Genomic DNA, 288,358 nt, shown 5'->3' with positions numbered 1-288,358 from the left:
CATTTGTGTAGCATGGATTTGAAGCTAAACCTTTTACATTGCATTGATTTGAAGCTTTATCATGTGTTTTGCTTTTGATTTAAAGCTAACTCGTTTGTATCGCCTGCATTTGAAGCTATATCACTTATATCCAAAGTGTTTGCAGCTAAATCATTTGTTTCGCATGGATTTGAAGCTAAACCTTCTACATCGCTTTGATTTGAAGCTAAACCATGTGTTTCGCATGAATTTGAAGCTAAATCACGTGTTTCGCATAGACTTGAAGCTAACTCGTTTGTTTCGCATGCATTTGAAGCTATATCACTTCTATCGCAAGTATTTGAAGCTAAATCATTTGTGTCGCATGGATTTGAAGCTAAGCCTTCTACTTCGCATTGATTTGGAACTAAATCATGTGTTTCGCTGGGATTTGAAGCTAACTCGTTTGTTTCGCATGCATTTGAAGCTATATCAATTGTATCGCAAGTATTTGAAGCTAAATCATTTGTGTCGCATGGCTTTGAGGATAAGCCTTCTACTTGGCATTGATTTGAAACTAAATCATGTGTTTCGCTTGGATTTGAAGCTAACACGTTTGTTTCGCCTGCATTTGAAGCTATATCATTTAATCGCAAGTATGTGAAGCTAAATAATCTGTTTCGCATGAATCTTAAGCTAAATCATGTGTTTCGCATGGAATTGAAGCTACCTGGTTTGTTTCGCCTGCATTTGAAGCTAGTTCACTTGTCTCGCAAGTATTTGAAGATAAATCATTTGTTCCGTATGAATTTTAAGCTAAATCATGTGTTTCGCTTGGAATTGAAGCTACCTGGTTTGTTACGCCTGCATTTGAAGCAATATCATTTACGTCGCAAGTATTTGAAGATAAATCATTTGTTTCGCATGGATTTGAAGTTAAGCCATCTACTTCGCATTGATTTGAAACTAAATCATGTGTTTCGCTTGGATTTGAAGCTGACACGTTTGATTCGCCTGCATTTGAAGCTATATCAATTATATAACAAGTACTTGAAGCTAAATCATTTGTGTCGCGTGACTTTGAAGATAAACCTTCTACTTTGCATTAATTTGAAGGTAAATCATGTGTTTCGTATGGATTTGAAGCTAACTCGTTTGTTTCGCCTGCATTTGAAGCTATATCATTTAATCACAAGTATGTGAAGCTAAATAATCTGTTTCGCATGAATCTTAAGCTAAATCATGTGTTTCGCATGGAATTGAAGCTACCTGGTTTGTTTCGCCTGCATTTGATGCTGTATCACTTATATTCGCAAGTATTTGAAGCTAAGTCATTTGTTCCGCATGGATTTGAAGCTACGCCTTCTACTTCGTATTGGTTTTTAGCTAAATCATGTCTTCCGCATGGATTTGAAGCTATCTCGTTTGTTTTGCCTGCATTTGATATTATATCATTTGTATCGCAAGTATTTGAAGCTAAATAATTTGTTTCGCAAGAAATTTAAGCTAAATCATGTGTTTCGCATGGAATTGAAGCTACCTGGTTTGTTTCGCCTGCATTTGAAGCTAGTTCACTTGTATCGCAAGTATTTGAAGAAAAATCATTTGTTTCGCATGGATATGAAGCTAAGCCATCTACTTCGCATTGATTGGAAGCTAAATCATGTGTCTCGCTTGATTTTAAAGCTAACTCGTTTGTTTCGCATCCGGTTGAAGCTAAATCATGTTTATCACAAGTATCTGAATCTAAACCATTTGTTTCGCAAGAATATGAAGCTAAACCATGTGTTTCGCATGAATTTGAAGCTAAATCATGTGTTTCTCTTGGATTTGAAGCTAACTCGTTTGTTTCGCCTGCATTTGAAGCTATATCACTTATATCGCAAGTATCTGAACCTAAATCATTTGTTTCGCATGGATTTGAAGCTAAGCCTTCTACTTCGCATTGATATGAAGCTAAATCATGTGTATAGCATGGATTTGAAGCTAACTCGTTTGTTTCGCCTGCAATTGAGGCCATATCATTTATATCGCAGGTATTTGATGCTAAATCATTTGTGTCGCATAGATTTGAAGCTAAGCCTTCTACTTCGCATTGATTTGAAGCTAAATCATGTGTATAGCGTGGATTTGAAGGTAACTCGTTTGTTTGGCCTGCATTTGAAGCTAAATCAATTATATCGCAAGTATTTGAAGCTGAATCATTTGTGTCGCATGGCTTTGAAGCTAACTCGTTTGTTTCGCCTGCATTGAAGCTATATCACTTCTATCGCAAGTATTTGAATCTAAATCATTTGTGTCGCACGGATTTGAAGCTAAGCCTTCTACTTCGCATTGATTTGAAACTAAATCATCTGTTTTGCTTGTATTTGAATCTAACTCGTTTGTTTCGCCTGCATTTGAAGCTTTATCAATTATATCGCAATTATCTGAAGCTAAATCATTTGTTTCTCATGTATGTGAAGCTAAGCCTTCTACTTCGCATTGATTTGAAACTAAACCATGTGTTTCGCTGGGATTTGAAGCTAACTCGTCTGTTTCGCCTGCATTTGAAGCTATATCATTTATATCTCAAGTATATGAAGCTAAACCATTTGTTTCGGAAGAATATGAAGCTAAACCATGTGTTTCGCCTGGATTTGAAGTTAAATCATGTGTTTCGCACAGATTTGAAGCTAACTCGTTTGTTTCGCCCTTATTTGAAGCAATATCATTTATATCGCAAGTCTGTGAAGCTAAATCATTTGTTTCGCATGGAGTTGAAGCTAAGGTTTCTACTTCGCATTGATTTGACACTAAATCATGTGTTTCGATTGGATTTGAAGCTAACTCGTTTGTTTCGCCTGCATTTGATGCTGTATCAATTATCAATTATATCGCAAGTATTTGAAGCTAAATCATTTGTGTCGCATGTCTTAGAAGCTAAATCGTTTGTTTCGCCTGCATTGAAGCTATATCACTTCTATAGCAAGTATTTGAATCTAAATCATTTGTGTCGCACGGATTTGAAGCTAAGCCTTCTACTTCGCATTGATTTGGAACTATATCATCTGTTTTGCTTGGATTTGAATCTAACTCGTTTGTTTCGCCTGCATTTGAAGCTTTATCAATTATATCGCAATTATCTGAAGCTAAATCATTTGTTTCTCATGTATGTGAAGCTAAGCATTCTACTGCGCATTGATTTGAAACTAAACCATGTGTTTCGCTGGGATTTGAAGCTAACTCGTCTGTTTCGCCTGCATTTGAAGCTATATCATTTATATCTCAAGTATATGAAGCTAAACCATTTGTTTCGGAAGAATATGAAGCTAAACCATGTGTTTCACATAGATTTGAGGCTAACTCGTTTATTTCGCCTGCATTTGAAGCTATATCAATTATATCGCAAGTATTTGAAGTTAAATCATTTGTGTCGCATGGCTTTGAGGATAAGCCTCCTACTTCGCATTGATTTGGAACTAAATCATGTGTTTCGCTTGGATTTGAAGCTACCTCGTTTGTTTCGCCTGCATTTGAAGCTATATCAATTATATTGCAAGTATTTGAATCTGAATCATTTGTGTCGCATGGCTTTGAGGATAAGCCTTCTACTTCGCATTAATTTGAAGGTAAATCATGTGTTTCGCTTGGATTTGAAGCTAACTCGTTTGTTTCGCCTGCATTTGAAGCTATATCATTTATATCGCAAGTATGTGAAACTAAATCATTTGTTTCGCATGGATATGAAGCTATGCCTACTACTTCGCATTGATTTGTAACTAAAACATGTGTTTCGCGTGGATTTGAAACTAATTCGTTTGTTTCGCCTGCATTTGAAGCTAAATCATGTTTATCACAAGTATCTGAATCTAAACCTTTTTTTCGCAAGAATATGAAGCTAAACCATGTGTTTCGCATGAATTTGAAGATAAATCATGTGTTTCGCACAGATTTGAAGCTAACTCGTTTGTTTCGCCTGCATTTGAAGCTATATCAATTATATCGCAACTATTTGAAGCTAAATCACTTGAGTCGCATGGATTTGAAACTACGCTTTCTACTTCACATTGATTTGAAACTAAATCATTTGTTTCGCGCGAATTTGAAGCTAATCCATGTGTTTCGCATGAATTTTAAACTAAATCATGTGTTTCGCATAGAACTGAAGCTAACTGGTGTGTTTCGCCTGCACATTGAAGCTATATCGCTTGAATCGCAAGTACTTGAAGTAAAATCATTTACTTCGCTGGATTTGAAGCTATCCTGTTTGTTTCGCCAGCAGTTGAATCTATATCACTTATATCGTAAGTGTTTGAAGCTAAATCATTTGTTCCGCATGGATTTGAAGCTAACTCGTTTGTTTCGCCTGCAGTTGAAGCTACATCATGTATATCACAAGTATTTGAAGCTTAACCTTTTTTATTCACATGGATTTGAAGGTAAGCCTTCTACTACGCATTGATTTGAATATAAATCATGCGTTTCGCATGGATTTGAAGCTAACTCGTTTGTTTCGCATGCATTTCAAACTGTTTCATTTATACCGCAAGTATTTGAAGGTAAAACATTTGTTTCGCATGGATTTGAAGTTAAACCTTCTACTTCGCTTTGATTTGCAGCCAAATCATGTGTTCCGCATTGATTTGAAGCTAAATCATGTGTTTCGCATGGATTTGAAGTTAACTCGTTTGTTTCGCATGCAGTCGAAGTTAAATCATGAATATCACAAGTATTTGAAGATAACCCATTTGTTTGGCAAGAATATGAAGCTAAACAATGTGTTTCGCATCGTTTTGAAGCTAAATCATGTGTTTCTCTTGGATTTGAAACTAACTCGTTTGTTTCGCCTGCATTTAAAGCTGTTTCATTGATACCGCAAGTATTTGAAGGTAAATCATTTGTTTCGCACGGATTTGAAGCTAAGCCTTCTACTTCGCATTGATTTGAAGCTAAATCATGTGTTTCTCTTGCATTTTAAACTAACTCGTTTGTTTCGCATGCAGTTGAAGCTAAATCATGTTTATCACAAGTATCTGAAGCTAAACCACTTGTTTCGCAAGAATATGAAGCTAAACCATGTGCATCGCATTGATTTGAAGCTAAATCATGTGTTCCGCATGGATTTGAAGCTAACACGTTTGTTTTGCCTGGATTTGAAGGTATATCATTTATATCGCAAGTATGTGAAGCTAAATCATTTGTTTCGCATGGATTTGGAGCTATGCCTACTACTTCGCATTGATTTGAAACTAAATCATATGTTTGGCTTGGATTTGAAGCTAACTCGTTTGTATCGCCTGCATTTGAAGCTATATCGTTTATATCGCAAGTATGTGAAGCTAAATCATTTGTTTCGCATGGATTTGGAGCTATGCCGACTACTTCGCATTGATTTGAAACTAAATCATGCGTTTCGCTTGGATTTGAAGTTAACTCGTTTGTTTCGCCTGCATTAGAGGCTAAATCATGTTAACACAAGTATCTGAATCTCAACCATTTGATTCGCAAGAATATGAACTACACCATGTGATTCGCATGAATTTGAAGCTAAATCATGTGTTTCGCAAAGATTTGAAGCTAACTCGTTTGTTTCGCCTGCATTTGAAGCTATATCAATTATATCGCAAGTATTTGAAGCTAAATCATTTGTGTCGCATAGCTTTGAAGCTAACTCGTTTGTTTCGCCTGCATTTGAAGCTATATCTCTTCTATCGCAAGTATTTGAAGCTAAATCATTTGTGTCGCATGGATTTGAAGCTAAACCTTCTACTTCGCATTGATTTGAAACTAAATCATGTGTTTCGCTTGGATTTGAAGCTAACGCGATTGTTTCGCCTGCGTTTGAAGCTATATCAGTTATATCGCAAGTATTTGAAGCTAAATCATTTGTGTCGCATGGCTTTGAAGCTAAGCCTTCTACTTCGGATTGATTTGAAGCTAAATCATGTTTTTCGCATGGATTTGAAGCTAAATCATGTGTTTCGCACAGATTTGAAGCTAACTCGTTTGTTTCGCCTGCAGTTGAAGCTATATCATTTATATCGCAAGTATTTGAAGCTAAATCATTTGTGTCGCATGGCTTTGAGAATAAGCCTTCTACTTCGCATTAATTTGAAGGAAAATCATGTGTTTCGCTTGGTTTTGAAGCTAAACCTTCTACTTCGCATTGATTTGGAACTAAATCATGTGTTTCGCTAGTATTTGAAGCTAACTCGTTTGTTTCGCATGCATTTGAAGCTATATCAATTGTATCGCAAGTATTTGAAGCTAAATCATTTGTGTCGCATGGCTTTGAGGATAAGCCTTCTACTTCGCATTAATTTGAAGGTAAATCACGTGCTTCGCTTGGATTTGAAGCTAACTCGTTTGTTTCGCCTGCATTTGAAGCTATATCATTTATATTGCAAGTATGTGAAACTAAATCATTTGTTTCGCATGGATTTGAAGCTAAGCCTTCTGCTTCGCATTGATTTGAAACTAAATCATGTGTTTCGCATGGATTTGAAGCTAAGCCTTCTACTTCACATTGATTTGAAACTAAATCATGTGGTTCGCATGGATTTGAAGCTAAATCATGTGTTTCGCAAAGATTTGAAGCTAACTCGTTTGTTTCGCCTGCATTTGAAGCTATATCATTTACATCGCAAGTATGTGAAACTAAATCATTTGTTTCGCATGGCTTTGAAGCTAAGCCTCCTACTTCGCATTGATTTGAAGCTAAATCATGTGTTTCGCACAGATTTGAAGCTAACTCGTTTGTTTCGCCTGCATTTGATGCTATATCAATTATATCGCAAGTATTTGAAGCTAAATCATTTGTGTCGCATGGCTTTGAGAATAAGCCTTCTACTTCGCATTAATTTGAAGGAAAATCATGTGTTTCGCTTGGATTTGAAGCTAAACCTTCTACTTCGCATTGATTTGGAACTAAATCATGTGTTTCGCTTGGATTTGAAGCTAACTCGTTTGTTTCGCATGCATTTGAAGCTATATCAATTGTATCGCAAGTATTTGAAGCTAAATCATTTGTGTCGCATGGCTTTGAGGATAAGCCTCCTACTTCGCATTGATTTGAAACTAAACCATGTGTTTCGCTTGGATTTGAAGCTAACTCGTTTGTTTCGCCTGCATTTGAAGCTATATCATTTATATCGCAAGTATATGAAGCTAAATCATTTGTGTTGCATGGCTTTGAAGCTAACTCGTTTGTTTCGCCTGCATTGAAGCTATATCACTTCTATCGCAAGTATTTGAAGCTAAATCATTTGTGTCGCATGGATTTGAAGCTAAGCCTTCTACTTCGCATTGATTTGAAACTAAATCATCTGTTTTGCTTGGATTTGAATCTAACTCGTTTGTTTCGCTTGCATTTGAAGCTAAGCCTTCTACTTCGCATTGATTTGGAACTAAATCATGTGTTTCGCTTGGATTTGAAGCTAACTCGTTTGTTTCGCATGCATTTGAAGCTATATCAATTGTATCGCAAGTATTTGAAGCTATACCATTTGTGTCGCATGGCTTTGAAGCTAAGCCTCCTACTTCGCATTGATTTGAAGCTAAATCATGTGTTTCGCACAGATTTGAAGCTAACTCGTTTGTTTCGCCTGCATTTGATGCTATATCAATTATATCGCAAGTATTTGAAGCTAAATCATTTGTGTCGCATGGCTTTGAGAATAAGCCTTCTACTTCGCATTAATTTGAAGGAAAATCATGTGTTTCGCTTGGATTTGAAGCTAAAGCTTCTACTTCGCATTGATTTGGAACTAAATCATGTGTTTCGCTTGGATTTGAAACTAACTCGTTTGTTTCGCATGCATTTGAAGCTGTATCAATTGTATCGCAAGTATTTGAAGCTAAATCATTTGTGTCGCATGGCTTTGAGGATAAGCCTCCTACTTCTCATTGATTTGAAACTAAACCATGTGTTTCGCTTGGATTTGAAGCTAACTCGTTTGTTTCGCCTGCATTTGAAGCTATATCATTTATATCGCAAGTATATGAAGCTGAATCATTTGTGTTGCATGGCATTGAAGTTAACTCGTTTGTTTCGCCTGCATTGAAGCTATATCACTTGTATCGCAAGTATTTCAAGCTAAATCATTTGTGTCGCATGGCTTTGAGGATAAGCCTCCTACTTCGCATTGATTTGAAACTAAACCATGTGTTTCGCTTGGATTTGAAGCTAACTCGCTTGTATCGCCTGCATTTGAAGCTATATCATTTATATCGCAAGTATATGAAGCTAAATCATTTGTGTTGCATGGCTTTGAAGCTAACTCGTTTGTTTCGCCTGCATTGAAGCTATATCACTTCTATCGCAAGTATTTGAAGCTAAATCATTTGTGTCGCATGGATTTGAAGCTAAGCCTTTACTTCGCATTGATTTGGAACTAAATCATGTGTTTCGCTGGGATTTGAAGCTAACTCGTTTGTTTCGCATGCATTTGAAGCTATATCAATTGTATCGCAAGTATTTGAAGCTAAATCAATTGTGTCGCATGGCTTTGAGGATAAGCCTTCTACTTCGCATTAATTTGAAGGTAAATCACGTGCTTCGCTTGGATTTGAAGCTAACTCGTTTGTTTCGCCTGCATTTGAAGCTATATCATTTATATCGCAAGTATGAGAAACTAAATCATCTGTTTCGCATGGATTTGAAGCTAAGCCTTCTGCTTCGCATTGATTTGAAATTAAATCATGTGTTTCGCATGGATTTGAAGCTAAGCCTTCTACTTCACATTGATTTGAAACTAAATCATGTGGTTCGCATGGATTTGAAGCTAAACCATGTGTTTCGCACAGATTTGAAGCTAACTCGTTTATTTCGCCTGCATTTGAAGCTATATCAGTTATATCGCAAGTATTTGAAGCTAAATCATTTTTGTCGCATGGCTTTGTGGATAAGCCTCCTACTTCGCATTGATTTGAAACTAAACCATGTGTTTCGCTTGGATTTGAAGCTAACTCGTTTGTTTCGCCTGCATTGAAGCTATATCACTTCTATCGCAAGTATTTGAAGCTAAATCATTTGTGTCGCATGGATTTGAAGCTAAACCTTCTACTTCGCATTGATTTGGTACTAAATCATGTGTTTCGCTTGGATTTGAAGCTAACTCGTTTGTATTCGCCTCCATTTGAAGCTACATCATCTATATTCGGAAGTATTTGAAGCCAAATCAGGTATTTCGCATTGATTTGAAGCTAAGCTTTCTCCTTCGCATTGATTTGAAGCGAAATCATGTGTTTCGCATGGATTTGTAGCCAACTCGCTTGTTTCTCCTGCATTTGGAGCTATATCACTTATATCGCAAGTATCTGATGCTAAATCATTTGTTTCTCACGTATTTGAAGCTAAACCTTCTACATCGCATTGATTTGCAGTTAAATAATGTGTTTCGTATGAATATGAAGCTAACTCGTTTGTTTCTCCTGCATTAGAAGCTATATCACTTATATCGCAAGTATCTGAACCTAAATCATTTGTTTCTCATGGATTTGAAGCTAAGCCTTCTACTTCGCATTGATTTGAAGCTAAATCATGTGTATAGCGTGGATTTGAAGCTAACTCGTTTGTTTGGCCTGCATTTGAAGCTAAATCAATTATATCGCAAGTATTTGAAGCTGAATCATTTGTGTCGCATGGCTTTTAAGCTAACTCGTTTGTTTCGCCTGCATTGAAGCTATATCACTTCTATCGCAAGTATTTGAATCTAAATCATTTGTGTCGCACGGATTTGAAGCTAAGCCTTCTACTTCGCATTGATTTGAAACTAAATCATCTGTTTTGCTTGGATTTGAATCTAACCCGTTTGTTTCGCCTGCATTTGAAGCTTTATCAATTATATCGCAATTATCTGAAGCTAAATCATTTGTTTCTCATGTATGTGAAGCTAAGCCTTCTACTTCGCATTGATTTGAAACTAAACCATGTATTTCGCTGGGATTTGAAGCTAACTCGTCTGTTTCGCCTGCATTTGAAGCTAAATCAATTATATCGCAAGTATTTGAAGCTGAATCATTTGTGTCGCATGGCTTTGAGGATAAGCCTTCTACTTCGCATTAATTTGAAGGTAAATCATGTGTTTCGCTTGGATTTGAAGCTAAGCTTTCTACTTCGCATTGATTTGGTACTAAATCATGTGTTTCGCTTGGATTTGAAGCTAACTCGTTTGTTTCGCATGCATTTGAAGCTATATCAATTGTACGCAAGTATTTGAAGCTAAACCATTTGTGTCGCATGGCTTTGAAGCTAAGCCTTCTACTTCGCATTGATTTGAAGCTAAGTCATGTGTTTCGCACAGATTTGAAGCTAACTCGTTTGTTTCGCCTGCATTTGATGCTATATCAATTATATCGCAAGTATTTGAAGCTAAATCATTTGTGTCGCATGGCTTTGAGAATAAGCCTTCTACTTCGCATTAATTTGAAGGAATATCATGTGTTTCGCTTGGATTTGAAGCTAAACCTTCTACTTCGCATTGATTTGGTACTAAATCATGTGTTTCGCTTGGATTTGAAGCTAACTCGTTTGTTTCGCATGCATTTGAAGCTATATCAATTGTATCGCAAGTATTTGAAGCTAAATCATTTGTGTCGCATTGCTTTGAGGATAAGCCTTCTACTTCGCATTAATTTGAAGGTAAATCACGTGCTTTGCTTGGATTTGAAGCTGACTCGTTTGTTTCGCATGCATTTTAAGCTATATCATTTATATCGCAAGTATGTGAAACTAAATCATTTGTTTCGCATGGATTTGAAGCTAAGCCTTCTGCTTCGCATTGATTTGAAACTAAATCATGTGTTTCGCATGGATTTGAAGCTAAGCCTTCTACTTCACATTGATTTGAAACTAAATCATGTGGTTCGCATGGATTTGAAGCTAAATCATGTGTCTCGCACAGATTTGAAGCTAACTCGTTTATTTCGCCTGCATTTGAAGCTATATCAGTTATATCGCAAGTATTTGAAGCTAAATCATTTGTGTCGCCTGGCTTTGAGGATAAGCCTCCTACTTCGCATTGATTTGAAACTAAACCATGTGTTTCGCTTGGATTTGAAGCTAACTCGTTTGTTTCGCCTGCATTTGATGCTGTATCAATTATCAATTATATCGCAAGTATTTGAAGCTAAATCATTTGTGTCGCATGGCTTAGAAGCTAAATCGTTTGTTTCGCATGCATTAGGAGCTAAATCATGTTTATCACAAGTATCTGAATCTGAACCATTTGTTTCGCAAGAATTTGAAGCTAAACCATTTGTTTCGCATTGATTTTAAGCTAAGCCTTCAACATCGCATTGATTTGAAGCTAAATTATTTGGTTCCCTTGGATTTGAAGCTAAAGCGATTGTTTCGCATGCAGTTGAAGCTAAATCATGTTTATCATAAATATCTGAAGCTAAACCATCTGTTTCTCAAGATTATGAAGCTAAACCATGTGTTTCGCATGGACTTGAAGCTAAATCATGTGTTTCGCATGGATTTGAAGCAAACTCGTTTGTTTCACCTGCATTTGAAGCTATATCATTTAATCGCAAGCATGTAAAGCTAAATCATTTGTTTCGCATGAATTTGAAGCTAAGCCTTCTACTTCGCATTGATTTGAAGCTAAATCATGTGTTTGGCTTGGATTTGAAGCTAACTTGTTTGTTTTGCATGCAGTTGGATCCAAATCATGTATATCACAAGTAATTGAAGCTAAACCACTTGATTCGCATGGATTTGAAGCTAAGACTTCTACTTTGCATTGAATTGAAGCTGACTCGTGTGTATCGCTTGGATTTGAAGCTAATTCGTTTGTTTCGCCTGCATTTGAAGCTGTATCATTTATATCGCAAGTATGTGAAGCTAAATCATTTGTTTCGCATGGATTTGAAGCTATGCCTTCTACTCCACATTGATTTGAAGCTTAAACATCTGATTCGCCTGGATTTGAAGCTAACTCGTTTGTTTCGCCTGCATTTGAAGCTATATCATGCATATCACAAGTATTTGAGACTAAATCATTTGATTCGCGTGGATTTGAAGCTAAGCTTTCTACTTCGCATTGATTTGAAGCTAAATCATGTGTTTCGCTTGGATTTGCAGCTAAGCCTTCTACTTCGCATTCATTTAAAGCTAAGTCATGGGTTTCGCATGGATTTGAATCTAAGCCTTCTACTTCGCATTGATTTGAAGCTAAATCATGTGTTTGGCGTGGATTTGAAGCTAACTCGTTTATTTAGCCTGCATTTGAAACTATATTATGCATATCACAAGTATTTAAGACTAAATCATTTGATTCTCATGGATTTGAAGCTAAGCTTTCTACTTCGCATTCATTTGAAGCTAAATCATGTGTTTCGCTTGGATTTGATGCTATCTCGTGTGTTTCTTATGCAGTTGAATTTAAATCATGTATATCGCAAATATTTGAAGCTAAACCATTTGTTTCGCATTGATTTGAAGCTAAGCCTTCAACTTCGCATTGGTTTGAAGCTAAATCATTTGTTTCCCTTCGATTTGAAGCTAACGCGATTGTTTCGCATGCAGTTGAAGCTAAATCATGTTCATCACAACTATCTGAAGCTAAACCATTTGTTTCGCAAGAATATGAAGCTAAACCATGTGTTTCTCATGGATTTGAAGCTAAATCATGTTTCTCGCGTGGATTTGAAGCCAACTCGTTTGCTTCGCCTGCACTTGAAGCTATATCATTTATATCGCAAGAATGTGAAGCTAAATCATTTGCTTCGCATGGATTTCAAGCTAAGCCTTCTACTTCGCATTGATTTGAAACTAAATCATGTGTATCGCTTGGATTTGAAGCTAACTCGTTTGTTTCTCCTTGCATTTGAAGCTATATCATTTATATCGCAAGTATGTGAAGCTAAATCATGTGTTTCGCATGGATTTGAAGCTAAGCGTTCTACCTCACATTGATTTGAAACTAAGTCATGTGTTTCGCATGGATTTGAAGCAGAATCTTCCACATCGCATTGATTTGCAGCTAAATTATGTGTTTCGCATGGATTTGGATCTAGACATTCTATATCGCATTGATTTGAAGTTAGTCATGTTTTTTGCATGGATTTGTAGCTAACACGTTTGTATCGCCTGCAGTTGACTCTATATCACTTAATCGCAAGTATTCGAATCTAAATCATTGGTTCCGCATGGATTTGGAGCTAAGCCTTCTACTTCGCATTTATTTGTAGCTAACTCATTTGTTTCGCATGGATTTGGAGCTAACTCGATAGTTTCTCCTGCACTTGAAGCTCCATCCCTTATATCGCAAGTATCTGACCCTAAAGCATTTGTTTCGCATGGATTTGATGCTAACTCGTCTGTTTCGCCTGCTTTTGGTGCTATATCACTTATATCGCAATTATCTGAAGCTAAATCATTTGTTTCTCATGTATTTGTAGCTAAGCCTTCTACTTCGCATTGATTTGGAGCTATAACATTTGTGTCGCATGGATTTGAAGCTAACTCGTTTGTTTCGCATGCAGTTGAATCTAAATCATGTTTATCACAAATATCTGAAACTAAACCATTGGTTCCGCATGGATTTGGAGCTATGCCTTCTACTTCGTATTGATTTGTAGCTAAATAATTTGTTTCGCATGGATTTGAAGCTAACTCGTTTGTTTCGCATGAAGTTGAAGCTAAATCATGTTTATCACAAGTATCTGAAACTAAACCATATGTTTCGCAAGAATATGAAGCTAAACCATGTGTTTCAGATGAATTTGAAGCTAAATCATGTGTTTTGCATGGATTTGAAGCTAAGCCTTCTACTTCGCATTGATTTGGAACTAAATCATGTGTTTCGCTTGGATTTGAAGCTAACTCGTTTGTTTCGCATGCATTTGAAGCTATATCAATTGTATCGCAAGTAATGGAAGCTAAACCACTTGTGTCGCATGGCTTTGAAGCTAAGCCTCCTACTTCGCATTGATTTGAAGCTAAATCATGTGTTTCGCACAGATTTGAAGCTAACTCGTATGTTTCGCATGCATTTGAAGCTATATCAATTGTATCGCAAGTATTTGAAGCTAAATCATTTGTGTCGCATGGCTTTGTGGATAAGCCTTCTAATTCGCATTAATTTGAAGGTAAATCACGTGCTTCGCTTGGATTTGAAGCTAACTCGTTTGTTTCGCCTGCATTTAAGCTATATCACTTCTATCGCAAGTATTTGAAGCTAAATCATTTGTGTCGCATGGATTTGAAGCTAAGCCTTCTACTTCGCATTGATTTGGAACTAAATCATGTGTTTCGCACAGATTTGAAGCTAACTCGTTTGTTTCGCCTGCATTTGATGCTATATCAATTATATCGCAAGTATTTGAAGCTAAATCATTTGTGTCGCATGGCTTTGAGAATAAGCCTTCTACTTCGCATTAATTTGAAGGAAAATCATGTGTTTCGCTTGGATTTGAAGCTAAACCTTCTACTTCGCATTGATTTGGAACTAAATCATGTGTTTCGCTTGGATTTGAAGCTAACTCGTTTGTTTCGCATGCATTTGAAGCTGTATCAATTGTATCGCAAGTATTTGAAGCTAAATCATTTGTGTCGCATGGCTTTGAGGATAAGCCTCCTACTTCTCATTGATTTGAAACTAAACCATGTGTTTCGCTTGGATTTGAAGCTAACTCGTTTGTTTCGCCTGCATTTGAAGCTATATCATTTATATCGCAAGTATATGAAGCTAAATCATTTGTGTTGCACGGCTTTGAAGTTAACTCGTTTGTTTCGCCTGCATTGAAGCTATATCACTTCTATCGCAAGTATTTGAAGCTAAATCATTTGTGTCGCATGGCTTTGAGGATAAGCCTCCTACTTCGCATTGATTTGAAACTAAACCATGTGTTTCGCTTGGATTTGAAGCTAACTCGTTTGTATCGCCTGCATTTGAAGCTATATCATTTATATCGCAAGTATATGAAGCTAAATCATTTGTGTTGCATGGCTTTGAAGCTAACTCGATTGTTTCGCCGCATTGAAGCTATATCACTTCTATCGCAAGTATTTGAAGCTAAATCATTTGTGTCGCATGGATTTGAAGCTAAGCCTTCTACTTCGCATTGATTTGGAACTAAATCATGTGTTTCGCATGGATTTGAAGCTAAGCCTTCTACGTCGCATTGGTTTGTATCTAAATTATGTGTTTCGCCTGCATTTGAAGCTAAATAATGTTTATCACAATTGTCGGAATCTAAACCATTTGTTTGGCAAGAATATGAAGCTAAACCATGTGTTTCGCATGAATTAGAAGCTGACTCATGTGTTTCACATAGATTTGAGGCTAACTCGTTTGATTCGCATGCATTTGATGCTATATCAATTATATCGCAAGTATTTGAAGCTAAATCATTTGTGTCGCATGGCTTTGAGAATAAGCCTTCTACTTCGCATTAATTTGAAGGAATATCATGTGTTTCGCTTGGATTTGAAGCTAAACCTTCTACTTCGCATTGATTTGGTACTAAATCAAGTGTTCCGCTTGGATTTGAAGCTAACTCGTTTGTTTGGCATGCATTTGAAGCTATATCAATTGTATCGCAAGTTTTCGAAGCTAAATCATTTGTGTCGCATTGCTTTGAGGATAAGCCTTCTACTTCGCATTAATTTGAAGGTAAATCACGTGCTTCGCTTGGGTTTGAAGCTAACTCGTTTGTTTCGCCTGCATTTTAAGCTATATCATTTATATCGCAAGTATGTGAAACTAAATCATTTGTTTCGCATGGATTTGAAGCTAAGCCTTCTACTTCGCATTAATTTGAAGGAATATCATGTGTTTCGCTTGGATTTGAAGCTAAACCTTCTACTTCGCATTGATTTGGAACTAAATCATGTGTTTCGCTTGGATTTGAAGCTAACTCGTTTGTTTCGCATGCATTTGAAGCTATATCAATTGTATCGCAAGTATTTGAAGCTAAATCATTTGTGTCGCATTGCTTTGAGGATAAGCCTTCTACTTCGCATTAATTTGAAGGTAAATCACGTGCTTCGCTTGGATTTCAAGCTAACTCGTTTGTTTCGCCTGCATTTGAAGCTATATCAATTATATCGCAAGTATTTGAAGCTCAATCATTTGTGTCGCATGGCATTGAAGATAAGCCTTCTACTTTGCATTAATTTGAAGGTAACTCAGGTGTTTTGCTTGGATTTGAAGGTAACTCGTTTGTTTCGCCTGCATTTGAAGCTAAATCATGTTTATCACAATTATCTGAATCTAAAAAATTTGTTTCGCAAGAATATGATGCTAAACCATGTGTTTCGCATGAATTTGAAGCTAAATCATGTATTTCGCACAGATTTGAAGCTAACTCGTTTGTTTCGCCTGCATTTGAAGCTATATCAATTATATCGCAAGTATTTGAAGCTAAATCATTTGTGTCGCATGGCTTTGAGCATAAGCCTTCCACTTTGCATTAATTTGAAGGTAAATCATGTGTTTCGCTTGGATTTGAAGCTAAGCCTTCTACTTCGCATTGATTTGGAACTAAATCATGTGTTTCGCTTGGATTTGAAACAAACTCGTTTGTTTCGCATGCATTTGAAGCTAAACCATTTGTGTCGCATGGCTTTGAGGATAAGCCTTCTACTTCGCATTAATTTGAATCTAAATCATGTGTTTCCCTTGAATTTGAAGCTAACTCGTTTGTTTCGTATGCAGTTGAAGCCAAATCATGTTTATCACAATTATCAGAAGCAAAACCATTTGTTTCACAAGAATATGAAGCTAAACCATATGTTACGCATGAATTTGAATCTAAATCATTTTTCTCCCATGGAATTGATGCTAAATCATGTGTTTCGCATGGATTTGAAGCTAAGCCTTCTACGTCGCATTGGTTTGTATCTAAATTATGTGTTTCGCCTGCATTTGAAGCTAAATAATGTTTATCACAATTGTCGGAATCTAAACCATTTGTTTCGCAAGAATATGAAGCTAAACCATGTGTTTCGCATGAATTAGAAGCTGACTCATGTGTTTCACATAGATTTGAGGCTAACTCGTTTGATTCGCATGCATTTGATGCTATATCAATTATATCGCAAGTATTTGAAGCTAAATCATTTGTGTCGCATGGCTTTGAGAATAAGCCTTCTACTTCGCATTAATTTGAAGGAATATCATGTGTTTCGCTTGGATTTGAAGCTAAACCTTCTACTTCGCATTGATTTGGTACTAAATCATGTGTTTCGCTTGGATTTGAAGCTAACTCGTTTGTTTCGCATGCATTTGAAGCTATATCAATTGTATCGCAAGTATTTGAAGCTAAATCATTTGTGTCGCATTGCTTTGAGGATAAGCCTTCTATTTCGCATTAATTTGAAGGTAAATCACGTGCTTCGCTTGGATTTGAAGCTAACTCGTTTGTTTCGCCTGCATTTGTAGCTATATCATTTATATCGCAAGTATGTGAAACTAAATCATTTGTTTCGCATGGATTTGAAGCTAAGCCTTCTGCTTCGCATTGATTTGAAACTAAATCATGTGTTTCGCATGGATTTGAAGCTAAGCCTTCTACTTCGCATTGATTTGAAACTTAATCATCTGTTTTGCTTGGATTTGAATCTAACTCGTTTGTTTCGCTTGAATTTGAAGCTAAATCATTTATATCGCAAGTATTTGAAGCTGAATCATTTGTGTCGCATGGCTTTGAGGATAAGCCTTCTACTTCGCATTAATTTGAAGGAAAATCATGTGTTTCGCTTGGATTTGAAGCTAAACCTTCTACTTCGCATTGATTTGGAACTAAATCATGTGTTTCGCTTGGATTTGAAGCTAACTCGTTTGTTTCGCATGCATTTGAAGCTGTATCAATTGTATCGCAAGTATTTGAAGCTAAATCATTTGTGTCGCATGGCTTTGAGGATAAGCCTCCTACTTCGCATTGATTTGAAACTAAACCATGTGTTCCGCTTGGATTTGAAGCTAACTCGTTTGTATCGCCTGCATTTGAAGCTATATCATTTATATCGCAAGTATATGAAGCTAAATCATTTGTGTTGCATGGCTTTGTAGCTAACTCGTTTGTTTCGCCTGCATTGAAGCTATATAACTTCTATCGCAAGTATTTGAAGCTAAATCATTTGTGTCGCATGGATTTGAAGCTAAGCCTTCTACTTCGCATTGATTTGGAACTAAATCATGTGTTTCGCTGGGATTTGAAGCTAACTCGTTTGATTCGCATGCATTTGAAGCTATATCAATTGTATCGCAAGTATTTGAAGCTAAATCATTTGTGTCGCATGGCTTTGAGGATAAGCCTTCTACTTGGCATTACTTTGAAGGTAATTCACGTGCTTCGCTTGGATTTGAAGCTAACTCGTTTGTTTCGCCTGCATTTGAAGCTATATCATTTATATCGCAAGTATGTGAAACTAAATCATTTGTTTCGCATGGATTTGAAGCTAAGCCTTCTGCTTCGCATTGATTTGAAACTAAATCATGTGTTTCGCATGGATTTGAAGCTAAGCCTTCTACTTCACATTGATTTGAAACTAAATCATGTGGTTCGCATGGATTTGAACCTAAATCATGTGTTTCGCACAGATTTGAAGCTAACTCGTTTATTTCGCCTGCATTTGAAGCTATATCAGTTATATCGCAAGTATTTGAAGCTAAATCATTTGTGTCGCATGGCTTTGAGGATAAGCCTCCTACTTCGCATTGATTTGAAACTAAACCATGTGTTTCGCTTGGATTTGAAGCTAACTCGTTTGTTTCGCCTGCATTTGAAGCTATATCATTTATATCGCAAGCATATAAAGCTAAATCATTTGTGTTGCATGGCCTTGAAGCTAACTCGTTTGTTTCGCCTGCATTGAAGCTATATCACTTCTATCGCAAGTATTTGAAGCTAAATCATTTGTGTCGCATGGATTTGAAGCTAAACCTTCTACTTCGCATTGATTTGGTACTAAATCATGTGTTTCGCTTGGATTTGAAGCTAACTCGTTTGTTTCGCATGCATTTGAAGCTATATCAATTGTATCGCAAGTATTTGAAGCTAAATCATTTGTGTCGCATTGCTTTGAGGATAAGGCTTCTACTTTGCATTAATTTGAAGGTAAATCACGTGCTTCGCTTGGATTTGAAGCTAACTCGTTTGTTTCGCCTGCATTTGAAGCTATATCAGTTATATCGCAAGTATTTGAAGCTAAATCATTTGTGTCGCATGGCTTTGAGGATAAGCGTCCTACTTCGCATTGATTTGAAACTAAACCATGTGTTTCGCTTGGATTTGAAGCTAACTCGTTTGTTTCGCATGCATTTGAAGCTATATCATTTATATCGCAAGTATATGAAGCTAAATCATTTGTGTTGCATGGCTTTGAAGTTAACTCGTTTCTTTCGCCTGCATTGAAGCTATATCACTTCTATCGCAAGTATTTGAAGCTAAAACATTTGTGTCGCAAGAATATGAAGCTAAACCATGTGTTTCGCATGAATTTGAAGCTAAATCATGTGTTTCGCACAGATTTGAAGCTAACTCGTTTGTTTCGCCCTTATTTGAAGCAATATCATTTATATCGCAAGTCTGTGAAGCTAAATCATTTGTTTCGCATGGAGTTGAAGCTAAGGCTTCTACTTCGCATTGATTTTACACAAAATCATGTGTTTCGCTTGGATTTGAAGCTAACTCGTTTGTTTCGCCTGCATTTGATGCTGTATCAATTATCAATTATATCGCAAGTCTGTGAAGCTAAATCATTTGTTTCGCATGGAGTTGAAGCTAAGGCTTCTACTTCGCATTGATTTTACACAAAATCATGTGTTTCGCTGGGATTTGAAGCTAACTCGTCTGTTTCGCCTGCATTTGAAGCTATATCATTTATATCGCAAGTATATGAAGCTAAACCATTTGTTTCGGAAGAATATGAAGCTAAACCATGTGTTTCGCCTGGATTTGAAGCTAACTCGTTTATTTCGACTGCATTTGAAGCTATATCAATTATATCGCAAGTATTTGAAGTTAAATCATTTGTGTCGCATGGCTTTGAGGATAAGCCTCCTACTTCGCATTGATTTGGAACTAAATCATGTGTTTCGCTTGGATTTGAAGCTACCTCGTTTGTTTCGCCTGCATTTGAAGCTATATCAATTATATTGCAAGTATTTGAATCTGAATCATTTGTGTCGCATGGCTTTGACGATAAGCCTTCTACTTCGCATTAATTTGAAGGTAAATCATGTGTTTCGCTTGGATTTGAAGCTAACTCGTTTGTTTCGCCTGCTTTTGAAGCTATATCATTTATATCGCAAGTATGTGAAACTAAATCATTTGTTTCGCATGGATATGAAGCTATGCCTACTACTTCGCATTGATTTGTAACTAAAACATGTGTTTCGCATGGATTTTAAGGTAAATCATGTGTTTCGCGTGGATTTGAAACTAATTCGTTTGTTTCGCCTGCATTTGAAGCTAAATCATGTTTATCACAAGTATCTGAATCTAAACCTTTTTTTCGCAAGAATATGAAGCTAAACCATGTGTTTCGCATGAATTTGAAGCTAAATCATGTGTTTCGCACAGATTTGAAGCTAACTCGTTTGTTTCGCCTGCATTTGAAGCTATATCAATTATATCGCAAGTATTTGAAGCTAAATCATTTGTGTCGCATGGCTTTGAGCATAAGCCTTCCACTTTGCATTAATTTGAAGGTAAATCATGTGTTTCGCTTGGATTTGAAGCTAAGCCTTCTACTTCGCATTGATTTGGAACTAAATCATGTGTTTCGCTTGGATTTGAAACTAACTCGTTTGTTTCGCATGCATTTGAAGCTATATCAATTGTATCGCAAGTATTTGAAGCTAAACCATTTGTGTCGCATGGCTTTGAGGATAAGCCTTCTACTTTGCATTAATATGAATCTAAATCATGTGTTTCCCTTGAATTTGAAGCTAACTCGTTTGTTTCGTATGCAGATGAAGCCAAATCATGTTTATCACAATTATCAGAAGCAAAACCATTTGTTTCACAAGAATATGAAGCTAAACCATATGTTACGCATGAATTTGAATCTAAATCATTTTTCTCCCATGGAATTGATGCTAAATCATGTGTTTCGCATGGATTTGAAGCTAAGCCTTCTACGTCGCATTGGATTGTATCTAAATTATGTGTTTCGCCTGCATTTGAAGCTAAATAATGTTTATCACAATTGTCGGAATCTAAACCATTTGTTTCGCAAGAATATGATGCTAAACCATGTGTTTCGCATGAATTTGAAGCTAAATCATGTATTTCGCACAGATTTGAAGCTAACTCGTTTGTTTCGCCTGCATTTGAAGCTATATCAATTATATCGCAAGTATTTGAAGCTAAATCATTTGTGTCGCATGGCTTTGAGCATAAGCCTTCCACTTTGCATTAATTTGAAGGTAAATCATGTGTTTCGCTTGGATTTGAAGCTAAGCCTTCTACTTCGCATTGATTTGGAACTAAATCATGTGTTTCGCTTGGATTTGAAACTAACTCGTTTGTTTCGCATGCATTTGAAGCTATATCAATTGTATCGCAAGTATTTGAAGCTAAACCATTTGTGTCGCATGGCTTTGAGGATAAGCCTTCTACTTCGCATTAATTTGAATCTAAATCATGTGTTTCCCTTGAATTTGAAGCTAACTCGTTTGTTTCGTATGCAGTTGAAGCCAAATCATGTTTATCACAATTATCAGAAGCAAAACCATTTGTTTCACAAGAATATGAAGCTAAACCATATGTTACGCATGAATTTGAATCTAAATCATTTTTCTCCCATGGAATTGATGCTAAATTATGTGTTTCGCATGGATTTGAAGCTAAGCCTTCTACGTCGCATTGGTTTGTATCTAAATTATGTGTTTCGCCTGCATTTGAAGCTAAATCATGTTTATCACAAGTATCTGAATCTAAACCTTTTTTTCGCAAGAATATGAAGCTAAACCATGTGTTTCGCATGAATTTGAAGCTAAATCATGTGTTTCGCACAGATTTGAAGCTAACTCGTTTGTTTCGCCTGCATTTGAAGCTATATCAATTATATCGCAAGTATTTGAAGCTAAATCATTTGTGTCGCATGGCATTGAAGATAAGCCTTCTACTTCGCATTAATTTGAAGGTAAATCACGTGCTACGCTTGGATTTGAAGCTAACTCGTTTGTTTCGCCTGCATTTGAAGCTATATCATTTATATCGCAAGTATGTGAAACTAAATCATTTGTTTCGCATGGATTTGAAGCTAAGCCTTCTGCTTCGCATTGATTTGAAACTAAATCATGTGTTTCGCATGGATTTGAAGCTAAGCCTTCTACTTCACATTGATTTGAAACTAAATCATGTGTTTCGCACAGATTTGAAGCTAACTCGTTTGTTTCGCCTGCATTTGAAGCTATATCAGTTATATCGCAAGTATTTGAAGCTAAATCATTTGTGTCGCATGGCTTTGAGGATAAGCCTCCTACTTCGCATTGATTTGAAACTAAACCATGTGTTTCGCTTGGATTTGAAGCTAACTCGTTTGTTTCGCCTGCATTTGAAGCTATATCATTTATATCGCAAGTATATGAAGCTAAATCATTTGTGTTGCATGGCTTTGAAGCTAACTCGTTTCTTTCGCCTGCATTGAAGCTATATCACTCCTATCGCAAGTATTTGACGCTAAAACATTTGTGTCGCATGGATTTGAAGCTAAGCCTTCTACTTCGCATTGATTTGGAACTAAATCATGTGTTTCGCTTGGATTTGAAGCTAACACGTTTGTTTCGCCTGCATTTGAAGCTATATCATTTAATCGCAAGTATGTGAAGCTAAATAATCTGTTTCGCATGAATCTTAAGCTAAATCATGTGTTTCGCATGGAATTGAAGCTACCTGGTTTGTTTCGCCTGCATTTGAAGCTAGTTCACTTGTCTCGCAAGTATTTGAAGATAAATCATTTGTTTCGTATGAATTTTAAGCTAAATCATGTGTTTCGCTTGGAATTGAAGCTACCTGGTTTGTTACGCCTGCATTTGAAGCAATATCATTTACGTCGCAAGTATTTGAAGATAAATCATTTGTTTCGCATGGATTTGAAGTTAAGCCATCTACTTCGCATTGATTTGAAACTAAATCATGTGTTTCGCTTGGATTTGTAGCTAACACGTTTGATTCGCCTGCATTTGAAGCTATATCAATTATATAACAAGTACTTGAAGCTAAATCATTTGTGTCGCGTGACTTTGAAGATAAACCTTCTACTTTGCATTAATTTGAAGGTAAATCATGTGTTTCGTATGGATTTGAAGCTAACTCGTTTGTTTCGCCTGCATTTGAAGCTATATCATTTAATCACAAGTATGTGAAGCTAAATAATCTGTTTCGGATGAATCTTAAGCTAAATCATGTGTTTCGCATGGAATTGAAGCTACCTGGTTTGTTCCGCCTGCATTTGATGCTGTATCACTTATGTTCGCAAGTATTTGAAGCTAAGTCATTTGTTTCGCATGGATATGGAACTAAGCCATCTACTTCGCATTGATTTGAAGCTAAATCACGTGTCTCGCTTGGTTTTAATGCTAACTTGTTTGTTTCGCATGCGGTTGAAGTTAAATCATGTTTATCACAAGTATATGAAGCTAAACCTTTTGTTTCGCAAGAATATGAAGCTAAACCTTGTGTTTCGCTTGGATTTGAAGCTAAATCATGTAATTCGCATGGATTTGAAGCTAACTCGTTTGTTTCGCCGGCATTTGAAGCTAAATCATGTTTATCACAAGTATCTGAAGCTAAACCACTTGTTTCGCAAGCATATGAAGCTAAACCACGTGTTTCGCATCAATTTGAAGCTAAATCATGTGTTTCGCATAGACTTGAAGCTAACTCGTTTGTTTCGCCTGCATTTGAAGCTATATCACTTCTAGCGCAGGTATTTGAAGCTAATCATTCGTATGGCATCGATTTGAAGCTAAGCCTTCTACTTCGCATTGATTTGAAGCTAAATCGTGTGTTTCGCTTGGATTTTAAACTAACTCGTTTGTTTCGCATGCAGTTGAAGCTAAATCATGTTTATCACAAGTATCTGAAGCTAAACCACTTGTTTCCCAAGTATATGAAGCTAAACCATGTGCTTCGCATTGATTTGAAGATAAATCTTGTGTTCCGCATGGATCTGAAGCTAACTCGTTTGTTTTGCCTGCATTTGATGTTATAACATTTATAACGCAAGTATTTGAAGCTAAATCATTTGTTTCGCAAGGATTTGAAGCTACCTCATTTGTTTCGCCTGCAGTTGAATCTATATCACTTATATCGCAAGTATTTGAAGCTAAATGATTTGTTCCGCATGGATTTGAAGCTACGCCTTCTACTTTGCATTGAGTTTTAGCTAAATCATGTGTTTCGCATGGATTTGATGCTAACTCGTTTGTTTCGCATGAATTTGAAGCTGTATCAATTATATCGCAAGTATTTGAAGCTAAATCATTTGTGTCGCATGGCTTTGAGCATAAGCCTTCCACTTTGCATTAATTTGAAGGTAAATCATGTGTTTCGCTTGGATTTGAAGCTAAGCCTTCTACTTCGCATTGATTTGGAACTAAATCATGTGTTTCGCTTGGATTTGAAGCTAACTCGTTTGTTTCGCATGCATTTGAAGCTATATCAATTGTATCGCAAGTATTTGAAGCTAAACCATTTGTGTCGCATGGCTTTGAAGTTAAGCCTCCTACTTCGCATTGATTTGAAGCTAAATCATGTGTTTCGCACAGATTTGAAGCTAACTCGTATGTTTCGCCTGCATTTGATGCTATATCAATTATATCGCAAGTATTTGAAGCTAAATCATTTGTGTCGCATGGCTTTGAGAATAAGCCTTCTACTTCGCATTAATTTGAAGGAAAATCATGTGTTTCGCTTGGATTTGAAGCTAAATCATGTAATTCGCATGGATTTGAAGCTAACTCGTTTGTTTCGCCGGCATTTGAAGCTAAATCATGTTTATCACAAGTATCTGAAGCTAAACCACTTGTTTCGCAAGCATATGAAGCTAAACCACGTGTTTCGCATCAATTTGAAGCTAAATCATGTGTTTCGCATAGACTTGAAGCTAACTCGTTTGTTTCGCCTGCATTTGAAGCTATATCACTTCTAGCGCAGGTATTTGAAGCTAATCATTCGTATGGCATCGATTTGAAGCTAAGCCTTCTACTTCGCATTGATTTGAAGCTAAATCGTGTGTTTCGCTTGGATTTTAAACTAACTCGTTTGTTTCGCATGCAGTTGAAGCTAAATCATGTTTATCACAAGTATCTGAAGCTAAACCACTTGTTTCCCAAGTATATGAAGCTAAACCATGTGCTTCGCATTGATTTGAAGATAAATCTTGTGTTCCGCATGGATCTGAAGCTAACTCGTTTGTTTTGCCTGCATTTGATGTTATAACATTTATAACGCAAGTATTTGAAGCTAAATCATTTGTTTCGCAAGGATTTGAAGCTACCTCATTTGTTTCGCCTGCAGTTGAATCTATATCACTTATATCGCAAGTATTTGAAGCTAAATGATTTGTTCCGCATGGATTTGAAGCTACGCCTTCTACTTTGCATTGAGTTTTAGCTAAATCATGTGTTCCGCATGGATTTGATGCTAACTCGTTTGTTTCGCATGAATTTGAAGCTGTATCAATTATATCGCAAGTATTTGAAGCTAAATCATTTGTGTCGCATGGCTTTGAGCATAAGCCTTCCACTTTGCATTAATTTGAAGGTAAATCATGTGTTTCGCTTGGATTTGAAGCTAAGCCTTCTACTTCGCATTGATTTGGAACTAAATCATGTGTTTCGCTTGGATTTGAAGCTAACTCGTTTGTTTCGCATGCATTTGAAGCTATATCAATTGTATCGCAAGTATTTGAAGCTAAACCATTTGTGTCGCATGGCTTTGAAGTTAAGCCTCCTACTTCGCATTGATTTGAAGCTAAATCATGTGTTTCGCACAGATTTGAAGCTAACTCGTATGTTTCGCCTGCATTTGATGCTATATCAATTATATCGCAAGTATTTGAAGCTAAATCATTTGTGTCGCATGGCTTTGAGAATAAGCCTTCTACTTCGCATTAATTTGAAGGAAAATCATGAGTTTCGCTTGGATTTGAAGCTAAACCTTCTACTTCGCATTGATTTGGAACTAAATCATGTGTTTCGCTTGGATTTGAAGCTAACTCGTTTGTTTCGCATGCATTTGAAGCTGTATCAATTGTATCGCAAGTATTTGAAGCTAAATCATTTGTGTCGCATGGCTTTGAGGATAAGCCTCCTACTTCTCATTGATTTGAAACTAAACCATGTGTTTCGCTTGGATTTGAAGCTAACTCGTTTGTTTCGCCTGCATTTGAAGCTATATCATTTATATCGCAAGTATGTGAAACTAAATCATTTGTTTCGCATGGATTTGAAGCTAAGCCTTCTGCTTCGCATTGATTTGAAACTAAATCATGTGTTTCGCATGGATTTGAAGCTAAGCCTTCTACTTCACATTGATTTGAAACTAAATCATGTGGTTCGCATGGATTTGAAGCTAAATCATGTGTTTCGCACAGATTTGAAGCTAACTCGTTTATTTCGCCTGCATTTGAAGCTATATCAGTTATATCGCAAGTATTTGAAGCTAAATCATTTGTGTCGCATGGCTTTGAGGATAAGCCTCCTACTTCGCATTGATTTGAAACTAAACCATGTGTTTCGCTTGGATTTGAAGCTAACTCGTTTGTTTCGCATGCATTTGAAGCTATATCATTTATATCGCAAATGTATGAAGCTAAACCATTTGTTTCGCAAGAATATGAAGCTAAACCATGTGTTTCGCATGAATTTGAAGCTAAATCATGTGTTTCGCACAGATTTGAAGCTAACTCGTTTGTTTCGCCCTTATTTGAAGCAATAACATTTATACCGCAAGTCTGTGAAGCTAAATCATTTGTTTCGCATGGAGTTGAAGCTAAGGCTTCTACTTCGCATTGATTTTACACAAAATCATGTGTTTCGCTTGGATTTGAAGCTAACTCGTTTGTTTCGCCTGCATTTGATGCTGTATCAATTATCAATTATATCGCAAGTCTGTGAAGCTAAATCATTTGTTTCGCATGGAGTTGAAGCTAAGGCTTCTACTTCGCATTGATTTTACACAAAATCATGTGTTTCGCTGGGATTTGAAGCTAATTCGTCTGTTTCGCCTGCATTTGAAGCTATATCATTTATATCGCAAGTATATGAAGCTAAACCATTTGTTTCGGAAGAATATGAAGCTAAACCATGTGTTTCGCCTGGATTTGAAGCTAACTCGTTTATTTCGCCTGCATTTGAAGCTATATCAATTATATCGCAAGTATTTGAAGTTAAATCATTTGTGTCGCATGGCTTTGAGGATAAGCCTCCTACTTCGCATTGATTTGGAACTAAATCATGTGTTTCGCTTGGATTTGAAGCTACCTCGTTTGTTTCGCCTGCATTTGAAGCTATATCAATTATATTGCAAGTATTTGAATCTGAATCATTTGTGTCGCATGGCTTTGACGATAAGCCTTCTACTTCGCATTAATTTGAAGGTAAATCATGTGTTTCGCTTGGATTTGAAGCTAACTCGTTTGTGTCGCCTGCATTTGAAGCTATATCATTTATATCGCAAGTATGTGAAACTAAATCATTTGTTTCGCATGGATATGAAGCTATGCCTACTACTTCGCATTGATTTGTAACTAAAACATGTGTTTCGCATGGATTTGAAGGTAAATCATGTGTTTCGCGTGGATTTGAAACTAATTCGTTTGTTTCGCCTGCATTTGAAGCTAAATCATGTTTATCACAATTATCTGAATCTAAACCATTTGTTTCGCAAGAATATGATGCTAAACCATGTGTTTCGCATGAATTTGAAGCTAAATCATGTATTTCGCACAGATTTGAAGCTAACTCGTTTGTTTCGCCTGCATTTGAAGCTATATCAATTATATCGCAAGTATTTGAAGCTAAATCATTTGTGTCGCATGGCTTTGAGCATAAGCCTTCCACTTTGCATTAATTTGAAGGTAAATCATGTGTTTCGCTTGGATTTGAAGCTAAGCCTTCTACTTCGCATTGATTTGAAACTAAACCATATGTTTCGCTTGGATTTGAAGCTAACTCGTTTGTTTCGCATGCATTTGAAGCTATATCAATTGTATCGCAAGTATTTGAAGCTAAACCATTTGTGTCGCATGGCTTTGAGGATAAGCCTTCTACTTCGCATTAATTTGAATCTAAATCATGTGTTTCCCTTGAATTTGAAGCTAACTCGTTTGTTTCGTATGCAGTTGAAGCCAAATCATGTTTATCACAATTATCAGAAGAAAAACCATTTGTTTCACAAGAATATGAAGCTAAACCATATGTTACGCATGAATTTGAATCTAAATCATTTTTCTCCCATGGAATTGATGCTAAATCATGTGTTCCGCATGGATTTGAAGCAAAGCCTTCTACGTCGCATTGGTTTGTATCTAAATTATGTGTTTCGCCTGCATTTGAAGCTAAATAATGTTTATCACAATTGTCGGAATCTAAACCATTTGTTTCGCAAGAATATGAAGCTAAACCATGTGTTTCGCATGAATTAGAAGCTGACTCATGTGTTTCACATAGATTTGAGGCTAACTCGTTTGATTCGCATGCATTTGATGCTATATCAATTATATCGCAAGTATTTGAAGCTAAATCATTTGTGTCGCATGGCTTTGAGAATAAGCCTTCTACTTCGCATTAATTTGAAGGAATATCATGTGTTTCGCATGGCTTTGAGGATAAGCCTCCTACTTCGCATTGATTTGGAACTAAATCATGTGTTTCGCTTGGATTTGAAGCTACCTCGTTTGTTTCGCCTGCATTTGAAGCTATATCAATTATATTGCAAGTATTTGAATCTGAATCATTTGTGTCGCATGGCTTTGACGATAAGCCTTCTACTTCGCATTAATTTGAAGGTAAATCATGTGTTTCGCTTGGATTTGAAGCTAACTCGTTTGTTTCGCCTGCATTTGAAGCTATATCATTTATATCGCAAGTATGTGAAACTAAATCATTTGTTTCGCATGGATATGAAGCTATGCCTACTACTTCGCATTGATTTGTAACTAAAACATGTGTTTCGCATGGATTTGAAGGTAAATCATGTGTTTCGCGTGGATTTGAAACTAATTCGTTTGTTTCGCCTGCATTTGAAGCTAAATCATGTTTATCACAATTATCTGAATCTAAACCATTTGTTTCGCAAGAATATGATGCTAAACCATGTGTTTCGCATGAATTTGAAGCTAAATCATGTATTTCGCACAGATTTGAAGCTAACTCGTTTGTTTCGCCTGCATTTGAAGCTATATCAATTATATCGCAAGTATTTGAAGCTAAATCATTTGTGTCGCATGGCTTTGAGCATAAGCCTTCCACTTTGCATTAATTTGAAGGTAAATCATGTGTTTCGCTTGGATTTTCAGCTAAGCCTTCTACTTCGCATTGATTTGGAACTAAATCATGTGTTTCGCTTGGATTTGAAACTAACTCGTTTGTTTCGCATGCATTTGAAGCTATATCAATTGTATCGCAAGTATTTGAAGCTAAACCATTTGTGTCGCATGGCTTTGAGGATAAGCCTTCTACTTCGCATTAATTTGAATCTAAATCATGTGTTTCCCTTGAATTTGAAGCTAACTCGTTTGTTTCGTATGCAGTTGAAGCCAAATCATGTTTATCACAATTATCAGAAGCAAAACCATTTGTTTCACAAGAATATGAAGCTAAACCATATGTTACGCATGAATTTGAATCTAAATCATTTTTCTCCCATGGAATTGATGCTAAATCATGTGTTTCGCATGGATTTGAAGCTAAGCCTTCTACGTCGCATTGGTTTGTATCTAAATTATGTGTTTCGCCTGCATTTGAAGCTAAATAATGTTTATCACAATTGTCGGAATCTAAACCATTTGTTTCGCAAGAATATGAAGCTAAACCATGTGTTTCGCATGAATTAGAAGCTGACACATGTGTTTCACATAGATTTGAGGCTAACTCGTTTGATTCGCATGCATTTGATGCTATATCAATTATATCGCAAGTATTTGAAGCTAAATCATTTGTGTCGCATGGCTTTGAGAATAAGCCTTCTACTTCGCATTAATTTGAAGGAATATCATGTGTTTCGCTTGGATTTGAAGCTAAACCTTCTACTTCGCATTGATTTGGTACTAAATCATGTGTTTCGCTTGGATTTGTAGCTAACTCGTTTGTTTCGCATGCATTTGAAGCTATATCAATTGTATCGCAAGTATTTGAAGCTAAATTATTTGTGTCGCATTGCTTTGAGGATAAGCCTTCTACTTCGCATTAATTTGAAGGTAAATCACGTGCTACGCTTGGATTTGAAGCTAACTCGTTTGTTTCGAATGCATTTGAAGCTATATCGTTTATATCGCAAGTATGTGAAACTAAATCATTTGTTTCGCATGGATTTGAAGCTAAGCCTTCTGCTTCGCATTGATTTGAAACTAAATCATGTGTTTCGCATGGATTTGAAGCTAAGCCTTCTACTTCACATTGATTTGAAACTAAATCATGTGGTTCGCATGGATTTGAAGCTAAATCATGTGTTTCGCACAGATTTGAAGCTAACTCGTTTATTTCGCCTGCATTTGAAGCTATATCAGTTATATCGCAAGTATTTGAAGCTAAATCATTTGTGTTGCATGGCTTTGAAGCTAACTCGTTTCTTTCGCCTGCATTGAAGCTATATCACTTCTATCGCAAGTATTTGAAGCTAAAACATTTGTTTCGCATGTAGTTGAAGTTAAGGCTTCTACTTCGCATTGATTTGACACTAAATCATGTGTTTCGCTTGGATTTGAAGCTAACTCGTTTGTTTCGCCTGCATTTGAAGCTATATCAATTGTATCGCAAGTATTTGAAGCTAAATCATTTGTGTCGCATGGCTTTGAAGATAAGCCTTCTACTTTGCATTAATTTGAAGGTAAATCAGGTGTTTAGCTTGGATTTGAAGGCAACTCGTTTGTTTCGCCTGCATTTGAAGCTAAATCATGTTTATCACAATTATCTGAATCTAAACCTTTTGTTTCGCAAGAATATGAAGCTAAACCATGTGTTTCGCATGAATTTGAAGCTAAATCATGTATTTCGCACAGATTTGAAGCTAACTCGTTTGTTTCGCCTGCATTTGAAGCTATATCAATTATATCGCATGTATTTGAAGCTAAATCGTTTGTGTCGCATGCATTTGAAGCTATATCATTTATATCGCAAATATATGAAGCTAAACCATTTGTTTCGCAAGAATATGAAGCTAAACCATGTGTTTCGCATGAATTAGAAGCTGACACATGTGTTTCACATAGATTTGAGGCTAACTCGTTTGATTCGCATGCATTTGATGCTATATCAATTATATCGCAAGTATTTGAAGCTAAATCATTTGTGTCGCATGGCTTTGAGAATAAGCCTTCTACTTCGCATTAATTTGAAGGAATATCATGTGTTTCGCTTGGATTTGAAGCTAAACCTTCTACTTCGCATTGATTTGGTACTAAATCATGTGTTTCGCTTGGATTTGTAGCTAACTCGTTTGTTTCGCATGCATTTGAAGCTATATCAATTGTATCGCAAGTATTTTAAGCTAAATTATTTGTGTCGCATGGCTTTGAGGATAAGCCTCCTACTTCGCATTGATTTGAAACTAAACCATGTGTTCCGCTTGGATTTGAAGCTAACTCGTTTGTATCGCCTGCATTTGAAGCTATATCATTTATATCGCAAGTATATGAAGCTAAATCATTTGTGTTGCATGGCTTTGTAGCTAACTCGTTTGTTTCGCCTGCATTGAAGCTATATAACTTCTATCGCAAGTATTTGAAGCTAAATCATTTGTGTCGCATGGATTTGAAGCTAAGCCTTCTACTTCGCATTGATTTGGAACTAAATCATGTGTTTCGCTGGGATTTGAAGCTAACTCGTTTGATTCGCATGCATTTGAAGCTATATCAATTGTATCGCAAGTATTTGAAGCTAAATCATTTGTGTCGCATGGCTTTGAGGATAAGCCTTCTACTTGGCATTACTTTGAAGGTAATTCACGTGCTTCGCTTGGATTTGAAGCTAACTCGTTTGTTTCGCCTGCATTTGAAGCTATATCATTTATATCGCAAGTATGTGAAACTAAATCATTTGTTTCGCATGGATTTGAAGCTAAGCCTTCTGCTTCGCATTGATTTGAAACTAAATCATGTGTTTCGCATGGATTTGAAGCTAAGCCTTCTACTTCACATTGATTTGAAACTAAATCATGTGGTTCGCATGGATTTGAACCTAAATCATGTGTTTCGCACAGATTTGAAGCTAACTCGTTTATTTCGCCTGCATTTGAAGCTATATCAGTTATATCGCAAGTATTTGAAGCTAAATCATTTGTGTCGCATGGCTTTGAGGATAAGCCTCCTACTTCGCATTGATTTGAAACTAAACCATGTGTTTCGCTTGGATTTGAAGCTAACTCGTTTGTTTCGCCTGCATTTGAAGCTATATCATTTATATCGCAAGCATATAAAGCTAAATCATTTGTGTTGCATGGCCTTGAAGCTAACTCGTTTGTTTCGCCTGCATTGAAGCTATATCACTTCTATCGCAAGTATTTGAAGCTAAATCATTTGTGTCGCATGGATTTGAAGCTAAACCTTCTACTTCGCATTGATTTGGTACTAAATCATGTGTTTCGCTTGGATTTGAAGCTAACTCGTTTGTTTCGCATGCATTTGAAGCTATATCAATTGTATCGCAAGTATTTGAAGCTAAATCATTTGTGTCGCATTGCTTTGAGGATAAGGCTTCTACTTTGCATTAATTTGAAGGTAAATCACGTGCTTCGCTTGGATTTGAAGCTAACTCGTTTGTTTCGCCTGCATTTGAAGCTATATCAGTTATATCGCAAGTATTTGAAGCTAAATCATTTGTGTCGCATGGCTTTGAGGATAAGCGTCCTACTTCGCATTGATTTGAAACTAAACCATGTGTTTCGCTTGGATTTGAAGCTAACTCGTTTGTTTCGCATGCATTTGAAGCTATATCATTTATATCGCAAGTATATGAAGCTAAATCATTTGTGTTGCATGGCTTTGAAGTTAACTCGTTTCTTTCGCCTGCATTGAAGCTATATCACTTCTATCGCAAGTATTTGAAGCTAAAACATTTGTGTCGCAAGAATATGAAGCTAAACCATGTGTTTCGCATGAATTTGAAGCTAAATCATGTGTTTCGCACAGATTTGAAGCTAACTCGTTTGTTTCGCCCTTATTTGAAGCAATATCATTTATATCGCAAGTCTGTGAAGCTAAATCATTTGTTTCGCATGGAGTTGAAGCTAAGGCTTCTACTTCGCATTGATTTTACACAAAATCATGTGTTTCGCTTGGATTTGAAGCTAACTCGTTTGTTTCGCCTGCATTTGATGCTGTATCAATTATCAATTATATCGCAAGTCTGTGAAGCTAAATCATTTGTTTCGCATGGAGTTGAAGCTAAGGCTTCTACTTCGCATTGATTTTACACAAAATCATGTGTTTCGCTGGGATTTGAAGCTAACTCGTCTGTTTCGCCTGCATTTGAAGCTATATCATTTATATCGCAAGTATATGAAGCTAAACCATTTGTTTCGGAAGAATATGAAGCTAAACCATGTGTTTCGCCTGGATTTGAAGCTAACTCGTTTATTTCGACTGCATTTGAAGCTATATCAATTATATCGCAAGTATTTGAAGTTAAATCATTTGTGTCGCATGGCTTTGAGGATAAGCCTCCTACTTCGCATTGATTTGGAACTAAATCATGTGTTTCGCTTGGATTTGAAGCTACCTCGTTTGTTTCGCCTGCATTTGAAGCTATATCAATTATATTGCAAGTATTTGAATCTGAATCATTTGTGTCGCATGGCTTTGACGATAAGCCTTCTACTTCGCATTAATTTGAAGGTAAATCATGTGTTTCGCTTGGATTTGAAGCTAACTCGTTTGTTTCGCCTGCATTTGAAGCTATATCATTTATATCGCAAGTATGTGAAACTAAATCATTTGTTTCGCATGGATATGAAGCTATGCCTACTACTTCGCATTGATTTGTAACTAAAACATGTGTTTCGCATGGATTTTAAGGTAAATCATGTGTTTCGCGTGGATTTGAAACTAATTCGTTTGTTTCGCCTGCATTTGAAGCTAAATCATGTTTATCACAAGTATCTGAATCTAAACCTTTTTTTCGCAAGAATATGAAGCTAAACCATGTGTTTCGCATGAATTTGAAGCTAAATCATGTGTTTCGCACAGATTTGAAGCTAACTCGTTTGTTTCGCCTGCATTTGAAGCTATATCAATTATATCGCAAGTATTTGAAGCTAAATCATTTGTGTCGCATGGCTTTGAGCATAAGCCTTCCACTTTGCATTAATTTGAAGGTAAATCATGTGTTTCGCTTGGATTTGAAGCTAAGCCTTCTACTTCGCATTGATTTGGAACTAAATCATGTGTTTCGCTTGGATTTGAAACTAACTCGTTTGTTTCGCATGCATTTGAAGCTATATCAATTGTATCGCAAGTATTTGAAGCTAAACCATTTGTGTCGCATGGCTTTGAGGATAAGCCTTCTACTTCGCATTAATATGAATCTAAATCATGTGTTTCCCTTGAATTTGAAGCTAACTCGTTTGTTTCGTATGCAGATGAAGCCAAATCATGTTTATCACAATTATCAGAAGCAAAACCATTTGTTTCACAAGAATATGAAGCTAAACCATATGTTACGCATGAATTTGAATCTAAATCATTTTTCTCCCATGGAATTGATGCTAAATCATGTGTTTCGCATGGATTTGAAGCTAAGCCTTCTACGTCGCATTGGATTGTATCTAAATTATGTGTTTCGCCTGCATTTGAAGCTAAATAATGTTTATCACAATTGTCGGAATCTAAACCATTTGTTTCGCAAGAATATGATGCTAAACCATGTGTTTCGCATGAATTTGAAGCTAAATCATGTATTTCGCACAGATTTGAAGCTAACTCGTTTGTTTCGCCTGCATTTGAAGCTATATCAATTATATCGCAAGTATTTGAAGCTAAATCATTTGTGTCGCATGGCTTTGAGCATAAGCCTTCCACTTTGCATTAATTTGAAGGTAAATCATGTGTTTCGCTTGGATTTGAAGCTAAGCCTTCTACTTCGCATTGATTTGGAACTAAATCATGTGTTTCGCTTGGATTTGAAACTAACTCGTTTGTTTCGCATGCATTTGAAGCTATATCAATTGTATCGCAAGTATTTGAAGCTAAACCATTTGTGTCGCATGGCTTTGAGGATAAGCCTTCTACTTCGCATTAATTTGAATCTAAATCATGTGTTTCCCTTGAATTTGAAGCTAACTCGTTTGTTTCGTATGCAGTTGAAGCCAAATCATGTTTATCACAATTATCAGAAGCAAAACCATTTGTTTCACAAGAATATGAAGCTAAACCATATGTTACGCATGAATTTGAATCTAAATCATTTTTCTCCCATGGAATTGATGCTAAATTATGTGTTTCGCATGGATTTGAAGCTAAGCCTTCTACGTCGCATTGGTTTGTATCTAAATTATGTGTTTCGCCTGCATTTGAAGCTAAATCATGTTTATCACAAGTATCTGAATCTAAACCTTTTTTTCGCAAGAATATGAAGCTAAACCATGTGTTTCGCATGAATTTGAAGCTAAATCATGTGTTTCGCACAGATTTGAAGCTAACTCGTTTGTTTCGCCTGCATTTGAAGCTATATCAATTATATCGCAAGTATTTGAAGCTAAATCATTTGTGTCGCATGGCATTGAAGATAAGCCTTCTACTTCGCATTAATTTGAAGGTAAATCACGTGCTACGCTTGGATTTGAAGCTAACTCGTTTGTTTCGCCTGCATTTGAAGCTATATCATTTATATCGCAAGTATGTGAAACTAAATCATTTGTTTCGCATGGATTTGAAGCTAAGCCTTCTGCTTCGCATTGATTTGAAACTAAATCATGTGTTTCGCATGGATTTGAAGCTAAGCCTTCTACTTCACATTGATTTGAAACTAAATCATGTGTTTCGCACAGATTTGAAGCTAGCTCGTTTGTTTCGCCTGCATTTGAAGCTATATCAGTTATATCGCAAGTATTTGAAGCTAAATCATTTGTGTCGCATGGCTTTGAGGATAAGCCTCCTACTTCGCATTGATTTGAAACTAAACCATGTGTTTCGCTTGGATTTGAAGCTAACTCGTTTGTTTCGCCTGCATTTGAAGCTATATCATTTATATCGCAAGTATATGAAGCTAAATCATTTGTGTTGCATGGCTTCGAAGCTAACTCGTTTCTTTCGCCTGCATTGAAGCTATATCACTCCTATCGCAAGTATTTGACGCTAAAACATTTGTGTCGCATGGATTTGAAGCTAAGCCTTCTACTTCGCATTGATTTGGAACTAAATCATGTGTTTCGCTTGGATTTGAAGCTAACACGTTTGTTTCGCCTGCATTTGAAGCTATATCATTTAATCGCAAGTATGTGAAGCTAAATAATCTGTTTCGCATGAATCTTAAGCTAAATCATGTGTTTCGCATGGAATTGAAGCTACCTGGTTTGTTTCGCCTGCATTTGAAGCTAGTTCACTTGTCTCGCAAGTATTTGAAGATAAATCATTTGTTTCGTATGAATTTTAAGCTAAATCATGTGTTTCGCTTGGAATTGAAGCTACCTGGTTTGTTACGCCTGCATTTGAAGCAATATCATTTACGTCGCAAGTATTTGAAGATAAATCATTTGTTTCGCATGGATTTGAAGTTAAGCCATCTACTTCGCATTGATTTGAAACTAAATCATGTGTTTCGCTTGGATTTGTAGCTAACACGTTTGATTCGCCTGCATTTGAAGCTATATCAATTATATAACAAGTACTTGAAGCTAAATCATTTGTGTCGCGTGACTTTGAAGATAAACCTTCTACTTTGCATTAATTTGAAGGTAAATCATGTGTTTCGTATGGATTTGAAGCTAACTCGTTTGTTTCGCCTGCATTTGAAGCTATATCATTTAATCACAAGTATGTGAAGCTAAATAATCTGTTTCGGATGAATCTTAAGCTAAATCATGTGTTTCGCATGGAATTGAAGCTACCTGGTTTGTTCCGCCTGCATTTGATGCTGTATCACTTATGTTCGCAAGTATTTGAAGCTAAGTCATTTGTTTCGCATGGATATGGAACTAAGCCATCTACTTCGCATTGATTTGAAGCTAAATCACGTGTCTCGCTTGGTTTTAATGCTAACTTGTTTGTTTCGCATGCGGTTGAAGTTAAATCATGTTTATCACAAGTATATGAAGCTAAACCTTTTGTTTCGCAAGAATATGAAGCTAAACCTTGTGTTTCGCTTGGATTTGAAGCTAAATCATGTAATTCGCATGGATTTGAAGCTAACTCGTTTGTTTCGCCGGCATTTGAAGCTAAATCATGTTTATCACAAGTATCTGAAGCTAAACCACTTGTTTCGCAAGCATATGAAGCTAAACCACGTGTTTCGCATCAATTTGAAGCTAAATCATGTGTTTCGCATAGACTTGAAGCTAACTCGTTTGTTTCGCCTGCATTTGAAGCTATATCACTTCTAGCGCAGGTATTTGAAGCTAATCATTCGTATGGCATCGATTTGAAGCTAAGCCTTCTACTTCGCATTGATTTGAAGCTAAATCGTGTGTTTCGCTTGGATTTTAAACTAACTCGTTTGTTTCGCATGCAGTTGAAGCTAAATCATGTTTATCACAAGTATCTGAAGCTAAACCACTTGTTTCCCAAGTATATGAAGCTAAACCATGTGCTTCGCATTGATTTGAAGATAAATCTTGTGTTCCGCATGGATCTGAAGCTAACTCGTTTGTTTTGCCTGCATTTGATGTTATAACATTTATAACGCAAGTATTTGAAGCTAAATCATTTGTTTCGCAAGGATTTGAAGCTACCTCATTTGTTTCGCCTGCAGTTGAATCTATATCACTTATATCGCAAGTATTTGAAGCTAAATGATTTGTTCCGCATGGATTTGAAGCTACGCCTTCTACTTTGCATTGAGTTTTAGCTAAATCATGTGTTTCGCATGGATTTGATGCTAACTCGTTTGTTTCGCATGAATTTGAAGCTGTATCAATTATATCGCAAGTATTTGAAGCTAAATCATTTGTGTCGCATGGCTTTGAGCATAAGCCTTCCACTTTGCATTAATTTGAAGGTAAATCATGTGTTTCGCTTGGATTTGAAGCTAAGCCTTCTACTTCGCATTGATTTGGAACTAAATCATGTGTTTCGCTTGGATTTGAAGCTAACTCGTTTGTTTCGCATGCATTTGAAGCTATATCAATTGTATCGCAAGTATTTGAAGCTAAACCATTTGTGTCGCATGGCTTTGAAGTTAAGCCTCCTACTTCGCATTGATTTGAAGCTAAATCATGTGTTTCGCACAGATTTGAAGCTAACTCGTATGTTTCGCCTGCATTTGATGCTATATCAATTATATCGCAAGTATTTGAAGCTAAATCATTTGTGTCGCATGGCTTTGAGAATAAGCCTTCTACTTCGCATTAATTTGAAGGAAAATCATGTGTTTCGCTTGGATTTGAAGCTAAATCATGTAATTCGCATGGATTAGAAGCAAACTCGTTTGTTTCGCCGGCATTTGAAGCTAAATCATGTTTATCACAAGTATCTGAAGCTAAACCACTTGTTTCGCAAGCATATGAAGCTAAACCACGTGTTTCGCATCAATTTGAAGCTAAATCATGTGTTTCGCATAGACTTGAAGCTAACTCGTTTGTTTCGCCTGCATTTGAAGCTATATCACTTCTAGCGCAGGTATTTGAAGCTAATCATTCGTATGGCATCGATTTGAAGCTAAGCCTTCTACTTCGCATTGATTTGAAGCTAAATCGTGTGTTTCGCTTGGATTTTAAACTAACTCGTTTGTTTCGCATGCAGTTGAAGCTAAATCATGTTTATCACAAGTATCTGAAGCTAAACCACTTGTTTCCCAAGTATATGAAGCTAAACCATGTGCTTCGCATTGATTTGAAGATAAATCTTGTGTTCCGCATGGATCTGAAGCTAACTCGTTTGTTTTGCCTGCATTTGATGTTATAACATTTATAACGCAAGTATTTGAAGCTAAATCATTTGTTTCGCAAGGATTTGAAGCTACCTCATTTGTTTCGCCTGCAGTTGAATCTATATCACTTATATCGCAAGTATTTGAAGCTAAATGATTTGTTCCGCATGGATTTGAAGCTACGCCTTCTACTTTGCATTGAGTTTTAGCTAAATCATGTGTTCCGCATGGATTTGATGCTAACTCGTTTGTTTCGCATGAATTTGAAGCTGTATCAATTATATCGCAAGTATTTGAAGCTAAATCATTTGTGTCGCATGGCTTTGAGCATAAGCCTTCCACTTTGCATTAATTTGAAGGTAAATCATGTGTTTCGCTTGGATTTGAAGCTAAGCCTTCTACTTCGCATTGATTTGGAACTAAATCATGTGTTTCGCTTGGATTTGAAGCTAACTCGTTTGTTTCGCATGCATTTGAAGCTATATCAATTGTATCGCAAGTATTTGAAGCTAAACCATTTGTGTCGCATGGCTTTGAAGTTAAGCCTCCTACTTCGCATTGATTTGAAGCTAAATCATGTGTTTCGCACAGATTTGAAGCTAACTCGTATGTTTCGCCTGCATTTGATGCTATATCAATTATATCGCAAGTATTTGAAGCTAAATCATTTGTGTCGCATGGCTTTGAGAATAAGCCTTCTACTTCGCATTAATTTGAAGGAAAATCATGAGTTTCGCTTGGATTTGAAGCTAAACCTTCTACTTCGCATTGATTTGGAACTAAATCATGTGTTTCGCTTGGATTTGAAGCTAACTCGTTTGTTTCGCATGCATTTGAAGCTGTATCAATTGTATCGCAAGTATTTGAAGCTAAATCATTTGTGTCGCATGGCTTTGAGGATAAGCCTCCTACTTCTCATTGATTTGAAACTAAACCATGTGTTTCGCTTGGATTTGAAGCTAACTCGTTTGTTTCGCCTGCATTTGAAGCTATATCATTTATATCGCAAGTATGTGAAACTAAATCATTTGTTTCGCATGGATTTGAAGCTAAGCCTTCTGCTTCGCATTGATTTGAAACTAAATCATGTGTTTCGCATGGATTTGAAGCTAAGCCTTCTACTTCACATTGATTTGAAACTAAATCATGTGGTTCGCATGGATTTGAAGCTAAATCATGTGTTTCGCACAGATTTGAAGCTAACTCGTTTATTTCGCCTGCATTTGAAGCTATATCAGTTATATCGCAAGTATTTGAAGCTAAATCATTTGTGTCGCATGGCTTTGAGGATAAGCCTCCTACTTCGCATTGATTTGAAACTAAACCATGTGTTTCGCTTGGATTTGAAGCTAACTTGTTTGTTTCGCATGCATTTGAAGCTATATCATTTATATCGCAAATGTATGAAGCTAAACCATTTGTTTCGCAAGAATATGAAGCTAAACCATGTGTTTCGCATGAATTTGAAGCTAAATCATGTGTTTCGCACAGATTTGAAGCTAACTCGTTTGTTTCGCCCTTATTTGAAGCAATAACATTTATATCGCAAGTCTGTGAAGCTAAATCATTTGTTTCGCATGGAGTTGAAGCTAAGGCTTCTACTTCGCATTGATTTTACACAAAATCATGTGTTTCGCTTGGATTTGAAGCTAACTCGTTTGTTTCGCCTGCATTTGATGCTGTATCAATTATCAATTATATCGCAAGTCTGTGAAGCTAAATCATTTGTTTCGCATGGAGTTGAAGCTAAGGCTTCTACTTCGCATTGATTTTACACAAAATCATGTGTTTCGCTGGGATTTGAAGCTAATTCGTCTGTTTCGCCTGCATTTGAAGCTATATCATTTATATCGCAAGTATATGAAGCTAAACCATTTGTTTCGGAAGAATATGAAGCTAAACCATGTGTTTCGCCTGGATTTGAAGCTAACTCGTTTATTTCGCCTGCATTTGAAGCTATATCAATTATATCGCAAGTATTTGAAGTTAAATCATTTGTGTCGCATGGCTTTGAGGATAAGCCTCCTACTTCGCATTGATTTGGAACTAAATCATGTGTTTCGCTTGGATTTGAAGCTACCTCGTTTGTTTCGCCTGCATTTGAAGCTATATCAATTATATTGCAAGTATTTGAATCTGAATCATTTGTGTCGCATGGCTTTGACGATAAGCCTTCTACTTCGCATTAATTTGAAGGTAAATCATGTGTTTCGCTTGGATTTGAAGCTAACTCGTTTGTTTCGCCTGCATTTGAAGCTATATCATTTATATCGCAAGTATGTGAAACTAAATCATTTGTTTCGCATGGATATGAAGCTATGCCTACTACTTCGCATTGATTTGTAACTAAAACATGTGTTTCGCATGGATTTGAAGGTAAATCATGTGTTTCGCGTGGATTTGAAACTAATTCGTTTGTTTCGCCTGCATTTGAAGCTAAATCATGTTTATCACAATTATCTGAATCTAAACCATTTGTTTCGCAAGAATATGATGCTAAACCATGTGTTTCGCATGAATTTGAAGCTAAATCATGTATTTCGCACAGATTTGAAGCTAACTCGTTTGTTTCGCCTGCATTTGAAGCTATATCAATTATATCGCAAGTATTTGAAGCTAAATCATTTGTGTCGCATGGCTTTGAGCATAAGCCTTCCACTTTGCATTAATTTGAAGGTAAATCATGTGTTTCGCTTGGATTTTCAGCTAAGCCTTCTACTTCGCATTGATTTGGAACTAAATCATGTGTTTCGCTTGGATTTGAAACTAACTCGTTTGTTTCGCATGCATTTGAAGCTATATCAATTGTATCGCAAGTATTTGAAGCTAAACCATTTGTGTCGCATGGCTTTGAGGATAAGCCTTCTACTTCGCATTAATTTGAATCTAAATCATGTGTTTCCCTTGAATTTGAAGCTAACTCGTTTGTTTCGTATGCAGTTGAAGCCAAATCATGTTTATCACAATTATCAGAAGCAAAACCATTTGTTTCACAAGAATATGAAGCTAAACCATATGTTACGCATGAATTTGAATCTAAATCATTTTTCTCCCATGGAATTGATGCTAAATCATGTGTTTCGCATGGATTTGAAGCTAAGCCTTCTACGTCGCATTGGTTTGTATCTAAATTATGTGTTTCGCCTGCATTTGAAGCTAAATAATGTTTATCACAATTGTCGGAATCTAAACCATTTGTTTCGCAAGAATATGAAGCTAAACCATGTGTTTCGCATGAATTAGAAGCTGACACATGTGTTTCACATAGATTTGAGGCTAACTCGTTTGATTCGCATGCATTTGATGCTATATCAATTATATCGCAAGTATTTGAAGCTAAATCATTTGTGTCGCATGGCTTTGAGAATAAGCCTTCTACTTCGCATTAATTTGAAGGAATATCATGTGTTTCGCTTGGATTTGAAGCTAAACCTTCTACTTCGCATTGATTTGGTACTAAATCATGTGTTTCGCTTGGATTTGTAGCTAACTCGTTTGTTTCGCATGCATTTGAAGCTATATCAATTGTATCGCAAGTATTTGAAGCTAAATTATTTGTGTCGCATTGCTTTGAGGATAAGCCTTCTACTTCGCATTAATTTGAAGGTAAATCACGTGCTACGCTTGGATTTGAAGCTAACTCGTTTGTTTCGAATGCATTTGAAGCTATATCGTTTATATCGCAAGTATGTGAAACTAAATCATTTGTTTCGCATGGATTTGAAGCTAAGCCTTCTGCTTCGCATTGATTTGAAACTAAATCATGTGTTTCGCATGGATTTGAAGCTAAGCCTTCTACTTCACATTGATTTGAAACTAAATCATGTGGTTCGCATGGATTTGAAGCTAAATCATGTGTTTCGCACAGATTTGAAGCTAACTCGTTTATTTCGCCTGCATTTGAAGCTATATCAGTTATATCGCAAGTATTTGAAGCTAAATCATTTGTGTTGCATGGCTTTGAAGCTAACTCGTTTCTTTCGCCTGCATTGAAGCTATATCACTTCTATCGCAAGTATTTGAAGCTAAAACATTTGTGTCGCATGGATTTGAAGCTAAGCCTTCTACTTCGCATTGATTTGGAACTAAATAATGTGTTTCGCTTGGATTTGAAGCTAACTCGTTTGTTTCGCATGCATTTGAAGCTATATCATTTATATCGCAAATATATGAAGCTAAACCATTTGTTTCGCAAGAATATGAAGCTAAACCATGTGTTTCGCATGAATTTGAAGCTAAATCATGTGTTTCGCACAGATTTGAAGCTAACTCGTTTGTTTCGCCCTTATTTGAAGCAATATCATTTATATCGCAAGTCTGTGAAGCTAAATCATTTGTTTCGCATGTAGTTGAAGTTAAGGCTTCTACTTCGCATTGATTTGACACTAAATCATGTGTTTCGCTTGGATTTGAAGCTAACTCGTTTGTTTCGCCTGCATTTGAAGCTATATCAATTGTATCGCAAGTATTTGAAGCTAAATCATTTGTGTCGCATGGCTTTGAAGATAAGCCTTCTACTTTGCATTAATTTGAAGGTAAATCAGGTGTTTAGCTTGGATTTGAAGGCAACTCGTTTGTTTCGCCTGCATTTGAAGCTAAATCATGTTTATCACAATTATCTGAATCTAAACCATTTGTTTCGCAAGAATATGAAGCTAAACCATGTGTTTCGCATGAATTTGAAGCTAAATCATGTATTTCGCACAGATTTGATGCTAACTCGTTTGTTTCGCCTGCATTTGAAGCTATATCAATTATATCGCATGTATTTGAAGCTAAATCGTTTGTGTCGCATGGCTTTGAGGACAAGCCTTCAACTTTGCATTAATTTGAAGGTAAATCATGTGTTTCGCTTCGATTTGAAGCTAAGCCTTCTACTTCAAATTGATTTGGAACTAAATCATGTGTTTCGCTTGGATTTGAAGCTAACTCGTTTGTTTCGCATGCATTTGATGCTATATCAATTGTATCGCATGTATTTGAAGCTAAACCATTTGTGTCGCATGGCTTTGAGGATAAGCCTTCTACTTCGCATTGATTTGGAACTAAATCATGTGTTTCGCTTGGATTTGAAGCTAACTCGTTTGTTTCGCAGGCGGTTGAAGCTAAATCATGTTTATCACAAGTATATGAAGCTAAACCATTTGTTTCGCAAGAATATGAAGCTAAACCATGTGCTTCGCTTGGATTTGAAGCTAAATCATGTCTTTCGCATAGACTTGAAGCTAACTCGTTTGTTTCGCCTGCATTTGAAGCTATATCACTTCTATCGCAGGTATTTGAAGCTAAATCATTCGTATGGCATCGATTTGAAGCTAAGCCTTCTACTTCGCATTGATTTGAAGCAAAATCATGTGTTCCGCATGGATTTGAAGATAAATCGTTTGTTTTGCCTACATTTGAAGGTATATCGTTTATATCGCAAGTATTTGAAGCTATATCATTTGTTTCGTATGAATTTTAAGCTAAATCATGTGTTTCGCATGGAATTGAAGCTACCTGGTTTGTTTCGCCTGCATTTGAAGCTATATCATTTACGTCGCAAGTATTTGAAGCTAAATCATTTGTTTCGCATGGATTTGAAGTTAAGCCATCTACTTCGCATTGATTTGAAACTAAATCATGTGTTTCGCTTGGATTTGAAGCTAACACGTTTGTTTCGCCTGCATTTGAAGCTATATCATTTAATCGCAAGTATGTGAAGCTAAATAATCTGTTTCGCATGAATCTTAAGCTAAATCATGTGTTTCGCATGGAATTGAAGCTACTTGGTTTGTTTCGCCTGCATTTGAAGCTAGTTCACTTGTCTCGCAAGTATTTGAAGATAAATCATTTGTTTCGTATGAATTTTAAGCTAAATCATGTGTTTCGCTTGGAATTGAAGCTACCTGGTTTGTTACGCCTGTATTTGAAGCAATATCATTTACGTCGCAAGTATTTGAAGATAAATCATTTGTTTCGCATGGATTTGAAGTTAAGCCATCTACTTCGCATTGATTTGAAACTAAATCATGTGTTTCGCTTGGATTTGAAGCTAACACGTTTGATTCGCCTGCATTTGAAGCTATATCAATTATATAACAAGTACTTGAAGCTAAATCATCTGTGTCGCGTGACTTTGAAGATAAACCTTCTACTTTGCATTAATTTGAAGGTAAATCATGTGTTTCGTATGGATTTGAAGCTAACTCGTTTGTTTCGCCTGCATTTGAAGCTATATCATTTAATCACAAGTATGTGAAGCTAAATAATCTGTTTCGCATGAATCTTAAGCTAAATCATGTGTTTCGCATGGAATTGAAGCTCCCTGGTTTGTTTCGCCTGCATTTGATGCTGTATCACTTATGTTCGCAAGTATTTGAAGCTAAGTCATTTGTTTCGCATGGATATGGAACTAAGCCATCTACTTCGCATTGATTTGAAGCTAAATCACGTGTCTCGCTTGGTTTTAATGCTAACTCGTTTGTTTCGCATGCGGTTGAAGTTAAATCATGTTTATCACAAGTATATGAAGCTAAACCTTTTGTTTCGCAAGAATATGAAGCTAAACCTTGTGTTTCTCTTGGATTTGAAGCTAAATCATGTAATTCGCATGGATTTGAAGCTAACTCGTTTGTTTCGCCGGCATTTGAAGCTAAATCATGTTTATCACAAGTATCTGAAGCTAAACCACTCGTTTCGCAAGCATATGAAGCTAAACCACGTGTTTCGCATCAATTTGAAGCTAAATCATGTGTTTCGCATAGACTTGAAGCTAACTCGTTTGTTTCGCCTGCATTTGAAGCTATATCACCTCTAGCGCAGGTATTTGAAGCTAATCATTCGTATGGCATCGATTTGAAGCTAAGCCTTCTACTTCGCATTGATTTGAAGCTAAATCGCGTGTTTCGCTTGGATTTTAAACTAACTCGTTTGTTTCGCATGCAGTTGAAGCTAAATCATGTTTATCACAAGTATCTGAAGCTAAACCACTTGTTTCCCAAGTATATGAAGCTAAACCATGTGCTTCGCATTGATTTGAAGATAAATCTTGTGTTCCGCATGGATCTGAAGCTAACTCGTTTGTTTTGCCTGCAGTTGAATCTATATCACTTATATCGCAAGTATTTGAAGCTAAATGATTTGTTCCGCATGGATTTGAAGCTACGCCTTCTACTTTGCATTGAGTTTTAGCTAAATCATGTGTTTCGCATGGATTTGATGCTAACTCGTTTGTTTCGCATGAATTTGAAGCTGTATCAATTATATCGCAAGTATTTGAAGCTAAATCATTTGTGTCGCATGGCTTTGAGCATAAGCCTTCCACTTTGCATTAATTTGAAGGTAAATCATGTGTTTAGCTTGGATTTGAAGCTAAGCCTTCTACTTCGCATTGATTTGGAACTAAATCATGTGTTTCGCTTGGATTTGAAACAAACTCGTTTGTTTCGCATGCATTTGAAGCTATATCAATTGTATCGCAAGTATTTGAAGCTAAACCATTTGTGTCGCATGGCTTTGAGGATAAGCCTTCTACTTCGCATTAATTTGAATCTAAATCATGTGTTTCCCTTGAATTTGAAGCTAACTCGTTTGTTTCGTATGCAGTTGAAGCCAAATCATGTTTATCACAATTATCAGAAGCAAAACCATTTGTTTCACAAGAATATGAAGCTAAACCATATGTTACGCATGAATTTGAATCTAAATCATTTTTCTCCCATGGAATTGATGCTAAATCATGTGTTTCGCATGAATTAGAAGCTGACTCATGTGTTTCACATAGATTTGAGGCTAACTCGTTTGATTCGCATGCATTTGATGCTATATCAATTATAGCGCAAGTATTTGAAGCTAAATCATTTGTGTCGCATGGCTTTGAGAATAAGCCTTCTACTTCGCATTAATTTGAAGGAATATCATGTGTTTAACTTGGATTTGAAGCTAAACCTTCTACTTCGCATTGATTTGGTACTAAATCATGTGTTTCGCTTGGATTTGAAGCTAACTCGTTTGTTTCGCATGCATTTGAAGCTATATCAATTGTATCGCAAGTTTTCGAAGCTAAATCATTTGTGTCGCATGCATTTGAAGCTATATCAATTGTATCGCAAGTTTTCGAAGCTAAATCATTTGTGTCGCATTGCTTTGAGGATAAGCCTTCTACTTCGCATTAATTTGAAGGTAAATCACGTGCTTCGCTTGGATTTGAAGCTAACTCGTTTGTTTCGCCTGCATTTGAAGCTATATCATTTATATCGCAAATATGTGAAACTAAATCATTTGTTTCGCATGGATTTGAAGCTAAGCCTTCTGCTTCGCATTGATTTGAAACTAAATCATGTGTTTCGCATGGATTTGAAGCTAAGCCTTCTACTTCGCATTGATTTGAAACTTAATCATCTGTTTTGCTTGGATTTGAATCTAACTCGTTTGTTTCGCCTGCATTTGATGCTGTATCAATTATCAATTATATCGCAAGTCTGTGAAGCTAAATCATTTGTTTCGCATGGAGTTGAAGCTAAGGCTTCTACTTCGCATTGATTTTACACAAAATCATGTGTTTCGCTGGGATTTGAAGCTAATTCGTCTGTTTCGCCTGCATTTGAAGCTATATCATTTATATCGCAAGTATATGAAGCTAAACCATTTGTTTCGGAAGAATATGAAGCTAAACCATGTGTTTCGCCTGGATTTGAAGCTAACTCGTTTATTTCGCCTGCATTTGAAGCTATATCAATTGTATCGCAAGTATTTGAAGCTAAACCATTTGTGTCGCATGGCTTTGAAGTTAAGCCTCCTACTTCGCATTGATTTGAAGCTAAATCATGTGTTTCGCACAGATTTGAAGCTAACTCGTATGTTTCGCCTGCATTTGATGCTATATCAATTATATCGCAAGTATTTGAAGCTAAATCATTTGTGTCGCATGGCTTTGAGAATAAGCCTTCTACTTCGCATTAATTTGAAGGAAAATCATGTGTTTCGCTTGGATTTGAAGCTAAATCATGTAATTCGCATGGATTAGAAGCAAACTCGTTTGTTTCGCCGGCATTTGAAGCTAAATCATGTTTATCACAAGTATCTGAAGCTAAACCACTTGTTTCGCAAGCATATGAAGCTAAACCACGTGTTTCGCATCAATTTGAAGCTAAATCATGTGTTTCGCATAGACTTGAAGCTAACTCGTTTGTTTCGCCTGCATTTGAAGCTATATCACTTCTAGCGCAGGTATTTGAAGCTAATCATTCGTATGGCATCGATTTGAAGCTAAGCCTTCTACTTCGCATTGATTTGAAGCTAAATCGTGTGTTTCGCTTGGATTTTAAACTAACTCGTTTGTTTCGCATGCAGTTGAAGCTAAATCATGTTTATCACAAGTATCTGAAGCTAAACCACTTGTTTCCCAAGTATATGAAGCTAAACCATGTGCTTCGCATTGATTTGAAGATAAATCTTGTGTTCCGCATGGATCTGAAGCTAACTCGTTTGTTTTGCCTGCATTTGATGTTATAACATTTATAACGCAAGTATTTGAAGCTAAATCATTTGTTTCGCAAGGATTTGAAGCTACCTCATTTGTTTCGCCTGCAGTTGAATCTATATCACTTATATCGCAAGTATTTGAAGCTAAATGATTTGTTCCGCATGGATTTGAAGCTACGCCTTCTACTTTGCATTGAGTTTTAGCTAAATCATGTGTTCCGCATGGATTTGATGCTAACTCGTTTGTTTCGCATGAATTTGAAGCTGTATCAATTATATCGCAAGTATTTGAAGCTAAATCATTTGTGTCGCATGGCTTTGAGCATAAGCCTTCCACTTTGCATTAATTTGAAGGTAAATCATGTGTTTCGCTTGGATTTGAAGCTAAGCCTTCTACTTCGCATTGATTTGGAACTAAATCATGTGTTTCGCTTGGATTTGAAGCTAACTCGTTTGTTTCGCATGCATTTGAAGCTATATCAATTGTATCGCAAGTATTTGAAGCTAAACCATTTGTGTCGCATGGCTTTGAAGTTAAGCCTCCTACTTCGCATTGATTTGAAGCTAAATCATGTGTTTCGCACAGATTTGAAGCTAACTCGTATGTTTCGCCTGCATTTGATGCTATATCAATTATATCGCAAGTATTTGAAGCTAAATCATTTGTGTCGCATGGCTTTGAGAATAAGCCTTCTACTTCGCATTAATTTGAAGGAAAATCATGAGTTTCGCTTGGATTTGAAGCTAAACCTTCTACTTCGCATTGATTTGGAACTAAATCATGTGTTTCGCTTGGATTTGAAGCTAACTCGTTTGTTTCGCATGCATTTGAAGCTGTATCAATTGTATCGCAAGTATTTGAAGCTAAATCATTTGTGTCGCATGGCTTTGAGGATAAGCCTCCTACTTCTCATTGATTTGAAACTAAACCATGTGTTTCGCTTGGATTTGAAGCTAACTCGTTTGTTTCGCCTGCATTTGAAGCTATATCATTTATATCGCAAGTATGTGAAACTAAATCATTTGTTTCGCATGGATTTGAAGCTAAGCCTTCTGCTTCGCATTGATTTGAAACTAAATCATGTGTTTCGCATGGATTTGAAGCTAAGCCTTCTACTTCACATTGATTTGAAACTAAATCATGTGGTTCGCATGGATTTGAAGCTAAATCATGTGTTTCGCACAGATTTGAAGCTAACTCGTTTATTTCGCCTGCATTTGAAGCTATATCAGTTATATCGCAAGTATTTGAAGCTAAATCATTTGTGTCGCATGGCTTTGAGGATAAGCCTCCTACTTCGCATTGATTTGAAACTAAACCATGTGTTTCGCTTGGATTTGAAGCTAACTTGTTTGTTTCGCATGCATTTGAAGCTATATCATTTATATCGCAAATGTATGAAGCTAAACCATTTGTTTCGCAAGAATATGAAGCTAAACCATGTGTTTCGCATGAATTTGAAGCTAAATCATGTGTTTCGCACAGATTTGAAGCTAACTCGTTTGTTTCGCCCTTATTTGAAGCAATAACATTTATATCGCAAGTCTGTGAAGCTAAATCATTTGTTTCGCATGGAGTTGAAGCTAAGGCTTCTACTTCGCATTGATTTTACACAAAATCATGTGTTTCGCTTGGATTTGAAGCTAACTCGTTTGTTTCGCCTGCATTTGATGCTGTATCAATTATCAATTATATCGCAAGTCTGTGAAGCTAAATCATTTGTTTCGCATGGAGTTGAAGCTAAGGCTTCTACTTCGCATTGATTTTACACAAAATCATGTGTTTCGCTGGGATTTGAAGCTAATTCGTCTGTTTCGCCTGCATTTGAAGCTATATCATTTATATCGCAAGTATATGAAGCTAAACCATTTGTTTCGGAAGAATATGAAGCTAAACCATGTGTTTCGCCTGGATTTGAAGCTAACTCGTTTATTTCGCCTGCATTTGAAGCTATATCAATTATATCGCAAGTATTTGAAGTTAAATCATTTGTGTCGCATGGCTTTGAGGATAAGCCTCCTACTTCGCATTGATTTGGAACTAAATCATGTGTTTCGCTTGGATTTGAAGCTACCTCGTTTGTTTCGCCTGCATTTGAAGCTATATCAATTATATTGCAAGTATTTGAATCTGAATCATTTGTGTCGCATGGCTTTGACGATAAGCCTTCTACTTCGCATTAATTTGAAGGTAAATCATGTGTTTCGCTTGGATTTGAAGCTAACTCGTTTGTTTCGCCTGCATTTGAAGCTATATCATTTATATCGCAAGTATGTGAAACTAAATCATTTGTTTCGCATGGATATGAAGCTATGCCTACTACTTCGCATTGATTTGTAACTAAAACATGTGTTTCGCATGGATTTGAAGGTAAATCATGTGTTTCGCGTGGATTTGAAACTAATTCGTTTGTTTCGCCTGCATTTGAAGCTAAATCATGTTTATCACAATTATCTGAATCTAAACCATTTGTTTCGCAAGAATATGATGCTAAACCATGTGTTTCGCATGAATTTGAAGCTAAATCATGTATTTCGCACAGATTTGAAGCTAACTCGTTTGTTTCGCCTGCATTTGAAGCTATATCAATTATATCGCAAGTATTTGAAGCTAAATCATTTGTGTCGCATGGCTTTGAGCATAAGCCTTCCACTTTGCATTAATTTGAAGGTAAATCATGTGTTTCGCTTGGATTTTCAGCTAAGCCTTCTACTTCGCATTGATTTGGAACTAAATCATGTGTTTCGCTTGGATTTGAAACTAACTCGTTTGTTTCGCATGCATTTGAAGCTATATCAATTGTATCGCAAGTATTTGAAGCTAAACCATTTGTGTCGCATGGCTTTGAGGATAAGCCTTCTACTTCGCATTAATTTGAATCTAAATCATGTGTTTCCCTTGAATTTGAAGCTAACTCGTTTGTTTCGTATGCAGTTGAAGCCAAATCATGTTTATCACAATTATCAGAAGCAAAACCATTTGTTTCACAAGAATATGAAGCTAAACCATATGTTACGCATGAATTTGAATCTAAATCATTTTTCTCCCATGGAATTGATGCTAAATCATGTGTTTCGCATGGATTTGAAGCTAAGCCTTCTACGTCGCATTGGTTTGTATCTAAATTATGTGTTTCGCCTGCATTTGAAGCTAAATAATGTTTATCACAATTGTCGGAATCTAAACCATTTGTTTCGCAAGAATATGAAGCTAAACCATGTGTTTCGCATGAATTAGAAGCTGACACATGTGTTTCACATAGATTTGAGGCTAACTCGTTTGATTCGCATGCATTTGATGCTATATCAATTATATCGCAAGTATTTGAAGCTAAATCATTTGTGTCGCATGGCTTTGAGAATAAGCCTTCTACTTCGCATTAATTTGAAGGAATATCATGTGTTTCGCTTGGATTTGAAGCTAAACCTTCTACTTCGCATTGATTTGGTACTAAATCATGTGTTTCGCTTGGATTTGTAGCTAACTCGTTTGTTTCGCATGCATTTGAAGCTATATCAATTGTATCGCAAGTATTTGAAGCTAAATTATTTGTGTCGCATTGCTTTGAGGATAAGCCTTCTACTTCGCATTAATTTGAAGGTAAATCACGTGCTACGCTTGGATTTGAAGCTAACTCGTTTGTTTCGAATGCATTTGAAGCTATATCGTTTATATCGCAAGTATGTGAAACTAAATCATTTGTTTCGCATGGATTTGAAGCTAAGCCTTCTGCTTCGCATTGATTTGAAACTAAATCATGTGTTTCGCATGGATTTGAAGCTAAGCCTTCTACTTCACATTGATTTGAAACTAAATCATGTGGTTCGCATGGATTTGAAGCTAAATCATGTGTTTCGCACAGATTTGAAGCTAACTCGTTTATTTCGCCTGCATTTGAAGCTATATCAGTTATATCGCAAGTATTTGAAGCTAAATCATTTGTGTTGCATGGCTTTGAAGCTAACTCGTTTCTTTCGCCTGCATTGAAGCTATATCACTTCTATCGCAAGTATTTGAAGCTAAAACATTTGTGTCGCATGGATTTGAAGCTAAGCCTTCTACTTCGCATTGATTTGGAACTAAATAATGTGTTTCGCTTGGATTTGAAGCTAACTCGTTTGTTTCGCATGCATTTGAAGCTATATCATTTATATCGCAAATATATGAAGCTAAACCATTTGTTTCGCAAGAATATGAAGCTAAACCATGTGTTTCGCATGAATTTGAAGCTAAATCATGTGTTTCGCACAGATTTGAAGCTAACTCGTTTGTTTCGCCCTTATTTGAAGCAATATCATTTATATCGCAAGTCTGTGAAGCTAAATCATTTGTTTCGCATGTAGTTGAAGTTAAGGCTTCTACTTCGCATTGATTTGACACTAAATCATGTGTTTCGCTTGGATTTGAAGCTAACTCGTTTGTTTCGCCTGCATTTGAAGCTATATCAATTGTATCGCAAGTATTTGAAGCTAAATCATTTGTGTCGCATGGCTTTGAAGATAAGCCTTCTACTTTGCATTAATTTGAAGGTAAATCAGGTGTTTAGCTTGGATTTGAAGGCAACTCGTTTGTTTCGCCTGCATTTGAAGCTAAATCATGTTTATCACAATTATCTGAATCTAAACCATTTGTTTCGCAAGAATATGAAGCTAAACCATGTGTTTCGCATGAATTTGAAGCTAAATCATGTATTTCGCACAGATTTGATGCTAACTCGTTTGTTTCGCCTGCATTTGAAGCTATATCAATTATATCGCATGTATTTGAAGCTAAATCGTTTGTGTCGCATGGCTTTGAGGACAAGCCTTCAACTTTGCATTAATTTGAAGGTAAATCATGTGTTTCGCTTCGATTTGAAGCTAAGCCTTCTACTTCAAATTGATTTGGAACTAAATCATGTGTTTCGCTTGGATTTGAAGCTAACTCGTTTGTTTCGCATGCATTTGATGCTATATCAATTGTATCGCATGTATTTGAAGCTAAACCATTTGTGTCGCATGGCTTTGAGGATAAGCCTTCTACTTCGCATTGATTTGGAACTAAATCATGTGTTTCGCTTGGATTTGAAGCTAACTCGTTTGTTTCGCAGGCGGTTGAAGCTAAATCATGTTTATCACAAGTATATGAAGCTAAACCATTTGTTTCGCAAGAATATGAAGCTAAACCATGTGCTTCGCTTGGATTTGAAGCTAAATCATGTCTTTCGCATAGACTTGAAGCTAACTCGTTTGTTTCGCCTGCATTTGAAGCTATATCACTTCTATCGCAGGTATTTGAAGCTAAATCATTCGTATGGCATCGATTTGAAGCTAAGCCTTCTACTTCGCATTGATTTGAAGCAAAATCATGTGTTCCGCATGGATTTGAAGATAAATCGTTTGTTTTGCCTACATTTGAAGGTATATCGTTTATATCGCAAGTATTTGAAGCTATATCATTTGTTTCGTATGAATTTTAAGCTAAATCATGTGTTTCGCATGGAATTGAAGCTACCTGGTTTGTTTCGCCTGCATTTGAAGCTATATCATTTACGTCGCAAGTATTTGAAGCTAAATCATTTGTTTCGCATGGATTTGAAGTTAAGCCATCTACTTCGCATTGATTTGAAACTAAATCATGTGTTTCGCTTGGATTTGAAGCTAACACGTTTGTTTCGCCTGCATTTGAAGCTATATCATTTAATCGCAAGTATGTGAAGCTAAATAATCTGTTTCGCATGAATCTTAAGCTAAATCATGTGTTTCGCATGGAATTGAAGCTACTTGGTTTGTTTCGCCTGCATTTGAAGCTAGTTCACTTGTCTCGCAAGTATTTGAAGATAAATCATTTGTTTCGTATGAATTTTAAGCTAAATCATGTGTTTCGCTTGGAATTGAAGCTACCTGGTTTGTTACGCCTGTATTTGAAGCAATATCATTTACGTCGCAAGTATTTGAAGATAAATCATTTGTTTCGCATGGATTTGTAGTTAAGCCATCTACTTCGCATTGATTTGAAACTAAATCATGTGTTTCGCTTGGATTTGAAGCTAACACGTTTGATTCGCCTGCATTTGAAGCTATATCAATTATATAACAAGTACTTGAAGCTAAATCATTTGTGTCGCGTGACTTTGAAGATAAACCTTCTACTTTGCATTAATTTGAAGGTAAATCATGTGTTTCGTATGGATTTGAAGCTAACTCGTTTGTTTCGCCTGCATTTGAAGCTATATCATTTAATCACAAGTATGTGAAGCTAAATAATCTGTTTCGCATGAATCTTAAGCTAAATCATGTGTTTCGCATGGAATTGAAGCTCCCTGGTTTGTTTCGCCTGCATTTGATGCTGTATCACTTATGTTCGCAAGTATTTGAAGCTAAGTCATTTGTTTCGCATGGATATGGAACTAAGCCATCTACTTCGCATTGATTTGAAGCTAAATCACGTGTCTCGCTTGGTTTTAATGCTAACTCGTTTGTTTCGCATGCGGTTGAAGTTAAATCATGTTTATCACAAGTATATGAAGCTAAACCTTTTGTTTCGCAAGAATATGAAGCTAAACCTTGTGTTTCTCTTGGATTTGAAGCTAAATCATGTAATTCGCATGGATTTGAAGCTAACTCGTTTGTTTCGCCGGCATTTGAAGCTAAATCATGTTTATCACAAGTATCTGAAGCTAAACCACTCGTTTCGCAAGCATATGAAGCTAAACCACGTGTTTCGCATCAATTTGAAGCTAAATCATGTGTTTCGCATAGACTTGAAGCTAACTCGTTTGTTTCGCCTGCATTTGAAGCTATATCACCTCTAGCGCAGGTATTTGAAGCTAATCATTCGTATGGCATCGATTTGAAGCTAAGCCTTCTACTTCGCATTGATTTGAAGCTAAATCGCGTGTTTCGCTTGGATTTTAAACTAACTCGTTTGTTTCGCATGCAGTTGAAGCTAAATCATGTTTATCACAAGTATCTGAAGCTAAACCACTTGTTTCCCAAGTATATGAAGCTAAACCATGTGCTTCGCATTGATTTGAAGATAAATCTTGTGTTCCGCATGGATCTGAAGCTAACTCGTTTGTTTTGCCTGCAGTTGAATCTATATCACTTATATCGCAAGTATTTGAAGCTAAATGATTTGTTCCGCATGGATTTGAAGCTACGCCTTCTACTTTGCATTGAGTTTTAGCTAAATCATGTGTTTCGCATGGATTTGATGCTAACTCGTTTGTTTCGCATGAATTTGAAGCTGTATCAATTATATCGCAAGTATTTGAAGCTAAATCATTTGTGTCGCATGGCTTTGAGCATAAGCCTTCCACTTTGCATTAATTTGAAGGTAAATCATGTGTTTAGCTTGGATTTGAAGCTAAGCCTTCTACTTCGCATTGATTTGGAACTAAATCATGTGTTTCGCTTGGATTTGAAACAAACTCGTTTGTTTCGCATGCATTTGAAGCTATATCAATTGTATCGCAAGTATTTGAAGCTAAACCATTTGTGTCGCATGGCTTTGAGGATAAGCCTTCTACTTCGCATTAATTTGAATCTAAATCATGTGTTTCCCTTGAATTTGAAGCTAACTCGTTTGTTTCGTATGCAGTTGAAGCCAAATCATGTTTATCACAATTATCAGAAGCAAAACCATTTGTTTCACAAGAATATGAAGCTAAACCATATGTTACGCATGAATTTGAATCTAAATCATTTTTCTCCCATGGAATTGATGCTAAATCATGTGTTTCGCATGAATTAGAAGCTGACTCATGTGTTTCACATAGATTTGAGGCTAACTCGTTTGATTCGCATGCATTTGATGCTATATCAATTATAGCGCAAGTATTTGAAGCTAAATCATTTGTGTCGCATGGCTTTGAGAATAAGCCTTCTACTTCGCATTAATTTGAAGGAATATCATGTGTTTAACTTGGATTTGAAGCTAAACCTTCTACTTCGCATTGATTTGGTACTAAATCATGTGTTTCGCTTGGATTTGAAGCTAACTCGTTTGTTTCGCATGCATTTGAAGCTATATCAATTGTATCGCAAGTTTTCGAAGCTAAATCATTTGTGTCGCATGCATTTGAAGCTATATCAATTGTATCGCAAGTTTTCGAAGCTAAATCATTTGTGTCGCATTGCTTTGAGGATAAGCCTTCTACTTCGCATTAATTTGAAGGTAAATCACGTGCTTCGCTTGGATTTGAAGCTAACTCGTTTGTTTCGCCTGCATTTGAAGCTATATCATTTATATCGCAAATATGTGAAACTAAATCATTTGTTTCGCATGGATTTGAAGCTAAGCCTTCTGCTTCGCATTGATTTGAAACTAAATCATGTGTTTCGCATGGATTTGAAGCTAAGCCTTCTACTTCGCATTGATTTGAAACTTAATCATCTGTTTTGCTTGGATTTGAATCTAACTCGTTTGTTTCGCTTGCATTTGAAGCTAAATCATTTATATCGCAAGTATTTGAAGCTGAATCATTTGTGTCGCATGGCTTTGAGGATAAGCCTTCTACTTCGCATTAATTTAAAGGTAAGTCATGTGTTTCGCTTGGATTTGAAGCTAAGCCTTCTACTTCGCATTGATTTGGAACTAAATCATGTGTTTCGCTTGGATTTGAAGCTAACTCGTTTGTTTCGCATGCATTTGAAGCTATATCAATTGTATCGCAAGTATTTGAAGCTAAACCATTTGTGTCGCATGGCTTTGAAGCTAAGCCTCCTACTTCGCATTGATTTGAAGCTAAATCATGTGTTTCGCACAGATTTGAAGCTAACTCGTATGTTTCGCCTGCATTTGATGCTATATGAATTATATCGCAAGTATTTGAAGCTAAATCATTTGTGTCGCATGGCTTTGAGAATAAGCCTTCTACTTCGCATTAATTTGAAGGAAAATCATGTGTTTCGCTTGGATTTGAAGCTAAACCTTCTACTTCGCATTGATTTGGAACTAAATCATGTGTTTCGCTTGGATTTGAAGCTAACTCGTTTGTTTCGCATGCATTTGAAGCTGTATCATTTATATCGCAAGTATATGAAGCTAAATCATTTGTGTTGCATGGCTTTGAAGCTAACTCGTTTGTTTCGCCTGCATTGAAGCTATATCACTTCTATCGCAAGTATTTGAAGCTAAATCATTTGTGTCGCATGGCTTTGAGGATAAGCCTCCTACTTCGCATTGATTTGAAACTAAACCATGTGTTTCGCTTGGATTTGAAGCTAACTCGTTTGTATCGCCTGCATTTGAAGCTATATCATTTATATCGCAAGTATATGAAGCTAAATCATTTGTGTTGCATGGCTTTGAAGCTAACTCGTTTGTTTCGCCTGCATTGAAGCTATATCACTTCTATCGCAAGTATTTGAAGCTAAATCATTTGTGTCGCATGGATTTGAAGCTAAGCCTTCTACTTCGCATTGATTTGGAACTAAATCATGTGTTTCGCTGGGATTTGAAGCTAACTCGTTTGTTTCGCATGCATTTGAAGCTATATCAATTGTATCGCAAGTATTTGAAGCTAAATCATTTGTGTCGCATGGCTTTGAGGATAAGCCTTCTACTTGGCATTAATTTGAAGGTAAATCACGTGCTTCGCTTGGATTTGAAGCTAACTCGTTTGTTTCGCCTGCATTTGAAGCTATATCATTTATATCGCAAGTATGTGAAACTAAATCATTTGTTTCGCATGGATTTGAAGCTAAGCCTTCTGCTTCGCATTGATTTGAAACTAAATCATGTGTTTCGCATGGATTTGAAGCTAAGCCTTCTACTTCACATTGATTTGAAACTAAATCATGTGTTTCGCTTGGATTTGAAGCTAACACGTTTGTTTCGCCTGCATTTGAAGCTATATCATTTAATCGCAAGTATGTGAAGCTAAATAATCTGTTTCGCATGAATCTTAAGCTAAATCATGTGTTTCGCATGGAATTGAAGCTACCTGGTTTGTTTCGCCTGCATTTGAAGCTAGTTCACTTGTCTCGCAAGTATTTGAAGATAAATCATTTGTTCCGTATGAATTTTAAGCTAAATCATGTGTTTCGCTTGGAATTGAAGCTACCTGGTTTGTTACGCCTGCATTTGAAGCAATATCATTTACGTCGCAAGTATTTGAAGATAAATCATTTGTTTCGCATGGATTTGAAGTTAAGCCATCTACTTCGCATTGATTTGAAACTAAATCACGTGTTTCGCTTGGATTTGAAGCTGACACGTTTGATTCGCCTGCATTTGAAGCTATATCAATTATATAACAAGTACTTGAAGCTAAATCATTTGTGTCGCGTGACTTTGAAGATAAACCTTCTACTTTGCATTAATTTGAAGGTAAATCATGTGTTTCGTATGGATTTGAAGCTAACTCGTTTGTTTCGCCTGCATTTGAAGCTATATCATTTAATCACAAGTATGTGAAGCTAAATAATCTGTTTCGCATGAATCTTAAGCTAAATCATGTGTTTCGCATGGAATTGAAGCTACCTGGTTTGTTTCGCCTGCATTTGATGCTGTATCACTTATATTCGCAAGTATTTGAAGCTAAGTCATTTGTTTCGCATGGATATGGAACTAAGCCATCTACTTCGCATTGATTTGAAGCTAAATCACGTGTCTCGCTTGGTTTTAATGCTAACTCGTTTGTTTCGCATGCGGTTGAAGTTAAATCATGTTTATCACAAGTATATGAAGCTAAACCGTTTGTTTCGCAAGAATATGAAGCTAAACGTTGTGTTTCGCTTGGATTTGAAGCTAAATCATGTAATTCGCATGGATTTGAAGCTAACTCGTTTGTTTCGCCGGCATTTGAAGCTAAATCATGTTTATCACAAGTATCTGAAGCTAAACCACTTGTTTCGCAAGCATATGAAACTAAACCACGTGTTTCGCATCAATTTGAAGCTAAATCATGTGTTTCGCATAGACTTGAAGCTAACTCGTTTGTTTCGCCTGCATTTGAAGCTATATCACTTCTATCGCAGGTATTTGAAGCTAAATCATTCGTATGGCATCGATTTGAAGCTAAGCCTTCTACTTCGCATTGATTTGAAGCTAAATCGTGTGTTTCGCTTGGATTTGAAACTAACTCGTTTGTTTCGCCTGCATTTGACGCTAAATCATGTTTATCACAAGTATCTGAATCTAAACCATTTGTTTCGCAAGAATATGAAGCTAAACCACGTGTTTCGCATGAATTTGAAGCTAAATCATGTCTTTCGCAAAGTCTTGAAGCTAACTCGTTTGTTTCGCCTGCATTTGAAGCTATATCACTTCTATCGCAGGTATTTGAAGCTAAATCATTCGTATGGCATCGATTTGAAGCTAAGCCTTCTACTTCGCATTGATTTGAAGCTAAATCCTGTGTTTCTCTTGGATTTTAAACTAACTCGTTTGTTTCGCATGCAGTTGAAGCTAAATAATGTTTATCACAAGTATCTGAATCTAAACCACTTGTTTCGCAAGCATATGAAGCTAAACCATGTGCTTCGCATTGATTTGAAGCTAAATCATGTGTTCCGCATGAATTTGAAGATAAATCGTTTGTTTTGCCTACATTTGAAGGTATATCGTTTATATCGCAAGTATTTGAAACTAACTCGTTTGTTTCGCCTGCATTTGAAGCTAAATCATGTTTATCACAAGTATCTGAATCTAAACCATTTGTTTCGCAAGAATATGAAGCTAACCCACGTGTTTCGCATGAATTTGAAGCTAAATCATGTCTTTCGCTTAGACTTGAAGCTAACTCGTTTGTTTCGCCTGCATTTGAAGCTATATCACTTCTATCGCAGGTATTTGAAGCTAAATCATTCGTATGGCATCGATTTGAAGCTAAGCATTCTACTTTGCATTGATATGAAGCTAAATCGTGCGTTTCTCTTGGATTTTAAACTAACTCGTTTGTTTCGCATGCAGTTGAAGCTAAATCATGTTTATCACAAGTATCTGAAGCTGAACCACTTGTTTCGCAAGCATATGGAGCTAAACCATGTGCTTCGCATTGATTTGAAGTCAAATCATGTGTTCCGCATGGATTTGAAGCTAACTCGTTTGTTTTGCCTACATTTGAAGGTATATCGTTTATATCGCAAGTATTTGAAGCTAAATCGTTTATATCGCAAGTATTTGAAGCTAAATCATTTGTTTCGTATGAATTTTAAGCTAAATCATATGTTTCGCATGGAATTGAAGCTACCTGGTTTGTTTCGCTGCATTTGAAGCTAAATCATGTTTATCACTAGTATCTGAATCTAAACCATTTGTTTCGCAAGAATATCAAGCTAAACCATGTGTTTCGCATTGATTTGAAGATAAATCTTGTGTTCCGCATGGATCTGAAGCTAACTCGTTTGTTTTGCCTGCATTTGATGTTATATCATTTATAAAGCAAGTATTTGAAGCTAAATCATTTGTTTCGCATGGATATGGAACTAAGCCATCTACTTCGCATTGATTTGAAGCTAAATCACGTGTCTCGCTTGGTTTTAATGCTAACTCGTTTGTTTCGCATGCGGTTGAAGTTAAATCATGTTTATCACAAGTATATGAAGCTAAACCTTTTGTTTCGCAAGAATATGAAGCTAAACCTTGTGTTTCTCTTGGATTTGAAGCTAAATCATGTAATTCGCATGGATTTGAAGCTAACTCGTTTGTTTCGCCGGCATTTGAAGCTAAATCATGTTTATCACAAGTATCTGAAGCTAAACCACTCGTTTCGCAAGCATATGAAGCTAAACCACGTGTTTCGCATCAATTTGAAGCTAAATCATGTGTTTCGCATAGACTTGAAGCTAACTCGTTTGTTTCGCCTGCATTTGAAGCTATATCACCTCTAGCGCAGGTATTTGAAGCTAATCATTCGTATGGCATCGATTTGAAGCTAAGCCTTCTACTTCGCATTGATTTGAAGCTAAATCGCGTGTTTCGCTTGGATTTTAAACTAACTCGTTTGTTTCGCATGCAGTTGAAGCTAAATCATGTTTATCACAAGTATCTGAAGCTAAACCACTTGTTTCCCAAGTATATGAAGCTAAACCATGTGCTTCGCATTGATTTGAAGATAAATCTTGTGTTCCGCATGGATCTGAAGCTAACTCGTTTGTTTTGCCTGCAGTTGAATCTATATCACTTATATCGCAAGTATTTGAAGCTAAATGATTTGTTCCGCATGGATTTGAAGCTACGCCTTCTACTTTGCATTGAGTTTTAGCTAAATCATGTGTTTCGCATGGATTTGATGCTAACTCGTTTGTTTCGCATGAATTTGAAGCTGTATCAATTATATCGCAAGTATTTGAAGCTAAATCATTTGTGTCGCATGGTTTTGAGCATAAGCCTTCCACTTTGCATTAATTTGAAGGTAAATCATGTGTTTCGCTTGGATTTGAAGCTAAGCCTTCTACTTCGCATTGATTTGGAACTAAATCATGTGTTTCGCTTGGATTTGAAACAAACTCGTTTGTTTCGCATGCATTTGAAGCTATATCAATTGTATCGCAAGTATTTGAAGCTAAACCATTTGTGTCGCATGGCTTTGAGGATAAGCCTTCTACTTCGCATTAATTTGAATCTAAATCATGTGTTTCCCTTGAATTTGAAGCTAACTCGTTTGTTTCGTATGCAGTTGAAGCCAAATCATGTTTATCACAATTATCAGAAGCAAAACCATTTGTTTCACAAGAATATGAAGCTAAACCATATGTTACGCATGAATTTGAATCTAAATCATTTTTCTCCCATGGAATTGATGCTAAATCATGTGTTTCGCATGAATTAGAAGCTGACTCATGTGTTTCACATAGATTTGAGGCTAACTCGTTTGATTCGCATGCATTTGATGCTATATCAATTATAGCGCAAGTATTTGAAGCTAAATCATTTGTGTCGCATGGCTTTGAGAATAAGCCTTCTACTTCGCATTAATTTGAAGGAATATCATGTGTTTAGCTTGGATTTGAAGCTAAACCTTCTACTTCGCATTGATTTGGTACTAAATCATGTGTTTCGCTTGGATTTGAAGCTAACTCGTTTGTTTCGCATGCATTTGAAGCTATATCAATTGTATCGCAAGTTTTCGAAGCTAAATCATTTGTGTCGCATTGCTTTGAGGATAAGCCTTCTACTTCGCATTAATTTGAAGGTAAATCACGTGCTTCGCTTGGATTTGAAGCTAACTCGTTTGTTTCGCCTGCATTTGAAGCTATATCATTTATATCGCAAGTATGTGAAACTAAATCATTTGTTTCGCATGGATTTGAAGCTAAGCCTTCTGCTTCGCATTGATTTGAAACTAAATCATGTGTTTCGCATGGATTTGAAGCTAAGCCTTCTACTTCGCATTGATTTGAAACTTAATCATCTGTTTTGCTTGGATTTGAATCTAACTCGTTTGTTTCGCTTGCATTTGAAGCTAAATCATTTATATCGCAAGTATTTGAAGCTGAATCATTTGTGTCGCATGGCTTTGAGGATAAGCCTTCTACTTCGCATTAATTTAAAGGTAAGTCATGTGTTTCGCTTGGATTTGAAGCTAAGCCTTCTACTACGCATTGATTTGGAACTAAATCATGTGTTTCGCTTGGATTTGAAGCTAACTCGTTTGTTTCGCATGCATTTGAAGCTGTATCATTTATATCGCAAGTATATGAAGCTAAATCATTTGTGTTGCATGGCTTTGAAGCTAACTCGTTTGTTTCGCCTGCATTGAAGCTATATCACTTCTATCGCAAGTATTTGAAGCTAAAACATTTGTGTCGCATGGCTTTGAGGATAAGCCTCCTACTTCGCATTGATTTGAAACTAAACCATGTGTTTCGCTTGGATTTGAAGCTAACTCGTTTGTATCGCCTGCATTTGAAGCTATATCATTTATATCGCAAGTATATGAAGCTAAATCATTTGTGTTGCATGGCTTTGAAGCTAACTCGTTTGTTTCGCCTGCATTGAAGCTATATCACTTCTATCGCAAGTATTTGAAGCTAAATCATTTGTGTCGCATGGATTTGAAGCTAAGCCTTCTACTTCGCATTGATTTGGAACTAAATCATGTGTTTCGCTTGGATTTGAAGCTAACTCGTTTGTTTCGCATGCATTTGAAGCTATATCAATTGTATCGCAAGTATTTGAAGCTAAACCATTTGTTTCGCATGCATTTGAAGCTATATCAATTGTATCGCAAGTTTTCGAAGCTAAATCATTTGTGTCGCATTGCTTTGAGGATAAGCCTTCTACTTCGCATTAATTTGAAGGTAAATCACGTGCTTCGCTTGGATTTGAAGCTAACTCGTTTGTTTCGCCTGCATTTGAAGCTATATCATTTATATCGCAAGTATGTGAAACTAAATCATTTGTTTCGCATGGATTTGAAGCTAAGCCTTCTGCTTCGCATTGATTTGAAACTAAATCATGTGTTTCGCATGGCTTTGAAGCTAAGCCTCCTACTTCGCATTGATTTGAAGCTAAATCATGTGTTTCGCACAGATTTGAAGCTAACTCGTATGTTTCGCCTGCATTTGATGCTATATGAATTATATCGCAAGTATTTGAAGCTAAATCATTTGTGTCGCATGGCTTTGAGAATAAGCCTTCTACTTCGCATTAATTTGAAGGAAAATCATGTGTTTCGCTTGGATTTGAAGCTAAACCTTCTACTTCGCATTGATATGGAACTAAATCATGTGTTTCGCTTGGATTTGAAGCTAACTCGTTTGTTTCGCATGCATTTGAAGCTGTATCATTTATATCGCAAGTATATGAAGCTAAATCATTTGTGTTGCATGGCTTTGAAGCTAACTCGTTTGTTTCGCCTGCATTGAAGCTATATCACTTCTATCGCAAGTATTTGAAGCTAAATCATTTGTGTCGCATGGCTTTGAGGATAAGCCTCCTACTTCGCATTGATTTGAAACTAAACCATGTGTTTCGCTTGGATTTGAAGCTAACTCGTTTGTATCGCCTGCATTTGAAGCTATATCATTTATATCGCAAGTATATGAAGCTAAATCATTTGTGTTGCATGGCTTTGAAGCTAACTCGTTTGTTTCGCCTGCATTGAAGCTATATCACTTCTATCGCAAGTATTTGAAGCTAAATCATTTGTGTCGCATGGATTTGAAGCTAAGCCTTCTACTTCGCATTGATTTGGAACTAAATCATGTGTTTCGCTGGGATTTGAAGCTAACTCGTTTGTTTCGCATGCATTTGAAGCTATATCAATTGTATCGCAAGTATTTGAAGCTAAATCATTTGTGTCGCATGGCTTTGAGGATAAGCCTTCTACTTGGCATTAATTTGAAGGTAAATCACGTGCTTCGCTTGGATTTGAAGCTAACTCGTTTGTTTCGCCTGCATTTGAAGCTATATCATTTATATCGCAAGTATGTGAAACTAAATCATTTGTTTCGCATGGATTTGAAGCTAAGCCTTCTGCTTCGCATTGATTTGAAACTAAATCATGTGTTTCGCATGGATTTGAAGCTAAGCCTTCTACTTCACATTGATTTGAAACTAAATCATGTGTTTCGCTTGGATTTGAAGCTAACACGTTTGTTTCGCCTGCATTTGAAGCTATATCATTTAATCGCAAGTATGTGAAGCTAAATAATCTGTTTCGCATGAATCTTAAGCTAAATCATGTGTTTCGCATGGAATTGAAGCTACCTGGTTTGTTTCGCCTGCATTTGAAGCTAGTTCACTTGTCTCGCAAGTATTTGAAGATAAATCATTTGTTCCGTATGAATTTTAAGCTAAATCATGTGTTTCGCTTGGAATTGAAGCTACCTGGTTTGTTACGCCTGCATTTGAAGCAATATCATTTACGTCGCAAGTATTTGAAGATAAATCATTTGTTTCGCATGGATTTGAAGTTAAGCCATCTACTTCGCATTGATTTGAAACTAAATCATGTGTTTCGCTTGGATTTGAAGCTGACACGTTTGATTCGCCTGCATTTGAAGCTATATCAATTATATAACAAGTACTTGAAGCTAAATCATTTGTGTCGCGTGACTTTGAAGATAAACCTTCTACTTTGCATTAATTTGAAGGTAAATCATGTGTTTCGTATGGATTTGAAGCTAACTCGTTTGTTTCGCCTGCATTTGAAGCTATATCATTTAATCACAAGTATGTGAAGCTAAATAATCTGTTTCGCATGAATCTTAAGCTAAATCATGTGTTTCGCATGGAATTGAAGCTACCTGGTTTGTTTCGCCTGCATTTGATGCTGTATCACTTACATTCGCAAGTATTTGAAGCCAAGTCATTTGTTTCGCATGGATATGGAACTAAGCCATCTACTTCGCATTGATTTGAAGCTAAATCACGTGTCTCGCTTGGTTTTAATGCTAACTCGTTTGTTTCGCATGCGGTTGAAGTTAAATCATGTTTATCACAAGTATATGAAGCTAAACCGTTTGTTTCGCAAGAATATGAAGCTAAACGTTGTGTTTCGCTTGGATTTGAAGCTAAATCATGTAATTCGCATGGATTTGAAGCTAACTCGTTTGTTTCGCCGGCATTTGAAGCTAAATCATGTTTATCACAAGTATCTGAAGCTAAACCACTTGTTTCGCAAGCATATGAAACTAAACCACGTGTTTCGCATCAATTTGAAGCTAAATCATGTGTTTCGCATAGACTTGAAGCTAACTCGTTTGTTTCGCCTGCATTTGAAGCTATATCACTTCTATCGCAGGTATTTGAAGCTAAATCATTCGTATGGCATCGATTTGAAGCTAAGCCTTCTACTTCGCATTGATTTGAAGCTAAATCGTGTGTTTCGCTTGGATTTGAAACTAACTCGTTTGTTTCGCCTGCATTTGACGCTAAATCATGTTTATCACAAGTATCTGAATCTAAACCATTTGTTTCGCAAGAATATGAAGCTAAACCACGTGTTTCGCATGAATTTGAAGCTAAATCATGTCTTTCGCAAAGTCTTGAAGCTAACTCGTTTGTTTCGCCTGCATTTGAAGCTATATCACTTCTATCGCAGGTATTTGAAGCTAAATCATTCGTATGGCATCGATTTGAAGCTAAGCCTTCTACTTCGCATTGATTTGAAGCTAAATCCTGTGTTTCTCTTGGATTTTAAACTAACTCGTTTGTTTCGCATGCAGTTGAAGCTAAATAATGTTTATCACAAGTATCTGAATCTAAACCACTTGTTTCGCAAGCATATGAAGCTAAACCATGTGCTTCGCATTGATTTGAAGCTAAATCATGTGTTCCGCATGAATTTGAAGATAAATCGTTTGTTTTGCCTACATTTGAAGGTATATCGTTTATATCGCAAGTATTTGAAACTAACTCGTTTGTTTCGCCTGCATTTGAAGCTAAATCATGTTTATCACAAGTATCTGAATCTAAACCATTTGTTTCGCAAGAATATGAAGCTAACCCACGTGTTTCGCATGAATTTGAAGCTAAATCATGTCTTTCGCTTAGACTTGAAGCTAACTCGTTTGTTTCGCCTGCATTTGAAGCTATATCACTTCTATCGCAGGTATTTGAAGCTAAATCATTCGTATGGCATCGATTTGAAGCTAAGCATTCTACTTTGCATTGATATGAAGCTAAATCGTGCGTTTCTCTTGGATTTTAAACTAACTCGTTTGTTTCGCATGCAGTTGAAGCTAAATCATGTTTATCACAAGTATCTGAAGCTGAACCACTTGTTTCGCAAGCATATGGAGCTAAACCATGTGCTTCGCATTGATTTGAAGTCAAATCATGTGTTCCGCATGGATTTGAAGGTAACTCGTTTGTTTTGCCTACATTTGAAGGTATATCGTTTATATCGCAAGTATTTGAAGCTAAATCGTTTATATCGCAAGTATTTGAAGCTAAATCATTTGTTTCGTATGAATTTTAAGCTAAATCATATGTTTCGCATGGAATTGAAGCTACCTGGTTTGTTTCGCTGCATTTGAAGCTAAATCATGTTTATCACTAGTATCTGAATCTAAACCATTTGTTTCGCAAGAATATCAAGCTAAACCATGTGTTTCGCATTGATTTGAAGATAAATCTTGTGTTCCGCATGGATCTGAAGCTAACTCGTTTGTTTTGCCTGCATTTGATGTTATATCATTTATAAAGCAAGTATTTGAAGCTAAATCATTTGTTTCGCAAGTATTTGAAGAAACATCATTTGTTTCGCATGCATTTGAAGCTGTATCACTTATATTCGCAAGTATTTGAAGCTAAGTCATTTTTTTCGCATGGATATGAAGCTAAGCCATCTACTTCGCATTGATTTGAAGCTAAATCATGTGTCTCGCTTGGTTTTAATGCTAACTCGTTTGTTTCGCAGGCGGTTGAAGCTAAATCATGTTTATCACAAGTATATGAAGCTAAACCATTTGTTTTGCAAGAATATGAAGCTAAACCATGTGTTTCGCTTGGATTTGAAGCTAAATCATGTGTTTCGCATGGATTTGAAACTAACTCGTTTGTTTCGCCTCCATTTGAAGCTATATCATTTAATCGCAAGTATGTGAAGCTAAATAATCTGTTTCGCATGAATCTTAAGCTAAATCATGTGTTTCGCATGGAATTGAAGCTACCTGGTTTGTTACGCCTGCATTTGAAGCCATATCGTTAACGTCGCAAGTATTTGAAGCTAAATCATTTGTTTCGCATGGATTTGAAGCTACCTCATTTGTTTCGCCTGCAGTTGAATCTATATCACTTATATCGCAAGTATTTGAAGCTAAATGATTTGTTCCGCATGGATTTGAAGCTACGCCTTCTACTTTGCATTGAGTTTTAGCTAAATCATGTGTTTCGCATGGATTTGATGCTAACTCGTTTGTTTCGCATGAATTTGAAGCTGTATCACTTATATTCGCAAGTATTTGAAGCTAAGTCATTTTTTTCGCATGGATATGAAGCTAAGCCATCTACTTCGCATTGATTTGAAGCTAAATCATGTGTCTCGCTTGGTTTTAATGCTAACTCGTTTGTTTCGCAGGCGGTTGAAGCTAAATCATGTTTATCACAAGTATATGAAGCTAAACCACTTGTTTCGCAAGTATATGAAGCTAAACCATGTGCTTCGCATTGATTTGAAGCTAAATCATGTGTTTCGCATGGAATTGAAGCTACCTGGTTTGTTTCGCCTGCATTTGAAGCTATATCATTTACGTCGCAAGTATTTGAAGCCAAATCATTTGTTACGCATGGATTTGATGTTAAGCCATCTATTTCGCATTGATTTGAAACTAATTCATGTGTTTCGCTTGGATTTGAGGCTAACACGTTTGTTTCGCCTGCATTTGAAGCTATATCAATTAATCGCAAGTATGTGAAGCTAAATAATCTGTTTCGCATGAATCTTAAGCTAAATCATGTGTTTCGCATGGAATTGAAGCTACCTGGTTTGTTTCGCCTGCATTTGAAGCTATATCACTTCTATCGCAGGTATTTGAAGCTAAATCATTCGTATGGCATCGATTTGAAGCTAAGCCTTCTACTTCGCATTGATTTGAAGCTAAATCGTGTGTTTCGCTTGGATTTGAAACTAACTCGTTTGTTTCGCCTGCATTTGACGCTAAATCATGTTTATCACAAGTATCTGAATCTAAACCATTTGTTTCGCAAGAATATGAAGCTAAACCACGTGTTTCGCATGAATTTGAAGCTAAATCATGTCTTTCGCAAAGACTTGAAGCTAACTCGTTTGTTTCGCCTGCATTTGAAGCTATATCACTTCTATCGCAGGTATTTGAAGCTAAATCATTCGTATGGCATCGATTTGAAGCTAAGCCTTCTACTTCGCATTGATTTGAAGCTAAATCCTGTGTTTCTCTTGGATTTTAAACTAACTCGTTTGTTTCGCATGCAGTTGAAGCTAAATAATGTTTATCACAAGTATCTGAATCTAAACCACTTGTTTCGCAAGCATATGAAGCTAAACCATGTGCTTCGCATTGATTTGAAGCTAAATCATGTGTTCCGCATGAATTTGAAGATAAATCGTTTGTTTTGCCTACATTTGAAGGTATATCGTTTATATCGCAAGTATTTGAAACTAACTCGTTTGTTTCGCCTGCATTTGAAGCTAAATCATGTTTATCACAAGTATCTGAATCTAAACCATTTGTTTCGCAAGAATATGAAGCTAACCCACGTGTTTCGCATGAATTTGAAGCTAAATCATGTCTTTCGCTTAGACTTGAAGCTAACTCGTTTGTTTCGCCTGCATTTGAAGCTATATCACTTCTAGCGCAGGTATTTGAAGCTAATCATTCGTATGGCATCGATTTGAAGCTAAGCCTTCTACTTCGCATTGATTTGAAGCTAAATCATGTGTTTCGCTTGGATTTGAAGCTAACTCGTTTGTTTCGCATGCATTTGAAGCTATATCATTTATATCGCAAATGTATGAAGCTAAACCATTTGTTTCGCAAGAATATGAAGCTAAACCATGTGTTTCGCATGAATTTGAAGCTAAATCATGTGTTTCGCACAGATTTGAAGCTAACTCGTTTGTTTCGCCCTTATTTGAAGCAATATCATTTATATCGCAAGTCTGTGAAGCTAAATCATTTGTTTCGCATGGAGTTGAAGCTAAGGCTTCTACTTCGCATTGATTTTACACAAAATCATGTGTTTCGCTTGGATTTGAAGCTAACTCGTTTGTTTCGCCTGCATTTGATGCTGTATCAATTATCAATTATATCGCAAGTCTGTGAAGCTAAATCATTTGTTTCGCATGGAGTTGAAGCTAAGGCTTCTACTTCGCATTGATTTTACACAAAATCATGTGTTTCGCTGGGATTTGAAGCTAACTCGTCTGTTTCGCCTGCATTTGAAGCTATATCATTTATATCGCAAGTATATGAAGCTAAACCATTTGTTTCGGAAGAATATGAAGCTAAACCATGTGTTTCGCCTGGATTTGAAGCTAACTCGTTTATTTCGCCTGCATTTGAATCTATATCAATTATATCGCAAGTATTTGAAGTTAAATCATTTGTGTCGCATGGCTTTGAGGATAAGCCTCCTACTTCGCATTGATTTGGAACTAAATCATGTGTTTCGCTTGGATTTGAAGCTACCTCGTTTGTTTCGCCTGCATTTGAAGCTATATCAATTATATTGCAAGTATTTGAATCTGAATCATTTGTGTCGCATGGCTTTGACGATAAGCCTTCTACTTCGCATTAATTTGAAGGTAAATCATGTGTTTCGCTTGGATTTGAAGCTAACTCGTTTGTTTCGCCTGCATTTGAAGCTATATCATTTATATCGCAAGTATGTGAAACTAAATCATTTGTTTCGCATGGATATGAAGCTATGCCTACTACTTCGCATTGATTTGTAACTAAAACATGTGTTTCGCATGGATTTGAAGGTAAATCATGTGTTTCGCGTGGATTTGAAACTAATTCGATTGTTTCGCCTGCATTTGAAGCTAAATCATGTTTATCACAATTATCTGAATCTAAACCATTTGTTTCGCAAGAATATGATGCTAAACCATGTGTTTCGCATGAATTTGAAGCTAAATCATGTATTTCGCACAGATTTGAAGCTAACTCGTTTGTTTCGCCTGCATTTGAAGCTATATCAATTATATCGCAAGTATTTGAAGCTAAATCATTTGTGTCGCATGGCTTTGAGCATAAGCCTTCCACTTTGCATTAATTTGAAGGTAAATCATGTGTTTCGCTTGGATTTTCAGCTAAGCCTTCTACTTCGCATTGATTTGGAACTAAATCATGTGTTTCGCTTGGATTTGAAACTAACTCGTTTGTTTCGCATGCATTTGAAGCTATATCAATTGTATCGCAAGTATTTGAAGCGAAACCATTTGTGTCGCATGGCTTTGAGGATAAGCCTTCTACTTCGCATTAATTTGAATCTAAATCATGTGTTTCCCTTGAATTTGAAGCTAACTCGTTTGTTTCGTATGCAGTTGAAGCCAAATCATGTTTATCACAATTATCAGAAGCAAAACCATTTGTTTCACAAGAATATGAAGCTAAACCATATGTTACGCATGAATTTGAATCTAAATCATTTTTCTCCCATGGAATTGATGCTAAATCATGTGTTTCGCATGGATTTGAAGCTAAGCCTTCTACGTCGCATTGGTTTGTATCTAAATTATGTGTTTCGCCTGCATTTGAAGCTAAATAATGTTTATCACAATTGTCGGAATCTAAACCATTTGTTTCGCAAGAATATGAAGCTAAACCATGTGTTTCGCATGAATTAGAAGCTGACACATGTGTTTCACATAGATTTGAGGCTAACTCGTTTGATTCGCATGCATTTGATGCTATATCAATTATATCGCAAGTATTTGAAGCTAAATCATTTGTGTCGCATGGCTTTGAGAATAAGCCTTCTACTTCGCATTAATTTGAAGGAATATCATGTGTTTCGCTTGGATTTGAAGCTAAACCTTCTGCTTCGCATTGATTTGAAACTAAATCATGTGTTTCGCATGGATTTGAAGCTAAGCCTTCTACTTCACATTGATTTGAAACTAAATCATGTGGTTCGCATGGATTTGAAGCTAAATCATGTGTTTCGCACAGATTTGAAGCTAACTCGTTTATTTCGCCTGCATTTGAAGCTATATCAGTTATATCGCAAGTATTTGAAGCAAAATCATTTGTGTTGCATGGCTTTGAAGCTAACTCGTTTCTTTCGCCTGCATTGAAGCTATATCACTTCTATCGCAAGTATTTGAAGCTAAAACATTTGTGTCGCATGGATTTGAAGCTAAGCCTTCTACTTCGCATTGATTTGGAACTAAATCATGTGTTTCGCTTGGATTTGAAGCTAACTCGTTTGTTTCGCATGCATTTGAAGCTATATCATTTATATCGCAAATATATGAAGCTAAACCATTTGTTTCGCAAGAATATGAAGCTAAACCATGTGTTTCGCATGAATTTGAAGCTAAATCATGTGTTTCGCACAGATTTGAAGCTAACTCGTTTGTTTCGCCCTTATTTGAAGCAATATCATTTACATCGCAAGTCTGTGAAGCTAAATCATTTGTTTCGCATGGAGTTGAAGTTAAGGCTTCTACTTCGCATTGATTTGACACTAAATCATGTGTTTCGCTTGGATTTGAAGCTAACTCGTTTGTTTCGCCTGCATTTGAAGCTATATCAATTATATCGCAAGTATTTGAAGCTAAATCATTTGTTTCGCATGGCTTTGAAGATAAGCCTTCTACTTTGCATTAATTTGAAGGTAAATCAGGTGTTTAGCTTGGATTTGAAGGCAACTCGTTTGTTTCGCCTGCATTTGAAGCTAAATCATGTTTATCACAATTATCTGAATCTAAACCATTTGTTTCGCAAGAATATGAAGCTAAACCATGTGTTTCGCATGAATTTGAAGCTAAATCATGTATTTCGCACAGATTTGAAGCTAACTCGTTTGTTTCGCCTGCATTTGAAGCTATATCAATTATATCGCATGTATTTGAAGCTAAATCGTTTGTGTCGCATGGCTTTGAGGACAAGCCTTCCACTTTGCATTAATTTGAAGGTAAATCATGTGTTTCGCTTGGATTTGAAGCTAAGCCTTCTACTTCAAATTGATTTGGAACTAAATCATGTGTTTCGCTTGGATTTGAAGCTAACTCGTTTGTTTCGCATGCATTTGAGGCTATATCAATTGTATCGCATGTATTTGAAGCTAAACCATTTGTGTCGCATGGCTTTGAGGATAAGCCTTCTACTTCGCATTAATTTGAATCTAAATCATGTGTTTCCCTTGAATTTGAAGCTAACTCGTTTGTTTCGTATGCAGTTGAAGCTAAATCATGTTTATCACAATTATCAGAAGCAAAACCATTTGTTTCACAAGAATATGAAGCTAAACCATATGTAACGCATGAATTTGAATCTAAATCATTTTTCTCCCATGGAATTGATGCTAAATCATGTGTTTCGCATGGATTTGAAGCTAAGCCTTCTACGTCGCATTGGTTTGTATCTTAATTATGTGTTTCGCCTGCATTTGAAGCTAAATAATGTTTATCACAATTATCGGAATCTAAACCATTTGTTTCGCAAGAATTTGAAGCTAAACCATGTGTTTCGCATGAATTAGAAGCTGACTCATGTGTTTCACATAGATTTGAGGCTAACTCGTTTATTTCGTCTGCATTTGAAGCTATATCAATTATATCGCAAGTATTTGAAGTTAAATCATTTGTGTCGCATGGCTTTGAGGATAAGCCTCCTACTTCGCATTGATTTGGAACTAAATCATGTGTTTCGCTTGGATTTGAAGCTACCTCGTTTGTTTCGCCTGCATTTGAAGCTATATCAAATATATTGCAAGTATTTGAATCTGAATCATTTGTGTCGCATGGCTTTGAGGATAAGCCTTCTACTTCGCATGGATTTGAAGGTAAATCATGTGTTTCGCGTGGATTTGAAACTAATTCGTTTGTTTCGCCTGCATTTGAATCTAAATCATGTTTATCACAAGTATCTGAATCTAAACCTTTTTTTTCGCAAGAATATGAAGCTAAACCATGTGTTTCGCATGAATTTGAAGATAAATCATGTGTTTCGCACAGATTTGAAGCTAACTCGTTTGTTTAGCCTGCATTTGAAGCTATATCAATTATATCGCAAGTATTTGAAGCTAAATCATTTGTGTCGCATGGCATTGAAGATAAGCCTTCTACTTTGCATTAATTTGAAGGTAACTCAGGTGTTTTGCTTGGATTTGAAGGTAACTCGTTTGTTTCGCCTGCATTTGAAGCTAAATCATGTTTATCACAATTATCTGAATCTAAACCATTTGTTTCGCAAGAATAATGATGCTAAACCATGTGTTTCGCATGAATTTGAAGCTAAATCATGTATTTCGCACAGATTTGAAGCTAACTCGTTTGTTTCGCCTGCATTTGAAGCTATATCAATTATATCGCAAGTATTTGAAGCTAAATCATTTGTGTCGCATGGCTTTGAGCATAAGCCTTCCACTTTGCATTAATTTGAAGGTAAATCATGTGTTTCGCTTGGATTTGAAGCTAAGCCTTCTACTTCGCATTGATTTGGAACTAAATCATGTGTTTCGCTTGGATTTGAAGCTAACTCGTTTGTTTCGCATGCATTTGAAGCTATATCAATTCTATCGCAGGTATTTGAAGCTAAATCATTCGTATGGCATCGATTTGAAGCTAAGCCTTCTACTTCGCATTGATTTGAAGCAAAATCATGTGTTCCGCATTGATTTGAAGATAAATCGTTTGTTTTGCCTACATTTGAAGGTATATCGTTTATATCGCAAGTATTTGAAGCTATATCATTTGTTTCGTATGAATTTTAAGCTAAATCATGTGTTTCGCATGGAATTGAAGCTACCTGGTTTGTTTCGCTGCATTTGAAGCTATATCATTTACGTCGCAAGTATTTGAAGCTAAATCATTTGTTTCGCATGGATTTGAAGTTAAGCCATCTACTTCGCATTGATTTGAACCTAAATCATGTGTTTCGCTTGGATTTGAAGCTAACACGTTTGTTTCGCCTGCATTTGAAGCTATATCAATTATATAACAAGTACTTGAAGCTAAATCATTTGTGTCGCGTGACTTTGAAGATAAACCTTCTACTTTGCATTAATTTGAAGGTAAATCATGTGTTTCGTATGGATTTGAAGCTAACTCGTTTGTTTCGCCTGCATTTGAAGCTATATCATTTAATCACAAGTATGTGAAGCTAAATAATCTGTTTCGCATGAATCTTAAGCTAAATCATGTGTTTCGCATGGAATTGAAGCTACCTGGTTTGTTTCGCCTGCATTTGATGCTGTATCACTTATATTCGCAAGTATTTGAAGCTAAGTCATTTGTTTCGCATGGATATGGAACTAAGCCATCTACTTCGCATTGATTTGAAGCTAAATCACGTGTCTCGCTTGGTTTTAATGCTAACTCGTTTGTTTCGCATGCGGTTGAAGTTAAATCATGTTTATCACAAGTATATGAAGCTAAACCGTTTGTTTCGCAAGAATATGAAGCTAAACCTTGTGTTTCGCTTGGATTTGAAGCTAAATCATGTAATTCGCATGGATTTGAAGCTAACTCGTTTGTTTCGCCGGCATTTGAAGCTAAATCATGTTTATCACAAGTATCTGAAGCTAAACCACTTGTTTCGCAAGCATATGAAACTAAACCACGTGTTTCGCATCAATTTGAAGCTAAATCATGTGTTTCGCATAGACTTGAAGCTAACTCGTTTGTTTCGCCTGCATTTGAAGCTATATCACTTCTAGCGCAGGTATTTGAAGCTAATCATTCGTATGGCATCGATTTGAAGCTAAGCCTTCTACTTCGCATTGATTTGAAGCTAAATCGTGTGTTTCGCTTGGATTTTAAACTAACTCGTTTGTTTCGCATGCAGTTGAAGCTAAATCATGTTTATCACAAGTATCTGAAGCTATACCACTTGTTTCCCAAGTATATGAAGCTAAACCATGTGCTTCGCATTGATTTGAAGATAAATCTTGTGTTCCGCATGGATCTGAAGCTAACTCGTTTGTTTTGCCTACATTTGAAGGTATATCCTTTATATCGCAAGTATTTGAACCTAAATCATTTGTTTCGCATGAATTTGAAGCTGTATCACTTATATTCGCAAGTATTTGAAGCTAAGTCATTTGTTTCGCATGGCTATGAAGCTAAGCCATCTACTTCGCATTGTTTTGAAGCTAAATCACGTGTCTCGCTTGGTTTTAATGCTAACTCGTTTGTTTCGGATGCGGTTGAAGCTAAGTCATGTTTATCACAAGTATATGAAGCTAAACCATTTGTTTCGCAAGAATATGAAGCTAAACCTTGTGTTTCGCTTGGATTTGAAGCTAAATCATGTAATTCGCATGGATTTGAAGCTAACTCGTTTGTTTCGCCTGCATTTGAAGCTAAATCATGTTTATCACAAGTATCTGAAGCTAATCACTTGTTTCGCAAGCATATGAAGCTAAACCACGTGTTTCGCATCAATTTGAAGCTAAATCATGTGTTTCGCATAGACTTAAAGCTAACTCGTTTGTTTCGCCTGCATTTGAAGCTATATCACTTCTAGAGCAGGTATTTGAAGCTAATCATTCGTATGGCATCCATTTGTGGCTAAGCCTTCTACTTCGCATTGATTTGAAGCTAAATCGTGTGTTTCGCTTGGATTTTAAACTAACTTGTTTGATTCGCATGCAGTTGAAGCTAAATCATGTTTATCACAAGTATCTGAAGCTAAACCACTTGTTTTGCAAGTATATGAGGCTAAACCATGTGCTTCGCATTGATTTGAAGATAAATCTTGTGTTTCGCTTGGATTTGAAGCTAACTCGTTTGTTTCGCATGCATTTGAAGCTATATCATTTATATCGCAAATGTATGAAGCTAAACCATTTGTTTCGCAAGAATATGAAGCTAAACCATGTGTTTCGCATGAATTTGAAGCTAAATCATGTGTTTCGCACAGATTTGAAGCTAACTCGTTTGTTTCGCCCTTATTTGAAGCAATATCATTTATATCGCAAGTCTGTGAAGCTAAATCATTTGTTTCGCATGGAGTTGAAGCTAAGGCTTCTACTTCGCATTGATTTTACACAAAATCATGTGTTTCGCTTGGATTTGAAGCTAACTCGTTTGTTTCGCCTGCATTTGATGCTGTATCAATTATCAATTATATCGCAAGTCTGTGAAGCTAAATCATTTGTTTCGCATGGAGTTGAAGCTAAGGCTTCTACTTCGCATTGATTTTACACAAAATCATGTGTTTCGCTGGGATTTGAAGCTAACTCGTCTGTTTCGCCTGCATTTGAAGCTATATCATTTATATCGCAAGTATATGAAGCTAAACCATTTGTTTCGGAAGAATATGAAGCTAAACCATGTGTTTCGCCTGGATTTGAAGCTAACTCGTTTATTTCACCTGCATTTGAATCTATATCAATTATATCGCAAGTATTTGAAGTTAAATCATTTGTGTCGCATGGCTTTGAGGATAAGCCTCCTACTTCGCATTGATTTGGAACTAAATCATGTGTTTCGCTTGGATTTGAAGCTACCTCGTTTGTTTCGCCTGCATTTGAAGCTATATCAATTATATTGCAAGTATTTGAATCTGAATCATTTGTGTCGCATGGCTTTGACGATAAGCCTTCTACTTCGCATTAATTTGAAGGTAAATCATGTGTTTCGCTTGGATTTGAAGCTAACTCGTTTGTTTCGCCTGCATTTGAAGCTATATCATTTATATCGCAAGTATGTGAAACTAAATCATTTGTTTCGCATGGATATGAAGCTATGCCTACTACTTCGCATTGATTTGTAACTAAAACAAGTGTTTCGCATGGATTTGAAGGTAAATCATGTGTTTCGCGTGGATTTGAAACTAATTCGATTGTTTCGCCTGCATTTGAAGCTAAATCATGTTTATCACAATTATCTGAATCTAAACCATTTGTTTCGCAAGAATATGATGCTAAACCATGTGTTTCGCATGAATTTGAAGCTAAATCATGTATTTCGCACAGATTTGAAGCTAACTCGTTTGTTTCGCCTGCATTTGAAGCTATATCAATTATATCGCAAGTATTTGAAGCTAAATCATTTGTGTCGCATGGCTTTGAGCATAAGCCTTCCACTTTGCATTAATTTGAAGGTAAATCATGTGTTTCGCTTGGATTTTCAGCTAAGCCTTCTACTTCGCATTGATTTGGAACTAAATCATGTGTTTCGCTTGGATTTGAAACTAACTCGTTTGTTTCGCATGCATTTGAAGCTATATCAATTGTATCGCAAGTATTTGAAGCGAAACCATTTGTGTCGCATGGCTTTGAGGATAAGCCTTCTACTTCGCATTAATTTGAATCTAAATCATGTGTTTCCCTTGAATTTGAAGCTAACTCGTTTGTTTCGTATGCAGTTGAAGCCAAATCATGTTTATCACAATTATCAGAAGCAAAACCATTTGTTTCACAAGAATATGAAGCTAAACCATATGTTACGCATGAATTTGAATCTAAATCATTTTTCTCCCATGGAATTGATGCTAAATCATGTGTTTCGCATGGATTTGAAGCTAAGCCTTCTACGTCGCATTGGTTTGTATCTAAATTATGTGTTTCGCCTGCATTTGAAGCTAAATAATGTTTATCACAATTGTCGGAATCTAAACCATTTGTTTCGCAAGAATATGAAGCTAAACCATGTGTTTCGCATGAATTAGAAGCTGACACATGTGTTTCACATAGATTTGAGGCTAACTCGTTTGATTCGCATGCATTTGATGCTATATCAATTATATCGCAAGTATTTGAAGCTAAATCATTTGTGTCGCATGGCTTTGAGAATAAGCCTTCTACTTCGCATTAATTTGAAGGAATATCATGTGTTTCGCTTGGATTTGAAGCTAAACCTTCTGCTTCGCATTGATTTGAAACTAAATCATGTGTTTCGCATGGATTTGAAGCTAAGCCTTCTACTTCACATTGATTTGAAACTAAATCATGTGGTTCGCATGGATTTGAAGCTAAATCATGTGTTTCGCACAGATTTGAAGCTAACTCGTTTATTTCGCCTGCATTTGAAGCTATATCAGTTATATCGCAAGTATTTGAAGCTAAATCATTTGTGTTGCATGGCTTTGAAGCTAACTCGTTTCTTTCGCCTGCATTGAAGCTATATCACTTCTATCGCAAGTATTTGAAGCTAAAACATTTGTGTCGCATGGATTTGAAGCTAAGCCTTCTACTTCGCATTGATTTGGAACTAAATCATGTGTTTCGCTTGGATTTGAAGCTAACTCGTTTGTTTCGCATGCATTTGAAGCTATATCATTTATATCGCAAATATATGAAGCTAAACCATTTGTTTCGCAAGAATATGAAGCTAAACCATGTGTTTCGCATGAATTTGAAGCTAAATCATGTGTTTCGCACAGATTTGAAGCTAACTCGTTTGTTTCGCCCTTATTTGAAGCAATATCGTTTATATCGCAAGTCTGTGAAGCTAAATCATTTGTTTCGCATGGAGTTGAAGTTAAGGCTTCTACTTCGCATTGATTTGACACTAAATCATGTGTTTCGCTTGGATTTGAAGCTAACTCGTTTGTTTCGCCTGCATTTGAAGCTATATCAATTATATCGCAAGTATTTGAAGCTAAATCATTTGTGTCGCATGGCTTTGAAGATAAGCCTTCTACTTTGCATTAATTTGAAGGTAAATCAGGTGTTTAGCTTGGATTTGAAGGCAACTCGTTTGTTTCGCCTGCATTTGAAGCTAAATCATGTTTATCACAATTATCTGAATCTAAACCATTTGTTTCGCAAGAATATGAAGCTAAACCATGTGTTTCGCATGAATTTGAAGCTAAATCATGTATTTCGCACAGATTTGAAGCTAACTCGTTTGTTTCGCCTGCATTTGAAGCTATATCAATTATATCGCATGTATTTGAAGCTAAATCGTTTGTGTCGCATGGCTTTGAGGACAAGCCTTCCACTTTGCATTAATTTGAAGGTAAATCATGTGTTTCGCTTGGATTTGAAGCTAAGCCTTCTACTTCAAATTGATTTGGAACTAAATCATGTGTTTCGCTTGGATTTGAAGCTAACTCGTTTGTTTCGCCTGCATTTGAAGCTATATCATTTAATCGCAAGTATGTGAAGCTAAATAATCTGTTTCGCATGAATCTTAAGCTAAATCATGTGTTTCGCATGGAATTGAAGCTACCTGGTTTGTTTCGCCTGCATTTGAAGCTAGTTCACTTGTCTCGCAAGTATTTGAAGATAAATCATTTGTTCCGTATGAATTTTAAGCTAAATCATGTGTTTCGCTTGGAATTGAAGCTACCTGGTTTGTTACGCCTGCATTTGAAGCAATATCATTTACGTCGCAAGTATTTGAAGATAAATCATTTGTTTCGCATGGATTTGAAGTTAAGCCATCTACTTCGCATTGATTTGAAACTAAATCATGTGTTTCGCTTGGATTTGAAGCTGACACGTTTGATTCGCCTGCATTTGAAGCTATATCAATTATATAACAAGTACTTGAAGCTAAATCATTTGTGTCGCGTGACTTTGAAGATAAACCTTCTACTTTGCATTAATTTGAAGGTAAATCATGTGTTTCGTATGGATTTGAAGCTAACTCGTTTGTTTCGCCTGCATTTGAAGCTATATCATTGAATCACAAGTATGTGAAGCTAAATAATCTGTTTCGCATGAATCTTAAGCTAAATCATGTGTTTCGCATGGAATTGAAGCTACCTGGTTTGTTTCGCCTGCATTTGATGCTGTATCACTTATATTCGCAAGTATTTGAAGCTAAGTCATTTGTTTCGCATGGATATGGAACTAAGCCATCTACTTCGCATTGATTTGAAGCTAAATCACGTGTCTCGCTTGGTTTTAATGCTAACTCGTTTGTTTCGCATGCGGTTGAAGTTAAATCATGTTTATCACAAGTATATGAAGCTAAACCGTTTGTTTCGCAAGAATATGAAGCTAAACGTTGTGTTTCGCTTGGATTTGAAGCTAAATCATGTAATTCGCATGGATTTGAAGCTAACTCGTTTGTTTCGCCGGCATTTGAAGCTAAATCATGTTTATCACAAGTATCTGAAGCTAAACCACTTGTTTCGCAAGCATATGAAACTAAACCACGTGTTTCGCATCAATTTGAAGCTAAATCATGTGTTTCGCATAGACTTGAAGCTAACTCGTTTGTTTCGCCTGCATTTGAAGCTATATCACTTCTAGCGCAGGTATTTGAAGCTAATCATTCGTATGGCATCGATTTGAAGCTAAGCCTTCTACTTCGCATTGATTTGAAGCTAAATCGTGTGTTTCGCTTGGATTTTAAACTAACTCGTTTGTTTCGCATGCAGTTGAAGCTAAATCATGTTTATCACAAGTATCTGAAGCTAAACCACTTGTTTCCCAAGTATATGAAGCTAAACCATGTGCTTCGCATTGATTTGAAGATAAATCTTGTGTTTCGCTTGGAATTGAAGCTACCTGGTTTGTTACGCCTGCATTTGAAGCAATATCATTTACGTCGCAAGTATTTGAAGATAAATCATTTGTTTCGCATGGATTTGAAGTTAAGCCATCTACTTCGCATTGATTTGAAACTAAATCATGTGTTTCGCTTGGATTTGAAGCTGACACGTTTGATTCGCCTGCATTTGAAGCTATATCAATTATATAACAAGTACTTGAAGCTAAATCATTTGTGTCGCGTGACTTTGAAGATAAACCTTCTACTTTGCATTAATTTGAAGGTAAATCATGTGTTTCGTATGGATTTGAAGCTAACTCGTTTGTTTCGCCTGCATTTGAAGCTATATCATTGAATCACAAGTATGTGAAGCTAAATAATCTGTTTCGCATGAATCTTAAGCTAAATCATGTGTTTCGCATGGAATTGAAGCTACCTGGTTTGTTTCGCCTGCATTTGATGCTGTATCACTTATATTCGCAAGTATTTGAAGCTAAGTCATTTGTTTCGCATGGATATGGAACTAAGCCATCTACTTCGCATTGATTTGAAGCTAAATCACGTGTCTCGCTTGGTTTTAATGCTAACTCGTTTGTTTCGCATGCGGTTGAAGTTAAATCATGTTTATCACAAGTATATGAAGCTAAACCGTTTGTTTCGCAAGAATATGAAGCTAAACGTTGTGTTTCGCTTGGATTTGAAGCTAAATCATGTAATTCGCATGGATTTGAAGCTAACTCGTTTGTTTCGCCGGCATTTGAAGCTAAATCATGTTTATCACAAGTATCTGAAGCTAAACCACTTGTTTCGCAAGCATATGAAACTAAACCACGTGTTTCGCATCAATTTGAAGCTAAATCATGTGTTTCGCATAGACTTGAAGCTAACTCGTTTGTTTCGCCTGCATTTGAAGCTATATCACTTCTAGCGCAGGTATTTGAAGCTAATCATTCGTATGGCATCGATTTGAAGCTAAGCCTTCTACTTCGCATTGATTTGAAGCTAAATCGTGTGTTTCGCTTGGATTTTAAACTAACTCGTTTGTTTCGCATGCAGTTGAAGCTAAATCATGTTTATCACAAGTATCTGAAGCTAAACCACTTGTTTCCCAAGTATATGAAGCTAAACCATGTGCTTCGCATTGATTTGAAGATAAATCTTGTGTTCCGCATGGATCTGAAGCTAACTCGTTTGTTTTTCCTGCATTTGATGTTATAACATTTATAACGCAAGTATTTGAAGCTAAATCATTTGTTTCGCAAGTATTTGAAGAAATATCATTTGTTTCGCATGGATTTGAAGCTACCTCATTTGTTTCGCCTGCAGTTGAATCTATATCACTTATATCGCAAGTATTTGAAGCTAAATGATTTGTTCCGCATGGATTTGAAGCTACGCCTTCTACTTTGCATTGAGTTTTAGCTAAATCATGTGTTTCGCATGGATTTGATGCTAACTCGTTTGTTTCGCATGAATTTGAAGCTGTATCACTTATATTCGCAAGTATTTGAAGCTAAGTCATTTTTTTCGCATGGATATGAAGCTAAGCCATCTACTTCGCATTGATTTGAAGCTAAATCATGTGTCTCGCTTGGTTTTAATGCTAACTCGTTTGTTTCGCAGGCGGTTGAAGCTAAATCATGTTTATCACAAGTGTATGAAGCTAAACCACTTGTTTCGCAAGTATATGAAGCTAAACCATGTGCTTCGCATTGATTTGAAGCTAAATCATGTGTTTCGCATGGAATTGAAGCTACCTGGTTTGTTACGCCTGCATTTGAAGCAATATCATTTACGTCGCAAGTATTTGAAGATAAATCATTTGTTTCGCATGGATTTGAAGTTAAGCCATCTACTTCGCATTGATTTGAAACTAAATCATGTGTTTCGCTTGGATTTGAAGCTGACACGTTTGATTCGCCTGCATTTGAAGCTATATCAATTATATAACAAGTACTTGAAGCTAAATCATTTGTGTCGCGTGACTTTGAAGATAAACCTTCTACTTTGCATTAATTTGAAGGTAAATCATGTGTTTCGTATGGATTTGAAGCTAACTCGTTTGTTTCGCCTGCATTTGAAGCTATATCATTTAATCACAAGTATGTGAAGCTAAATAATCTGTTTCGCATGAATCTTAAGCTAAATCATGTGTTTCGCATGGAATTGAAGCTACCTGGTTTGTTTCGCCTGCATTTGATGCTGTATCACTTATATTCGCAAGTATTTGAAGCTAAGTCATTTGTTTCGCATGGATATGGAACTAAGCCATCTACTTCGCATTGATTTGAAGCTAAATCACGTGTCTCGCTTGGTTTTAATGCTAACTCGTTTGTTTCGCATGCGGTTGAAGTTAAATCATGTTTATCACAAGTATATGAAGCTAAACCGTTTGTTTCGCAAGAATATGAAGCTAAACGTTGTGTTTCGCTTGGATTTGAAGCTAAATCATGTAATTCGCATGGATTTGAAGCTAACTCGTTTGTTTCGCCGGCATTTGAAGCTAAATCATGTTTATCACAAGTATCTGAAGCTAAACCACTTGTTTCGCAAGCATATGAAACTAAACCACGTGTTTCGCATCAATTTGAAGCTAAATCATGTGTTTCGCATAGACTTGAAGCTAACTCGTTTGTTTCGCCTGCATTTGAAGCTATATCACTTCTAGCGCAGGTATTTGAAGCTAATCATTCGTATGGCATCGATTTGAAGCTAAGCCTTCTACTTCGCATTGATTTGAAGCTAAATCGTGTGTTTCGCTTGGATTTTAAACTAACTCGTTTGTTTCGCATGCAGTTGAAGCTAAATCATGTTTATCACAAGTATCTGAAGCTAAACCACTTGTTTCCCAAGTATATGAAGCTAAACCATGTGCTTCGCATTGATTTGAAGATAAATCTTGTGTTCCGCATGGATCTGAAGCTAACTCGTTTGTTTTTCCTGCATTTGATGTTATAACATTTATAACGCAAGTATTTGAAGCTAAATCATTTGTTTCGCAAGTATTTGAAGAAATATCATTTGTTTCGCATGGATTTGAAGCTACCTCATTTGTTTCGCCTGCAGTTGAATCTATATCACTTATATCGCAAGTATTTGAAGCTAAATGATTTGTTCCGCATGGATTTGAAGCTACGCCTTCTACTTTGCATTGAGTTTTAGCTAAATCATGTGTTTCGCATGGATTTGATGCTAACTCGTTTGTTTCGCATGAATTTGAAGCTGTATCACTTATATTCGCAAGTATTTGAAGCTAAGTCATTTTTTTCGCATGGATATGAAGCTAAGCCATCTACTTCGCATTGATTTGAAGCTAAATCATGTGTCTCGCTTGGTTTTAATGCTAACTCGTTTGTTTCGCAGGCGGTTGAAGCTAAATCATGTTTATCACAAGTATATGAAGCTAAACCACTTGTTTCGCAAGTATATGAAGCTAAACCATGTGCTTCGCATTGATTTGAAGCTAAATCATGTGTTTCGCATGGAATTGAAGCTACCTGGTTTGTTTCGCCTGCATTTGAAGCTATATCATTTACGTCGCAAGTATTTGAAGCCAAATCATTTGTTTCGCATGGATTTGATGTTAAGCCATCTATTTCGCATTGATTTGAAACTAATTCATGTGTTTCGCTTGGATTTGAAGCTAACACGTTTGTTTCGCCTGCATTTGAAGCTATATCAATTAATCGCAAGTATGTGAAGCTAAATAATCTGTTTCGCATGAATCTTAAGCTAAATCATGTGTTTCGCATGGAATTGAAGCTACCTGGTTTGTTTCGCCTGCATTTGAAGCTATATCACTTCTATCGCAGGTATTTGAAGCTAAATCATTCGTATGGCATCGATTTGAAGCTAAGCCTTCTACTTCGCATTGATTTGAAGCTAAATCGTGTGTTTCGCTTGGATTTGAAACTAACTCGTTTGTTTCGCCTGCATTTGACGCTAAATCATGTTTATCACAAGTATCTGAATCTAAACCATTTGTTTCGCAAGAATATGAAGCTAAACCACGTGTTTCGCATGAATTTGAAGCTAAATCATGTCTTTCGCAAAGACTTGAAGCTAACTCGTTTGTTTCGCCTGCATTTGAAGCTATATCACTTCTATCGCAGGTATTTGAAGCTAAATCATTCGTATGGCATCGATTTGAAGCTAAGCCTTCTACTTCGCATTGATTTGAAGCTAAATCCTGTGTTTCTCTTGGATTTTAAACTAACTCGTTTGTTTCGCATGCAGTTGAAGCTAAATAATGTTTATCACAAGTATCTGAATCTAAACCACTTGTTTCGCAAGCATATGAAGCTAAACCATGTGCTTCGCATTGATTTGAAGCTAAATCATGTGTTCCGCATGAATTTGAAGATAAATCGTTTGTTTTGCCTACATTTGAAGGTATATCGTTTATATCGCAAGTATTTGAAACTAACTCGTTTGTTTCGCCTGCATTTGAAGCTAAATCATGTTTATCACAAGTATCTGAATCTAAACCATTTGTTTCGCAAGAATATGAAGCTAACCCACGTGTTTCGCATGAATTTGAAGCTAAATCATGTCTTTCGCTTAGACTTGAAGCTAACTCGTTTGTTTCGCCTGCATTTGAAGCTATATCACTTCTATCGCAGGTATTTGAAAATAAATCATTTGTTCCGTATGAATTTTAAGCTAAATCATGTGTTTCGCTTGGAATTGAAGCTACCTGGTTTGTTACGCCTGCATTTGAAGCAATATCATTTACGTCGCAAGTATTTGAAGATAAATCATTTGTTTCGCATGGATTTGAAGTTAAGCCATCTACTTCGCATTGATTTGAAACTAAATCATGTGTTTCGCTTGGATTTGAAGCTGACACGTTTGATTCGCCTGCATTTGAAGCTATATCAATTATATAACAAGTACTTGAAGCTAAATCATTTGTGTCGCGTGACTTTGAAGATAAACCTTCTACTTTGCATTAATTTGAAGGTAAATCATGTGTTTCGTATGGATTTGAAGCTAACTCGTTTGTTTCGCCTGCATTTGAAGCTATATCATTTAATCACAAGTATGTGAAGCTAAATAATCTGTTTCGCATGAATCTTAAGCTAAATCATGTGTTTCGCATGGAATTGAAGCTACCTGGTTTGTTTCGCCTGCATTTGATGCTGTATCACTTATATTCGCAAGTATTTGAAGCTAAGTCATTTGTTTCGCATGGATATGGAACTAAGCCATCTACTTCGCATTGATTTGAAGCTAAATCACGTGTCTCGCTTGGTTTTAATGCTAACTCGTTTGTTTCGCATGCGGTTGAAGTTAAATCATGTTTATCACAAGTATATGAAGCTAAACCGTTTGTTTCGCAAGAATATGAAGCTAAACGTTGTGTTTCGCTTGGATTTGAAGCTAAATCATGTAATTCGCATGGATTTGAAGCTAACTCGTTTGTTTCGCCGGCATTTGAAGCTAAATCATGTTTATCACAAGTATCTGAAGCTAAACCACTTGTTTCGCAAGCATAAGAAACTAAACCACGTGTTTCGCATCAATTTGAAGCTAAATCATGTGTTTCGCATAGACTTGAAGCTAACTCGTTTGTTTCGCCTGCATTTGAAGCTATATCACTTCTAGCGCAGGTATTTGAAGCTAATCATTCGTATGGCATCGATTTGAAGCTAAGCTTTCTACTTCGCATTGATTTGAAGCTAAATCGTGTGTTTCGCTTGGATTTTAAACTAACTCGTTTGTTTCGCATGCAGTTGAAGCTAAATCATGTTTATCACAAGTATCTGAAGCTAAACCACTTGTTTCCCAAGTATATGAAGCTAAACCATGTGCTTCGCATTGATTTGAAGATAAATCTTGTGTTCCGCATGGATCTGAAGCTAACTCGTTTGTTTTTCCTGCATTTGATGTTATAACATATATAACGCAAGTATTTGAAGCTAAATCATTTGTTTCGCAAGTATTTGAAGAAATATCATTTGTTTCGCATGGATTTGAAGCTACCTCATTTGTTTCGCCTGCAGTTGAATCTATATCACTTATATCGCAAGTATTTGAAGCTAAATGATTTGTTCCGCATGGATTTGAAGCTACGCCTTCTACTTTGCATTGAGTTTTAGCTAAATCATGTGTTTCGCATGGATTTGATGCTAACTCGTTTGTTTCGCATGAATTTGAAGCTGTATCACTTATATTCGCAAGTATTTGAAGCTAAGTCATTTTTTTCGCATGGATATGAAGCTAAGCCATCTACTTCGCATTGATTTGAAGCTAAATCATGTGTCTCGCTTGGTTTTAATGCTAACTCGTTTGTTTCGCAGGCGGTTGAAGCTAAATCATGTTTATCACAAGTATATGAAGCTAAACCACTTGTTTCGCAAGTATATGAAGCTAAACCATGTGCTTCGCATTGATTTGAAGCTAAATCATGTGTTTCGCATGGAATTGAAGCTACCTGGTTTGTTTCGCCTGCATTTGAAGCTATATCAATTAATCGCAAGTATGTGAAGCTAAATAATCTGTTTCGCATGAATCTTAAGCTAAATCATGTGTTTCGCATGGAATTGAAGCTACCTGGTTTGTTTCGCCTGCATTTGAAGCTATATCACTTCTATCGCAGGTATTTGAAGCTAAATCATTCGTATGGCATCGATTTGAAGCTAAGCCTTCTACTTCGCATTGATTTGAAGCTAAATCGTGTGTTTCGCTTGGATTTGAAACTAACTCGTTTGTTTCGCCTGCATTTGACGCTAAATCATGTTTATCACAAGTATCTGAATCTAAACCATTTGTTTCGCAAGAATATGAAGCTAAACCACGTGTTTCGCATGAATTTGAAGCTAAATCATGTCTTTCGCAAAGACTTGAAGCTAACTCGTTTGTTTCGCCTGCATTTGAAGCTATATCACTTCTATCGCAGGTATTTGAAGCTAAATCATTCGTATGGCATCGATTTGAAGCTAAGCATTCTACTTTGCATTGATATGAAGCTAAATCGTGCGTTTCTCTTGGATTTTAAACTAACTCGTTTGTTTCGCATGCAGTTGAAGCTAAATCATGTTTATCACAAGTATCTGAAGCTGAACCACTTGTTTCGCAAGCATATGGAGCTAAACCATGTGCTTCGCATTGATTTGAAGTCAAATCATGTGTTCCGCATGGATTTGAAGCTAACTCGTTTGTTTTGCCTACATTTGAAGGTATATCGTTTATATCGCAAGTATTTGAAGCTAAATCGTTTATATCGCAAGTATTTGAAGCTAAATCATTTGTTTCGTATGAATTTTAAGCTAAATCATATGTTTCGCATGGAATTGAAGCTACCTGGTTTGTTTCGCTGCATTTGAAGCTAAATCATGTTTATCACTAGTATCTGAATCTAAACCATTTGTTTCGCAAGAATATCAAGCTAAACCATGTGTTTCGCATTGATTTGAAGATAAATCTTGTGTTCCGCATGGATCTGAAGCTAACTCGTTTGTTTTGCCTGCATTTGATGTTATATCATTTATAAAGCAAGTATTTGAAGCTAAATCATTTGTTTCGCAAGTATTTGAAGAAACATCATTTGTTTCGCATGCATTTGAAGCTGTATCACTTATATTCGCAAGTATTTGAAGCTAAGTCATTTTTTTCACATGGATATTAAGCTAAGCCATCTACTTCGCATTGATTTGAAGCTAAATCATGTGTCTCGCTTGGTTTTAATGCTAACTCGTTTGTTTCGCAGGCGGTTGAAGCTAAATCATGTTTATCACAAGTATATGAAGCTAAACCATTTGTTTTGCAAGAATATGAAGCTAAACCATGTGTTTCGCTTGGATTTGAAGCTAAATCATGTGTTTCGCATGGATTTGAAACTAACTCGTTTGTTTCGCCTGCATTTGAAGCTATATCATTTAATCGCAAGTATGTGAAGCTAAATAATCTGTTTCGCATGAATCTTAAGCTAAATCATGTGTTTCGCATGGAATTGAAGCTACCTGGTTTGTTTCGCCTGCATTTGAAGCTATATCATTTACGTCGCAAGTATTTGAAGCTAAATCATTTGTTTCGCATGGATTTGAAGTTAAGCCATCTACTTCGCATTGATTTGAAACTAAATCATGTGTTTCGCTTGGATTTGAAGCTAACACGTTTGATTCGCCTGCATTTGAAGCTATATCATTTAATCGCAAGTATGTGAAGCTAAATAATCTGTTTCGCATGAATCTTAAGCTAAATCATGTGTTTCGCATGGAATTGAAGCTACCTGGTTTGTTACGCCTGCATTTGAAGCCATATCGTTTACGTCGCAAGTATTTGAAGCTAAATCATTTGTTTCGCATGGATTTGAAGTTAAGCCATCTACTTCGCATTGATTTGAAGCTAAATCATGTGTCTCGCTTGGTTTTAATGCTAACTCGTTTGTTTCGCAGGCGGTTGAAGCTAAATCATGTTTATCACAAGTATCTGAAGCTAAACCACTTGTTTCGCAAGCATATGAAGCTAAACCATGTGCTTCGCATTGATTTGAAGCTAAATCATGTGTTCCGCATGGATTTGAAGATAAATCGTTTGTTTTTCCTGCATTTGATGTTATAACATATATAACGCAAGTATTTGAAGCTAAATCATTTGTTTCGCAAGTATTTGAAGAAATATCATTTGTTTCGCATGGATTTGAAGCTACCTCATTTGTTTCGCCTGCAGTTGAATCTATATCACTTATATCGCAAGTATTTGAAGCTAAATGATTTGTTCCGCATGGATTTGAAGCTACGCCTTCTACTTTGCATTGAGTTTTAGCTAAATCATGTGTTTCGCATGGATTTGATGCTAACTCGTTTGTTTCGCATGAATTTGAAGCTGTATCACTTATATTCGCAAGTATTTGAAGCTAAGTCATTTTTTTCGCATGGATATGAAGCTAAGCCATCTACTTCGCATTGATTTGAAGCTAAATCATGTGTCTCGCTTGGTTTTAATGCTAACTCGTTTGTTTCGCAGGCGGTTGAAGCTAAATCATGTTTATCACAAGTATACGAAGCTAAACCACTTGTTTCGCAAGTATATGAAGCTAAACCATGTGCTTCGCATTGATTTGAAGCTAAATCATGTGTTTCGCATGGAATTGAAGCTACCTGGTTTGTTTCGCCTGCATTTGAAGCTATATCATTTACGTCGCAAGTATTTGAAGCCAAATCATTTGTTTCGCATGGATTTGATGTTAAGCCATCTATTTCGCATTGATTTGAAACTAATTCATGTGTTTCGCTTGGATTTGAAGCTAACACGTTTGTTTCGCCTGCATTTGAAGCTATATCAATTAATCGCAAGTATGTGAAGCTAAATAATCTGTTTCGCATGAATCTTAAGCTAAATCATGTGTTTCGCATGGAATTGAAGCTACCTGGTTTGTTTCGCCTGCATTTGAAGCTATATCACTTCTATCGCAGGTATTTGAAGCTAAATCATTCGTATGGCATCGATTTGAAGCTAAGCCTTCTACTTCGCATTGATTTGAAGCTAAATCGTGTGTTTCGCTTGGATTTGAAACTAACTCGTTTGTTTCGCCTGCATTTGACGCTAAATCATGTTTATCACAAGTATCTGAATCTAAACCATTTGTTTCGCAAGAATATGAAGCTAAACCACGTGTTTCGCATGAATTTGAAGCTAAATCATGTCTTTCGCAAAGACTTGAAGCTAACTCGTTTGTTTCGCCTGCATTTGAAGCTATATCACTTCTATCGCAGGTATTTGAAGCTAAATCATTCGTATGGCATCGATTTGAAGCTAAGCCATCTACTTCGCATTGATTTGAAGCTAAATCCTGTGTTTCTCTTGGATTTTAAACTAACTCGTTTGTTTCGCATGCAGTTGAAGCTAAATAATGTTTATCACAAGTATCTGAATCTAAACCACTTGTTTCGCAAGCATATGAAGCTAAACCATGTGCTTCGCATTGATTTGAAGCTAAATCATGTGTTCCGCATGAATTTGAAGATAAATCGTTTGTTTTGCCTACATTTGAAGGTATATCGTTTATATCGCAAGTATTTGAAACTAACTCGTTTGTTTCGCCTGCATTTGAAGCTAAATCATGTTTATCACAAGTATCTGAATCTAAACCATTTGTTTCGCAAGAATATGAAGCTAACCCACGTGTTTCGCATGAATTTGAAGCTAAATCATGTCTTTCGCTTAGACTTGAAGCTAACTCGTTTGTTTCGCCTGCATTTGAAGCTATATCACTTCTATCGCAGGTATTTGAAGCTAAATCATTCGTATGGCATCGATTTGAAGCTAAGCATTCTACTTTGCATTGATATGAAGCTAAATCGTGCGTTTCTCTTGGATTTTAAACTAACTCGTTTGTTTCGCATGCAGTTGAAGCTAAATCATGTTTATCACAAGTATCTGAAGCTGAACCACTTGTTTCGCAAGCATATGGAGCTAAACCATGTGCTTCGCATTGATTTGAAGTCAAATCATGTGTTCCGCATGGATTTGAAGCTAACTCGTTTGTTTTGCCTACATTTGAAGGTATATCGTTTATATCGCAAGTATTTGAAGCTAAATCGTTTATATCGCAAGTATTTGAAGCTAAATCATTTGTTTCGTATGAATTTTAAGCTAAATCATATGTTTCGCATGGAATTGAAGCTACCTGGTTTGTTTCGCTGCATTTGAAGCTAAATCATGTTTATCACTAGTATCTGAATCTAAACCATTTGTTTCGCAAGAATATCAAGCTAAACCATGTGTTTCGCATTGATTTGAAGATAAATCTTGTGTTCCGCATGGATCTGAAGCTAACTCGTTTGTTTTGCCTGCATTTGATGTTATATCATTTATAAAGCAAGTATTTGAAGCTAAATCATTTGTTTCGCAAGTATTTGAAGAAACATCATTTGTTTCGCATGCATTTGAAGCTGTATCACTTATATTCGCAAGTATTTGAAGCTAAGTCATTTTTTTCACATGGATATGAAGCTAAGCCATCTACTTCGCATTGATTTGAAGCTAAATCATGTGTCTCGCTTGGTTTTAATGCTAACTCGTTTGTTTCGCAGGCGGTTGAAGCTAAATCATGTTTATCACAAGTATATGAAGCTAAACCATTTGTTTTGCAAGAATATGAAGCTAAACCATGTGTTTCGCTTGGATTTGAAGCTAAATCATGTGTTTCGCATGGATTTGAAACTAACTCGTTTGTTTCGCCTGCATTTGAAGCTATATCATTTAATCGCAAGTATGTGAAGCTAAATAATCTGTTTCGCATGAATCTTAAGCTAAATCATGTGTTTCGCATGGAATTGAAGCTACCTGGTTTGTTTCGCCTGCATTTGAAGCTATATCATTTACGTCGCAAGTATTTGAAGCTAAATCATTTGTTTCGCATGGATTTGAAGTTAAGCCATCTACTTCGCATTGATTTGAAACTAAATCATGTGTTTCGCTTGGATTTGAGGCTAACACGTTTGATTCGCCTGCATTTGAAGCTATATCATTTAATCGCAAGTATGTGAAGCTAAATAATCTGTTTCGCATGAATCTTAAGCTAAATCATGTGTTTCGCATGGAATTGAAGCTACCTGGTTTGTTACGCCTGCATTTGAAGCCATATCGTTTACGTCGCAAGTATTTGAAGCTAAACCACTTGTTTCGCAAGCATATGAAGCTAAACCATGTGCTTCGCATTGATTTGAAGCTAAATCATGTGTTCCGCATGGATTTGAAGATAAATCGTTTGTTTTGCCTACATTTGAAGGTATATCGTTTATATCGCAAGTATTTGAAGCTAAATCATTTGTTTCGCAAGAAATTTAAGCTAAATCATGTGTTTCGCATGGATTTGAAATTAACTCGTTTGTTTCGCCTGCATTTGAAGCTAAATCATGTTTATCACAAGTATCTGAATCTAAACCATTTGTTTCGCAAGAATATGAAGCTAATCAATGTGTTTCGCATTGATTTGAAGATAAATCTTGTGTTCCGCATGGACCTGAAGCTAACTCGTTTGTTTTGCCTGCATTTGATGTTATATCATTTATAAAGCAAGTATTTGAAGCTAAATCATTTGTTTCGCAAGTATTTGAAGAAACATCACTTGTTTCGCATGGATTTGAAGCTACCTCATTTGTTTCGCCTGCAGTTGAATCTATATCACATATATCGCAAGTATTTGAAGCTAAATCATTTGTTCCGTATGGATTTGAAGCTACGCCTTCTACTTTGCATTGAGTTTTAGCTAAATCATATGTTTCACATGGATTTGAAATTAACTCGTTTGTTTCGCCTGCATTTGAAGCTAAATCATGTTTATCACAAGTATCTGAATCTAAACCATTTGTTTCGCAAGAATATGAAGCTAAACCATGTGTTTCGCATTGATTTGAAGCTCAATCATTTGTTTCCCTTGGATTTGAAGCTAACGCGATTGTTTCGCATGCAGTTAAAGCTAAATCATGTTTATCATAAGTATCTGAAGATAAATCATCTGTTTCTCAAGAATATGAAGCTAAACCATATGTTTCTCATGGATTTGAAGCTCAATAATGTGTTTCGCATTGATTTGAAGCTAAGCCTTCTAGTTCGCATTGATGTGAAACTAAATCATGTGTTTCGCATGGATTAGAAGCTAACTCGATTGTTTCGCCTGCATTTGAAGCTATATCAATTATATCGCAAGTATTTGAAGCTAAATCATTTTTTTGGCATGAATTTTAAGCTAAATCATGTGTTTCGCATGGAATTGAAGCTACTTGGTTTGTTTCGCCTGCATTTGAATCTATATCACTTATATCGGAAGTATTTGAAGCTAAATCATTTGTTCCGCCTGGATTTGGAGCTACGCCTTCTACTTCGCACTGATTTGAAGCTAAATCATGTGTTTCGCATGGATTTAGATCTAACTCGTTTGTTTCTCCTGCATGTGAAGATATATCACTTATATCGCAAGTAACTGTACCTAAATCATTTATTTCGCATGGATTTGAAGCTAAACCTTCTACATCGCATTGATTTGATGCTAAATCATGTGTTTCGCATGGATTTGAAGCTAAATCATGTGTATCGCATGGATTTTGAAGCTAACTCGTTTGATTCCTGCGCATTTGATGATATATCATTTACATAGCAAGTATCTGATGCTCAATCATTTCTTTCGCATGAATTTGAAGCTAAATCATGTGTTTTGCATGGATTTGAAGCTAAGCCATCTATTTCGCATTGATTTGAAACTAAACCATGTGTTTCGCTGCATTTGAAGCTAGTTCACTTGTCTCGCAAGTATTTGAAGATAAATCATTTGTTTCGTATGAATTTTAAGCTAAATCATGTGTTTCGCTTGGAATTGAAGCTACCTGGTTTGTTACGCCTGTATTTGAAGCAATATCATTTACGTCGCAAGTATTTGAAGATAAATCATTTGTTTCGCATGGATTTGAAGTTAAGCCATCTACTTCGCATTGATTTGAAACTAAATCATATGTTTCGCTTGGATTTGAAGCTAACACGTTTGATTCGCCTGCATTTGAAGCTATATCAATTATATAACAAGTACTTGAAGCTAAATCATTTGTGTCGCGTGACTTTGAAGATAAACCTTCTACTTTGCATTAATTTGAAGGTAAATCATGTGTTTCGTATGGATTTGAAGCTAACTCGTTTGTTTCGCCTGCATTTGAAGCTATATCATTTAATCACAAGTATGTGAAGCTAAATAATCTGTTTCGCATGAATCTTAAGCTAAATCATGTGTTTCGCATGGAATTGAAGCTCCCTGGTTTGTTTCGCCTGCATTTGATGCTGTATCACTTATGTTCGCAAGTATTTGAAGCTAAGTCATTTGTTTCGCATGGATATGGAACTAAGCCATCTACTTCGCATTGATTTGAAGCTAAATCACGTGTCTCGCTTGGTTTTAATGCTAACTCGTTTGTTTCGCATGCGGTTGAAGTTAAATCATGTTTATCACAAGTATATGAAGCTAAATCTTTTGTTTCGCAAGAATATGAAGCTAAACCTTGTGTTTCGCTTGGATTTGAAGCTAAATCATGTAATTCGCATGGATTTGAAGCTAACTCGTTTGTTTCGCCGGCATTTGAAGCTAAATCATGTTTATCACAAGTATCTGAAGCTAAACCACTCGTTTCGCAAGCATATGAAGCTAAACCACGTGTTTCGCATCAATTTGAAGCTAAATCATGTGTTTCGCATAGACTTGAAGCTAACTCGTTTGTTTCGCCTGCATTTGAAGCTATATCACCTCTAGCGCAGGTATTTGAAGCTAATCATTCGTATGGCATCGATTTGAAGCTAAGCCTTCTACTTCGCATTGATTTGAAGCTAAATCGTGTGTTTCGCTTGGATTTTAAACTAACTCGTTTGTTTCGCATGCAGTTGAAGCTAAATCATGTTTATCACAAGTATCTGAAGCTAAACCACTTGTTTCCCAAGTATATGAAGCTAAACCATGTGCTTCGCATTGATTTGAAGATAAATCTTGTGTTCCGCATGGATCTGAAGCTAACTCGTTTGTTTTGCCTGCATTTGATGTTATAACAGTTATAACGCAAGTATTTGAAGCTAAATCATTTGTTTCGCAAGGATTTGAAGAAATATCATTTGTTTCGCATGGATTTGAAGCTACCTCATTTGTTTCGCCTGCAGTTGAATCTATATCACTTATATCGCAAGTATTTGAAGCTAAATGATTTGTTCCGCATGGATTTGAAGCTACGCCTTCTACTTTGCATTGAGTTTTAGCTAAATCATGTGTTTCGCATGGATTTGATGCTAACTCGTTTGTTTCGCATGAATTTGAAGCTGTATCAATTATATCGCAAGTATTTGAAGCTAAATCATTTGTGTCGCATGGCTTTGAGCATAAGCCTTCCACTTTGCATTAATTTGAAGGTAAATCATGTGTTTCGCTTGGATTTGAAGCTAAGCCTTCTACTTCGCATTGATTTGGAACTAAATCATGTGTTTCGCTTGGATTTGAAACAAACTCGTTTGTTTCGCATGCATTTGAAGCTATATCAATTGTATCGCAAGTATTTGAAGCTAAACCATTTGTGTCGCATGGCTTTGAGGATAAGCCTTCTACTTCGCATTAATTTGAATCTAAATCATGTGTTTCCCTTGAATTTGAAGCTAACTCGTTTGTTTCGTATGCAGTTGAAGCCAAATCATGTTTATCACAATTATCAGAAGCAAAACCATTTGTTTCACAAGAATATGAAGCTAAACCATATGTTACGCATGAATTTGAATCTAAATCATTTTTCTCCCATGGAATTGATGCTAAATCATGTGTTTTGCATGGATTTGAAGCTAAGCCTTCTACGTCGCATTGGTTTGTATCTAAATTATGTGTTTCGCCTGCATTTGAAGCTAAATAATGTTTATCACAATTGTCGGAATCTAAACCATTTGTTTCGCAAGAATATGAAGCTAAACCATGTGTTTCGCATGAATTAGAAGCTGACTCATGTGTTTCACATAGATTTGAGGCTAACTCGTTTGATTCGCATGCATTTGATGCTATATCAATTATATCGCAAGTATTTGAAGCTAAATCATTTGTGTCGCATGGCTTTGAGAATAAGCCTTCTACTTCGCATTAATTTGAAGGAATATCATGTGTTTAGCTTGGATTTGAAGCTAAACCTTCTACTTCGCATTGATTTGGTACTAAATCATGTGTTTCGCACAGATTTGAAGCTAACTCGTATGTTTCGCCTGCATTTGATGCTATATCAATTATATCGCAAGTATTTGAAGCTAAATCATTTGTGTCGCATGGCTTTGAGGATAAGCCTCCTACTTCGCATTGATTTGGAACTAAATCATGTGTTTCGCTTGGATTTGAAGCTACCTCGTTTGTTTCGCCTGCATTTGAAGCTATATCAATTATATTGCAAGTATTTAGAACTGAATCATTTGTGTCGCATGGCTTTGACGATAAGCCTTCTACTTCGCATTAATTTGAAGGTAAATCATGTGTTTCGCTTGGATTTGAAGCTAACTCGTTTGTTTCGCCTGCATTTGAAGCTATATCATTTATATCGCAAGTATGTGAAACTAAATCATTTGTTTCGCATGGATATGAAGCTATGCCTACTACTTCGCATTGATTTGTAACTAAAACATGTGTTTCGCATGGATTTGAAGCTAACTCGTTTGTTTCGCCTGCATTTGAAGCTATATCATTTATATCGCAAGTATATAAAGCTAAATCATTTGTGTTGCATGGCCTTGAAGCTAACTCGTTTGTTTCGCCTGCATTGAAGCTATATCACTTCTATCGCAAGTATTTGAAGCTAAATCATTTGTGTCGCATGGATTTGAAGCTAAACCTTCTACTTCGCATTGATTTGGTACTAAATCATGTGTTTCGCTTGGATTTGAAGCTAACTCGTTTGTTTCGCATGCATTTGAAGCTATATCAATTGTATCGCAAGTATTTGAAGCTAAATCATTTGTGTCGCATTGCTTTGAGGATAAGGCTTCTACTTTGCATTAATTTGAAGGTAAATCACGTGCTTCGCTTGGATTTGAAGCTAACTCGTTTGTTTCGCCTGCATTTGAAGCTATATCATTTATATCGCAAGTATGTGAAACTAAATCATTTGTTTCGCATGGATTTGAAGCTAAGCCTTCTGCTTCACATTGATTTGAAACTAAATCATGTGTTTCGCATGGATTTGAAGCTAAGCCTTCTACTTCACATTGATTTGAAACTAAATCATGTGGTTCGCATGGATTTGAAGCTAAATCATGTGTTTCGCACAGATTTGAAGCTAACTCGATTATTTCGCCTGCATTTGAAGCTATATCAGTTATATCGCAAGTATTTGAAGCTAAATCATTTGTGTCGCATGGCTTTGAGGATAAGCGTCCTACTTCGCATTGATTCGAAACTAAACCATGTGTTTCGCTTGGATTTGAAGCTAACTCGTTTGTTTCGCATGCATTTGAAGCTATATCATTTATATCGCAAGTATATGAAGCTAAATCATTTGTGTTGCATGGCTTTGAAGCTAACTCGTTTCTTTCGCCTGCATTGAAGCTATATCACTTCTATCGCAAGTATTTGAAGCTAAAACATTTGTGTCGCATGGATTTGAAGCTAAGCTTTCTACTTCGCATTGATTTGGAACTAAATCATGTGTTTCGCTTGGATTTGAAGCTAACTCGTTTGTTTCGCATGCATTTGAAGCTATATCATTTATATCGCAAATGTATGAAGCTAAACCATTTGTTTCGCAAGAATATGAAGCTAAACCATGTGTTTCGCATGAATTTGAAGCTAAATCATGTGTTTCGTATGGAATTGAATCTATCTGGTTTGTTTCGCCTACACTTGATGCTATATCTCTTGTATCGCAAGTATTTGAAGCTAAATCATTTTCTTCGCTCGGATTTGAAGATAAACCTTCTACATCGCTTTGATTTGAAGCTAAATCATGTGATCCGCGTGGATTTGAAGCTAACTCGTTTGATTCGCCAGCATTTGAACCTATATCCTTATATCGCAAGTATTTGAAGCTAAATCATTAGTGTCGAATGGATTTGAAGCTAATCCTGCTACATGATATTGATTTAAAGCTAAATCATGTGTTTCGCTTGGATATGAAGCTAACTCGTTTGTTTCGTCTGCACATGAAGCCATATCACATATATCGCCAGTATCTGAAGCTAAATCATTAGTTTCTCATGGATTTGAAGCCAAGCCTTCTACTTCGTATTGATTTGAAGATATATCATGTGTATCACAAGTATTTCAAGCTAAATCATATGTTTCGCGCGGATTTGTAGCTAAACCTTCTACATCACATTGATTTGATGCGAAATTATGTGTTTCGCTTGGATTTGAAGCCAATTCGTTTGTTTCGCATGCATTTGAAGCTACATCATGTGTTTCGATTGGATTTGAATCTAAGCCTTCGACTTCGCAATTGATTTGAAGCTAAATCATGTGTTTCGCATGGATTTGTAGATAACTCATTTGTTTGGCCTGCATTTGAAGCCATTTCATTTATATCGCTAGCATTTGAAGCTAGTTCATTTGTGTCGCATCGATTTAAAGCAAACTCGTTTGTTTCGCCTGCAGTTGAAACTATTTCATTTATACCGCAAGTATTTGAAGGTAAATCATTTGTTCCGCTTGGATTTGAAGCTAACTCGTTCGTTTCACCTGCATTTGATGCTATATCACTTATATCGCAAGTATTTGAACCTAAATCAATTTTTTCATATGGATTTGAAACTAAGCCTTCTACTTCGCATTGATTTGAAGCTAAATCAGGTGTATTTGCATTTATTTTGAAGCTAACTCGTTTGTTCCGACTGCATTTTAAGCTACATCATTTATATTGCAAGTATTAGAAGCTAAATCATTTGTGTCGCATGGATTTGAAGCTAAACCTTCTACATCGCATTGATTTGAAGCCAAATCTTGCGTTTCGCTTGGATTTGATGCTAAACCTTCTACATCGCATTGATTTGAAGCTAAATAATGTGTGTCGCTTGGATTTGAATCTAACTCGTTTGTTTCGTCTGCATTTGAAGCTACATCACTTATATTCGCAAGTATTTGAATGCAAATCAGTTGTTTCGCATGGATTTGTAGCAAACTCGTTTGTTTCGCATGCAGTTGAAGCTAAATCACGTTTACCAAAAGTATCTGAAGCTAAACCATTTGTTTCGCAAGATTATGAAGCTAAACCATGTGTTTCGCATGAATTTGAAGTTAAATCATGTTTTTCGCATAGATTTGAAGATAACTCGTTTATGTCGCCTGCATTTGGAGCTATATCATTTATATCGCAAGTTTTTTGTGCGAAATCATTTGTTTCGCACGGATTTTGAAGCCAAACTTTCTACATCGCGTTTATTTGAAGCTAAATCATGTGTTTCGCTTGGATTTGAAGCTAAACCAAGTGTTTCGCATGGATTTGAAGCTAACTCGTTTGTTTCTCCTGCATTTGATGATATATCACTTATACCGCAAGTATTTGAAGCTAAATCATTTGTGTCGCATGGATTTGAAGCTAAGCCTTCTACTTCGCATTGATTTGAAACTAAATCATGTGTTTCGCTTGGATTTGAAGCTAACTCGTTTGTTTCGCCTGCATTTGAAGCTATTTCATTTATATCACAACTATTTAAGGTAGATCATTTGTTTCGAATGGATTTGAAGCTAATCCTGCAACTTCGCATTGATTTGAAGTTAAATCATGTGTTTCGTATGGATTGGAAGCTAACTCGTTTGTTTGGCCTCCATTTGAATCTATATCACTTATATTCGCAAGTATTTGAAGCTAAATCATCCGTTTCGCTTGGACTTGAAGCTAGAGCCTGTTACTTCGCATTTATTTGAAGCAAAATCATGTGTTCCGAATGGATTTCTAGCTAACTCGTTTGTTTCGCATGAATTTGAAGCTAAATCATGTGTTTCGCATGAATTTAAACCTAAATCACGTGTTTCGCATGAATTTGCAGCTAACTCGTCTGTTTCGCACACATTCGAAGTTAAAACCTTTAATCGCAAGAATATTAAGCTATATCGTTTGTCTGCCACGGATTTGAAGCTAAATCTTCTACTGCGCATGAAGTTGAAGCTAAATCATGTTTTTCGCATGAATTTGAAGCTAAATCAAGTGTTTCGCATGAATTTGAAGCTAAATCATGTATTTCGGATGAATTATGAGCAAAATCATGCGTATTGGAATAGTTTGAAGCTAAATAATGCGTTCCGCATGAAGTTCAAGCGAAATCATGTGTTTCGAATGCGCTTGAAGATAAATCATGCATTTCGCATGAATTGTAAGCGAACTTATGTGTATCGGAATAATTTAAAGCGTAATCATGCGTTCCGCATGAATTTGAAGCTATCTCGCTTGTTCGCATGTAGTTGAAGCTAAATCATGTTTATCACAAGTATCTGAATCTAAACCATTTGTTTCGCAAGAATATGAAGATAAACCATCTGTTTTGCATGAATTTAGAGCTAAATCATGTGTTCCGCATGGATTTGAAGCTAAAGCGTTTGTTTCGCCTGCATTTGAAGCTATATCAAATATATCGCAAGTATTTGAAGCTAAGTCATTTGTGTCGCATGGCTTTGTAGCTAAGACTTCTACTTCGCATTGATTTGAAGCTAAATCATGTGTTTCGCATGAATTTGAAGCTAACGCGATTGTTTCGCATGCAGTTGAAGCTAAATCACGTTTACCAAAAGTATCTGAAGCTAAACCATTTGTTTCGCAAGATTATGAAGCTAAACCATGTGTTTCGCATGAATTTGAAGTTAAATCATGTTTTTCGCATAGATTTGAAGATAACTCGTTTATGTCGCCTGCATTTGGAGCTATATCATTTATATCGCAAGTTTTTTATGCGAAATCATTTGTTTCGCACGGATTTTGAAGCCAAACTTTCTACATCGCGTTTATTTGAAGCTAAATCATGTGTTTCGCTTGGATTTGAAGCTAAATCAAGTGTTTCGCATGGATTTGAAGCTAACTCGTTTGTTTCTCCTGCATTTGATGATATATCACTTATACCGCAAGTATTTGAAGCTAAATCATTTGTGTCGCATGGATTTGAAGCTAAGCCTTCTACTTCGCATTGATTTGAAACTAAATCATGTGTTTCGCTTGGATTTGAAGCTAACTCGTTTGTTTCGCCTGCATTTGAAGCTATTTCATTTATATCAAAACTATTTGAAGGTAAATCATTTGTTTCGAATAGATTTTAAGCTAAGACTTCTACTTCGCATTGATTTGAAACTAAATCATGTGTTTCGCTTGGATTTGAAGCTAACTCGTTTGTTTCGCCTGCATTTGAAGCTATTTCATTTATATCAAAACTATTTGAAGGTAAATCATTTGTTTCGAATAGATTTTAAGCTAAGACTTCTACTTCGCATTGATTTGAAACTAAATCATGTGTTTCGCTTGGATTTGAAGCTAACTCGTTTGTTTCGCATGCAGTTGAAGCTATATCATTTATATTGCAAGTATTTGAAGCTAAATCATTTGTGTCGCATGGAATTGAAGCTATCTCGTTTGTTTCGCATGCAGTTGAACTTAAGTCATGTATTTCACAAGTATTTGAAGCTAAATCATTCGTTTTGTATGGGGATGACCCTAAGTCTTCTACTTCGCATTGATGTGAACCTAAATCATGTGTTTCGCATGCATCTGTAGATAACTCGTTTCTTTCGCCTGCATTTGAAGCTATATCATGTATATCACAAGTATTGGAAGCTAAATCATTTGTGTCGCATGGATTTGAAGCTAATCCTTCTACTTCGTATTGATTTGAAACTAAATCATGTGTTTCGCTTGGATTTGAAGCTAATTCGTTTGTTTCGCCTGCATTTGATGCTATATCACTTATATCGCAAGTATCTGAAGCTAAATCTTTTGTTTCCCATGGATTTGAAACTTCGACATCAAGTTCGCATTGAAATGGCATGGATTAAAAGCTAACTCGTTTGTTTCGCCTGCTTTCGAAGCTATATCATTTATATCGCGCGTATTTGAAGCTAAATCATTTGTGTCGCATGGATTTGAAGCTAAACCATCTACATAGTATTGATTTGATTTTAAATCATGTGTTTCGCATGGATTTGAAGCTATACCTTCTATATCGCATTGATTTGAAGCTTTATCATGTGTTTTGCATGGATTTGAACCTAAATCAAGTGTATCGCATGGATTTGGAGCTAACTTGTTTGTTTCGCCTGCATTTGAATCTATATCATGCATATCACAAGTATTTGAGACTAAACCATTTGATTCGCATGGATTTGAACCTAAGCCTTCTACTTTGCATTGAATTGAAGCTAACTCGTGTGGATCGCTTGGATTTGAAGCCAACACGTTTGTTTCGCATGGTGTTGAAACTAAATCATGTATATCACAAGTATTTGAAGCTAAACCTTTTATTCCGCATGAATTTGAAGCTAAGCCTTTTACTTCGCATTGATTTGGTGCTAAATCATGTGTTTCGTATTGATTTGATGCTAACTCGTTTGTTTCGCATGCAGTTGAAGCTAAATCATGTATATCACAAATGATTGTAGGTAAACCATTTGTTTCGCATGGGTTTGAAGCTAAGCCTTTTACTTCGCATTGATTTGAATTTAAATCATGTGTTTCCCTTGGATTTGAAGGTAACTCGTTTTCTTCGCATGCATTTGAAGCTGTGTCCCTTATATTTGCAAGTATTTGAAGCTAAATCATTCGTTTTGTATGGGGATGAAACTAAGTCTTCTCTTATTCGCATTGATTTGAACCTAAATCATGTGTTTCGCATGCATCTGAAGATAACTCGTTTCTTTCGCCTGCATTTGAAGCTATTTCATTTATATCACAACTATTTAAGGTAAATCATTTGTTTCGAATGGATTTGAAGCTAATCCTACAACTTCGAATTGATTTGAAGTTAAATCATGTGTTTCGCATGGATTGGAAGCTAACTCGTTTGTTTGGCCTCCATTTGAATCTATATCACTTATATTCGCAGGTATTTGAAGCTATATCATCCGTTTCGCTTGGACTTGAAGCTAGAGCCTGTTACTTCGCATTTATTTGAAGCAAAATCATGTGTTCCGAATGGATTTCTAGCTAACTCGTTTGTTTCGCATGAATTTGAAGCTAAATCATGTGTTTCGCATGAATTTAAACCTAAATCACGTGTTTCGCATGAATTTGGAGCTAACTCGTTTGTTTCGCACACATTCGAAGTTAAAACCCTTAATCGCAAGAATATTAAGCTATATCGTTTGTCTGCCACGGATTTGAAGCTAAATCTTCTACTGCGCATGAAGTTGAAGCTAAATCATGTTTTTTCGCATGAATTTGAAGCTAAATCAAGTGTTTCGCATGAATTTGAAGCTAAATCATGTATTTCGGATGAATTATGAGCAAAATCATGCGTATTGGAATAGTTTGAAGCTAAATAATGCGTTCCGCATGAAGTTCAAGCGAAATCATGTGTTTCGAATGCGCTTGAAGCTAAATCATACATTTCGCATGAATTGTAAGCGAAATTATGTGTATCGGAATAATTTAAAGCGTAATCATGCGTTCCGCATGAATTTGAAGCTATCTCGCTTGTTCGCATGTAGTTGAAGCTAAATCATGTTTATCACAAGTATCTGAATCTAAACCATTTGTTTCGCAAGAATATGAAGATAAACCATCTGTTTTGCATGAATTTAGAGCTAAATCATGTGTTCCGCATGGATTTGAAGCTAAAGCGTTTGTTTCGCCTGCATTTGAAGCTATATCACATATATCGCAAGTATTTGAAGCTCTGTCATTTGTTTCGCATGGCTTTGTAGCTAAGACTTCTACTTCGCATTGATTTGAAGCTAAATCATGTGTTTCGCATGAATTTGAAGCTAACGCGATTGTTTCGCATGCAGTTGAAGCTAAATCACGTTTACCAAAAGTATCTGAAGCTAAACCATTTGTTTCGCAAGATTATGAAGCTAAACCATGTGTTTCGCATGAATTTGAAGTTAAATCATGTTTTTCGCATAGATTTGAAGCTAACTCGTTTATGTCGCCTGCATTTGGAGCTATATCATTTATATCGCAAGTTTTTTATGCGAAATCATTCGTTTCGCACGGATTTTGAAGCCAAACTTTCTACATCGCGTTTATTTGAAGCTAAATCATGTGTTTCGCTTGGATTTGAAGCTAAATCAAGTGTTTCGCATGGATTTGAAGCTAACTCGTTTGTTTCTCCTGCATTTGATGAGATATCACTTATACCGCAAGAATTTGAAGCTAAATCATTTGTGTCGCATGGATTTGAAGCTAAGCCTTCTACTTCGCATTGATTTGAAACTAAATCATGTGTTTCGCTTGGATTTGAAGCTAACTCGTTTGTTTCGCCTGCATTTGAAGCTATTTCATTTATATCAAAACTATTTGAAGGTAAATCATTTGTTTCGAATAGATTTTAAGCTAAGACTTCTACTTCGCATTGATTTGAAACTAAATCATGTGTTTCGCTTGGATTTGAAGCTAACTCGTTTGTTTCGCATGCAGTTGAAGCTATATCATTTATATTGCAAGTATTTGAAGCTAAATCATTTGTGTCGCATGGAATTGAAGCTATCTCGTTTGTTTCGCTTGCATTTGAAGCTAAATCAATTATATCGCAAGTATTTGAAGCTGAATCATTTGTGTCGCATGGCTTTGAGGATAAGCCTTCTACTTCGCATTAATTTGAAGGTAAATCATGTGTTTCGCTTGGATTTGAAGCTAACTCGTTTGTTTCGCATGCATTTGAAGCTATATCAATTGTATCGCAAGTATTTGAAGCTAAACCATTTGTGTCGCATGGCTTTGAAGCTAAGCCTCCTACTTCGCATTGATTTGAAGCTAAATCATGTGTTTCGCACAGATTTGAAGCTAACTCGTTTGTTTCGCCTGCATTTGATGCTATATCAATTATATCGCAAGTATTTGAAGCTAAATCATTTGTGTTGCATGGCTTTGAGAATAAGCCTTCTACTTCGCATTAATTTGAAGGAAAATCATGTGTTCCGCTTGGATTTGAAGCTAAACCTTCTACTTCGCATTGATTTGGAACTAAATCATGTGTTTCGCTTGGATTTGAAGCTAACTCGTTTGTTTCGCATGCATTTGAAGCTATATCAATTGTATCGCAAGCATTTGAAGCTAAATCATTTGTGTCGCATGGCTTTGAGGATAAGCCTTCTACTTCGCATTAATTTGAAGGTAAATCACGTGCTTCGCTTGGATTTGAAGCTAACTCGTTTGTTTCGCCCGCATTTGAAGCTATATCATTTATATCGCAAGTATGTGAAACTAAACCATTTGTTTCGCATGGATTTGAAGCTAAACCTTCTACTTCGCATTGATTTGGAACTAAATCATGTGTTTCGCTTGGATTTGAAGCTAACTCGTTTGTTTCGCCCGCATTTGAAGCTATATCATTTATATCGCAAGTATGTGAAACTAAACCATTTGTTTCGCATGGATTTGAAGCTAAGCCTTCTGCTTCGCATTGATTTGAAACTAAATCATGTGTTTCGCATGGATTTGAAGCTAAGCCTTCTATTTCACATTGATTTGAAACTAAACCATGTGTTTCGCCTGGATTTGAAGCTAACTCGTTTGTTTCGCATGCATTTGAAGCTGTGTCCCTTATATTTGCAAGTATTTGAAGCTAAATCATTCGTTTTGTATGGGGATGAAACTAAGTCTTCTCTTATTCGCATTGATTTGAACCTAAATCATGTGTTTCGCATGCATCTGAAGATAACTCGTTTCTTTCGCCTGCATTTGAAGCTATTTCATTTATATCACAACTATTTAAGGTAAATCATCTGTTTCGAATGGATTTGAAGCTAATCCTACAACTTCGCATTGATTTGAAGTTAAATCATGTGTTTCGCATGGATTCGAAGCTAACTCGTTTGTTTGGCCTCCATTTGAATCTATATCACTTATATTCGCAAGTATTTGAAGCTAAATCATCCGTTTCGCTTGGACTTGAAGCTAGAGCCTGTTTCTTCGCATTTATTTGAAGCAAAATCATGTGTTCCGAATGGATTTCTAGCTAACTCGTTTGTTTCGCATGAATTTGAAGCTAAATCATGTGTTTCGCATGAATTTAAACCTAAATCACGTGTTTCGCATGAATTTGGAGCTAACTCGTTTGTTTCGCACACATTCGAAGTTAAAACCTTTAATCGCATGAATATTAAGCTATATCGTTTGTCTGCCACGGATTTGAAGCTAAATCTTCTACTGCGCATGAAGTTGAAGCTAAATCATGTTTTTTCGCATGAATTTGAAGCTAAATCGAGTGTTTCGCATGAATTTGAAGCTAAATCATGTATTTCGGATGAATTATGAGCAAAATCATGCGTATTGGAATAGTTTGAAGCTAAATAATGCGTTCCGCATGAAGTTCAAGCCAAATCATGTGTTTCGAATGCGCTTGAAGCTAAATCATACATTTCGCATGAATTGTAAGCGAACTTATGTGTATCGGAATAATTTAAAGCGTAATCATGCGTTTCGCATGAATTTGAAGCTATCTCGCTTGTTCGCATGTAGTTGAAGCTAAATCATGTTTATCACAAGTATCTGAATCTAAACCATTTGTTTCGCAAGAATATGAATATAAACCATCTGTTTTGCATGAATTTAGAGCTAAATCATGTGTTCCGCATGGATTTGAAGCTAAAGCGTTTGTTTCGCCTGCATTTGAAGCTATATCAAATATATCGCAAGTATTTGAAGCTAAGTCATTAGTGTCGCATGGCTTTGTAGCTAAGACTTCTACTTCGCATTGATTTGAAGCTAAATCATGTGTTTCGCATGAATTTGAAGCTAACACGATTGTTTCGCATGCAGTTGAAGCTAAATCACGTTTACCAAAAGTATCTGAAGCTAAACCATTTGTTTCGCAAGATTATGAAGCTAAACCATGTGTTTCGCATGAATTTGAAGTTAAATCATGTTTTTCGCATAGATTTGAAGCTAACTCGTTTATGTCGCTTGCATTTGGAGCTATATCATTTATATCGCAAGTTTTTTATGCGAAATCATTCGTTTCGCACGGATTTTGAAGCCAAACTTTCTACATCGCGTTTATTTGAAGCTAAATCATGTGTTTCGCTTGGATTTGAAGCTAAATCATGTGTTTCGCTTGGATTTGAAGCTAAATCAAGTGTTTCGCATGGATTTGAAGCTAACTCGTTTGTTTCTCCTGCATTTGATGATATATCACTTATACCGCAAGTATTTGAAGCTAAATCATTTGTGTCGCATGGATTTGAAGCTAAGCCTTCTACTTCGCATTGATTTGAAACTAAATCATGTGTTTCGCTTGGATTTGAAGCTAACTCGTTTGTTTCGCCTGCATTTGAAGCTATTTCATTTATATCAAAACTATTTGAAGGTAAATCATTTGTTTCGAATAGATTTTAAGCTAAGACTTCTACTTCGCATTGATTTGAAACTAAATCATGTGTTTCGCTTGGATTTGAAGCTAACTCGTTTGTTTCGCATGCAGTTGAAGCTATATCATTTATATTGCAAGTATTTGAAGCTAAATCATTTGTGTCGCATGGAATTGAAGCTATCACGTTTGTTTCGCATGCAGTTGAACTTAAGTCATGTATTTCACAAGTATTTGAAGCTACATCATTCGTTTTGTATGGGGATGACCCTAAGTCTTCTACTTCGCATTGATGTGAACCTAAATCATGTGTTTCGCATGCATCTGAAGATAACTCGTTTCTTTCGCCTGCATTTGAAGCTATATCATGTATATCACAAGTATTGGAAGCTAAATCATTTGTGTCGCATGGATTTGAAGCTAATCCTTCTACTTCGTATTGATTTGAAACTAAATCATGTGTTTCGCTTGGATTTGAAGCTAATTCGTTTGTTTCGCCTGCATTTGATGCTATATCACTTATATCGCAAGTATCTGAAGCTAAATCTTTTGTTTCCCATGGATTTGAAACTTCGACATCAAGTTCGCATTGAAATGGCATGGATTAAAAGCTAACTCGTTTGTTTCGCCTGCTTTCGAAGCTATATCATTTATATCGCGCGTATTTGAAGCTAAATCATTTGTGTCGCATGGATTTGAAGCTAAACCATCTACATAGTATTGATTTGATTTTAAATCATGTGTTTCGCATGGATTTGAAGCTATACCTTCTATATCGCATTGATTTGAAGCTTTATCATGTGTTTTGCATGGATTTGAACCTAAATCAAGTGTATCGCATGGATTTGGAGCTAACTTGTTTGTTTCGCCTGCATTTGAATCTATATCATGCATATCACAAGTATTTGAGACTAAACCATTTGATTCGCATGGATTTGAACCTAAGCCTTCTACTTTGCATTGAATTGAAGCTAACTCGTGTGGATCGCTTGGATTTGAAGCCAACACGTTTGTTTCGCATGGTGTTGAAACTAAATCATGTATATCACAAGTATTTGAAGCTAAACCTTTTGTTCCGCATGAATTTGAAGCTAAGCCTTCTACTTCGCATTGATTTGGTGCTAAATCATGTGTTTCGTATTGATTTGATGCTAACTCGTTTGTTTCGCATGCAGTTGAAGCTAAATCATGTATATCACAAATGATTGTAGGTAAACCATTTGTTTCGCATGGGTTTGAAGCTAAGCCTTTTACTTCGCATTGATTTGAATTTAAATCATGTGTTTCCCTTGGATTTGAAGGTAACTCGTTTTCTTCGCATGCATTTGAAGCTGTGTCCCTTATATTTGCAAGTATTTGAAGCTAAATCATTCGTTTTGTATGGGGATGAAACTAAGTCTTCTCTTATTCGCATTGATTTGAACCCAAATCATGTGTTTCGCATGCATCTGAAGATAACTCGTTTCTTTCGCCTGCATTTGAAGCTATTTCATTTATATCACAACTATTTAAGGTAAATCATTTGTTTCGAATGGATTTGAAGCTAATCCTACAACTTCGCATTGATTTGAAGTTAAATCATGTGTTTCGCATGGATTCGAAGCTAACTCGTTTGTTTGGTCTCCATTTGAATCTATATCACTTATATTCGCAAGTATTTGAAGCTATATCATCCGTTTCGCTTGGACTTGAAGCTAGAGCCTGTTACTTCGCATTTATTTGAAGCAAAATCATGTGTTCCGAATGGATTTCTAGCTAACTCGTTTGTTTCGCATGAATTTGAAGCTAAATCATGTGTTTCGCATGAATTTAAACCTTAATCACGTGTTTCGCATGAATTTGGAGCTAACTCGTTTGTTTCGCACACATTCGAAGTTAAAACCCTTAATCGCAAGAATATTAAGCTATATCGTTTGTCTGCCACGGATTTGAAGCTAAATCTTCTACTGCGCATAAAGTTGAAGCTAAATCATGTTTTTTCGCATGAATTTGAAGCTAAATCAAGTGTTTCGCATGAATTTGAAGCTAAATCATGTATTTCGGATGAATTATGAGCAAAATCATGCGTATTGGAATAGTTTGAAGCTAAATAATGCGTTCCGCATGAAGTTCAAGCGAAATCATGTGTTTCGAATGCGCTTGAAGCTAAATCATACATTTCGCATGAATTGTAAGCGAAATTATGTGTATCGGAATAATTTAAAGCGTAATCATGCGTTCCGCATGAATTTGAAGCTATCTCGCTTGTTCGCCTGTAGTTGAAGCTAAATCATGTTTATCACAAGTATCTGAATCTAAACCATTTGTTTCGCAAGAATATGAAGATAAACCATCTGTTTTGCATGAATTTAGAGCTAAATCATGTGTTCCGCATGGATTTGAAGCTAAAGCGTTTGTTTCGCCTGCATTTGAAGCTATATCACATATATCGCAAGTATTTGAAGCTAAGTCATTTGTTTCGCATGGCTTTGTAGCTAAGAATTCTACTTCGCATTGATTTGAAGCTAAATCATGTGTTTCGCATGAATTTGAAGCTAACGCGATTGTTTCGCATGCAGTTGAAGCTAAATCACGTTTACCAAAAGTATCTGAAGCTAAACCATTTGTTTCGCAAGATTATGAAGCTAAACCATGTGTTTCGCATGAATTTGAAGTTAAATCATGTTTTTCGCATAGATTTGAAGCTAACTCGTTTATGTCGCCTGCATTTGGAGCTATATCATTTATATCGCAAGTTTTTTATGCGAAATCATTCGTTTCGCACGGATTTTGAAGCCAAACTTTCTACATCGCGTTTATTTGAAGCTAAATCATGTGTTTCGCTTGGATTTGAAGCTAAATCAAGTGTTTCGCATGGATTTGAAGCTAACTCGTTTGTTTCTCCTGCATTTGATGAGATATCACTTATACCGCAAGAATTTGAAGCTAAATCATTTGTGTCGCATGGATTTGAAGCTAAGCCTTCTACTTCGCATTGATTTGAAACTAAATCATGTGTTTCGCTTGGATTTGAAGCTAACTCGTTTGTTTCGCCTGCATTTGAAGCTATTTCATTTATATCAAAACTATTTGAAGGTAAATCATTTGTTTCGAATAGATTTTAAGCTAAGACTTCTACTTCGCATTGATTTGAAACTAAATCATGTGTTTCGCTTGGATTTGAAGCTAACTCGTTTGTTTCGCATGCAGTTGAAGCTATATCATTTATATTGCAAGTATTTGAAGCTAAATCATTTGTGTCGCATGGAATTGAAGCTATCTCGTTTGTTTCGCTTGCATTTGAAGCTAAATCAATTATATCGCAAGTATTTGAAGCTGAATCATTTGTGTCGCATGGCTTTGAGGATAAGCCTTCTACTTCGCATTAATTTGAAGGTAAATCATGTGTTTCGCTTGGATTTGAAGCTAACTCGTTTGTTTCGCATGCATTTGAAGCTATATCAATTGTATCGCAAGTATTTGAAGCTAAACCATTTGTGTCGCATGGCTTTGAAGCTAAGCCTCCTACTTCGCATTGATTTGAAGCTAAATCATGTGTTTCGCACAGATTTGAAGCTAACTCGTTTGTTTCGCCTGCATTTGATGCTATATCAATTATATCGCAAGTATTTGAAGCTAAATCATTTGTGTTGCATGGCTTTGAGAATAAGCCTTCTACTTCGCATTAATTTGAAGGAAAATCATGTGTTCCGCTTGGATTTGAAGCTAAACCTTCTACTTCGCATTGATTTGGAACTAAATCATGTGTTTCGCTTGGATTTGAAGCTAACTCGTTTGTTTCGCATGCATTTGAAGCTATATCAATTGTATCGCAAGCATTTGAAGCTAAATCATTTGTGTCGCATGGCTTTGAGGATAAGCCTTCTACTTCGCATTAATTTGAAGGTAAATCACGTGCTTCGCTTGGATTTGAAGCTAACTCGTTTGTTTCGCCCGCATTTGAAGCTATATCATTTATATCGCAAGTATGTGAAACTAAACCATTTGTTTCGCATGGATTTGAAGCTAAGCCTTCTGCTTCGCATTGATTTGAAACTAAATCATGTGTTTCGCATGGATTTGAAGCTAAGCCTTCTATTTCACATTGATTTGAATCTAAATCATGTGGTTCGCATGGATTTGAAGCTAAATCATGTGTTTCGCACAGATTTGAAGCTAACTCGTTTATTTCGCCTGCATTTTAAGCTATATCAGTTATATCGCAAGTATTTGAAGCTAAATCATTTGTGTCGCATGGCTTTGAGGATAAGCCTCCTACTTCGCATTGATTTGAAACTAAACCATGTGTTTCGCCTGGATTTGAAGCTAACTCGTTTGTTTCGCATGCATTTGAAGCTGTGTCCCTTATATTTGCAAGTATTTGAAGCTAAATCATTCGTTTTGTATGGGGATGAAACTAAATCTTCTCTTATTCGCATTGATTTGAACCTAAATCATGTGTTTCGCATGCATCTGAAGATAACTCGTTTCTTTCGCCTGCATTTGAAGCTATTTCATTTATATCACAACTATTTAAGGTAAATCATCTGTTTCGAATGGATTTGAAGCTAATCCTACAACTTCGCATTGATTTGAAGTTAAATCATGTGTTTCGCATGGATTCGAAGCTAACTCGTTTGTTTGGCCTCCATTTGAATCTATATCACTTATATTCGCAAGTATTTGAAGCTAAATCATCCGTTTCGCTTGGACTTGAAGCTAGAGCCTGTTTCTTCGCATTTATTTGAAGCAAAATCATGTGTTCCGAATGGATTTCTAGCTAACTCGTTTGTTTCGCATGAATTTGAAGCTAAATCATGTGTTTCGCATGAATTTAAACCTAAATCACGTGTTTCGCATGAATTTGGAGCTAACTCGTTTGTTTCGCACACATTCGAAGTTAAAACCTTTAATCGCATGAATATTAAGCTATATCGTTTGTCTGCCACGGATTTGAAGCTAAATCTTCTACTGCGCATGAAGTTGAAGCTAAATCATGTTTTTTCGCATGAATTTGAAGCTAAATCGAGTGTTTCGCATGAATTTGAAGCTAAATCATGTATTTCGGATGAATTATGAGCAAAATCATGCGTATTGGAATAGTTTGAAGCTAAATAATGCGTTCCGCATGAAGTTCAAGCGAAATCATGTGTTTCGAATGCGCTTGAAGCTAAATCATACATTTCGCATGAATTGTAAGCGAACTTATGTGTATCGGAATAATTTAAAGCGTAATCATGCATTTCGCATGAATTTGAAGCTATCTCGCTTGTTCGCATGTAGTTGAAGCTAAATCATGTTTATCACAAGTATCTGAATCTAAACCATTTGTTTCGCAAGAATATGAATATAAACCATCTGTTTTGCATGAATTTAGAGCTAAATCATGTGTTCCGCATGGATTTGAAGCTAAAGCGTTTGTTTCGCCTGCATTTGAAGCTATATCAAATATATCGCAAGTATTTGAAGCTAAGTCATTTGTGTCGCATGGCTTTGTAGCTAAGACTTCTACTTCGCATTGATTTGAAGCTAAATCATGTGTTTCGCATGAATTTGAAGCTAACACGATTGTTTCGCATGCAGTTGAAGCTAAATCACGTTTACCAAAAGTATCTGAAGCTAAACCATTTGTTTCGCAAGATTATGAAGCTAAACCATGTGATTCGCATGAATTTGAAGTTAAATCATGTTTTTCGCATAGATTTGAAGCTAACTCGTTTATGTCGCTTGCATTTGGAGCTATATCATTTATATCGCAAGTTTTTTATGCGAAATCATTCGTTTCGCACGGATTTTGAAGCCAAACTTTCTACATCGCGTTTATTTGAAGCTAAATCATGTGTTTCGCTTGGATTTGAAGCTAAATCAAGTGTTTCGCATGGATTTGAAGCTAACTCGTTTGTTTCTCCTGCATTTGATGATATATCACTTATACCGCAAGTATTTGAAGCTAAATCATTTGTGTCGCATGGATTTGAAACTAAATCATGTGTTTCGCTTGGATTTGAAGCTAACTCGTTTGTTTCGCCTCCATTTGAAGCTATATCATGTATATCACAAGTATTGGAAGCTAAATCATTTGTGTCGCATTGATTTGAAGCTAAATCATGTGTTTCGCATGAATTTGAAGCTAACGCGATTGTTTCGCATGCAGTTGAAGCTAAATCACGTTTACCAAAAGTATCTGAAGCTAAACCATTTGTTTCGCAAGATTATGAAGCTAAACCATGTGTTTCGCATGAATTTGAAGTTAAATCATGTTTTTCGCATAGATTTGAAGCTAACTCGTTTATGTCGCCTGCATTTGGAGCTATATCATTTATATCGCAAGTTTTTTATGCGAAATCATTCGTTTCGCACGGATTTTGAAGCCAAACTTTCTACATCGCGTTTATTTGAAGCTAAATCATGTGTTTCGCTTGGATTTGAAGCTAAATCAAGTGTTTCGCATGGATTTGAAGCTAACTCGTTTGTTTCTCCTGCATTTGATGAGATATCACTTATACCGCAAGAATTTGAAGCTAAATCATTTGTGTCGCATGGATTTGAAGCTAAGCCTTCTACTTCGCATTGATTTGAAACTAAATCATGTGTTTCGCTTGGATTTGAAGCTAACTCGTTTGTTTCGCCTGCATTTGAAGCTATTTCATTTATATCAAAACTATTTGAAGGTAAATCATTTGTTTCGAATAGATTTTAAGCTAAGACTTCTACTTCGCATTGATTTGAAACTAAATCATGTGTTTCGCTTGGATTTGAAGCTAACTCGTTTGTTTCGCATGCAGTTGAAGCTATATCATTTATATTGCAAGTATTTGAAGCTAAATCATTTGTGTCGCATGGAATTGAAGCTATCTCGTTTGTTTCGCATGCAGTTGAACTTAAGTCATGTATTTCACAAGTATTTGAAGCTAAATCATTCGTTTTGTATGGGGATGACCCTAAGTCTTCTACTTCGCATTGATGTGAACCTAAATCATGTGTTTCGCATGCATCTGAAGATAACTCGTTTCTTTCGCCTGCATTTGAAGCTATATCATGTATATCACAAGTATTGGAAGCTAAATCATTTGTGTCGCATGGATTTGAAGCTAATCCTTCTACTTCGTATTGATTTGAAACTAAATCATGTGTTTCGCTTGGATTTGAAGCTAATTCGTTTGTTTCGCCTGCATTTGATGCTATATCACTTATATCGCAAGTATCTGAAGCTAAATCTTTTGTTTCCCATGGATTTGAAACTTCGACATCAAGTTCGCATTGAAATGGCATGGATTAAAAGCTAACTCGTTTGTTTCGCCTGCTTTCGAAGCTATATCATTTATATCGCGCGTATTTGAAGCTAAATCATTTGTGTCGCATGGATTTGAAGCTAAACCATCTACATAGTATTGATTTGATTTTAAATCATGTGTTTCGCATGGATTTGAAGCTATACCTTCTATATCGCATTGATTTGAAGCTTTATCATGTGTTTTGCATGGATTTGAACCTAAATCAAGTGTATCGCATGGATTTGGAGCTAACTTGTTTGTTTCGCCTGCATTTGAATCTATATCATGCATATCACAAGTATTTGAGACTAAACCATTTGATTCGCATGGATTTGAACCTAAGCCTTCTACTTTGCATTGAATTGAAGCTAACTCGTGTGGATCGCTTGGATTTGAAGCCAACACGTTTGTTTCGCATGGTGTTGAAACTAAATCATGTATATCACAAGTATTTGAAGCTAAACCTTTTGTTCCGCATGAATTTGAAGCTAAGCCTTCTACTTCGCATTGATTTGGTGCTAAATCATGTGTTTCGTATTGATTTGATGCTAACTCGTTTGTTTCGCATGCAGTTGAAGCTAAATCATGTATATCACAAATGATTGTAGGTAAACCATTTGTTTCGCATGGGTTTGAAGCTAAGCCTTTTACTTCGCATTGATTTGAATTTAAATCATGTGTTTCCCTTGGATTTGAAGGTAACTCGTTTTCTTCGCATGCATTTGAAGCTGTGTCCCTTATATTTGCAAGTATTTGAAGCTAAATCATTCGTTTTGTATGGGGATGAAACTAAGTCTTCTCTTATTCGCATTGATTTGAACCTAAATCATGTGTTTCGCATGCATCTGAAGATAACTCGTTTCTTTCGCCTGCATTTGAAGCTATTTCATTTATATCACAACTATTTAAGGTAAATCATCTGTTTCGAATGGATTTGAAGCTAATCCTACAACTTCGCATTGATTTGAAGTTAAATCATGTGTTTCGCATGGATTCGAAGCTAACTCGTTTGTTTGGCCTCCATTTGAATCTATATCACTTATATTCGCAAGTATTTGAAGCTAAATCATCCGTTTCGCTTGGACTTGAAGCTAGAGCCTGTTTCTTCGCATTTATTTGAAGCAAAATCATGTGTTCCGAATGGATTTCTAGCTAACTCGTTTGTTTCGCATGAATTTGAAGCTAAATCATGTGTTTCGCATGAATTTAAACCTTAATCACGTGCTTCGCATGAATTTGGAGCTAACTCGTTTGTTTCGCACACATTCGAAGTTAAAACCCTTAATCGCAAGAATATTAAGCTATATCGTTTGTCTGCCACGGATTTGAAGCTAAATCTTCTACTGCGCATGAAGTTGAAGCTAAATCATGTTTTTTCGCATGAATTTGAAGCTAAATCAAGTGTTTCGCATGAATTTGAAGCTAAATCATGTATTTCGGATGAATTATGAGCAAAATCATGCGTATTGGAATAGTTTGAAGCTAAATAATGCGTTCCGCATGAAGTTCAAGCGAAATCATGTGTTTCGAATGCGCTTGAAGCTAAATCATACATTTCGCATGAATTGTAAGCGAAATTATGTGTATCGGAATAATTTAAAGCGTAATCATGCGTTCCGCATGAATTTGAAGCTATCTCGCTTGTTCGCCTGTAGTTGAAGCTAAATCATGTTTATCACAAGTATCTGAATCTAAACCATTTGTTTCGCAAGAATATGAAGATAAACCATCTGTTTTGCATGAATTTAGAGCTAAATCATGTGTTCCGCATGGATTTGAAGCTAAAGCGTTTGTTTCGCCTGCATTTGAAGCTATATCACATATATCGCAAGTATTTGAAGCTAAGTCATTTGTTTCGCATGGCTTTGTAGCTAAGACTTCTACTTCGCATTGATTTGAAGCTAAATCATGTGTTTCGCATGAATTTGAAGCTAACGCGATTGTTTCGCATGCAGTTGAAGCTAAATCACGTTTACCAAAAGTATCTGAAGCTAAACCATTTGTTTCGCAAGATTATGAAGCTAAACCATGTGTTTCGCATGAATTTGAAGTTAAATCATGTTTTTCGCATAGATTTGAAGCTAACTCGTTTATGTCGCCTGCATTTGGAGCTATATCATTTATATCGCAAGTTTTTTATGCGAAATCATTCGTTTCGCACGGATTTTGAAGCCAAACTTTCTACATCGCGTTTATTTGAAGCTAAATCATGTGTTTCGCTTGGATTTGAAGCTAAATCAAGTGTTTCGCATGGATTTGAAGCTAACTCGTTTGTTTCTCCTGCATTTGATGAGATATCACTTATACCGCAAGAATTTGAAGCTAAATCATTTGTGTCGCATGGATTTGAAGCTAAGCCTTCTACTTCGCATTGATTTGAAACTAAATCATGTGTTTCGCTTGGATTTGAAGCTAACTCGTTTGTTTCGCCTGCATTTGAAGCTATTTCATTTATATCAAAACTATTTGAAGGTAAATCATTTGTTTCGAATAGATTTTAAGCTAAGACTTCTACTTCGCATTGATTTGAAACTAAATCATGTGTTTCGCTTGGATTTGAAGCTAACTCGTTTGTTTCGCATGCAGTTGAAGCTATATCATTTATATTGCAAGTATTTGAAGCTAAATCATTTGTGTCGCATGGAATTGAAGCTATCTCGTTTGTTTCGCTTGCATTTGAAGCTAAATCAATTATATCGCAAGTATTTGAAGCTGAATCATTTGTGTCGCATGGCTTTGAGGATAAGCCTTCTACTTCGCATTAATTTGAAGGTAAATCATGTGTTTCGCTTGGATTTGAAGCTAACTCGTTTGTTTCGCATGCATTTGAAGCTATATCAATTGTATCGTAAGTATTTGAAGCTAAACCATTTGTGTCGCATGGCTTTGAAGCTAAGCCTCCTACTTCGCATTGATTTGAAGCTAAATCATGTGTTTCGCACAGATTTGAAGCTAACTCGTTTGTTTCGCCTGCATTTGATGCTATATCAATTATATCGCAAGTATTTGAAGCTAAATCATTTGTGTTGCATGGCTTTGAGAATAAGCCTTCTACTTCGCATTAATTTGAAGGAAAATCATGTGTTCCGCTTGGATTTGAAGCTAAACCTTCTACTTCGCATTGATTTGGAACTAAATCATGTGTTTCGCTTGGATTTGAAGCTAAGCCTTCTATTTCACATTGATTTGAATCTAAATCATGTGGTTCGCATGGATTTGAAGCTAAATCATGTGTTTCGCACAGATTTGAAGCTAACTCGTTTATTTCGCCTGCATTTTAAGCTATATCAGTTATATCGCAAGTATTTGAAGCTAAATCATTTGTGTCGCATGGCTTTGAGGATAAGCCTCCTACTTCGCATTGATTTGAAACTAAACCATGTGTTTCGCCTGGATTTGAAGCTAACTCGTTTGTTTCGCATGCATTTGAAGCTGTGTCCCTTATATTTGCAAGTATTTGAAGCTAAATCATTCGTTTTGTATGGGGATGAAACTAAGTCTTCTCTTATTCGCATTGATTTGAACCTAAATCATGTGTTTCGCATGCATCTGAAGATAACTCGTTTCTTTCGCCTGCATTTGAAGCTATTTCATTTATATCACAACTATTTAAGGTAAATCATCTGTTTCGAATGGATTTGAAGCTAATCCTACAACTTCGCATTGATTTGAAGTTAAATCATGTGTTTCGCATGGATTCGAAGCTAACTCGTTTGTTTGGCCTCCATTTGAATCTATATCACTTATATTCGCAAGTATTTGAAGCTAAATCATCCGTTTCGCTTGGACTTGAAGCTAGAGCCTGTTTCTTCGCATTTATTTGAAGCAAAATCATGTGTTCCGAATGGATTTCTAGCTAACTCGTTTGTTTCGCATGAATTTGAAGCTAAATCATGTGTTTCGCATGAATTTAAACCTAAATCACGTGTTTCGCATGAATTTGGAGCTAACTCGTTTGTTTCGCACACATTCGAAGTTAAAACCTTTAATCGCATGAATATTAAGCTATATCGTTTGTCTGCCACGGATTTGAAGCTAAATCTTCTACTGCGCATGAAGTTGAAGCTAAATCATGTTTTTTCGCATGAATTTGAAGCTAAATCGAGTGTTTCGCATGAATTTGAAGCTAAATCATGTATTTCGGATGAATTATGAGCAAAATCATGCGTATTGGAATAGTTTGAAGCTAAATAATGCGTTCCGCATGAAGTTCAAGCGAAATCATGTGTTTCGAATGCGCTTGAAGCTAAATCATACATTTCGCATGAATTGTAAGCGAACTTATGTGTATCGGAATAATTTAAAGCGTAATCATGCGTTTCGCATGAATTTGAAGCTATCTCGCTTGTTCGCATGTAGTTGAAGCTAAATCATGTTTATCACAAGTATCTGAATCTAAACCATTTGTTTCGCAAGAATATGAATATAAACCATCTGTTTTGCATGAATTTAGAGCTAAATCATGTGTTCCGCATGGATTTGAAGCTAAAGCGTTTGTTTCGCCTGCATTTGAAGCTATATCAAATATATCGCAAGTATTTGAAGCTAAGTCATTTGTGTCGCATGGCTTTGTAGCTAAGACTTCTACTTCGCATTGATTTGAAGCTAAATCATGTGTTTCGCATGAATTTGAAGCTAACACGATTGTTTCGCATGCAGTTGAAGCTAAATCACGTTTACCAAAAGTATCTGAAGCTAAACCATTTGTTTCGCAAGATTATGAAGCTAAACCATGTGTTTCGCATGAATTTGAAGTTAAATCATGTTTTTCGCATAGATTTGAAGCTAACTCGTTTATGTCGCTTGCATTTGGAGCTATATCATTTATATCGCAAGTTTTTTATGCGAAATCATTCGTTTCGCACGGATTTTGAAGCCAAACTTTCTACATCGCGTTTATTTGAAGCTAAATCATGTGTTTCGCTTGGATTTGAAGCTAAATCAAGTGTTTCGCATGGATTTGAAGCTAACTCGTTTGTTTCTCCTGCATTTGATGATATATCACTTATACCGCAAGTATTTGAAGCTAAATCATTTGTGTCGCATGGATTTGAAGCTAAGCCTTCTACTTCGCATTGATTTGAAACTAAATCATGTGTTTCGCTTGGATTTGAAGCTAACTCGTTTGTTTCGCCTCCATTTGAAGCTATATCATGTATATCACAAGTATTGGAAGCTAAATCATTTGTGTCGCATTGATTTGAAGCTAAATCATGTGTTTCGAATGAATTTGAAGCTAACGCGATTGTTTCGCATGCAGTTGAAGCTAAATCACGTTTACCAAAAGTATCTGAAGCTAAACCATTTGTTTCGCAAGATTATGAATCTAAACCATGTGTTTCGCATGAATTTGAAGTTAAATCATGTTTTTCGCATAGATTTGAAGCTAACTCGTTTATGTCGCCTGCATTTGGAGCTATATCATTTATATCGCAAGTTTTTTATGCGAAATCATTCGTTTCGCACGAATTTTGAAGCCAAACTTTCTACATCGCGTTTATTTGAAGCTAAATCATGTGTTTCGATGGATTTGAAGCTAAATCAAGTGTTTCGCATGGATTTGAAGCTAACTCGTTTGTTTCTCCTGCATTTGATGATATATCACTTATACCGCAAGTATTTGAAGCTAAATCATTTGTGTCGCATGGATTTGAAGCTAAGCCTTCTACTTCGCATTGATTTGAAACTAAATCATGTGTTTCGCTTGGATTTTAAGCTAACTCGTTTGTTTCGCCTGCATTTGAAGCTATTTCATTTATATCAAAACTATTTGAAGGTAAATCATTTGTTTCGAATAGATTTTAAGCTAAGACTTCTACTTCGCATTGATTTGAAACTAAATCATGTGTTTCGCTTGGATTTGAAGCTAACTCGTTTGTTTCGCATGCAGTTGAAGCTATATCATTTATATTGCAAGTATTTGAAGCTAAATCATTTATGTCGCATGGAATTGAAGCTATCTCGTTTGTTTCGCTTGCATTTGAAGCTAAATCAATTATATCGCAAGTATTTGAAGCTGAATCATTTGTGTCGCATGGCTTTGAGGATAAGCCTTCTACTTCGCATTAATTTGAAGGTAAATCATGTGTTCCGCATGGATTTGAAGCTAAAGCGTTTGTTTCGCCTGCATTTGAAGCTATATCAAATATATCGCAAGTATTTGAAGCTAAGTCATTTGTGTCGCATGGCTTTGTAGCTAAGACTTCTACTTCGCATTGATTTGAAGCTAAATCATGTGTTTCGCATGAATTTGAAGCTAACGCGATTGTTTCGCATGCAGTTGAAGCTAAATCACGTTTACCAAAAGTATCTGAAGCTAAACCATTTGTTTCGCAAGATTTTGAAGCTAAACCATGTGTTTCGCATGAATTTGAAGTTAAATCATGTTTTTCGCATAGATTTGAAGCTAACTCGTTTATGTCGCCTGCATTTGGAGCTATATCATTTATATCGCAAGATTTTTATGCGAAATCATTCGTTTCGCACGGATTTTGAAGCCAAACTTTCTACATCGCGTTTATTTGAAGCTAAATCATGTGTTTCGCTTGGATTTGAAGCTAAATCAAGTGTTTCGCATGGATTTGAAGCTAACTCGTTTGTTTCTCCTGCATTTGATGATATATCACTTATACCGCAAGTATTTGAAGCTAAATCATTTGTGTCGCATGGATTTGAAGCTAAGCCTTCTACTTCGCATTGATTTGAAACTAAATCATGTGTTTCGCTTGGATTTGAAGCTAACTCGTTTGTTTCGCCTGCATTTGAAGCTATTTCATTTATATCAAAACTATTTGAAGGTAAATCATTTGTTTCGAATAGATTTTAAGCTAAGACTTCTACTTCGCATTGATTTGAAACTAAATCATGTGTTTCGCTTGGATTTGAAGCTAACTCGTTTGTTTCGCATGCAGTTGAAGCTATATCATTTATATTGCAAGTATTTGAAGCTAAATCATTTGTGTCGCATGGAATTGAAGCTATCTCGTTTGTTTCGCTTGCATTTGAAGCTAAATCAATTATATCGCAAGTATTTGAAGCTGAATCATTTGTGTCGCATGGCTTTGAGGATAAGCCTTCTACTTCGCATTAATTTGAAGGTAAATCATGTGTTTCGCTTGGATTTGAAGCTAAGCCTTCTACTTCGCTTTGATTTGGAACTAAATCATGTGTTTCGCTTGGATTTGAAGCTAACTCGTTTGTTTCGCATGCATTTGAAGCTATATCAATTGTATCGCAAGTATTTGAAGCTAAACCATTTGTGTCGCATGGCTTTGAAGCTAAGCCTCCTACTTCGCATTGATTTGAAGCTAAATCATGTGTTTCACACAGATTTGAAGCTAACTCGTTTGTTTCGCCTGCATTTGATGCTATATCAATTATATCGCAAGTATTTGAAGCTAAATCATTTGTGTCGCATGGCTTTGAGAATAAGCCTTCTACTTCGCATTAATTTGAAGGAAAATCATGTGTTTCGCTTGGATTTGAAGCTAAACCTTCTACTTCGCATTGATTTGGAACTAAATCATGTGTTTCGCTTGGATTTGAAGCTAACTCGTTTATTTCGCATGCATTTGAAGCTATATCAATTGTATCGCAAGCATTTGAAGCTAAATCATTTGTGTCGCATGGCTTTGAGGATAAGCCTTCTACTTCGCATTAATTTGAAGGTAAATCATGTGTTTCGCTTGGATTTGAAGCTAAGCCTCCTACTTCGCATTGATTTGAAACTAAACCATGTGTTTCGCCTGGATTTGAAGCTAACTCGTTTGTTTCGCATGCATTTGAAGCTGTGTCCCTTACATTTGCAAGTATTTGAAGCTAAATCATTCGTTTTGTATGGGGATGAAACTAAGTCTTCTCTTATTCGCATTGATTTGAACTTAAATCATGTGTTTCGCATGCATCTGAAGATAACTCGTTTCTTTCGCCTGCATTTGAAGCTATTTCATTTATATCACAACTATTTAAGGTAAATCATCTGTTTCGAATGGATTTGAAGCTAATCCTACAACTTCGCATTGATTTGAAGTTAAATCATGTTTTTTCGCATGAATTTGAAGCTAAATCGAGTGTTTCGCATGAATTTGAAGCTAAATCATGTATTTCGGATGAATTATGAGCAAAATCATGCGTATTGGAATAGTTTGAAGCTAAATAATGCGTTCCGCATGAAGTTCAAGCGAAATCATGTGTTTCGAATGCGCTTGAAGCTAAATCATACATTTCGCATGAATTGTAAGCGAACTTATTTGTATCGGAATAATTTAAAGCTTAATCATGCGTTTCGCATGAATTTGAAGCTATCTCGCTTGTTCGCATGTAGCTGAAGCTAAATCATGTTTATCACAAGTATCTGAATCTAAACCATTTGTTTCGCAAGAATATGAATATAAACCATCTGTTTTGCATGAATTTAGAGCTAAATCATGTGTTCCGCATGGATTTGAAGCTAAAGCGTTTGTTTCGCCTGCATTTGAAGCTATATCAAATATATCGCAAGTATTTGAAGCTAAGTCATTTGTGTCGCATGGATTTGTAGCTAAGACTTCTACTTCGCATTGATTTGAAGCTAAATCATGTGTTTCGCATGAATTTGAAGCTAACGCGATTGTTTCGCATGCAGTTGAAGCTAAATCACGTTTACCAAAAGTATCTGAAGCTAAACCATTTGTTTCGCAAGATTATGAAGCTAAACCATGTGTTTCGCATGAATTTGAAGTTAAATCATGTTTTTCGCATAGATTTGAAGCTAACTCGATTATGTCGCTTGCATTTGGAGCTATATCATTTATATCGCAAGTTTTTTATGCGAAATCATTCGTTTCGCACGGATTTTGAAGCCAAACTTTCTACATCGCGTTTATTTGAAGCTAAATCATGTGTTTCGCTTGGATTTGAAGCTAAATCAAGTGTTTCGCATGGATTTGAAGCTAACTCGTTTGTTTCTCCTGCATTTGATGATATATCACTTATACCGCAAGTATTTGAAGCTAAATCATTTGTGTCGCATGGATTTGAAGCTAAGCCTTCTACTTCGCATTGATTTGAAACTAAATCATGTGTTTCGCTTGGATTTGAAGCTAACTCGTTTGTTTCGCCTGCATTTGAAGCTATTTCATTTATATTGCAAGTATTTGAAGCTAAATCATTTGTGTCGCATGGAATTGAAGCTATCTCGTTTGTTTCGCATGCAGTTGAAGCTAAGTCATGTATTTCACAAGTATTTGAAGCTAAATCATTCGTTTTGTATGGGGATGACCCTAAGTCTTCTACTTCGCATTGATGTGAACCTAAATCATGTGTTTCGCATGCATCTGAAGATAACTCGTTTCTTTCGCCTGCATTTGAAGCTATATCATGTATATCACAAGTATTGGAAGCTAAATCATTTGTGTCGCATGGATTTGAAGCTAATCCTTCTACTTCGTATTGATTTGAAACTAAATCATGTGTTTCGCTTGGATTTGAAGCTAATTCGTTTGTTTCGCCTGCATTTGATGCTATATCACTTATATCGCAAGTATCTGAAGCTAAAGCTTTTGTTTCCCATGGATTTGAAACTTCGACATCAAGTTCGCATTGATTTGGAACTAAATCATGAAATGGCATGGATTAAAAGCTAACTCGTTTGTTTCGCCTGCTTTCGAAGCTATATCATTTATATCGCAAGTATTTGAAGCTAAATCATTTGTGTCGCATGGATTTGAAGCTAAACCATCTACATAGTATTGATTTGATGTTAAATCATGTATTACGTTTGGATTTGAAGCTAACTCGTTTGTTTCGTCTGCATTTGAAGCTATGTGACTGATATCGCAAGTATCTGAGGCTAAATCACTTGCGTCGCATGGATTTGATGCTAAACCCTCTACATCGCATTGATTTGCAGCTAAATCATGTGTTTCGCATGGATTTGAAGCTATACCTTCTATATCGCATTGATTTGAAGCTTTATCATGTGTTTTGCATGGATTTGAACCTAAATCAAGTGTATCGCATGGATTTGGAGCTAACTTGTTTGTTTCGCCTGCATTTGAATCTATATCATGCATATCACAAGTATTTGAGACTAAACCATTTGATTCGCATGGATTTGAACCTAAGCCTTCTACTTTGCATTGAATTGAAGCTAACTCGTGTGGATCGCTTGGATTTGAAGCCAACACGTTTGTTTCGCATGGAGTTGAAACTAAATCATGTATATCACAAGTATTTGAAGCTAAAACTTTTGTTCCGCAAGGATTTGAAGCTAAGCCTTCTACTTCGCATTGATTTGGTGCTAAATCATGTGTTTCGTATTGATTTGATGCTAACTCGTTTGTTTCGCATGCAGTTGGAGCTACATCATGTATATCACAAATGATTGTAGGTAAACCATTTGTTTCGCATGGGTTTGAAGCTAAGCCTTTTACTTCGCATTGATTTGAATTTAAATCATGTGTTTCCCTTGGATTTGAAGGTAACTCGTTTGTTTCGCATGCATTTGAAGCTGTGTCCCTTATATTTGCAAGTATTTGAAGCTAAATCATTCGTTTTGTATGGGGATGAAACTAAGTCTTCTCTTATTCGCATTGATTTGAACCTAAATCATGTGTTTCGCATGCATCTGAAGATAACTCGTTTCTTTCGCCTGCATTTGAAGCTATTTCATTTATATCACAACTATTTAAGGTAAATCATTTGTTTCGAATGGATTTGAAGCTAATCCTACAACTTCGCATTGATTTGAAGTTAAATCATGTGTTTCGCATGGATTGGAAGCTAACTCGTTTGTTTGGCCTCCATTTGAATCTATATCACTTATATTCGCAAGTATTTGAAGCTAAATCATCCGTTTCGCTTGGACTTGAAGCTAGAGCCTGTTACTTCGCATTTATTTGAAGCAAAATCATGTGTTCCGAATGGATTTCTAGCTAACTCGTTTGTTTCGCATGAATTTGAAGCTAAATCATGTGTTTCGCATGAATTTAAACCTAAATCACGTGTTTCGCATGAATTTGGAGCTAACTCGTTTGTTTCGCACACATTCGAAGTTAAAACCTTTAGTCGCAAGAATATTAAGCTATATCGTTTGTCTGCCACGGATTTGAAGCTAAATCTTCTACTGCGCATGAAGTTGAAGCTAAATCATGTTTTTTCGCATGAATTTGAAGCTAAATCAAGTGTTTCGCATGAATTTGGAGCTAAATCATGTATTTCGGATGAATTATGAGCAAAATCATGCGTATTGGAATAGTTTGAAGCTAAATAATGCGTTCCGCATGAAGTTCAAGCGAAATCATTTGTTTCGAATGCGCTTGAAGCTAAATCATACATTTCGCATGAATTGTAAGCGAACTTATGTGTATCGGAATAATTTAAAGCGTAATCATGCGTTCCGCATGAATTTGAAGCTATCTCGCTTGTTCGCATGTAGTTGAAGCTAAATCATGTTTATCACAAGTATCTGAATCTAAACCATTTGTTTCGCAAGAATATGAAGATAAACCATCTGTTTTGCATGAATTTAGAGCTAAATCATGTGTTCCGCATGGATTTGAAGCTAAAGCGTTTGTTTCGCCTGCATTTGAAGCTATATCAAGTATATCGCAAGTATTTGAAGCTAAGTCATTTGTGTCGCATGGCTTTGTAGCTAAGACTTCTACTTCGCATTGATTTGAAGCTAAATCATGTGTTTCGCATGAATTTGAAGCTAACGCGATTGTTTCGCATGCAGTTGAAGCTAAATCACGTTTACCAAAAGTATCTGAAGCTAAACCATTTGTTTCGCAAGATTATAAAGCTAAACCATGTGTTTTGCATGAATTTGAAGTTAAATCATGTTTTTCGCATAGAATTGAAGCTAACTCGTTTATGTCGCCTGCATTTGGAGCTATATCATTTATATCGCAAGTTTTTTATGCGAAATCATTCGTTTCGCACGGATTTTGAAGCCAAACTTTCTACATCGCGTTTATTTGAAGCTAAATCATGTGTTTCGCTTGGATTTGAAGCTAAATCAAGTGTTTCGCATGGATTTGAAGCTAACTCGTTTGTTTCTCCTGCATTTGATGATATATCACTTATACCGCAAGTATTTGAAGCTAAATCATTTGTGTCGCATGGATTTGAAGCTAAGCCTTCTACTTCGCATTGATTTGAAACTAAATCATGTGTTTCGCTTGGATTTGAAGCTAACTCGTTTGTTTCGCCTGCATTTGAAGCTATTTCATTTATATCAAAACAATTTGAAGGTAAATCATTTGTTTCCAATAGATTTTAAGCTAAGACTTCTACTTCGCATTGATTTGAAGCTAAATCATTTGTGTCGCATGGAATTGAAGCTATCTCGTTTGTTTCGCTTGCATTTGAAGCTAAATCAATTATATCGCAAGTATTTGAAGCTGAATCATTTGTGTCGCATGGCTTTGAGGATAAGCCTTCTACTTCGCATTAATTTGAAGGTAAATCATGTGTTTCGCTTGGATTTGAAGCTAAGCCTTCTACTTCGCTTTGATTTGGAACTAAATCATGTGTTTCGCTTGGATTTGAAGCTAACTCGTTTGTTTCGCATGCATTTGAAGCTATATCAATTGTATCGCAAGTATTTGAAGCTAAACCATTTGTGTCGCATGGCTTTGAAGCTAAGCCTCCTACTTCGCATTGATTTGAAGCTAAATCATGTGTTTCGCACAGATTTGAAGCTAACTCGTTTGTTTCGCCTGCATTTGATGCTATATCAATTATATCGCAACTATTTGAAGCTAAATCATTTGTGTCGCATGGCTTTGAGAATAAGCCTTCTACTTCGCATTAATTTGAAGGAAAATCATGTGTTTCGCTTGGATTTGAAGCTAAACCTTCTACTTCGCATTGATTTGGAACTAAATCATGTGTTTCGCTTGGATTTGAAGCTAACTCGTTTGTTTCGCATGCATTTGAAGCTATATCAATTGTATCGCAAGCATTTGAAGCTAAATCATTTGTGTCGCATGGCTTTGAGGATAAGCCTTCTACTTCGCATTAATTTGAAGGTAAATCACGTGCTTCGCTTGGATTTGAAGCTAACTCGTTTGTTTCGCCCGCATTTGAAGCTATAGCATTTATATCGCAAGTATGTGAAAGTAAACCATTTGTTTCGCATGGATTTGAAGCTAAGCCTTCTGCTTCGCATTGATTTGAAACTAAATCATGTGTTTCGCATGGATTTGAAGCTAAGCCTTCTACTTCACATTGATTTGAATCTAAATCATGTGGTTCGCATGGATTTGAAGCTAAATCATGTGTTTCGCACAGATTTGAAGCTAACTCGTTTATTTCGCCTGCATTTGAAGCTATATCAGTTATATCGCAAGTATTTGAAGCTAAATCATTTGTGTCGCATGGCTTTGAGGATAAGCCTCCTACTTCGCATTGATTTGAAACTAAACCATGTGTTTCGCTTGGATTTGAAGCTAACTCGTTTGTTTCGCCTGCATTTGAAGCTATATCATTTATATCGCAAGTATTTGAAGCTAAATCATTTGTGTCGCATGGCTTTGAGGATAAGCCTCCTACTTCGCATTGATTTGAAACTAAACCATGTGTTTCGCTTGGATTTGAATCTAACTCGTTTGTTTCGCTTGCATTTGAAGCTAAATCAATTATATCGCAAGTATTTGAAGCTGAATCATTTGTGTCGCATGGCTTTGAGGATAAGCCTTCTACTTCGCATTAATTTGAAGGTAAATCATGTGTTTCGCTTGGATTTAAAGCTAAGCCTTCTACTTCGCATTGATTTGGAACTAAATCATGTGTTTCGCTTGGATTTGAAGCTAACTCGTTTGTTTCGCATGCATTTGAAGCTATATCAATTGTATCGGAAGTATTTGAAGCTAAATCATTTGTGTCGCATGGCTTTGAGAATAAGCCTTCTACTTCGCATTAATTTGAAGGAAAATTAAGTGTTTCGCTTGGATTTGAAGCTAAACCTTCTACTTCGCATTGATTTGGAACTAAATCATGTGTTTCGCTTGGATTTGAAGCTAACTCGTTTGTTACGCATGCATTTGAAGCTATATCAATTGTATCGCAAGTATTTGAAGCTAAATCATTTGTGTCGCATGGCTTTGAGGATAAGCCTTCTACTTCGCATTAATTTGAAGGTAAATCACGTGCTTCGCTTGGATTTGAAGCTAACTCGTTTGTTTCGCCTGCATTTGAAGCTATATCATTTATATCGCAAGTATGTGAAACTAAATCATTTGTTTCGCATGGATATGAAGCTAAGCCCTCTGCTTCGCATTGATTTGAAACTAAATCATGTGTTTCGCATGGATTTGAAGCTAAGCCTTCTACTTCACATTCATTTGAAACTAAATCATGTGGTTTGCATGGATTTGAAGCTAAATCATGTGTTTCGCACAGATCTGAAGCTAACTCGTTTATTTTGCCTGCATTTGAAGCTATATCAGTTATATCGCAAGTATTTGAAGCTAAATCATTTGTGTCGCATGGCTTTGAGGATAAGCCTTCTACTTCGCATTAATTTGAAGTTAAATCACGTGCTTCGCTTGGATTTGAAGCTAACTCGTTTGTTTCGCCTGCATTTGAAGCTATATCATTTATATCGCAAGTATGTGAAACTAAATCATTTGTTTCGCATGGATTTGAAGCTAAGCCTTCTGCTTCGCATTGATTTGAAACTAAATCATGTGGTTCGCATGGATTTGAAGCTAAATCATGTGTTTCGCACAGATTTGAAGCTAACTCGTTCATTTCGCCTGCATTTGAAGCTATATCAGTTATATCGCAAGTATTTGAAGCTAAATCATTTGCGTCGCATGGCTTTGAGGATAAGCCTCCTACTTCGCATTGATTTGAATCTAAACCATGTGTTTCGCTTGGATTTGAAGCTAACTCGTTTGTTTCGCCTGCATTTGAAGATATATCATTTATATCGCAAGTATATGAAGCTAAATCATTTGTGTTGCATGGCTTTGAAGCTAACTCGTTTGTTTCGCCTGCATTGAAGCTATATCACTTCTATCGCAAGTATTTGAAGCTAAATCATTTGTGTCGCATGGATTTGAAGCTAAGCCTTCTACTTCGCATTGATTTGAAACTAAATCATCTGTTTTGCTTGGATTTGAATCTAACTCGTTTGTTTCGCTTGCATTTGAAGCTAAATCAATTATATCGCAAGTATTTGAACCTGAATTATTTGTGTCGCATGGCTTTGAGGATAAGCCTTCTACTTCGCATTAATTTGAAGGTAAATCATGTGTTTCGCTTTGGTTTGAAGCTAAGCCTTGTACTTCGCATTGATTTGGAACTAAATCATGTGTTTCGCTTGGATTTGAAGCTAACTCGTTTGTTTCGCATGCATTTGAAGCTATATCAATTGTATCGCAAGTATTTGAAGCTAAACCATTTGTGTCGCATGGCTTTGAAGCTAAGCCTCCTACTTCGCATTGATTCGGAGCTAAATCATGTGTTTCGCACAGATTTGAAGCTAACTCGTTTGTTTCGCCTGCATTTGATGCTATATCAATTATATCGCAAGTATTTGAAGCTAAATCATTTGTGTCGCATGGCTTTGAGAATAAGCCTTCTACTTCGCATTAATTTGAAGGAAAATCATGTGTTTCGCTTGGATTTGAAGCTAAACCTTCTACTTCGCATTGATTTGGAACTAAATCATGTGTTTCGCTTGGATTTGAAGCTAACTCGTTTGTTTCGCATGCATTTGAAGCTATATCAATTGTACCGCAAGTATTTGAAGCTAAATCATTTGTGTCGCATGGCTTTGAGGATAAGCCTTCTACTTCGCATTAATTTGAAGGTAAATCACGTGCTTCGCTTGGATTTGAAGCTAACTCGTTTGTTTCGCCTGCATTTGAAGCTATATCATTTATATCGCAAGTATGTGAAACTAAATCATTTGTTTCGCATGGATTTGAAGCTAAGCCCTCTGCTTCGCATTGATTTGAAACTAAATCATGTGTTTCGCATGGATTTGAAGCTAAGCCTTCTACTTCACATTGATTTGAAACTAAATCATGTGGTTCGCATGGATTTGAAGCTAAATCATGTGTTTCGCACAGATTTGAAGCTAACTCGTTTATTTCGCCGGCATTTGAAGCTATATCAGTTATATCGCAAGTATTTGAAGCTAAATCATTTGTGTCGCATGGCTTTGAGGATAAGCCTCCTACTTCGCATTGATTTGAAACTAAACCATGTGTTTCGCTTGGATTTGAAGCTAACTCGTTTGTTTCGCCTGCATTTGAAGCTATATCATTTATATCGCAAGTATATGAAGCTAAATCATTTGTGTCGCGTGGATTTGAAGCTAAGCCTTCTACTTCGCATTGATTTGGAACTAAATCATGTGTTTCGCTTGGATTTGAAGCTAACTCGTTTGTTTCGCATGCATTTGAAGCTATATCAATTGTATCGCAAGTATTTGAAGCTAAACCATTTGTGTCGCATGGCTTTGAGGATAAGCCTTCTACTTCGCATTAATTTGAATCTAAATCATGTGTTTCCCTTGAATTTGAAGCTAACTCGTTTGTTTCGTATGCAGTTGAAGCTAAATCATGTTTATCACAATTATCAGAAGCCAAACCATTTGTTTCACAAGAATATGAAGCTAAACCATATGTTACGCATGAATTTGAATCTAAATCATTTTTCTCCCATGGAATTGATGCTAAATAATGTGTTTCCCTTGAATTTGAAGCTAACTCGTTTGTTTCGCCTGCATTTGAAGCTATATCAATTATATCGCAAGTATTTGAAGTTAAATCATTTGTGTCGCATGGCTTTGAGGATAAGCCTCCTACTTCGCATTGATTTGGAACTAAATCATGTGTATCGCTTCGATTTGTAGCTACCTCGTTTGTTTCGCCTGCATTTGAAGCTATATCAATTATATTGCAAGTATTTGAATCTGAATCATTTGTGTCGCATGGATATGAAGCTATGCCTACTACTTCGCATTGATTTGTAACTAAAACATGTGTTTCGCATGGATTTGAAGCTAACTCCTTTGTTTGGCCTGCATTTGAGGCCATATCATTTATATCGCAGGTATTTGAAGCTAAATCATTTGTGTCGCATGGATTTGAAGCTATGCCTTCTACTTCGCATCGATTGGAAGCTAAATCATGTGTTTTGCATTGATTTGAAGCTAACTCGTTTGCTTGGCCTGCAGTTGAAGCTAAATCATATACATCACAATTATTTGAAACTAAACCATTTGATTCGTATAGATTTGAAGCTAAGCCTTCTACTTCGCATTGATTTGAAGTTAAATCATGTGTTTCGCATGGATTTGAAGGTAACTCGTTTGTTTCGCATGCAGTTGCAGCGGAATCATGTATATCACAAGTATTTGAAGCTGAACCATTTGATTCGCTCGGGTTTGAAGCTAAGCGTTCTACTTCGCATTGATTTGAAGCTGAATCATCTGTTTCGCATGGATTTGAAGCTAACTCGTTTTTCTCGCCTGCATTTGAAGCTATATCACTTATATTCGCAAGAATTTGAAGCTAAATCTTTCGTTTCGCATGGATTTGAAGATAAGTCTTCTACTTCGCATTGATTGGAATCTAAATCATGTGTTTTGCATGGATATGAATCTAACTGGTTTGTTTCTCATGCAGTTGAAGCTAAATCATTTATATCGCAGGTATTTGAAGCTAAATCATTTGTGTCGCATGGATTTGAAGCTATGCCTTCTACTTCGCATCGATTGGAAGCTAAATCATGTGTTTTGCATTGATTTGAAGCTAACTCGTTTGCTTCGCCTGCAGTTGAAGCTAAATCATATACATCACAATTATTTGAAACTAAACCATTTGATTCGTATAGATTTGAAGCTAAGCCTTCTACTTCGCATTGATTTGAAGTTAAATCATGTGTTTCGCATGGATTTGAAGGTAACTCGTTTGTTTCGCATGCAGTTGCAGCGGAATCATGTATATCACAAGTATTTGAAGCTGAACCATTTGATTCGCTCGGGTTTGAAGCTAAGCGTTCTACTTCGCATTGATTTGAAGCTGAATCATCTGTTTCGCATGGATTTGAAGCTAACTCGTTTTTCTCGCCTGCATTTGAAGCTATATCACTTATATTCGCAAGAATTTGAAGCTAAATCTTTCGTTTCGCATGGATTTGAAGATAAGTCTTCTACTTCGCATTGATTTGAAGCTAAATCATGTGTTTCGCATGGATCTCAAGATAACTCATTTCTTTCGCCTGCATTTGAATCTACTTTATTTATATCACAAGTATTTGAAGGTAAATCATATGTTTCCTATGCATTTGAAGCTAATCCTACTACTTCGCATTGATTTGAAGTTAAATCATGTGCTTCGCATAGACTTGAAGCTAACTCGTTTGTTTTGCCTGCATTTGAAGGTATATCGTTTATATCGCAAGTATTTGAAGCTAAATAATCTGTTTCGCATGAATTTTAAGCTAAATCATGTGTTTCGCATGGAATTGAAGCTACCTGGTTTGTTTCGCTGCAATTGAAGCTAGTTCACTTGTATCGCAAGTATATGAAGAAAAATCATTTGTTTCGCATGGATTTGAAGCTACCTCGTTTGTTTCGCATTCATTTGATCTGTATCGCTTATATTCGCAAGTATTTGAAGCTATGTCATTTGTTTCGTATGGATATGAAGCTAAGCCATCTACTTCGCATTGATTTGAAGCTAAATCACGTGTCTCGCTTGGTTTTCATGCTAACTCGTTTGTTTCGCATGCTGTTGAAGCTAAATCATGTTTATCACAAGTATATGAAGCTAAACCATTTGTTTCGCAAGAATATGAAGCTAAACCATGTGTTTCGCTTGGATTTGAAGCTAAATCATGTGTTTCGCATGGATTTGAAGATAAGCCTCCTACTTTGCATTAATTTGAAGGTAAATCATGTTTTTCGCTTGGATTTGAAGCTAACTCGTTTGTTTCGCCTGCATTTGAAGCTATATCATTTATATGGCAAGTATATGAAGCTAAACCATTTGTTTCGCAAGAATATGAAGCTAAACCATGTGTTTCGCTTGGATTTGAAGCTAAATCATGTGTTTCGCTTGGATTTGAAGATAAGCCTCCTACTTTGCATTAATTTGAAGGTAAATCATGTTTTTCGCTTGGATTTGAAGCTAACTCGTTTGTTTCGCCTGCATTTGAAGCTATATCATTTATATGGCAAGTATATGAAGCTAAATCATTTGTTTCGCATGGATTTGAAGCTAAGCCTTCTTCTTCGCATTGATTTGAAACTAAATCATGTGTTTCGCTTGGATTTGAAGCTAACTCGTTTGTTTCGCCTGCATTTGAAGCTATACCATTTACGTCGCAAGTATTTGAAGCTAAATCATTTGTTTCGCATGGATTTGAAGTTAAGCCATCCACTTCGCATTGATTTGAAACTAAATCATTTGTGTCGCATGACTTTGAAGATAAACCTTCTACTTTGCATTAATTTCAAGGTAAATCATGTGTTTCCTATGTTTTGAAGCTAACTCGTTTGTTTCGCTTGCATTTGAAGCTATATCATTTAATCGCAAGTATGTGAAGCTAAATAATCTGTTTCGCATGAATTTTAAGCTAAATCATGTGTTTTGCATGGAATTGAAGCTACCTGGTTTGTTTCGCCTGCATTTGAAGCTAAATCATGTTTATCACAAGTATGTGAATCTAAACCATTTGTTTCGCATGGATTTGATTCTAAGCCGTGTACTTCGAATTGATTTGAAGCTAAATGATGTGTTTCGCATAAAATTGAAGCTAACTGGTTTGTTTCGCCTGCATTTGAATCTAAATCATGCATATCATAAGTATTTGAGACTAAATCATTTGATTCGCATGCATTTGAAGCTAAGCATTCTTCATCGCATTGATTCGAAGCTAAATCATGTGTTTCGCTTTGATTTGAAGCTAAACCTTCTACATCGCATTGATTTGAAGCTAAATCTTGTGTATCCCATGGATTTGAAGCTAAACCTTCTACATCGCATTGCTTTGCTGCAAAATCTGGTGTATCGCATGGATTTGAAGCTAAAGCTTCCACATCTCATTGATTTGAAACTAAATTTTGTGCATCGCATGGATTTGATGCTAAACCTTCTACATCGCATTGATTTGCTGCTAATTCATGTCTTTCGCATGGATTTGAGCCTAACTCGTTTGTTACGCATGCAGTTGAATCTAAATAACGTATATCACAAGTATTTGTAGCTAAACCATTTGTTTCGCATGGATTTGATTCTAAGCCGTGTACTTCGAATTGATTTGAAGCTAAATGATGTGTTTCGCATGAAATTGAAGATAACTGGTTTGTTTCTCCTGCATTTGAATCTAAATCATGCATATCATAAGTATTTGAGTCTAAATCATTTGATTCGCATGGATTTGAAGCTAAGCTTTCTACATCACATTGATTTGAAACTAAATCATGTGTTTCGCATGGATTTGAAGCTAACTCGTTTGTTTAGCCTGCATTTGAAGCTATATCATGCAAATCACAAGTATTTGAGTCTAAATCATTTGATTCGCATGGATTTGAAGCTAAGCTTTCTATTTCGCAGTGATTTGAAGCTAAATCATGTGTTTCGCTCGGATTTGAATCTGAGCCTTCTACTTCGCATAGAATTGAAGCTAAATTTTATGTTTCGTATGGATTTGAGGCTATCTCGTTTGTTTCGTCTCCATTTGAAGATATATCACTTATATTCGTAAGTATTTGAAGCCAAATCAGTTGTTTCGCATGGATATCAATCTAAGCTTTCTACTTCGCATTTATTTGAAGCTAATTCATGTGTTTCGCTTGGATTTGAAGCTAACACGTTTGTTTCGCATGCAGTTGAAGTTAAATCATGCTTATCACAAGTATTTGAAGCTAAACCATTTGTTTCGCAAGAATATGAAGCTAAACCATGTGTTTTTCATGGATTTGAAGCTAAGTCGTGTGTTTCGCATGGATTTGAAGCTAACTCGTTTGTTTCGCCTGCATTTGAAGCTATATCATTTACATCGCAAGTATGTGAAGCTAAATCATTTGTTTCGCATGGATTTGAAGCTATTGCACTTATATCGTAAGTACATGAAGCTAAATTATATGTATGGCATGGATTTTGAAGCTAACTCGTTTGATTCCTCTGCATTTGAAGCTATATCACTTACATAGCCAGAATCTGATGCTAAATCATTTGTTTCGCATGAATTTGAAGCTAAATCATGTGTTTTGCATGGATTTGAAGCTAAGCCTTCTATTTCGCGTTGATTTGAATATAAATCATGTGTTTCACTTGGATTTGAAGCTATCTTGCTTGTTTCGCCTGCATTTGAAGCTATATCACTTATATCGCAAGTATTTGAAGAAAAATCGTTTGTTTCGCATGGATTTGAAGCTAAGCCTTCTACTTCGCATTGATTTGAAGCTATATCATGTGTACAGCATGGATTTTGTAGCTTAACCCTCTACATTGCATTGATTTGAAGCTAAATCTTGTGTATCCCATGGATTTGAAGCTAATCCTTCTACATCGCATTGCTTTGCTGCAAAATCATGTGTATCGCATGGATTTGAAGCTAAAGCTTCCACGTCGCATTTATTTGCAGCTACATCATTTGTTTCGCTTGGATTTGAAGCTATTTCGTTTCTTTCGTCTGTATATGAAGCTATATCACTTTTATCGCAAGTAATTGAAGCTAAACCATTTGTTTCGTAAGAATATGAAGCTAAACCACGTGTTTCTCATGGATTTAAAGCTAAATCATGTCTTTCGCATGGATTTGAAGCTAACTCGTTTGTTACGCATGCAGTTGAATCTAAATAACGTATATCAAAAGTATTTGTAGCTAAACCATTTGTTTCGCATGGATTTGAAGCTAAGCCTTCTACTTCGCATTGATTTGAAACTAAATCATGTGTTTCGCATGAATTTGAAACTAAATCATGCGTTTCCATGAATATCAAGCTATCGCGTTTGTTTCGCCTGCATTTGAAGCTATTTCACTTATATCGCAAGTATTTGAAGGTAACTCATATATTAAGCATGGATTTGAAGCTAAGCTTTCAACTTCGCATTGATTTGAAACTAAATCATGTGCTTCGCATTGATTTGAAGCTAAATCATGTGTTCCGCATGGATTTGAAGCTAACTCGTTTGGTTTGCCTACATTTGAAGGTACATCGTTTATATCGCAAGTATTTGAAGCTAAATCATTTGTTTCGCATGGAATTGAAGCTACCTGGTTTGTTTCGCCTGCATTTGAAGCTAGTTCATTTGTATCGCAAGTATTTGAAGAAAAATCATTTGTTTCGCAAGTATTTGAAGAAATATCATTTGTTTCGCATGGATTTGAATCTACCTCGTTTGTTTCGCCTGCAGTTGAATCTATATCACTTATATCGCAAGTATTTGAAGCTAAATCATTTGTTCCGCATGGATTTGAAGCTACGCCTTCTACTTTGCATTGAGTTTTAGCTAAATCATGTGTTTCGCATGGATTTGATGCTAACTCGTTTGTTTCGCATGCATTTGAAGCTGTATCACTTATATTCGCAAGTATTTGAAGCTAAGTCATTTGTTTCGCATGGATATGAAGCTAAGCCATCTACTTCGCATTGACTTGAAGCTAAATCATGTGTCTCGCTTGGTTTTAATGCTAACTCGTTTGTTTCGCATGCAGTTGAAGCTAAATCATGTTTATCACAAGTATATGAAGCAAAACCATGTGTTTCGCATTGATTTGATGCTAAATCATGTGTTCCGCATGGATTTGAAGCTAACTCGTTTGTTTTGCCTGCATTTGAAGTTATATCATTTATATCGCAACTATTTGAAGTTAAATCATCTGTTTCGCATGAATTTGAAGCTAAATCATTTGTTTCGCACGGATTTGGAGCTACGCTTTCTACTTCGCATTGATTTGAAACTAAATCATGTGTTTCGCTTGGATTTGAAGCTAACTGTTTTGTTTCGCCTGCATTTGAAGCTGTATCAATTATATCGCATGTATTCGAAGCTAAATCATTTGTGTCGCATGGATTTGAAGCTACGCCTTCTAGTTCGCATTGATTTGAAGCTAAATCATGCGTTTCCCTTGCATTTGAAGCTAACGCGATTGTTTCGCATGCAGTTGAAGCTAAATCATGTTTTTACAAGTATCTGAAGCTAAACCATCTGTTTCCATAGAATATGAAGTTAAACCATGTGTTTCTCATGGATATGAAGCTAAATCATGTGTTTCGCATGGATTTGAAGCTAAGCCTGCTGCTTCGCATTGATTTGAACATAAATCATGTGTTTCGCTTGGATTTGATGCCAAGCCTTCTACTTCGCAGTGATTTATGACTAAATCATTTTTTCGCTTGGAGTTGAGTCTTACTCGTTTGTTTCGCATACAGTTGCAGCTAAATCATGTATATCACAAATATTTGAAGCTAAACCATTTATGTCGCATCGTTTTGAAGCTAAGCCTTCTACTTCGTATTGATTTGAAACTAAATCATGTGTTTCGCTTGGATTTGATGCTAACTCGTTTGTTTCGCCTGCATTTGAAGCTTTATCAACTATATCGCAAGTATTTGAAGCTAAATCATGTGTTTCGCTTGGATTTGAAGCTAAGCCTTCTACTTCGCATTGATTTGGAACTAAATCATGTGTTTCGCTCGGATTTGAAGCTAACTCGTTTGTTTCGCATGCATTTGAAGCTATATCAATTATATCGCAAGTATTTGATGCTAAACCATTTGTGTCGCATGGCTTTGAAGCTAAGCCTTCTACTTCGCATTGATTTGAAGCTAAATCATGTGTTTCGCACAGATTTGAAGCTAACTCGTTTGTTTCGCCTGCATTTGATGCTATATCAATTATATCGCAAGTATTTGAAGCTAAATCATTTGTGTCGCATGGCTTTGAGAATAAGCCTTCTACTTCGCATTAATTTGAAGGAATGTCATGTGTTTCGCTTGGATTTGAAGCTAAACCTTCTACTTCGCATTGATTTGGTACTAAATCATGTGTTTCGCTTGGATTTGAAGCTAACTCGTTCGTTTCGCATGCATTTGAAGCTATATCAATTGTATCGCAAGTATTTGAAGCTAAATCATTTGTGTCGCATTACTTTGAGGATAAGCCTTCTACTTCGCATTAATTTGAAGGTAAATCACGTGCTTCGCTTGGATTTGAAGCTAACTCGTTTGTTTCGCCTGCATTTGAGGCTATATCATTTATATCGCTAGTATGTGAAGCTAAATCATTTGTTCCGCATGGATATGAAGCTATGTCGACTACTTCGCATTGATTTGAAACTAAATCATGTGTTTCGCATGGAGTTGAAGCTAAATCATGTGTTCCGCATGGATCTGAAGCTAACTCGTTTGTTTTGCCTGCATTTGATGTTATATCATTTATAACGCAAGTATTTGAAGCTAAATCATTTGTTTCGCAAGTATTTGAAGAAATATCATTTGTTCCGCATGGATTTGAAGCTACGCCTTCTACTTCGCATTGATTTGAAGCTAAATCGTGTGTTTCTCTTCGATTTTAAACTAACTCGTTTGTTTCGCATGCAGTTGAAGCTAAATCATGTTTATCACAAGTATCTGTAGCTAAACCACTTGTTTCGCAAGCATATGAAGCTAAACCATGTCCTTCGCGTTGATTTGAAGCTAAATCATGTGTTCCGCATGGATTTGAAGCTAACTCGTTTGGTTTGCCTACATTTGAAGGTACATCGTTTATATCGCAAGTATTTGAAGCTAAATCATTTGTTTCGCATGGAATTGAAGCTACCTGGTTTGTTTCGCCTGCATTTGAAGCTAGTTCACTTGTATCGCAAGTATTTGAAGAAAAATCATTTGTTTCGCAAGTATTTGAAGAAATATCATTTGTTTCGCATGGATTTGAATCTACCTCGTTTGTTTCGCCTGCAGTTGTATCTATATCACTTATATCGCAAGTATTTGAAGCTAAATCATTTGTTCCGCATGGATTTGAAGCTACGCCTTCTACTTTGCATTGAGTTTTAGCTAAATCATGTGTTTCGCATGGATTTGATGCTAACTCGTTTGTTTCGCATGCATTTGAAGCTGTATCACTTATATTCGCAAGTATTTGAAGCTAAGTCATTTGTTTCGCATGGATATGAAGCTAAGCCATCTACTTCGCATTGACTTGAAGCTAAATCATGTGTCTCGCTTGGTTTTAATGCTAACTCGTTTGTTTCGCATGCAGTTGAAGCTAAATCATGTTTATCACAAGTATATGAAGCAAAACCATGTGTTTCGCATTGATTTGATGCTAAATCATGTGTTCCGCATGGATTTGAAGCTAACTCGTTTGTTTTGCCTGCATTTGAAGTTATATCATTTATATCGCAACTATTTGAAGTTAAATCATCTGTTTCGCATGAATTTGAAGCTAAATCATTTGTTTCGCACGGATTTGGAGCTACGCTTTCTACTTCGCATTGATTTGAAACTAAATCATGTGTTTCGCTTGGATTTGAAGCTAACTGTTTTGTTTCGCCTGCATTTGAAGCTGTATCAATTATATCGCATGTATTCGAAGCTAAATCATTTGTGTCGCATGGATTTGAAGCTACGCCTTCTAGTTCGCATTGATTTGAAGCTAAATCATGCGTTTCCCTTGCATTTGAAGCTAACGCGATTGTTTCGCATGCAGTTGAAGCTAAATCATGTTTTTACAAGTATCTGAAGCTAAACCATCTGTTTCCATAGAATATGAAGTTAAACCATGTGTTTGGCATGAATTTGACGCTAAATCATGTCTATCGCATAGACTTGAAGCTAACTCGTTTGTTTCGCCTGCATTTGAAGCTAAATCACTTCTATCGCAGGTATTTGAAGCTAAATCATTCGTATGGCATCGATTTGAAGCTAAGCCTTCTAATTAGCATTGATTTGAAGCTAAATCGTGTGTTTCTTTTGGATTTTAAACTAACTCGTTTGTTTCGCATGCAGTTGAAGCTAAATCATGTTTATCACAAGTATCTGTAGCTAAACCACTTGTTTCGCAAGCATATGAAGCTAAACCATGAGCTTCGCATTGATTTGAAGCTAAATCATGTGTTCCGCATGGATTTGAAGCTAACTCGTTTGGTTTGCCTAGATTTGAAGGTATATCGTTTATATCGCAGGTATTTGAAGCTATATCATTCGTATGGCATCGATTTGAAGCTAAGTCTTCTACTTCGCATTGATTTGAAGCTAAATCGTGTGATTCTCTTGGATTTTAAACTAACTCGTTTGTTTCGCATGCAGTTGAAGCTAAATCATGTTTATCACAAGTATCTGAAGCTAAGTCACTTGTTTCGCAAGCATATGAAGCTAAACCATGTGCTTCGCATTGATTTGAAGCTAAATCATGTGTTCCGCATGGATTTGAAGCTAACTCGTTTGTTTTACCTACATTTGAAAGTATATCGTTTATATCGCAAGTATTTGAAGCTAAATCATTTGTTTCGTATGAATTTTAAGCTAAATCATATGTTTGGCATGGAATTGAAGCTACCTGGTTTGTTTCGCCTGCATTTGAAGCTAGATCACTTGTATCGCAAGTATTTGAAGCTAAAACATTTGTGTCGCATGGATTTGAAGCTAAGCCTTCTACTTCGCATTGATTTGGAACTAAATCATGTGTTTCGCTTGGATTTGAAGCTAACTCGTTTGTTTCGCATGCATTTGAAGCTATATCATTTATATCGCAAATATATGAGTCTAAACCATTTGTTTCGCAAGAATATGAAGCTAAACCATGTGTTTCGCATGAATTTGAAGCTAAATCATGTGTTTCGCACAGATTTGAAGCTAACTCGTTTGTTTCGCCCTTATTTGAAGCAATATCACTTATATCGCAAGTCTGTGAAGCTAAATCATTTGTACCGCATGGAGTTGAAGCTAAGGATTCTACTTCGCATTGATTTGACACTAAATCATGTGTTTCGCTTGGATTTGAAGCTAACTCGTTTGTTTCGCCTGCATTTGATGCTGTATCAATTATATCGCAAGTATTTGAAGCTAAATCATTTGTGTCGCATGGCTTAGAAGCTAACTCGTTTGTTTCGCCTGCATTGAAGCTATATCACTTCTATCGCACGTATTTGAATCTAAATCATTTGTGTCGCACGGATTTGAAGCTAAGCCTTCCACTTCGCATTGATTTGAAACTAAATCATCTGTTTTGCTTGGATTTGAATCTAACTCGTTTGTTTCGCCTGCGTTTGAAGCTTTATCAATTATATCGCAATTATCTGAAGCTAAATAATTTGTTTCTCATGTATGTGAAGCTACGCCTTCTACTTCGCATTGATTTTAAACTAAACCATGTGTTTCGCTGGGATTTGAAGCTAACTCGTCTGTTTCGCCTGCATTTGAAGCTATATCATTTATATCGCAAGTATATGAAGCTAAACCATTTGTTTCGGAAGAATATGAAGCTAAACCATGTGTTTCGCCTGGATTTGAAGCTAACTCGTTTGTTTCGCCTGCATTTGAAGCTATATCAATTATATCGCAAGTATTTGAAGTTAAATCATTTGTGTCGCATGGCTTTGAGGATAAGCCTCCTACTTCGCATTGATTTGGAACTAAATCATGTGTTTCGCTTCGATTTGAAGCTACCTCGTTTGTTTCGGCTGCATTTGAAGCTATATCAATTATATTGCAAGTATTTGAATCTGAATCATTTGTGTCGCATGGATATGAAGCTATGCCTACTACTTCGCATTGATTTGTAACTAAAACATGTGTTTCGCATGGATTCGAAGCTAACTCGTTTGTTTGGCCTGCATTTGAGGCCATATCATTTATATCGCAGGTATTTGAATCTAAATCATTTGTGTCGCATGGATTTGAAGCTATGCCTTCTACTTCGCATCGATTGGAAGCTAAATCATGTGTTTTGCATTGATTTGAAGCTAACTCGTTTGCTTCGCCTGCAGTTGAAGCTAAATCATATACATCACAATTATTTGAAACTAAACCATTTGATTCGTATAGATTTGAAGCTAAGCCTTCTACTTCGCATTGATTTGAAGTTAAATCATGTGTTTCGCATGGATTTGAAGGTAACTCGTTTGTTTCGCATGCAGTTGCAGCGGAATCATGTATATCACAAGTATTTGAAGCTGAACCATTTGATTCGCTCGGGTTTGAAGCTAAGCGTTCTACTTCGCATTGATTTGAAGCTGAATCACCTGTTTCGCATGGATTTGAAGCTAACTCGTTTTTCTCGCCTGCATTTGAAGCTATATCACTTATATTCGCAAGAATTTGAAGCTAAATCTTTCGTTTCGCATGGATTTGAAGATAAGTCTTCTACTTCGCATTGATTGGAATCTAAATCATGTGTTTTGCATGGATATGAAGCTAACTGGTTTGTTTCTCATGCAGTTGAAGCTAAATGATTTATTTCACAAGTATTTGAAGCTAAACCATTTGTTCCGCATAGATTTGAAGCTAAGTGTACTACTTCGCATTGATTTGAAGCAAAATAATCCGTTTCGCATGGATTCGAAGCTAAGCTTTCTACTACGCATTGATTTGAAGCTAAATCCTTTGATTCGCATAGATTAGAAGCTAAGCTTCCTACTTCGCATTGATTTGGAGCTAAATCATGTGTTTCGCTTGGATTTGAAGCTAAGCCTTCTACTTCGCATTGATTTGAAGCTAAATCATGTGTTTCGCATGGATCTCAAGATAACTCATTTCTTTCGCCTGCATTTGAATCTACTTTATTTATATCACAAGTATTTGAAGGTAAATCATATGATTCCTATGCATTTGAAGCTTATCCTACTACTTCGCATTGATTTGAAGTTAAATCATGTGCTTCGCATAGACTTGAAGCTAACTCGTTTGTTTCGCCTGCATTTGAAGCTATATCACTTCTATCGCAGGTATCCGAAGCTAACACATAAGTATCGCATCGATTTGAAGCTAAGCCTTCTACTTCGCATTGATTTAAAGCTAAATCGTGTGTTTCTCTTGGATTTGAAGCTAACTCGTTTGTTTCGCCTGCATTTGAAGCTTTATCATCTATATCACAAGTAATTGAAGCTAAATCATTTGTGACGCATGTATTTGAAGCTACGCCTTCTACTTCGCATTGATTTGAAGCTAGATCATGTGTTCCGCATGGATTTGAAGCTAACTCGTTTGTTTTGCCTACATCTGAAGCTATATCATTTATTTCGCAAGTATTTGAATCTAAATCTTTCGTTTTGAACCTAAATAACGTGTTTCGCATGGATTTGAAGATAACTCGTTCTTTTCGCCCGCATTTGATGCTATATCACTTGCATCGCCAGTATCTGAAGATAAATCGTTTGCTTCGCATGAATTTGAAGCTGACATCAAATGCGCATTGATTTGAAACTAACGCGATTGTTTCGCATGGAGTTGAAGCTAAATCATGTTTATCACAAGTATCTGAAGCTGAACCACTTCTTTCGCAAGTATATGAAGCTAAACCATGTGTTTCGCATTGATTTGAAGCTAAATCTTGTGTTCCGCATGGATCTGAAGCTAACTCGTTTGTTTTGCCTGCATTTGATTTTATATCATTTATATCGCAAGTATTTGAAGCTAAATCATTTGTTTCGCAAGAAATTTAAGCTAAATCATGTGTTTCGCATGGAATTGAAGCTACCTGGTTTGTTTCGCCTACATTTGAAGCTAGTTCACTTGTATCGCAAGTATTTGAAGCTAAATCATTTGTTCCGCATGGATTTGAAGCTACGCCTTCTACTTCGCATTGATTTTTAGCTAAATCATGTGTTTCGCATGGATTTGATGCTAACTCGTTTCTCTCGCATGCATTTGAAGCTGTATCACTTATATTCGCAAGTATTTGAAGCTAAGTCATTTGTTTCGCATGGATATGAAGTTAAGCCATCTACTTCGCATTAATTTGAAGCTAAATCACGTGTCTCGCTTGGTTTTAATGCTAACTGGTTTGTTTCGCATGCGGTTGAAGCTAAATCATGTTTATCACAAGTATATGAAGCTAAACCATTTGTTTCGCAAGAATATGAAGCTAAACCATGTGATTCGCATGAATTTGAAGCTAAATCATGTATTTCGCATAGACTTGAAGCTAACTCGTTTGTTTCGCCTGCATTTGAAGCTATATCATATCTATCGCAGATATTTGTAGCTAACTCATTCGTATCGCATCGATTTGAAGCTAAGCCTTCTACTTCGCATTGATTTGAAGCTAAATCGTGTGTTTCTCTTGGATTTGAAGCTAACTCGTTTGTTTCGCCTGCATTTGAAGCTTTATCAACTATATCGCAAGTATTTGAAGCTAAATCATTTGTGTCGCATGTATTTGAAGCTACGCCTTCTACTTCGCATTGATTTGAATCTAGATCATGTGTTCCGCATGGATTTGAAGCTAACTCGTTTGTTTTGCCTACATCTGAAGCTATATCATTTATTTCGCAAGTATGTGAAGCTAAATCATTTGTTTCGCATGGATTTGAAGCAACGCATTCTACTTCGCATTGATTTGAAGCTAGATCATGTGTTCCGCATGGATTTGAAGCCAACTCGTTTGTTTAGCCTACATCTGAAGCTATATCATTTATTTCGCAAGTATTTGAATCTAAATCTTCCGTTTTGAACCTAAATAATGTGTTTCGCATGGATTTGAAGATAACTCGTTCTTTTCGCCCGCATTTGATGCTATATCACTTACATCGCCAGTATCTGAAAATAAATCGTTTGTTTCGCATGAAATTGAAGCTGACATCAAATGCGCATTGATTTGAAGCTAAATCATGAGTTTCGCGTGGATTAGAAGATAACTCGTTTGTTTTGCCCGCATTTGATGCTATATCACTTACATCGCCAGTATCTGAAGATAAATCATTTGTTTCGCACGAATTTGAAGCTGACATCAAATGCGCATTGATTTAAAGCTAACGCGATTGTTTCGCATGCAGTTGAGGCTGAATCATGTTTATCACAAGTATCTGAAGCTGAACCACTTGTTTCGCAAGTATATGAAGCTAAACCATGTGTTTCGCATTGATTTGAAGCTAAATCTTGTGTTCCGCATGGATCTGAAGCTAACTCGTTTGTTTTGCCTGCATTTGATGTTATATCATTTATATCGCAAGTATTTGAAGCTAAATCATTTGTTTCGCAAGAAATTTAAGCTAAATCATTTGTTTCGCATGGAATTGAAGCTACCTGGTTTGTTTCGCCTGCATTTGAAGCTAGTTCACTTGTATCGCAAGTATTTGAAGAAAAATCATTTGTTTAGCATGTATTTGAAGCTACCTCGTTTGTTTCGCCTGCAGTTGAATCTATATGACATATATCGCAAGTATTTGAAGCTAAATCATTTGTTCCGCATGGATTTGAAGCTACGCCTTCTACTTCGCATTGATTTTTAGCTAAATCATGTGTTTCGCATGGATTTGATGCTAACTCGTTTGTTTCGCATGCATTTGAAGCTGTATCACGTATATTTGCAAGTATTTGAAGCTAAGTCATTTGTTTCGCATGGATAAGAAGCTAAGCCATCTACTTCGCATTGATTTGAAGCTAAATCATGTGTTTCGCATGGTTTTAAAGCTAACTCGTTTGTTTCGTATGTGGTTGAAGCTAAATCATGTTTATCACAAGTATATGAAGCTAAACCATTTGTTTCGCAAGAATATGAAGCTAAACCATGTGTTTCGATCGGATTTGAAGCTAAATCATGTGTTCGGCATGGATTTGAAACTAACTCGTTTGTTTCGCCTGCATTTGAAGCTAAATCATGTTTATCACAAGTATCTGAATCTAAACCATTTGTTTCGCAAGAATATGAAGCTAAACCACGCGTTTCGCATGAATTTGAAGCTAAATCATGTGTTTCGCATAGACTTAAAGCTAACTCGTTTGTTTCGCCTGCATTTGAAGCTATGTCACTTCTATCCCAGGTATTTGAAGCTAAATCATTCGTATGGCATCGATTTGAAGCTAAGCCTTCTACTTCGCATTGATTTGAAGCTAAATCATGTGTCTCGCTTGGTTTTAAAGCTAACTCGTTTGTTTCGCATGCGGTTGAAGCTAAATCATGTTTATCACAAGTATATGAAGCTAAACCATTTGTTTCGCAAGAACATGAAGCTAAACCATGTGTTTCGCTTGGATTTGAAGCTAAATCATGTGTTTCGCATGGATTTGAAACTAACTCTTTTGTTTCGCCTGCATTTGAAGCTAAATCATGTTTATCACAAGTATCTGAATCTAAACCATTTGTTTCGCAACAATATGAAGCTAAACCACGTGTTTCGAATGAATTTGAAGCTAAATCATGTGTTTCGCATTGATTTGAAGCTAAATCTTGTGTTCCGCATGGATCTGAAGCTAACTCGTTTGTTTTGCCTGCATTTGATGTTATATAATTTATAACGCAAGTATTTGAAGCTAAGTCATTTGTTTCGCAAGTATTTGGAGAAATATCATTTGTTTCGCATGGATTTGAAGCTACCTCGTTTGTTTCGCCTGCAGTTGAATCTATATCACTTATATCGCAGGTATTTGAAGCTAAATCATTCGTATGGCATCGATTTGAAGCTAAGCCTTCTACTTCGCATTGATTTGAAGCTAAATCGTGTGTTTCGCTTAGATTTTAAACTAACTCGTTTGTTTCGCATGCAGTTGAAGCTAAATCATGTTTATCACAAGTATCTGAAGCTAAACCACTTGTTTCGCAAGTATATGAAGCTAAACCATGTGCTTCGCATTGATTTGAAGCTAAATCATGTGTTTCGCATGGAATTGAAGTTACCTGGTTTGTTTCGCCTGCATTTGAAGCTATATCATTTACGTCGCAAGTATTTGAAGCTAAATCATTTGTCTGGCATGGATTTGAAGCTAAACCTTCCACATCGCATTGATTTGAAGCTAAAGCTTGTGTATCGCATAGATTTGAATCTAACTTGTTTGTTTCGTCTGCATTCGTATCTATATCATTCATATCGCAAGTATTTGAACCAAAATGATTTGTTTCGCATGGATTTGAAGCTAAACCTTCTACATCGCTTTGATTTGAAGCTAAATCATGTGTTTCGGTTGGATTTGAAGCTAACTCGTTAGTTTCGTGTGCAGTTGAAGCTAAAACATGTATATCGCAAGTATTTGAAGCTAAACCATTTGTTTCGCCTGCATTTGAAGCTATATCACTTATATCGCAAGTATTTGAAGAAAAATCGTTTGTTTCGCATGGATTTGAAGCTAAGCCTTCTACTTCGCATTGATTTGAAGCTATATCATGTGTATAGCATGGATTTTGTAGCTTAACCCTCTACATTGCATTGATTTGAAGCTAAATCTTGTGTATCCCATGGATTTGAAGCTAATCCTTCTACATCGCATTGCTTTGCTGCAAAATCTTGTGTATCGCATGGATTTGAAGCTAAAGCTTCCACGTCGCATTTATTTGCAGCTACATCATTTGTTTCGCTTGGATTTGAAGCTATTTCGTTTCTTTCGTCTGTATATGAAGCTATATCACTTTTATCGCAAGTAATTGAAGCTAAACCATTTGTTTCGCAAGAATATGAAGCTAAACCACGTGTTTCTCATGGATTTAAAGCTAAATCATGTCTTTCGCATGGATTTGAAGCTAACTCGTTTGTTACGCATGCAGTTGAATCTAAATAACGTATATCAAAAGTATTTGTATCTAAACCATTTGTTTCGCATGGATTTGAAGCTAAGCCTTCTACTTCGCATTGATTTGAAACTAAATCATGTGTTTCGCATGAATTTGAAACTAAATCATGCGTTTCCATGAATATCAAGCTATCGCGTTTGTTTCGCCTGCATTTGAAGCTATTTCATTTATATCGCAAGTATTTGAAGGTAACTCATATATTAAGCATGGATTTGAAGCTAAGCTTTCAACTTCGCATTGATTTGAAACTAAATCATGTGCTTCGCATTGATTTGAATCTAAATCATGTGTTCCGCATGGACTTGAAGCTAACTCGTTTGTTTTGCCTGCATTTGAAGGTATATCGTTTATATCGCAAGTATTTGAAGCTAAATAATCTGTTTCGTATGAATTTTAAGCTAAATCATGTGTTTCGCATGGAATTGAAGCTACCTGGTCTGTTACGCCTGCATTTGAAGCTATATCATTTACGTCGCAAGTATTTGAAGATAAATCATTTGTTTCGCATGGATTTGAAGTTAAGCCATCTACTTCGCATTGATTTGAAACTAAATCATGTGTTTCGCTTGGATTTGAAGCTAACTCGTTTGTTTCGCCTGCATTTGAAGCTATATCAATTATATAACAAGTATTTGAAGCTAAATCATTTGTGTCGCATGGCTTTGAAGATAAACCTTCTACTTTGCATTAATTTGAAGGTAAATCATGTGTTTCGTATGGATTTGAAGCTAACTCGTTTGTTTCGCCTGCATTTGAAGCTACATCATTTAATCGCAGGTATTTGAAGCTAAATCATTCGTATGGCATCGATTTGAAGCTAAGCCTTCTACTTCGCATTGATTTGAAGCTAAATCGTGTGTTTCGCTTGGATTTTAAACTAACTCGTTTGTTTCGCATGCAGTTGAAGCTAAATCATGTTTATCACAAGTATCTGAAGCTAAACCAATTGTTTCGCAAGTATAAGAAGCTAAACCATGTGCTTCGCATTGATTTGAAGCTAAATCTTGTGTTCCGCATGGATCTGAAGCTAACTCGTTTGTTTTGCCTGCATTTGATGTTATATCATTTATAACGCAAGTATTTGAAGCTAAATCATTTGTTTCGCAAGTATTTGAAGAAATATCATTTGTTTCGCATGGATTTGAAGCTACCTCGTTTGTTTCGCCTGCAGTTGAATCTATATCACTTATATCGCAAGTATTTGAAGCTAAATCATTTGTTCCGCATGGATTTGAAGATACGCCTTCTACTTTGCATTGAGTTATAGCTAAATCATGTGTTTCGCATGGATTTGATGCTAACTCGCTTGTTTCGCATGCATTTGAAGCTGTATCACTTATATTCGCAAGTATTTGAAGCTAAGCCATTTGTTTCGCATGGATATGAAGCTAAGCCATCTACTTCGCATTGATTTGAACCTAAATCATGTGTTTCGCATGGATTTGAAGCTAAGCCTTCTACTTCACATTGATTTGAAACTAAATCATGTGGTTCGCATGGATTTGAAGCTAAATCATGTGTTTCGCACAGATTTGAAGCTAACTCGTTTATTTCGCCTGCATTTGAAGCTATATCAGTTATATCGCAAGTATTTGAAGCTAAATCATTTGTGTCGCATGGCTTTGAGGATAAGCCTCCTATTTCGCATTGATTTGAAACTAAACCATGTGTTTCGCTTGGATTTGAAGCTAACTCGTTTGTTTCGCATGCATTTGAAGCTATATCAATTGTATCGCAAGTATTTGAAGCTAAATCATTTGTGTCGCATGGCTTTGAGGATAAGCCTTCTACTTCGCATTAATTTGAAGGTAAATCACGTGCTTCGCTTGGATTTGAAGCTAACTCGTTTGTTTCGCCTGCATTTGAAGCTATATCAATTGTATCGCAAGTATTTGAAGCTAAATCATTTGTGTCGCATGGCTTTGAGGATAAGCCATCTACTTCGCATTAATTTGAAGGTAAATCACGTGCTTCGCTTGGATTGGAAGCTAACTCGTTTGTTTCGCCTGCATTTGAAGCTATATCATTTATATCGCAAGTATGTGAAACTAAATCATTTGTTTCGCATGGATTTGAAGCTAAGCCTTCTGCTTCGCATTGATTTGAAACTAAATCATGTGTTTCGCATGGATTTGAAGCTAAGCCTTCTACTTCACATTGATTTGAAACTAAATCATGTGGTTCGCATGGATTTGAAGCTAAATCATGTGTTTCGCACAGATTTGAAGCTAACTCGTTTATTTCGCCTGCATTTGAAGCTATATCAGTTATATCGCAAGTATTTGAAGCTAAATCATTTGTGTCGCATGGCTTTGAGGATAAGCCTCCTACTTCGCATTGATTTGAAACTAAACCATGTGTTTCGCTTGGATTTGAAGCTAACTCGTTTGTTTCGCATGCATTTGAAGCTATATCATTTATATCGCAAGTATGTGAAACTAAATCATTTGTTTCGCATGGATTTGAAGCTAAGCCTTCTGCTTCGCATTGATTTGAAACTAAATCATGTGTTTCGCATGGATTTGAAGCTAAGCCGTCTACTTCACGTTGATTTGAAACTAAATCATGTGGTTCGCATGGATTTGAAGCTAAATCATGTGTTTCGCACAGATTTGAAGCTAACTCGTTTATTTCGCCTGCATTTGAAGCTATATCAGTTATATCGCAAGTATTTGAAGCTAAATCATTTGTGTCGCATGGCTTTGAGGATAAGCCTCCTACTTCGCATTGATTTGAAACTAAGCAATGTGTTTCGCTTGGATTTGAAGCCAACTCGTTTGTTTCGCCTGCATTTGAAGCTATATCATTTATATCGCAAGTATGTGAAACTAAATCATTTGTTTCGCATGGATTTGAAGCTAAGCCTTCTGCTTCGCATTGATTTGAAACTAAATCATGTGTTTCGCATGGATTTGAAGCTAAGCCTTCTACTTCACGTTGATTTGAAACTAAATCATGTGGTTCGCATGGATTTGAAGCTAAATCATGAGTTTCGCACAGATTTGAAGCTAACTCGTTTGTTTCGCCTGCAATTGATGCTATATCAATTGTATCGCAAGTATTTGAAGCTAAATCATTTGTTTCGCATGGCTTTGAGAATAAGCCTTCTACTTCGCATTAATTTGAAGGAAAATCATGTGTTTCGCTTGGATTTGAAGCTAAACCTTCTACTTCGCATTGATTTGGAACTAAATCATGTGTTTCGCTTGGATTTGAAGCTAACTCGTTTGTTTCGCATGCATTTGAAGCTATATCATTTATATCGCAAGTATTTGAAGCTAAATCACTTGTGTCGCATGGCTTTGAAGCTAACTCGTTTGTTTCGCCTGCATTTGAAACTATATCATTTATATCGCAAGTATTTGAAGCTAAATCATTTGTGTCGCATGGCTTTGAAGCTAACTCGTTTGTTTCGCCTGCATTGAAGCTATATCACTTCTATCGCAAGTATTTGAATCTAAATCATTTGTGTCGCACGGATTTGAAGCTAAGCCTTCTGCTTCGCATTGATTTGAAACTAAATCATGTGGTTCGCATGGATTTGAAGCTAAATCACGTGCTTCGCTTGGATTTGAAGCTAACTCGTTTGTTTCGCCTGCATTTGAAGCTATATCAATTGTATCGCAAGTATTTGAAGCTAAATCATTTGTGTCGCATGGCTTTGAGGATAAGCCTTCTACTTCGCATTAATTTGAAGGTAAATCACGTGCTTCGCTTGGATTTGAAGCTAACTCGTTTGTTTCGCCTGCATTTGAAGCTATATCATTTATATCGCAAGTATGTGAAACTAAATCATTTGTTTCGCATGGATTTGAAGCTAAGCCTTCTGCTTCGCATTGATTTGAAACTAAATCATGTGTTTCGCATGGATTTGAAGCTAAGCCTTCTACTTCACATTGATTTGAAACTAAATCATGTGGTTCGCATGGATTTGAAGCTAAATCATGTGTTTCGCACAGATTTGAAGCTAACTCGTTTATTTCGCCTGCATTTGAAGCTATATCAGTTATATCGCAAGTATTTGAAGCTAAATCATTTGTGTCGCATGGCTTTGAGGATAAGCCTCCTACTTCGCATTGATTTGAAACTAAACCATGTGTTTCGCTTGGATTTGAAGCTAACTCGTTTGTTTCGCCTGCATTTGAAGCTATATCATTTATATCGCAAGTATGTGAAACTAAATCATTTGTTTCGCATGGATTTGAAGCTAAGCCTTCTGCTTCGCATTGATTTGAAACTAAATCATGTGTTTCGCATGGATTTGAAGCTACGCCTTCTACTTCACGTTGATTTGAAACTAAATCATGTGGTTCGCATGGATTTGAAGCTAAATCATGTGTTTCGCACAGATTTGAAGCTAACTCGTTTATTTCGCCTGCATTTGAAGCTATATCAGTTATATCGCAAGTATTTGAAGCTAAATCATTTGTGTCGCATGGCTTTGAAGCTAACTCGTTTGTTTCGCCTGCATTGAAGCTATATCACTTCTATCGCAAGTATTTGAATCTAAATCATTTGTGTCGCACGGATTTGAAGCTAAGCCTTCTGCTTCGCATTGATTTGAAACTAAATCATGTGTTCCGCATGGATTTGAAGCTAAATCATGTGTTCCGCATGGATTTGAAGCTAAATCATGTGTTCCGCATGGATTTGAAGCTAACTCTTTTTTTTGCCTACATTGGAAGGTATATCGTTTATATCGCAAGTATTTGAAGCTAAATCATTTGTTTCGTATGACTTTTAAGCTAAATCGTGTGTTTCGCATGGAATTGTAGCTACCTGGTTTGTTTCGCTGCATTTGAAGCTATATCATTTACGTCGCAAGTATTTGAAGCTAAATCATTTGTTTCGCATGGATTTGAAGTTAAGCCATCTACTTCGCATTGATTTGAACCTAAATCATGTGTTTCGCTTGGATTTGGATCTAACACGTTTGTTTCGCCTGCATTTGAAGCTATATCAATTATATAACAAGTACTTGAAGCTAAATCATTTGTGTCGCATGACTTTGAAGATAAACCTTCTACTTTGCATTAATTTGAAGGTAAATCATGTGTTTCGTATGGATTTGAAGCTAACTCGTTTGTTTCGCCTGCATTTGAAGCTATATCATTTAATCGCAAGTATGTGCAGCTAAATAATCTGTTTCGCATGAATCTTAAGCTAAATCATGTATTTCGCATGGAATTGAAGCTACCTGGTTTGTTTCGCCTGCATTTGAAGCTAGTTCACTTGTATCGCAAGTATTTGAAGAAAAATCATTTGTTTCGCATGGATTTGAAGCTACCTCGTTTGTTTCGCATGCATTTGATGCTGTATCACTTATATTCGCAAGTATTTGAAGGTAAGTCATTTGTTTCGCATGGATATGAAGCTAACTCGTTTGTTTCGCCTGCATTTGAAGCTAAATCATGTTTATCACAAGTATCTGAAGCTAAACCACTTGTTTCGCAAGTATATGAAGCTAAACCATGTGCTTCGCATTGATTTGAATATAAATCTTGTGTTCCGCATGGATCTGAAGCTAACTCGTTTGTTTTGCCTGCATTTGATGTTATATCATTTATAACGCAAGTATTTGAAGCTAAATCATTTGTTTCGCAAGTATTTGAAGAAATATCATTTGTTTCGCATGGATTTGAAGCTACCTCATTTGTTTCGCCTGCAGTTGAATCTATATCACTTATATCGCAAGTATTTGAAGCTAAATCATTTGTTTCGCATGGATTTGAAGCTACGCCTTCTACTTTGCATTGAGTTTTAGTTAAATCATGTGTTTCGCATGGAATTGTAGCTACCTGGTTTGTTTCGCTGCATTTGAAGCTATATCATTTACGTCGCAAGTATTTGAAGCTAAATCATTTGTTTCGCATGGATTTGAAGTTAAGCCATCTACTTCGCATTGATTTGAACCTAAATCATGTGTTTCGCTTGGATTTGGATCTAACACGTTTGTTTCGCCTGCATTTGAAGCTATATCAATTATATAACAAGTACTTGAAGCTAAATCATTTGTGTCGCATGACTTTGAAGATAAACCTTCTACTTTGCATTAATTTGAAGGTAAATCATGTGTTTCGTATGGATTTGAAGCTAACTCGTTTGTTTCGCCTGCATTTGAAGCTATATCATTTAATCGCAAGTATGTGAAGCTAAATAATCTGTTTCGCATGAATCTTAAGCTAAATCATGTATTTCGCATGGAATTGAAGCTACCTGGTTTGTTTCGCCTGCATTTGAAGCTAGTTCACTTGTATCGCAAGTATTTGAAGAAAAATCATTTGTTTCGCATGGATTTGAAGCTACCTCGTTTGTTTCGCATGCATTTGATGCTGTATCACTTATATTCGCAAGTATTTGAAGGTAAGTCATTTGTTTCGCATGGATATGAAGCTAACTCGTTTGTTCCGCCTGCATTTGAAGCTAAATCATGTTTATCACAAGTATCTGAAGCTAAACCACTTGTTTCGCATGCATATGAAGCTAAACCTTCTACTTCGCATTGATTTGGAACTAAATCATGTGTTTCGCATGGATTTGAAGCTAACTCGTTTGTTTCGCATGTATTTGAAGCTATATCAATTGTATCGCAAGTATTTGAAGCTAAATCATTTGTGTCGCATGGCTTTGAGGATAAGCCTTCTACTTCGCATTAATTTGAAGGTAAATCACGTGCTTCGCTTGGATTTGAAGCTAACTCGTTTGTTCCGCCTGCATTTGAAGCTATATCATTTAATCGCAAGTATGTGAAGCTAAATAATCTGTTTCGCATGAATCTTAAGCTAAATCATGTATTTCGCATGGAATTGAAGCTACCTGGTTTGTTTCGCCTGCATTTGAAGCTAGTTCACTTGTATCGCAAGTATTTGAAGAAAAATCATTTGTTTCGCATGGATTTGAAGCTACCTCGTTTGTTTCGCATGCATTTGATGCTGTATCACTTATATTCGCAAGTATTTGAAGGTAAGTCATTTGTTTCGCATGGATATGAAGCTAACTCGTTTGTTTCGCCTGCATTTGAAGCTAAATCATGTTTATCACAAGTATCTGAAGCTAAACCACTTGTTTCGCAAGCATATGAAGCTAAACCTTCTACTTCGCATTGATTTGGAACTAAATCATGTGTTTCGCTTGGATTTGAAGCTAACTCGTTTGTTTCGCATGTATTTGAAGCTATATCAATTGTATCGCAAGTATTTGAAGCTAAATCATTTGTGTCGCATGGCTTTGAGGATAAGCCTTCTACTTCGCATTAATTTGAAGGTAAATCACGTGCTTCGCTTGGATTTGAAGCTAACTCGTTTGTTCCGCCTGCATTTGAAGCTATATCATTTATACCACAAGTATGTAAAACTAAATCAATTGTTTCGCATGGATTTGAAGCTAAGCCTTCTGCTTCGCATTGATTTGAAACTAAATCATGTGTTTCGCATGGATTTGAAGCTAAGCCTTCTACTTCACATTGATTTGAAACTAAATCATGTGGTTCGCATGGATTTGAAGCTAAATCATGTGTTTCGCACAGATTTGAAGCTAACTCGTTTATTTCGCCTGCATTTGAAGCTATATCAGTTATATCGCAAGTATTTGAAGCTAAATCATTTGTGTCGCATGGCTTTGAAGCTAACTCGTTTGTTTCGCCTGCATTGAAGCTATATCACTTCTATCGCAAGTATTTGAATCTAAATCATTTGTGTCGCACGGATTTGAAGCTAAGCCTTCTGCTTCGCATTGATTTGAAACTAAATCATGTGTTCCGCATGGATTTGAAGCTAAATCATGTGTTCCGCATGGATTTGAAGCTAAATCATGTGTTCCGCATGGATTTGAAGCTAACTCTTTTTTTTGCCTACATTTGAAGGTATATCGTTTATATCGCAAGTATTTGAAGCTAAATCATTTGTTTCGTATGACTTTTAAGCTAAATCGTGTGTTTCGCATGGAATTGTAGCTACCTGGTTTGTTTCGCTGCATTTGAAGCTATATCATTTACGTCGCAAGTATTTGAAGCTAAATCATTTGTTTCGCATGGATTTGAAGTTAAGCCATCTACTTCGCATTGATTTGAACCTAAATCATGTGTTTCGCTTGGATTTGGATCTAACACGTTTGTTTCGCCTGCATTTGAAGCTATATCAATTATATAACAAGTACTTGAAGCTAAATCATTTGTGTCGCATGACTTTGAAGATAAACCTTCTACTTTGCATTAATTTGAAGGTAAATCATGTGTTTCGTATGGATTTGAAGCTAACTCGTTTGTTTCGCCTGCATTTGAAGCTATATCATTTAATCGCAAGTATGTGAAGCTAAATAATCTGTTTCGCATGAATCTTAAGCTAAATCATGTATTTCGCATGGAATTGAAGCTACCTGGTTTGTTTCGCCTGCATTTGAAGCTAGTTCACTTGTATCGCAAGTATTTGAAGAAAAATCATTTGTTTCGCATGGATTTGAAGCTACCTCGTTTGTTTCGCATGCATTTGATGCTGTATCACTTATATTCGCAAGTATTTGAAGGTAAGTCATTTGTTTCGCATGGATATGAAGCTAACTCGTTTGTTTCGCCTGCATTTGAAGCTAAATCATGTTTATCACAAGTATCTGAAGCTAAACCACTTGTTTCGCAAGCATATGAAGCTAAACCACGTGTTTCGCATCAATTTGAAGCTAAATCATGTGTTTCGCATAGATTTGAAGCTAACTCGTTTGTTTCGCCTGCATTTGAAGCTATATCACTTCTAGAGCAGGTATTTGAAGCTAATCATTCGTATGGCATCGATTTGAGGCTAAGCCTTCTACTTCGCATTGATTTGAAGCTAAATCGTGTGTTTCGCTTGGATTTTAAACTAACTCGTTTGATTCGCATGCAGTTGAAGCTAAATCATGTTTATCACAAGTATCTGAAGCTAAACCACTTGTTTCGCAAGTATATGAAGCTAAACCATGTGCTTCGCATTGATTTGAATATAAATCTTGTGTTCCGCATGGATCTGAAGCTAACTCGTTTGTTTTGCCTGCATTTGATGTTATATCATTTATAACGCAAGTATTTGAAGCTAAATCATTTGTTTCGCAAGTATTTGAAGAAATATCATTTGTTTCGCATGGATTTGAAGCTACCTCATTTGTTTCGCCTGCAGTTGAATCTATATCACTTATATCGCAAGTATTTGAAGCTAAATCATTTGTTTCGCATGGATTTGAAGCTACGCCTTCTACTTTGCATTGAGTTTTAGTTAAATCATGTGTTTCGCATGGATTTGATGCTAACTCGTTTGTTTCGCATGAATTTGAAGCTAAATCATTTGTTTCGTATGAATTTTAAGCTAAATCATGTGTTTCGCATGGAATTGAAGCTACCTGGTTTGTTTCGCCTGCATTTGAAGCTATATCATTTACGTCGCAAGTATTTGAAGCTAAATCATTTGTTTCGCATGGATTTGAAGTTAAGCCATCTACTTCGCATTGATTTGAAACTAAATCATGTGTTTCGCTTGGATTTGAAGCTAACACGTTTGATTCGCCTGCATTTGAAGCTATATCATTTAATCGCAAGTATGTGAAGCTAAATAATCTGTTTCGCATGAATCTTAAGCTAAATCATGTGTTTCGCATGGAATTGAAGCTAGCTGGTTTGATTCGCCTGCATTTGAAGCTAGTTCACTTGTATCGCAAGTATTTGAAGAAAAATCATTTGTTTCGCATGGATTTGAAGCTACCTCGTTTGTTTCGCATGCATTTCAAGCTGTATCAATTATATTCGCAAGTATTTGAAGCTAAGTCATTTGTTTCGCATGGATTTGAAGCTAAGCCATCTACTTCGCATTGATTTGAAGCTAAATCACTTGTGTCGCTTGGTTGTAATGCTAACTCGCTTGTTTCGCATGCGGTTGAAGCTAAATCATGTTTATCACAAGTATCTGAAGCTAAGCCACTTGTTTCGCAACCATATGAAGCTAAACCATGTGCTTCGCATTGATTTGAAGCTAAATCATGTGTTTCGCATGGATTTGAAGCTAACTCGTTTGTTTTGCCTACATTTGAAGGTATATCGTTTATATCGCAAGTATTTGAAGCTAAATCATTTGTTTCGTATGAATTTTAAGCTAAATCATGTGTTTCGCATGGAATTGAAGCTACCTGGTTTGTATCGCCTGCATTTGAAGCTATATCATTTACGTCGCAAGTATTTGAAGCTAAATCATTTGTTTCGCATGGATTTGAAGTTAAGCCATCTACTTCGCATTGATTTGAAACTAAATCATGTGTTTCGCTTGGATTTGAAGCTAACACGTTTGTTTCGCCTGCATTTGAAGCTATATCATTTAATCGCAAGTATGTGAAGCTAAATAATCTGTTTCGCATGAATCTTAAGCTAAATCATGTGTTTCGCATGGAATTGAAGCTACCTGGTTTGTTTCGCCTGCATTTGAAGCTAGTTCACTTGTATCGCAAGTATTTGAAGATAAATCATTTGTTTCGTATGAATTTTAAGCTACATCATGTGTTTCGCATGGAATTGAAGCTACCTGGTTTGTTACGCCTGCATTTGAAACTATATCATTTACGTCGCAAGTATTTGAAGCTAAATCATTTGTTTCGCATGGATTTGAAGTTAAGCCATCTACTTCGCACTGATTTGAAACTAAATCATGTGCTTCGCTTGGATTTGAAGCTAACTCGTTTGTTTCGCCTGCGTTTGTAGCTGTATCACATATATTCGCAGGAATTTGAAGCTAAGTCATTTTTTTCGCATGGATATGAAGCTAAGCCATCTACTTCGCATTGATTTGAAGCTAAATCATGTGTCTCGCTTGGTTTTAATGCTAACTCGTTTGTTTCGCAGGCGGTTGAAGCTAAATCATGTTTATCACAAGTATCTGAAGCTAAACCACTTGTTTCGCAAGCATATGAAGCTAAACCATGTGCTTCGCATTGATTTGAAGCTAAATCATGTGTTCCGCATGGATTTGAAGATAAATCGTTTGTTTTGCCTACATTTGAAGGTATATCGTTTATATTGCAAGTATTTGAAGCTAAATCAATCGTATGGCATCGATTTGAAGCTAAGCCTCCTACTTCGCATTGATTTGAAGCTAGATCGTGTGTTTCTCTTGGATTTTAAACTAACTCGTTTGTTTCGCATGCAGTTGAAGCTAAATCATGTTTATCACAAGTATCTGAAGCTAAACCACTTGTTTCGAAAGCATAAGAAGCTAAACCATGTGCTTCGCATTGATTTGAAGCTAAATCATGTGTTTCGCATGGATTTGAAGCTAACTCGTTTGTTTTGCCTACATTTGAAGGTATATCGTTTATATCGCAAGTATTTGAAGCTAAATCATTTGTTTCGTATGAATTTTAAGCTAAATCATGTGTTTCGCATGGAATTGAAGCTACCTGGTTTGTTTCGCCTGCATTTGAAGCTACTTCACTTGTATCGAAAGTATGGAAGAAAAATCATTTGTTCCGCATGGATTTGAAGCTATCTCGTTAATTCGCCTGCAGTTGAATCTATGTCACTTATATCGCAAGTATTTGAAGGTAAATCATTTGTTCCGCATGGATTTGAAGCTACGCCTTCTACTTCGCATTGATTTGAAGCTAAATCATGTGTTTCGCATGGATTTGATGCTAACTCGTTTGTTTCGCCTGCATTTGAAGCTATATCGATTATATCGCAAGTATTTGAAGCTAAATCATTTGTGTTCATGGCTTTGTAGCTATGCCTTCTACTTCGCATTGATTTGAAAATAAATCATGTGTTTCGCATGGATTTGAAGATAACTCGTTTGTTTCGCTTGTATTCAAAGCTATATCATTTAAATCGCAAATATTTGAAACTGAATCATTTGTGTCACATGGATTTGATGCTAAACCTTCTACATCGCATTGATTTGAAGGTTAATCATTTGTTTCGCATGGATTTGGTGCTATCTCGTTTGTTTCGGCTGCAGTCGATTTTATGTCACTTATATCGCAAGTATCTGAACCCAAATCATTTGTGTCGCATGTATTTGAAGTTGAACCTTCTACATCGCATTGATTGGAAGCTAAATCATGTGTTTCGCTTGGATATGAAGCAAACTCGTGTGTTTTGTCTGCATTAGAAGCCAATTCACTTATATCGCATGTATCCGATGCTAAGTCATTTGTGTAACATGGATTTGGAGCTAGACCTTCCATATCGCATTGGTTTGAAGCTAAACCTTCTACATCGCATAGATTTGAAGCTAAATCATGTGTTTCGCTTGGATATGAAGGTAAACTTTCTACATCGCATTGATTTGAAGATAAATCATGTGTTTCGCATGGATTTGAAGCTAACTCGTTTGTTTTGCCTGCATTTGAAGGTATATCATTTATATCGCAAGTATTTGAAGCTAAATCAATTGTTTCGCATGAATTATAAGCTAAATCACGTGTTTCGCATGTAATTGAAGCTACCTGGTTTGTTTCGCCTGCATTTGAAGCTACTTCACTTGTATCGCAAGTATTGGAAGAAAAATCATTTGTTTCGCATGGATTTGAAGCTATCTCGTTTGTTTCGCCTGCAGTTGAATCTATAACACTTATATCGCAAGTATTTGCAGCTAAATCATTTGTTCCGCATAGATTTGAAGCTATGCCTTCTACTTCGCATTGATTTGAAGCTAAATCATGTGTTTCGCATGGATTTGATGCTAGCTCGTTTGTTTCGTCTCCATTTGAAGCTTCATCGTTTATATTCGCAAGTATTTGAATCCAAATCAGTTGTTTCGCATGTATTTGAAACTAATTCGTTTGTTTCGCCTGCATTTGAAGCTTTATCAATTATATCGCAAGTATTTGAAGCTAAATCATTGTTGTCGCGTGGATTTGAAGCTACGCCTTCTACTTCGCATTAATTTGAAGCTAAATCATGTGTTTCGCATGGATTTGAAGCTAAGCCTTCTACTTCGCATTGATGTGAAACTACCTCATGTGTTTCGCATGGATTTGAAGCTAACTCGTTTGTTTCGCCTGCACTTGAAGCTATATCACTTCTATCGCAAGTATTTGAAAACTAAATCGTAGCCTTCTACTTCGCATTGATTTGTAGCTAAATCATTTGTTACGCATTTATTAGGAGCTAACTCGTTTGTTTCCCCTGCATTTGAAGCTACATCACTTATATCGCAAGTATCTGATGCTAAATCATTTGTTTCGCAAGGATTTGAAACAGAATCTTCCACATCGCATTGATTTGCAGATAAATCATGTGTTTCGCATGGATTTGGAGCTAGACCTTCTATGTCGCATTAATTTGAAGTTAGTCATGTTTTTTCGCATGCATTTGGAGCTAACTCGATAGTTTCTCCTGCATTTGAAGCTATACCACTTATATCGCAAGTATCTGAACCTAAAGCATTTGTTTTGCATGGATTTGATGTTAACTCGTCTGTTTCGCCGGCTTTTGGTGCTACATCACTTATATCGCAATTATCTGAAGCTAAATCATTTGTTTCTCATGTATTTGAAGCTAAGACTTCTACTTCGCATTGATTTGAAGCTACAGCATTTGTTTCGCATGGATTTGAAGATAACTCGTTTGTTTCGCATGCAGTTGAATCTATATTAATTATTTACGCAAGCATTTGAAGCTAAATCATTTGATTCGCTTGGATTTGAAGCTAAGCCTTCTACTTCGCATTGATTTGAAGCTAAATAATGAGTTTGGCTTGGATTTGAAGCTATCTCGTTTGTTAAAAATCGCTATTTCGCACGAATTTGTAGGGATATCGTGGGTTTCGCATGATATTCAAGTTGAATAGTATGTTTCGCGTATATTTAAAACTAATTCGTGTATTTCGAAAGAATCTGAAGCTAAATTGTTCATTTCGCATGAATTTGAAACTAAATCGTTTGTTTAAAATCGCTATTTCGCTCGAATTTGAAGCGAAATCGTGTGTATCGCATGATATTGAAGTTAAATCGTATGTTTCGCGTGTATTTAAAACTAATTCGTGTAATTCGCATGAATCTGAAGCTAAATTGTTCATTCCGCTTGAATTTGAAGCTAAATCGTTCGTTTGAAATCGTTATTTCGCACGAATTTGAAGCGAAATCGTGTGTTTCGCATGATATTGAAGTTAAATCGTATGTTTCGCGTGTATTTAAAACTAATTCGTGTATTTCGCATGAATCTGAAGCTAAATTGTTCATTTCGCATGAATTTGAAGCTAAATCGTTCGTTTAAAATCGCTATTTCGTAAAAATTTGTAGCGAAATCGTGTGTTTCGCATGATATTGACGCTAAATCGTTTGTCTCGCGTGGATTTGAAGCTAATTCGTGTATTTCGAATGAATCTGAAGCTAAATTGATCATTTCGCATGAATTTGAAGCTAAATCGCTTGTTTAAAATCGCTATTTCGCAAGAATTTGTAGCGAAATCGTGTATTTCGCATGATATTGTCGTTAAATCGTTTGTCTCGCGTGGATTCGAAGCTAATTCGTGTATTTCGAATGAATCTGAAGCTAAATTGTTCATTTCGCATGAATTTGAATCTAAATCGTTTGTTAAAAATCGCTATTTCGCACGAATTTGTAGGGATATCGTGTGTTTCGCATGATATTGAAGTTGAATAGTATGTTTCGCGTATATTTAAAACTAATTCGTGTATTTCGAATGTACCTGAAGCTAACTTGTTCATTTCGCATGAATTTGAAGCTAAATCGTTCGTTTGAAATCGTTATTTCGCACGAATTTGTAGCAGAATCGTGTGTTTCGCATGATATTGAAGTTAAATCGTATGTTTCGCGTGCATTTAAAACTAATTCGTGTATTTCGCATGAATCTGAAGCTAAATTGTTCATTTCGCATTAATTTGAATCTAAATCGTTCGTTTAAAATCGCTATTTCGCGAGAATTTGTAGCGAAATCTTGTGTTTAGCATGATATTGAAGCTAAATCGTTTGCCTCGCGTGGATTCGAAGCTAATTCGTGTATTTCGAATTAATCTGAAGCCAAATTGTTCATTTCGCTTGAGTTTGAAGCTAAATCGTTTGTTTAAAATTACTATTTTGCACGAATTTGAGTCGAAATCGTGTATTTCGCATGATATTGACTTTAAATCGTTTGTCTCGCGTGGATTTGAAGCTAATTCGTGTATTTCGAATGAATCTGAAGCTAAATTGATCATTTCGCATGAATTTGAAGCTAAATCGTTTGTTTAAAATCGCTATTTCGCAAGAATTTGTAACGAAATCGTGTATTTCGCATGATATTGACGTTAAATCGTTTGTCTCGCGTGGATTCGAAGCTAATTCGTTTTATTTCGAATGAATCTGAAGCTAAATTGTTCATTTCGCATGAATTTGAAGCTAAATCGTTTGTTAAAAATCGCTATTTCGCACGAATTTGTAGGGATATCGTGTGTTTCGCATGATATTGAAGTTAAATAGTATGTTTCGCGTATATTTAAAACTAATTCGTGTATTTCGAATGTACCTGAAGCTAAATTGTTCATTTCGCATGAATTTGAAGCTAAATCGTTCGTTTGAAATCGTTATTTCGCACGAATTTGTAGCGGAATCGTGTGTTTCGCATGATATTGAAGTTAAATCGTATGTTTCGCGTGCATTTAAAACTAATTCGTGTATTTCGCATGAATCTGAAGCTAAATTGTTCATTTCGCATGAATTTGAATCTAAATCGTTCGTTTAAAATCGCTATTTCGCAAGAATTTGTAGCGAAATCTTGTGTTTAGCATGATATTGAAGCTAAATCGTTTGCCTCGCGTGGATTTGAAGCTAATTCGTGTATTTCGAATTAATCTGAAGCCAAATTGTTCATTTCGCTTGAGTTTGAAGCTAAATCGTTTGTTTAAAATTGCTATTTCGCACGAATTTGAGTCGAAATCGTGTATTTCGCATGATATTGACTTTAAATCGTTTGTCTCGCGTGGATTCGAAGCTAATTCGTGTATTTCGAATGTACCTGAAGCTAAATTGTTCATTTCGCATGAATTTGAAGCTAAATCGTTCGTTTGAAATCGTTATTTCGCACGAATTTGTAGCGGAATCGTGTGTTTCGCATGATATTGAAGTTAAATCGTATGTTTCGCGTGCATTTAAAACTAATTCATGTATTTCGAATGAATCTGAAGCTAAATTGATCATTTCGCATGAGTTTGAAGCAAAATCATGTTTATCACAAGTAGCTGATGCTAAATCATTTGTTTCGCATGAATTTTAAGCTAACCCTTCTACTTCGCATTGATTTGTAACTAAATCATTTGATTCGCTTGGATTTGAAGCTAACTCGTTTGTTTCGCCTGCAGGTGAATGTATATCGCTTATATCGCAAGTATTTGAAGCAAAATCATGTGTTTCACTTGGATTTGAAGTTAAGCCTTCTACACCGCATTGATTTGAAGCTATATCATGTCTTTCGCTTGGATTTGAAGCTAACTCGTTTGGTTCGTCATCATTTGAAGTCATATCATTTATATCGCAAGTATCTGAAGCTAAATTTTTTGTGTCGCATGGATTTGAAGCTAAGCGTTCCACTTCGCAATGTTTTGAAGCAAAAACATGTGTTTCGCATCAATTTGAAGCTAACACGTTTGTTTCGCATGCAGTTGAAGCTAAATCATGTTTATCGCAAGTATTTGAAGCTAAACCATTTGATTCGTATGGATTTGAAGCTAAGGCATCTACTTTGCATTGAAATGAAGATAATTCGTGTGTATCGCTTGGATTTCAAGCCAACTCATTTGTTTCGCATGAAGTTGAAGCTAAATAATGTATATCACAAATATTTGAAGCTAAGCCCGTTGTGTCGCATGGATTTGAAGCTACGCCTTCTACTTCGCATTGATTTGAAGCTAAATCATGTGTTTCCCTTGGATTTGAAGCTAACTCGTTTGTTTCGCATGCAGTTGAAGCTAAATCATGTATATCACAAGTATCTGAATCTAAACCATTTGTTTCGCAAGAATATGGAGCTAAACCATGTTTTTCTCATGAATTTGAAGCAAAATCATGTGTTTCGATTGGATTTGAAGCTACCTTGATTGTTTCGCATGGAGTTGAAGCTAAATCGTGTGTATCACAAATATTTGGGGCTAAACCATTTGTTTCGCGTGGATTTCAACCTAAGCCTTCTAATTCGCATTCATTTGAAGCTAAATCATGTGTATCGCATGGATTTGAAGCTAACTCGTTTGTTTCGCATGCAGTTGATGCTAAATCATGTATACCACAAGTATCTGAAGCTAAATCATTTGTTTCGCACGAGTTTGAATCTAATCCATGTGTTTCGCATTAATTTTAAGCTAAATCATTTGCTTCGCATGGAATTGAAGCTAACTCGTTTGTTTCGCCTGCATTTGATGCTATATCGTGTATATCACAAGCATTTGAAGCTAAACCATTTGATTCACATGGTTTTTAAGCTAAGCCTTCTACTTCACATTGATTTGAAGCTAAGTCATATGTTTCGCTTGGATTTGAAGCTAACTCGTTCATTCCGCATGCAGTTGAAGCTAAATCATATTTATCACAAATGTTTGTAGCTAAACCATTTGTTTCGCATGGATTTGAAGCTAAGCCTTCTATTTCTCATTGATTTGAAGGTAAATCATTTGTTTTGCATGGATTTAAAGCTAACTCGTTCGTTCCGCATGCAGTTGAAGCTAATTCATATTTATCACAAATGTTTGTAGCTAAACCATTCGTTTCTCATGTATTTGAAGCTAAGCCTTCTACTTCGCATTGATTTGAAGATTAATCAGGTGTTTTGCATGGATTTGAAGCTAACTCGTTTGTTTTGACTGCTTTTGGTGCTATGTCACTTATATCGCAATTATCTGAAGCTAAATCATTCGTTTCTCATGTATTTGAAGCTAAGCCTTCTACTTCGCATTCATTTGAAACTAAATCATGTGTTTCGCTTGGATTTGAAGCTAACTCGTTTATTTCGCCTGCATTTGAAGCTATATCAATTATATCGCAAGTATTTGAAGCTAAATCATTTGTGTCGCATGGATTTGAAGCTAAACCTTCTACATAGCATTGATTTGAAGCTTAATCATGTGTTTTGCATGGATTTGAAGCTAACTCGTTTGTTTCCCCTGCTTTGGAAGCTATATCATTTATATCGCAAGTATCTGATGCTAAGTCATTTGTTTCGCATGGACTTGATGCTACCTCGTTTGTTTGGCCTGCTTTTGATGCTATATCACTTATACCGCAAGTGTCTGAAGCTAAATCATTTGTGTCGCATGGATTTGAAGCTAAACCTTTTACATCGCATTGAATTGAATCTCGAGCTTGTGTATCGCATGTATTTGAAGCTAAACCGTTTGTTTCGTCTGCATTTGTATCTATATCACATACATCGCAAATATTTGAAGCTAAATTATTTGTGTCGCACGGATTTGAAGCTAAACCATCTACATAGCATTGATTTGAAGCATAATCATGTGTTTCGCATGGATTTGATGCTAACTCGTTTGTTTCGCCTGCATTTGAAGCTATATCACTTACATCTCAAGTATTAGAAGCGGAATCATTTATTTCGCACGAATTTGAAGCTAATCCATGTTTTCCGCATGAATTTTAAGCTAAATGTGTTTGTAATTGTTTCGCCTGCATTTGAAGCTAGTTCACTTGTATCGCAAGTATTTGAAGAAAAATCATTTGTTTCGCATGGATTTGAAGCTATCTCGTTTGTTTCGCCTGCAGTTGAATCTATATTACTTATATCGCAAGTATTTGAAGCTAAACCATTTGTTTCGGATGGATTTGAAGCTAATCGTTCTAGTTCACATTGATTTGAAGCTAAATCATGTGTTTTGCATGGATTTGAAGCTAATTCGTTTGTTTCGCTTGGATTTGAATCTAAATCTTCTACATCGTATTGATTTGAAGCTAAATCAAATGTTTCGCATGGATTTGGAGCTAACTCGTTTGTTTCTCCTGCATTTGAAGCTATATCACTTATATCGCAAGTATTTGTATCTAAATCATTTGTTTCGCATGGATTTGAAGCTAACGCGATTGTTTCGCCTGCAGTTGAAGCTAAATCATGTTTATCACACGTATTTGAGACTAAATCATTTGATTCGCGTGGATTTGAAGCTAAGCTTTCTCCTTCGCATTGATTTGAAGCTAAATCATGTGTTTCGCTTGGATTTGAAGCTAACTCGTTTGTTTCGTATGCAGTTGAAGCTAAAACATGTATATCGCAAGTATTTGAAGATAAACCATTTGTTTCGGATGGATTTGAAACTAAGCTTTCTACATCACATTGATTTGAAACTAAATCATGTGTTTCGCATGGATTTGAAGCCCACTCGTTTGTTTCGCCTGCATGTGAAGCAAAATCATGTGTTTCGCATGGATTTGAAGCTAACTCGTTTGTTTCGTATGCAGTTAAAGCTAAAACATGTATATCGCAAGTATTTGAAGCTAAACCATTTGTTTCGGATGGATTTGAAGCAAAGCATTCTACATCACATTGATTTGAAACTAAATCCTGTGTTTCGCATGGATTTGAAGCGAACTCGTTTGCTTCGCCTGCATGTGAAGCTAAATCATGTATATCACAAGTATTTGAAGCTAAACAATTTGTTTCGGATGGATTTGAAGCTAAGGCTTCTAGTTCACATTGATCTGAAACTAAATCATGTGTTTTTCATGGATTTGAAGCTAACTCGTTTGTTTCGCCTGCATTTGAAGCTATATCATTTACGTCGCAAGTATTTGAAACTAAATCATTTGTTTCGCAAGTATTTGAAGAAATATCATTTGTTTCGCATGGATTTCATGCCACCTCGTTTGTTTCGCCTGCAGTTGAACCTATATCACTTATATCGCAAGTATTTGAAGCTAAATCATTTGTTCCGCATGGATTTGAAGCTACGCCCTCTACTTCGCATTGATTTTTAGCTAAATCATGTGTTTCGCATGGATTTGATGCTAACTCGTTTGTTTCGCATGCATTTGAAGCTTATCACTTATATTCGCAAGTATTTGAAGCTAAGTCATATGTTTCGCATGGATAAGAAGTTAAGCCATCTACTTCGCATTGATTTAAAGCTAAATCATGTGTTTCGCATGGATTTGAAACTAACTCGTTTGTTTCGCCTGCATTTGAAGCTAAATCATGTTTATCATAAGTATCTGAAGCTAAACCACTTGTTTCGCAAGCATGTGAAGCTAAACCACGTGTTTCGCATGAATCTGAAGCTAAATCATGTCTTTCGCATAGACTTGAAGCTCACTCGTTTGTTTCGCCTGCATTTGAAGCTATATCACTTCTATCGCAGGTATTTGAAGCTAAATCATTCGTATGGCATCGATTTGAAGCTAAGCCTTCTACTTCGCATTGATTTGAATCTAAATCGTATGTTTCTCTTGGATTTTAAACTAACTCGTTTGTTTCGCATGCAGTTGAAGCTAATTCATGTTTATCACAAGTATCTGAAGCTAAGCCACTTGTTTCGCAAGCATATGAAGCTAAACCATGTGCTTCGCATTGATTTGAAGCTAAATCATGTGTTCCGCATGGATTTGAAGCTAACTCGTTTGTTTTACCAACATTTGATGGTATATCGTTTATATCGCAAGTATTTGAAGCTAAATCATTTGTTTCGTATGAATTTTAAACTAAATCATGTGTTTCGCATGGAATTGAAGCTACCTGGTATGTTTCGCCTGCATTTGAAGCTAGTTCACTCGTATCGCAAGTATTTGAAGATAAATCATTTGTTTCGTATGAATTTTAAGCTAAATCATGTGTTTCGCTTGGATTTGAAGCTACCTGGTTTGTTACGCCTGCATTTGAAGCTATATCATTTACGTCGCAAGTATTTGAAGATAAATCATTTGTTTCGCATGGATTTGAAGTTAAGCCATCTACTTCGCATTGATTTGAAACTAAATCATGTGTTTCGCTTGGATTTGAAGCTAACTCGTTTGTTTCGCCTGCATTTGAAGTTATATCAATTATATAACAAGTATTTGAAGCTAAGTCATTTGTGTCGCATGGCTTTGAAGATAAACCTTCTACTTTGCATTAATTTGAAGGTAAATCATGTATTTCGAATGGATTTGAAGCTAACTCGTTTGTTTCGCCTGCATTTGAAGCTATATCACTTCTATCGCAGGTATTTGAAGCTAAATCATTCGTATGGCATCGATTTGAAGCTAAGTCTTCTAATTAGCATTGATTTGAAGCTAAATCGTGTGTTTCTTTTGGATTTTAAACTAACTCGTTTGTTTCGCATGCAGTTGAAGCTAAATCATGTTTATCACAAGTATCTGTAGCTAAACCACTTGTTTCGCAAGCATATGATGCTAAACCATGTGCTTCGCATTGATTTGAAGCTAAATCATGTGTTCCGCATGGATTTGAAGCTAACTCGTTTGTTTTGCCTACATTTGAAGGTATATCGTTTATATCGCAAGTATTTGAAGGTAAATCATTTGTTTCGTATGAATTTTAAGCTAAATCATGTGTTTCGCATGGAATTGAAGCTACCTGGTTTGTTACGCCTGCATTTGAAGCTATATCATTTACGTTGCAAGTATTTGAAGATAAATCATTTGTTTCGCATGGATTTGAAGTTAAGCCATCTACTTCGCATTGATTTGAAACTAAATCATGTGTTTCGCTTGGATTTGAAGCTAACTCGTTTGTTTCGCCTGCATTTGAAGCTATATCAATTATATAACAAGTATTTGAAGCTAAGTCATTTGTGTCGCATGGCTTTGAAGCTAAACCTTCTACTTTGCATTAATTTGAAGGTAAATCATGTGTTTCGTATGGATTTGAAGCTAACTCGTTTGTTTCGCCTGCATTTGAAGCTATATCACTTCTATCGCAGGTATTTAAAGCTAAATCATTCGTATGGCATCGATTTGAAGCTAAGTCTTCTAATTAGCATTGATTTGAAGCTAAATCGTGTGTTTCTTTTGGATTTTAATCTAACTCGTTTGTTTCGCATGCAGTTGAAGCTAAATCATGTTTATCACAAGTATCTGTAGCTAAACCACTTGTTTCGCAAGCATATGATTCTAAACCATGTGCTTCGCATTGATTTGAAGCTAAATCATGTGTTAAGCATGGATTTGAAGCTAACTCGTTTGTTTCGCCTGCATTTGAAGCTATATCATTTAATCGCAAGTATGTGAAGCTAAATAATCCGTTTCGCATGAATTTTAAGCTAAATCATGTGTTTCGCATGGAATTGAAGCTACCTGGTTTGTTTCGCCTGCATTTGAAGCTCGTTCACTTGTATCGCAAGCATTTGAAACTAAATCATTTGTGTCGCATGGATTTGAAGCTAAGCATTCTACTTCGCATTGATTTGAAACTAAGTCATGTGTTTCGCTTGGATTTGAAGCTAACTCGTTTGTTTCGCCTGCATTTGAAGCTATATCATTTACATTGCAAGTATGTGAAGCTAAATCAATTGTATCGCATGAATTTTAAGCTAATCCTTCTACTTCGCATTGATTTGAAACTAAATCATGTGTTTCGCTTGGATTTGAAGCTAAATCATGTGTTTCGCATGGATTTGAAACTAACTCATTTGTTTTGCCTGAATTTGAAGCTAAATCATGTTTATCACAAGTATCTGAAGCTAAACCACTTGTTTCGCAAGCATATGAAGCTAAACCACGTGTTTCGCATGAATTTGAAGCTAAATCATGTGTTTCGCATAGACTTGAAGCTAACTCGTTAGTTTCACCTGCATTTGAAGCTATATCAATTATATAACAAGTATTTGAAGCTAAGTCATTTGTGTCGCATGGCTTTGAAGCTAAACCTTCTACTTTGCATTAATTTGAAGGTAAATCATGTGTTTCGTATGGATTTGAAGCTAACTCGTTTGTTTCGCGTGCATTTGATGTTATATCATTTATAACGCAAGTATTTGAAGCTAAATCATTTGTTTCGCAAGTATTTGAAGAAATATCATTTGTTTCGCATGGATTTGAATCTACCTCGTTTGTTTCGCCTGCAGTTGAATCTATATCACTTATATCGCAAGTATTTGAAGCTAAATCATTTGTTCCGCATGGATTTGAAGCTACGCCTTCTACTTTGCATTGAGTTTTAGCTAAATCATGTGTTTCGCATGGATTTGATGCTAACTCGTTTGTTTCGCATGCATTTGAAGCTGTATCACTTATATTCGCAAGTAATTGAAGCTAAGTCATTTGTTTCGCATGGATATGAAGCTAAGCCATCTACTTCGCATTGATTTGAAGCTAACTCATGTGTCTCGCTTGGTTTTAATGCTAACTCGTTTGTTTCGCAGGCGGTTGAAGCTAAATCATGTTTATCACAAGTATATGAAGCTAAACCATTTGTTTCGCAAGAATATGAAACTAAATCATTTGTGTCGCATGGATTTGAAGCTAAGCATTCTACTTCGCATTGATTTGAAACTAAATCATGTGTTTCGCTTGGATTTGAAGCTAACTGTTTTGTTTCGCCTGCATTTGAAGCTCTATCAATTATATCGCAAGTATTCGAAGCTAAATCATTTGTGTCACATGGATTTAAAGCTACGCCTTCTACTTCGCATTGATTTGAAGCTAAATCATGAGTTTCCCTTGCATTTGAAGTTAACGCGATTGTTTCGCATGGAGTTAAAGCTAAATCATGTATATCACAAATATTTGAAGCTAAACCATATATGTCGCATGGTTTTGAAGCTACGCCTTCTACTTCGCATTAATTTTTAGCTAAATTATGAGTTTCGCATGTATTTGATGCTAACTCGTTTGTATCGCATGCATTTGAAGCTGTATCACTTAAATTCGCAAGTATTTGAAGCTAAATCATTTGATTCGCATGGATATGAAGCTAAGCCTTCAACTTGGCATTGATTTGAAGCTAAATCATGTGTTTCGCTTGGTTTTAAAGTTAACTCGTTTGTTTCGCATGCGGTTGAAGCTAAATCATGTTTATCACAAGTATCTGAATCTAAACCATTTGTTTCGCAAGAATATGAAGCTAAACCATGTGTTTCACATGAATTTGAAGCTAAATCATGTGTTTCGCATAGATTTGAAACTAACTCGTTTATTTCGCCTGCATTTGAAGCTAAATCATGTTTATCACAAGTATCTGAAGCTAAACCACTTGTTTCGCAAGCATATGAAGCTAAACCACGTGTTTCGCATGAATTTGAAGCTAAATCATGTGTTTCGCATAGACTTGAATCTAACTCGTTAGTTTCGCCTGCATTTGAAGCTATATCACTTCTACCGCAGGTATTTGAAGCTAAATCATTCGTATGGCATCGATTTGAAGCTAAGCCTTCTACATCGCATTGATTTGAAGCTAAATCGTGTGTTTCGCTTGGATTATAAACTAACTCGTTTGTTTCGCATGCAGTTGAAGCTAAATCATGTTTATCACAAGTATCTGAAGCTAAACCACTTGTTTCGCAAGTATATAAAGCTAAACCATGTGCTTCGCATTGATTTGAAGCTAAATCTTGTGTTCCGATTGGATCTGAAGCTAACTCGTTTGTTTTGCCTGCATTTGATGTTATATCATTTATAACGCAAGTATTTGAAGCTAAATCATTTGTTTCGCAAGTATTTGAAGAAATATCATTTGTTTCGCATGGATTTGAATCTACCTCGTTTGTTTCGCCTGCAGTTGAATCTATATCACTTATATCACAAGTATTTGAAGCTAAATCATTTGTTCCATATGGATTTGAAGCTACGCCTTCTACTTCGCATTGATTTTTAGCTAAATCATGTGTTTCGCATGGATTTGATGCTAACTCGTTTGTTTCGCATGCATTTGAAGCTTATCACTTATATTCGCAAGTATTTGAAGCTAAGTCATATGTTTCGCATGGATAAGAAGTTAAGCCATCTACTTCGCATTGATTTAAAGCTAAATCATGTGTTTCGCATGGATTTGAAACTAACTCGTTTGTTTCGCCTGCATTTGAATCTAAATCATGTTTATCATAAGTATCTGAAGCTAAACCACTTGTTTCGCAAGCATGTGAAGCTAAACCACGTGTTTCGCATGAATTTGAAGCTAAATCATGTCTTTCGCATAGACTTGAAGCTCACTCGTTTGTTTCGCCTGCATTTGAAGCTATATCACTTCTATCGCAGGTATTTGAAGCTAAATCGTTTGTTTAAAATCGCTATTTCGCAAGAATTTGTAGCGAAATCGTGTATTTCGCATGATATTGACGTTAAATCGTTTGTCTCGCGTGAATTCGAAGCTAATTCGTGTATTTCGAATGAATCTGAAGCTAAATTGTTCATTTCGCATGAATTTGAAACTAAATCGTTTGTTTAAAATCGCTATTTCGCACGTATTTGTAGGGATATCGTGTGTTTCGCATGATATTGAAGTTGAATAGTATGTTTCGCGTATATTTAAAACTAATTCGTGTATTTCGAATGTACCTGAAGCAAAATTGTTCATTTCGCATGAATTTGAAGCTAAATCGTTCGTTTGAAATCGTTATTTCGCACGAATTTGTAGCGGAATAGTGTGTTTCGCATGATATTGAAGTTAAATCGTATGATTCGCGTATATTTAAAACTAATTCTTGTATTTCGAATGAATCTGAACATAAATTGATCATTTCGCATGAATTTGACGCTAAATCGTTCGTTTGAAATCGTTATTTCGCACGAATTTGAAGCGAAATCGTGTATTTCGCATGATATTGACGTTAAATCGTTTGTCTCGCGTGGATTCGAAGCTAATTCGTGTATTTCGCATGAATCTGAAGCTAAATTGTTCATTTCGCATGAATTTGAAGCTAAATCGTTCGTTTAAAATCGCTATTTCGCAAGAATTTGTAGCGAAATCGTGTGTTTCGCATGATATTGAAGCTAAATCGTTTGCCTCGCGTGGATTTGAAGCTAATTCTTGTATTTCGAATGAATCTGAAGCTAAATTGTACATTTCGCTTGAGTTTGAAGCTAAATCGTTTGTTTAAAATTGCAATTTCGCACGAATTTGTGTCGAAATCGTGTATTTCGCATGATATTGTCTTTAAATCGTTTGTCTCGCGTGGATTCGAAGCTAATTCGTGTATTTCGAATGAATCTGAAGCTAAATTGTTCATTTCGCATGAATTTGAAGCTAAATCGTTTGTTAAAAATCGCTATTTCGCACGAATTTGTAGGGATATCGTGTGTTTCGCATGATATTGAAGTTGAATAGTATGTTTCGCATATATCTAAAACTAATTCGTGTATTTCGAATGAATCTGAATCTAAATTGTTCATTTCGCATGAATTTGAAACTAAATCGTTTGTTTAAAATCGCTATTTCGCAAGAATTTGTAGCGAAATCGTGTGTTTCGCATGATATTGACGCTAAATCGTTTGTCTCGCGTGGATTTGTAGCTAATTCGTGTATTTCGAATGAACCTGAAGCTAAATTGTTCATTTCGCATGAATTTGAAGCTAAATCGTTCGTTTGAAATCGTTATTTCGCACGAATTTGAAGCGAAATCGTGTATTTCGCATGATATTGACGTTAAATCGTTTGTCTCGCGTGGATTCGAATCTAATTCGTGTATTTCGCATGAATCTGAAGCTAAATTGTTCATTTCGCATGAATTTGAAGCTAAATCGTTCGTTTAAAATCGCTATTTCGCAAGAATTTGTAGCGAAATCGTGTGTTTCGCATGATATTGAAGCTAAATCGTTTGCCTCGCGTGGATTTGAAGCTGATGCGTGTATTTCGAATGAATCTGAAGCTAAATTGTTCATTTCGCTTGAGTTTGAAGCTAAATCGTTTGTTTAAAATTGCAATTTCGCACGAATTTGTGTCGAAATCGTGTTTTTCGCATGATATTGTCTTTAAATCGTTTGTCTCGCGTGGATTCGAAGCTAATTCGTGTATTTCGAATGAATCTGAAGCTAAATTGTTCATTTCGCATGAATTTGAAGCTAAATCGTTTGTTAAAAATCGCTATTTCGCAAGAATTTGTAGGGATATCATGTGTTTCGCATGATATTGAAGTTGAATAGTATGTTTCGCACATATTTAAAACTAATTCGTGTATTTCGAATGAATCTGAATCTAAATTGTTCATTTCGCATGAATTTGAAACTAAATCGTTTGTTTAAAATCGCTATTTCGCTCGAATTTGAAGCGAAATCGTGTGTTTCGCATGATATTGAAGTTAAATCGTATGTTTCGCGTGTATTTAAAACTAATTCGTGTAATTCGCATGAATCTGAAGCTAAATTGTTCATTCCGCTTGAATTTGAAGCTAAATCGTTTGTTTGAAATCGTTATTTCGCACGAATTTGAAGCGAAATCGTCTGTTTCGCATGATATTGAAGTTAAATCGTTTGTTTCGCGTGGATTTGAAGCTGATGCGTGTATTTCGAATGAATCTGAAGCTAAATTGTTCATTTCGCATGAATTTGAAGCTAAATCGTTTGTCTAAAATTGCTATTTCGCAAGAATTTGTAGCGAAATCGTGTGTTTCGCATGATATTGACGCTAAATCGTTTGTCTCGCGTGGATTTGAAGCTAATTCGTGTATTTCGAATGAACCTGCAGCTAAATTGTTCATTTCGCATGAATTTGAAGCTAAATCGTTCGTTTGAAATCGTTATTTCGCACGAATTTGAAGCGAAATCGTATATTTCGCATGATATTGACGTTAAATCGTTTGTCTCGCGTGGATTCGAAGCTAGTTCTTGTATTTCGAATGAATCTGAAGCTAAATTGTTCATTTCGCATGAATTTGAAGCTAAATCGTTCGTTTGAAATCGTTATTTCGCACGAATTTGAAGCGAAATCGTGTGTTTCGCATGATATTGACGCTAAATCGTTTGTCTCGCGTGGATTTGAAGCTAATTCGTGTATTTCGAATGAATCTGAAGCTAAATTGATCATTTCGCATGAATTTGAAGCTAAATCGTTTGTTTAAAATCGCTATTTCGCAAGAATTTGTAGCGAAATCGTGTATTTCGCATGATATTGACGTTAAATCGTTTGTCTCGCGTGAATTCGAAGCTAATTCGTGTATTTCGAATGAATCTGAAGCTAAATTGTTCATTTCGCATGAATTTGAAACTAAATCGTTTGTTTAAAATCGCTATTTCGCACGTATTTGTAGGGATATCGTGTGTTTCGCATGATATTGAAGTTGAATAGTATGTTTCGCGTATATTTAAAACTAATTCGTGTATTTCGAATGTACCTGAAACTAAATTGTTCATTTCGCACGAATTTGAAGCTAAATCGTTCGTTTGAAATCGTTATTTCGCACGAATTTGTAGCGGAATAGTGTGTTTCGCATGATATTGAAGTTAAATCGTATGTTTCGCGTGCATTTAAAACTAATTCGTGTATTTCGCATGAATCTGAAGCTAAATTGTTCATTTCGCATGAATTTGAAGCTAAATCGTTCGTCTGAAATCGCTATTTCGCAAGAATTTGAGTCGAAATCGTGTATTTCGCATGATATTGACGTTAAATCGTTTGTGTCGCGTGGATTTGAAGCTAATTCGTGTATTTCGAATGAATCTGAAGCTAAATTGTTCATTTCGCATGAATTTGAAGCTAAATCGTTTGTTAAAAATCGCTATTTCGCACGAATTTGTAGGGATATCGTGTGTTCCGCTTGATATTGAAGTTGAATAGTATGTTTCGCGTATATTTAAAACTAATTCGTGTATTTCGAATGAATCTGAAGCTAAATTGTTCATTTCGCATGAATTTGAAACTAAATCGTTTGTTTAAAATCGCTATTACGCTCGAATTTGAAGCGAAATCGTGTGTATCGCATGATATTGAAGTTAAATCGTATGTTTCGCGTGTATTTAAAACTAATTCGTGTAATTCGCATGAATCTGAAGCTAAATTGTTCATTCCGCTTGAATTTGAAGCTAAATCGTTCGTTTGAAATCGTTATTTCGCACGAATTTGAAGCGAAATCGTGTGTTTCGCATGATATTGAAGTTAAATCGTATGTTTCGTGTGTATTTAAAACTAATTCGTGTATTTCGCATGAATCTGAAGCTAAATTGTTCATTTCGCATGAATTTGAAGCTAAATCGTTCTTTTAAAATCGCTATTTCGCAAGAATTTGTAGCGAAATCGTGTGTTTCGCATGATATTGACGCTAAATCGTTTGTCTCGCGTGGATTTGAAGCTAATTCGTGTATTTCGAATGAACCTGAAGCTAAATTGTTCATTTCGCATGAATTTGAAGCTAATTCGTTCGTTTGAAATCGCTATTTCGCACGAATTTGAAGCGAAATCGTGTATTTCGCATGATATTGACGTTAAATCGTTTGTCTCGCGTGGATTCGAAGCTAGTTCGTGTATTTCGCATGAATCTGAAGCTAAATTGTTCATTTCACATGAATTTGAAGCTAAATCGTTCGTTTAAAATCGCTATTTCGCAAGAATTTGTAGCGAAATCGTGTGTTTCGCATGATATTGAAGCTAAATCGTTTGCCTCGCGTGGATTTGAAGCTAATTCGTGTATTTCGAATGAATCTGAAGCTAAATTGTACATTTCGCTTGAGTTTGAAGCTAAATCGTTTGTTTAAAATTGCAATTTCGCACGAATTTGTGTCGAAATCGTGTATTTCGCATGATATTGTCTTTAAATCGTTTGTCTCGCGTGGATTCGAAGCTAATTCGTGTATTTCGAATGAATCTGAAGCTAAATTGTTCATTTCGCATGAATTTGAAGCTAAATCGTTTGTTTAAAATCGCTATTTCGCAAGAATTTGTAGCGAAATCGTGTGTTTCGCATGATTTTGACGCTAAATCGTTTGTCTCGCGTGGATTTGAAGCTAATTCGTGTATTTCGAATGAACCTGCAGCTAAATTGTTCATTTCGCATGAATTTGAAGCTAAATCGTTCGTTTGAAATCGTTATTTCGCACGAATTTGAAGCGAAATCGTATATTTCGCATGATATTGACGTTAAATCGTTTGTCTCGCGTGGATTCGAAGCTAATTCTTGTATTTCGAATGAATCTGAAGCTAAATTGTTCATTTCGCATGAATTTGAAGCTAAATCGTTCGTTTGAAATCGTTATTTCGCACGAATTTGAAGCGAAATCGCGTGTTTCGCATGATATTGACGCTAAATCGTTTGTCTCGCGTGGATTTGAAGCTAATTCGTGTATTTCGAATGAATCTGAAGCTAAATTGATCATTTCGCATGAATTTGAAGCTAAATCGTTTGTTTAAAATCGCTATTTCGCAAGAATTTGTAGCGAAATCGTGTATTTCGCATGATATTGACGTTAAATCGTTTGTCTCGCGTGAATTCGAAGCTAATTCGTGTATTTCGAATGAATCTGAAGCTAAATTGTTCATTTCGCATGAATTTGAAACTAAATCGTTTGTTTAAAATCGCTATTTCGCACGTATTTGTAGGGATATCGTGTGTTTCGCATGATATTGAAGTTGAATAGTATGTTTCGCGTATATTTAAAACTAATTCGTGTATTTCGAATGTACCTGAAGCTAAATTGTTCATTTCGCATGAATTTGAAGCTAAATCGTTCGTTTGAAATCGTTATTTCGCACGAATTTGTAGCGGAATAGTGTGTTTCGCATGATATTGAAGTTAAATCGTATGTTTCGCGTGCATTTAAAACTAATTCGTGTATTTCGCATGAATCTGAAGCTAAATTGTTCATTTCGCATGAATTTGAAGCTAAATCGTTCGTCTGAAATTGCTATTTCGCAAGAATTTGAGTCGAAATCGTGTATTTCGCATGATATTGACGTTAAATCGTTTGTGTCGCGTGGGTTTGAATCTAATTCGTGTATTTCGAATGAATCTGAAGCTAAATTGTTCATTTCGCATGAATTTGAAGCTAAATCGTTTGTTAAAAATCGCTATTTCGCACGAATTTGTAGGGATATCGTGTGTTTCGCTTGATATTGAAGTTGAATAGTATGTTTCGCGTATATTTAAAACTAATTCGTGTATTTCGAATGAATCTGAAGCTAAATTGTTCATTTCGCATGAATTTGAAACTAAATCGTTTGTTTAAAATCGCTATTACGCTCGAATTTGAAGCGAAATCGTGTGTATCGCATGATATTGAAGTTAAATCGTATGTTTCGCGTGTATTTAAAACTAATTCGTGTAATTCGCATGAATCTGAAGCTAAATTGTTCATTCCGCTTGAATTTGAAGCTAAATCGTTCGTTTGAAATCGTTATTTCGCACGAATTTGAAGCGAAATCGTGTGTTTCGCATGATATTGAAGTTAAATCGTATGTTTCGTGTGTATTTAAAACTAATTCGTGTATTTCGCATGAGTCTGAATCTAAATTGTTCATTTCGCATGAATTTGAAGCTAAATCGTTCTTTTAAAATCGCTATTTCGCAAGAATTTGTAGCGAAATCGTGTGTTTCGCATGATATTGACGCTAAATCGTTTGTCTCGCGTGGATTTGAAGCTAATTCGTGTATTTCGAATGAACCTGAAGCTAAATTGTTCATTTCGCATGAATTTGAAGCTAAATCGTTCGTTTGAAATCGTTATTTCGCACGAATTTGAAGCGAAATCGTGTATTTCGCATGATATTGACGTTAAATCGTTTGTCTCGCGTGGATTCGAAGCTAATTCGTGTATTTCGCATGAATCTGAAGCTAAATTGTTCATTTCGCATGAATTTGAAGCTAAATCGTTCGTTTAAAATCGCTATTTCGCAAGAATTTGTAGCGAAATCTTGTGTTTCGCATGATATTGAAGCTAAATCGTTTGCCTCGCGTGGATTTGAAGCTAATTCGTGTATTTCGAATGAATCTGAAGCTAAATTGTACATTTCGCTTGAGTTTGAAGCTAAATCGTTTGTTTAAAATTGCAATTTCGCACGAATTTGTGTCGAAATCGTGTATTTCGCATGATATTGTCTTTAAATCGTTTGTCTCGCGTGGATTCGAAGCTAATTCGTGTATTTCGCATGAATCTGAAGCTAAATTGTTCATTTCGCATGAATTTGAAGCTAAATCGTTTGTTAAAAATCGCTATTTCGCACGAATTTGTAGGGATATCGTGTGTTTCGCATGATATTGAAGTTGAATAGTATGTTTCGCATATATCTAAAACTAATTCGTGTATTTCGAATGAATCTGAAGCTAAATTGTTCATTTCGCTTGAATTTGAAACTAAATCGTTTGTTTAAAATCGCTATTACGCTCGAATTTGAAGCGAAATCGTGTGTATCGCATGATATTGAAGTTAAATCGTATGTTTCGCGTGTATTTAAAACTAATTCGTTTAATTCGCATGAATCTGAAGCTAAATTGTTCATTCCGCTTGAATTTGAAGCTAAATCGTTCGTTTGAAATCGTTATTTCGCACGAATTTGAAGCGAAATCGTGTGTTTCGCATGATATTGAAGTTAAATCGTATGTTTCGTGTGTATTTAAAACTAATTCGTGTATTTCGCATGAATCTGAATCTAAATTGTTCATTTCGCATGAATTTGAAGCTAAATCGTTCTTTTAAAATCGCTATTTCTCAAGAATTTGTAGCGAAATCGTGTGTTTCGCATGATATTGACGCTAAATCGTTTGTCTCGCGTGGATTTGAAGCTAATTCGTGTATTTCGAATGAACCTGAAGCTAAATTGTTCATTTCGCATGAATTTGAAGCTAAATCGTTCGTTTGAAATCGTTATTTCGCACGAATTTGAAGCGAAATCGTGTATTTCGCATGATATTGACGTTAAATCGTTTGTCTCGCGTGGATTCGAAGCTAATTCGTGTATTTCGCATGAATCTGAAGCTAAATTGTTCATTTCGCATGAATTTGAAGCTAAATCGTTCGTTTAAAATCGCTATTTCGCAAGAATTTGTAGCGAAATCGTGTGTTTCGCATGATATTGAAGCTAAATCGTTTGCCTCGCGTGGATTTGAAGCTAATTCGTGTATTTCGAATGAATCTGAAGCTAAATTGTACATTTCGCTTGAGTTTGAAGCTAAATCGTTTGTTTAAAATTGCAATTTCGCACGAATTTGTGTCGAAATCGTGTATTTCGCATGATATTGTCTTTAAATCGTTTGTCTCGCGTAGATTCCAAGCTAATTCGTGTATTTCGAATGAATCTGAAGCTAAATTGTTCATTTCGCATGAATTTGAAGCTAAATCGTTTGTTAAAAATCGCTATTTCGCACGAATTTGTAGGGATATCGTGTGTTTCGCATGATATTGAAGTTGAATAGTATGTTTCGCATATATCTAAAACTAATTCGTGTATTTCGAATGAATCTGAATCTAAATTGTTCATTTCGCATGAATTTGAAACTAAATCGTTTGTTTAAAATCGCTATTTCGCAAGAATTTGTAGCGAAATCGTGTGTTTCGCATGATATTGACGCTAAATCGTTTGTCTCGCGTGGATTTGTAGCTAATTCGTGTATTTCGAATGAACCTGAAGCTAAATTGTTCATTTCGCATGAATTTGAAGCTAAATCGTTCGTTTGAAATCGTTATTTCGCACGAATTTGAAGCGAAATCGTGTATTTCGCATGATATTGACGTTAAATCGTTTGTCTCGCGTGGATTCGAATCTAATTCGTGTATTTCGCATGAATCTGAAGCTAAATAGTTCATTTCGCATGAATTTGAAGCTAAATCGTTCTTTTAAAATCGCTATTTCGCAAGAATTTGTAGCGAAATCGTGTGTTTCGCATGATATTGAAGCTAAATCGTTTGCCTCGCGTGGATTTGAAGCTAATTCGTGTATTTCGAATGAATCTGAAGCTAAATTGTACATTTCGCTTGAGTTTGAAGCTAAATCGTTTGTTTAAAATTGCAATTTCGCACGAATTTGTGTCGAAATCGTGTATTTCGCATGATATTGTCTTTAAATCGTTTGTCTCGCGTGGATTCCAAGCTAATTCGTGTATTTCGAATGAATCTGAAGCTAAATTGTTCATTTCGCATGAATTTGAAGCTAAATCGTTTGTTAAAAATCGCTATTTCGCACGAATTTGTAGGGATATCGTGTGTTTCGCATGATATTGAAGTTGAATAGTATGTTTCGCATATATCTAAAACTAATTCGTGTATTTCGAATGAATCTGAATCTAAATTGTTCATTTCGCATGAATTTGAATCTAAATCGTTTGTTTAAAATCGCTATTTCGCAAGAATTTGTAGCGAAATCGTGTGTTTCGCATGATATTGACGCTAAATCGTTTGTCTCGCGTGGATTTGTAGCTAATTCGTGTATTTCGAATGAACCTGAAGCTAAATTGTTCATTTCGCATGAATTTGAAGCTAAATCGTTCGTTTAAAATTGCTATTTCGCAAGAATTTGTAGCGAAATCGTGTGTTTCGCATGATATTGAAGCTAAATCGTTTGCCTCGCGTGGATTTGAAGCTAATTCGTGTATTTCGAATGAATCTGAAGCTAAATTGTACATTTCGCTTGAGTTTGAAGCTAAATCGTTTGTTTAAAATTGCAATTTCGCACGAATTTGTGTCGAAATCGTGTATTTCGCATGATATTGTCTTTAAATCGTTTGTCTCGCGTGGATTCGAAGCTAATTCGTGTATTTCGAATGAATCTGAAGCTAAATTGTTCATTTCGCATGAATTTGAAACTAAATCGTTTGTTTAAAATCGCTATTACGCTCGAATTTGAAGCGAAATCGTGTGTATCGCATGATATTGAAGTTAAATCGTATGTTTCGCGTGTATTTAAAACTAATTCGTGTAATTCGCATGAATCTGAAGCTAAATTGTTCATTCCGCACGAATTTGAAGCTAAATCGTTCGTTTGAAATCGTTATTTCGCACGAATTTGTAGCGGAATAGTGTGTTTCGCATGATATTGAAGTTAAATCGTATGTTTCGCGTGCATTTAAAACTAATTCGTGTATTTCGCATGAATCTGAAGCTAAATTGTTCATTTCGCATGAATTTGAAGCTAAATCGTTCGTCTGAAATCGCTATTTCGCAAGAATTTGAGTCGAAATCGTGTATTTCGCATGATATTGACGTTAAATCGTTTGTGTCGCGTGGATTTGAAGCTAATTCGTGTATTTCGAATGAATCTGAAGCTAAATTGTTCATTTCGCATGAATTTGAAGCTAAATCGTTTGTTAAAAATCGCTATTTCGCACGAATTTGTAGGGATATCGTGTGTTCCGCTTGATATTGAAGTTGAATAGTATGTTTCGCGTATATTTAAAACTAATTCGTGTATTTCGAATGAATCTGAAGCTAAATTGTTCATTTCGCATGAATTTGAAACTAAATCGTTTGTTTAAAATCGCTATTACGCTCGAATTTGAAGCGAAATCGTGTGTATCGCATGATATTGAAGTTAAATCGTATGTTTCGCGTGTATTTAAAACTAATTCGTGTAATTCGCATGAATCTGAAGCTAAATTGTTCATTCCGCTTGAATTTGAAGCTAAATCGTTCGTTTGAAATCGTTATTTCGCACGAATTTGAAGCGAAATCGTGTGTTTCGCATGATATTGAAGTTAAATCGTATGTTTCGTGTGTATTTAAAACTAATTCGTGTATTTCGCATGAATCTGAAGCTAAATTGTTCATTTCGCATGAATTTGAAGCTAAATCGTTCTTTAAAATCGCTATTTCGCAAGAATTTGTAGCGAAATCGTGTGTTTCGCATGATATTGACGCTAAATCGTTTGTCTCGCGTGGATTTGAAGCTAATTCGTGTATTTCGAATGAACCTGAAGCTAAATTGTTCATTTCGCATGAATTTGAAGCTAAATCGTTCGTTTGAAATCGCTATTTCGCACGAATTTGAAGCGAAATCGTGTATTTCGCATGATATTGACGTTAAATCGTTTGTCTCGCGTGGATTCGAAGCTAGTTCGTGTATTTCGCATGAATCTGAAGCTAAATTGTTCATTTCACATGAATTTGAAGCTAAATCGTTCGTTTAAAATCGCTATTTCGCAAGAATTTGTAGCGAAATCGTGTGTTTCGCATGATATTGAAGCTAAATCGTTTGCCTCGCGTGGATTTGAAGCTAATTCGTGTATTTCGAATGAATCTGAAGCTAAATTGTACATTTCGCTTGAGTTTGAAGCTAAATCGTTTGTTTAAAATCGCTATTTCGCAAGAATTTGTAGCGAAATCGTGTATTTCGCATGATATTGACGTTAAATCGTTTGTCTCGCGTGAATTCGAAGCTAATTCGTGTATTTCGAATGAATCTGAAGCTAAATTGTTCATTTCGCATGAATTTGAAACTAAATCGTTTGTTTAAAATCGCTATTTCGCACGTATTTGTAGGGATATCGTGTGTTTCGCATGATATTGAAGTTGAATAGTATGTTTCGCGTATATTTAAAACTAATTCGTGTATTTCGAATGTACCTGAAGCTAAATTGTTCATTTCGCATGAATTTGAAGCTAAATCGTTCGTTTGAAATCGTTATTTCGCACGAATTTGTAGCGGAATAGTGTGTTTCGCATGATATTGAAGTTAAATCGTATGTTTCGCGTGCATTTAAAACTAATTCGTGTATTTCGCATGAATCTGAAGCTAAATTGTTCATTTCGCATGAATTTGAAGCTAAATCGTTCGTCTGAAATTGCTATTTCGCAAGAATTTGAGTCGAAATCGTGTATTTCGCATGATATTGACGTTAAATCGTTTGTGTCGCGTGGATTTGAAGCTAATTCGTGTATTTCGAATGAATCTGAAGCTAAATTGTTCATTTCGCATGAATTTGAAGCTAAATCGGTTTGTTAAAAATCGCTATTTCGCACGAATTTGTAGGGATATCGTGTGTTTCGCTTGATATTGAAGTTGAATAGTATGTTTCGCGTATATTTAAAACTAATTCGTGTATTTCGAATGAATCTGAAGCTAAATTGTTCATTTCGCATGAATTTGAAACTAAATCGTTTGTTTAAAATCGCTATTACGCTCGAATTTGAAGCGAAATCGTGTGTATCGCATGATATTGAAGTTAAATCGTATGTTTCGCGTGTATTTAAAACTAATTCGTGTAATTCGCATGAATCTGAAGCTAAATTGTTCATTCCGCTTGAATTTGAAGCTAAATCGTTCGTTTGAAATCGTTATTTCGCACGAATTTGAAGCGAAATCGTGTGTTTCGCATGATATTGAAGTTATATCGTATGTTTCGTGTGTATTTAAAACTAATTCGTGTATTTCGCATGAGTCTGAATCTAAATTGTTCATTTCGCATGAATTTGAAGCTAAATCGTTCTTTTAAAATCGCTATTTCGCAAGAATTTGTAGCGAAATCGTGTGTTTCGCATGATATTGACGCTAAATCGTTTGTCTCGCGTGGATTTGAAGCTAATTCGTGTATTTCGAATGAACCTGAAGCTAAATTGTTCATTTCGCATGAATTTGAAGCTAAATCGTTCGTTTGAAATCGTTATTTCGCACGAATTTGAAGCGAAATCGTGTATTTCGCATGATATTGACGTTAAATCGTTTGTCTCGCGTGGATTCGAAGCTAATTCGTGTATTTCGCATGAATCTGAAGCTAAATTGTTCATTTCGCATGAATTTGAAGCTAAATCGTTCGTTTAAAATCGCTATTTCGCAAGAATTTGTAGCGAAATCTGTGTTTCGCATGATATTGAAGCTAAATCGTTTGCCTCGCGTGGATTTGAAGCTAATTCGTGTATTTCGAATGAATCTGAAGCTAAATTGTTCATTTCGCATGAATTTGAAACTAAATCGTTTGTTTAAAATCGCTATTACGCTCGAATTTGAAGCGAAATCGTGTGTATCGCATGATATTGAAGTTAAATCGTATGTTTCGCGTGTATTTAAAACTAATTCGTGTAATTCGCATGAATCTGAAGCTAAATTGTTCATTCCGCTTGAATTTGAAGCTAAATCGTTCGTTTGAAATCGTTATTTCGCACGAATTTGAAGCGAAATCGTGTGTTTCGCATGATATTGAAGTTATATCGTATGTTTCGTGTGTATTTAAAACTAATTCGTGTATTTCGCATGAGTCTGAATCTAAATTGTTCATTTCGCATGAATTTGAAGCTAAATCGTTCTTTTAAAATCGCTATTTCGCAAGAATTTGTAGCGAAATCGTGTGTTTCGCATGATATTGACGCTAAATCGTTTGTCTCGCGTGGATTTGAAGCTAATTCGTGTATTTCGAATGAACCTGAAGCTAAATTGTTCATTTCGCATGAATTTGAAGCTAAATCGTTCGTTTGAAATCGTTATTTCGCACGAATTTGAAGCGAAATCGTGTATTTCGCATGATATTGACGTTAAATCGTTTGTCTCGCGTGGATTCGAAGCTAATTCGTGTATTTCGCATGAATCTGAAGCTAAATTGTTCATTTCGCATGAATTTGAAGCTAAATCGTTCGTTTAAAATCGCTATTTCGCAAGAATTTGTAGCGAAATCTTGTGTTTCGCATGATATTGAAGCTAAATCGTTTGCCTCGCGTGGATTTGAAGCTAATTCGTGTATTTCGAATGAATCTGAGCTAAATTGTACATTTCGCTTGAGTTTGAAGCTAAATCGTTTGTTTAAAATTGCAATTTCGCACGAATTTGTGTCGAAATCGTGTATTCGCATGATATTGTCTTTAAATCGTTTGTCTCGCGTGGTTTCGAAGCTAATTCGTGTATTTCGAATGAATCTGAAGCTAAATTGTTCATTTCGCTTGAATTTGAAACTAAATCGTTTGTTTAAAATCGCTATTACGCTCGAATTTTAAGCGAATCGTGTGTATCGCATGATATTGAAGTTAAATCGTATGTTTCGCGTGTATTTAAAACTAATTCGTTTAATTCGCATGAATCTGAAGCTAAATTGTTCATTCCGCTTGAATTTGAAGCTAAATCGTTCGTTTGAAATCGTTATTTCGCACGAATTTGAAGCGAAATCGTGTGTTTCGCATGATATTGAAGTTAAATCGTATGTTTCGTGTGTATTTTAAAACTAATTCGTGTATTTCGCATGAATCTGAATCTAAATTGTTCATTTCGCATGAATTTTGAAGCTAAATCGTTCTTTTAAAATCGCTATTTCTCAAGAATTTGTAGCGAAATCGTGTGTTTCGCATGATATTGACGCTAAATCGTTTGTCTCGCGTGGATTTGAAGCTAATTCGTGTATTTCGAATGAACCTGAAGCTAAATTGTTCATTTCGCATGAATTTGAAGCTAAATCGTTCGTTTGAAATCGTTATTTCGCACGAATTTGAAGCGAAATCGTGTATTTCGCATGATATTGACGTTAAATCGTTTGCCTCGCGTGGATTTGAAGCTAATTCGTGTATTTCGCATGAATCTGAAGCTAAATTGTTCATTTCGCATGAATTTGAAGCTAAATCGTTCGTTTAAAATCGCTATTTCGCAAGAATTTGTAGCGAAATCGTGTGTTTCGCATGATATTGAAGCTAAATCGTTTGCCTCGCGTGGATTTGAAGCTATTTCGTGTATTTCGAATGAATCTGAAGCTAAATTGTTCATTTCGCATGAATTTGAAACTAAATCGTTTGTTTAAAATCGCTATTACGCTCGAATTTGAAGCGAAATCGTGTGTATCGCATGATATTGAAGTTAAATCGTATGTTTCGCGTGTATTTAAAACTAATTCGTGTAATTCGCATGAATCTGAAGCTAAATTGTTCATTCCGCTTGAATTTGAAGCTAAATCGTTCGTTTGAAATCGTTATTTCGCACGAATTTGAAGCGAAATCGTGTGTTTCGCATGATATTGAAGTTAAATCGTATGTTTCGTGTGTATTTAAAACTAATTCGTGTATTTCGCATGAATCTGAAGCTAAATTGTTCATTTCGCATGAATTTGAAGCTAAATCGTTCTTTTAAAATCGCTATTTCGCAAGAATTTGTAGCGAAATCGTGTGTTTCGCATGATATTGACGCTAAATCGTTTGTCTCGCGTGGATTTGAAGCTAATTCGTGTATTTCGAATGAACCTGAAGCTAAATTGTTCATTTCGCATGAATTTGAAGCTAAATCGTTCGTTTGAAATCGCTATTTCGCACGAATTTGAAGCGAAATCGTGTATTTCGCATGATATTGACGTTAAATCGTTTGTCTCGCGTGGATTCGAAGCTAATTCGTGTATTTCGCATGAATCTGAAGCTAAATTGTTCATTTCACATGAATTTGAAGCTAAATCGTTCGTTTAAAATCGCTATTTCGCAAGAATTTGTAGCGAAATCGTGTGTTTCGCATGATATTGAAGCTAAATCGTTTGCCTCGCGTGGATTTGAAGCTAATTCGTGTATTTCGAATGAATCTGAAGCTAAATTGTACATTTCGCTTGAGTTTGAAGCTAAATCGTTTGTTTAAAATTGCAATTTCGCACGAATTTGTGTCGAAATCGTGTATTTCGCATGATATTGTCTTTAAATCGTTTGTCTCGCGTGGATTCGAAGCTAATTCGTGTATTTCGAATGAATCTGAAGCTAAATTGTTCATTTCGCATGAATTTGAAGCTAAATCGTTTGTTTAAAATCGCTATTTCGCAAGAATTTGTAGCGAAATCGTGTGTTTCGCATGATATTGACGTTAAATCGTTTGTCTCGCGTGGATTTGAAGCTAATTCTTGTATTTCGAATGAATCTGAAGCTAAATTGTTCATTTCGCATGAATTTGAAGCTAAATCGTTCGTTTGAAATCGTTATTTCGCACGAATTTGAAGCGAAATCGTGTGTTTCGCATGATATTGACGCTAAATCGTTTGTCTCGCGTGGATTTGAAGCTAATTCGTGTATTTCGAATGAATCTGAAGCTAAATTGATCATTTCGCATGAATTTGAAGCTAAATCGTTTGTTTAAAATCGCTATTTCGCAAGAATTTGTAGCGAAATCGTGTATTTCGCATGATATTGACGTTAAATCGTTTGTCTTGCGTGAATTCGAAGCTAATTCGTGTATTTCGAATGAATCTGAAGCTAAATTGTTCATTTCGCATGAATTTGAAACTAAATCGTTTGTTTAAAATCGCTATTTCGCACGTATTTGTAGGGATATCGTGTGTTTCGCATGATATTGAAGTTGGATAGTATGTTTCGCGTATATTTAAAACTAATTCGTGTATTTCGAATGTACCTGAAGCTAAATTGTTCATTTCGCATGAATTTGAAGCTAAATCGTTCGTTTGAAAACGTTATTTCGCACGAATTTGTAGCGGTATAGTGTGTTTCGCATGATATTGAAGTTAAACCGTATGTTTCGCGTGCATTTAAAACTAATTCGTGTATTTCGCATGAATCTGAAGCTAAATTGTTCATTTCGCATGAATTTGAAGCTAAATCGTTCATCTGAAATCGCTATTTCGCAAGAATTTGAGTCGAAATCGTGTATTTCGCATGATATTGACGTTAAATCGTTTGTGTCGCGTGGATTTGAAGCTAATTCGTGTATTTCGAATGAATCTGAAGCTAAATTGTTCATTTCGCATGAATTTGAAGCTAAATCGTTTGTTAAAAATCGCTATTTCGCACGAATTTGTAGGGATATCGTGTGTTTCGCTTGATATTGAAGTTGAATAGTATGTTTCGCGTATATTTAAAACTAATTCGTGTATTTCGAATGAATCTGAAGCTAAATTGTTCATTTCGCATGAATTTGAAACTAAATCGTTTGTTTAAAATCGCTATTACGCTCGAATTTGAAGCGAAATCGTGTGTATCGCATGATATTGAAGTTAAATCGTATGTTTCGCGTGTATTTAAAACTAATTCGTGTAATTCGCATGAATCTGAAGCTAAATTGTTCATTCCGCTTGAATTTGAAGCTAAATCGTTCGTTTGAAATCGTTATTTCGCACGAATTTGAAGCGAAATCGTGTGTTTCGCATGATATTGAAGTTAAATCGTATGTTTCGTGTGTATTTAAAACTAATTCGTGTATTTCGCATGAATCTGAATCTAAATTGTTCATTTCGCATGAATTTGAAGCTAAATCGTTCTTTTAAAATCGCTATTTCGCAAGAATTTGTAGCGAAATCGTTTGTTTCGCATGATATTGACGCTAAATCGTTTGTCTCGCGTGGATTTCAAACTAATTCGTGTATTTCGAATGAACCTGAAGCTAAATTGTTCATTTCGCATGAATTTGAAGCTAAATCGTTCGTTTGAAATCGTTATTTCGCACGAATTTGAAGCGAAATCGTGTATTTCGCATGATATTGACGTTAAATCGTTTGTCTCGCGTGGATTCGAAGCTAATTCGTGTATTTCGCATGAATCTGAAGCTAAATTGTTCATTTCGCATGAATTTGAAGCTAAATCGTTCGTTTGAAATCGTTATTTCGCACGAATTTGAAGCGAAATCGTATATTTCGCATGATATTGACGTTAAATCGTTTGTCTCGCGTGGATTCGAAGCTAATTCTTGTATTTCGCATCAATCTGAAGCTAAATTGTTCATTTCGCATGAATTTGAAACTAAATCGTTCGATTAAAATCGCTATTTCGTAAGAATTTGTAGCGAAATCGTGTGTTTCGCATGATATTGACGCTAAATCGTTTGTCTCGCGTGGATTTGAAGCTAATTCGTGTACTTCGAATGAATCTGAAGCTAAATTGATCATTTCGCATGAATTTGAAGCTAAATCGTTTGTTTAAAATCGCTATTTCGCACGAATTTGAAGCGAAATCGTATATTTCGCATGATATTGACGTTAAATCGTTTGTCTCGCGTAAATTCGAAGCTAATTCGGTTATTTCGAATGAATCTGAAGCTAAATTGTTCATTTCGCATGAATTTGAAACTAAATCGTTTGTTTAAAATCGCTATTTCGCACGTATTTGAGTCGAAATCGTGTATTTCGCATGATATTGAAGTTAAATCGTTTGTCGCGTGGATTCGAAGCTAATTCGTGTATTTCGAATGAATCTGAAGCTAAATTGTTCATTTCGCATGAATTTGAAGCTAAATCGTTTGTTAAGAATCGCTATTTCGCACGAATATGTAGGGATATCGTGTGTTTCGCATGATATTGAAGTTAAATCGTATGATTCGCGTATATTTAAAACTAATTCTTGTATTTCGAATGAATCTGAACATAAATTGATCATTTCGCATGAATTTGAAGCTAAATCGTTTGTTTAAAATCGCTATTTCGCAAGAATTTGTAGCGAAATCGTGTATTTCGCATGATATTGACGTTAAATCGTTTGTCTCGCGTGGATTCGAATCTAATTCGTGTATTTCGAATAAATCTGAAGCTAAATTGTTCATTTCGCACGAATTTGAAGCTAAATCGTTTGTTAAAAATCGCTATTTCGCACAAATTTGTAGGGATATCGTGTGTTTCGTATGATATTGAAGTTGAATAGTATGTTTCGCGTATATTTAAAACTAATTCGTGTATTTCGAATGTACCTGAAGCTAAATTGTTCATTTCGCATGAATTTGAAGCTAAATCGTTCGTTTGAAATCGTTATTTCGCACGAATTTGTAGCGGAATAGTGTGTTTCGCATGATATTGAAGTTAAATCGTACGTTTCGCGTGCATTTAAAACTAATTCGTGTATTTCGCATGAATCTGAAGCTAAATTGTTCATTTCGCATGAATTTGAAGCTAAATCGTTCGTTTGAAATCGCTATTTCGCACGAATTTGAAGCGAAATCGTCTGTTTCGCATGATATTGAAGTTAAATCGTTTGTTTCGCGTCTATTTGAAGCTGATGCGTGTATTTCGAATGAATCTGAAGCTACATTGTTCATTCCGCATGAATTTGAAGCTAAATCGTTTGTTTAAAATCGCTATTTCGCAAGAATTTGTAGCGAAATCGTGTATTTCGCATGATATTGACGTTAAATCGTTTGTCTCGCGTGAATTCGAAGCTAATTCGTGTATTTCGAATGAATCTGTAGCTAAATTGTTCATTTCGCATGAATTTGAAGCTAAATCGTTCGTTTGAAATCGTTATTTCGCACGAATTTGAAGCGAAATCGTGTGTTTCGAATGATATTGAAGTTAAATCGTATGTTTCGCGTGTATTTAAAACTAGTTCGTGTATTTCGCATGAATCTGAAGCTAAATTGTTCATTTCGCATTAATTTGAAGCTAAATCATTCGTTTAAAATCGCTATTTCGAAATAATTTGTAGTGAAATCATGTGTTTCGCATGATATTGACGCTAAATCGTTTGTCTCGCGTGGATGTGAAGCTAATTCGTGTATTCCGAATGAATCTGAAGCTAAATTGTTCATTTCGCATGAATTTGAAACTAAATCGTTTGTTTAAAATCGCTATTTCGCACGAATTTGAAGCGAAATCGTGTGTTTCGCATGATATTGAAGTTAAATCGTTTGTTTCGCGTGTATTTAAAACTAATTCGTGTATTTCGCATGAATCTGAAGCTAAGTTGTTCATTTCGCATGAATTTGAAGCTAAATCGTTCGTTTAAAATCGCTATTTCGCAAGAATATGTAGCGAAATCGCGTGTTTCGCATGATATTGACGCTAACTCGTTTGTCTCGCGTGGATTTGAAGCTAATTCGTGTATTTCGAATGAATCTGAAGCTACATTGATCATTTCGCAAGAATTTGAAGCTAAATCGTTTGTTTAAAATCGCTATTTCGCAAGAATTTGTAGCGAAATCGTGTATTTCGCATGATATTGACGTTAAATCGTTTGTCTCGCGTGAATTCGAAGCTAATTAGTGTATTTCGAATGAATCTGAAGATAAATTGTCATGTGTCTCGCTTGGATTTGAAGCTAAGTCATTTGTTTCGCATGGATTAGAAAGAAATTCGTTTATTTCGCCGGCATTTGAAGCCTTATCAATTATATCGCAAGTATTTGAAGCTAAATCATTTTTGTCGCGTGGATTTGAAGCTACGCCTTCTACTTCGCATTGATTTGAATCTAAATCATGTGTTTCGCATGGATTTGAAGCTAAACCTTCTACACCGCACTGATTTGAAACTAAATCTTGTGCATCGCATGGATTTGAAGCTAAACCTTCTGCATCGCATTGATTTGCAGCTAAATCATGTGTTTCGCATGGACTTAAATCTAACTCGTTTGTTTCGCATGCAGCTGAAGCTATATCACCTATATCCCAAGTGTTTGAAGCTCTCTCATTTGTTTGGCATGGATTTGAAGCTAAACCTTCTAAATCGCATTTATTTTAAGATAAATCATGTGATTCGCTTGGATTTGAAACTAACTCGTTTGTTTCGTCTGCATTTGAAGCTATATCACTTATATCGCAGGTATCTGAACCTAAATCATTTGTTCCGTTTGGACTTGAAGCTAAGACTTCTACTTCGCATTGATTTGAGACTAAATCATGTGATTCGCATGGATTTGAAGGTAAACCTTCTACATCGCATTGATTTGCAGCTAAACCATTTGATTCGCATGGATTTGAAGCTAAGCCTGCTACTTTGCATTGAATTGAAGCTAACTCGTGTGTAACGCTTGGATTTGAAGCAAACTCGTTTGTTTCGCATGCAGTTGAAGCTAAATCATGTATATCAGAAGTATTTGAAGCTAAACCATTTGTCTCGCACGGATTTGAAGCTAAACCTTCTACATCGCATTGATTTGAAGCTAAATCATGTGTTTCGCTTGGATTTGAGGCTAGGTCGATTGTTTCGCCTGCAGTTGACACTATATCAATTATATGGCAAGTAGTTGAATATAAATCATTTGGTCCGCATGTATTTCAAGATAAGCCTTCTACTTCGCATTGATTTGTAGCTAAATCATTTGTTTCGCATGGGTTTGGAGCTAACTCGTTAGTTTCTCCTGTATTTGAAGCTATATCACTTATATCCGAAGTATCTGATGCTAAATTATTCGTGTCGCATGGATTTGAAGCTAAGCCTTCTACTTCGCATTGATTTGTAGCTAAATCATGTGTTTCGCATGGATTTGGAGCTAACTCGTTAGTTTCTCCTGCATTTGAAGCTATGTTACTTATATTCCATGTATCTGAAGCTACATCATTTGTTTCTCATGTATTTGAAGCTAAGCCTTCTACTTCGCATTGATTTGATGCTAAATCAGGTGTTTCGCGTTGATTTGAAAATAACTCATTTGATTCGCATGCAGTTAAAGCTAAATTATGTATATCATAAGTATTTGAAGCTAAACCATTTGTTTCGCATGGATTTGAAGATAAGTCTACTACTTCGCAATTAATTTGAAGCTAAGCCTTTTACATCGCTTTGATTTGAAGCTAAATCATGTGTTTCGCATGGATTTTAAACTAACTCGTTTGTTTCGCATGCAGTTGAAGCTAAATCATGTATACCACAAGTATCTGCATCTAAACCACTTGTTTCGCAAGAATATGAAGCTAAACCATGTGTTAATCATGAATTTGAAGCAAAATCATGTGTTTCCCTTGGATTTGAAGCTAACACGTTTGATTCGTATGCAATTGCAGCTTTATCAATTATATCGCAAGTATTTGAAGCTAAATCATTTGTGTCGCATGGCATTGAAGATAAGCCTTCTACTTCGCATTGATTTGGTACTAAATCATGTGTTTCGCATGGATTTGAAGCTAAGACTTCTACTTCGCATTGATTTGAAACTAAATCATGTGTTTCGCTTGGATTTGAAGCTAACTCGTTTGTTTCGCCTGCATTGCAAGCTTTATCAATTATATCGCAAAATATTTGAAGCTAAATAAATTGTGTCGCATGGATTTGAAGCTACTCCTTCTACTTCGCATTAATTTGAAGCAATATCATGTGATTCCCATGGATTTGAAGCTAACTCGTTTGTTTCGCATGAATTTGAAGCTAAATCATGTGTTACGCTTGGATTGGAAGCTAACTCGTTTGTTTCGCATGCAGTTGAAAATAAATCATGTATATCACAAGTATTTGAAGCTAAATCATTTGATTCGCACAGATGTGAATCTAAGCGTTCTACTTCGCATTGATTTGAAGCTGAATCATCTGTTTCGCTTGGATTTGAAGCTAACTCGTTTGATTCATCTGCTTTTGAAGCTATATCACTTATATCCCAAGTGTTTGGAGCTAAATCATTTAATGCACATAGATTTGAAGCTAAGCCTTCTACTTCGCATTGATTTGAAGCTAAATCATGTGTTTCGCATGGATTTGAAGCTAACTCGTTTTTCTCGCCTGCATTTGAAGCTATATCACTGATATTCGCAAGAATTTGAAGCTAAATCTTTCGCTTCGCATGGATTTGAAGATAAGTATTCTACTTCGCATTGATTGGAATCTAAATCATGTGTTTTGCATGGATTTGAAGCTAACTGGTTTGTTTCGCATGCAGTTGAAAATAAATCATGCATATCACAAGTATTTGAAGCTAAACCATTTGATTCGCACAGATGTGAATCTAAGCGTTCTACTTCACATTGATTTGAAGCTGAATCATCTGTTTCGCTTGGATTTGAAGCTAACTCGTTCGATTCATCTGCTTTTGAAGCTATATCACTTATATCCCAAGTGTTTGGGGCTAAATCATTTAATGCACATCGATTTGAAGCTAAGCCTTCTACTTCGCATTGATTTGAAGCTAAATCATGTGTTTCGCATGGATTTGAAGCTAACTCGTTTTTCTCGCCTGCATTTGAAGCTATATCACTGATATTCGCAAGAATTTGAAGCTAAATCTTTCGCTTCGCGTGGATTTGAAGATAAGTCTTCTACTTCGCATTGATTGGAATCTAAATCATGTGTTTTGCATGGATTTGAAGCTAACTGGTTTGTTTCTCATGCAGTTGAAGCTTAATCATGTATACCACAAGTATCTGCAGCTAAACCACTTGTTTCGCAAGAATATGAAGCTAAACCATGTGTTAATCATGAATTTGAAGCAAAATCATGTGTTTCCCTTGGATTTGAAGCTAACACGTTTGATTCGTATGCAGTTGCAGCTTTATCAATTATATCGCAAGTATTTGAAGCTAAATCATTTGTGTCGCATGGCTTTGAGAATAAGCCTTCTACTTCGCATTGATTTGAAACTAATCCATGTGTTTCGCTTGGATTTGAAGCTAACTCGTTTGTTTCGCCTGCATTTGAAGCTATATCAATTATATCGCAAGTATTTGAAGCTAAATCATTTGTGCCGCATGGATTTGAAGATAAGCCTTCTACTTTGCATTAATTTGAAGGTAAATGGATTTGTAGGTAACACGTTTGTTTCGCTTGCATTTGAAGCTAAATCATGATTATCACAAGTATCTGAATCTAAACCAATTGTTTCGCAAGAATATGAAGATAATCCATGTGTTTCGCATGAATTTGAAGCTAAATCATGTGTTTCGCACAGATTTGAAGCTAACTCGTTTGTTTCTCCTGCATTTCAAAACTATATCACTTATATCGCAAGTATCTGAACCTAAATCATTTGTGTCGCATGTATTTGAAGTAGAATCTTCTACATCGCATCGATTTGAAGCTTAATCATGTGCTTCGCATTGATTTGAAGCTAACTCGTTTGTTTCGTCTGCATTTGACGCTATATCACTTATATCGCAAGCATCTGAACCTAAATCAATTGTTTCTCACGGATTTGATCAAAGCCTTCTACCACGCATTGATTTTAAGCTAAATCATGTGTATCGCATGGATTTTGAAGCTAACTCGTTTGATTCGTCTCCATTTGAAGCTGTATCACTTATATCCCAAGTGTTTGAAGCTAAATCTTTTTGTTTCGAACGGATTTGAAGCTAAACATTCTACATCGCATTGATTTGAATCTAAATCATGTGTTTCGATTGGATTTGAAGCTAAACCTTCTACATCTCCTTGATATGAAGCTAAATCATGTATTTCGCTTGGATTTGAAGCTAACTGGTTTGTTTCGTCTGCATTTGAAGCTATATTACTTATTTCGATAGTATCAGAATCTAAACCATTTGTTCCGCATAGATTTGAAGCTAAGTGTTCTACTTCGCATTGATTTGAAGCAAAATAATGCGTTACGCATGGATTTGAAGCCAAGCCTTCTACTTCGCATTGATTTGAAGCTAAATCATTTGTTTCGCTTGGATTTGAAGCTAAACCATGTGTTTCGCATGAATTTGAAACTAAATCATGAGTTTCCATGAATTTCAATCTATCGCGATTGATTCGCCTGCATTTGAAGCTATTTCATTTATATCTCAAGTATTTGAAGGTAACTCATATATTTCGCATGGATTTGAAGCTAAGCTTTCAACTTCGCATTAATTTGAATCTAAATCATGTGTTTCCCTTGAATTTGAAGCTTACTCGTTTGTTTCGTATGCAGTTGAAGCTAAGTCATGTTTATCACAATTATCAGAAGCTAAACCATTTGTTTCACAAGAATATGAAACTAAACCATTTGTTACGCATGAATTTGAATCTAAATCGTGTGCCGCCCATGGAATTGATGCTAAATCATGTGTTTCGCATGGATTTGAAGCTAAGCCTTCTACGTCGCACTGGTTTGTAACTAAATTATGTGTTTCGCCTGCATTTGATGCTAAATAATGTTTATCACAAGTATCGGAATCTAAACCATTTGTTTCGCAAGAATATGAAGCTAAACCATGTGTTTCGCATGAATTAGAAGCTAACTCATGTGTTTCGGCCGAATCGCGGACCGCGGGTCAACGCACGCTCGACTTTCGATGTACGCCGTCTCGCCGTTTTTGTCGAATAAACGGCGAGGCGGCAAGACAATAACACGATCGACGTGCGTTGGCCCGACCGTCAAACGCTCGCCTCGGCCTAATGTATACATGCAGCGTTTTTGCCTTAGGAGGCAATGACCGGCTTTCGACACCTGACGATGCGTCACCTTGAGCATCGGCCAGGTGTCTATATATACTGCCGCAAATGTGATAACGGCGAGATTCTCCAAGTATCGTTATCGCTTCCAGACAGTTTAATTTAGCGCCCCTTGCGCCTATTCGAAGCCGTGCTTCAATTGTTATACTTCTGTCGTAGCCGTGCTACACTGCATACGCCGAACGGAGCCGTGCTCCAAAAGCTTGTAAATCAAAGGACTGTGGAGTCCAAATCAAATAAATCGCGTGTCGTCTCCTCCCGAATTCCGGCGTTTTAATTTTGTGCCGTGCGCAACAATTCTGGTCCTTCGAGCCGGATCGCGGAGACGACACAGGAGAGATAAAACATCTCCATCAACAGCGTCGATCACGCAGTCGATCGACGGGTACGAGTGCCTATAACACTGCTGGTCAACATGGAGCAACTCATCAAGGAGCAAGAGCTCACTATCGGGGGCCTTTGCCGGATCCTGCCCAATTTCAAGCGCCTGGGAAAGGCGAAATTCACCGAAGCCGCCGCCGAAGAACGCCTTCGCCGCCTGCGGACCGAGTGGGACGCGTGCCGACGCCTCCACCTCCAGTTGGAACTGAAGGCCACTGCCGAAGAACGGGAAACCCGCGACTACTTCAAACAGGGGTACTTCGAGCGGGCCGAAGCAGAATTCGAACAGGCGAGTGATTTCTTCGTTGAACTGATCGCTTCATTTAGGAGCGGAGCGTCGGCACTGGCCGACGCGAGCCAAACCAGGGAGCCCGACTCCTGTAGCGCGCCCGTGGCGCAGCTACCGCGACTCCCGTTGCCGAGGTTCGCCGGCTGCTTCACGGAGTGGCCGAGCTTCTCGGACCAGTTTGAGTCGCTGGTCGTGAAGAACCGGACTCTTCACGACGTCCAGCGACTGCAGTACCTCAAGGGTGCTTTAGAGGGAGAAGCAGCGTCCGAGATTGCTCACTACTCCGTGACAGCGGCGAACTTCGGCATCGCATGGGCGGCCTTGGTCAGGAGGTATGACCGGAAGCGACTGGTCGTCAGTGCGCTCCTGTCGAGCTTCCTGACCCTTGCGCCGCTCACCCGCGATCGCGACGGCAGCGGTCTCGCCTTGCTGCGTCGTCGCACTAACGAGGCGTTGGCCCAGCTGCGAAACTTGGGGCGGCCGGTGGACCATTGGGACGACCTGCTGGTCCACCTAACGGTGGAAAAACTTGACCCGAAGTCGAGGGAGGCGTGGGTCCACGAAATCCGCGCCGCCGTGGATCCACCCACGTATGCCTGTCTCGACGAATTCCTGGAGTATCGGGCCGGGTCCTTCGCGGAGCTTAGGATGGCTCCGGAGCCCTCGGCTACCTCCGCGGAGCGTAGGCCGGCCCGACCTCCACCACCGGTACGCTCCCACGCGATGGCGACGACGACGACGGCGAGCCGTTGCCGGAAGTGCGGCGACAACCACCCGCTGTTCCGGTGCCCTGCGTTCAGGGGCATGGCGATCAACCTGCGCCGGGATTTTGTTAGGGCGCGCGGTTGCTGCTTCAACTGCCTCCGTTCGGGACACCCCGCGACATCGTGTCCTTCCGCGTCGCGCTGCTCCGTTTGCAACGGCTCGCACCACACCCTGATTCACCAGGATTCCGGGGTTGGTGGCGGGCCAGAGTCAACCGCGGTAGAACCCGGGCGGGAAACAGCGACGAATATCTCCGCATCGTCCGTGGTCCACAACTGCGTCGCACGCTGGAGCGGGAGCAGGGCCGTACTGCTCGCGACCGCTCTAGTCTGGGTAGAGACACGCGACGGGGGGGTAAGGCCGGTGAGAGCCCTGTTGGACCAGGGATCGGAGGCGACCTTCGTCTCCGAATCCCTCGTCCAGGCCCTCCGCCTTCCGAAGCGGCCTGCGGCTATCACCGTGACTGGTGCGGGGGACGCGCCGGTGGGTCGCGTGACTTCGCGGGTCGATCTGGTGTTACGGTTGACCGGGCGCGGGAACGCTCCTATGCCGCTTTCCGCGTTCGTCCTCCGGAGACTTACCGGGTACGCGCCCAAGACGACCGTCGACCTTCGCGTATACCCGCATCTGCAGGACCTCATTTTAGCGGACCCTGATCCGACTAGAGATCTCCCTGTAGATCTCTTAATCGGGGCCGATCGTTACGGAGATGTGATCGGTCCCGGCCTGCGCCGCGGAACACCCGGCCAGCCAATCGCGCAAAATACCATATTCGGTTGGGTCGTCTCGGGCGCCGCGTCGACACCCGCGAACGATCCCGATCCCTTCGCGGCGTCCCTGCACTGTCGCGCGGAGGAATGGTTGCAGCAGCAATTGCGTTGTTCTGGGAGCCCGAGGAGGCGAGTCCCAAATCTGTTCCCCCCCCTGACGAGTCGAGGTGCGGCGAACATTCCGTCAACACCGTCTCACGGCGGGCGGACGGGCAGTGCGTGGTTCGGTTACCCCTTGCGTACCGAACCAGCCCTCGCTCTCGGCTCATCAAAGGGCCGTGCCCTAGCCATGCTTCACGGAGTCGAGCGGCGACTCAAGGGCGACAGAAATCAGAGCAAAAATATTGCTGCAGGAGTTATGGTTGGGGGGTGCGGATTGGGACGCTCCGCTCCCGGACGAGCTCAACCAAACGTGGTGCGAACTCGTCGCCGAGTTACCGCTCTTAAGCGCCGCACGAGTGCCACGCTGGTTTGGCATCTTTCAATCCCCGCGCAGGGGGGAGCAATACGAGTTGCACGGTTCCGCGGACGCGTCTTCGCGCGCGCATGGTGCGGTGGTGTATCTGCTAGCGCGACCATTCCCGAGCGAACCCTCGGGAACCCAGGTGACCCTCGTCGCCTCGCGGGCCAGGGTCGCTCCCGTCAACATGCTACAGATCTCTCGCGGCCCTTCGTCGAAGGAGGAATAGTCCCTCGGATTACAAATCGCCGATGCGGCGGGCGAGGATCTTGTGGCTCCGTTGGCTGCAGGGTGGCGCCTTCGCATCGGAGATACGCGCCGTCCGAAAATCCCAATTCGTCGGGCGATCGTCGCCCTTGCGACGGTTGAGCCCATTTCTCGACGAGGCAGGATTGCTCCGCGTGGGGGGACGTCTAGACAACTCGTCCCGCGCGTACGACGAGAAACACCCCATCCTCCTCCCGAAGCACCCAGTGGTGGATTTGCTGGTGGAGGCTGTGCACCTCACGGGCCTCCACAGTGGACCCCAGCTCACCTTGAGCGTGCTGAGGAGGACGTATTGGCTTCTGGGCGCCCGAGATACGGTTAGAAGAGTGACCTGGAGGTGCGTAGCTTGCGCAAGGCATCGCGCATCTCCAGCGTCCCAACTCATGGGCACGTTGCCCTTATCGCGGGTAAACCCTTCGCGGCCCTTCTCGCACGTGGGCGTCGACTATGCGGGCCCCCTCTGGACCCGCATGGGGAAGGGCCGGGGTTATCGGGCCCAGAAGTCATACATCGGGGTGTTCGTGTGCTTCGCGACCCGCGCGATCCACCTCGAGCTGGTGAGCGACTGCACCACGGCGGGCTTCTTGGCTGCGCTGCGGAGGTTCGTCTCCCGTCGGGGTAGGCCCGCTGCTATTTATTCCGACAACGGAACGAACTTCCGCGGTGCCGCACGGGAGCTCGCAGCGATGGTTCGGGCGGTCCGCGACTCAGCCGAGGTATCGGCCTTTCTCGGAGAGGCCGACATTGTGTGGCATTTCTCCCCACCCGGAGCTCCGCATTTCGGCGGTTTATGGGAAGCGGGGGTTAAGGCAGTAAAACGCCACTTAGCACGGGTGGTTGGCCAGCACACCCTCACCTTTGAGGAGATGTGCACCCTGTTGTGCACCGTCGAGGCATGCCTTAATTCCCGCCCCCTAACACCGATGTCGAGCGATCCGACGGACTACGCGGCCCTTACACCGGGGCATTTCTTGACGGGGGCACCCTTGCTTACGCTTCCGGGAGAACGTTCGCCGGACACCGCCGCCTCCCCCTTGTCCCGATGGCAAGGGGTCGAAACCATGCGTGCCAATTTTTGGAAACAATGGAACCACGAGTATCTCCACACGCTGCAGGAGCGCAGCAAATGGTGGCGTGCCGAGTGGAACCTGCAGGTGGGAGATCTCGTGGTTCTTCGCGACGCGAATTGCCCACCGGCGTGTTGGCGTCTCGCACGCGTGCAGACGCTGCACCCCGGTGAGGACGGCCGAGTTCGAGTCGTAACCATTCGCACCGCCGGCGGATGTTACACTCGGCCGATCACGCAGCTCGTACGCTTGCCGGTGGACATGCCCGCTGGACCCTCCTCAGGACCGGAGCAGAAGCGAGGGAAGGCGAGCGTACATGGCGGGCGGAGCGTGCTCGCCATTTAGTTATTAAAATCAGCGGAGCTGAGGCGGGCGGTATGTTTCGGCCGAATCGCGGACCGCGGGTCAACGCACGCTCGACTTTCGATGTACTCCGTCTCGCCGTTTTTGTCGAATAAACGGCGAGGCGGCAAGACAATAACACGATCGACGTGCGTTGGCCCGACCGTCAAACGCTCGCCTCGGCCTAATGTATACATGCAGCGTTTTTGCCTTAGGAGGCAATGACCGGCTTTCGACACCTGACGATGCGTCACCTTGAGCATCGGCCAGGTGTCTATATATACTGCCGCAAATGTGATAACGGCGAGATTCTCCAAGTATCGTTATCGCTTACAGACAGTTTAATTTAGCGCCCCTTGCGCCTATTCGAAGCCGTGCTTCAATTGATATACTTCTGTCGTAGCCGTGCTACACTGCATACGCCGAACGGAGCCGTGCTCCAAAAGCTTGTAAATCAAAGGACTGTGGAGTCCAAATCAAATAAATCGCGTGTCGTCTCCTCCCGAATTCCGGCGTTTTAATTTTGTGCCGTGCGCAACATCATGTGTTTCACATAGATTTGAAGCTAACTCGTTTATTTCGCCTGCATTTGAAGCTATATCATTTATATCGCAAGTATATGAAGCTAAATCATTTGTGTTGCATGGCTTTAAAGCTAACTCGTTTGTTTCGCCTGCATTGAAGCTATATCACTTCTATCGCAAGTATTTGAAGCTAAATCATTTGTGTCGCATGGATTTGAAGCTAAGCCTTCGTCTGCGCATTGATTTGGAACTAAATCATGTGATTCGCTTGGATTTGAAGGTAACTCGTTTGTTTCGCCTGCATTTGAAGCTATATCAATTATATCACAAGTATTTGAAGCTAAATCATTTGTGTCGCATAGATTTGAGGACAAGCCTTCTACTTCGCATTGATTTGAAACTAAACCATGTGTTTCGCTTGGATTTGAAGCTAATTCGTTTGTTTCACCTGCATTTGAACCTTTCTCAATTATATCGCAAAATATTTGTAGCTAAATAAATTGTGTCGCATGGATTTGAAGCTACTCCTTCTACTTCGCATTGATTTGAAGCAAAATCATGTGTTCGCGCGGATTTGAAGCTAAGCCTTCTACATCGCATTGATTTGAAGCTAAATCATTTGTTTCGCTTGGATTTGAAGCTAAACCATGTGTTTCGTATGAATTTGAAACTAAATCATGAGTTTCCATGAATTTCAATCTATCCCGTTTGTTTCGCCTGCATTTGAAGCTACTTCATTTATATCTCAAGTAGTTGAAGGTAACTCATATATTTCGCATGGATTTGAAGCTAAGCCTTCTACTTCGCATTGATTTGAAACCAAATCATGTGTTTCGCTTGGATTTGAAGCTAACTCGTTCGTTTCGACTGCATTTGAAGCTATATCAATTATATCGCAAGTATTTGAAGCTAAATTATTTGTGTCACATGGCTTTGAATCTAACTCGTTTGTTTCGCCTGCATTTGAAGCTACATCATTTATATCGCAAGTATATGAAGCTAAACCATTTGTTTCACAAGAATATGAAGCTAAACCATGTGTTTCGCATGTGTTTGGAGCTAAATCATGTGGTTCGCATGGATTTGAAGCTAAGCCTTCTACATCGCATTGATTTGAAGCTAAATCATTTGTTTCGCTTGGATTTGAAGCTAAACCATGTGTTTCGTATGAATTTGAAACTAAATCATGAGTTTCCATGAATTTCAATCTATCCCGTTTGTTTCGCCTGCATTTGAAGCTACTTCATTTATATCTCAAGTAGTTGAAGGTAACTCATATATTTCGCATGGATTTGAAGCTAAGCCTTCTACTTCGCATTGATTTGAAACCAAATCATGTGTTTCGCTTGGATTTGAAGCTAACTCGTTCGTTTCGACTGCATTTGAAGCTATATCAATTATATCGCAAGTATTTGAAGCTAAATTATTTGTGTCACATGGCTTTGAATCTAACTCGTTTGTTTCGCCTGCATTTGAAGCTACATCATTTATATCGCAAGTATATGAAGCTAAACCATTTGTTTCACAAGAATATGAAGCTAAACCATGTGTTTCGCATGTGTTTGGAGCTAAATCATGTGGTTCGCATGGATTTGAAGCTAAGCCTTCTACTTCGCATTGATTTGGTACTAAATCATGTGTTTCGCATGGATTTGAAGCTAAGACTTCTACTTCGCATTGATTTGAAACTAAATCATGTGTTTCGCTTGGATTTGAAGCTAACTCGTTTGTTTCGCCTGCATTTCAAGCTTTATCAATTATATCGCAAAATATTTGAAGGTAAATCTTTCGCTTCGCATGGATTTGAAGATAAGTCTTCTACTTCGCATTGATTTGAAGGTAAATCATGTGTTTCGCTTGGATTTGAAGCTAACTCGTTTGTTTCGCCTGCATTTGTAGCTACATCATTTATATCGCAAGTATTGTGAAGCTAAATCATTTGTTTCGCATGGATTTGTAGCTAAGCATTCTAATTCGAATTGATTTGAAACTAAATCATGTGTTTCGCTTGGATTTGAAGCTAAATCATGTGTTTCGCACAGATTTGAAGCTATCTCGTTTGTTTCGCCTGCATTTGAAGCTGTATCAATCATAACGCAAGTATTTCAAGCTAAATCATTTGTGTCGCATGGCTTTGAAGATAAGCCATCTACTTTGCATTAATTTGAAGGTAAATCATGTGTTTCGTTTGGATTTGAAGGTAACTCGTTTGTTTCGCCAGCATTTGAAGCTAAATCATGTTTATCACAATTATCTGAATCTAAACCATTTGTTTCGCAAGAATATGAAGCTAAACCATGTGTTTCGCATGAATTTGAAGCTAAATCATGTGTTTCACATAGATTTGATGCTAACTCGTTTGTTTCGCCTGCATTTGAAGCTATATCAATTATATCGCAAGTATTTGAAGCTAAATCATTTGTGTCGCATGGATTTGAGGATAAGCCTTCTACTTCGCATTGATTTGAAACTAAACCATGTGTTTCGCTTGGATTTGAAGCTAATTCGTTTGTTTCGCCTGCATTTGAACCTTTCTCAATTATATCGCAAAATATTTGTAGCTAAATAAATTGTGTCGCATGGATTTGAAGCTACTCCTTCTACTTCGCATTGATTTGAAGCAAAATCATGTGTTCGCGCGGATTTGAAGCTAAGCCTTCTACATCGCATTCATTTGAAGCTAAATCATTTGTTTCGCTTGGATTTGAAGCTAAACCATGTGTTTCGTATGAATTTGAAACTAAATCATGAGTTTCCATGAATTTCAATCAATCCCGTTTGTTTCGCCTGCATTTGAAGCTACTTCATTTATATCTCAAGTAGTTGAAGGTAACACATATATTTCGCATGGATTTGAAGCTAAGCTTTCAACTTCGCATTGATTTGAAACTAAATAATGTGTTTCCCTAGAATTTGAAGCTAACTCGTATGTTTCGTATGCAGTTGAAGCTAAATCATGTTTATCACAATTATCTGAATCTAAACCATTTGTTTCACAAGAATGTGAAGCTAAACCATTTGTTATGCATGAATTTGAATCTAAATCATGTGTTTCCCATGGATTTGATGCTAAATCATGTGTATCGCATGGATTTGATGCTAAGCCTTCTGCTTCGCATTGATTTGAAGCTAAAACATGTCTTACGCATGGATTTGAAGCTAAATCATGTGTTTCGCATGGATTTGAAGCTAAGCCATCTACGTCGCATTGATTTGTGACTAAATTATGTGTTTCGCATGCATTTGAAGCTAACTCGTTTGTTTCGCCTGCATTTGAAGCTATATCATTTATATCGCAAGTATATGAAGTTAAACCATGTGTTTCGCTTGGATTTGAAGCTAAATCATGTATTTCGCATGGATTTGAAACTAACTCGTTTGTTTCGCCTGCATTTGAAGCTACATCATGTTTATCACAAGTATTGGAATCTAAAACATGTGTTTAGCATGAATTTGATGCTAACTCATGTGTTTCACATAGATTTGAAGCTAACTCGTTTGTTTCGCCTGCATTTGAAGCTACATCAATTATATCGCAAGTATTTGAAGCTAAATCATTTGTGTCGCATGGCTTTGAGTATAAGCCTTCTACTTCGCATTGATTTGAAACTAAACCATGTGTTTCGCTTGGATTTGAAGCTAACTCGTTTGTTTCGCCTGCATTTGTAGCTATATCATTTATATCGCAAGTATATGAAGCTAAACCATTTGTTTCGCAAGAATATGAAGCTAAACCATGTGTTTCGCATGTGTTTGGAGCTAAATCATGTGTTTCGCATGGATTTGAAGCTAAGCCTTCTACTTCGCATTGATTTGGTACTAAATCATGTGTTCCGCATAGATTTGAAGCTAAGTGTTCTACTTCGCATTGATTTGAAACAAAATAATGCGTTTCGCATGGATTTGAAGCCAAGCCTTCTACTTCGCATTGATTTGAAGATAAATCATGTGTTTGGCTTGGATTTGAAGCTAACTCGTTTGTTTCGCATGAATTTGAAGCTAAATCATGTGTATCGCATGAATTTAAACCTAAATCATGTGTTTCGCATGAGTTTGACGCTAAATCATGCATTTCGCATGCATTATAAGCGAACTTATGTGTATCGGAATAATTTAAAGCGAAATCATGCGTTCCGCATGAATTTGAAGCTAAATCATGTTTTTCGCTTGGTTTTAAAGCCAACTCGTTTGTTTCGCACGCGGTTGAAGCTAAATCATGTTTATCACAAGTATATGAAGCTAAACCATTTGTTTCGCAAGAATATGAAGCTAAACCATGTATTTCGCTTGGATTTGAAGCTAAATCATGTGTTTCGCATGTATCTGAAGCTAACTCGTTTGTTTCGTGTGCATTTGAAGCTAACTCGTTTGTTTCGCCTGCATTTGAAGCTAAATCATGTTTATCACTAGTATCGGAATCTAAACCATATGTTTCGCAAGAATATGAAGCTAATCCATGTGTTTCGCATGAATTTGAAGCTAAACCATTTGTTTCGCATTGATTTGAAGCTAACGCGATTTTTTCGCCTGCATTTGAAGCTATATCAATTATATCGCAAGTATTTGAAGCTAAATCATTTGTGTCGCATGGCTTTGAAGCTAAACCTCCTACTTCGCATTGATTTGAAACTAAATCATGTGTTTCGCTGGGATTTGAAGCTAACTCGTTTGTTTCCCCTGCATTTGAAGATTTATCAATTATATCGCAAGTATTTGAAGCTAAACCATTTGTTTCGCATTGATTTGATGGTAAGGCTTCAACTTCGCAATGATTTGAAGCTAAATCATTTGTTTCCCTTGCATTTGAAGCTAACGCGATTGTTTCGCCTGCATTTGAAGCTATATCAATTATATCGCAAGTATTTGAAGGTAAATCGTTTGTGTCGCATAGCTTTGAAGCTAAACCTCCCACTTCGCATTGATTTGAAACTAAATCATGTGTTTCGCTTGGATTTGAAGCTAACTCGTTTGTTTCCCCTGCATTTGAAGCTATATCACTTATGTCGCAAGTATCCGAAGCTAAATCATTTGTTTCGCATGGATTTGGAGCTAGACCTTCTATATCACATTGATTTGAAGTTAGTCATGTTTTTGCATGGATTTGTAGCTAACTCATTTGTTTCGCCTGCAGTTGACTCTATATCACTTATATCGCAAGTATTTGAATCTAAATCATTGGTTCCGCATGGATTTGAAGCTAAGCCTTCTACTTCGCATTGATTTGTAGCTCATGGATTTGGAGCTAACTCGATAGTTGCTCCTGCATTTGAATCTATATCACTTATATCGCAAGTATCTGAACCTAAACCATTTGTTTCGCAAGAATATGAAGCTAAACCATGTGTTTCGCTTGGATTTAAAGCTAACTCGTTTGTTTCGCCTGCATTTGAAGTTATATCAATTATATGGCAAGTATTTGAAGCTGAATCATTTGTGTCGCATGGCTTTGATGATAAGCCTTCTACTTCGCATTAATTTGAAGGTAAATCATGTGTCTCGTTTGGATTTGTAGCTAACTCGTTTGTTTCGCCTGCATTAGAAGCTATATCATTTATATCGCAAGTATGTGGAGCTAAATCATTTGTTTCGCATGGATATGAAGCTATGCCTACTACTTCGCATTGATTTGAAACTAAATCATGTGTTTCGCATGGATTTGAAGCTAAATCAAGGGGTTTCGCATGGATTTGAAACTAACTCGTTTGTTTCGCCTGCATTTGAAGCTAAATCATGTTTATCACAAGTATCTGAATCTAAACCATTTGTTTCGCAAGAATATGAATCTAAACCATGTGTTTCGCATGAATTTGAAGGTAAATCATGTGTTTCGCACAGATTTGAAGCTAACTCGATTGTTTCGCCTGCATTTGAAGCCATATCAATTATATCGCAAGTATTTGAAGCTAAATCATTTGTGTCGCATGGCTTTGAAGCTAACTCGTTTGTTTCGCCTGCATTGAAGCTATATCACTTCTATCGCAAGTATTTGAAGCTAAATCATTTGTGTCGCATGGATTTGAAGCTAAGCCTTCTACTTCGCATTGATTTGAAACTAAATCATGTGTTTCGCTTGGATTTGAAGCTAACTCGTTTGTTTCGCCTGCATTTGAAGCTTTATCAATTATATCGCAAGTATTTGAAGCTAAATCATTTGTGTCGCATGGTTTTGAAGCTACGCCTTCTACTTCGTATTGATTTGAAGCTAAATCATGCGTTTCGCATGGATTTGAAGCTAAATCATTTGTTTCCCTTGCATTTGAAGCTAACGCGATTGTTACGCATGCAGTTGAAGCTAAATCATGTTTATCACAAGTATCTGAAGCTAAACCATTTGTTTCGCAGGAATTTGAAGCTAAACCAGGTGTTTCTCATGGATTTGAAGCTAATTCATGTGTTTCGCATTCATTTGAAGATAAATCATGTGTTTCGCTTGGATTTGATGCCAAGCCTTCTAGTTCGCATTGATTTATGGCTAAATCATTTTTTCGCTTGGAGTTGAATCGTGCTCGTTTGTTTCGCATGCAGTTGCAGCTAAATCATGTATATCACAAATATTTGAAGCTAAACCATTTGTGTCGCGTGGTTTATATGCTAAGCCTTCTACTTCGCATTGATTTGAAGCTAAATGATGTGTTTCGCATGTGTTTGTAGATAACTCGCTTGTTTTGCCTGCATCTGAAACTATATCTCTTGTATCGCAAGTATCTGAAGCTAAATCATTTGTTTCTCATGTATTTGAAGCTAAGCCTTCTACTTCGCATTGATTTGAAGATAAATCATGTGTTGCTCATGGATTTGAAGCGAAGTCATTTGTTTCGCAAGCATTTGAAGCTATTTCATTTATTTCGCAAGTATTTGGAGCTAAATCATTTGATGCGCATGGATTTGAAGCTAAGCTTTTTACTTCGCATTGATTTCAAGCTAAATCATTTGTGTCGCATGGCTTTGAAGATAAGCCATCTACTTTGCATTAATTTGAAGGTAAATCATGTGTTTCGCTTGGATTTGAAGGTAACTCGTTTGTTTCGCCAGCATTTGAAGCTAAATCATGTTTATCACAATTATCTGAATCTAAACCATTTGTTTCGCAAGAATATGAAGCTAAACCATGTGTTTCGCATGAATTTGAAGCTAAATCATGTGTTTCACATAGATTTGATGCTAACTCGTTTGTTTCGCCTGCATTTGAAGCTATATCAATTATATCGCAAGTATTTGAAGCTAAATCATTTGTGTCGCATGGATTTGAGGATAAGCCTTCTACTTCGCATTGATTTGAAACTAAACCATGTGTTTCGCTTGGATTTGAAGCTAATTCGTTTGTTTCGCCTGCATTTGAACCTTTCTCAATTATATCGCAAAATATTTGTAGCTAAATAAATTGTGTCGCATGGATTTGAAGCTACTCCTTCTACTTCGCATTGATTTGAAGCAAAATCATGTGTTCGCGCGGATTTGAAGCTAAGCCTTCTACATCGCATTCATTTGAAGCTAAATCATTTGTTTCGCTTGGATTTGAAGCTAAACCATGTGTTTCGTATGAATTTGAAACTAAATCATGAGTTTCCATGAATTTCAATCAATCCCGTTTGTTTCGCCTGCATTTGAAGCTACTTCATTTATATCTCAAGTAGTTGAAGGTAACTCATATATTTCGCATGGATTTGAAGCTAAGCTTTCAACTTCGCATTGATTTGAAACTAAATAATGTGTTTCCCTAGAATTTGAAGCTAACTCGTATGTTTCGTATGCAGTTGAAGCTAAATCATGTTTATCACAATTATCTGAATCTAAACCATTTGTTTCACAAGAATGTGAAGCTAAACCATTTGTTATGCATGAATTTGAATCTAAATCATGTGTTTCCCATGGATTTGATGCTAAATCATGTGTATCGCATGGATTTGATGCTAAGCCTTCTGCTTCGCATTGATTTGAAGCTAAAACATGTCTTACGCATGGATTTGAAGCTAAATCATGTGTTTCGCATGGATTTGAAGCTAAGCCATCTACGTCGCATTGATTTGTGACTAAATTATGTGTTTCGCATGCATTTGAAGCTAACTCGTTTGTTTCGCCTGCATTTGAAGCTATATCATTTATATCGCAAGTATATGAAGTTAAACCATGTGTTTCGCTTGGATTTGAAGCTAAATCATGTATTTCGCATGGATTTGAAACTAACTCGTTTGTTTCGCCTGCATTTGAAGCTACATCATGTTTATCACAAGTATTGGAATCTAAAACATGTGTTTAGCATGAATTTGATGCTAACTCATGTGTTTCACATAGATTTGAAGCTAACTCGTTTGTTTCGCCTGCATTTGAAGCTACATCAATTATATCGCAAGTATTTGAAGCTAAATCATTTGTGTCGCATGGCTTTGAGTATAAGCCTTCTACTTCGCATTGATTTGAAACTAAACCATGTGTTTCGCTTGGATTTGAAGCTAACTCGTTTGTTTCGCCTGCATTTGTAGCTATATCATTTATATCGCAAGTATATGAAGCTAAACCATTTGTTTCGCAAGAATATGAAGCTAAACCATGTGTTTCGCATGTGTTTGGAGCTAAATCATGTGGTTCGCATGGATTTGAAGCTGAGCCTTCTACTTCGCATTGATTTGGTACTAAATCATGTGTTTCGCATGGATTTGAAGCTAAGACTTCTACTTCTCATTGATTTGAAACTAAATCATGTGTTTCGCTTGGATTTGAAGCTAACTCGTTTGTTTCGCCTGCATTTCAATCTTTATCAATTATATCGCAAAATATTTGAAGCTAAATAAATTGCGTCGCATGGATTTGAAGCTTCTCCTTCTACTTCGCATTAATTTGAAGCAATATCATATGATTCCCTTGGATTTGAAGCTAACTCGTTTGTTTCGCATGAATTTGAAGCTAAATCATGTGTTACGCTTGGATTGGAAGCTAACTCGTTTGTTTCGCATGCAGTTGAAGATAAATCATGTGTTTCGCATGCATCTGAAGATAACTCGTTTCTTTCGCCTGCATTTGAAGCTATTTCATTTATATCACAACTATTTGAAGGTAAATCATTTGTTTCGAATGGATTTGTAGCTAATCCTACAACTTCGCATTGATTTGAAGTTAAATCATGTGTTACGCATGGGTTGGAAGCTAACTCGTTTGTTTCGCATGCAGTTGAAGCTAAATCATGTATATCACAAGTATTTGAAGCTAAACCATTTGATTCGCACAGATGTGAATCTAAGCGTTCTACTTCGCATTGATTTGAAGCTGAATCATCTGTTTCGCTTGGATTTGAAGCTAACTCGTTTGATTCATCTGCTTTTGAAGCTATATCACTTATATCCCAAGTGTTTGGAGCTAAATCATTTAATGCACATCGATTTGAAGCTAAGCCTTCTACTTCGCTTTGATTTGAAGGTAAATCATTTGTTTCGCATGGATTTGAAGCTAACTTGTTTGATTCGCCTCCATTTGAAACTACATCGCTTATATTCGCAAGTATTTGAAGCCAAATCAGTTGTGTCGCATGGATTTGAAGCTAAGCCTTCTACTTGGCATTGAAATGAAGCTAAATCATGTGTTTCGCATGGATTTCAAGCTAAGCTCTCTACTTCGCATTGATTTGAAGCTAAATCATGTGTTTCGCATGGATTTGAAGCTAACTCGTTTTTCTCGCCTGCATTTGAAGCTATATCACTGATATTCGCAAGAATTTGAAGCTAAATCTTTCGCTTCGCATGGATTTGAAGATAAGTCTTCTACTACGCATTGATTGGAATCTAAATCATGTCATTTGCATGGATTTGAAGCTAACTGGTTTGTTTCTCATGCAGTTGAAGCTAAATCATGTATTTCACAAGTATTTGAAGCTAAACCATTCGTTCCGCATAGATTTGAAGCTAAGTGTTCTACTTCGCATTGATTTGAAACAAAATAATGCGTTTCGCATGGATTTGAAGCCAAGCCTTCTACTTCGCATTGATTTGAAGATAAATCATGTGTTTGGCTTGGATTTGAAGCTAACTCATTTGTTTCGCATGCAGTTGAATCCAAATCATGTATATCACAAGTATTTGAAACTAAACCATTTGATTCGCATGGATTTGAAGCTAAGCCTTCTGCGTTGCATTGAATTGAAGCTAACTCGTGTGTATTGCTCGGATTTGAAGCAAACTTGTTTGTTTCGCATGCAGTTGAAGTTAAATCATGAATATCACAAGTATTTTAAGATAAACCGGTTGCTTCGCATTGATTTGAAGCTAAGCCTTTTACTTCGAATTGATTTGAATTTAAATCATGTGTTTCCCTTGGATTTGAAGCTAACTCGTTTGTTTCGCATGAATTTGAAGCTAAATCATGTGTATCGCATGAATTTAAACCTAAATCATGTGTTTCGCATGAGTTTGACGCTAAATCATGCATTTCGCATGCATTATAAGCGAACTTATGTGTATCGGAATAATTTAAAGCGAAATCATGCGTTCCGCATGAATTTGAAGCTAAATCATGTTTTTCGCTTGGTTTTAAAGCCAACTCGTTTGTTTCGCACGCGGTTGAAGCTAAATCATGTTTATCACAAGTATATGAAGCTAAACCATTTGTTTCGCAAGAATATGAAGCTAAACCATGTATTTCGCTTGGATTTGAAGCTAAATCATGTGTTTCGCATGGCTTTGAAGCTAAACCTCCTACTTCGCATTGATTTGAAACTAAATCATGTGTTTCGCTGGGATTTGAAGCTAACTTGTTTGTTTCGCCTGCATTTGAAGCTAAATCATGTTTATCACTAGTATCGGAATCTAAACCATATGTTTCGCAAGAATATGAAGCTAATCCATGTGTTTCGCATGAATTTGAAGCTAAACCATTTGTTTCGCATTGATTTGAAGCTAACGCGATTTTTTCGCCTGCATTTGTAGCTATATCAATTATATCGCAAGTATTTGAAGCTAAATCATTTGTGTCGCATGGCTTTGAAGCTAAACCTCCTACTTCGCATTGATTTGAAACTAAATCATGTGTTTCGCTGGGATTTGAAGCTAACTTGTTTGTTTCCCCTGCATTTGAAGATTTATCAATTATATCGCAAGTATTTGAAGCTAAACCATTTGTTTCGCATTGATTTGATGGTAAGGCTTCAACTTCGCATTGATTTGAAGCTAAATCATGTGTTCCGCATGGATTTGAAGCTAACTCGATTGGTTTGCCTACATTTGAAGGTATATCGTTTATATCGCAAGTATTTGAAGCTAAATAATCTGTTTCGCATGAATTTTAAGCTAAATCATGTGTTTCGCATGGAATTGAAGCTGCCTGGTTTGTTTCGCTGCAATTGAAGCTAGTTCACTTGTATCGCAAGTATATGTAGAAAAATCATTTGTTTCGCATGGATTTGAAGCTACCTCGTTTGTTTCGCATTCATTTGATCTGTATCGCTTATATTCGCAAGTATTTGAAGCTATGTCATTTGTTTCGTATGGATATGAAGCTAAGCCATCTACTTCGCATTGATTTGAAGCTAAATCACGTGTCTCGCTTGGTTTTAATGCTAACTCGTTTGTTTCGCATGCGGTTGAAGCTAAATCATGTTTATCACAAGTATATGAAGCTAAACCATTTGTTTCGCAAGAATATGAAGCTAAACCATGTGTTTCGCTTGGATTTGAAGCTAAATCATGTGTTTCGCATGGATTTGAAGATAAGCCTCCTGCTTTGCATTAATTTGAAGGTAAATCATGTGTTTCGTATGGATTTGAAGCTAACTCGTTTGTTTCGCCTGCATTTGAAGCTACATCATTTAATCGCAGGTATTTGAAGCTAAATCATTCGTATGGCATCGACTTGAAGCTAAGCCTTCTACTTCGCATTGATTTGAAGCTAAATCGTGTGTTTCGCTTGGATTTTAAACTAACTCGTTTGTTTCGCATGCAGTTGAAGCTAAATCATGTTTATCACAAGTATCTGAAGCTAAACCACTTGTTTCGCAAGTATAAGAAGCTAAACCATGTGCTTCGCATTGATTTGAAGCTAAATCTTGTGTTCCGCATGGATCTGAAGCTAACTCGTTTGTTTTGCCTGCATTTGATGTTATATCATTTATAACGCAAGTATTTGAAGCTAAATCATTTGTTTCGTATGTATTTTAAGCTAAATCATTTGTTTCGCATGGGATTGAAGCTACCTGGTTTGTTTCGCCTGCATTTGAAGCTATACCATTTACGTCGCAAGTATTTGAAGCTAAATCATTTGTTTCGCATGGATTTGAAGTTAAGCCATCCACTTCGCATTGATTTGAAACTAAATCATTTGTGTCGCATGACTTTGAAGATAAACCTTCTACTTTGCACTAATTTCAAGGTAAATCATGTGTTTCCTATGTATTTGAAGCTAACTCGTTTGTTTCGCCTGCATTTGAAGCTATATCATTTAATCGCAAGTATGTGAAGCTAAATAATCTGTTTCGCATGATTTTTAAGCTAAATCATGTGTTTCGCATGGAATTGAAGCTACCTGGTTTGTTTCGCCTGCATTTGAAGCTAAATCATGTTTATCACAAGTATCTGAATCTAAACCATTTGTTTCGCAAGAATATGAAGCTAAACCACGTGTTTCGCATGAATTTGACGCTAAATCATGTCTTTCGCATAGACTTGAAGCTAACTCGTTTGTTTCGCCTGCATTTGAAGCTACATCATTTAATCGCAGGTATTTGAAGCTAAATCATTCGTATGGCATCGATTTGAAGCTAAGCCTTCTAACTAGCATTGATTTGAAGCTAAATCGTGTGTTTCTTTTGGATTTTAAACTATCTCGTTTGTTTCGCATGCAGTTGAAGCTAAATCATGTTTATCACAAGTATCTGTAGCTAAACCACTTGTTTCGCAAGCATATGAAGCTAAACCATGTGCTTCGCATTGATTTGAAGCTAAATCATGTGTTCCGCATGGATTTGAAGCTAACTCGATTGGTTTGCCTACATTTGAAGGTATATCGTTTATATCGCAGGTATTTGAAGCTATATCATTCGTATGGCATCGATTTGAAGCTAAGTCTTCTACTTCGCATTGATTTGAAGCTAAATCGTGTGATTCTCTTGGATTTTAAACTAAGTCGTTTGTTTCGCATGCAGTTGAAGCTAAATCATGTTTATCACAAGTATCTGAAGCTAAGCCACTTGTTTCGCAAGCATATGAAACTAAACCATTTGCTTCGCGTTGATTTGAAGCTAAATCATGTGTACAGCATGGATTTGAAGCTAACTCGTTTGTTTTACCTACATTTGATCTGTATCGCTTATATTCGCAAGTATTTGAAGCTATGTCATTTGTTTCGTATGGATATGAAGCTAAGCCATCTACTTCGCATTGATTTGAAGCTAAATCACGTGTCTCGCTTGGTTTTAATGCTAACTCGTTTGTTTCGCATGCGGTTGAAGCTAAATCATGTTTATCACAAGTATATGAAGCTAAACCATTTGTTTCGCAAGAATATGAAGCTAAACCATGTGTTTCGCTTGGATTTGAAGCTAAATCATGTGTTTCGCATGGATTTGAAGATAAGCCTCCTGCTTTGCATTAATTTGAAGGTAAATCATGTGTTTCGTATGGATTTGAAGCTAACTCGTTTGTTTCGCCTGCATTTGAAGCTACATCATTTAATCGCAGGTATTTGAAGCTAAATCATTCGTATGGCATCGACTTGAAGCTAAGCCTTCTACTTCGCATTGATTTGAAGCTAAATCGTGTGTTTCGCTTGGATTTTAAACTAACTCGTTTGTTTCGCATGCAGTTGAACCTAAATCATGTTTATCACAAGTATCTGAAGCTAAACCACTTGTTTCGCAAGTATAAGAAGCTAAACCATGTGCTTCGCATTGATTTGAAGCTAAATCTTGTGTTCCGCATGGATCTGAAGCTAACTCGTTTGTTTTGCCTGCATTTGATGTTATATCATTTATAACGCAAGTATTTGAAGCTAAATCATTTGTTTCGTATGTATTTTAAGCTAAATCATGTGTTTCGCATGGGATTGAAGCTACCTGGTTTGTTTCGCCTGCATTTGAAGCTATACCATTTACTTCGCAAGTATTTGAAGCTAAATCATTTGTTTCGCATGGATTTGAAGTTAAGCCATCCACTTCGCATTGATTTGAAACTAAATCATTTGTGTCGCATGACTTTGAAGATAAACCTTCTACTTTGCACTAATTTCAAGGTAAATCATGTGTTCCCTATGTATTTGAAGCTAACTCGTTTGTTTCGCCTGCATTTGAAGCTATATCATTTAATCGCAAGTATGTGAAGCTAAATAATCTGTTTCGCATGATTTTTAAGCTAAATCATGTGTTTCGCATGGAATTGAAGCTACCTGGTTTGTTTCGCCTGCATTTGAAGCTAAATCATGTTTATCACAAGTATCTGAATCTAAACCATTTGTTTCGCAAGAATATGAAGCTAAACCACGTGTTTCGCATGAATTTGACGCTAAATCATGTCTTTCGCATAGACTTGAAGCTAACTCGTTCGTTTCGCCTGCATTTGAAGCTAAATCACTTCTATCGCAGGTATTTGAAGCTAAATCATTCGTATGGCATCGATTTGAAGCTAAGCCTTCTAACTAGCATTGATTTGAAGCTAAATCGTGTGTTTCTTTTGGATTTTAAACTAACTCGTTTGTTTCGCATGCAGTTGAAGCTAAATCATGTTTATCACAAGTATCTGTAGCTAAACCACTTGTTTCGCAAGCATATGAAGCTAAACCATGTGCTTCGCATTGATTTGAAGCTAAATCATGTGTTCCGCATGGATTTGAAGCTAACTCGATTGGTTTGCCTACATTTGAAGGTATATCGTTTATATCGCAGGTATTTGAAGCTATATCATTCGTATGGCATCGATTTGAAGCTAAGTCTTCTACTTCGCATTGATTTGAAGCTAAATCGTGTGATTCTCTTGGATTTTAAACTAAGTCGTTTGTTTCGCATGCAGTTGAAGCTAAATCATGTTTATCACAAGTATCTGAAGCTAAGCCACTTGTTTCGCAAGCATATGAAACTAAACCATTTGCTTCGCATTGATTTGAAGCTAAATCATGTGTACCGCATGGATTTGAAGCTAACTCGTTTGTTTTACCTACATTTGATCTGTATCGCTTATATTCGCAAGTATTTGAAGCTATGTCATTTGTTTCGTATGGATATGAAGCTAAGCCATCTACTTCGCATTGATTTGAAGCTAAATCACGTGTCTCGCTTGGTTTTAATGCTAACTCGTTTGTTTCGCATGCGGTTGAAGCTAAATCATGTTTATCACAAGTATATGAAGCTAAACCATTTGTTTCGCAAGAATATGAAGCTAAACCATGTGTTTCGCTTGGATTTGAAGCTAAATCATGTGTTTCGCATGGATTTGAAGATAAGCCTCCTGCTTTGCATTAATTTGAAGGTAAATCATGTGTTTCGTATGGATTTGAAGCTAACTCGTTTGTTTCGCCTGCATTTGAAGCTACATCATTTAATCGCAGGTATTTGAAGCTAAATCATTCGTATGGCATCGACTTGAAGCTAAGCCTTCTACTTCGCATTGATTTGAAGCTAAATCGTGTGTTTCGCTTGGATTTTAAACTAACTCGTTTGTTTCGCATGCAGTTGAACCTAAATCATGTTTATCACAAGTATCTGAAGCTAAACCACTTGTTTCGCAAGTATAAGAAGCTAAACCATGTGCTTCGCATTGATTTGAAGCTAAATCTTGTGTTCCGCATGGATCTGAAGCTAACTCGTTTGTTTTGCCTGCATTTGATGTTATATCATTTATAACGCAAGTATTTGAAGCTAAATCATTTGTTTCGTATGTATTTTAAGCTAAATCATGTGTTTCGCATGGGATTGAAGCTACCTGGTTTGTTTCGCCTGCATTTGAAGCTATACCATTTACTTCGCAAGTATTTGAAGCTAAATCATTTGTTTCGCATGGATTTGAAGTTAAGCCATCCACTTCGCATTGATTTGAAACTAAATCATTTGTGTCGCATGACTTTGAAGATAAACCTTCTACTTTGCACTAATTTCAAGGTAAATCATGTGTTCCCTATGTATTTGAAGCTAACTCGTTTGTTTCGCCTGCATTTGAAGCTATATCATTTAATCGCAAGTATGTGAAGCTAAATAATCTGTTTCGCATGATTTTTAAGCTAAATCATGTGTTTCGCATGGAATTGAAGCTACCTGGTTTGTTTCGCCTGCATTTGAAGCTAAATCATGTTTATCACAAGTATCTGAATCTAAACCATTTGTTTCGCAAGAATATGAAGCTAAACCACGTGTTTCGCATGAATTTGACGCTAAATCATGTCTTTCGCATAGACTTGAAGCTAACTCGTTCGTTTCGCCTGCATTTGAAGCTAAATCACTTCTATCGCAGGTATTTGAAGCTAAATCATTCGTATGGCATCGATTTGAAGCTAAGCCTTCTAACTAGCATTGATTTGAAGCTAAATCGTGTGTTTCTTTTGGATTTTAAACTAACTCGTTTGTTTCGCATGCAGTTGAAGCTAAATCATGTTTATCACAAGTATCTGTAGCTAAACCACTTGTTTCGCAAGCATATGAAGCTAAACCATGTGCTTCGCATTGATTTGAAGCTAAATCATGTGTTCCGCATGGATTTGAAGCTAACTCGATTGGTTTGCCTACATTTGAAGGTATATCGTTTATATCGCAGGTATTTGAAGCTATATCATTCGTATGGCATCGATTTGAAGCTAAGTCTTCTACTTCGCATTGATTTGAAGCTAAATCGTGTGATTCTCTTGGATTTTAAACTAAGTCGTTTGTTTCGCATGCAGTTGAAGCTAAATCATGTTTATCACAAGTATCTGAAGCTAAGCCACTTGTTTCGCAAGCATATGAAACTAAACCATTTGCTTCGCATTGATTTGAAGCTAAATCATGTGTACCGCATGGATTTGAAGCTAACTCGTTTGTTTTACCTACATTTGATGGTATATCGTTTATATCGCAAGTATTTGAAGCTAAATCATTTGTGTCGTATGAATTTTAAGCTCAATCATGTGTTTCGCATGGAATTGAAGCTACCTGGTTTGTTTCGCCTGCATTTGAAGCTAGATCACTTGTATCGCAAGTATTTGAAGATAAATCATTTGTTTCGTATGAATTTTAAGCTAAATCATGTATTTCGCATGGAATTGAAGCTACCTGGTTTGTTACGCCTGCATTTGAAGCTATATCATTTACGTCGCAAGTATTTGAAGATAAATCATTTGTTTCGCATGGATTTGAAGTTAAGCCATCTACTTCGCATTGATTTGAAACTAAATCATATGTTTCGCTTGGATTTGTAGCTAACTCGTTTGTTTCGCATGCGGTTGAAGCTAAATCATGTTTATCACAAGTATATGAAGCTAAACCATTTGTTTCGCAAGAATATGAAGCTAAACCATGTGTTTCGCTTGGATTTGAAGCTAAATCATATGTTTTGCATGGATTTGAAGATAAGCCTCCTACTTTGCATTAATTTGAAGGTAAATCATGTGTTTCGTATGGATTTGAAGCTAACTCGTTTGTTTCGCCTGCATTTGAAGCTACATCATTTAATCGCAGGTATTTGAAGCTAAATCATTCGTATGGCATCGATTTGAAGCTAAGCCTTCTACTTCGCATTGATTTGAAGCTAAATCGTGTGTTTCGCTTGGATTTTAAACTAACTCGTTTGTTTCGCATGCAGTTGAAGCTAAATCATGTTTATCACAAGTATCTGAAGCTAAACCACTTGTTACGCAAGTATAAGAAGCTAAACCATGTGCTTCGCATTGATGTGTAGCTAAATCATGTGTTCCGCATGGATTTGAAGCTAACTCGTTTGGTTTGCCTACATTTGAAGGTATATCGTTCATATCGCAGGTATTTGAAGCTATATCATTAGCATGGCATCGATTTGAAGCTAAGTCTTCTACTTCGCATTGATTTGAAGCTAAATCGTGTGATTCTCTTGGATTTTAAACTAACTCGTTTGTTTCGCATGCAGTTGAAGCTAAATCATGTTTATCACAAGTATCTGAAGCTAAGCCACTTGTTTCGCAAGCATATGAAACTAAACCATGTGCTCCGCATTGATTTTAAGGTAAATCATGTGTTCCGCATGGATTTGAAGCTAACTCGTTTGTTTTACCTACATTTGAAGGTATATCGTTTATATCGCAAGTATTTGAAGCTAAATCATTTGCTTCGTATGAATTTTAAGCTAAATCATGTGTTTCGCATGGAATTGAAGCTACCTGGTTTGTTTCGCCTGCATTTGAAGCTAGATCACTTGTATCGCAAGTATTTGAAGATAAATCATTTGTTTCGTATGAATTTTAAGCTAAATCATGTATTTCGCATGGAATTGAAGCTACCTGGTTTGTTACGCCTGCATTTGAAGCTATATCATTTACGTCGCAAGTAATTGAAGATAAATCATTTGTTTCGCATGGATTTGAAGTTAAGCCATCTACTTCGCATTGATTTGAAACTAAATCATGTGTTTCGCTTGGATTTGAAGCTAACTCGTTTGTTTCGCATGCGGTTGAAGCTATATCAATTATGTAACAAGTATTTGAAGCTAAGTCATTTGTGTCGCATGGCTTTGAAGATAAGCCTCCTACTTTGCATTAATTTGAAGGTAAATCATGTTTTTCGCTTGGATTTGAAGCTAACTCGTTTGTTTCGACTGCATTTGAAGCTGTATCACTTAAATTCGCAAGTATTTGAAGCTAAATCATTTGCGTCGCATGGCTTTGAAGCTAACTCGTTTGTTTCGCCTGCATTGAAGCTATATCACTTCTATCGCAAGTATTTGAAAGTAAATCATTTGTGTCGCATGGATTTGAAGCTAAGCATTCTGCTTCGCATTGATTTGATGCTAAATCGTGTGTTTCTTTTGGATTTTAAACTAACTCCTTTGTTTCGCATGCAGTTGAAGTTAAATCGTGTTTATCACAAGTATCTGAAGCTAAACCACTTGTTTCGCAAGCATATGAAGCTAAACCATGTGCATCGCATTGATTTGAAGCTAAATAATGTGTTCCGCATGGATTTGTAGCTAAATCATTTGTTTCCCTTGGATTTGAAGCTAACGCTATTGTATCGCATGCAGTTGAAGCTAAACCATGTTTATCACAAGTATCTGAAGCTGAACCACTTGTTTCGCAAGTATATGGAGCCAAACCATGTGCTTCGCATTGAGTTGAAGCTAACTCGTTTGTTTTGCCTGCATTTGAAGGTATATCGTTTATAGCGCAAGTATTTGAAGCTAGATCATTTGTTTCGTATGAATTTTAAGCTAAATCATGTGTTTCGCATGGAATTGAAGCTACCTGGTTTGTTTCGCCTGCATTTGAAGCTATATCATTTACGTCGCAAGTATTTGAAGCTATATCATTTACGTCGCAAGTATTTGAAGCTAAATCATATGTTTCGCAGGGATTTGAAGTTAAGCCATCTACTTCGCATTGATTTGAAACTAAATCATGTGTTTCGCTTGGATTTGAAGCTAACTCGTTTGTTTCGCCTGCAATTGAAGCTATATCAATTATATAATAAGTATTTGAAGCTAAATCATTTGTGTCGCATGGCTTTGAAGATAAACCTTCTACTTTGCATTAATTTGAAGGTAAATCATGTGTTTCGTATGGATTTCAAGCTAACTCGTTTGTTCCGACTGCATTTGAAGCTATATCATTTAATCGCAAGTATGTGAAGCTAAATAATCTGTTCCGCATGAATTTTAAGCTAAATCATGTGTTTCGCATGGAATTGAAGATACCTGGTTTGTTTCGCATGCATTTGAAGCTTATCACTTATATTCGCAAGTATTTGAAGCTAAGTCATTTGTTTCGCATGGATTTGAAGTTAAGCCATCTACTTCGCATTGATTTGAAACTAAATCATGTGTTTCGCTTGGATTTGAAGCTAAATCATTTTTGTCGCGTGGATTTGAATCTACGCCTTCTACTTCGCATATAACAAGTATTTGAAGCTAAATCATTTGTGTCGCATGGCTTTGAAGATAAACCTTCTACTTTGCATTAATTTGAAGGTAAATCATGTGTTTCGTTTGGGTTTGAAGCTAACTCGTTTGTTTCGCCTGCATTTGAAGCTCTATCATTTAGTCGCAAGTATGTGAAGCTAAATCATTTGTGTCCCATGGCTTTGAAGATAAGCCTCCTACTTTGCAATAATTTGCAGATAAACCATGTGTTTCGCATGGATTTGAAGCTAACTCGTTTGTTACGCATGCAGTTGAAGCTAAATCATGTATACCGCAAGTATCTGAATCTAAACCATTTGTTCCGAGTGGATTTGAAGCTAAGCCTTCTACTTCGCATTGATTTGAAGCTACAACATGTGTTTCGCATGGATTTGAAGCTAACTCGTTTCTTTCGCATGCAGTTGAAGCTAAATCATTTTTATCACAAGTATCTGAATCTAAAGCATTTGTTTCGGATGGATTTGAAGCTAAGCCTTCGACTTCACGTTGATTTGAAGCTTAATCATGTGTTTCGCATGGATTTGAATCCAACCCGTTTGTTACGCATGCAGTTGAAGCTAAATCATGTATATCACAAGTATCTGAATCTAAACCATTTGTTCCGGATGGATGTGAAGCTAAGCCTTCTACTTCGCATTGATTTGAAGCTACAACATGTGTTTCGCATGGATTTGAAGCTAACTCGTTTCTTTCGCATGCAGTTGAAGCTAAATCATTTTTATCACATGTATCTGAATCTAAACCATTTGTTTCGGATGGATTTGAAGCTAAGCCTTCTACTTCACGTTGATTTGAAGCTTAATCATGTGTTTCGCATGGATTTCAATCCAACCCGTTTGTTACGCATGCAGATGAAGCTAAATCATGTATATCACAAGTATCTGAACCTAAACCATTTGTTTCGGATGGATTTGATGCTAAGCCTTCTACTTCGCATTTATTTGAAGCTACAACATGTGTTTCGCACCGATTTGAAGCTAACTCGTTTCTTTCGCATGCAGTTGAAGCTAAATCATGTTTATCACAAGTACCTGAATCTAAACCATTTGTTTCGGATGGATTTGAAGCTAACCCTTCTACTTCGCATTGATTTGAAGCTAAAGCATGTATTTCTCTTGGATTTGAAGCTAAGTCTTCTACTTCACATTGATTCGAAGCTACAACATGTGTTTCGCATAGATTTGATGCTAACTCTTTTATTTCGCCTGCATTTGAATCTATATCATGCATATCACAAGTATTTAAGACTAAATCATTTGATTCGCATGGATTTGAAGCTATCTCGTTTGTTTCTCCTGCATTTGAAGCTATATCACTTATATCGCAAGTATCTGAATCTAAATCATTTGTTTCGCATGGATTTTAAGCTAAGCCTTCTACTTCGCATTGATTTGAAGCTATATCATGTGTATAGCATGGATTTTGTAGCTAAACCCACTACATTGCATTGATTTGAAGCTTTATCATGTGTTTTGCTTGGATTTGAAGCTAACTCGTTTGTATCGCCTGCATTTGAAGCTATATCACTTATATCCAAAGTATTTGCAGCTAAATTATTAGTTTCGCATGGTTTTGATGCTAAACCTTCTACATCGCATTGATTTGAAGCTAAATCATGTGTTTCGCATGGATTTGAAGCTTACTCGTTTGTTTCGCAAGCAGTTGTAGGTAAATCAGTGTATACCACAAGTAGTTGAAGCTAAACCATTTGTTTCGCATTGATTTGAAGCTAAGTCTTCAACTTCGCATTGATTTGAAGCTAAATCGTTTGTTTACCTTGGATTAGCAGCTAACGCGATTGTATCGCCTGCAGTTGAAGCTAAATCAGGTTTATCGCACGTATTTGAGACTAAATCATTAGATTCGCATGGATTTGAAGATAAGCTTTCTCCTTCGCATTGATTTGAAGCTAAATCATGTGTTTCGCTTGGGTTTGAAGCTAACTCGTTTGTTTCGCCTGCATTTGAAGCTATATCACTTCTATCGCAAGTATTTGAAGCTAAATCATTTGTGTCGCACGGATTTGATGCTAACACTTCTGCTTCGCATTGAATTGAAGCTAAAACATGTGATACGCATGGATTTGAAGCTAAATCTTGGCTTTCGCATGGATTTGAACCTAAGCCTTTTACTTCGCATTGATTTGTAGCTAAATCATGTACTTCGCATGGATTTGAAGCTAACTCGATTGTTTCGCATGCAGTTTAATCTAAATCATGTTTATCACAAATATCTGAATCTAAACCATTTGTTTCGCATTGATTTGAAGCTAAGCCTTTTCCTTCGCATTGATTTGAAGCTACATCGTGTGCTTCGCTTGGATTTGAAGCTACCTCGTTTGTTTCGCATGTAATTCAAGCTAACAGGTATGTTTCGCCTGCATTTGAAGCTATATCACTTATATCCTAAGTGTTTGAAGCTAAATCATTTGTTTCGCATGGGTTTGAAGGTAAACCTCCTACATCGCATTGATTTGAAGCTAAATCATGTGATTCGCTTGGATATGAAGCTAACTCGTTTGTTTCGTCTGCACATGAAGCTATATCACTTATATCGCAAGTATCAGAAGCTAAATCATTTGTTTCGCATGGAAGTGAAGCTAACTCGTTTGTTTCGCCTGCATTTGAACCTATATCACTTCTATCGCAAGTATTTGAAGCTAAATCATTTGTGTCGCACCGATTTGATGCTAACACTTCTGCTTCGCATTGATTTGAAGCTAAAACATGTGGTACGCATGGATTTGAAGCTAAATCTTGGCTTTCGCATGGATTTGAAGCTAAGCCTTATACTTCGCATTGATTTGTAGCTAAATTATGTGTTTCGCGCGGATTTGAAGCTAACTCGTTTGTTTCGCCTGCATTTGAAGCTATATCATTTATATCGCAAGTATTTGAAGCTAAATCATTTGTGTCGCTTGGCTTTGAAGATAATCCTTCTACTTCGAATTGATTTGAAGCTAAAGCATGTGTTTCGCATGGATTTGGTGCTAACTCGTTCGTTTCGTCTGCATTTGTATCTATATCACATACATCGCAAATATTTGAAGCTAAATTATTCGTGTCGCACGGATTTGAAGCTAAACCATCTACATAGCATTGATTTGAAGCATAATCATGTTTTTCGCATGGATTTGATGCTAACTCGTTTGTTTCGCCTGCATTTGAAGCTATATTACTTATATCGCAAGTATTTGAAGCTAAACCATTTGTTTCGGATGGATTTGAAGCTAATCGTTCTAGTTCACATTGATTTGAAGCTAAATCATGTGTTTTGCATGGATTTGAAGCTAATTCGTTGTTTCGCTTGGATTTGAATCTAAATCTTCTACATCGCATTGATTTGAAGCTAAATCAAATGTTTCGCATGGATTTGGAGCTAACTCGTTTGTTTCTCCTGCATTTGAAGCTATATCACTTATATCGCAAGTATTTGTATCTAAATCATTTGTTTCGCATGGATTTGAAGCTATCTCGTTTGTTTCGCCTGCATTTGAATCTATATCACTTATATCGCAAGTATTTGAAGCTAAATCATTTGCTTCGTATGAATTTTAAGCTAAATCATGTGTTTCGCATGGAATTGAAGCTACCTGGTTTGTTTCGCCTGCATTTGAAGCTATATCATTTACGTCGCAAGTATTTGAAGCTAAATCATATGTTTCGCATGGATTTGAAGTTAAGCCATCTACTTTGCATTGATTTGAAACTAAATCATGTGTTTCGCTTGGATTTGAAGCTAACTCGTTTGTATCGCCTGCATTTGAAGCTATATCAATTATATAACAAGTATCTGAAGCTAAATCATTTGTGTCGCATGGCTTTGAAGATAAACCTCCTACTTTGCATTAATTTGAAGGTAAATCATGTGTTTCGTATGGATTTCAAGCTAACTCGTTTGTTTCGACTGCATTTGAAGCTTTATCACTTAATCGCAAGTATGTGAAGCTAAATAATCTGTTTCGCATGAATTTTAAGCTAAATCATGTGTTTCGCATGGAATTGAAGCTACCTGGTTTGTTTCACCTGCATTTGAAGCTAGCTCATTTGTATCGCAAGTATTTGAAGAAAAATCATTTGCTTCGCATGGATTTGAAGCTACCTCATTTGTTTCGCCTGCAGTTGAATCTATATCACTTATATCGCAAGTATATGAAGCAAAACCATTTGTTTCGCAAGAATATGAAGCTAAACCATGTGTTTCGCTTGGATTTGAAGCTAAATCATGTGTTTCGCATGGATTTGAAACTGACTCGTTTGTTTCACCTGCATTTGAAGCTAAATCATGTTTATCACAAGTATCTGAATCTAAACCATTTGTTTCGCAACAATATGAAGCTAAACCACGTGTTTCGCATGAATTTGAGGCTAAATCATGTGTTTCGCATAGACTTGAAGTTAACTCGTTTGTTTCGCCTGCATTTGAAGCTATATCACTTCTATCGCAGGTATTTGAAGCTAAATCATTCGTATGGCATCGATTTGAAGCTAAGCCTTCTACTTCGCATTGACTTGAAGCTAAATCGTGTGTTTCTTTTGGATTTTAAACTAACTCGTTTTTTTTCGCATGCAGTTAAAGCTAAATCATGTTTATCACAAGTATCTGAAGCTAAGCCACTTGTTTCGCAAGCATATGAAGCTTAACCATGTGCTTCGCATTGATTTGAAGCTAAATCATGTGTTCCGCATGGATTTGAAGCTAACTCGTTTGTTTTGCCTACATTTGAAGGTATATCGTTTATATCGCAAGTATTTGAAGCTAAATCACGTGTATCGTATGAATTTTAAGCTAAATCATGTGTTTCGCATGGAATTGAAGCTACCTGGTTTGTTTCGCATGCATTTGAATCTTATCACTTATATTCGCAAGTATTTGAAGCTAAGTCATTTGTTTCGCATGGATTTGAAGTTAAGCCATCTATTTCGCATTGATTTGAAGCTAAATCATGTGTTTCGCTTGGATTTGAAGCTAAGTCGTTTGTTTCGCATGCATTTGAAGCTATATCAATTATATCGCAAGTATTTGAAGCTAAATTATTTGTGTCACATGGCTTTGAAGCTAACTCGTTTGTTTCGCCTGCATTTGAAGCTATATCAATTCTATCGCAGGTATTTAAAGCTAAATCATTCGTATGGTATCGATTTTAAGCTAAGCCTTCTACTTCGCATTGATTTGAAGCTAAATCATGTGTCTCACTTGGTTGTAATGCTAACTCGTTTGTTTCGCATGCGGTTGAAGCTAAATCATGTTTATCACAAGTATCTGAAGCTAAGCCACTTGTTTCGCAAGCATATGAAGCTTAACCATGTGCTTCGCATTGATTTGAAGCTAAATCATGTGTTCCGCATGGATTTGAAGCTAACTCGTTTGTTTTGCCTACATTTGAAGGTATATCGTTTATATCGCAAGTATTTGAGCTAAATCACTTGTATCGTATGAATTTTAAGCTAAATCATGTGTTTCGCATGGAATTGAAGCTACCTGGTTTGTTTCGCATGCATTTGAAGCTTATCACTTATATTCGCAAGTATTTGAAGCTAAGTCATTTGTTTCGCATGGATTTGAAGTTAAGCCATCTATTTCGCATTGATTTGAAGCTAAATCATGTGTTTCGCTTGGATTTGAAGCTAACACGTTTGTTTCGCCTGCATTTGAAGCTATATCATTTAATCGCAAGTATGTGAAGCTAAATAATCTGTTTCGCATGAATCTTAACTAAATCATGTGTTTCGCATGGAATTGAAGCTACCTGGTTTGTTTCGCCTGCATTTGAAGCTAGTTCACTTGTATCGCAAGTATTTGAAGCTAAATCATTTGCTTCGTATGAATTTTAAGCTAAATCATGTGTTTCCTTCTACATAGCATCGATTTGAAGCTAAATCATGTGTTTCGCATGGATGTGAAACTAACTCTGTTTCGCCTGCATTTGAAGCTAAATTATGTTTATCACAAGTATCTGAATCTAAACCATTTGTTTCGCAAGAATATGAAGCTAAACCACGTTTTTCGCATGAATTTTAAGCTAAATCATGTGTTTCGCACAGATTTGAAGCTAACTCGTTTGTTTCGCCTGCATTTGAAGCTATATCAATTATATCGCAAGTATTTGAAGCTAAATCATTTGTGTCGAAGATAAGCTTTGAAGATAAGCCTTCTACTTTGCATTAATTTGAAGGTAAATCATGCGTTTCGTTTGGATTTGAAGGTAACTCGGTTGTTTCGCCTGCATTTGAAGCTAAATCATGTTTATCACAATTATCTGAATCTAAACCATTTGTTTCGCAAGCATATGAAGCTAAACCATGTGTTTCGCATGAATTTGAAGCTAAATCATGTTTATCACAAGTATCTGAATCTAAACCATTTGTTTCGCAACAATATGAAGCTAAACCACGTGTTTCGCATGAATTTGAGGCTAAATCATGTGTTTCGCTTGGATTTGAAGCTAACACGTTTGTTTCGCCTGCATTTGAAGCTATATCATTTAATCGCAAGTATGTGAAGCTAAATAATCTGTTTCGCATGAATCTTAAGCTAAATCATGTGTTTCGCATGGAATTGAAGCTACCTGGTTTGTTTCGCCTGCATTTGAAGCTAGTTCACTTGTATCGCAAGTATTTGAAGCTAAATCATTTGTTCCGCATGGATTTGAAGCTACGCCTTCTACTTTGCATTGAGTTTTAGCTAAGTCATGTGTTTCGCATGGATTTTAAACTAACTCGTTTGTTTCGCATGCAGTTAAAGCTAAATCATGTTTATCACAAGTATCTGAAGCTAAGCCACTTGTTTCGCAAGCATATGAAGCTTAACCATGTGCTTCGCATTGATTTGAAGCTAAATCATGTGTTCCGCATGGATTTGAAGCTAACTCGTTTGTTTTGCCTACATTTGAAGGTATATCGTTTATATCGCAAGTATTTGAAGCTAAATCACTTGTATCGTATGAATTTTAAGCTAAATCATGTGTTTCGCATGGAATTGAAGCTACCTGGTTTGTTTCGCATGCATTTGAAGCTTATCACTTATATTCGCAAGTATTTGAAGCTAAGTCATTTGTTTCGCATGGATTTGAAGTTAAGCCATCTATTTCGCATTGATTTGAAGCTAAATCATGTGTTTTGCTTGGATTTGAAGCTAACACGTTTGTTTCGCCTGCATTTGAAGCTATATCATTTAATCGCAAGTATGTGAAGCTAAATAATCTGTTTCGCATGAATCTTAACTAAATCATGTGTTTCGCATGGAATTGAAGCTACCTGGTTTGTTTCGCCTGCATTTGAAGCTAGTTCACTTGTATCGCAAGTATTTGAAGCTAAATCATTTGCTTCGTATGAATTTTAAGCTAAATCATGTGTTTCGCATGGAATTGAAGCTACCTGGATTGTTTCTACTGCATTTGAAGCTACATCACTTATATCGCAAGTATCTGATGCTATATCATTTGTTTCGCACGGATTTGAAGCAGAATTTTCCACATCGCATTGATTTTCAGATAAATTATGTGTTTCGCATGGATTTGGTGCTAAACCTTCTATATCGCATTGATTTGAAGTTAGTCATGTTTTTTGCATGGATTTGAAACTAACTCATTTGTTTTGCCTGCATTTGAAGTTATATCATTTATATCGCAAGTATTTGAATCTAAATCATTTGTGTCGCATGGATTTGAAGCTAAGCCTTCTACTTTGCATTGATTTGAAACTAAATCATGTGTTTCGCTTGGATTTGAAGCTAACACGTTTGTTTCGCCTGCATTTGAAGCTATGTCATTTAATCGCAAGTATGTGAAGCTAAATAATCTGTTTCGCATGAATCTTAACTAAATCATGTGTTTCGCATGGAATTGAAGCTACCTGGTTTGTTTCGCCTGCATTTGAAGCTAGTTCACTTGTATCGCAAGTATTTGAAGCTAAATCATTTGCTTCGTATGAATTTTAAGCTAAATCATATGTTTCGCATGGAATTGAAGCTACCTGGATTGTTTCTACTGCATTTGAAGCTACATCACTTATATCGCAAGTATCTGATGCTATATCATTTGTTTCGCACGGATTTGAAGCAGAATTTTCCACATCGCATTGATTTTCAGATAAATTATGTGTTTCGCATGGATTTGGTGCTAGACCTTCTATATCGCATTGATTTGAAGTTAGTCATGTTTTTTGCATGGATTTGAAACTAACTCATTTGTTTTGCCTGCATTTGAAGTTATATCATTTATATCGCAAGTATTTGAATCTAAATCATTTGTGTCGCATGGATTTGAAGCTAAGCCTTCTACTTTGCATTGATTTGAAACTAAATCATGTGTTCCGCTTGGATTTGAAGCTAAGTCGTTTGTTTCGCATGCATTTGAAGCTATATCAATTATATCGCAAGTATTTGAAGCTAAATTATTTGTGTCACATGGCTTTGAAGCTAACTCGTTTGTTTCGCCTGCATTTGAAGCTATATCAATTCTATCGCAGGTATTTAAAGCTAAATCATTCGTATGGTATCGATTTTAAGCTAAGCCTTCTACTTCGCATTGATTTGAAGCTAAATCATGTGTCTCACTTGGTTGTAATGCTAACTCGTTTGTTTCGCATGCGGTTGAAGCTAAATCATGTTTATCACAAGTATCTGAAGCTAAGCCACTTGTTTCGCAAGCATATTAAGCTTAACCATGTGCTTCGCATTGATTTGAAGCTAAATCATGTGTTCCGCATGGATTTGAAGCTAACTCGTTTGTTTTGTCTACATTTGAAGGTATATCGTTTATATCGCAAGTATTTGAAGCTAAATCACTTGTATCGTATGAATTTTAAGCTAAATCATGTGTTTCGCATGGAATTGAAGCTACCTGGTTTGTTTCGCATGCATTTGAAGCTTATCACTTATATTCGCAAGTATTTGAAGCTAAGTCATTTGTTTCGCATGGATTTGAAGTTAAGCCATCTATTTCGCATTGATTTGAAGCTAAATCATGTGTTTCGCTTGGATTTGAAGCTAACACGTTTGTTTCGCCTGCATTTGGAGCTATATCATTTAATCGCAAGTATGTGAAGCTAAATAATCTGTTTCGCATGAATCTTAACTAAATCATGTGTTTCGCATGGAATTGAAGCTACCTGGTTTGTTTCGCCTGCATTTGAAGCTAGTTCACTTGTATCGCAAGTATTTGAAGCTAAATCATTTGCTTCGTATGAATTTTAAGCTAAATCATGTGTTTCCTTCTACATAGCATCGATTTGAAGCTAAATCATGTGTTTCGCATGGATGTGAAACTAACTCTGTTTCGCCTGCATTTGAAGCTAAATTATGTTTATCACAAGTATCTGAATCTAAACCATTTGTTTCGCAAGAATATGAAGCTAAACCACGTTTTTCGCATGAATTTTAAGCTAAATCATGTGTTTCGCACAGATTTGAAGCTAACTCGTTTGTTTCGCCTGCATTTGAAGCTATATCAATTATATCGCAAGTATTTGAAGCTAAATCATTTGTGTCGCATGGCTTTGAAGATAAGCCTTCTACTTTGCATTAATTTGAAGGTAAATCATGCGTTTCGCTTGGATTTGAAGGTAACTCGGTTGTTTCGCCTGCATTTGAAGCTAAATCATGTTTATCACAATTATCTGAATCTAAACCATTTGTTTCGCAAGCATATGAAGCTAAACCATGTGTTTCGCATGAATTTGAAGCTAAATCATGTATTTCGCACAGATTTGAAGCTAACTCGTTTGTTTCGCCTGCATTTGAAGCTATATCAATTATATGGCAAGTATTTGAAGCTAAATCATTTGTGTCGCATGGCTTTGAGGATAAGCCTTCCACTTTGCATTAATTTGAAGGTAAATCATGTGTTTCGCATGGATTTGAAGCTAAACCTTCTACTTCGCATTGATTTGGAACTAAAACATGTGTTTCGCTTGGATTTGAAGCTAACTCGTTTGTTTCGCCTGCATTTGAAGCTATATCAATTATATAACAAGTATTTGAAGCTAAATCATTTGTTTCGCATGGATTTGAAGTTAAGCCATCTACTTCGCATTGATTTGAAACTAAATCATGTGTTTCGCTTGGATTTGAAGCTAACTCGTTTGTTTCGCCTGCATTTGAAGCTATATCATTTAATCGCAAGTATGTGAAGCTAAATAATCTGTTTCGCATGAATCTTAAGCTAAATCATGTGCTTCGCATGGAATTGAAGCTACCTGGTTTGTTTCGCCTGCATTTGAAGCTAGTTCACTTGTATCGCAAGTATTTGAAGCTAAATCATTTGCTTCGTATGAATTTTAAGCTAAATCATGTGTTTCCTTCTACATAGCATCGATTTGAAGCTAAATCATGTGTTTCGCATGGATGTGAAACTAACTCTGTTTCGCCTGCATTTGAAGCTAAATTATGTTTATCACAAGTATCTGAATCTAAACCATTTGTTTCGCAAGAATATGAAGCTAAACCACGTTTTTCGCATGAATTTTAAGCTAAATCATGTGTTTCGCACAGATTTGAAGCTAACTCGTTTGTTTCGCCTGCATTTGAAGCTATATCAATTATATCGCAAGTATTTGAAGCTAAATCATTTGTGTCGCATGGCTTTGAAGATAAGCCTTCTACTTTGCATTAATTTGAAGGTAAATCATGCGTTTCGCTTGGATTTGAAGGTAACTCGGTTGTTTCGCCTGCATTTGAAGCTAAATCATGTTTATCACAATTATCTGAATCTAAACCATTTGTTTCGCAAGCATATGAAGCTAAACCATGTGTTTCGCATGAATTTGAAGCTAAATCATGTATTTCGCACAGATTTGAAGCTAACTCGTTTGTTTCGCCTGCATTTGAAGCTATATCAATTATATGGCAAGTATTTGAAGCTAAATCATTTGTGTCGCATGGCTTTGAGGATAAGCCTTCCACTTTGCATTAATTTGAAGGTAAATCATGTGTTTCGCATGGATTTGAAGCTAAACCTTCTACTTCGCATTGATTTGGAACTAAAACATGTGTTTCGCTTGGATTTGAAGCTAACTCGTTTGTTTCGCCTGCATTTGATGCTATATCAATTATATAACAAGTATTTGAAGCTAAATCATTTGTTTCGCATGGATTTGAAGTTAAGCCATCTACTTCGCATTGATTTGAAACTAAATCATGTGTTTCGCTTGGATTTGAAGCTAACTCGTTTGTTTCGCCTGCATTTGAAGCTATATCATTTAATCGCAAGTATGTGAAGCTAAATAATCTGTTTCGCATGAATCTTAAGCTAAATCATGTGCTTCGCATGGAATTGAAGCTACCTGGTTTGTTTCGCCTGCGTTTGAAGCTAGTTCACTTGTATCGCAAGTATTTGAAGCTAAATCATTTGTTTCGTATGAATTTTAAGCTAAATCATGTGTTTCGCATGGAATTGAAGCTACCTGGTTTGTTTCGCCTGCATTTGAAGCTATATCATTTACGTCGCAAGTATTTGAAGCTAAATCATATGTTTCGCAGGGATTTGAAGTTAAGCCATCTACTTCGCATTGATTTGAAACTAAATCATGTGTTTCGCTTGGATTTGAAGCTAACTCGTTTGTTTCGCCTGCAATTGAAGCTATATCAATTATATAATAAGTATTTGAAGCTAAATCATTTGTGTCGCATGGCTTTGAAGATAAACCTTCTACTTTGCATTAATTTGAAGGTAAATCATGTGTTTCGTATGGATTTCAAGCTAACTCGTTTGTTCCGACTGCATTTGAAGCTATATCATTTAATCGCAAGTATGTGAAGCTAAATAATCTGTTCCGCATGAATTTTAAGCTAAATCATGTGTTTCGCATGGAATTGAAGATACCTGGTTTGTTTCGCATGCATTTGAAGCTTATCACTTATATTCGCAAGTATTTGAAGCTAAGTCATTTGTTTCGCATGGATTTGAAGTTAAGCCATCTATTTCGCAATTGATTTGAAGCTAAATCATGTGTTTCGCTTGGATTTGAAGCTAACACGTTTGTTTCGCCTGCATTTGAAGCTATATCATTTAATCGCAAGTATGTGAAGCTAAATAATCTGTTTCGCATGAATCTTAACTAAATCATGTGTTTCGCAAGGAATTGAAGCTACCTGGTTTGTTTCGCCTGCATTTGAAGCTAGTTCACTTGTATCGCAAGTATTTGAAGCTAAATCATTTGCTTCGTATGAATTTTAAGCTAAATCATGTGTTTCGCATGGAATTGAAGCTACCTGGTTTGTTTCTACTGCATTTGAAGCTACATCACTTATATCGCAAGTATCTGATGCTATATCATTTGTTTCGCACGGATTTGAAGCAGAATTTTCCACATCGCATTGATTTTCAGATAAATTATGTGTTTCGCATGGATTTGGTGCTAGACATTCTATATCGCATTGATTTGAAGTTAGTCATGTTTTTTGCATGGATTTGAAGCTAACTCGTTTGTTTTGCCTGCATTTGAAGTTATATCATTTATATCGCAAGTATTTGAATCTAAATCATTTGTGTCGCATGGATTTGAAGCTAAGCCTTCTACTTTGCATTGATTTGAAACTAAATCATGTGTTTCGCTTGGATTTGAAGCTAACTCGTTTGTTTCGCCTGCATTTGTAGCTATATCAATTATATCGCAAGTATTTGAAGCTAAATTATTTGTGTCACATGGCTTTGAAGCTAACTCGTTTGTTTCGCCTGCATTTGAAGCTATATCAATTCTATCGCAGGTATTTAAAGCTAAATCATTCGTATGGTATCGATTTTAAGCTAAGCCTTCTACTTCGCATTGATTTGAAGCTAAATCATGTGTCTCACTTGGTTTTAAAGCTAACTCGTTTGTTTCGCATGCGGTTGAAGCTAAATCATGTTTATCACAAGTATATGAAGCTGAACCATTTGTTTCGCAAGAATATGAAGCTAAACCATGTGTTTCGCTTGGATTTGAAGCTAAATCATGTGTTTCGCATGGATTTGAAACTAACTCGTTTGTTTCGCCTACATTTGAAGCTAAATCAATTATATCGCAAGTATTTGAAGCAGAATCATTTTTGTCGCATGGCTTTGAGGATAAGCCTTCTACTTCGCATTAATTTGAGGGTAAATCATGTGTTTCGCATGGATTTGAAGGTAACTCGTTTGTTCGGCCTGCATTTGAGGCTATATCATGTATATGACAAGCATTTGAAGCAAAATCATTTGATTCGCATGGATTCGAAGCTAAGCTTTCTACTACGCATTGATTTGAAGCTAAATCCTTTGATTCGCATGGATTAGAAGCTAAGCTTCCTACTTCGCATTGATTTGGAGCTAAATCATGTGTTTCGTATGGATTTGAAGCTTACTCGTTTGTTTCGCCTGCATTTGAAGCTATATCATTCAATCGCAAGTATGTGAAGCTAAATAATCTGTTTCGCATGAATTTTAAGCTAAATCATGTGTTCCGCATGGATATGAAGCTACGCCTTCTACTTCGCATTGATTTTTAGCTAAATCATGAGTTTCGCATGGATTTGATGCTAACTCGTTTGTTTCGCATGCATTTGAAGCTGTATCACTAAAATTCACAAGTATTTGAAGCTAAGTCATTTGATTCGCATGGATATGAAGCTAAGCCTTCTACTTGGCATTGATTTGAAGCTAAATCATGTGTTCCGCTTGGATTTGTAGCTAACTCGTTTGTTTCGCCTGCATTTGAAGCTATATCATTTAATCGCAAGTATGTGAAGCTAGATAATCTGTTTCGCATGAATCTTAAGCTAAATCATGTGTTTCGCATGGAATTGAAGCTACCTGGTTTGTTTCACCTGCATTTGAAGCTCGTTGACTTGTATCGCAAGTATTTGAAGAAAAATCATTTGTTTCGCATGGATTTGAAGCTACCTCGTTTGTTTCGCATGCAGTTGAATCTATATCACTTATATCGCATGTATTTGAAGCTAAGTCATTTGTTTCGCATGTATATGAAGCTAAGCCATCTACTTCGCATTGATTTGAAACTAAATCATGTGTTTCGCTTGGATTTGAAGTTAACTCGTTTGTTTCGCCTGCAGTTGAAGCTATATCAATTATATAACAATTATTTGAATCTAAATCATTTGTGTCGCATGGCTTTGAAGATAAACCTTCTACTTTGCATTAATTTGAAGGTAAATCATGTGTTTCGTATGGATTTGAAGCTTACTCGTTTGTTTCGCCTGCATTTGAAGCTATATCATTTAATCGCAAGTATGTGAAGCTAAATAATCTGTTTCGCATGAATTTTAAGCTAAATCATGTGTTCCGCATGGATATGAAGCTACGCCTTCTACTTCGCATTGATTTTTAGCTAAATCATGAGTTTCGCATGAATTTGATGCTAACTCGATTGTTTCGCATGCATTTGAAGCTGTATCACTTCAATTCGCAAGTATTTGAAGCTAAATCATTTGATTCGAATGGATATGAAGCTAAGACCTTCAACTTGGCATTGATTTGAAGCTAAATCATGTGTTTCGCTTGGTTTTAAAGTCAACTCGTTTGTTACGCATGCGGTTGAATCTAAATCATGTTTATCACAAGTATCTGAATCTAAACCATTTGTTTCGCAAGAATATGAAGCTAAACCATGTGTTTCACATGAATTTGAAGCTAAATGATGTGTTCCGCATGGATTTGAAGCTAACTCGTTTGTTTTGCCTACATTTGAAGGTATATCGTTTATATCGCAAGTATTTGAAGCTAAATCATTTGTTTCGCATGGATTTGAAGTTAAGCCATCTACTTCGCATTGATTTGAAACTAAATCATGTGTCTCGCTTGGATTTGAAGCTAACACGTTTGTTTCGGCTGCATTTGAAGCTATATCAATTATATAACAAGTATTTGAAGCTAAATCATTTGTGTCGCATGACTTTGAAGATAAACCTACTACTTTGCATTAATTTGAAGGTAAATCATGTGTTTCGTATGGATTTGAAGCTAACTCGTTTGTTTCGCCTGCATTTGAATCTAGTTCACTTGTATCGCAAGTATTTGAAGAAAAATCATTTGTTTCGCATGGATTTGAAGCTACCTCGTTTGTTTCGCATGCATTTGAAGCTGTATCACTTATATTCGCAAGTATTTGAAGCTAAGTCATTTGTTTCGCATGGATATGAAGCTAAGCCATCTACATCGCATTGATTTGAAGCTAAATCATGTGTATCGCATGGATTTGAAGCTAATCGTTCTACTTCGCTTTGATTTGAATCTTAATCATGTGTTTCGCATGGATTTGAAGTTAACTCGTTTGTTTCGCCTGCATTTGAGGCTATATCATTTATATCGCAGGTATTTGAAGCTAAATCATTTGTGTCGCATGAATTTGAAGGTAAGCCTTCTACTTCGCATTGATTGGAAGCTAATTCATGTGTATAGCATGGATTTGAAGCTAACTCGTTTGTTTCGCATGGATTTGAAGCAAACTCGTTTGTTTCGCCTGTATTGTGAAGCTACATCATGTATATCACAAGTATTTGAAGCTAAATCATTCGATTCGCATCGATTTGAAGCCTAGCTTTCTACTTCGCATTGATTTGAAGCTAAATCATGTGTTTCGCTTGGATTTGAAGCTAAGCTTTCTACTTCGCATTGATTGGAAGCTGAATCATATGTTCGCATGGATTTGAAGCTAACTCGCTTGTTTCGGATGCAGTCGTAGTTAAATCAAGATTATCACAAGTGTTTGAAGATTAACCGATTGCTTCGCATTGATTTGAAGCTAAATCATGTGATTCGCGTGGATTGGAAGCTAAATCATTGTCTTTTGCATGGATTGGAATCTAACTCGTTTGTTTCGCCTGCATTTGGAGCTATATCATTTATATCGCAAGTATTTGAAGCTAAATCATTTGTGTCGCATGGTTTTGAAGCTAAACCTTCTACGTAGCATTGATTTGCAGCTAAATCATGTGCTTCGCATGGATTTGAAGCTAACTCGTTTGTTTCGCCTGCATTTGAAGCTATATCATTTACATCGCAAGTATTTGAAGCTATAACATTAGTTTCGCATTGATTTGAAGCTAAGCTTTTCTACTTCGCATTGATTAGAAGCTACATCATGTGTTTCGCATGGATTTGAAGCTAACCGTTTGTTTCGCCTGCATATGAAACTATATCATTTATATCGCAAGTATCTGAAGCTAAACATTTGTTTCTCACGTATTTGAAGATAAGCCTTCTACGTCGCATTGATTTGAAGCTAAATCATGTGTATCGCATGGATTTGAAGCTAACTCGTTTGTTTCGCCTGCATTTGAGGCTATATCATTTATATCTCAGGTATTTGAAGCTAAATCATTTGTGTCGCAATGGATTTGAAGCTAAGCCTTCTACTTCGCATTGACTGGAAGCTAAATCATGTGTTTTGCATGGATTTGAAGCTAAGTCATGTTTTTCGCATGGATTTGAAGCAAACTCGTTTGTTTCGCCTATATTTGAAGCTATATCACGTATATCACAAGTATTTGAAGATAAATCATTTGATTCGGATGGATTTGAAGCCTAGCTTTCTACTTCGCATTGATTTGAAGCTAAATCATGTGTTTCGCTTGGATTTGAAGCTAAGCCTTCTACTTCGCATTGATTGGAAGCTGAATCATGTGTTCGCATGGATTTGAAGCTAACTCGCTTGTTTCGGATGCAGTCGTATTTAAATCAAGAATATCACAAGTATTTTATGATTAACCGATTGCTTCGCATTGATTTGAAGCTAAACATTTTACTTCGCATTGATTTGAAGTTATATCATGTGTTCCGCATGGATTTGAACCAAACTCGATTGTTTCGCCTGCATTTGAAGCTATATCATGTATATCACAAGTAATTGAAGCTAAATCATTTTAATTCGCATGGATTTGAAGCATAGCTTTCTACCTCGCATTGATTTGAATCTAAATCATGTGTTTCGCTTGTATTTGAAGCTAAACCTTCTACTTCGCATTGATTGAAGCTAAACCATTTGATTCCCTTGATTTGAAGCTAAACCTTCCACATCGCATTGATTTGAAGCTAAATCAATTGTTTTGCATGGATTTGGAGCTAAACCTTCTACATCGCATTGATTTTGAAGCTAAATCATGTGTATCGCATGGATTTGAAGCTAATCGTTCTACTTCGCAATGATTTGAAGCTTAATCATGTGTTTCGCATGGATTTGAAGCTAACTCGTTTGTTTCGCATGGATTTGAAGCAAACTCGTTTGTTTCGCCTGCATTTGAAGCTACATCATGTATATCACAAGTATTTGAAGCTAAATCATTTGATTCGCATGGATTTGAAGCCTAGCTTTCTACTTCGCATTGATTTGAAGCTAAATCATTTGTTTCGCTTGGATTTGAAGCTAAGCCTTCTACTTCGCATTGATTGGAAGCTGAATCATATGTTTCGCATGGATTTGAAGCTAACTAGCTTGTTTCGGATGCAGTCTTAGTTATATCAAGAATATCACAAGTATTTGAAGATTAACCGATTGCTTCGCATTGATTTGAAGATAAGCCTTTTACTTCGCATAGATTTGAAGTTATATCATGTGTTCCGCATGGATTTGAACCAAACTCGTTTGTTTCGCCTGCATTTGAAGCTATATCATGTATATCAAAAGTAATTGTAGCTAAACCATGTGCTTCGCTTGATTTGAAGCTAAGCCTTCTACTTCGCATTGATTTGAAGCTAAATCATGTGTATCGCATGGATTTGAAGCTAACTCGTTTGTTTCGCCTGCATTTGAGGCTATATCATTTATATCTCAGGTATTTGAAACTAAATCATTTGTGTCGCACGGATTTGAAGCTAAGCCTTCTACTTCGCATTAACTGGAAGCTAAATCATGTGTTTTGCATGGATTTGAGCTAAGTCATGTGTTTCGCATGGATTTGAAGCAAACTCGTTTGTTTCGCCTGCATTTGAAGCTATATCACGTATATCACAAGTATTTGAAGATAAATCATTTGATTCGGATGGATTTGAAGCCTAGCTTTCTACTTCGCATTGATTTGAAGCTAAATCATGTGTTTCGCTTGGATTTGAAGCTAAGCCTTCTACTTCGCATTGATTGGAAGCTGAATCATGTGTTTCGCATGGATTGAAGCTACCTGGTTTGTGTCGCCTGCATTTGAAGCTAGTTCACTTGTATCGCAAGTATTTGAAGAAAAATCATTTGTTTCGCATGGATTTGAAGCTATCTCGTTTGTTTCGCCTGCAGTTGAAACTATATCACTTATATCGCAAGTATTTGAAGCTAAATCATTTGTTCCGCATGGATTTGGAGCTACGCCTTCTACTTCGCACTGATTTGAAGCTAAATCATGTGTTTCGCATGGATTTCGTGCTAACTCGTTTGTTTCGCATGCATTTGAAGCTGTATCACTTATATTCCAAAGTATTTGAAGCTAAGTCATTGATTCGCATGGATATGAAGCTATGCCTTCTACTTCGCATCGACTTGAAGCTAAATCATGTGTTTCGCTTGGTTTTAAAGCTAACTCGTTTGTTTCGCATGCGGTTGATGCTAAATCATGTTTATCTCAAGCATACGAAGCTAAACCATTTGCTTCGCAATAATATGAAGCTAAACCATGTGTTTTCGCTTGGATTGGAAGCTAAATCATGTGTTTCTCATGTATTTGAAGCTAAGCCTTCTACTTCGCATTGATTGGAAGCTGAATCATGTGTTTCGCATGGATTTGAAGCTACTCGCTTGTTCGGATGCAGTCGTAGTTAAATCAAGAATATCACAAGTATTTGATGATTAACCGATTGCTTCGCATTGATTTGAAGCTAAACCCTTTTACTTCGCATTGATTTGAAGTTATATCATGTGTTCCGCATGGATTTGAACCAAACTCGTTTGTTTCGCCTGCATTTGAAGCTATATCATGTATATCACAAGTAATGAAGCTAAATCATTTGATTCGCATGGATTTGAAGCCTAGCTTTCTACCTCGCATTGATTTGAATCTAAATAATTTGTTTCGCTTGGATTTGAAGCTAAACCTTCTACTTCGCATTGATTGGAAGCTAAATCATGTGTTTCGCATAGATTTGAAGCTAACTCGTTTGCTTCGCCTGCAGTTGAAGCTAAATCATGTACATCACAATTATTTGAAGCTAAACCATTTGATTCGTGTAGATTTGAAGCTAAGCCTTCTAGTGCGCTTTGATTTGAAGCTAAATCATGTGTATCTCTTGTATTTGAAGCTAAGACTTCTACTTCGCATTGATTGGAAGCTGTACCATGTGTTTTGCATGGATTGAAGCTAACACGTTTTATTCGCCTGCGTTTTGAAGCTAAATCAATTATATTCGCAAGTATTTGAAGTCAAATCAGTTGTTTCGCATGGATTTGGAGCTATCCGTTGGTTTCGCCTGCAGTCGAATCTATGTCACTTATATCGCAAGTATCTGAGGATAAATTATTTGTGTCGCATGGATTTGAAGCTAAACCTTCTACATCGCATTGATTTGAAGCTAAATCATTTGTTTCGCATGGATTTGGAGCTAAACCTTCTACATCGCATTGATTTGCAGCTAACTCATGTGTTTCGCTTGGATTTGAATCTAACTCGTTTGTTTCGCCTGCATTTGAAGATATATCATGCATATCACAAGTATTTGAGACTAAATCATTTGACTAGCATGGATTTGAAGCTAAATAGTGTGTTTCGCTTGGATTTGTTGCTAACTCGTTTGTTTCGCCTGCATTTGAAGCTATATCATGTATATCACAAGTAATTGAAGCTAAATCATTTGATTCGCATGGATTTGAAGCCTAGCTTTCTACTCGCATTGATTTGAATCTAAATAATTTGTTTCGCTTGGATTTGAAGCTAAACCTTCTACTTCGCATTGATTGGAAGCTAAATCATGTGTTTCGCATAGATTTGAAGCTAACTCGTTTGCTTCGCCTGCAGTTGAAGCTAAATCATGTACATCACAATTATTTGAAGCTAACCATTTGATTCGTGTAGATTTGAAGCTAGCCTTCTAGTGCGCTTTGATTTGAAGCTAAATCATGTGTATCCTCTTGTATTTGAAGCTAAGACTTCTACTTCGCATTGATTGGAAGCTGTACCATGTGTTTTGCATGGATTTGAAGCTAACACGTTTTATTCGCCTGCGTTGAAGCTAAATCAATATATTCGCAAGTATTTGAAGTCAAATCAGTTGTTTCGCATGGATTTGGAGCTATCCCGTTGGTTTCGCCTGCAGTCGAATCTATGTCACTTATATCGCAAGTATCTGAGGATAAATTATTTGTGTCGCATGGATTTTGAAGCTAACCTTCTACATCGCATTGATTTGAAGCTAAATCATTTGTTTCGCATGGATTTGGAGCTAAACCTTCTACATCGCATTGATTTGCAGCTAACTCATGTGTTTCGCTTGGATTTGAATCTAACTCGTTTGTTTCGCCTGCATTTGAAGATATATCATGCATATCACAAGTATTTGAGACTAAATCATTTGACTAGCATGGATTTGAAGCTAAATAGTGTGTTTCGCTTGGATTTGTTGCTAACTCGTTTGTTTCGCCTGCATTGAAGCTATATCATGCATATCACAAGTATTTGAGACTAAATCATTGATTCGCATGGATTTGAGCAAAGCCTTCAACTTCGCATTTATTTGAAGCTAATCATTTGTTTCCCTTAGATTTGAAGCTAACAGCGATTGATTCGCATGCAGTTGAAGGTAAATCATGTTTATCACAAGTATCTGAAGCTAAACCATTTGTTCGCAAGAATATGAATCTAAACCATGTGTTTCTCATGGATTTGAAGCTTAAATCATGTGTTTCGCATGTTATTGACGCTACATCGTTTGTCTCGCGGGGATTTGAAGCTAATTCGGGTATTTCGAATGAATCTAAAGCTAAATTGTTCATTTCGCTTGAATTTGAAGCTAAATCGTTCGTTTGAAATCATTATTCGCACGAATTTAAGCGAAATCGTGTGTTTCGCATGATATTGAAGTTAAATCGTATGTTTCGCGTGTATTTAAAACTAATTCGTGTATTTCGCATGAATCTGAAGCTAAATTGTTCATTCGCATGAATGTGAAGCTAAATCGTTCGTTAAAATCGCTATTTCGCAAGAATTTGTAGCGAAATCGTGTGTTTCGCATGATATTGACGCTAAATCGTTTGTCTCGCGTGGATTTGAATCTAATTCGTGTATTTCGAATGAATCTGAAGCTAAATTGTTCATTTCGCATGAATGTGAAGCTAAATCGTTCGTTTAAAATCGCTATTCGCAAGAATTTGTTAGCGAATCGTGTGTTTCGCATGATATTGACGCTAAATCGTTTGTCTCGCGTGGATTTGAAGCTAATTCGTGTATTTCGAATGACCTGAAGCTAAATTGTTCATTTCGCATGAATTTGAAGCTAAATCGTTCGTTTGAAATCGTTATTTCGCACGAATTTGAAGCGAAATCGTGTATTTCGCATGATATTGACGTTAAATCGTTTGTCTCGCGTGGATTCGAAGCTAATTCGTGTATTTCGCATGAATCTGAACCTAAATTGTTCATTTCGCATGAATTTGAAGCTAAATCGTTTGTTAAAAATCGCTATTTCGCAAGAATTTGTAGCGAAATCGTGTATTTCGCATGATGTTGAAATTAAATCGTATGTTTCGCGTGTATTTAAAACTAATTCGTGTATTTCGCATGAATCTGAAGCTAAACTGTTCATTTCGCATGAATTTGAAGCTAAATCGTTCGTTTAAAATCGCTATTTCGCAAGAATTAGTAGCGAAATCGTGTGTTTCGCATGATATTGACGCTAAATCGTTTGTCTCGCGGGGATTTGAAGCTAATTCGTGTATTTCGAATGAACCTGAAGCTAAATTGTTCATTTCGCTTGAGTTTGAAGCTGAATCGTTTGTTTAAAATTGCTATTTCGCACGAATTTGAGTCGAAATCGTGTATTTGGCATGATATTGACTTTAAATCGTTTGTATCGCGTGGATTCGAAGCTAATTCGTGTATTTCGAATGTACCTGAAGCTAAATTTTTCATTTCGCATGAATTTGAAACTAAATCGTTTGTTTAAAATCGCTATTTCACAAGAATTTGTAGCGAAATCGTGTGTTTCGCATGATATTGACGCTAAATCGTTTGTCTCGCGTGGATTTGAAGCTAATTCGTGTATTACGAATGAACCTGAAGCTAAATTGTTCATTTCGCATGAATTTGAAGCTAAATCGTTTGTTTAAAATCGCTATTTTGCTCGAATTTGTAGCGAAATCGTGTATTTCGCATGATATTGACGTTAAATCGTTTGTCTCGCGTGAATTCGAAGCTAATTCGTGTATTTCGAATGTATCTGGAGCTAAATTGTTCATTTCGCATGAATTTGATGATAAATCGTTTGTTTAAAATAGCTATTTCGCAAGAATTTGTAGCGAAATCGTGTGTTTCGCATGATATTGACGCTAAATCGTTTGTCTCGCGTGGATTTGTAGCTAATTCGTGTATTTCGAATGAATCTGAAGCTAAATTGTTCATTTCTCTTGAATTTGAAGCTAAATTGTTTGTTTAAAATCGCTATTTCGCACGAATTTGAGTCGAAATCGTGTATTTCGCATGATATTGACGTGAAATCGTTTGTATCGCGTGGATTCGAAGCTAATTCGTGTATTTCGAATGTACCTGAAGCTAAATTGTTCATTTCGCATGAATTTGAAGCTAAATCGTTCGTTTGAAATAGTTATTTCGCACGAATTTGAAGCGAAATCGTGTGTTTCGCATGATATTGAAGTTAAATCGTATGTTTCGCGTGCATTTGAATCTAATTCGTGTATTTCGAATGAATCTGAAGCTAAATTGTTCATATCGCATGAATTTGAAACTAAATCGTTTGTTTAAAATCGCTATTTCGCAAGAATTTGTAGCGAAATCGTGTGTTTCGCATGATATTGACGTTAAATCATTTGTCTCGCGTGGATTCGTAGCTAATTCGTGTATTTCGAATGAACCTGAAGCTAAATTGTTCATTTCGCATGAATTTGAAGCTAAATCGTTCGTTTGAAATCGATATTTCGCACGAATTTGAAGCGAAATCGTGTGTTTCGCATGATATTGAAGTTAAATCGTTTGTTTCGCGTGGATTCGAAGCTAATTCGTGTATTTCGAATGAATCTAAAGCTAAATTGTTCATATCGCATGAATTTGAAACTATTGGGTTGGCAACTAAGTAATTGCCGATTTCAGTTATAGACGTTTCTCACTCCCATTTTTATGATATCCGTAAATGTTATATTGTAAAATTATTATTATGTTATTTTTTATTATCCGTGAATGTTAGCAACTGGACAAATTGAATGCAGCGGTCAAGGAAAAGCGACCAGAATTGGTCGATCGTAAAGGTGTCATTTCCCAGCAGAACAATGCTAGGCCGCGCACGTCTTTGTTCACTCGGCAAAAATTCATGGATATTGCTTGGGAATTGATGTTACACCCGCCATATAGCCCTGATCTCGCGCCATCGGATCACCACTTATTTCGACCCCTGGACAACTCCCTTCGTGGTGAAACTTTTAACGACGACGACGCTGTAAAATCTCGCTTAACTCAGTTTTTGGCCGAAGAGGATCAGACTTTCTACAAGCGTGGAATTTTCAAGTTGTCGGAGAGACGGCAAAAGGTCGTCGAACAAAATGGAAAATACATTACAGATTAAACTTCGTTTCAAGTAAAAAGAAATTTTTTATTTCATCGAACAAATCGGCAATTACTTAGTTGCCAACCCAATAAATCGTTTGTTTAAAATCGCTATTTCGCAAGAATTTGTAGCAAAATCGTGTGTTTCGCATGATATTGACGTTAAATCGTTTTTCTCGCGTGGATTCGAAGCTAATTCGTGCATTTCGAATGAACCTGAAGCTAAATTGTTCATTTCGCATGAATTTGAAGCTAAATCGTTCGTTTGAAATCGCTATTTCGCACGAATTTGAAGCGAAATCGTGTGTTTCGCATGATATTGAAGTTAAATCGTTTGTTTCGCGTGGATTCGAAGCTAATTCGTGTATTTCGAATGAATCTAAAGCTAAATTGTTCATTTCGCATGAATTTGAAGCTAAATCGTTTGTTAAAAATCGCTATTTCGCACGAATTTGTAGGGATATCGTGTGTTTCGCATGATATCGAAGTTGAATAGTATGTTTCGCGTATATTTAAAACTAATTCGTGTATTTCGAATGTACCTGAAGCTAAATTGTTCATTTCGCATGAATTTGAAGCTAAATCGTTCGTTTAAAATCGCTATTTCGCAAGAATTTGTAGCGGAATAGTGTGTTTCGCATGATATTGAAGTTAAATCGTATGTTTCGCGTGCATTTAAAACTAATTCGTGTATTTCGCATGAATCTGAAGCTAAATTGTTCATTTCGCATGAATTTGAAGCTAAATCGTTCGTCTGAAATCGCTATTTCGCAAGAATTTGAGTCGAAATCGTGTATTTCGCATGATATTGACGTTAAATCGTTTGTCTCGCGTGGATTTGAAGCTAATTCGTGTATTTCGAATGAATCTGAAGCTAAATTGTTCATTTCGCATGAATTTGAAGCTAAATCGTTTGTTAAAAATCGCTATTTCGCACGAATTTGTAGGGATATCGTGTGTTTCGCATGATATCGAAGTTGAATAGTATGTTTCGCGTATATTTAAAACTAATTCGTGTATTTCGAATGTACCTGAAGCTAAATTGTTCATTTCGCATGAATTTGAAGCTAAATCGTTCGTTTAAAATCGCCATTTCGCAAGAATTTGTAGCGGAATAGTGTGTTTCGCATGATATTGAAGTTAAATCGTATGTTTCGCGTGCATTTAAAACTAATTCGTGTATTTCGCATGAATCTGAAGCTAAATTGTTCATTTCGCATGAATTTGAAGCTAAATCGTTCGTCTGAAATCGCTATTTCGCAAGAATTTGAGTCGAAATCGTGTATTTCGCATGATATTGACGTTAAATCGTTTGTCTCGCGTGGATTTGAAGCTAATTCGTGTATTTCGAATGAATCTGAAGCTAAATTGTTCATTTCGCATGAATTTGAAGCTAAATCGTTTGTTAAAAATCGCTATTTCGCACGAATTTGAAGCGAAATCGTGTATTTCGCATGATATTGACGTTAAATCGTTTGTCTCGCGTGGATTCGAAGCTAATTCGTGTATTTCGAATGAATCTAAAGCTAAATTGTTCATTTCGCTTGAATTTGAAGCTAAATCGTTCGTTTGAAATCGCTATTTCGCACGAATTTGAGTCGAAATCGTGTATTTCGCATGATATTGACGTGAAATCGTTTGTCTCGCGTGGATTCGAAGCTAATTCGTGTATTTCGAATGTACCTGAAGCTAAATTGTTCATTTCGCATGAATTTGAAGCTAAATCGTTCGTTTGAAATAATTATTTCGCACGAATTTGAAGCGAAATCGTGTGTTTCGCATGATATTGAAGTTAAATCGTATGTTTCGCGTGCATTTGAATCTAATTCGTGTATTTCGAATGAATCTGAAGCTAAATTGTTCATATCGCATGAATTTGAAACTAAATCGTTTGTTTAAAATCGCTATTTCGCAAGAATTTGTAGCAAAATCGTGTGTTTCGCATGTTATTGACGTTAAATCGTTTTTCTCGCGTGGATTCGAAGCTAATTCGTGTATTTCGAATGAATCTAAAGCTAAATTGTTCATTTCGCTTGAATTTGAAGCTAAATCGTTCGTTTGAAATCATTATTTCGCACGAATTTGAAGCGAAATCGTGTGTTTCGCATGATATTGAAGTTAAATCGTATGTTTCGCGTGTATTTAAAACTAATTCGTGTATTCGCATGAATCTGAAGCTAAATTGTTCATTTCGCATGAATGTGAAGCTAAATCGTTCTTTTAAATCGCTATTTCGCAAGAATTTGTAGCGAAATCGTGTGTTTCGCATGATATTGACGCTAAATCGTTTGTCTCGCGTGGATTTGTAGCTAATTCGTGTATTTCGAATGAATCTGAAGCTAAATTGTTCATTTCTCTTGAATTTGAAGTTAAATCGTTTGTTTAAAATCGCTATTTCGCACGAATTTGAGTCGAAATCGTGTATTTTCGCATGATATTGACGTGAAATCGTTTGTCTCGCGTGGATTCGAAGCTAATTCGTGTATTTCGAATGTACCTGAAGCTAAATTGGTTCATTTCGCATGAATTTGAAGCTAAATCGTTCGTTTGAAATAGTTATTTCGCACGAATTTGAAGCGAAATCGTGTGTTTCGCATGATATTGAAGTTAAATCGTATGTTTCGCGTGCATTTGAATCTAATTCGTGTATTTCGAATGAATCTGAAGCTAAATTGTTCATATCGCATGAATTTGAAACTAAATCGTTTGTTTAAAATCGCTATTTCGCAAGAATTTGTAGCGAAATCGTGTGTTTCGCATGATATTGACGTTAAATCATTTGTCTCGCGTGGATTCGAAGCTAATTCGTGTATTTCGAATGAACCTGAAGCTAAATTGTTCATTTCGCATGAATTTGAAGCTAAATCGTTCGTTTGAAATCGATATTTCGCACGAATTTGAAGCGAAATCGTGTGTTTCGCATGATATTGAAGTTAAATCGTTTGTTTCGCGTGGATTCGATGCTAATTCGTGTATTTCGAATGAATCTAAAGCTAAATTGTTCATATCGCATGAATTTGAAACTAAATCGTTTGTTTAAAATCGCTATTTCGCAAGAATTTGTCTCAAAATCGTGTGTTTCGCATGATATTGACGTTAAATCGTTTTTCTCGCGTGGATTCGAAGCTAATTCGTGCATTTCGAATGAACCTGAAGCTAAATTGTTCATTTCGCATGAATTTGAAGCTAAATCGTTCGTTTGAAATCGCTATTTTGCACGAATTTGTAGCGAAATCGTGTGTTTCGCATGATATTGAAGTTAAATCGTTTGTTTCGCGTGGATTCGAAGCTAATTCGTGTATTTCGAATGAATCTAAAGCTAAATTGTTCATTTCGCATGAATTTGAAGCTAAATCGTTTGTTAAAAATTGCTATTTCGCACGAATTTGTAGGGATATCGTGTGTTTCGCATGATATCGAAGTTGAATAGTATGTTTCGCGTATATTTAAAACTAATTCGTGTATTTCGAATGTACCTGAAGCTATATTATTCATTTCGCATGAATTTGAAGCTAAATCGTTCGTTTAAATCGCTATTTCGCAAGAATTTGTAGCGGAATAGTGTGTTTCGCATGATATTGAAGTTAAATCGTTTGTCTCGCGTGAATTCGAAGCTAATTCGAGTATTTCGAATGTATCTGGAGCTAAATTGTTCATTTCGCATGAATTTGAAGCTAAATCGTTCGTCTGAAATCGCTATTTCGCAAGATTTGAGTCGAAATCGTGTATTTCGCATGATATTGACGTAAATCGTTTGTCTCGCGTGGATTTGAAGCTAATTCGTGTATTTCGAATGAATCTGAAGCTAAATTGTTCATTTCGCATGAATTTGAAGCTAAATCGTTTGTTAAAAATCGCTATTTCGCACGAATTTGTAAGGATATCGTGTGTTTCGCTTGATATTGAAGTTGAATAGTATGTTTCGCGTATATTTAAAACTAATTCGTGTATTTCGAATGAATCTGAAGCTAAATTGTTCATTTCGCATGAATTTGAATCTAAATCGTTTGTTTAAAATCGCTATTACGCTCGAATTTTAAGCGAAATCGTGTGTATCGTATGATATTGAAGTTAAATCGTATGTTTCGCGTGTATTTAAAACTAATTCGTGTAATTCGCATGAATCTAAAGCTAAATTGTTCATTTCGCTTGAATTTGAAGCTAAATCGTTCGTTTGAAATCATTATTTCGCACGAATTTGAAGCGAAATCGTGTGTTTCGCATGATATTGAAGTTAAATCGTATGTTTCGCGTGTATTTAAAACTAATTCGTGTATTTCGCATGAATCTGAAGCTAAATTGTTCATTTCGCATGAATGTGAAGCTAAATCGTTCTTTTAAAATCGCTATTTCGCAAGAATTTGTAGCGAAATCGTGTGTTTCGCATGATATTGACGCTAAATCGTTTGTCTCGCGTGGATTTGTAGCTAATTCGTGTATTTCGAATGAATCTGAAGCTAAATTGTTCATTTCTCTTGAATTTGAAGTTAAATCGTTTGTTTAAAATCGCTATTTCGCACGAATTTGAGTCGAAATCGTGTATTTCGCATGATATTGACGTGAAATCGTTTGTCTCGCGTGGATTCGAAGCTAATTCGTGTATTTCGAATGTACCTGAAGCTAAATTGTTCATTTCGCATGAATTTGAAGCTAAATCGTTCGTTTGAAATAGTTATTTCGCACGAATTTGAAGCGAAATCGTGTGTTTCGCATGATATTGAAGTTAAATCGTATTTTTCGCGTGCATTTGAATCTAATTCGTGTATTTCGAATGAATCTGAAGCTAAATTGTTCATATCGCATGAATTTGAAACTAAATCGTTTGTTTAAAATCGCTATTTCGCAAGAATTTGTAGCGAAATCGTGTGTTTCGCATGATATTGACGTTAAATCATTTGTCTCGCGTGGATTCGAAGCTAATTCGTGTATTTCGAATGAACCTGAAGCTAAATTGTTCATTTCGCATGAATTTGAAGCTAAATCGTTCGTTTGAAATCGCTATTTTGCACGAATTTGTAGCGAAATCGTGTGTTTCGCATGATATTGAAGTTAAATCGTTTGTTTCGCGTGGATTCGAAGCTAATTCGTGTATTTCGAATGAATCTAAAGCTAAATTGTTCATTTCGCATGAATTTGAAGCTAAATCGTTTGTTAAAAATTGCTATTTCGCACGAATTTGTAGGGATATCGTGTGTTTCGCATGATATCGAAGTTGAATAGTATGTTTCGCGTATATTTAAAACTAATTCGTGTATTTCGAATGAATCTGAAGCTAAATTGTTCATTTCGCATGAATTTGAAGCTAAATCGTTTGTTAAAAATCGCTATTTCGCACGAATTTGAAGCGAAATCGTGTATTTCGCATGATATTGACGTTAAATCGTTTGTCTCGCGTGGATTCGAAGCTAATTCGTGTATTTCGCATGAATCTGAAGCTAAATTGTTCATTTCTCATGAATTTGAAGCTAAATCGTTTGTTAAAAATCGCTATTTCGCAAGAATTTGTAGCGAAATCGTGTATTTCGCATGATATTGACGTTAAATCGTTTGTCTCGCGTGAATTCGAAGCTAATTCGTTTATTTCGAATGAATCTGAAGCTAAATTGTTCATTTCGCATGAATTTGAAGCTAAATCGTTCGTTTGAAATAGTTATTTCGCACGAATTTGAAGCGAAATCGTGTGTTTCGCATGATATTGAAGTTAAATCGTATGTTTCGCGTGCATTTGAATCTAATTCGTGTATTTCGAATGAATCTGAAGCTAAATTGTTCATTTCGCATGAATTTGAAGCTGAATCGTTCGTTTGAAATCGTTATTTCGCACGAGTTTGTAGCGGAATAGTGTGTTTCGCATGATATTGAAGTTAAATCGTATGTTTCGCGTGCATTTAAAACTAGTTCGTGTATTTCGCATGAATCTGAAGCTAAATTGTTCATTTCGCATGAATTTGAAGCTAAATCGTTCGTCTGAAATCGCTATTTCGCAAGAATTTGAGTCGAAATCGTGTATTTCGCATGATATTGACGTTAAATCGTTTGTCTCGCGTGGTTTTGAAGCTAATTCGTGTATTTCGAATGAATCTGAAGCTAAATTGTTCATTTCGCATGAATTTGAAGCTAAATCGTTTGTTAAAAATCGCTATTTCGCACGAATTTGTAGGGATATCGTGTGTTTCGCATGATATTGAAGTTGAATAGTATGTTTCGCGTATATTGAAAACTAATTCGTGTATTTCGAATGAATCTGAAGCTAAATTGTTCATTTCTCATGAATTTGAAGCTAAATCGTTTGTTTAAAATCGCTATTTCGCTCGAATTTGAAGCGAAATCGTGTGTTTCGCATGATATTGACGTTAAATCGTTTGTCTCGCGTGAATTCGAAGCTAATTCGGGTATTTCGAATGAATCTGAAGCTAAATTGTTCATTTCGCATGAATTTGAAACTGAATCGTTTGTTTAAAATCGCTATTTCGCACGTATTTGAGTCGAAATCGTGTATTTCGCATGATATTGAAGTTAAATCGTATGATTCGCGTATATTTAAAACTAATTCTTGTATTTCAAATGAATCTTAACATAAATTGATCATTTCGCATGAATTTGAAGCTAAATCGTTTGTTTAAAATCGCTATTTCGCAAGAATTTGTAGCGAAATCGTGTGTTTCGCATGATATTGAAGTTAAATCGTATGATTCGCGTATATTTAAAACTAATTCTTGTATTTCAAATGAATCTTAACATAAATTGATCATTTCGCATGAATTTGAAGCTAAATCGTTTGTTTAAAATCGCTATTTCGCAAGAATTTGTAGCGAAATCGTGTATTTCGCATGATATTGAAGTTAAATCGTTTGTTTCGCGTGGATTCGAAGCTAATTCGTGTATTTCGAATGAATCTAAAGCTAAATTGTTCATATCGCATGAATTTGAAACTAAATCGTTTGTTTAAAATCGCTATTTCGCAAGAATTTGTAGCAAAATCGTGTGTTTCGCATGATATTGACGTTAAATCGTTTTTCTCGCGTGGATTCGAAGCTAATTCGTGCATTTCGAATGAATCTGAAGCTAAATTGTTCATTTCGCATGAATTTGAAGCTAAATCGTTTGTTAAAAATCGCTATTTCGCACGAATTTGTAGGGATATCGTGTGTTTCGCATGATATTGAAGTTGAATAGTATGTTGCGCGTATATTTAAAACTAATTCGTGTATTTCGAATGAATCTGAAGCTAAATTGTTCATTTCTCATGAATTTGAAGCTAAATCGTTTGTTTAAAATCGCTATTTCGCTCGAATTTGAAGCGAAATCGTGTGTTTCGCATGATATTGACGTTAAATCGTTTGTCTCGCGTGAATTCGAAGCTAATTCGGGTATTTCGAATGAATCTGAAGCTAAATTGTTCATTTCGCATGAATTTGAAACTAAATCGTTTGTTTAAAATCGCTATTTCGCACGTATTTGAGTCGAAATCGTGTATTTCGCATGATATTGAAGTTAAATCGTTTGTCTCGCGTGGATTCGAATCTAATTCGTGTATTTCGAATGAATCTGATGCTAAATTGTTCATTTCGCATGAATTTGAAGCTAAATCGTTTGTTAAAAATCGCTATTTCGCACGAATTTGTAGGGATATCGTGTGTTTCGCATGATATTGAAGTTGAATAGTATGTTTCGCGTATATTTAAAACTAATTCGTGTATTTCGAATGTACCTGAAGCTAAATTGTTCATTTCGCATGAATTTGAAGCTAAATCGTTTCTTTCGCCTGCATTTGAAGCTATATCATTTATATCGCAAGTATTAGAAGCTAAATCATTTGTGTCGCATGCCTTTGAAGATAAGCCTTCTACTTTGCATTAATTTGAAGGTAAATCATGTGTTTCGCTTGGATTTGAAGCTAACTCGTTTGTTTCGCCTGCATTTGTAGCTACATCATTTATATCGCAAGTATTGTGAAGCTAAATCATTTGTTTCGCATGGATTTGTAGCTAAGCATTCTAATTCGCATTGATTTGAACTAAATCATGTGTTTCGCTTGGATTTGAAGCTAACTCGTTTGTTTCGCCTGCATTTGATGCTATATCAATTATGTCGCAAATATTTGAAGCTACATCATTTGTGTCGCATGGCTTTCAAGCTAACTCGTTTGTTTCGCCTGCATTTCAAGCTATATCACTTCTATCGCAAGTATTTGAAGCTAAATCATTTGTGCCGGATGGATTTAAAGCTAATCCTTCTACTTCGCATTGATTTGAAACTAAATCATGTGTTTCGCTTGGATTTGAAGCTAATTCGTTTGTTTCGCCTGCATTTGAATCTTTATCAATTATATCGCAAGTATTTGAAGCTAAACCATTTGTTTCGCATTGATTTGATGCTAAGACTTTAACTTCGCATTGATTTGAAGCTAAATCATTTGTTTCCCTTGCATTTGAAGCTAACGCGGTTGTTTCGCCTGCATTTGAAGCTAAATCAATTATATCGCAAGTATTTGAAGCTGAAACATTTGTGTCGCATGGCTTTGAGGATAAGCCTTCTACTTCGCATTAATTTGAAGGTAAATCGTGTGTTTCGCTTGGATTTGAAGCTAAATCATTTGTTTCGCACAGATTTGAAGCTAACTCGTTTGTTTCGCCTGCATTTGAAGCTGTATCAATCATAACGCAAGTATTTGAAGCTAAATCATTTGTGTCGCATGGCTTTGAAGATAAGCCATCTACTTTGCATTAATTTGAAGGTAAATCATGTGTTTCGCTTGGATTTGAAGGTAACTCGTTAGTTTCTCCTGCATTTGAAGCTATGTTACTTATATTCCATGTATCTGAAGCTAAATTATTTGTTTCTCATGTATTTGAAGCTAAGCCTTCTACTTCGCATTGATTTGATGCTAAATCAGGTGTTTCGCGTTGATTTGAAAGTAACTCATTTGATTCGCATGCAGTTAAAGCTAAATTATGTATATCATAAGTATTTGAAGCTAAACCATTTGTTCCGCATAGATTTGAAGCTAAGTGTTCTTCTTCGCATTGATTTGAAGCAAAATAATGCGTTTCGCATGGATTTGAAGCCAAGCCTTCTACTTCGCATTGATTTGAAGATAAATCATGTGTTTGGCTTGGATTTGAAGCTAATTCATTTGTTTCGCATGCAGTTGAATCCAAATCATGTATATCACAAGTATTTGAAACTAATGCATTTGATTCGCATGGATTTGAAGCTAAGACTTCTACTTCGCATTGATTTGAAACTAAATCATGTGTTTCGCTTGGATTTGAAGCTAACTCGTTTGTTTCGCCTGCATTTCAAGCTTTATCAATTATATCGCAAAATATTTGAAGCTAAATAAATTGTGTCGCATGGATTTGAAGCTACTCCTTCTACTTCGCATTAATTTGAAGCAATATCATGTGATTCCCTTGGATTTGAAGCTAACTCGTTTGTTTCGCATGAATTTGAAGCTAAATCATGTGTTACGCTTGGATTGGAAGCTAACTCGTTTGTTTCGCATGCAGTTGAAAATAAATCATGTATATCACAAGTATTTGAAGCTAAACCATTTGATTCGCACAGATGTGAATCTAAGCGTTCTACTTCGCATTGTTTTGAAGCTGAATCATCAGTTTCGCTTGGATTTGAAGCTAACTCGTTTGATTCATCTGCTTTTGAAGCTATATCACTTATATCCCAAGTGTTTGGAGCTAAATCATTTAATGCACATCGATTTGAAGCTAAGCCTTCTACTTCGCATTGATTTGAAGCTAAATCATGTGTTTCGCATGGATTTGAAGCTAACTCGTTTTTCTCGCCTGCATTTGAAGCTATATCACTTCTATCGCAAGTATTTGAAGCTAAATCATTTGTGCCGGATGGATTTAAAGCTAATCCTTCTACTTCGCATTGATTTGAAACTAAATCATGTGTTTCGCTTGGATTTGAAGCTAATTCGTTTGTTTCGCCTGCATTTGAATCTTTATCAATTATATCGCAAGTATTTGAAGCTAAACCATTTGTTTCGCATTGATTTGATGCTAAGACTTTAACTTCGCATTGATTTGAAGCTAAATCATTTGTTTCCCTTGCATTTGAAGCTAACGCGGTTGTTTCGCCTGCATTTGAAGCTAAATCAATTATATCGCAAGTATTTGAAGCTGAAACATTTGTGTCGCATGGCTTTGAGGATAAGCCTTCTACTTCGCATTAATTTGAAGGTAAATCGTGTGTTTCGCTTGGATTTGAAGCTAAATCATTTGTTTCGCACAGATTTGAAGCTAACTCGTTTGTTTCGCCTGCATTTGAAGCTGTATCAATCATAACGCAAGTATTTGAAGCTAAATCATTTGTGTCGCATGGCTTTGAAGATAAGCCATCTACTTTGCATTAATTTGAAGGTAAATCATGTGTTTCGCTTGGATTTGAAGGTAACTCGTTTGTTTCGCCAGCATTTGAAGCTAAATCATGTTTATCACAATTATCTGAATCTTAACCATTTGTTTCGCAAGAATATGAAGCTAAACCATGTGTTTCGCATGAATTTGAAGCTAAATCATGTGTTTCACATAGATTTGATGCTAACTCGTTTGTTTCGCCTGCATTTGAAGCTATATCAATTATATCGCAAGTATTTGAAGCTAAATCATTTGTGTCGCATGGATTTGAGGATAAGCCTTCTACTTCGCATTGATTTGTAGCTAAATCATGGGTTTCGCATGGATTTGGAGCTAACTCGTTAGTTTCTCCTGCATTTGAAGCTATGTTACTTATATTCCATGTATCTGAAGCTAAATCATTTGTTTCTCATGTATTTGAAGCTAAGCCTTCTACTTCGCATTGATTTGATGCTAAATCAGGTGTTTCGCGTTGATTTGAAAGTAACTCATTTGATTCGCATGCAGTTAAAGCTAAATTATGTATATCATAAGTATTTGAAGCTAAACCATTTGTTCCGCATAGATTTGAAGCTAAGTGTTCTACTTCGCATTGATTTGAAGCAAAATAATGCGTTTCGCATGGATTTGAAGCCAAGCCTTCTACTTCGCATTGATTTGAAGATAAATCATGTGTTTGGCTTGGATTTGAAGCTAATTCATTTGTTTCGCATGCAGTTGAATCCAAATCATGTATATCACAAGTATTTGAAACTAATGCATTTGATTCGCATGGATTTGAAGCTAAGACTTCTACTTCGCATTGATTTGAAACTAAATCATGTGTTTCGCTTGGATTTGAAGCTAACTCGTTTGTTTCGCCTGCATTTCAAGCTTTATCAATTATATCGCAAAATATTTGAAGCTAAATAAATTGTGTCGCATGGATTTGAAGCTACTCCTTCTACTTCGCATTAATTTGAAGCAATATCATGTGATTCCCTTGGATTTGAAGCTAACTCGTTTGTTTCGCATGAATTTGAAGCTAAATCATGTGTTACGCTTGGATTGGAAGCTAACTCGTTTGTTTCGCATGCAGTTGAAAATAAATCATGTATATCACAAGTATTTGAAGCTAAACCATTTGATTCGCACAGATGTGAATCTAAGCGTTCTACTTCGCATTGTTTTGAAGCTGAATCATCAGTTTCGCTTGGATTTGAAGCTAACTCGTTTGATTCATCTGCTTTTGAAGCTATATCACTTATATCCCAAGTGTTTGGAGCTAAATCATTTAATGCACATCGATTTGAAGCTAAGCCTTCTACTTCGCATTGATTTGAAGCTAAATCATGTGTTTCGCATGGATTTGAAGCTAACTCGTTTTTCTCGCCTGCATTTGAAGCTATATCACTGATATTCGCAAGAATTTGAAGCTAAATCTTTCGCTTCGCATGGATTTGAAGATAAGTCTTCTACTTCGCATTGATTGGAATCTAAATCATGTGTTTTGCATGGATTTGAAGCTAACTGGATTGTTTCGCATGCAGTTGAAAATAAATCATGTATATCACAAGTATTTGAAGCTAAACCATTTGATTCGCACAGATGTGAATCTAAGCGTTCTACTTCGCATTGATTTGAAGCTGAATCATCTGTTTCGCTTGGATTTGAAGCTAACTCGTTTGATTCATCTGCTTTTGAAGCTATATCACTTATATCCCAAGTGTTTGGAGCTATATCATTTAATGCACATCGATTTGAAGCTAAGCCTTCTACTTCGCATTGATTTGAAGCTAAATCATGTGTTTCGCATGGATTTGAAGCTAACTCGTTTTTCTCGCCTGCATTTGAAGCTATATCACTGATATTCGCAAGAATTTGAAGCTAAATCTTTCGCTTCGCATAGATTTGAAGATAAGTCTTCTACTTCGCATTGATTGGAATCTAAATCATGTGTTTTGCATGGATTTGAAGCTAACTGGTTTGTTTCTCATGCAGTTGAAGCTAAATCATGTATTTCACAAGTATTTGAAGCTAAACCATTTGCTCCGCATAGATTTGAAGCTAAGTGTTCTACTTCGCATTGATTTGAAGCAAAATAATGCGTTACGCATGGATTTGAAGCCAAGCCTTCTACTTCGCATTGATTTGAAGATAAATCATGTGTTTCGCTTGGTTTTAAAGCCAACACGTTTGTTTCGCCCGCGGTTGAAGCTAAATCATGTTTATCACAAGTATATGAATCTAAACCATTTGTTTCGCAATAATATGAAGCTAAACCATGTATTTCGCTGGGATTTGAAGCTAAATCATGTGTTTCGCATGGATTTGAAACTAACTCGTTTCTTTTGCCTGCATTTGAAGCTATATCATTTATATCGCAAGTATTAGAAGCTAAATCATTTGTGTCGCATGGCTTTGAATATAAGCCTTCTACTTTGCATTAATTTGAAGGTAAATCATGTGTTTCGCTTGGATTTGAAGCTAACTCGTTTGTTTCGCCTGCATTTGAAGTTATATCAATTATATGGCAAGTATTTGAAGCTGAATCATTTGCGTCGCATGGCTTTGATGATAAGCCTTCTACTTCGCATTAATTTGAAGGTAAATCATGTGTCTCGCTTGGATTTGTAGCTAACTCGTTTGTTTCGCCTGCATTTGAAGCTATATCTTTTATATCGCAAGTATGTGGAGCTAAATCATTTGTTTCGCATGGATATGAAGCTATGCCTACTACTTCGCATTGATTTGAAACTAAATCATGTGTTTCGCATGGATTTGAAGCTAAATCAAGGGGTTTCGCATGGATTTGAAACTAACTCGTTTGTTTCGCCTGCATTTGAAGCTAAATCATGTTTATCACAAGTATCTGAATCTAAACCATTTGTTTCGCAAGAATATGAAGCTAAACCATGTGTTTCGCATGAATTTGAAGCTAAATCATGTCTTTCGCACAGATTTGGAGCTAACTCGATTGTTTCGCCTGCATTTGAAGCCATATCCATTATATCGCAAGTATTTGAAGCTAAATCATTTGTGTCGCATGGATTTGAATCTAACTCGTTTCTTTCGCCTGCATTTGAAGGTATATCATTTATATCGCAAGTATTAGAAGCTAAATCATTTGTGTCGCATGGCTTTGAATATAAGCCTTCTACTTTGCATTAATTTGAAGGTAAATCATGTGTTTCGCTTGGATTTGAAGCTAACTCGTTTGTTTCGCCTGCATTTGTAACTACATCATTTATATCGCAAGTATTGTGAAGCTAAATCATTTGTTTCGCATGGATTTGTAGCTAAGCATTCTAATTCGCATTGATTTGAAACTAAATCATGTGATTCGCTTGGATTTGAAGCTAACTCGTTTGTTTCGCCTGCATTTGAATCTTTATCAATTATATCGCAAGTATTTGAAGCTAAACCATTTGTTTCGCATTGATTTGAAGCTAACGCGATTATTTCGCCTGCATTTGAAACTATATCAATTATATCGCAAGTATTTGAAGCTAAATCATTTGTGTCGCATGGCTTTGAAGCTAAACCTCCTACTTCGCATTGATTTGAAACTAAATCATGTGTTTCGCTGGGATTTGAAGCTAACTCGTTTGTTTCGCCTGCATTTGAAGCTATATCACATATATCGCAAGTATGTGAAGCTAATTCATTTGTTTCGCATGGATATGAAGCTATGCCTACTACTTCGCATTGATTTGAAACTAAATCATGTGTTTCGCATGGATTTGAAGCTAAATCAAGGGGCTTCGCATGGATTTGAAACTAACTCGTATGTTTCGCCTGCATTTGAAGCTTAATCATGTTTATCACAAGTATCTGAAGCTAAACCATTTGTTTCGCAGGACTTTGAAGCTAAACCAGGTGTTTCTCATGGATTTGAAGCTAATTCATGTGTTTCGCATTGATTTGAAGATAAATCATGTGTTTCGCTTGGATTTGAAGCTAACTCGTTTGTTTCGCCTGCATTTGAAGCTTTATCAATTATATCGCAAGTATTTGAAGCTAAATCATTTGTGTCGCATGGTTTTGAAGCTACGCCTTCTACTTCGTATTGATTTGAAGCTAAATCATGCGTTTCGCATGGATTTGAAGCTAAATCATTTGTTTCCCTTGCATTTGAAGCTAACGCGATTGTTTCGCATGCAGTTGAAGCTGAATCATGTTTATCACAAGTATCTGAAGCTAAACCATTTGTTTCGCAGGAATTTGAAGCTAAACCAGGTGTTTCTCATGGATTTGAAGCTAATTCATGTGTTTCGCATTGATTTGAAGATAAATCATGTGTTTCGCTTGGATTTGATGCCAAGCCTTCTAGTTCGCATTGATTTATGGCTAAATGATTTTTTCGCTTGGAGTTGTATCTTGCTCGTTTGTTTCGCATGCAGTTGCAGCTAAATCATGTATATCAAAAATATTTGAAGCTAAACCATTTGTGTCGCATGGTTTATATGCTAAGCCTTCTACTTCGCATTGATTTGAAGCTAAATGATGTGTTTCGCATGTATTTGTAGATAACTCGCTTGTTTTGCCTGCATCTGAAACTATATCTCTTGTATCGCAAGTATCTGAAGCTAAATCATTTGTTTCTCATGTATTTGAAGCTAAGCCTTCTGCTTCGCATTGATTTGAAACTAAATCATGTGTTTCGCGTGGATTTGAAGCTAAGCCTTCTACTTCACATTGATATGAAACTAAATCATGTGGTTCGCATGGATTTTAAGCTAAATCATGTGTCTCGCTTGGATTTGTAGCTAACTCGTTTGTTTCGCCTGCATTGAAGCTATATCACTTCTATCGCAAGTATTTGAAGCTAAATCATTTGTGTCGCATGGATTTGAAGCTAAGCCTTCTACTTCGCATTGATTTGAAACTAAATCATGTGTTTCGCTTGGATTTGAAGCTAACTCGTTTGTTTCGCCTGCATTTGAAGCTTTATCAATTATATCGCAAGTATTTGAAGCTAAATCATTTGAGTCGCATGGTTTTGAAGCTACGCCTTCTACTTCGTATTGATTTGAAGCTAAATCATGCGTTTCGCATGGATTTGAAGCTAAATCATTTGTTTCCCTTGCATTTGAAGCTAACGCGATTGTTTCGCATGCAGTTGAAGCTAAATCATGTTTATCACAAGTATCTGAAGCTAAACCATTTGTTTCGCAGGAATTTGAAGCTAAACCAGGTGTTTCTCATGGATTTGAAGCTAATTCATGTGTTTCGCATTGATTTGAAGATAAATCATGTGTTTCGCTTGGATTTGATGCCAAGCCTTCTAGTTCGCATTGATTTATGGCTAAATCATTTTTCCGCTTGGAGTTGAATCTTGCTCGTTTGTTTCGCATGCAGTTGCAGCTAAATCATTTATATCACAAATATTTGAAGCTAAACCATTTGTGTCGCGTGGTTTATATGCTAAACCTTCTACATCGCATTGATTTGAAGCTAAATGATGTGTTTCGCATGTATTTGTAGATAACTCGCTTGTTTTGCCTGCATCTGAAACTATATCTCTTGTATCGCAAGTATCTGAAGCTAAATCATTTGTTTCTCATGTATTTGAAGCTAAGCCTTCTACTTCGCATTGATTTGAAGATAAATCATGTGTTGCTCATGGATTTTAAGCTAAGTCATTTGTTTCGCAAGCATTTGAAGCTATTTCATTTATTTCGCAAGTATTTGGAGCTAAATCATTTGATGCGAACGGATTTGAATCTAAGCCGTATGCTTCGAATTGATTTGAAGCTAAACCTAATACATCGCATTGATTTGAAGCTAAATCTTGTGTATTGCATGGATTTGAAGCTAAACCTTCTACATAGCATTGATTTACAGCTAAATCATGTGTTTCGCATGAATTCGATGCTATCTCGTTTGTTTCGCCTGCAGTAGAATCTATATCACTTATATAGCAAGAATTTGAAGCTAAATCATTTTTTCCGCATGGATTAGAAGCTAAGACATCTAGTTCGCATTGATTTGAAGCAAAATCATAAGTTTCGGATGGATTAGAAGCTAACTCGTTTGTATCGCCTGCATTTAGAGCTATATCATTTATATCGCAAGTATTTGAAGCTAAAACATTTGTGTCGCATGGATTTGAAGCTAAACCTTCTACATAGCATTGATTCGCAGCTAAATCATTTGTGTCCCTTGGATTTGAAGCTAACGCGATTGTTTCGCCTGCGTTTGAAGCTATATCAGTTATATCGCAAGTATTTGAAGCTAAATCATTTGTGTCGCATGGCTTTGAAGCTAAGCCTTCTACTTCGGATTGACTTGAAGCTAAATCATGTGTTTCGCATGGATTTGAAGCTAAATCATGTGTTTCGCACAGATTTGAAGCTAACTCGTTTGTTTCGCCTGCAGTTGATGCTATATCAATTATATCGCAAGTATTTGAAGCTAAATCATTTGTGACGCATGGCTTTGAGAATAAGCCTTCTACTTCGCATTAATTTGAAGGTAAATCATGTGTTTCGCTTGGATTTGAAGCTAAGCCTTCTACTTCGCATTGATTTGGAACTAAATCATGTGTTTCGCTTGGATTTGAAGCTAACTCGTTTGTTTCGCATGCATTTGAAGCTATATCAATTGTATCGCAAGTATTTGAAGCTAAATAATTTGTGTCGCATGGCTTTGAGGATAAGCCTTCTACTTGGCATTAATTTGAAGGTAAATCACGTGCTTCGCTTGGATTTGAAGCTAACTCGTTTGTTTCGCCTGCATTTGAAGCTATATCATTTATATCGCAAGTATATGAAGCTAAATCATTTGTGTTCCATGGCTTTGAAGTTAACTCGTTTGTTTCGCCTGCATTGAAGCTATATCACTTCTATCGCAAGTATTTGAAGCTAAATCATTTGTGTCGCATGGATTTGAAGCTAAGCCTTCTACTTCGCATTGATTTGAAGCTAAATCATGTGTTTTGCATGGATTTGAAGCTAACTCGTTTGTTTCGCCTCCATTTGAAGCTACATCATTTATATTCTCAAGTATTTGAAGCCAAATCAGTTGATTCGCATTGATTTGAAGCAAAGCTTTCTCGTTCGCATTGATTTGAAGCGAAATCATGTGTCTCGCTTGGATTTGAAGCTAAGTCATTTGTTTCGCATGGATTAGAAAGAAATTCGTTTGTTTCGCCTGCATTTGAAGCCTTGTCAATTATATCGCAAGTATTTGAAGCTAAATCATTTTTGTCGCGTGGATTTGAAGCTACGCCTTCTACTTCGCATTGATTAGAAGCTAAATCATGTGTTTCGCATAGATTTGAAGCTAAACCTTCTACATCGCACTGATTTGATGCTAAATCTTGTGCATCGCATGGATTTGATGCTAAACATTCTGCATCGCATAAATTTGCAGCTAAATCATGTGTTTCGCATGGACTTAAATCTAACTCGTTTGTTTCGCATGCAGCTGAAGCTATATCACCTATATCCCAAGTGTTTTGAAGCTCTCTCATTTGTTTGGCATGGATTTGAAACTAAACCTTCTAAATTGCATTGATTTTAAGATAAATCTTGTGATTCGCTTGGATTTGAAGCTAACTCGTTTGTTTCGACTGCATTTGAAGCTATATCACTTATAGCGCAAGTATCTGAAGCTAAATCATTGTTCTCGCATGGATTTGAAGCTAAACCTACTACATCGCATTTATTTGCTGCTAAATCATGTGTTTAGCATGGATTTGAAGCTAACTCGTTTTTTGCGCATGCAGTTGCATCTAAATAACGTATATCACATGTAATTGCAGCTAAACCATTTGATTCGCACGGATTTGAATCTAAGCCGTATGCTCCGAATTGATTTGAAGCTAAACCTAATACATCGCATTGATTTGAAGCTAAATCTTGTGTATTGCATGGATTTGAAGCTAAACCTTCTACATAGCATTGATTTACAGCTAAATCATGTGTTTCGCATGAATTCGATGCTATCTCGTTTGTTTCGCCTGCAGTAGAATCTATATCACTTATATAGCAAGAATTTGAAGCTAAATCATTTTTTCCGCATGGATTAGAAGCTAAGACATCTAGTTCGCATTGATTTGAAGCAAAATCATAAGTTTCGGATGGATTAGAAGCTAACTCGTTTGTATCGCCTGCATTTGGAGCTATATCATTTATATCGCAAGTATTTGAAGCTAAAACATTTGTGTCGCATGGATTTGAAGCTAAACCTTCTACATAGCATTGATTCGCAGCTAAATCATTTGTGTCCCTTGGATTTGAAGCTAACGCGATTGTTTCGCCTGCGTTTGAAGCTATATCAGTTATATCGCAAGTATTTGAAGCTAAATCATTTGTGACGCATGGCTCTGAGAATAAGCCTTCTACTTCGCATTAATTTGAAGGAAAATCATGTGTTTCGCTTGGATTTGAAGCTAAACCTTCTACTTCGCATTGATTTGAAACTAAACCATGTGTTTCGCTTGGATTTGAAGCTAACTCGTTTGTTTCGCCTGCATTTGAAGCTATATCATTTATATCGCAAGTATTTGAAGCTAAATCATTTGTGTCGCATGGATTTGAAGCTAAGCCTTCTACTTCGCATTGATTTGGAACTAAATCATGTGTTTCGCTTGGATTTGAAGCTAACTCGTTTGTTTCGCATGCATTTGAAGCTATATCAATTGTATCGCAAGTATTTGAATCTAAATCATTTGTGTCGCATGGCTTTGAGGATAAGCCTTCTACTTCGCATTAATTTGAAGGTAAATCACGTGCTTCGCTTGGATTTGAAGCTAACTCGTTTGTTTCGCCTGCATTTGAAGCTATATCATTTATATCGCAAGTATGTGAAACTAAATCATTTGTTTCGCATGGATTTGAAGCTAAGCCTTCTGCTTCGCATTGATTTGAAACTAAATCATGTGTTTCGCATGGATTTGAAGCTAAGCCTTCTACTTCACATTGATTTGAAACTAAATCATGAGGTTCGCATGGATTTGAAGCTAAATCATGTGTTTCGCACAGATTTGAAGCTAACTCGTTTATTTCGCCTGCATTTCAAGCTATGTCAGTTATATCGCAAGTATTTGAAGCTAAATCATTTGTGACGCATGGCTTTGAGGATAAGCCTCCTACTTCGCATTGATTTGAAACTAAACCATGTGTTTCGCTTGGATTTGAAGCTAACTCGTTTGTTTCGCTTGCATTTGAAGCTAAATCAATTACATCGCAAGTATTTGAAGCTGAATCATTTGTGTCGCATGGCTTTGAGGATAAGCCTTCTACTTCGCATTGATTTGGAACTAAATCATGTGTTTCGCTTGGATTTGAATCTAACTCGTTTGTTTCGCTTGCATTTGAAGCTAAATCAATTACATCGCAAGTATTTGAAGCTGAATCATTTGTGTCGCATGGCTTTGAGGATAAGCCTTCTACTTCGCATTAATTTGAAGGTAAATCATGTGTTTCGCTTGGATTTGAAAATAAGCCTTCTACTTCGCATTGATTTGGAACTAAACCATGTGTTTCGCTTGGATTTGAAGCTAACTCGTTTGTTTCGCCTGCATTTGATGCTATATCGATTATATCGCAAGTATTTGAAGCTAAATCATTTGTTTCGCATGGATTTGAAGCTAAGCCTTCTGCTTCGCATTGATTTGAAACTAAATCATGTGGGTCGCATGGATTTGAAGCTAAGCCTTCTACTTCACATGGATTTGAAACTAAATCATGTGGGTCGCATGGATTTGAAGCTAAATCATGTGTTTCGCACAGATTTGAAGCTAACTCGTTTATTTCGCCTGCATTTGAAGCTATATCAGTTATATCGCAAGTATTTGAAGCTAAATCATTTGTGTCGCATGGCTTTGAGGATAAGCCTCCCACTTCGCATTGATTTGAAACTAAACCATGTGTTTCGCTTGGATTTGAAGCTAACTCGTTTGTGTCGCCTGCATTTGAAGCTATATCATTTATATCGCAAGTATGTGAAACTAAATCATTTGTTTCGCATGGATTTGAAGCTAAGCCTTCTGGTTCGCATTGATTTGAAACTGAATCATGTGTTTCGCATGGATTTGAAGCTAAGTCTTCTACTTCACATTGATTTGAAACTAAATCATGTGGATCGCATGGATTTGAAGCTAAATCATGTGTTTCGCACAGATTTGAAGCTAACTCGTTTATTTCTCCTGCATTTGAAGCTATATCAGTTATATCGCAAGTATTTGAAGCTAAATCATTTGCGTCGCATGGCTTTGAGGATAAGCCTCCTACTTCGCATTGATTTGAAACTAAACCATGTGTTTCGCTTGGATTTGAAGCTAACTCGTTTGATTCGCTTGCATTTGAAGCTAAATCAATTATATCGCAAGTATTTGAAGCTGAATCATTTGTGTCGCATGGCTTTGAGGATAAGCCTTCTACTTCGCATTAATTTGAAGGTAAATCATGTGTTTCGCTTGGATTTGAAGCTAAGCCTTCTACTTCGCATTGCTTTGGAACTAAATCATGTGTTTCGCTTGGATTTGAAGCTAACTCGTTTGTTTCGCATGCATTTGAAGCTATATCAATTGTATCGCAAGTATTTGAAGCTAAACCATTTGTGTCGCATGGCTTTGAAGCTAAGCCTCCTACTTCGCATTGATTTGAAGCTAAATCATGTGTTTCGCACAGATTTGAAGCTAACTCGTTTGTTTCGCCTGCATTTGATGCTATATCAATTATATCGCAAGTATTTGAAGCTGAATCATTTGTGTCTCATGGCTTTGAGGATAAGCCTTCTACTTCGCATTAATTTGAAGGTAAATCATGTGTTTCGCTTGGATTTGAAAATAAGCCTTCTACTTCGCATTGATTTGGAACTAAATCATGTGTTTCGCTTGGATTTGAAGCTAACTCGTTTGTTTCGCCTGCATTTGATGCTATATCAATTATATCGCAAGTATTTGAAGCTAAATCATTTGTTTCGCATGGATTTGAAGCTAAGCCTTCTGCTTCGCATTGATTTGAAACTAAATCATGTGGGTCGCATGGATTTGAAGCTAAGCCTTCTACTTCACATGGATTCGAAACTAAATCATGTGGGTCGCATGGATTTGAAGCTAAATCATGTGTTTCGCACAGATTTGAAGCTAACTCGTTTATTTCGCCTGCATTTGAAGCTATATCAGTTATATCGCAAGTATTTGAAGCTAAATCATTTGTGTCGCATGGCTTTGAGGATAAGCCTCCCACTTCGCATTGATTTGAAACTAAACCATGTGTTTCGCTTGGATTTGAAGCTAACTCGTTTGTTTCGCCTGCATTTGAAGCTATATCATTTATATCGCAAGTATGTGAAACTAAATCATTTGTTTCGCATGGATTTGAAGCTAAGCCTTCTGGTTCGCATTGATTTGAAACTGAATCATGTGTTTCGCATGGATTTGAAGCTAAGTCTTCTACTTCACATTGATTTGAAACTAAATCATGTGGTTCGCATGGATTTGAAGCTAAATCATGTGTTTCGCACAGATTTGAAGCTAACTCGTTTATTTCTCCTGCATTTGAAGCTATATCAGTTATATCGCAAGTATTTGAAGCTAAATCATTTCCGTCGCATGGCTTTGAGGATAAGCCTCCTACTTCGCATTGATTTGAAACTAAACCATGTGTTTCGCTTGGATTTGAAGCTAACTCGTTTGTTTCGCTTGCATTTGAAGCTAAATCAATTATATCGCAAGTATTTGAAGCTGAATCATTTGTGTCGCATGGCTTTGAGGATAAGCCTTCTACTTCGCATTAATTTGAAGGTAAATCATGTGTTTCGCTTGGATTTGAAGCTAAGCCTTCTACTTCGCATTGATTTGGAACTAAATCATGTGTTTCGCTTGGATTTGAAGCTAACTCGTTTGTTTCGCCTGCATTTGAAGCTATATCATTTATATCGCAAGTATATGAAGCTAAATCATTTGTGTTCCATGGCTTTGAAGTTAACTCGTCTGTTTCGCCTGCATTTGAAGCTATATCATTTATATCGCAAGTATATGAAGCTAAACCATTTGTTTCGGAAGAATATGAAGCTAAACCATGTGTTTCGCCTGGATTTGAAGCTAACTCGTTTGTTTCACCTGCATTTGAAGCTAAATCAATTATATCGCAAGTATTTGAAGCTAAATCATTTGTGTCGCATGGATTTGAAGCTAAGCCTTCTACTTCGCATTGATTTGAAGCTAAATCATTTGATTCGCATGGATTTGAAGCTCATCTTTCTACCTGAAATTGATTTGAAGCTAAATCATGTGTTTCGCTTGGATTTGAAGCTAAGCCTTCTACTTCGCATTGATTTGAAGCTAAATCATGTGTTTTGCATGGATTTGAAGCTAACTCGTTTGTTTCGCCTCCATTTGAAGCTACATCATTTATATTCTCAAGTATTTGAAGCCAAATCAGTTGATTCGCATTGATTTGAAGCAAAGCTTTCTCGTTCGCATTGGTTTGAAGCGAAATCATGTGTCTCGCTTGGATTTGAAGCTAAGTCATTTGTTTCGCATGGATTAGAAAGAAATTCGTTTGTTTCGCCTGCATTTGAAGCCTTATCAATTATATCGCAAGTATGTGAAACTAAATCATTTGTTTCGCATGGATTTGAAGCTAAGCCTTCTGCTTCGCATTGATTTGAAACTAAATCATGTGTTTCGCATGGATTTGAAGCTAAGCCTTCTGGTTCGCATTGATTTGAAACTGAATCATGTGTTTCGCATGGATTTGAAGCTAAGTCTTCTACTTCACATTGATTTGAAACTAAATCATGTGGATCGCATGGATTTGAAGCTAAATCATGTGTTTCGCACAGATTTGAAGCTAACTCGTTTATTTCTCCTGCATTTGAAGCTATATCAGTTATATCGCAAGTATTTGAAGCTAAATCATTTGCGTCGCATGGCTTTGAGGATAAGCCTCCTACTTCGCATTGATTTGAAACTAAACCATGTGTTTCGCTTGGATTTGAAGCTAACTCGTTTGATTCGCTTGCATTTGAAGCTAAATCAATTATATCGCAAGTATTTGAAGCTGAATCATTTGTGTCGCATGGCTTTGAGGATAAGCCTTCTACTTCGCATTAATTTGAAGGTAAATCATGTGTTTCGCTTGGATTTGAAGCTAAGCCTTCTACTTCGCATTGCTTTGGAACTAAATCATGTGTTTCGCTTGGATTTGAAGCTAACTCGTTTGTTTCGCATGCATTTGAAGCTATATCAATTGTATCGCAAGTATTTGAAGCTAAACCATTTGTGTCGCATGGCTTTGAAGCTAAGCCTCCTACTTCGCATTGATTTGAAGCTAAATCATGTGTTTCGCACAGATTTGAAGCTAACTCGTTTGTTTCGCCTGCATTTGATGCTATATCAATTATATCGCAAGTATTTGAAGCTGAATCATTTGTGTCTCATGGCTTTGAGGATAAGCCTTCTACTTCGCATTAATTTGAAGGTAAATCATGTGTTTCGCTTGGATTTGAAAATAAGCCTTCTACTTCGCATTGATTTGGAACTAAATCATGTGTTTCGCTTGGATTTGAAGCGAACTCGTTTGTTTCGCCTGCATTTGATGCTATATCAATTATATCGCAAGTATTTGAAGCTAAATCATTTGTTTCGCATGGATTTGAAGCTAAGCCTTCTGCTTCGCATTGATTTGAAACTAAATCATGTGGGTCGCATGGATTTGAAGCTAAGCCTTCTACTTCACATGGATTCGAAACTAAATCATGTGGGTCGCATGGATTTGAAGCTAAATCATGTGTTTCGCACAGATTTGAAGCTAACTCGTTTATTTCGCCTGCATTTGAAGCTATATCAGTTATATCGCAAGTATTTGAAGCTAAATCATTTGTGTCGCATGGCTTTGAGGATAAGCCTCCCACTTCGCATTGATTTGAAACTAAACCATGTGTTTCGCTTGGATTTGAAGCTAACTCGTTTGTTTCGCCTGCATTTGAAGCTATATCATTTATATCGCAAGTATGTGAAACTAAATCATTTGTTTCGCATGGATTTGAAGCTAAGCCTTCTGGTTCGCATTGATTTGAAACTGAATCATGTGTTTCGCATGGATTTGAAGCTAAGTCTTCTACTTCACATTGATTTGAAACTAAATCATGTGGTTCGCATGGATTTGAAGCTAAATCATGTGTTTCGCACAGATTTGAAGCTAACTCGTTTATTTCTCCTGCATTTGAAGCTATATCAGTTATATCGCAAGTATTTGAAGCTAAATCATTTGCGTCGCATGGCTTTGAGGATAAGCCTCCTACTTCGCATTGATTTGAAACTAAACCATGTGTTTCGCTTGGATTTGAAGCTAACTCGTTTGTTTCGCTTGCATTTGAAGCTAAATCAATTATATCGCAAGTATTTGAAGCTGAATCATTTGTGTCGCATGGCTTTGAGGATAAGCCTTCTACTTCGCATTAATTTGAAGGTAAATCATGTGTTTCGCTTGGATTTGAAGCTAAGCCTTCTACTTCGCATTGCTTTGGAACTAAATCATGTGTTTCGCTTGGATTTGAAGCTAACTCGTTTGTTTCGCATGCATTTGAAGCTATATCAATTGTATCGCAAGTATTTGAAGCTAAACCATTTGTGTCGCATGGCTTTGAAGCTAAGCCTCCTACTTCGCATTGATTTGAAGCTAAATCATGTGTTTCCCACAGATTTGAAGCTAACTCGTTTGTTTCGCCTGCATTTGATGCTATATCATTTATATCGCAAGTATTTGAAGCTAAATCATTTGTGTCGCATGGCTTTGAGAATAAGCCTTCTACTTCGCATTAATTTGAAGGAAAATCATGTGTTTCGCTTGGATTTGAAGCTAAACCTTCTACTTCGCATTGATTTGGAACTAAATCATGTGTTTCGCTTGGATTTGAAGCTAACTCGTTTGTTTCGCATGCATTTGAAGCTATATCAATTGTATCGCAAGTATTTGAAGCTAAATAATTTGTGTCGCTTGGCTTTGAGGATAAGCCTTCTACTTGGCATTAATTTGAAGGTAAATCACGTGCTTCGCTTGGATTTGAAGCTAACTCGTTTGTTTCGCCTGCATTTGAAGCTATATCATTTATATCGCAAGTATATGAAGCTAAATCATTTGTGTTCCATGGCTTTGAAGTTAACTCGTTTGTTTCGCCTGCATTGAAGCTATATCACTTCTATCGCAAGTATTTGAAGCTAAATCATTTGTGTCGCATGGATTTGAAGCTAAGCCTTCTACTTCGCATTGATTTGGAACTAAATCATGTGTTTCGCTTGGATTTGAAGCTAACTCGTCTGTTTCGCCTGCATTTGAAGCTATATCATTTATATCGCAAGTATATGAAGCTAAACCATTTGTTTCGGAAGAATATGAAGCTAAACCATGTGTTTCGCCTGGATTTGAAGCTAACTCGTTTGTTTCACCTGCATTTGAAGCTAAATCAATTATATCGCAAGTATTTGAAGCTAAATCATTTGTGTCGCATGGATTTGAAGCTAAGCCTTCTACTTCGCATTGATTTGAAGCTAAATCATTTGATTCGCATGGATTTGAAGCTCATCTTTCTACCTGAAATTGATTTGAAGCTAAATCATGTGTTTCGCTTGGATTTGAAGCTAAGCCTTCTACTTCGCATTGATTTGAAGCTAAATCATGTGTTTTGCATGGATTTGAAGCTAACTCGTTTGTTTCGCCTCCATTTGAAGCTACATCATTTATATTCTCAAGTATTTGAAGCCAAATCAGTTGATTCGCATTGATTTGAAGCAAAGCTTTCTCGTTCGCATTGGTTTGAAGCGAAATCATGTGTCTCGCTTGGATTTGAAGCTAAGTCATTTGTTTCGCATGGATTAGAAAGAAATTCGTTTGTTTCGCCTGCATTTGAAGCCTTATCAATTATATCGCAAGTATGTGAAACTAAATCATTTGTTTCGCATGGATTTGAAGCTAAGCCTTCTGCTTCGCATTGATTTGAAACTAAATCATGTGTTTCGCATGGATTTGAAGCTAAGCCTTCTACTTCACATTGATTTGAAACTAAATCATGTGGTTCGCATGGATTTGAAGCTAAATCATGTGTTTCGCACTGATTTGAAGCTAACTCGTTTATTTCGCCTGCATTTCAAGCTATATCAGTTATATCGCAAGTATTTGAAGCTAAATCATTTGTGACGCATGGCTTTGAGGATAAGCCTCCTACTTCGCATTGATTTGAAACTAAACCATGTGTTTCGCTTGGATTTGAAGCTAACTCGTTTGTTTCGCTTGCATTTGAAGCTAAATCAATTACATCGCAAGTATTTGAAGCTGAATCATTTGTGTCGCATGGCTTTGAGGATAAGCCTTCTACTTCGCATTGATTTGGAACTAGATCATGTGTTTCGCTTGGATTTGAATCTAACTCGTTTGTTTCGCTTGCATTTGAAGCTAAATCAATTACATCGCAAGTATTTGAAGCTGAATCATTTGTGTCGCATGGCTTTGAGGATAAGCCTTCTACTTCGCATTAATTTGAAGGTAAATCATGTGTTTCGCTTGGATTTGAAGCTAAGCCTTCTACTTCGCATTGATTTGGAACTAAATCATGTGATTCGCTTGGATTTGAAGCTAACTCGTTTGTTTCGCCTGCATTTGATGCTATATCAATTATATCGCAAGTATTTGAAGCTAAATCATTTGTTTCGCATGGATTTGAAGCTAAGCCTTCTGCTTCGCATTGATTTGAAACTAAATCATGTGTTTCGCATGGATTTGAAGCTAAGCCTTCTACTTCACATTGATTTGAAACTAAATCATGTGGTTCGCATGGATTTGAAGCTAAATCATGTGTTTCGCACAGATTTGAAGTTAACTCGTTTATTTCGTCTGCATTTGAAGCTATATCAGTTATATCGCAAGTATTTGAAGCTAAATCATTTGTGTCGCATGGCTTTGAGGATAAGCCTCCTACTTCGCATTGATTTGAAACTAAACCATGTGTTTCGCTTGGATTTGAAGCTAACTCGTTTGTTTCGCCTGCATTTGAAGCTATATCATTTATATCGCAAGTATGTGAAACTAAATCATTTGTTTCGCATGGATTTGAAGCTAAGCCTTCTGGTTCGCATTGATTTGAAACTGAATCATGTGTTTCGCATGGATTTGAAGCTAAGCCTTCTACTTCACATTGATTTGAAACTAAATCATGTGGTTCGCATGGATTTGAAGCTAAATCATGTGTTTCGCACAGATTTGAAGCTAACTCGTTTATTTCGCCTGCATTTGAAGCTATATCAGTTATATCGCAAGTATTTGAAGCTAAATCATTTGCGTCGCATGGCTTTGAGGATAAGCCTCCTACTTCGCATTGATTTGAAACTAAACCATGTGTTTCGCTTGGATTTGAAGCTAACTCGTTTGTTTCGTCTGCATTTGAAGCTATATCATTTATATCGCAAGTATATGAAGCTAAATCATTTGTGTTGCATGGCTTTGAAGCTAACTCGTTTGTTTCGCCTGCATTGAAGCTATATCACTTCTATCGCAAGTATTTGAAGCTAAATCATTTGTGTCGCATGGATTTGAAGCTAAGCCTTCTACTTCGCATTGATTTGAAACTAAATCATCTGTTTTGCTTGGATTTGAATCTAACTCGTTTGTTTCTCTTGCATTTGAAGCTAAATCAATTATATCGCAAGTATTTGAAGCTGAATCATTTGTGTCGCATGACTTTGAGGATAAGCCTTCTACTTCGCATTAATTTGAAGGTAAATCATGTGTTTCGCTTGGATTTGAAGCTAAGCCTTCTACTTCGCATTGATTTGGAACTAAATCATGTGTTTCGCTTGGATTTGAAGCTAACTCGTTTGTTTCGCATGCATTTGAAGCTATATCAATTGTATCGCAAGTATTTGAAGCTAAACCATTTGTGTCGCATGGCTTTGAAGCTAAGCCTCCTACTTCGCATTGATTTGAAGCTAAATCATGTGTTTCGCACAGATTTGAAGCTAACTCGTTTGTTTCGCCTGCATTTGATGCTATATCAATTATATCGCAAGTATTTGAAGCTAAATCATTTGTGTCGCATGGCTTTGAGAATAAGCCTTCTACTTCGCATTAATTTGAAGGAAAATCATGTGTTTCGCTTGGATTTGAAGCTAAGCCTTCTACTTCGCATTGATTTGGAACTAAATCATGTGTTTCGCTTGGATTTGAAGCTAACTCGTTTGTTTCGCATGCATTTGAAGCTATATCAATTGTATCGCAAGTATTTGAAGCTAAACCATTTGTGTCGCATGGCTTTGAAGCTAAGCCTCCTACTTCGCATTGATTTGAAGCTAAATCATGTGTTTCGCACAGATTTGAAGCTAACTCGTTTGTTTCGCCTGCATTTGATGCTATATCAATTATATCGCAAGTATATGAAGCTAAATCATTTGTGTTCCATGGCTTTGAAGTTAACTCGTTTGTTTCGCCTGCATTGAAGCTATATCACTTCTATCGCAAGTATTTGAAGCTAAATCATTTGTGTCGCATGGATTTGAAGCTAAGCCTTCTACTTCGCATTGATTTGGAACTAAATCATGTTTTTCGCTTGGATTTGAAGCTAACTCGTCTGTTTCGCCTGCATTTGAAGCTATATCATTTATATCGCAAGTATATGAAGCTAAACCATATGTTTCGGAAGAATATGAAGCTAAACCATGTGTTTCGCCTGGATTTGAAGCTAACTCGTTTGTTTCACCTGCATTTGAAGCTAAATCAATTATATCGCAAGTATTTGAATCTGAATCATTTGTGTCGCATGGATTTGAAGCTAAGCCTTCTACTTCGCATTGATTTGGAACTAAATCATGTGTTTCGCACAGATTTGAAGCTAACTCGTTTGTTTCGCCCTTATTTGAAGCTATATCATTTATATCGCAAGTCTGTGAAGCTAAATCATTTGTTTCGCATGGAGTTGAAGCTAAGGCTTCTACTTCGCATTGATTTGACACTAAATCATGTGTTTCGCTTGGATTTGAAGCTAACTCGTTTGTTTCGCCTGCATTTGATGCTGTATCAATTATATCGCAAGTATTTGAAGCTAAATCATTTGTGTCGCATGGCTTTGAAGCTAACTCGTTTGTTTCGTCTGCATTGAAGCTATATCACTTCTATTGCAAGTATTTGAATCTAAATCATTTGTGTCGCACGGATTTGAAGCTAAGTCTTCTACTTCGCTTTGATTTGAAACTAAATCATCTGTTTTGCTTGGATTTGAATCTAACTCGTTTGTTTCGCCTGCATTTGAAGCTTTATCAATTATATCGCAATTATCTGAAGCTAAATCATTTGTTTCTCATGTATGTGAAGCTAAGCCTTCTACTTCGCATTGATTTGAAACTAAACCATGTGTTTCGCCGGGATTTGAAGCTAACTCGTCTGTTTCGCCTGCATTTGAAGCTATATCATTTATATCTCAAGTATATGAAGCTAAACCATTTGTTGCGGAAGAATATGAAGCTAAACCATGTGTTTCGCCTGGATTTGAAGCTAACTCGTTTGTTTCGCCTGCATTTGAAGCTAAATCAATTATATCGCAAGTATTTGAAGCTAAATCATTTGTGTCGCATGGATTTGAAGCTAAGCCTTCTGGTTCGCATTGATTTGAAACTAAATCATGTGTTTCGCATGGATTTGAAGCTAAGCCTTCTACTTCACATTGATTTGAATCTAAATCATGTGGTTCGCATGGATTTGAAGCTAAATCATGTGTTTCGCATGCATTTGAAGCTATATCAATTGTATCGCAAGTATTTGAAGCTAAACCATTTGTGTCGCATGGCTTTGAAGCTAAGCCTTCTACTTCGCATTAATTTGAAGGTAAATCATGTGTTTCGCTTGGATTTGAAGCTAACTCGTTTGTTTCGCCTGCATTTGAAGCTATATCATTTATATCGCAAGTATGTGAAACTAAATCATTTGTTTCGCATGGATTTGAAGCTAAGCCTTCTGGTTCGCATTGATTTGAAACTAAATCATGTGTTTCGCATGGATTTGAAGCTAAGCCTTCTACTTCACATTGATTTGAAACTAAATCATGTGGTTCGCATGGATTTGAAGCTAAATCATGTGTTTCGCACAGATTTGAAGCTAACTCGTTTATTTCGCCTGCATTTGAAGCTATATCAGTTATATCGCAAGTATTTGAAGCTAAATCATTTGCGTCGCATGGCTTTGAGGATAAGCCTCCTACTTCGCATTGATTTGAAACTAAACCATGTGTTTCGCTTGGATTTGAAGCTAACTCGTTTGTTTCGCCTGCATTTGAAGCTATATAATTTATATCGCAAGTATATGAAGCTAAATCATTTGTGTTGCATGGCTTTGAAGCTATCTCGTTTGTTTCGCCTGCATTGAAGCTATATCACTTCTATCGCAAGTATTTGAAGCTAAATCATTTGTGTCGCATGGATTTGAAGCTAAGCCTTCTACTTCGCATTGATTTGAAACTAAATCATCTGTTTTGCTTGGATTTGAATCTAACTCGTTTGTTTCTCTTGCATTTGAAGCTAAATCAATTATATCGCAAGTATTTGAAGCTGAATCATTTGTGTCGCATGACTTTGAGGATAAGCCTTCTACTTCGCATTAATTTGAAGGTAAATCATGTGTTTCGCTTGGATTTGAAGCTAAGCCTTCTACTTCGCATTGATTTGGAACTAAATCATGTGTTTCGCTTGGATTTGAAGCTAACTCGTTTGTTTCGCATGCATTTGAAGCTATATCAATTGTATCGCAAGTATTTGAAGCTAAACCATTTGTGTCGCATGGCTTTGAAGCTAAGCCTCCTACTTCGCATTGATTTGAAGCTAAATCATGTGTTTCGCACAGATTTGAAGCTAACTCGTTTGTTTCGCCTGCATTTGATGCTATATCAATTATATCGCAAGTATTTGAAGCTAAATCATTTGTGTCGCATGGCTTTGAGAATAAGCCTTCTACTTCGCATTAATTTGAAGGAAGATCATGTGTTTCGCTTGGATTTGAAGCTAAACCTTCTGCTTCGCATTGATTTGAAACTAAATCATGTGTTTCGCATGGATTTGAAGCTAAGCCTTCTACTTCACATTGATTTGAAACTAAATCATGTGTTTCGCATGGATTTGAAGCTAAGCCTTCTACTTCACATTGATTTGAAACTAAATCATGTGTTTCGCTTGGATTTGAAGCTAACTCGTTTGTTTCGCATGCATTTGAAGCTATATCAATTGTATCGCAAGTATTTGAAGCTAAACCATTTGTGTCGCATGGCTTTGAAGCTAAGCCTTCTACTTCGCATTGATTTGAAGCTAAATCATGTGTTTCGCTTGGATTTGAAGCTAAGCCTTCTACTTCGCATTGATTTGGAACTAAATCATGTGTTTCGCTCGGATTTGAAGCTAACTCGTTTGTTTCGCATGCATTTGAAGCTATATCAATTGTATCGCAAGTATTTGAAGCTAAACCATTTGTGTCGCATGGCTTTGAAGCTAAGCCTTCTACTTCGCATTGATTTGGTACTAAATCATGTGTTTCGCTTGGATTTGAAGCTAACTCGTTTGTTTCGCATGCATTTGAAGCTATATCAATTGTATCGCAAGTATTTGAAGCTAAATCATTTGTGTCGCATTGCTTTGAGGATAAGCCTTCTACTTCGCATTAATTTGAAGGTAAATCACGTGCTTCGCTTGGATTTGAAGCTAACTCGTTTGTTTCGCCTGCATTTGAGGCTATATCATTTATATCGCTAGTATGTGAAGCTAAATCATTTGTTCCGCATGGATATGAAGCTATGTCGACTACTTCGCATTGATTTGAAACTAAATCATGTGTTTCGCATGGATTTGAAGCTAAATCATGTGTTTCGCATGGATGTGAAACTAACTCGTTTGTTTCGCCTGCATTTGAAACTAAATTATGTTTATCACAAGTATCTGAATCTAAACCATTTGTTTCGCAAGAATATGAAGCTAAACCATGTGTTTCGCATGAATTTGAAGCTAAATCATGTGTTTCGCACAGATTTGAAGCTAACTCGTTTGTTTCGCCTGCATTTGAAGCTATATCAATTATATCGCAAGTATTTGAAGCTAAATCATTTGTGTCGCATGGCTTTGAAGATAAGCCTTCTACTTTGCATTAATTTGAAGGTAAATCAGGTGTTTAGCTTGGATTTGAAGGCAACTCGTTTGTTTCGCCTGCATTTGAAGCTAAATCATGTTTATCACAAGTATCTGAATCTAAACCTTTTTTTCGCAAGAATATTAAGCTAAACCATGTGTTTCGCCTGAATTTGAAGCTAAATCATGTGTTTCGCACAGATTTGAAGCTAACTCGTTTGTTTCGCCTGCATTTGAAGCTATATCAATTATATCGCAAGTATTTGAAGCTAAATCATTTGTGTCGCATGGCATTGAAGATAAGCCTTCTACTTTGCATTGATTTGAAGCTAAATCATGTGTTTCGCACAGATTTGAAGCTAACTCGTTTGTTTCGCCTGCATTTGATGCTATATCAATTATATCGCAAGTATGTGAAACTAAATCATTTGTTTCGCATGGATTTGAAGCTAAGCCTTCTGCTTCGCACTGATTTGAAACTAAATCATGTGTTTCGCATGGATTTGAAGCTAAGCCTTCTACTTCACATTGATTTGAAACTAAATCATGTGGTTCGCATGGATTTGAAGCTAAATCATGTGTATCGCACAGATTTGAAGCTAACTCGTTTATTTCGCCTGCATTTGAAGCTATATCAGTTATATCGCAAGTATTTGAAGCTAAATCATTTGTGTCGCATGGCTTTGAGGATAAGCCTCCTACTTCGCATTGATTTGAAACTAAACCATGTGTTTCGCTTGGATTTGAAGCTAACTCGTTTGTTTCGCCTGCATTTGAAGCTATATCATTTATATCGCAAGTATATGAAGCTAAATCATTTGTGTTGCATGGCGTTGAAGCTAACTCGTTTCTTTCGCCTGCATTGAAGCTATATCACTTCTATCGCAAGTATTTGAAGCTAAATCATTTGTGTCGCATGGCATTGAAGATAAGCCTTCTACTTTGCATTAATTTGAAGGTAACTCAGGTGTTTTGCTTGGATTTGAAGGTAACTCGTTTGTTTCGCCTGCATTTGAAGCTAAATCATGTTTATCACAATTATCTGAATCTAAACCATTTGTTTCGCAAGAATATGATGCTAAACCATGTGTTTCGCATGAATTTGAAGCTAAATCATGTATTTCGCACAGATTTGAAGCTAACTCGTTTGTTTCGCCTGCATTTGAAGCTATATCAATTATATCGCAAGTATTTGAAGCTAAATCATTTGTGTCGCATGGCTTTGAGCATAAGCCTTCCACTTTGAATTAATTTGAAGGTAAATCATGTGTTTCGCTTGGATTTGAAGCTAAGCCTTCTACTTCGCATTGATTTGGAACTAAATCATGTATTTCGCACAGATTTGAAGCTAACTCGTTTGTTTCGCCTGCATTTGAAGCTATATCAATTATATCGCAAGTATTTGAAGCTAAATCATTTGTGTCGCATGGCTTTGAGCATAAGCCTTCCACTTTGAATTAATTTGAAGGTAAATCATGTGTTTCGCTTGGATTTGAAGCTAAGCCTTCTACTTCGCATTGATTTGGAACTAAATCATGTATTTCGCACAGATTTGAAGCTAACTCGTTTGTTTCGCCTGCATTTGAAGCTATATCAATTATATCGCAAGTATTTGAAGCTAAATCATTTGTGTCGCATGGCTTTGAGCATAAGCCTTCCACTTTGCATTAATTTGAAGGTAAATCATGTGTTTCGCTTGGATTTGAAGCTAAGCCTACTACTTCGCATTGATTTGGAACTAAATCATGTGTTTCGCTTGGATTTGAAGCTAACTCGTTTGTTTCGCATGCATTTGAAGCTATATCAATTGTATCGCAAGTATTTGAAGCTAAACCATTTGTGTCGCATGGCTTTGAGGATAAGCCTTCTACTTCGCATTAATTTGAATCTAAATCATGTGTTTCCCTTGAATTTGAAGCTAACTCTTTTGTTTCGTATGCAGTTGAAGCCAAATCATGTTTATCACAATTATCAGAAGCTAAACCATTTGTTTCACAAGAATATGAAGCTAAACCATATGTTACGCATGAATTTGAATCTAAATCATTTGTCTCCCATGGAATTGATGCTAAATAATGTGTTTCGCATGGATTTGAAGCTAAGCCTTCTACGTCGCATTGGTTTGTAACTAAATTATGTGTTTCGCCTTCATTTGAAGCTAAATAATGTTTATCACAATTATCGGAATCTAAACCATTTGTTTCGCAAGAATATGAAGCTAAACCATGTGTTTCGCATGAATTAGAAGCTGACTCATGTGTTTCACATAGATTTGAAGCTAACTCGTTTATTCCGCCTGCATTTGAAGCTATATCAATTATATCGCAAGTATTTGAAGCTAAATCATTTGTGTCGCATGGCTTTGAGGATAAGCCTCCTAGTTCGCATTGATTTGAAACTAAACCATGTGTTTCGCTTGGATTTGATGCTAACTCGTTTGTTTCGCCTGCATTTGAAGCTATATTACTTCTATCGCATGGATTTGAAGCAAAATCATGTGTTTCGCTTGGATTTGAAGCTAACTCGTTTGTTTCGCCTGCATTTGATATTATATCATTTGTATCGCAAGTATGTGAAGCTAAATCATTTGTGTCGCATGGCTTTGAGGATAAGCCTCCTAGTTCGCATTGATTTGAAACTAAACCATGTGTTTCGCTTGGACTTGATGCTAACTCGTTTGTTTCGCCTGCATTTGAAGCTAGTTCACTTGTATCGCAAGTATTTGATGAAAAATCATTTGTTTCGCATGGATTTGAAGCTACCTCGTTTGTTTCGCCTGCAGTTGAATCAATATCACGTATATCGCAAGTATTTGAAGCTAAATCATTCGTTCCGCATGGATTTGAAGCTACGCCTTCTACTTCGCATTGATTTTTATCTAAATCATGAGTTTCGCTTGGATTTGATGCTAACTCGGTTGTTTCGCATGCATTTGAAGCTGTATCACTTATATTCGCAAGTAGTTGAAGCTAAGTCATTTGTTTCGCATGGATATGAAGCTAAACCATCTACTTCGCATTGATTTGAAGCTAAATCATGTGTCTCGCTTGATTTTAAAGCTAACTCGTTTGTTTCGCATGCGGTTGAAGCTAAATCATGTTTATCACAAGTATCTGAATCTAAACCATTTGTTTCGCAAGAATATGAAGCTAAACCATGTGTTTCGCATGCATTTGAAGCTGTATCACTTCTATCGCAGGTATTTGAAGCTAAATCATTTGTTCCGCATGGATTTGAAGCTACGCCTTCTACTTCGCATTGGTTTTTAGCTAAATCATGTCTTCCGCATGGATTTGAAGCTATCTCGTATGTTTTGCCTGCATTTGATATTATATCATTTGTATCGCAAGTATTTGAAGCTAAATAATTTGTTTCGCAAGAAATTTAAGCTAAATCATGTGTTTCGCATGGAATTGAAGCTACCTGGTTTGTTTCGCCTGCATTTGAAGCTAGTTCACTTGTATCGCATGGATATGAAGCTAAACCATCTACTTCGCATTGATTTGAAGCTAAATCATGTGTCTCGCTTGATTTTAAAGCTAACTCGTTTGTTTCGCATGCGGTTGAAGCTAAATCATGTTTATCACAAGTATCTGAATCTAAACCATTTGTTTCGCAAGAATATGAAGCTAAACCATGTGTTTCGCATGCATTTGAAGCTGTATCACTTCTATCGCAGGTATTTGAAGCTAAATCATTTGTTCCGCATGGATTTGAAGCTACGCCTTCTACTTCGCATTGGTTTTTAGCTAAATCATGTCTTCCGCATGGATTTGAAGCTATCTCGTATGTTTTGCCTGCATTTGATATTATATCATTTGTATCGCAAGTATTTGAAGCTAAATAATTTGTTTCGCAAGAAATTTAAGCTAAATCATGTGTTTCGCATGGAATTGAAGCTACCTGGTTTGTTTCGCCTGCATTTGAAGCTAGTTCACTTGTATCGCATGGATATGAAGCTAAACCATCTACTTCGCATTGATTTGAAGCTAAATCATGTGTCTCGCTTGATTTTAAAGCTAACTCGTTTGTTTCGCATGCGGTTGAAGCTAAATCATGTTTATCACAAGTATCTGAATCTAAACCATTTGTTTCGCAAGAATATGAAGCTAAACCATGTGTTTCGCATGAATTTGAAGCTAAATCATGAGTTTCGCTTGGATTTGATGCTAACTCGGTTGTTTCGCATGCATTTGAAGCTGTATCACTTATATTCGCAAGTAGTTGAAGCTAAGTCATTTGTTTCGCATGGATATGAAGCTAAGCCATCTACTTCGCATTGATTTGAAGCTAAATCATGTGTCACGCTTGATTTTAAAGCTAACTCGTTTGTTTCGTATGCGGTTGAAGCTAAATCATGTTTATCACAAGTATCTGAATCTAAACCATTTGTTTCGCAAGAATATGAAGCTAAACCATGTGTTTCGCATGCATTTGAAGCTATATCACTTCTATCGCAGGTATTTGAAGCTAAATCATTTGTTCCGCATGGATTTGAAGCTACGCCTTCTACTTCGCATTGGTTTTTAGCTAAATCATGTCTTCCGCATGGATTTGAAGCTATCTCGTTTGTTTTGCCTGCATTTGATATTATATCATTTGTATCGCAAGTATTTGAAGCTAAATTATTTGTTTCGCAAGAAATTTAAGCTAAATCATGTGTTTCGCATGGAATTGAAGCTACCTGGTTTGTTTCGCCTGCATTTGAAGCTAGTTCACTTGTATCGCAAGTATTTGAAGAAAAATCATTTGTTTCGCATGGATATGAAGCTAAGCCATCTACTTCGCATTGATTTGAAGCTAAATCATGTGTCTCGCTTGATTTTAAAGCTAACTCGTTTGTTTCGCATGCGGTTGAAGCTAAATCATGTTTATCACAAGTATCTGAATCTAAACCATTTGTTTCGCAAGAATATGAAGCTAAACCATGTGTTTCGCATGCATTTGAAGCTATATCACTTCTATCGCAGGTATTTGAAGCTAAATCATTTGTTCCGCATGGATTTGAAGCTACGCCTTCTACTTCGCATTGGTTTTTAGCTAAATCATGTCTTCCGCATGGATTTGAAGCTATCTCGTTTGTTTTGCCTGCATTTGATATTATATCATTTGTATCGCAAGTATTTGAAGCTAAATTATTTGTTTCGCAAGAAATTTAAGCTAAATCATGTGTTTCGCATGGAATTGAAGCTACCTGGTTTGTTTCGCCTGCATTTGAAGCTAGTTCACTTGTATCGCAAGTATTTGAAGAAAAATCATTTGTTTCGCATGGATATGAAGCTAAGCCATCTACTTCGCATTGATTTGAAGCTAAATCATGTGTCTCGCTTGATTTTAAAGCTAACTCGTTTGTTTCGCATGCGGTTGAAGCTAAATCATGTTTATCGCAAGTATCTGAACCTAAATCATTTGTTTCGCATGGATTTGAAGCTAAGCCTTCTACTTCGCATTGATTTGAAACTAAACCATGTGTCTCGCTGGGATTTGAAGCTAACTCGTCTGTTTTGCCTGCATTTGAAGCTATATCATTTATATCGCAAGTATGTGAAACTAAATCATTTGTTTCGCATGGATTTGAAGCTAAGCCTTCTGCTTCGCATTGATTTGAAACTAAATCATGTGTTTCGCATGGATTTGAAGCTAAGCCTTCTACTTCACATTGATTTGAAACTAAATCATGTGGTTCGCATGGATTTGAAGCTAAATCATGTGTTTCGCACAGATTTGAAGCTAACTCGTTTATTTCGCCTGCATTTGAAGCTATATCACGTATATCGCAAGTATTTGAAGCTAAATCATTCGTTCCGCATGGATTTGAAGCTACGCCTTCTACTTCGCATTGATTTTTATCTAAATCATGAGTTTCGCTTGGATTTGATGCTAACTCGGTTGTTTCGCATGCATTTGAAGCTGTATCACTTATATTCGCAAGTAGTTGAAGCTAAGTCATTTGTTTCGCATGGATATGAAGCTAAGCCATCTACTTCGCATTGATTTGAAGCTAAATCATGTGTCACGCTTGATTTTAAAGCTAACTCGTTTGTTTCGTATGCGGTTGAAGCTAAATCATGTTTATCACAAGTATCTGAATCTAAACCATTTGTTTCGCAAGAATATGAAGCTAAACCATGTGTTTCGCATGCATTTGAAGCTATATCACTTCTATCGCAGGTATTTGAAGCTAAATCATTTGTTCCGCATGGATTTGAAGCTACGCCTTCTACTTCGCATTGGTTTTTAGCTAAATCATGTCTTCCGCATGGATTTGAAGCTATCTCGTTTGTTTTGCCTGCATTTGATATTATATCATTTGTATCGCAAGTATTTGAAGCTAAATTATTTGTTTCGCAAGAAATTTAAGCTAAATCATGTGTTTCGCATGGAATTGAAGCTACCTGGTTTGTTTCGCCTGCATTTGAAGCTATATCACTTCTATCGCAAGTATTTGAAGCTAAATCATTTGTGTCGCATGGATTTGAAGCTAAGCCTTCTACTTCGCATTGATTTGAAACTAAATCATCTGTTTTGCTTGGATTTGAATCTAACTCGTTTGTTTCTCTTGCATTTGAAGCTAAATCAATTATATCGCAAGTATTTGAAGCTGAATCATTTGTGTCGCATGACTTTGAGGATAAGCCTTCTACTTCGCATTAATTTGAAGGTAAATCATGTGTTTCGCTTGGATTTGAAGCTAAGCCTTCTACTTCGCATTGATTTGGAACTAAATCATGTGTTTCGCTTGGATTTGAAGCTAACTCGTTTGTTTCGCATGCATTTGAAGCTATATCAATTGTATCGCAAGTATTTGAAGCTAAACCATTTGTGTCGCATGGCTTTGAAGCTAAGCCTCCTACTTCGCATTGATTTGAAGCTAAATCATGTGTTTCGCACAGATTTGAAGCTAACTCGTTTGTTTCGCCTGCATTTGATGCTATATCAATTATATCGCAAGTATTTGAAGCTAAATCATTTGTGTCGCATGGCTTTGAGAATAAGCCTTCTACTTCGCATTAATTTGAAGGAAAATCATGTGTTTCGCTTGGATTTGAAGCTAAACCTTCTGCTTCGCATTGATTTGAAACTAAATCATGTGTTTCGCATGGATTTGAAGCTAAGCCTTCTACTTCACATTGATTTGAAACTAAATCATGTGTTTCGCATGGATTTGAAGCTAAGCCTTCTACTTCACATTGATTTGAAACTAAATCATGTGTTTCGCTTGGATTTGAAGCTAACTCGTTTGTTTCGCATGCATTTGAAGCTATATCAATTGTATCGCAAGTATTTGAAGCTAAACCATTTGTGTCGCATGGCTTTGAAGCTAAGCCTTCTACTTCGCATTGATTTGAAGCTAAATCATGTGTTTCGCTTGGATTTGAAGCTAAGCCTTCTACTTCGCATTGATTTGGAACTAAATCATGTGTTTCGCTCGGATTTGAAGCTAACTCGTTTGTTTCGCATGCATTTGAAGCTATATCAATTGTATCGCAAGTATTTGAAGCTAAACCATTTGTGTCGCATGGCTTTGAAGCTAAGCCTTCTACTTCGCATTGATTTGGTACTAAATCATGTGTTTCGCTTGGATTTGAAGCTAACTCGTTTGTTTCGCATGCATTTGAAGCTATATCAATTGTATCGCAAGTATTTGAAGCTAAATCATTTGTGTCGCATTGCTTTGAGGATAAGCCGTCTACTTCGCATTAATTTGAAGGTAAATCACGTGCTTCGCTTGGATTTGAAGCTAACTCGTTTGTTTCGCCTGCATTTGAGGCTATATCATTTATATCGCTAGTATGTGAAGCTAAATCATTTGTTCCGCATGGATATGAAGCTATGTCGACTACTTCGCATTGATTTGAAACTAAATCATGTGTTTCGCATGGATTTGAAGCTAAATCATGTGTTTCGCATGGATGTGAAACTAACTCGTTTGTTTCGCCTGCATTTGAAACTAAATTATGTTTATCACAAGTATCTGAATCTAAACCATTTGTTTCGCAAGAATATGAAGCTAAACCATGTGTTTCGCATGAATTTGAAGCTAAATCATGTGTTTCGCACAGATTTGAAGCTAACTCGTTTGTTTCGCCTGCATTTGAAGCTATATCAATTATATCGCAAGTAT

The sequence above is a fragment of the Megalopta genalis genome, unplaced genomic scaffold, assembly GCF_051020955.1.
Source record: "Megalopta genalis isolate 19385.01 unplaced genomic scaffold, iyMegGena1_principal scaffold0078, whole genome shotgun sequence".
Classification (NCBI taxonomy): Eukaryota; Metazoa; Arthropoda; class Insecta; order Hymenoptera; family Halictidae; genus Megalopta; species Megalopta genalis.
This window is presented reverse-complemented; position numbering follows the sequence as displayed.